The sequence below is a fragment of the Diabrotica virgifera genome, chromosome 3 (genome assembly GCF_917563875.1).
Source record: "Diabrotica virgifera virgifera chromosome 3, PGI_DIABVI_V3a".
NCBI lineage: Eukaryota > Metazoa > Arthropoda > Insecta > Coleoptera > Chrysomelidae > Diabrotica > Diabrotica virgifera.
The window spans coordinates 201,402,600-201,661,685 of record NC_065445.1 but is presented as its reverse complement, the minus strand read 5'-3'; the positions used below and the strand labels follow the sequence as shown (position 1 = coordinate 201,661,685).

Here is a 259,086-nt window from a genome sequence, read left to right as displayed (position 1 = left end):
AGTAAATATTTTAGGTTCTTTTTTTTTGTTAACAAATTAACGTGTTCTTTTTTTTATTATTATTATTATTAAAATTTATTGGGGATAGTCATACATTCAACTTTATATACATATAACTTATTATAGAGGTCATTATAGTACATTACTTTTTAGATTTGTATTAGTGGCACTCATGAGCTCATGCGGCAACTATAGGGTAGGCACTAGTATCGCCAATGTTTAAAATATTTCTAATCTGTAAATTTAAATTATTTTGATATTCATTTCCTTAGCCACTTTATGCTACCAATGACTGGACTTGTTTATTTTCATATTTATTTGTGTTGCAACTGTTTAATAAATAAATGTAAGTAAACCTATAACGAGATTTATTGGTCAACTGGTAAATCGGGGAACTCTTGTAGCATTTGTAGTACGAGTTGACTGGCGCCCTAAAATCCATCATTTTTAAATAGTTTTAGCTAACGGACCCACTCCGTCTCCACTGTTAACTTTAAAAGCTAGCCGCAAATGCTTTTGTCGCTCCATCCACATTCGTTGTGATAGTGTGGAAGGGTGATAATTTTGGCGCCCAACATATATGGGGCATGGTTTGCTTATATTTCTTCTTGAATGGTTGTAACACTAGACTTATCTTCTTGAAAAACACCAAACCCAGATTTGAACTGAAATGTTGAATTTGATCACGTTTTTAATTTTAATGACTTTGAATTGAGGAACTGCTATAGCTGTATATAGATTTTTCTTTCTAGTGGCTGGTATCTGAAAATCGCGATTTAGTTTTAGATAACCAGTGGGGTAAATTTAGAAATCATTTAGTTGCTATAGTTCCTCCCATGATTATTTGACGAATTGACAAAATATTTTGATATTGATTTGAGACATTTGTTTTTGATATTTTGAATTTTTTTTTAATTATCTTTTTTTACAGGAACGGTCGAAGACTTAGAACTTTGTAGTTATATTACTTATAATATTGTCCCTTTTTCCTATTCTACTTTATTGTTCGTGAAGTTTGGCAAGCGCAATCAAGGTCTGTCTTGTTTTGCTAATAGTGGTTGGATTATATCTTTTATTTGCTTGTGTTTGAATTTAGTATAACTTTGTCATCATCATGTCGCGTAGATTACAAGTCAATCGATTAAGTCAAGACGAGCTCAACTATGAACTTCTCATTCGTGGAATAGCTGTAGGTACAGTAGAACAGATGCGCCATGCCCTTGCTAGCGCGATACGATTGGAAGGCAGTGGCGATAGCGTGAAATACCCGGATTATCCTTTTACACCAGAGGAAGACATAAAGGCAGTCAGAGGTAAATTGGCTGAATTGGAGACTTTTGTGAACGCATTTGAAGGTACTAAAACAAGTAATGATTTTATTAAATATATGGTAAATTTGAACCATGTCTTAAACCGCATAGATAATATTCCGGACATTGAGGAAGATCGACCTCAATTAGTTGCTTCCGCGTACGCTCTTATGGGTTCTCTTACGGAAAAAGCGGAACAGATGCAGGCGAAATCCACAGTCCCTGTTCAAGTTAGCTGTTTCAGCCCCGATCAGACACAAAACTTTGCTACTGAGATTACGCAAGCTTCTAGCCCGGTTGCAGCTTCGGCTTCTCCTAAGGTGACGGCTGCTTCTCCTTACGTTAAGTCCGTTCCACCTAGTCGTTGGGACTTGAAATTTTCTGGTGATCGTAAAGGTATGTCCCTTAGTGCTTTTTTAGAGCGTGTTGAAGAATTGCGTGTTGCGCGTCATGTATCAAAGGAAACTTTACTGGAATCGGGTATAGATCTATTTTCAGGGAGAGCATATCAGTTTTATTTGGCGTATCGTGATCAAGTCAGTAACTGGGACGAATTCTTGATATTGCTAAGGGAAGAGTATCTGTCACCAAACTACGATGAGAAACTCTTCGATGAGATCAGAAGACGAACTCAAGGAAGTGATGAATCAATGGGAATCTTTATAGCAGTTATGTTGGGATATTTTAATCGACTGACGTGCCCCGTATCTGACGACACCAAACTAAAGATCCTGCTAAGAAACATAGCACCGTATTATCAAAATCAACTCGCTCTGGTAGAAATAGACTCGATAGCGCATCTACGTGAACTTGGGAAGAAATTGGAAGCCAGAAAGGATGCAATAGAGTAGAAGTTCAGTCGAGCAGCAGTGTGGACACTTGCCAGGCATCGACTTCTTCATCGAAGGGGAGGCAACAAAATCCGTCTACCTCGAAAGCTCAGATTGTTTGTTACCGTTGCAACAAGCCAGGTCACCGTGCTGTTGGATGTACCGAACCTGGTAGAAAGTTTTGTTACCGTTGTAAAAAAGAGGGTGTGACAGTGAGAACCTGCCCTAATTGTAAGCCATCGGAAAACTAATTACATCACGTTCAGATGGTCGAAATGGGTGTGGTGTGAAGGAATCTTCGACCGATAAGTTTAAGATTATATTAGATTATGTTTTAGAATCGTTTAGCGAAGATGATGCAAGACCTTACATCAGTGTGGAAGTTTATGGCAAACCGATATTAGGATTATTAGATTCGGGTGCTAACAGGTCAGTTTTAGGAAGTAAGGGTTACGCATTCACTCAATCGTTGGGATTAACATTGGATAGGAGTCGTGCATCTGTTTGTAGGGTGGAAAATGGTGTTAGCTGCGAGAGCATTGGTGTTATAGACCTACCACTAAAACTGAAGGACGAGTTTCGACTAACGGAAGTGCTGGTTGTTCCCGATCTGCCACACTTACTAATTCTTGGTTGTGACTTCTGGCGGAATATGGGCTTGGTACCTAACTTACGTACAAATGAATGGTACTTTTCAAAGGAACCAGTGGTGGTTAATGAGGTCGAACACGTGAGTAGTAGGACATTACTTAGCTCTCTTGAAAAGAGTCGTTTGCAGGCGATCATAGATCGCAATGTAGCCTTGATGGGTAGCGGTCTGGGCTGCACTGAAAGAACTGAACACGTGATCGTCGCTAGTGGACCCCCTATAAAGCAGAGGTACTATAGAGTCAACCCAGTAGTACAAGCACAGATTGATCAGGAATTGGATGAGATGCTCAAAATGGATGTAGTTGAGCCTAGTAATAGTCCCTGGTCATCGCCCATTTTATTAATTAAGAAGAAAGATGGAAAATTTAGATTTTGCGTGGACTATCGTAAATTGAATTCGGTAACAGTACGCGATAGTTATCCATTGCCTCAAGTCGCTGACACCTTAGATAAGTTGCGAGATGCTAAATATTTGACCAGTCTAGATGTAAAGTCAGCGTACTGGCAAGTCCCAATGGCTGAGTCATCCAAGCAATATACAGCCTTCACCGTGCCTAATCGGGGCTTATTTCAATTTAAGCGTCTTCCATTCGGTCTACATAATGCCCCTGCCACTTGGCAACGTTTGATCGACAATGTGTTGGGACACGACCTCGAACCACATGTGTTTGTTTACTTGGATGACGTGATAATCGTGAGCCAAAGTTTTGAACAACACCTAACCATTTTAGACGAGGTATTTCGTCGCCTCATAGAGGCCAAAGTCACCATCTCTATGGATAAATGCCAATTCTGTCGGCCGGAATTAAAGTACCTAGGATATGTCATAGATCGGAATGGATTGCATGTTGACCCTGATAAGGTCAAAGCTATGGTGGAGATTGCGGTGCCCAAGAGTGTAAAAGAAGTTCGAAGTGTGGTTGGGACTTTTTCTTGGTATCGAAGATTTGTTCCCTACTTTTCATCGATCATAGCTCCCATTACTGCGTTGTTAAAGAAAAACTCTAAGTTTGTTTGGTCTGAGGAGTGTAATAAGTCTTTTAAGCGACTTAAAGAATGCTTAGTGGCTGCTCCAGTTCTGAGATGCCCGGATTATTCGAAACCTTTCGTGGTGCAAACAGATGCATCAGGCTATGGCATTTGTGCTGTTCTTACACAGTCGTATGATGATGGTGACCGTGTTGTTGCTTACCTGAGTCGGTCTCTCACTCGTCAGGAGCGTAATTACTCTACCACTGAGAGAGAATGTTTGGCAGTGCTATGGGCTATTGAAAAGTTGCGACCTTATCTAGAAGGAGTGGAGTTTACTGTAGTCACGGACCATTATAGCTTATTGTGGTTACAAAACTTGAAAGACTTAACTGGTCGTCTGGCGCGTTGGGCCGTGCGTCTTCAGCAATACAACTTCAAAATCATTCATCGAAAGGGCAAAGATAACGTTGTGCCCGATATGCTTTCCAGATCGGTACCTATTGTGGATTTAGTGGATATCAATGATGACATACATGCTGGAGGACGGGGCGAGGATCGTTGGTACCATAAAATGTTGAAAAGGGTTCAGGATAGTCCCCTTAAATTTAGTAACTGGAGGGAATCTGACGGCAAATTATGGAAATACGAAAAATTGCGATATCCAGAACTGTCGGCCCCTTCTGATTTTTGGAAGTTAGTGGTGCCAAAGAAGGATAGACAGGGTGTGATCTCTGCGGCTCATGAACCACCTACTTCTGGTCATGTTGGAGTTTTTAAGACCTATTCTAGGATAGCTGAACGCTATTATTGGCCTAAAATGAGGTGGGACATAGCCAAATTTGTTCGCCGGTGCGACACCTGTGCCGCCCACAAGGTACCTCAAGATCGACCCGTTGACAAGATGGTATCACACCCGAAAGTTGACCGTCCTTGGGAGATGATTTCTCTGGACTTAGTAGGGCCTTTGCCACGTTCAAAGCTAGGCCATAACTTCATATTGAACGTCACGGATTATTTAAGCAAATTTACCTTACTGTTCCCTCTTAGAAAAGCTACTGGTGCCACCGTCATTAAGAAGCTTGAGGAGGAGGTTTTCCTGTTATTTGGAGTTCCAAAGACTATAATTTTGGATAATGGTCCACAATTTCGCTGTAAGGAATTTGTTAAGTTAGCGGAATTATATCAATGTAAACTTAAATTCACTGCCGTTTACCATCCTAGAGCGAACCCTACTGAGAGAATGAATCGTACGATGAAGACGATGCTAGCGATGTATGTCTCAGACAATCACCAGACCTGGGATATCAACCTACATAAAATTGCCTGCGCGCTTCGTACTCCTGTGCACGAGACAACTAGACTGACCCCGTACTTCATAAATTTCGGGCGTCATATGATGCTTTCTGGAGATGACTACGCCACTAAGCTAGACTTGGAAGATGGTGCTCAGACAGCAGAAACCTCTAAGAATGAGGCCTTTAAGAAAATGTATACGGATGTGCGAAATCGGTTGGAGATTGCTGGCAAGAAGAGTTGTGACCGCTACAATTTGCGTTGTCGACATGTAGAGTATTTTCCTCATCAGCCAGTGTGGAGGAGAAACCATGTTCTTTCAGATGCGGCTAAACACTTCTCGTATAAGTTAGCACCTAAATTTGTAGGACCATTTTTCATCAAGAAAAAGATTTCTCCTTGGACTTATGAGTTGAAATACGGTCAAGGTAATAGTAAAGGGGTTTGGCACGTTAAAGATCTTAAGCCTGGTCCAGATCCAGATTCGTTTGTACCCGACTATGTCACTTCGGTTCGTTTTGAGCCACCATACGTGGTCACTTAACAGTGAATTATTGCCCTGTATCGTGGGGGCTGGAACATGTGGACTTTCTAGATGGTCACATGTTCTAAAAGAATTCCCGGTACCGAGTTTGATCCCTCGTGGGGTAAAAGCCCCCAATGCGGCCACGCGTCCTGGTGTAAACATCACATCGCCCTTGTTTTTGAACTTAGGTTTCATTGACGCTTGATTTTGATTTTCAACCTTTCACTGCGGAATATATTTTTGATCGATATATTGTTCTACGTTAGAGCGTTGCGCAGTCAGAGGATTAATAATTTTTACTTTGTTTTGATTGATTTAGGTATTAAGTTGTATTTTTTTTTAGTTGTATTTAGAGTCATCTCTTCCCCAAGGATTCTTGGGCACGCTTCTGTGAGGTGTCTGTTTTCAGGGAACTTTTGAAAGTTTCTGAGAGGCGGTAGTGTGAGTCTCAACGGCGCAGCCAATTCCATCCGACAGCGAAAAGGGCCTCTACCTCAGATCTGAAAGGAACGTTTTCGTTTCTGGGTGCTGTCACGGTGGTGTGGAAGAAGATGGATTACTCTTTAGATTAGGTGTAGGTTTTGTAGCAGCATTCGTGTTCGTGCTTGTTACTAATTTCGTAACCATGAATTTTTTTTTATGGGCATTTTGTAGAGTCGTGGTTAGTTTGTCTCTCTTGCATTAACCATTAGTATCATTGGTCAATAGCACAATGGTTCCGTCGTCGCAGGGTTTGTCCGTGTGAAGAAATTTAGGGGCTAAATTTCTTGGAAGCGAGGGGGGGATTGTTACGTTTAAAAATCTACCCAGCAAACCTGTGCCGCAAGCCCGCTTCATTTAGTACAGATTAATAAATAATGTTGATAAAAACTACTTGCCTTAAGTATTTCATATTTAAACATGATCAATTTTAAGATTTCCGATCCAGACTGCATTCTTCCTTTTTCCTCTTTTCAATATAAGAAAGATAAATATCCTTGCTTGCAATAAATTTGTTAAAATAAACCTTCAATAATTTCAAATTTCAATTTCAATTATTGGTTTTAACCAGGAAATTATTATTCACTTTTTATCACCTTTTAATGTAAAATAGTTTATGCTTTCATTATATTATTTACTAATCATTTGAGGTTAGAATCTGCTTCTTTTACTTTTGAAGTCGTTTCAAATTCTGTCACGACTAGTGTCAAACCGAGGCAGTTTTGTTCTATGGTTCACGGGACTACCTATGTTTTTGAATTTCTGTGTTCGGAAGGAAGTTGGCGTTTCTCATAGCTGACTGGCGAGCGTCCTTTTTGAATTTGATGGGGACGCGTCTTTGGATCGTGTAATTTAGGTAAAATTTGTATGCTAATTATTTTGAGGCATCTGGCTTTCCTGGATAAATTTACCTATTACACATAGTGGGGCTAGATAATAGATGTAGTGTGTATTGGATATTTTAGTATTTAGCCCAAGCCGAAAAGGGATTATTTGTTCAAAGACGTGGTCACTTCGCACGCTAGGCAGGTATGAATAATTTTCGATTAATTTTGGTTCAATCTTAAGGTCTATCAACCCAGTGTACTTATGTGGGTCTTCTATTTTTCTAGCGCTGTGTATGAGGTCTATATAGGGAGTATTATTTGGATTAGAGAAGCTCCATAGGAGAGCATAGCGTGGTTGACCGTAGTAAAAACCCCGATAGGCTTAAGCGGTAAGTAATTCATGCAATGATTAGATTCTTTATGTATTGAGGGACAGACAACCAGTGTCTTAATTTTATTTAGTGTTTATTGAAGCCCGTTGGCTAGGGGTTTATTCTTGATTGGTTGCTAAGCCTCCTACAATGTAGATGACATTGCAAGCTAACTTCTAGGCTATGTTATAAGTGGTAAAAGCCTGTTTAAATAAAATCAGTAACAAACTTATTGAAATATTTATATTATACCAGGGGGTTACGAGAAGAACCTAGTTGAAATATATTTATTGATATGGAACAGATTTAGTGATTCATAGCACCGTACGAGATGACAATATTACTTCGATGGATGCAACTGTCAATTGGGAATTGAGTAGGCAATGGGTTTAGCAACCGAGAATAAACGTTTAAATAAATTCATTGGAATAAGTGTCTAATGAGTTTTGTTTTTATTTTAGGGGTTTTTATTTTTTTTGGAGTTTTGGAGTTCGTTTTACTTGGAGTTTTCGTTTTTGGATTTTTGTATGTGGTTTCTGGTTTTACTTTTTGTGGATGTTTTTGGTTACATTTGGATGCTAAGAGTCGTCATTGGATACAAGTATATGTGGTGAAGAAGATTTCTACTAACGAATTGTAGTTTGTTACCAGACTATGGAGGATATCAGGTTTTTATAACAATGTTAAACATTTAAATTCATTTGTCTTATTTATTTTAAATTATTTAATGATAGTAAATATTTTAGGTTCTTTTTTTTGTTAACAAATTAACGTGTTCTTTTTTTTATTATTATTATTAAAATTTATTGGGGATAGTCATACATTCAACTTTATATACATATAACTTATTATAGAGGTCATTATAGTACATTACTTTTTAGATTTGTATTAGTGGCACTCATGAGCTCATGCGGCAACTATAGGGTCGGCACTAGTATCGCCAATGTTTAAAATATTTCTAATCTGTAAATTTAAATTATTTTGATATTCATTTCCTTAGCCACTTTATGCTACCAATGACTGGACTTGTTTATTTTCATATTTATTTGTGTTGCAACTGTTTAATAAATAAATGTAAGTAAACCTATAACGAGATTTATTGGTCAACTGGTAAATCGGGGAACTCTTGTAGCATTTGTAGTACGAGTTGACTGGCGCCCTAAAATCCATCATTTTTAAATAGTTTTAGCTAACGGACCCACTCCGTCTCCATTGTTAACTTTAAAAGCTAGCCGCAAATGCTTTTGTCGCTCCATCCACATTCGTTGTGATAGTGTGGAAGGGTGATAGTGTGGAAGGGTGATAGTGTGGAAGGGTGATAGTGTGTGTGTGTGTGTGTGTGTGTGTGTGTGTGTGTCTGTGTGTGTCTGTGTGTGTGTCTGTGTGTGTCTGTGTGTGTGTGTGTGTGTGTGTGTGTGTGTGTGTGTGTGTGTGTGTGTGTGTGTGTGTGTGTGTGTGTGTGTGTGTGTGTGTGTGTGTGTGTGTGTGTGTGTGTGTGTGTGTGTGTGTGTGTGTGTGTGTGTGTGTGTGTGTGTGTGTGTGTGTGTGTGTGTGTGTGTGTGTGTGTGTGTGTGTGTGTGTGTGTGTGTGTGTGTGTGTGTGTGTGTGTGTGTGTGTGTGTGTGTGTGTGTGTGTGTGTGTGTGTGTGTGTGTGTGTGTGTGTGTGTGTGTGTGTGTGTGTGTGTGTGTGTGTGTGTGTGTGTGTGTGTGTGTGTGTGTGTGTGTGTGTGTGTGTGTGTGTGTGTGTGTGTGTGTGTGTGTGTGTGTGTGTGTGTGTGTGTGTGTGTGTGTGTGTGTGTGTGTGTGTGTGTGTGTGTGTGTGTGTGTGTGTGTGTGTGTGTGTGTGTGTGTGTGTGTGTGTGTGTGTGTGTGTGTGTGTGTGTGTGTGTGTGTGTGTGTGTGTGTGTGTGTGTGTGTGTGTGTGTGTGTGTGTGTGTGTGTGTGTGTGTGTGTGTGTGTGTGTGTGTGTGTGTGTGTGTGTGTGTGTGTGTGTGTGTGTGTGTGTGTGTGTGTGTGTGTGTGTGTGTGTGTGTGTGTGTGTGTGTGTGTGTGTGTGTGTGTGTGTGTGTGTGTGTGTGTGTGTGTGTGTGTGTGTGTGTGTGTGTGTGTGTGTGTGTGTGTGTGTGTGTGTGTGTGTGTGTGTGTGTGTGTGTGTGTGTGTGTGTGTGTGTGTGTGTGTGTGTGTGTGTGTGTGTGTGTGTGTGTGTGTGTGTGTGTGTGTGTGTGTGTGTGTGTGTGTGTGTGTGTGTGTGTGTGTGTGTGTGTGTGTGTGTGTGTGTGTGTGTGTGTGTGTGTGTGTGTGTGTGTGTGTGTGTGTGTGTTTGTGTGTGTGTGTGTGTGTGAACTAGCAGTCTACAACGAGAAATGGGAAAACACGTCAATGTTCAGGCACCTAGACCACCTTAGACAACAGTGTGGTATGTAAAATGGATGGAGACATCAGGCCGACGCGGAGCTGAAAAGGGAATAGTGTGGAGATGGAACATCGTGGGACAATGGAAAATGGACAATGCTATGGAACGTGCAGCGAGGACTTGTGATACGAACAAAGACGTGTAAAAGTGGTAAGTCCATATTAGCTATTTTTATGGTATTTCCTGATTAATATAAAGTATAAAGTATAAACATTATGTGCTACCTTAATTACATTAATATATGTTTCAAGTTTACCTATTTTTACTTAATTATTCTATTCTATTACCAATATTTATCAATATACAAAGATTTTTTTTTTACCCTCATATTAAGTTATTATAGGACGCAATGATACAATTTTATATGATTTTTTTACATATTTATCAACGTATACTTTATCCTTGCTGACTTTTATTCATTTATTATTTGACTACTGATTTTTAGTACATTTTTGCAATTTTTTATGATTTTAATATTTGCTATCGTAAATATACCTATCAAAATAAATATACGATATATAACAAATATACGCTATATGCATAATACATTTAAATTATTATTCTAACTACTTATTTACAAGGGTTAATATAACGTTATTTATTTTTGAATTTTTATTACCACTGCAATTTTTACATATTTTTACCATATATTGACGTATTATTTTATCTCCATATTTTTTTACTATATATCTATATACTACATATCTATATACACCGTAAGACTATCGAATTTATATTTTCGCTAAGAAGTGCAGGAGCTGAAAAAAAATTATGTATAAATGAGTAGCAACAAAGTTACTTGGGAAGATTTTGTCAAAATAGTTGAGGAAATTGCACAAGAAGTAGACAGGCAAAGCAGAAGAGTCTTAAAGAAAAAAGTTCCGAAATCTAAGGACATAAAGGAAGAAGTGACGACACAGCTAATTAAAGCTTATAACAAGTTCACGCAATTGACTAGGAAAAACTGGGAAGCACTTTCGGACAAACAAAGGGAATCGTGCAACAAATATTTTGGAAAAATCAGAGACAAAGTTATACGATCATTTCAAGCAGTAAATGTGAGAACAGTGGTTCCAAGTTCAATACATCAACCAATCGACAAGGAAGTTGAAGAGGAACAAAGCGATGAGGAAATAGAAGAAGGAAAAAGCGACGAGGAAGGAGAAGAAGAAATAATTAACGACGGAATAAAAGAGGAAAAAGGTGACATAAAACAAGATATAACAATATTAAACATGGCTTTGACAATCAATGAATTTTTGAATATCGCAAGCAAGATATTGCCCAACGAGTTCGATGGAAGCGCAGGGAAATTACAACCATTTTTAGACGCATTAGAACTACTTGGAAAATTGGCAGAAGGTCATGAAGACACAGCTGTAACGCTAATAAAAACGCGACTCACCAATAAGGCTAGGAACCTAATAACCACAGAAGATACGATTCCACGGATAGCTGAAGCACTAAAGAAAGAATTAAAAGGTGATAATCCGAAGAATGTAATAGCCAAATTAGCCAAAAAAAGGCAAGGACATAGAGATGCAGCATGTACGCATCTGAAGTGGAAGAGTTAGCAGAACAATTAAAAGTAGCATACATAGCGGAAGGAATGCCACTTGACTTAGCAAAGAAATATACGACGGAAGCAGTAGTAACAACAATGAAACGAAACGCTAATGCAGAGAAAGCTAAGCTAATACTGGAAGCAGGTAACTTTACATCACCGCAGGAAGTAGTATCTAAATTTTTGTCGATCGATACGACTGAAGAAAACGCACAAGGAAGAGTCTTAAATTATAGGACAAACTACGAGAATAGGAGAGGACAGCAGCAATACAGAAGAGGATACCATAACAAATATGACAGAGGAAGAAGAAATAACTTCGGACAACGGAACGAAGGAGAAGCAACGGACAATCAACGAAATTATTCGAACAGAGGATACAGACAATTTAACAATCAAACATACAGAGGAAACCAGAGAGGCGGACGTAACAGGAACGTAAGGTTACTAGAAATAGAGGACAGTCAAGAAGAGCAAGAAAACCAGCAGTTGGGGTTTTGAATGAACAAGAAGTTGGAAGCACACAGGCAGAAATAAAATATAACATTTACAACTTCGACCTAAACCTAACGAACTTTGTACGAATGAAAACAGGAATTCTTGAAAACACAAGCACTTTTATCATAGACACAGGAGCTGACATTTCAATACTAAAATGTTCACAAGATTTTATGAAGGAACAGGTGAAACCAAACACAAAGGCGAAAATAAAAGGAGTCACTAAAGGAGAGTTGCAAACAATGGGAGAAGTTGAGACAACACTCGAAGTAAAAGGAACTCGATTCGAACACATCTTTCAATTGGTAGAACCTAACTTTCCAATTCCAACAGACGGAATCATTGGGAGAGACTTTATTTCTAACTTTCAATGTATACTAGATTACGCAAACCTTAAAATGCACATTAAAGAGGACAACGATTGTTACATTAGTACGAAAATTCTGGATAATATAGACAATGACACCATAATAATACCGCCTAGATGTGAAATTTACAGAATCGTAAAAATTTTTCAAACGTTAAAGAAAGACAGGATAGTGGAACAGCAAGAAATACAACCAGGAATATTCATAGCAAGAGCAATTATTTCAAGTAATAATCCACACATCAAAATTTTGAACACAACGTACGAAACAGTAAATGTAGACGCAAGCACAATCAGGACGTTGGATATTAAACTATTCAATATATATAGGCTAGTCAACGACAGCAAGGACAGAAAAAAGAATTACGAGAATCACTGAAACTAGACATACCAGAATACATACGAGACAACTTAGTATCGTTATGCGAGGAATATTCAGACATATTCGCCCTAAGGCATGATATGTTAACCTGTAACAATTTCTACGAACAAAAACTAAGAGTTAAAGACCAAACTCCGGTATATATCAAGAATTATAGGACACCTCATGCGCAAACAGAGGAATTAAATCGACAAGTACAAAACCTAAGAGACCAAGGAATCATAGAACCATCTACATCCGAGTACAACAGCCCAGTAGTACTGGTACCGAAAAAAGCTATAGATGGAGGAAAAGCATGGAGATTATGCATAGATTTTAGACAACTGAACAAGAAAATAGTCACAGACAAATTTCCTTTACCAAGGATAGACTCGATATTAGATCAACTAGGAAGAGCAAAATGGTTTTCAGTTATAGCCTTAATGTCAGGCTTTCACCAGATACCATTAGAAAAATCATCGAGAAAATACACATCGTTCAGCACAGAAAATGGAGCATTTCAATTTACCAGATTACCTTTTGGATTAAATGTAAGCCCAAATAGCTTTTCCAGAATGATGTCAATAGCATTTTCAGGATTAACACCAGACAAAGCATTTCTTTACATGGACGATATCGTAGTAATTGGAATATCCGAAAAACATCACTTAGACAACCTGAAAAAGACATTCGAGACATGTCGAAAATTCAATTTGAAACTTAACCCAGGAAAATGTCAATTCTTTAGAAGGGAAGTAACATATTTAGGACATGATCTTCCTCAAGAGGGAGTATCACCAGACAAAGCGAAGTATGCAGCAATTGAACAATATCCGACACCTCAGACAGCGGAAGAAACAAAGAGATTTGTAGCATTTTGCAACTATTACAGACGTTTTATTAAAAATTTTGCGGAAATATGCAGACCACTCAACAAATTATCGAGGAAAGGAGTAGAATTTTCGTGGACCGAGGAGTGTGAAAAAGCATTCAAAAAGCTTAAAGCATCTCTGACGAAACCACCAATTTTAAAATATCCTGATTTCAACAAACAGTTTATCTTAACAACAGACGCATCCAATGAGAGTTGTTCAGCAATCCTAAGTCAAGATTATAACGGAATTGACCTACCTATAGCATATGCATCAAGAAGTTTTAGTAAAGGAGAATGTAATAAACCTATAATCGTTAAGGAATTACTAGCGATTCATTGGGGAATTAATTATTTTAAATGTTATCTATATGGAGCACCAACATTCAAAGTAAAAACAGACCATAAACCTTTGACACACCTATTTGCAATGAAAGAACCAACCTCAAAACTCACGAGGATCAGATTAGACCTAGAAGAATATGACTTCGAAATAGAGTATATAACAGGGAAAAGTAACTACGCAGACAGCCTTTCAAGAATAACATTGCATCAACTAAAAAACCTATACATAGACAACGCCCATATACTAGCTATAACAAGAGCTCAAGCAAAAGAAAAGGAGAAAGAAGCAAGACAAACAAAGGCTGAAAGTGAACTCGCACTACAGCCAGAAGCCACCAAACAGACAGTAAGGAAGGTACTAAATAATTTAGAGGCGCATAGACTACCAATTTTGTCCTTTGGAGCAGAACTAATCTCACCAAGACTGAGCATTAGGGCCAAAAACAAAATAAAATGCAGCAAAAGCATAGCCACAGGATTGAATCGTTTCGATTTAAACAAAGCGTTGGTACAGCTTGATAAGCTGGCGGTAGAGAATGCAGTACGTAAAGTAAAAATATACGTAAATGATATTATTTTTAAAATGTGCACAATTGATGAATTTATTAAAGAAGGAAATAAAAAATTGAAGAATATAGAAATATACATATGTGAAGTACCAGAAACAATAAAAGATGACAAAGAAAAACACAGATTAATAGGAGAATACCATAATCACCCGATGTTCGGAGGACACGTAGGGAATAACAGACTAATTAAGAAGCTAAAGGCAAGATTCCGATGGAAAAATTTGGAAAAAGACGTAAGAAAATACGTAAAACAATGCCACAAATGTCAAATTAACAAACCGAAAAGAACACATGTCGAAGAGTTCGTGATATCGGACACATCTTCCAAACCATGGGACATAGTATACATAGATACAATAGGTCCATTCACGAGAAGTAATGAAGGTAATAAATACTGTATCACAATGTTGTGTGAACTGACAAAATACGCGGTCAGCATACCAGTGTGCAATAAAGAAGCAGAGACAATAGCAAGAGGAATCTTTGATCATTTCATACCAACATACGGACTCATGAAGCAAATAAGAACAGACCAAGGCACAGAGTATAAGAACGAAGTAATGCAGGAATTAACAAAGCTATTAAAAATAGAACACAACTTTTCAACGGCATACCACCCACAGTCCATTGGAAGTTGCGAAAAACTACACAGAACGTTGAACGAGTACGTAAGAGCATTCATAGACGAAGACAGAGAAAATTGGGATGTGTGTTGCAGAATGTTCACATACTGCTACAATACAACCCCTAACGCGTATCATGGATACACACCGTTCGAACTGTTATATGGCAGGAAGGTTAACCTACCGGAAGACCTTACACATGAGATTCAACCATGTTACAATATAGATGCCTACTACAATGAGTTACGATACAAACTCCAAAGCGCACACGAGAGAGCCAGAACCTTCTTATTAAAACACAAAAAAGAGCGGCAAGAAAAGAATAGGCTCAAAGCAACACCACAACACTTTAAAATAGGAGACCTAGTCCTTGTAAAAAGGGAAGAGAATGGTAATGTGATATTATAATATCACCCTGTACAAAAGATGTGTTATTCAAAGAAAAACATATATCATTCATCGTTCGCCCTTGACCAAGGCCGAGCGTGAGGTTACAAGAGTTCATCATGTATATAAGTGAACGCCCGATGATACGGATCGATCGTTATCGTTATAATTATTTATAGTAGTTATAGTAATTGAGCAATGTGACGGTAGGTCGGTACTGTGATATGTAAACCCATTGTTATGGTTAATTGTAGACGGAGTTAAAAGAAAAGAATATAATGTATTTGAACTAAGAGAGTTTTAATTAATTACGACCTAGAAGGCAGTAACATCACACTATTTATTACATGGCGCTCCTGTAAATTAATTGGGAGAATCTTCTGAAAATGGGCGACAAAAATTGGAAACGGAGACGGCGAAGATGGACCAGGACGAAGATGCAGAGAACCCAGGGAACAAAGACAAAGTGATAAAATGTTAGTAAGAATGTCTATCTTTATTAAAAATGCTTCCCTCGTTTTATATTATTATTGAACATTGAATATTTATCTTTGCTGATTTTTGAATAATTTATGAAGTATCGATTTTTTTTTAAGAATATCTATAAATTTTGAAATATGAAGTGATTTTTGAATTGAATATTTTTATAGAAGTTTATTATATATGCTATTCTTGAATTTTTATTGAATTTTGAATCTTTATTGAATTTATTTGAAAAATCTGTCCGATTTCGATTTTAGTCCGGTTATTTTTGAATATTTTATGGAATCTCGATTTTTTTTTCAAAAATTTCTATCGAATTTTGAGATATGAACTGATTTTGAATATTTTTATCTAACTTTTGCATAGGCTGTTTTTGAATTTTGAATTGAATTTGTATCGAATATGTATACTATTATTGAATTTTTATTAGCCATTTTGTTTTTATTTATTGATTCTATAGATACATTTTCATCGATTTTGTGTTAAATTTTGTATGAGATGAACCTGAATTAATATTTTTTTTGAGTGATAAATGATATTTTTTTTAATGAATAATGATTAGTGATGACATACGTTAATATAAGAGCTTAAGACAAACATTGCTATAAGCAAGAGATTTATTTTTAACGAACCGACCTGATGCGTCGAGATAAGGAATTTGGAGAAGAACTATATAGATAAGAAGAAGAACTAACAATAGTATAAGCTAAATATTATGAGACAACTTGAGACAATAAGAAACCCACTGCTCTTGTCAAATTGGGAAGGTACTAAGTGATTTATAGAAGCTTGAAAGCTTATTAGAGACCCACTCTGTGTTTTGAGAGTACCTATTTTATTCATGATTATTCGTGAATAAACAACGGCCTCAAAGCAAGGGATTGAGGTTGTGATATTTTTAGAAGAATTTGAACCGCATAAAATACCTATTTCGTGTTTTGAGTTAACTATACCACCTTAATGGTGCGTACAGATCAGGGCGAAAATTCGGGGTAATATTGGCGGAGAACTAAGACATCCGAGTGAAACCTCTTTTATTAAGGTAAAACGAAGGTATCGGAGCTAGTATATGAAGTGATGATTATGATGATATATGAAATGATATATGAGATAAATGATATATGATTGTTATATGAAATATGTATATGAAGATGAATTATGTACACTGTAGAAGTGTTATTATGTGGAGAAAATGAAGAAATATAGTTGTAGTACCAGACAAGAAGAAGAAGAGAAAAAAAGATAATTTTTTTATTAAAATATGTGGGAAAAATGAAAGAAGACACATAAAAATTGCAAGAAAAGAAGCAAAATTAAGAAGATATTAAGCAAATAAGTAGCTAATCATTGAAATATGTCTAAGAATTAAAGCTGTAAATTTTTTTTCTAAAGTAACGTAAATTATAAATAACTTATTTTTAAATGTATATAATGGATTCAGGTTAAATTTTCGCGAAAAATGGAAGTGTTTGAATTAAGGATAGACAATATCTTACAATAGTGTTAGTAGATAGTAAGCAAAGGGACACAAAAAGTGAAGTTCTTAGAGAGATTAAATCTTTATTATAGGTACAAGAGAGTTATTAGAAGTTTTTTTAGAGACACATATTAAAAGTTTTAGAGAGATTACATTTCTATTATAGGTACAATATTTTAAAGTTAGTAAGGCGTATATAAATAAATCAAAATAAGACTGAAATAATAAGATGAAATAGTAAAGTAACGTTAAATTCTTTTTTTATATACCATTTAATAGAAGTTTAGGTAATATTTAGCTTAGCTTAGGAAGTATTAAAGTCGAGATTTTATTACAATTAGATTAGTTACGGCTTATAGGCACTAAAAGACTATTTAAAAGTTAGGATCAATTTCATTCACTGTGGACACTGTTTTGATCAAGTGAATTAGTGAACGAAAAAAAAAGGACGAAAAGACACGACGTGAAAGTACGTGAACTAGTAATAGGTTATAAAATACCAGTTTTAGTATAGGGAAAATATGAACTTTTGTGTAAAATAGGAAAAAGAATATACATGTTTAGGGAAAAATCGATTGATCTGAAACGTAACATGTTAGTTAGCATAGTTAGGAAATTTAATTTTTCAAAATAGTATTAGGAACCATAAACATTTTTGTAAAAGGGAAAGAGGAGCATCACATTTTAAAAATATGTAATTTTAACAAAACGGGGAGGTGTGGTATTATAATATCACCCTGTACAAAAGATGTGTTATTCAAAGAAAAACATATATCATTCATCGTTCGCCCTTGACCAAGGCCGAGCGTGAGGTTACAAGAGTTCATCATGTATATAAGTGAACGCCCGATGATACGGATCGATCGTTATCGTTATAATTATTTATAGTAGTTATAGTAATTGAGCAATGTGACGGTAGGTCGGTACTGTGATATGTAAACCCATTGTTATGGTTAATTGTAGACGGAGTTAAAAGAAAAGAATATAATGTATTTGAACTAAGAGAGTTTTAATTAATTACGACCTAGAAGGCAGTAACATCACACTATTTATTACATGGCGCTCCTGTAAATTAATTGGGAGAATCTTCTGAAAATGGGCGACAAAAATTGGAAACGGAGACGGCGAAGATGGACCAGGACGAAGATGCAGAGAACCCAGGGAACAAAGACAAAGTGATAAAATGTTAGTAAGAATGTCTATCTTTATTAAAAATGCTTCCCTCGTTTTATATTATTATTGAACATTGAATATTTATCTTTGCTGATTTTTGAATAATTTATGAAGTATCGATTTTTTTTTAAGAATATCTATAAATTTTGAAATATGAAGTGATTTTTGAATTGAATATTTTTATAGAAGTTTATTATATATGCTATTCTTGAATTTTTATTGAATTTTGAATCTTTATTGAATTTATTTGAAAAATCTGTCCGATTTCGATTTTAGTCCGGTTATTTTTGAATATTTTATGGAATCTCGATTTTTTTTTCAAAAATTTCTATCGAATTTTGAGATATGAACTGATTTTGAATATTTTTATCTAACTTTTGCATAGGCTGTTTTTGAATTTTGAATTGAATTTGTATCGAATATGTATACTATTATTGAATTTTTATTAGCCATTTTGTTTTTATTTATTGATTCTATAGATACATTTTCATCGATTTTGTGTTAAATTTTGTATGAGATGAACCTGAATTAATATTTTTTTTGAGTGATAAATGATATTTTTTTTAATGAATAATGATTAGTGATGACATACGTTAATATAAGAGCTTAAGACAAACATTGCTATAAGCAAGAGATTTATTTTTAACGAACCGACCTGATGCGTCGAGATAAGGAATTTGGAGAAGAACTATATAGATAAGAAGAAGAACTAACAATAGTATAAGCTAAATATTATGAGACAACTTGAGACAATAAGAAACCCACTGCTCTTGTCAAATTGGGAAGGTACTAAGTGATTTATAGAAGCTTGAAAGCTTATTAGAGACCCACTCTGTGTTTTGAGAGTACCTATTTTATTCATGATTATTCGTGAATAAACAACGGCCTCAAAGCAAGGGATTGAGGTTGTGATATTTTTAGAAGAATTTGAACCGCATAAAATACCTATTTCGTGTTTTGAGTTAACTATACCACCTTAATGGTGCGTACAGATCAGGGCGAAAATTCGGGGTAATATTGGCGGAGAACTAAGACATCCGAGTGAAACCTCTTTTATTAAGGTAAAACGAAGGTATCGGAGCTAGTATATGAAGTGATGATTATGATGATATATGAAATGATATATGAGATAAATGATATATGATTGTTATATGAAATATGTATATGAAGATGAATTATGTACACTGTAGAAGTGTTATTATGTGGAGAAAATGAAGAAATATAGTTGTAGTACCAGACAAGAAGAAGAAGAGAAAAAAAGATAATTTTTTTATTAAAATATGTGGGAAAAATGAAAGAAGACACATAAAAATTGCAAGAAAAGAAGCAAAATATTAAGCAAATAAGTAGCTAATCATTGAAATATGTCTAAGAATTAAAGCTGTAAATTTTTTTTCTAAAGTAACGTAAATTATAAATAACTTATTTTTAAATGTATATAATGGATTCAGGTTAAATTTTCGCGAAAAATGGAAGTGTTTGAATTAAGGATAGACAATATCTTACAATAGTGTTAGTAGATAGTAAGCAAAGGGACACAAAAAGTGAAGTTCTTAGAGAGATTAAATCTTTATTATAGGTACAAGAGAGTTATTAGAAGTTTTTTTAGAGACACATATTAAAAGTTTTAGAGAGATTACATTTCTATTATAGGTACAATATTTTAAAGTTAGTAAGGCGTATATAAATAAATCAAAATAAGACTGAAATAATAAGATGAAATAGTAAAGTAACGTTAAATTCTTTTTTTATATACCATTTAATAGAAGTTTAGGTAATATTTAGCTTAGCTTAGGAAGTATTAAAGTCGAGATTTTATTACAATTAGATTAGTTACGGCTTATAGGCACTAAAAGACTATTTAAAAGTTAGGATCAATTTCATTCACTGTGGACACTGTTTTGATCAAGTGAATTAGTGAACGAAAAAAAAAAGGACGAAAAGACACGACGTGAAAGTACGTGAACTAGTAATAGGTTATAAAATACCAGTTTTAGTATAGGGAAAATATGAACTTTTGTGTAAAATAGGAAAAAGAATATACATGTTTAGGGAAAAATCGATTGATCTGAAACGTAACATGTTAGTTAGCATAGTTAGGAAATTTAATTTTTCAAAATAGTATTAGGAACCATAAACATTTTTGTAAAAGGGAAAGAGGAGCATCACATTTTAAAAATATGTAATTTTAACAAAACGGGGAGGTGTGGTATTATAATATCACCCTGTACAAAAGATGTGTTATTCAAAGAAAAACATATATCATTCATCGTTCGCCCTTGACCAAGGCCGAGCGTGAGGTTACAAGAGTTCATCATGTATATAAGTGAACGCCCGATGATACGGATCGATCGTTATCGTTATAATTATTTATAGTAGTTATAGTAATTGAGCAATGTGACGGTAGGTCGGTACTGTGATATGTAAACCCATTGTTATGGTTAATTGTAGACGGAGTTAGAAGTAAATAATATAATGTATTTGAACTAAGAGAGTTTTAATTAATTACGACCTAGAAGGCAGTAACATCACACTATTTATTACAGTAAGTTTGATAGTCTTTATGTAGGTCCTTTCACGATAACAGAAGTAAATAACGTTAATTGTAAAATCAGAATAGAAAACAATAAAATCAAGGAAATACATAAGAATAGATTATATGCTTACAATCCGAAAACACAGTGAGTGACAAGTGTTACGAAACAATGTTGTTAAACGAACAATTTTTATTATTTATGTATTTGCGTAGGCTTAGGAAGTTTGTATATAAAATAAATTTTTTGTATTGATTACAACACAGTATGGGTTGGTAGCACGACTTGCAAATTTCCCTCCCCGTAGTCGGAAAATTCCTAAAAAGGGAAGGTGTACAAGAATTCATCTGTACTCAGTAGATATATCTTAAAAACACCCTGTAATTATCTACGATAATTACTTTCAGTTATTTATGTCATCATAACAATATTACAACCTTCATTCGATTATATAAATATTGTTATCCTAGATCACGATTCACTAATAATTGCAGAGTCAATTATAAACACTTTTCATGGTCGATGCTGAATAGGCATTTCTAAATATATAAACAGCAAAACTATAACAAGGGAATTCTTATTATTATATTAGACATTCGTCATTCTATTTTTGTGATCAGACGTAATATTTCCACATTAAAGATAGTGTCTCTTTCTACACGAGACGTTCTTTGGGTGCGGTGCTACCAGCTTATGCTCATGCGAGTGTAAATAAAACAACTCAACAAGTAAAAGCGTATCAATTATTCCACCCCTCGGATAAGGGATAACCACCCTCACCGGGAGAAGATAGCCTTAATGCCAGGGCTGTCATTGTGTGTGTGTGTGTGTGTGTGTGTGTGTGTGTGTGTGTGTGTGTGTGTGTGTGTGTGTGTGTGTGTGTGTGTGTGTGTGTGTGTGTGTGTGTGGTGTGGTGTGGTGTGGTGTGGTGTGGTGTGGTGTGGTGTGGTGTGGTGTGGTGTGGTGTGTGTGTGTGTGTGTGTGTGTGTGTGTGTGGTGTGGTGTGGTGTGGTGTGGTGTGGTGTGGTGTGGTGTGGTGTGTGTGTGTGTGAAAATACACCATTTGTTCGTTTATCTTGATTTTCATTGTAATAAACCCTGATACCTGAGATAATTACCTTAATTAACCTTTACACTGGCGCACAACGTCGGTTGTGGCTTTTACTTGAAAATTACGGGATAAATCGAGTTTTGCTTTGTTTCGGTAGTTTAAATGAAAAATCGTCTTAGAAAAGTACGCTGGGGCAATAATAATTGTTAAATTATTCAGTGTGGACCCTTTTCGCAACGGTGTTCATAAGAAGATTGCTAACTCAAAAGTTAAAAATAATTAAGTGCTTCGCTGATTAAATAATTAAGTGGACCTACTGTTTGTTTACAAGTAACAAAGTGATTCGTTTTAGTTATTCGGACGCTTTTGTCTATTTTTATTATTTATTAGACAATTGACTGCTTCTATGACAGCCCTGGCATTAAGGCTATCTTCTCCCGGTGAGGGTGGTTATCCCTTATCCGAGGGGTGGAATAATTGATACGCTTTTACTTGTTGAGTTGTTTTATTTACACTCGCATGAGCATAAGCTGGTAGCACCGCACCCAAAGAACGTCTCGTGAAGAAAGAGACACTATCTTTAATGTGGAAATATTACGTCTGATCACCAAAATAGAATGACGAATGTCTAATATAATAATAAGAATTCCCTTGTTATAGTTTTGCTGTTTATATATTTAGAAATGCCTATTCAGCATCGACCATGAAAAGTGTTTATAATTGACTCTGCAATTATTAGTGAATCGTGATCTAGGATAACAATATTTATATAATCGAATGAAGGTTGTAATATTGTTATGACATAAATAACTGAAAGTAATTATCGTAGATAATTACAGGGTGTTTTTAAGATATATCTACTGAGTACAGATGAATTCTTGTACACCTTCCCTTTTTAGGAATTTTCCGACTACGGGGAGGGAAATTTGCAAGTCGTGCTACCAACCCATACTGTGTTGTAATCAATACAAAAAATTTATTTTATATACAAACTTCCTAAGCCTACGCAAATACATAAATAATATAAAATGTTCGTTTAACAACATTGTTTCGTAACACTTGTCACTCACTGTGTTTTCGGATTATAAGCATATAATCTATTCTTATGTATTTCCTTGATTTTATTGTTTTCTATTCTGATTTTACAATTAACGTTATTTACTTCTGTTATCGTGAAAAGACCTACATAAAGACTATCAAACTTACCATTTTCTTCCCTTTTTACAAGGACTAGGTCTCCTATTTTAAAGTGTTGTGGTGTTGCTTTGAGCCTATTCTTTTCTTGCCGCTCTTTTTTGTGTTTTAATAAGAAGGTTCTGGCTCTCTCGTGTGCGCTTTGTAGTTTGTATCGTAACTCATTGTAGTAGGCATCTATATTGTAACATGGTTGAATCTCATGTGTAAGGTCTTCCGGTAGGTTAACCTTCCTGCCATATAGCAGTTCGAAAGGTGTGTATCGATGATACGCGTTAGGGGTTGTATTGTAGCAGTATGTGAACATTCTGCAACACACATCCCAATTTTCTCTGTCTTCGTCTATGAATGCTCTTACGTACTCGTTCAACGTTCTGTGTAGTTTTTCGCAACTTCCAATGGACTGTGGGTGGTATGCCGTTGAAAAGTTGTGTTCTATTTTTAATAGCTTTGTTAATTCCTGCATTACTTCGTTCTTATACTTTGTGCCTTGGTCTGTTCTTATTTGCTTCATGAGTCCGTATGTTGGTATGAAATGATCAAAGATTCCTCTTGCTATTGTCTCTGCTTCTTTATTGCACACTGGTATGCTGACCGCGTATTTTGTCAGTTCACACAACATTGTGATACAGTATTTATTACCTTCATTACTTCTCGTGAATGGACCTATTGTATCTATGTATACTATGTCCCATGGTTTGGAAGATGTGTCCGATATCACGAACTCTTCGACATGTGTTCTTTTCGGTTTGTTAATTTGACATTTGTGGCATTGTTTTACGTATTTTCTTACGTCTTTTTCCAAATTTTTCCATCGGAATCTTGCCTTTAGCTTCTTAATTAGTCTGTTATTCCCTACGTGTCCTCCGAACATCGGGTGATTATGGTATTCTCCTATTAATCTGTGTTTTTCTTTGTCATCTTTTATTGTTTCTGGTACTTCACATATGTATATTTCTATATTCTTCAATTTTTTATTTCCTTCTTTAATAAATTCATCAATTGTGCACATTTTAAAAATAATATCATTTACGTATATTTTTACTTTACGTACTGCATTCTCTACCGCCAGCTTATCAAGCTGTACCAACGCTTGGTTTAAATCGAAACGATTCAATCCTGTGGCTATGCTTTTGCTGCATTTTATTTTGTTTTTGGCCCTAATGCTCAGTCTTGGTGAGATTAGTTCTGCTCCAAAGGACAAAATTGGTAGTCTATGCGCCTCTAAATTATTTAGTACCTTCCTTACTGTCTGTTTGGTGGCTTCTGGCTGTAGTGCGAGTTCACTTTCAGCCTTTGTTTGTCTTGCTTCTTTCTCCTTTTCTTTTGCTTGAGCTCTTGTTATAGCTAGTATATGGGCGTTGTCTATGTATAGGTTTTTTAGTTGATGCAATGTTATTCTTGAAAGGCTGTCTGCGTAGTTACTTTTCCCTGTTATATACTCTATTTCGAAGTCATATTCTTCTAGGTCTAATCTGATCCTCGTGAGTTTTGAGGTTGGTTCTTTCATTGCAAATAGGTGTGTCAAAGGTTTATGGTCTGTTTTACTTTGAATGTTGGTGCTCCATATAGATAACATTTAAAATAATTAATTCCCCAATGAATCGCTAGTAATTCCTTAACGATTATAGGTTTATTACATTCTCCTTTACTAAAACTTCTTGATGCATATGCTATAGGTAGGTCAATTCCGTTATAATCTTGACTTAGGATTGCTGAACAACTCTCATTGGATGCGTCTGTTGTTAAGATAAACTGTTTGTTGAAATCAGGATATTTTAAAATTGGTGGTTTCGTCAGAGATGCTTTAAGCTTTTTGAATGCTTTTTCACACTCCTCGGTCCACGAAAATTCTACTCCTTTCCTCGATAATTTGTTGAGTGGTCTGCATATTTCCGCAAAATTTTTAATAAAACGTCTGTAATAGTTGCAAAATGCTACAAATCTCTTTGTTTCTTCCGCTGTCTTAGGTGTCGGATATTGTTCAATTGCTGCATACTTCGCTTTGTCTGGTGATACTCCCTCTTGAGAAAGATCATGTCCTAAATATGTTACTTCCCTTCTAAAGAATTGACATTTTCCTGGGTTAAGTTTCAAATTGAATTTTCGACATGTCTCGAATGTCTTTTTCAGGTTGTCTAAGTGATGTTTTTCGGATATTCCAATTACTACGATATCGTCCATGTAAAGAAATGCTTTGTCTGGTGTTAATCCTGAAAATGCTATTGACATCATTCTTGAAAAGCTATTTGGGCTTACATTTAATCCAAAAGGTAATCTGGTAAATTGAAATGCTCCATTTTCTGTGCTGAACGATGTGTATTTTCTCGATGATTTTTCTAATGGTATCTGGTGAAAGCCTGACATTAAGTCTATAACTGAAAACCATTTTGCTCTTCCTAGTTGATCTAATATCGAATCTATTCTTGGTAATGGAAATTTGTCTGTAACTATATTCTTGTTCAGTTGTCTAAAATCTATGCATAATCTCCATGCTTTTCCTCCATCTATAGCTTTTTTCGGTACCAGTACTACTGGGCTGTTGTACTCGGATGTAGATGGTTCTATGATTCCTTCATAAAATCTTGTGAACATTTTAGTATTGAAATGTCAGCTCCTGTGTCTATGATAAAAGTGCTTGTGTTTTCAAGAATTCCTGTTTTCATCCGTACAAAGTTCGTTAGGTTTACGTCGAAGTTGTAAATGTTATATTTTGTTTCTGCCTGTGTGCTTCCAACTTCTTGTTCATTCAAAACCCCAACTGCTGGTTTTCTTGCTCTTCTTGACTGTCCTCTATTTCTAGTAACCTTACGTTCCTGTTACGTCCGCCTCTCTGGTTTCCTCTGTATGTTTGATTGTTAAATTGTCTGTATCCTCTGTTCGAATAATTTCGTTGATTGTCCGTTGCTTCTCCTTCGTTCCGTTGTCCGAAGTTATTTCTTCTTCCTCTGTCATATTTGTTATGGTATCCTCTTCTGTATTGCTGCTGTCCTCTTCTATTCTCGTAGTTTGTCCTATAATTTAAGACTCTTCCTTGTGCATTTTCTTCAGTCGTATCGATAGACAAAAATTTAGATACTACTTCCTGCGGTGATGTAAAGTTACCTGCTTCCAGTATTAGCTTAGCTTTCTCTGCACTAGCGTTTCGTTTCATTGTTGTTACTACTGCTTCCGTCGTATATTTCTTTGCTAAGTCAAGTGGCATTCCTTCCGCTATGTATGCTACTTTTAATTGTTCTGCTAACTCTTCCACTTCAGATGCGTACACTGCTGCATCTCTATGCCCTTGCCTTTTTTTGGCTAATTTGGCTATTAAATTCTTCGGATTATCACCTTTTAATTCTTTCTTTAGTGCTTCAGCTATCCGTGGAATCGTATCTTCTGTGGTTATTAGGTTCCTAGCCTTATTGGTGAGTCGCGTTTTTATGAGCGTTACCGCTGTGTCTTCATGACCTTCTGCCAATTTTCCAAGTAGTTCTAATGCGTCTAAAAATGGTTGTAATTTCCCTGCGCTTCCATCGAACTCGTTGGGCAATATCTTGCTTGCGATATTCAAAAATTCATTGATTGTCAAAGCCATGTTTAATATTGTTATATCTTGTTTTATGTCACCTTTTTCCTCTTTTATTCCGTCGTTAATTATTTCTTCTTCTCCTTCCTCGTCGCTTTTTCCTTCTTCTATTTCCTCATCGCTTTGTTCCTCTTCAACTTCCTTGTCGATTGGTTGATGTATTGAACTTGGAACCACTGTTCTCACATTTACTGCTTGAAATGATCGTATAACTTTGTCTCTGATTTTTCCAAAATATTTGTTGCACGATTCCCTTTGTTTGTCCGAAAGTGCTTCCCAGTTTTTCCTAGTCAATTGCGTGAACTTGTTATAAGCTTTAATTAGCTGTGTCGTCACTTCTTCCTTTATGTCCTTAGATTTCGGAACTTTTTTCTTTAAGACTCTTCTGCTTTGCCTGTCTATTTCTTGTGCAATTTCCTCAACTATTTTGACAAAATCTTCCCAAGTAACTTTGTTGCTACTCATTTATACATAATTTTTTTCTTTTTTCCAGCTTCTGCACTTCTTAGCGAAAATATAAATTCGATAGTCTTACGGTGTATATAGATATGTAGTATATAGATATATAGTAAAAAATATGGAGATAAAATAATACGTCAATATATGGTAAAAATATGTAAAAATTGCAGTGGTAATAAAAAATTCAAAATTAAATAACGTTATATTAACCCTTGTAAATAAGTAGTTAGAATAATAATTTAAATGTATTATGCATATAGCGTATATTTGTTATATATCGTATATTTATTTTGATAGGTATATTTACGATAGCAAATATTAAAATCATAAAAAATTGCAAAAATGTACTAAAAATCAGTAGTCAAATAATAAATGAATAAAAGTCAGCAAGGATAAAGTATACGTTGATAAATATGTAAAAAAAAAATCATATAAAATTGTATCATTGCGTCCTATAATAACTTAATATGAGGGTAAGAAAATCTTTGTATATTGATAAATATTGGTAATAGAATAGAATAAATAAGTAAAAATAGGTAAACTTGAAACATATATTAATGTAATTAAGGTAGCACATAATGTTTATACTTTATACTTTATATTAATCAGGAAATACCATAAAAATAGCTAATATGGACTTACCACTTTTACACGTCTTTGTTCGTATCACAAGTCCTCGCTGCACGTTCCATAGCATTGTCCATTTTCCATTGTCCCACGATGTTCCATCTTCATACTATTCCCTTTTCAGCTCGGCGTCGGCCTGATGTCTCCATCCATTTTACATACCACACTGTTGTCTAAGGTGGTCTAGGTGCCTGAACATTGACGTGTTTTCTCATTTCTCGTTCTAGACTGCTAGTTCTGAGTTCTCGCCTGGTCTTGGATCGCCATATGACAGCCCTGGCATTAAGGCTATCTTCTTCCGGTGAGGGTGGTTATCCCTTATCCGAGGGGTGGAATAATTGATACGCTTTTACTTGTTGAGTTGTTTTATTTACACTCGCATGAGCATAAGATGGTAGCACCGCACCCAAAGAACGTCTCGTGAAGAAAGAGACACTATCTTTAATGTGGAAATATTACGTCTGATCACCAAAATAGAATGACGAATGTCTAATATAATAATAAGAATTCCCTTGTTATAGTTTTGCTGTTTATATATTTAGAAATGCCTATTCAGCATCGAGCATGAAAAGTGTTTATAATTGACTCTGCAATTATTAGTGAATCGTGATCTAGGATAACAATATTTATATAATCGAATGAAGGTTGTAATATTGTTATGATGACATAAATAACTGAAAGTAATTATCGTAGATAATTACAGGGTGTTTTTAAGATATATCTACTGAGTACAGATGAATTCTTGTACACTTCGGTTACGTGTGAAAACCTTCTGTGTTGCCAAACTCGGAAGTGATTTAGTGCTAGTTGCTCCAAGGATCGTGTAGGTGGTATGCAGAAAGGTGCTGGAGGTATTCTTTATCCAAGCGTGGACACAGCTATTTACTGGCAAGTACTTTCCAATTTGGCATGACAAATCATTTGTACAATTTGCGTTCTACGCAAAACCTTGGAACAGTCGAGTGCGATAAAAATTAGTTCCGAGGCGGACTCTGTTCTTTCAAATAGATCTGTGGCAATAAACATTAGAGATATGACTCAAAACGTGGTGTTGACCAACGAACAATTTAAAGAGCTGTTATCGAGATTGGCGATACAAAGTGCTCCCGTTTCGCCGTCGCCGTCGGTCCAAAGTGGCAACCTGTCGAAATGTCATTCGCGTTTTGATGAACACAAAGACACCGACGTAAATGCTTTCATTAGCGCTGTAGAAATTTATAAAGATTGCGCATTAGTGACTGACGAAAATGCATTTCGAGGAATCGCTATGTTTTTTGATGATTTCGCGGCAAAATGGTACGAAGGCGTCAAAGATACTATCGTGACATGGGAGGAACTTGTTAGTTTGCTAAGAGTTACGTTCGGTCCGAAAAAACCTGCATATCGTGTGTACCGCGAGTTATTCGCCGAGGAGCAAGACGAAAATACGACAGTGGACGTCTTTGTTTACCATTGTAGGGCTGTTCTTGCGCAACTAGAACCAGGCAGCCTTACAGAAAAGATCCAGTTAGATATGGTGTATGGATTATTAAACAAGGGGATTCGAGAAAAGATTTCAAGAGATTCCGTTTCCACTTTTACGGAGCTGCTTACAGCAGCACGGAAAGTTGAAGATACATTTGAGAAACCTCGTTCTAAGAAGAACGAAGCCACCCACAATCGAGAATCGTACGAAAAACGGTCGCGATTTAGCTATTGTGCAGCTCCTGGTCATTTTGAGGATGAGTGTCGAAAATTACGTAATCGACAATCCACCGATCGACCTACGACTTCGAAAGAAATTGTGAGTTCTTCGCGTACGGTCGGTGCTACCGTCGGAGCAATTACTTCGAATTCACCGCGTAATATCCTAAACACCCCGTTAAAGTGTTACGGTTGTGGTAATCCGGGATTTATTAGGGCTAACTGCCCAGAGTGTAGTCATACGGAAGCATCTGCGATAGTTTTCTCTTCCGTAGATATAGCTCTAGATTATGAACGAGCTCGGCCCAACGAAAGAAGAATACCTTCAGAATGGGGGGGGGGGGAGCCTGCCAGCTATGCTACTACGGGAAATAGCGCACCAAATTCACTACCACTTTACCGGGTGTCACCTGCCAAGAGAGAAGTGCTTGGGACCGAGTTGGATAGACCCTTGGGGGAAGACATCGTCGAAGAATACGGAAGTGTTTTGGCCGCGCCGGTTGTATTAGTGCCGAAAAAGAATGGCGGTACAAGACTTTGCGTGGACTCAGAGCCGGCTTTACCTATTGTGCAGGGTGTGCGGTGCACACGGGCGTCGGGATGTTGGGGGCGCCGAACGCCAAAGAGCGGATCATTTACATTGTTTCAACATAAAATATGCTTTAAATCGATTAACCCTCGTAAGGCGGTGCTTAGATTCTTACGTAAACGACGGTGCGGGGTGCAGTTGCACCCCATCCGTATATCCATTTTTTTCATATGTGAACGTCGGGGAAATTGATTTGAAAGATAATTAAGACTTGTTTATTATACTATGAAACATAATTTTACAAAGTATTTACCGCCCGCCTAAAACGCACAGCTAAATTATTAGAAATTGTCAATTTCTTTTCAATTGTACAAGTTTATGTTTTTTTCTAGGTCAACAGCATGCTGGCAAATACTTGCTAAAGAAGTGCCAACTTTAAGTCTAAAACCTCTCTCAAATACTCGATGGGAGAGTAGGGTTGAAGCAGTAAAAGCTCTCCGTTTTAATCTGGGAAAAATGTATGATGCCTTGTTTAGAATATATTCTGATAACACCAAAGATGCAAAGTCAAGAAATATGGCAAATTCAATATTGGCAAAAATTAAGTTATTTAAATTCATCTCCTCTTTGCTTATTTAGTTTGAAATTTTAAGCAAGATAAAATATAGTTAGCAAAGCTCTTCAAAAGTCAGATGTCGTATTGTCAGAAGCCGTAAAAATGATGGATCCTGCAAAAATAAGTTTGTCTGAATTACACAATGAGTATGCTTTTGTGAAGTTCATTAATACTGCGAAAACTGAAGCAGAAGAAGTCGAGGCAATAGCAGAATTTTTCACACCTGCCCTCCCTCATGCTCTTTTGTCAAATTTTGTCTGTTCGAAAGCTGTCAAATTTCCTCAACCTATTTCCAACCTTACCTGCTGATCTTATAGATAAAGAAGTTCATTTTTAATTAAATACTTTTAATACATTTGGGTAGGTTGTTCTGGCGCTGTGAATACCTTTGGGTCCCGACATAATTTAATATTACACTATTTGCATCTGGATTTTGTTTACATTATAAGCGTACCTAATACCTATGTACTACTACTAGGTAGGTACCTATTCGACTATTCCATTTTGACGTGCGTCTACCAAAGGGCGCCAAGGCATCGACTGCACACGGGCGCTACATGGGCTAGAGCCGCCTCTGCGTGGACTATCACTGTTTAAACACCGTAACTAGTGGCTCAGATCCGTTATATGGCTTGAGGTCGGAGTATCAACAAGTGAACATCGTGGAAGTTGATCCGGGAAAAACTGCAGTGATATCGAAACGGTTACCTCCGATAATCGTGAAGGAAGCTCCAACGCCCGTAGTGCCAAGACGAAGACGCCCCAGGAAGAAAACTGCAACTTCTGCTGGCCCCTCCTCTAGCGAGTACGATGCCAGGGGAGACTGTAACAAACTAATTCCTTATGATACGACCCTGGAGGGTGACTGTATCAAACGACACATGCTTTTGCAAAAATTCTGTGTTTTCGGAAGTGACCTAAATAGCGTGTGTGTGGTCTACTGATCGCTGTTCCGTATCTTAATATTTATAGTCTGGGCTGATTATCGGAGAATAGGCCATTTTTGGGAAAAGTTATTTACCAGCAAATTGCTGGAATCGAATCTTATGATTGTATATATTAATAATAATATAGATATGCAAAGTCCGCAGATAGTGTGCTACTTTTTTTATAAACAAAATGGCGCCCGAAAATCGTGTTTTTTTCAATTTTTGCTCTATAACTCTAAAGATTTTAACTTTAGACCAAAAACACCCAAATAAAAATTCACCGCAATTAAATTTTGCATAGAGACGTGTTTTTTCCGATTTACTTTCGAAAATTTTCGAAACTTTCCCCGGAAACTTTCGACGAAAACTTTCCCCGGAAAAAGCGGGTTTTTCCAACAAAATCTTTAATTTTCAACTAAACTTTTAGATACGTAGTTGTTAATCAATAATTAAATAACTTGGTAACGTAAAAGCCCTTTCCGTATATATTAAAATTCCAGAAGCCGATGGAAATTGAATGAACAGTTTAGCAAAAATTGAAATGTTACTTAAAAATTTACGGTCGCTATAATAACGACAATAATTATGATGCCTAAGAATAACTATGATTTTTTCATAAAAAGACACTATACCTATCTAATGTACTTTACAGAATTGAAATTGGACTATTTAAGCGGCCTCAGGAATATTTTAAAATTATAAACAATTTTTTGGCTTATAAACAAATAGAATATCTCGGGAAATATTAAACTAAATAAATTGTGAAAACGGTATTCTAAAGACAGCGGCAGGGCGCTTCTTTTAAAAGAAAAAACGTTTAATTATGACGAGTGGTTCCTGAGATACAACCGGTCAAAGTTGACCGAAATTTACGGTAAAGATATAAACAATAGGATCATAATTTTCAAACCATCACCTTTTTATTTTTGTCCTCTTTCTCTACACCAATTTTCATATCTTTAAAATCCTCACAACATATATTATTATAATAAAAACTATCGATAATACGTGTGAAAATTGCCAAAAATAGCAAAATTCCAATCAAAAATTAGGTTGGAGAAAATGTAACCCTCAAAGTTCAAAATCGGTATACGTTAAAAAAAATGCATTTTCTCGGCTTCCCATGGAGCAATTTCCTTCATTCTTTTTTTGTTCCCAAGTAACTCGAGTAGAGCCATCGAACTAACGCATTATTAAATGTCAGACTTGCTTTTGTTTTGTTATAATAAATTAATTTATTTATTATAACACAATATTTTAATTTGTTTAAATAAAAATTGTTTAAATAATTATACAGCTTTCAAATTGAGAATATTTATGTTTTTAACTTTAAAAGGTACACTTGTAGTAAGTTTATCTAAAAAAAAGCCTACTACTGGAAAAAATATGTAATTTTCTGTTCTTCTAAATAAATTAATATATTATAACAAAACAAAAGCAAGTTTGACATTTAATAATGCGTTAGTTCGATGGATCTACTCGAGTTATTAGGAAACAAAAAAAGAATGAAGGAAATTGCTCCATGGGAAGCCGAGAAAATGCATTTTGTTAACGTATACCGATTTTGAACTTTGAGGGTTACATTTTCTCCAAATTAATTTTCGATTTAGACAAGGCGGAAACGGCGGGTTCGTTGGGAAAAATATTTCCATGAGATATTTTTGCATAATCACAGTCGTGAGACATCCCAGAATAAGGTTCAAGAAGTCGCCCACGAGAAAAGTGGGCCAATTTTTTTTAATCAAATTGCAAAAAATCAATATTTTTGGCCCGGACTAATTTTTTTTATATTTTTTGGACCATTCTGGACAAAAAAGGTCTCTTATAATTTTTCTCTAAAGTTGATCTTTTTCGAGTTATAAGCAAGTTAAAATTTGAAAAACGCGAAAATGGCAATTTTTAAGACTTAATAACTCGGTCAAAAATTATTATTTTGAAAGTCAGAAAGTGACTAAATCAAAGTTTAAGTCGCCGCTACATGATCCTGAAGAAATCTGTGCCATTAATTTACTACTAAGCTGTTATTTTTAATTAATAACAATGAGTGGTTAGATCGTATTGACGCTGCTGTAAATGTGAGTGCGAGTAAGATGCACAATTTTGGACTGCTGGAATGGCTTCTCTCTCGCACTCAGCATTTACAGCCCCGCACAAGTGCATGGCGCTTATTATTAAAAATAACAGCTTAGTAATAAAATAATGACAAAAATTTCTTCAGGATCTTGTAGGGGGGCTTTAAACTTTGATTTAGTCATATATTGACTTTCATAATAATAACTTTTAACCGAGTTATTAAGCCTTGAAAATCGCCATTTTTCGTTTTTTTCAATTTTAAATTGCTTACAAGTCGAAAACGATCAACTTTAGAGAAAAATTATAAGAGACCTTTTTTGTCCAGAATGGTCCAAAAAATTAAAGAAAAAATTGTTCAGGCCAAAAATATTGATTCTTGCAATTTGATTAAAAAAAAATTGTTAAAAAAAATTGGCACACTTTTCACATGGGCGACTTCTTGAACCTTATTCTGGGATGTCTCACGAATGTGATTATGCAAAAAAATCTCATGGGAATATTTTTCCCTTCGAACCCGCCGTTTTCGCCTTGTCTAATTGGAATTTTGCTATTTTTGGCAATTTTCACACGTATTATCGATAGTTTTTATTATAATAATATACAGGGTGTTAGTAAATAAGTATGAAAAATTTTAAGGGCTAATTCTACATGAAAAATTAATACCAGTTTGCTCTATAAACATATGTCTGCAAATGCTTAGTTTCGGAGATACGGGGTGTTGAAATTTATATTTCAAACTGCCAATTTATTTATTGCTCTGAGACCAGTTGAGCTATGAAAATGAAATTTGGTGAGTTTTAGGAGGTAGTTATTACGAATTTTTTGACATACAATTTAGAATTTTGTATTCATCATTGGCGCGCCTACGGGCAATGGTCTGATTTTTTTTAAAGAAAAAAAAAATAGTACGCCACTGAGATATTTCGAATTAAAAATTATTTTTAAATTCCACGTCTAATTTATGATAAAAAACCTTTCTTGCCTTTTTTTCATATGATGCACCGTTTTTATGCAGAAAAATAAAACATCTTGGCGCATATTTCTCATTTCTTAATACATCATCAAGAACTATCCAAATAATAATACTAAACTAGAACAATAACAGAAAATATTACTAACAAGATTTCAACTAGGTGCAAAGCTGCAAGAAATGTTTAAAATGATCTCCTTTACAGATAACAGAAGAATTTTATATTCATCATTGGCGCGCGTACGGGTAATGGTCTGAATTTTTTGAAGAAAAAAAGAGTACGCCACTGAGATATGTCAAACTAAAAATCATTTTTCAATTCCTCGTTTAATTTACGACAAAAAATCTTTATTTCCTTTTTTCATACGAGGCGCCGTTTTTATACAAAAAAAATAAAACATCTTAGCGCTTACCAAGTATTTGAGGTAGTTTCCATATGCATAGAAACTTAGTTCAAATACTTTCTAAACGTTAAAATGTTTAATTTTTTGCATAAAAACGGCGCCGCATATGAAAAAAGGCAAGAAAGATTTTTTATCGTAAATTGAACGAGGAATTCAAAAATGATTTTTAGTTTGACATATCTCAGTGGCGTACTATTTTTTTCTTCAAAAAATTCAGACCATTACCCGTACGCGCGCCAATGATGAATATAAAATTCTTCTGTTACCTGTAAAGGAGATCATTTTAAACATTTCTTGCAGCTTTGCACCTAGTTGAAATGGTATTAGTAATATTTTCTGTTATTGTTCTAGTTTAGTATTATTATATTGGATAGTTCTTGATGATGTATTAAGAAATGAAAAATATGCGCCAAGATGTTTTATTTTTCTGCATAAAAACGGCGCATCATATGAAAAAAGGCGAGAAAGGTTTTTTATCAAAAATTAGACGTGGAATTTAAAAATAATTTCTAATTCGAAATATCTCAGTGGCGTACTATTTTTTTCTTTAAAATAATTCAGACCATTGCCCGTAGGCGCGCCAATGATGAATTCAAAATTCTTAATTGTATGTCATAAAATTCGTAATAACTACCTCCCAAAACTCACCAAATTTGATTTTCATAGCTCAACTGGTCTTAGAGCAATAAATAAATTGGCAGTTTGAAATAAAAATTTCAACACCCCGTATCTTCGAAACTAAGCATTTTCGGACATATGTTTATAGAGCAAACTGGCATTAATTTTTCATGTAGAATTAGCCCTTAAAATTTTTCATACTAACATTATTTACTAACACCCTGTATGTTATGAGGATTTTAAAGATATGAAAATTGGTGTGGAGAAAGAGGACAAAAATAAAAAGGTGATGGTTTGAAAATTATGATTGTATTGTTTATATCTTTGCCGTAAATTCCGGTCAATTTTGACCGGTTGTATCTCAGGAACCACTCGTCATAATTAAACGTTTTTTCTTTTAAAAGAAGCGTCCTGCCGCTGTCTTTCGAATACCGTTTTCACAATTTAATTTAGTTTAATATTTCCCGAGATATTCTATTTGTTTATAAACCAAAAAATTGTTTATAATTTTAAAATATTCCTGAGGCCGCTTAAATAGTCCAATTTCAATTCTGTAAAGTACATTAGATAGGTGTAGTGTCTTTTTATGAAAAAATCATAGTTATTCTTATGCATCATAATTATTGTCGTTATTATAGCGACCGTAAATTTTTAATTAACATTTCAATTGTTGCTAAACTGTTCATTCAATTTCCATCGGCTTCTGGAATTATAATATATACGGAAAGGGCTTTTAAGTTACCAAGTTATTTAATTATTGATTAACAACTACTTATCTAAAAGTTTAGTTGAAAATTAAAGATTTTGTTGGAAAAACCCGCTTTTTCCGGGGAAAGTTTTCGTCGAAGTAAATCGGAAGAAACGCGTCTCTGTGCAGAATTTAATTGCGGTGAATTTTTATTTGGGTGTTTTTGGTCTAAAGTTAAAATCTTTGGAGTTATAGAGCAAAAATTGAAAAAAAACACGATTTTCGGGCGCCATTTTGTTTATAAAAAAAAGTAGCACACTATCTGCGGACTTTGCATATCTATATTATTAATACATACAATAATAAGATTCGATTCCAGCAATAAAATTGCTGGTAAATAACTTTTCCTTGTATTTTGCTAATTAGCCCAGAGTATTAACAGATGGAATAAAGACACAAATACCCTATTTTCAGTTTCTGTTTAAGTCAATTAGCATTCAGAGTTTGTACCGTAAAGACGAAAATACACCATTTGTTCATTTATCGTGATTTTCATTGTAATACTCCCTGAAACTTGAGATAATTACCTTTTCCGCAAATCGCCAGGAAATTTTGACATTCCTGTCAAAATTTCTTGAAGAAAAAGTCAGGACTTCCTTACTGTAAGGAAATGTCATTTCCTTACTGTAAGGAAATGATATTTCCGTACAGTTGTTAGTGTTCTACATAAATGATAGAAAACACATTGCTATTAAAACCTTGTAAATTACCTTAATCATTAAATTTTCTTTATCTGGAGCTTCCTGGATAAATTTTTCAATTTCTTCCTTCGTTAAAATCTTAGATTTCTTTGCCCTATAACCCTGAGCTTGCCGTTTCAATAAAGAACGAAGTTTTGAGTATGTAGATATATCTACACTGTGTTTAAGTGCAAGGGTTGACTTCAGCATTGAATAATTGGCCCATAATGTTGAAGTTTTCATCTTTAAACAAAGGTCTAGGAAGTATGCCATTACAACATTTTCTGAGAAAGAACTCGTATTTTTACTCATGCGATAATCCATAAAACGTCTGTATGCATTTTCGTACTTTTCTCTTGATTTCTTTGGCAATAATTCTAATGAAGCAGTATTCACTGCCTCAACCAGCTCTGGAGGAGTCCCAGGAATGGAAATTTCATCATCACTTATCATTTTACTTTCGAGAACACCAGCAATTAAATTTATAAGCGTCAAGTTTGACAATTCAACCTCAATACGTTTCCATAGTAACCCAAGTAATTTTATTAGGAATTTCAAAGCACCATTTATTTGGGAATAAAATTATCGCGTTTTATTTAAATCAATCAATATCTGTCGAATTTTAAACGATTTGCGGAAAAATAGTATGTTTATCTCGTAGGAAAAGCCACATTCCTGGACTCTGTGTTGCTAAGTCTCGGCTTGCGCCTCGATTTAGCAATCTTCACAGTCGTCCAGGAATGTTAAGCTTTTCCTACCCGGTAAACAATGTACTATAATTAACCTTTACAACTGCCATTTTCGATCTAGAGTGTTTAAATTTGTACGGGAGCTTAAGAGTTCTAACAGAATATTATACTTCAATCCAGTTTTTCTTGACACAATCGACAGATTTTTGAGTGCCACATGTATTAAAAATAAACATGGAAACATTTTATGAATTAGGTACTCGAATCATATAAGGTGGGTACGCAAAAAAATAACGCATTCTGTAAATATAAATATATTTATATAATATTATTACGGGCAGTAGTAAAAATTCAGTACTTTATACATCTTTTTTTATATAGACCATTCTGTATAATATATGTACATAATTATACAACACATTATTTTTATATTTATATAAATTCTGTACAAAATAGTGGTTTATTCTATTCGGATTCCAGCCCGTCGAGCATTCCTAAATTTAATAATTTCGTGTTTGACTAACTTCACTAGCAAAAATAAAGCACAAACATCAGAGATCATCAACATCACGAAGACATTCCTCCAGCCGTAACCCTTCACGAAACCGGCTAAAAGAGGACCCACTGCTGCACCTGAAATCATTTTGTATATTAGTTAAATTCAAAAGGGCATTCTTTAGTAAATTTATAAACATGCTCCAGGAAAAAGGGGCAAAAATGTACCATGTTCGGGACACTTGACCAGCCAGGTTGCAAATACGTTTTTTGGGCACTATACAGGGTGGTTCATCTTATTCGCCTCGGTCTCTGTACGGAAAACCACTTGATATTTTAAAAAAATTTCTTCACAGAAATATACAGAGCCTTTAATACTACAATGTAAAAATAATGCGAATTATACAGGGTGCTCCAAAAAGAGTGGTATATCAAAGTTATATTTTTTCTTATGGAATGCCCTATATCTGATGACATTACTGAATTGACCTTAAAAAATAAGCTATACTTTCATAAGGGTTCCCTATAAATACAGGGTGTTTTGATTTATTTCGAATGTTATGAAAATGTAAGGTTTTAGAAAAAAATAAATATCTACGAATTTAAGAATCAGTAACAAATTCTTTCTTGGATCTTAATAATAAACTATTTAGCATACTTAAACAGATGCTTACTTCAACAAAAATTCTTACAGGGTGGTCAAAATATGAGATTGTTCTATTAACAAATTCAAGCTGTAATAACTTACTTATTTTAAATAGAACACCCTGTATCTTACTAGTCTATCGCATAGAAAATTTACGTAGCTTTCAATTTATATTAGGGTTTCCTATACCTATCTTTTACAGGGTGGTCAAAATATTAGATTGTTCTATTAACAAATTCAAGCTGTAATAACTTACTTATTTTAAATGGAACACCCTGTATCTTACTAATCTATTGCGTAGAAAATTTACTTAGCTTTCAATTCTTATTAGGGTTGCCTATACCTATCTCCCTTCTTTTCTTAAATATTTAAAGATTTCCTAATTTGTAAGCTTTAAAAATTAGAATTAAGTACCTATGTCGTGGTTATGTACAACACATCACCAACACCGGAAATATACTTGAATATCTTAGTCAAGATACTTTCGTTAATAAAATTCACATTTTTATCATTTAATCACACAGAGTGTTCTTATTTTAAATGACATACTCGATATTCTATTCTTTATAATGGAAGATATTTAAAATCTCTTCAATTCCATGTAAACATTCTAAAGATACATGTTATCCTGTAAATATATTGTCCCATGTTATTCTGTAAATACCCATTTTTACATATTTTTGTACAATAGGCTCGTTATCGTCATAGCAGCCATTGCATTTAATTGTTTGTAATTGCGATTCAAAGATTCAAACAAAAAGTGGTGTACAAATTAGGAAATCTTTAAATATTTAACAAATGAAGGGAGATAGGTATAGGAAACCCTAATAAGAATTGATAGCTAAATAAATTTTTTACTCGACAGACTAGTAAGATACAGGGTGTTCTATTTAAAATAAGTAAGTTATTACAGCTTGAATTTGTTAATAGAACAATCTAATATTTTGACCACCCTGTAAAAAGATAGGTATAGGAAACCCTAATACAAACTGAAAGCTAAGTATATTTTCTACGCGATAGACTAGTATGATACAGGGTGTTCTATTTAAAATAAGTAAATTATTACAGCTTGAATTTGTCAATAGAAAAAATCTCATATTTTGACCACCCTGTAAGAAACTTTGTTGCAATAGGCATCTGCTTAAGTATTGTAAATAGTCAATTATTAAGATGCAAGAAAGAATTTGTTACTGATTCTTAGATTCGTAGATATTTATTTTTTTCTAAAACCTTACATTTTTATAAAAATCGAAATAAATCAAAATACCCTGTATTTAGGTATAGGGAACCCTTATGAAAGTATAGCTTATTTTTCAAGGTCAATTCAATACTGTCATCAGATATAGGGCATTCCATAAGAAAAAATATAACTTTGATATGCCAGTCTTTTTTGGAGCACCCTGTATAATTCACATTATTTTTAGATTGTAGTATTAATGGCCCTGTATATTTCTGTGAAGAAATTTTTTTTTAATATCAAGTGGTTTTCCGTACAGACACCGAGGCGAATAAGATGAACCACCCTGTATACCTAATATACAAAAATGCCCGTCACAGTTCGGACGAGAATTTTAGTTATTAACAAATACCTAAAGGTCAAAAATGGCAGTTTTTTTTTCGTTTAAATCGCTACTGGTAAAAATAGGGTAATTAAATATCTTATTTAGAGTATTCATCTATTAGTAGATAAGCAAAGTGTTAAAATGGCAGTTTCTGAATTTTGGTCCGATCCTTTTGTTGCTTCGGATATTGCAAAATAAGACTAAAATTTCGAAAATAAAAAATTTGATATAACTTTTGCGAAAATGAACGTAAGACTTTGGTATTACATGAAAAGTTGAGACAAACAGTCCATATAATGCACAAAAAATTTCAAGAGGATTCGTCAATTAGTTTAAATTTTATTTAATTTGTTTATCCCACGGAGTTTTTTTACCACATGAAAAAGAAGACCAATATTTTCATTATTTTTAATAAAATATCAACAAAATTTATTTTTACCATTGCAAAATATTTTAATAAAGTAAAGTCATTTTTGGCTTATAAATAAGTTGAGTAACTTTGTTAATGTTAACTGTAGACTAAACCCACTTTGTTATTAATTTGTAAAGCTGATATTTTTACACAAACTATCATAAAGAAATTGCGGCTATCAATTAAGGTCAAAGTTAAACATTTTTTTTTATTTAATTCACAGCTATTTTTTTTATAACAATTAAGCAACCTATGGTTCTTTTCATGAGGATTTTTCAGTGCGTCACAAATGACAGAAAAAAAGATAAGTCCGTGATAATCTACATTTATAACATTTATTCTAACATGACATTTTAGTTAAATTTAACAGTTGTCAAATTTTATTTGCAATTTTACATAAAAACAAATCAATTGTCTTTATTGCATTTATAAAATGGTATTTTCTTTGATTTCTATAGTCTTATAAATTGTACAGATTATATTCGTAGATATATTATACAGGTTGTCCCGAAAAGATTGGTCATAAATTATACCATAGATTCTGGGGTCAAAAACATGTTGATTGAACCTAACTTACCTTAGTACAAATGTGTACACAAAAAAAGTTATAGCCCTTGTAAAGTTACAAAATGAAAATCAATTTTTTCCAGTATTTCGAAAACTATTAGAGATTTTTTATTGAAAATAGGCATGTAGCATTCTTATGGCAGGAGCATCTTAATAAAAAATTATAGTGAAATTTGTGCACCCCATAAAAATTTTATGGTGTATTGTTCCCTTAAAACCCTCCCAAACTTTTGTGTACGTTCCAAGTAAATTATTATTGATGTACCAATAGTTAGACACGATATTTTTAAAACTTTTTTGCCTCTTAGTCTTTTTTCGATAAACCAGTTTTTATCGAGATGCGGATGCGGCTTCTTTTTTAATATGTTTACATAAGAATTGTATGGGGTTTCGTTCCTTTAAACCCCCAAATGTTTGTGTACGTTCCAATTAAACTTTTATTGCGGTACCATTAGTTAAACACAGTGTTTTTAAAAATTTTTTGCCTCTTAGTATATTTTCATATTATAAAAATTTAAATTATAGATTTTTCATATATTATTAACAGGTCTCTATAATCGTACTTAACCATATACAAATAGGTGGTGGATTTGAAATATATTCAAAATATCTCGATAAAAACTGGCTTTTTGAAAAAGTACTAAGAGGCAAAAAAGTTTTAAAAACACTGTTTAACTAATAATAATTTAATACGACCATACACAAAAGGTTTAGGGGGGTTTAAGGGAACCAAACCCCCATAAATTGTTTATGGGGTGCACAAATTTCACTATAATTATTTGTTAAGATGTTCCTGCCATAATAATGCCACACGTCTATTTTCAATAAAAAATCTCTAAGAGTTTTCGAAATATTGAAAAAAATTGATTTTCATTTTGTAAGTTCAAAGGGCTATAACTTTTTTATGTGCATATCTGTACTAAGGTCAGTTAGGTTCAATCAACATATTTTTGACCCCAGAATCTGTGGTATAATTTATGACCAATATTTTCGGGACAACCTGTATAATTAGTAAATAATGTTTTTTCTATTATCGACATTATCCATCTATCGACAACTAGAACAATCACCGAACTAGAATAATTACCAAAGTAATCACCGACGTGCCTTTTTTTCTGTCATATACAATTTAATGCGTTAGAAAGAAATCGAAAAACTGTGATGCACTGAAAAATGCTCATGAGAAAAAGCATAAATATGGTCTATTTTTAAACCAAGAGGATTAATTCAAATTTACCGCGCCGTAATGCTTGTTTGTAATTGGTCCAACCTGAGTCAAGTCTACTATGAAATTTTGACACTAATGACATTTATGAAATTTTGACACTACTGGCATTTCATAGTTTTTTGTGTTTTCTTGCGTTATTCCTTTAATGTTTAGACTTTTTGTATGCTTTTATATAAAAAGCAGTTGTTTTTAGAACTCTTTAGCGACGTATTAGTATAATATAATAATTTATGGATTAGCGTCGAAGGCCGATATGGTCAATCAAAAAAGAAGATGTATTTGGTGATTTTTCTAGTGACTTTCTTGGGTGTGAATTTGTCTTTTTAGTTTACTCCTCCTGGTTTAAAAACAAACCATAGCACCATTTTGAAGTTCAAGGTATAAAAGTTTGAGTACACTTTGAACTTCAACAGAGTAGTTAATAAATCTTTAAAAATGACGTCTTAACGAAATCAGCTCGGGATCAGTGGAAGGAAATTATTAAAATCCGTGCACTCAAAAAATGAAATTGATTCTTCAAACATATGCTGCGATTAATATCTCCGGAGCTTGTTGATGGATTTTGATCATTATATTTTTAATTTGTATGTACTCGTAGTCTTATAGAGTACGTTATGTAGTCATATCCCCACCGAACATTGCAAAATGTTTTTTCGAGTAAGTTAAAAATGAAACCACACAATACGTTAATCAAAATAATTGTGTGGTTTTATTAAACGGCAATAATTGCGTCAAACATTACTGGGACTATACTTGAGGAATCCATCTTTATGATGAACTCAGATATGATGACACCAGAACTAATCTTCACTGAGAAGATTAACACAATTATACCATCTAGAGAACAAAAAGTCCCAAATATTAATGGGGACTTAATATGGTTCATTGATGGATCTAAAACTGCCCATGGTACTGGATCAGGAGTCTTTGGGCAAACATGTAACTACAATAAATCTTACAGCCTAGGTCAAAATGCAACGGTGTTCCAGGCTGAAGCTTTGCTTCATTGCATTGCATTGATGAATTCATTGATGAAGACCCTAAAGCTAAAGAATCAACATTTCCACAGATAGCCTATCGGCTATTCTGGCTGTAAAGAACCCTCTCACCAAATCAAAACTGGTGAGAAACTGCAAAGATCTCCTCAATAACCTGGCACAAGACAATAAAGTGTCTTTAATATGGGTGCCGGGTCATGAAGGGGTGCATGGGAACGAACGAGCAGATATGTTAGCGAAACAAGCTCGAGAGAAACTTTTGAAGGCCCAGAACCTTTCTGTGGCATCACTAAAGATGCTATGAAAAACGAGGTTCAGAAATAGCTGATAAAGAATCATCAAAATAAATGGAGAACCACTCAAGGGCAAATTCAGACTAAAAAAATAATCAAGAATATTGATAAAAAACTTTCGAACAGTTTGATGAACCGCAATAAACGAGAGATCAAAACGGTCACTGAAATGGTGACTCGACATTGCCGTTTAAGAAATCACCTATTGGGACCGTGCAAGTTCGGCAAAGTGACCTCTATTTCTACGCTCTGTACTTTTATTCGCACTTTTAATTATATTGGCCAATTATATTAGTCCTGGTTGCTGGATAATTGTCAAGGCCATAGTCCAAAAAAATAATAAGAAGAAAAAATAGGATGCAGGTTATGTTATGCAAACGTAAACAATGGTATGTAGTAAATAAAATTAGTTATTAAAATGCAGTACTGGAAACAAAATACAATTAATTAAATTTACCTTTATATAATAATTGCATATCATATCAATATTGTGGAGCAATATATAATTTTTCTGCTTCAATGACAGAAGGTATGAAATATACGTCAATTTGACAATTTCAATTGACAATATGAATTATTTAAGATAGTTGCAATATTTCTCCGGACTCGCGCACAGTCGTTTCTCGTTTCCCTTCCAAGTACTTGCACACCGCGAATACAAACTAGGTAAGGTGAATGAACCATGGTGCAGAAAGTGCGAAATGGAAGAAGAGACTGCCATACACATACTATGCCATTGCAGTGTGCTAGGTGATGTAAGGCAGGACTTCACTGGTCAAATGAGGTTTGAATCAGAAGAGATTCTAAAACTACCAATAAGAAAACTGTCGGCCTTCGTTGAGGCCACAGGACTTATTAAAGTTTAAGGAGAAGAACAGGTTTTGGTACAAAGGTCTTATGACCAAGTGCCATAGACTAACTAGTCTCGCCTGAGTTAAGAAGAAGAAGATACCATTTACAAAGGAAGATTTTTACTTCTTAAGGGGAACGGAGCAAAATGCAAAATTTTGACGCATGTCAAAAATGACACAATGTGTTTTAAATGTATTCATTTTTTCGAATCCTGAATGAAAGACTACTTTATTACCTTCTTCTTCTTTTTATATAGACATTACTCTGTCTGTTATTCAATATGCCTCCAGTAAGTTGTCATTCCATCGTTTTCGTGGTCTTCCCACTGATCGTCTTCCTATTGGGGAACCGTCTCTCGCCGTCCTTACTACTCTATTTGTTGTCATTCGGCTTATGTGGTCGTTCCATTCTACTCTTCTGCTTTTCACCCAGTTATTAATGTTGTCCACCTTACATCTCCTTCGTATATCTGCACTTCTAGCTCTATCCCACAGCGTCTTACCATCGATTTTTCGCAATGTTTTCATCTCTGCTGTTTCTAGCATTCTTTATGTCCTGTCTGTATCAGGTCGTGTTTCTGCCGCGTATGTCATTATTGGTCTGATGACTGTTTTGTAAATTCTGCCTTTAACTTCTTTTCCGATGTTTTATTTCTCCATATTGTTTCATTCAGGCAACCTGCGGCTCTGTTTGCTTTATTCACCTGATCTTCCACTTCTGCTTCAAGCTTTCCGTAACTGCATAGTGTGATGCCTAGATATTTAAACTCCATGACTTGTTCTATTATTTGACCCTCCAGCTCTAATTTACACCTTATTAGATCTGCTGTTATAGCCATGCATTTAGTCTTTTTTGGGGAAATTAACATGTTAAATTTTCTAGCAGTTATATTAAATTCGTGCAGCATACGTTGTTAATCATCTTCACTTTGAGAGATTAGTATTGCGTCGTCTGCATAGCAGATTATTTTTAAGTTGTTTTTCTCCCATCTGGTATCATTTTTTTGTTCTTACTTTTTTTATTATTTCGTCCATGATCAGGTTGAACAACAGAGGACTTAGGGAATCTCCCTGTCTTATCCCATTACCAGCTTCAATTGGGTCAGTTAGTTCTTTATCTACTTTTACTTTTATTGTGTTGTTCTGGTAGATATTTTCGATCGTTTTAATTATTCCTAGAGGTACCTCTCTTGCGTACAATAAATGGATAACGTCCTTCAATTTTACCCTGTCAAATGCCTTCTTAAGGTCCACGAAACATAAGTATGCCGGTTTGTTGTATTTTAACGATTTTTCTTGAATCTGCCTCATTATAAATATAGTGTCGGTGCATGATCTTCCCGACCTAAAACCTTGTTGTTCTTCTGCTAATGTTATAATTTTATTCAGTTTGTTTGTTATTACTTTGGTCGTTAATTTTAGTGTTGTGTTTAATAAATTAATTCCTCTGTAATTATCCGTGTCCGATTTTTCTCCCTTTTTGAAGAGAGGTATTAGGATGCTTGATCTCCATTCTTGTGGTATTCTGTTTTGTTCTATTATTTTTTGGATTAGTTTTAATAATTGTTTGGTCAGGTCTTGTCCTCCATACTTTAGGAGTTCATTCGATATTCGGTCCTCTCCTGGTGATTTTCTATTTTTTAATTTCCTTAATGCTTCCGTTACCTCTGCTTCTTCAATATTTATTTCTTCGTTTGTTGTCACTTCAGGTGTTGGTGGTTCGTTATCGTTATCTTTAGCAAACAGAGATCGAAAATAGTCTGCCCAAGTTTTCTTCTGGATGTGTTTCGTTTTTATTAGTTCGTTCATCTCTTTTCTTTGTCCTCTGATCATTCTCCATATTTCCTTTTGTGTTCCGTAGAAGTCGTGTTCCATCTGTTTTGAGAAACTCTCCCAGTGTTCTCTTTTTATTTGTCTGACTAAAGTGTTTGTTTCGTTTCTAATTCTTTTATAGTGGTTGTATGCCTGTTGTGTTTGTTGTGTTCTGTATTGTAAAAAGGCTTTCTTCTTTTCTTCACATTTTATCTTAACTTCCTCTCGAAACCATGGGGTTTTCTTTTTTGATATATTGGTATTCGTTACTTTCCTCTCTCCAAGTGATTCTGTTGCTGCGTTAATTATGTTACTTTTGAGTTTTTCCCAGCTTTCCTCGATGTTATCGTTTTCTATTTCATTATCAGCAATCTTCTCTGATATTCTTTTTCTATATAAGTACTCCGTGGATTCCGTACTTAGTCCTTCGACTTTGATTTTTGTTTGTGTTGGTGCCACTCTTTTAGGTGTGAAGCATTTCATGGTGATTCTAATTTTACATAATACTAGGCTATGGTCACTACCTACATCTGCTGAGTTGAGGCATCTTACGTCAATTATTTTTGATGGATGTATATCTTTGTTACTTACAACATAATCTATCATAGATATTTGTCCACGGGTATTATTGAATGTATATTTGTGTTGGTCTTTGTGGTCAAAAAAGGTGTTGTTTATTCGAAGTTCGTTATTCGTACAGAAGTTTATCATCAGTTCTCCCTTTATCATCTTTTATTACCGAGGTCCGAAAGTCCCTTAGAATAAATAAAAGTTCTTTTAAATGAAATAAACTGCGCGTCATAGAAAACGGGCACCCTAAAAAATGGGTCATTTTTGATGTCGTGTATCTCCTAAACCTGTTGTCCGATTTAAGTGATTTTTTGAATATGTTATAGCCCTATTCTTTGTCAATATCACTGTATTAATATTTTTGCAAAACAGGTAAATTTTCATTATATACCAGGTGTACGAATCAAACTGTGTTTTTTTCTCAAAGTTCGCAACACCCTGTGGCATATTCTAGCATTTATAAAATACTGAAATTAAAACCCAACTATAGCCTCAGGTTTTCTTAACATTCTGTTTTTTGATTCATTCATTTATGATGGATAATACAGAAGTTATGTACTTTAACAACTAGGCATGCTCTTTATCAGTACAGGGTGTTTCTAAAGAAGTACGACAAACTTTAAGGGGTAATTCTGCATGAAAACATAATGACCGGTTGCTTTATAAACATATGCCCGCAAATGCTTCGTTTCCGACATACAGGATGTTGAATTTTTTCTTAAAAACTGACGATTTATTTATTGCCCTAAAACCGGTTGAGATATGCAAATGAAATTTGGTGGGTTTTAAGACGTAATTTTTTAACATTTTTTGATATACAATTAAGAATTTTTTATTCACCATTGGCGTACATACGAATAATATGATCGGTCATATTACCCGTATGCGCTCCATTAGTGAATATAAAATTCTTAGTTGAATGTCAAAAAATGCGCAATAACCATCTCTTAAAACCTACCAAATTTCATTTGCATATCTCAACCGGTTTTAAAGCAATAAATAAATCATCAGTTTGTAAGAAAAAATTTAACATCCCGTATCTCGGAAACGAAGCTTTTGCGGATTTATTTATTTATTAAGCTCAACAGGCCGTGAAGGCCTAGGGCTGAAAGATTTAATTTTTCCTTACAATTACTATTACATATTTATATATAATGCTATATCCTATACTACTATAATATATACAATATTACATTTGTTTGTATAAAACACTTAATACTACACTTAACATTATAGTCTTTCCATACATTTCTTCACCACTTCCTTCCATTGTTTTCTGTCCAAAGCTTTTTCTTTCCAGTTTACAATATTACTTTGTTTTAAGTCTTCATATACGCTGTCCTTCCATCTCCTTCTTGGTCTTCCTATTCTTCTTTTTTGTATTGGCTTACGTAATAGAACCATTTTTGGCATTCTCGCCTTTCCCATTCTTTCTATGTGTCCTAAGTATCGGATTCTCTGTGCTTTGATTGCCGTCGTTATTTTTGGTTCATTATATAGTTCTTCAAGTTCCTTATTATTTCTTCTTCTCCATTGACCGTCTATTTTCACGCCTCCATATATTGCTCGTTGTATTTTCCTCTCCCATCTTTCTAAAAGGTCTATTTCTGATTTTTTAAGCACCCATGTTTCACATGCATATGTAGCTGTAGGTCTGATAACTGTTTTGTAGATTCTTATTTTTGTTTTTCTTGACACATCTTTGGATTTCATTAATGGACGCAATGCTCCATACTTTTTGTTTGCTTTTGCTATTCTTGCTTTTATTTCCCCTTCCCCATGTCCCTTTTCATCTACTTTTACACCCAGGTATGTAAATTCTGAAACTCTTTTAAATGCGCATACATTTTCTCCTTCTATCTCCAATGTGAAATTGTCTTCATTTTCTTTATCTGTTTCTCCCATTATCATGTATTTTGTCTTTTCCTTATTTATGAGAAGACCAAAAGGTTTGGCTTGTTTTATTATATTGCTCATTAATTTTGTTAGCTCTTTCTTACTTGTCGATAATAATGTTAGGTCATCTGCGAATGCAATACATTGGTGGCCATTTTTAAAAATCGTTTCCTGTGTGCTTATTTTACTTTTCCTGATTATTCCTTCCAGTATTACATTAAAAAGAGTCGTTGATAGTGGGTCTCCTTGTCTTAATCCTTCCTTTGTTTCAAAATTATTTGATTTATGTCCCTTCCATGCTATTTCGTTTGTGGAGTTATCCATAGTCATCTTTACCATCCTGACGATTTTACTTGGTATGCCCATTTCTTTCATTAGTGCGTACATCTGTTGCCGCTTTACCGTATCATAGGCCTGTTTAAAGTCGACGAACAGGACGTATACTGCTATTTTATGTTCGTAGCACGTAGTTTGGATTTCTTTTAACGCAAATATTTGGTCTATCGTCGACCTATTACTTCTGAATCCTGCCTGATATTCGCCCAATATCTTTTCCGTGTATTGATTCAGCTTTTTTCTTAAGATGTTTGTCAATATTTTGTACACGACTTCTAGCAACGCGATACCTCTATAATTTTCACATCTCATTTTATCACCTTTTTTATGTATGGGGCATATCCTTGCCCTGGTCCATTCTCCTGGCATTCTTTCTGTTTCCCATATACTTTTTATCAGGCTATGTATCTCCTTGTGTAGTCTTTTTCCTCCTGCCTTTATCATTTCCGCCGATATTTCCGTTATTCCTGGGCTTTTATTGTTTTTTAGCCCTCTTATTTCATTTTCTATTTCTTCCCTCGTAGGTGTTTCTATTACTATATGGTCATCTTCAATTTCCTGGATTGTTCCCCTTTCTTCTTCGTTTTTGTTTAAAAGTTGTGTAAAATAAGTTTGCCAATTTCTCATTATTTCCCCGGGTTCATTTATTAATATTCCTTCCTCATTTTTCATATATGGGTTATGTTTCTGATATCCCCTTTCCATTTTTCTTGTTTCCTGGTAAAAGGATCTTATTTCCTTTTTTTGGAATTTTTCCTCTATCACTTTGAGTTTTTCTTCGTTGTATTTTCTTTTTTTATTTCTGCATGTTCTCTTCATAATTCTCTTCAATTCTCTATATTCTTGTGTGCTAATGTCACTATTATTTCTTAAGTTTTTTATTCTTATTTTTCTAATTTCTTCTGCTATTTTTTGACATTCCTCATCATACCATTCTTTTGCTTTTTGTTTTCTATTACCTTTAATTAATATTTCTTTACTGGTGTTTAAAACTGCTTCTTTTATGCTTTCCCACTTTTCTTCCGGGTCTAGTGTTTCTGGTTCTTCGTTTAGTCTGCTGGTTATTTGTTGTTCGTACTTCTTCTGTGTCATATTATCTTTTAGTATTGCTGTGTTGAATTGTTTTTTGATTTCTTTGTCCCTTTGATTGTCTTTCTTTATATTAGCATTTATTCTATAGGCTGCTCTTACCAAAAAGTGATCTGAGTCACATTCCGCTCCTCTCATACTTTTTATATTTATTATATTATGGGCGTGCTTCTTCTCTATTAATATGTGGTCTATTTGATTTATTGTCCTTTTGTCAGGGGAAATCCACGTTCCTTTATGTATATCTTTTCTGCGTTGGTATGTGCTTTTTATTACCATTTGTCTTTCTGTGGCAAAACCTATAATTCGTTGACCATTATCATTTGATACATCGTGTTTACTGTATTTTCCTGTTATATTTTCATATATATCCTCTTTTCCCACTTTAGCATTGCAGTCTCCCATTACTATTTTGATATCAAATGCTGGTAATCTGTCATATTCTCTCTCTAGTTGCTCATAGTATGCATCTTTGTCTTCTTCGGTGGCGTCTTCTATTGGTGCATGTACATTTATTATGCTTATGTTTCGTTGATTCCCTTTTAACCTGATTGTGCACATTCTATCTGATATCGGCTTGAAATTCATCACTCTGGTTTTCCATCTTTTCTGTATGATAAAGCCTGTTCCTAGCAATCTGTTATTCCCCCCACTTTTAAAAAATACTATATCATCTATTTCTACTATTTCTGTGTCTAATTGTTTTGTTTCTTGTAAAGCTAATATATCTATTTCATATCTTTTTGTTTCTCTAATTAATTCTTTAAGTTTTCCCGTTTCATAAGTGCCTCTTACGTTCCATGTTCCCAAATTAGTTTTCATTTTCTTGTTTTTAATCCCAATCGTCTCCTTGTCCATTGCCGTTGTTGCTACCGTTTCATTTACGTCGTTTAGTTTTTTTGGTTTCTGTTTTGGTTTTCTATTTTTAAGAGTTGTTGCTGATGTTTATTCCATGTCCATACCTCCTCATTTATTTTTATTTTTTGAAACCCTACCTTGACGTTTTTTCCTTCCAATTTAGCCTCTTTTGCCTTCGTTCTGATTTTACCCTGTATCATCCGTTCATTTTTGTCCATGTCGTCATTAATATATATTTCTTTTCCCTTTATGTCTCTCAATTTGCCTTTATTTTTCATAATTTCTTCTTTGTCCGTTGCATTTTCGAGCTCAATCAAGCAGGATTTACTTCCAATTTTTCTTGCGCTTTTTATTTTTGTCTCAACTTTTAGTGCATTGCATAAAAAATCTTGGACGTTATCTTTTGTTATGTTTTGATCGTAGGTATCCATATCTACTCCCTGCAGTATTATATTATTTCGTCTTTTGTCCTTTTCCATTCTGTCTATTTTATTTTCCAATTCTTCCACTTTTTGTTGGGTTTCTCTGTTTTCCTGTTTCAGCTTTTCATTTTCTTGTCTGAGTTCCTTCATTTCCGCTCTGTACTCTTTTTGCTCTTCTCTTAGTTCCCTTATTTCCATTGTGATAATATTTAGGCTCTCCAATATTTTTTCTAGTTGCCTATCATTCCCAGGCGACCGATGTACTTTTTTACTTCTGCTATCGTCTGCCTCATCTTCCGATTCATCTCCTCTTTTTCTTGTCTTTTCGTCCACACTATACTCGTTCTCAGCCATTTTGTACGTAGCGTTAACTGGGCACACCCGTTTCAACCACGAGGAGGTATGCCCAATTATCCACGCACCAAAATTGCTTTTGTTTTTCGGCAGGTGTTTCTATTTTTTTTAAATCCGGCAACACCGCTTGAAATTTGACCAGCGTTCGCCAGTGTTTATAAGCTTATCTGTTAGCTGTTAACCTCACTTTTATTTGTCCGTTTAGTATTTTATACTATTTTTTACCGTTTTTACTTATATTATTCTTGCATTAGGTAGGGCACAGTTTATACCTTACCTTTTTCACTCACTCAGCATTCAATGTTCGCTGCACCACGCGAAAATCGGGTAAAATGCAGGCGAAAATTAAAACACTTTGTTTTCTCCACTGATCCGCTTTTGCGGATATATGATTATAAAGCAAACTGTCATTAAGTTTGTCGAACTTATTTAGTCCCTAAAACACTTTAGACTTATAACACCCTGTACTGATGAAGAACATGGCTAGTTGTTAAAGTACATAACTTTTGTATTATCCAACATAAGCGAATGAATCAAAAAACAGAATGTTAAGAAAGCCTAAGGTTATAGTTGAATTTTAATTTCAGTATTTTATAAATGCTAGAATAATCCACAGGGTGTTGCGAACTTTGAGAAAAAAAAAACAGTTTGATTCGTACACCCGGTATACAATGAAAAGTTACCTGTTTTGCAAAAATATTATTACAAAGATATTGACAAAGAATAGGGCTATAACATATTCAAAAAATCATTTAAATCGGACAACAGGTTTAGGAGATACGCGACATCAAAAATTACCCATTTTTTAGGGTGCCCGTTTTCTATGACGCGCAGTTTATTTGCAATTAAAAATCACTAAATTTTCTCTTTTATTTTCACTTCTGTAACTTATTAAAATAAAGATTATATAAGTTTTCAGGGACTTTCGGCCCTCGGTAATAATCTAATCTTTCATTCTGCGTTTAATTTTTCAAAAATATTTATTAGTTTTCTCAGGATTCGAAAAAAAAAATGAATACATTTAAAACACGTTGAAAATTTTGACATGCGTCTAAATTTTGCATTTTGCTCCGTTTCCCTTAAGTAATTTTTATTATGGTATACAGCCAATGAGAGGGATTCATTCCTTTTAATATTATTGATTTTATCTTTACGACTGAAGAGTATATTATTTACATAAAAAGTATTGGAAAATTTAAAAATTACACTAAAATAGCAATTCCATCAGTGGCGTCACTGACGGAATTTGGGAAGGGCCAACCAGTCACTCTCCCCTGTCGTACGCCTCTGGTAGTAGCCAGAAACGATTATTTAACATAATTTAGTAGGGTGTACAGTACCTACACTTTCTGCCAAGTATGATAAGGATACGTCAAATAGTTTTAAAAGTACTGGGTACTAATAGTTTTTAAATATTAACGATAATAATATGAATCATATCATAATAAATTAATCAAAATAACTGTGCTGTTTCTTTTTTAACTTCAAATATTTCGCATACTAATGATTTCATCGTTACGAATGAAGAGTATATTATTTACATAGAAAGTATTTGAGAATTGAAAAATTGCGCTAAAATAGTAATTCCCCCAGTGGCGTAGAATTTGGGAAGGGTCAACCATTCACTATCCCCTGTCGTACGCCTCTGGTAGTAGCTAAAAACGTTTGTTTATCATAATTTAGTAGAGTGTATAGTAACCACACTTTCTGCCAAGTATGATAAGGATACGTCAAATAGTTTTAAAGTACTGGGTAAAAATAATTTTTAAACAAAACACCCTGTAACTCACTAAGAAGTTTATTTAAGTGATTTGGGTTAAATCTTAATATTTTGAAGTCTAGAATCTACAACTCGGAGATTGGACATTCTTAATGATACACCCTGTATAGTGTTGAGTCGTCGTTTAGCTGTATCCCCATGCCAGAAGATGATTTCCGCCTTTTATTCAAGGTAAAAAAATACCATCGTAAAATAAATGTACTTACCAATCGAACCAGTGCCGTCGATAATGGCCGTGACAGTGGCCAAAGCTTTCGAATTTCCTTCTAAACTGTGATGTGTGCCCAACTCGGCGGATACCGCCGTGGTAATAAGGGCGTATGGTCCGTTTACCAATAAACCTACTATCACCAGAACGATCATATTTAATCCTAAATGGTCTATACTTATGCCTTCATAGAACAGCATCTAAAAAATGATTTAAAGTTAATTTAGATTGCGGTAATTGTGTTTTCCGGTTTCGCTTCGAAATTTAATTTATTACCAAGATATTCAACAAAAATGATACCCCCAAGACATGATTCGTTTTAATCATTAGCTATCTGTCAGATAGAGAGCCAAATGGAGTATCTGGTAGTACAGTAAAACCTCGATATAACGGACTAATTGGGGGGACGGGGAGTCCGTTAAAGCCGAAAGTCCGATATATAAATATACTTTTAAAATAAATCAGACTATTTAGAAATGTGTCAATATGCTATAATAAAAAGTTTATTGAAATTCTTTGTAAATTACAACGTTTGGGGTCCACGGGGACCCCGTTGTTATGCAGTGTACTTGGTAAGGGCAGGGATAATAGTATAGTATAGTTGATCCAAAAGATGGCATAACCCAGACATCCAAAGTGAAAGTTGTCCTTCAACAAGAAATTGTTCTATATGGTCCACACGATGTCCACAAAAAGTCACACCATTTTGAGCGTCTGGTTTGGGAGGGAGAGGTGGGAGAAATCGGTAAATTCGTAGATTTTTAAGTTTTCCGTCAATATTTCTAAAAATATGCGGTTTAGCATGAACAACCCTCTATACAAAATTGTTCTACATTAAATTTTAAATAAAAAAGGCCCTATGCATAATCTTTCTAAAATACATGGTTCCAAAGCTACGGAGGTAGTATAATATAACTGGTCCAAAAAAAGGCCTAACCCAAACATCCAAAGTAAAAGTTTTCCTCCAACACCAAATTGTTCTGTATGGTCCACATATTGTTCAGTAAAAAGTTACACCATTTTGAGCGTCCGGTTTGGGGGGCAGATGGGGGAGAAGTCGGTAAATTAGTAGTTTCTTTACGTTTTTCGTCAATATTTCTAAAACTATGCTTTAGTGTAAACAATGTTATATACAAAAATGTTCTACATGAAATTTAAAACAAAAAATCTTGTATACATAATTATTATAACATCAACGGTTCCAGAGTTACGGAGGGTGAAAAGTCGAGGTTTTCGATACTTTTTATATTTTTTGGGCAATGTATGGTATAACTATACCAAAAACCCAGACATCCAACATGAAAGTTATCCTCCAACAGCAAATTGTTCTATATGGTCCACATAATGTTCAGAAAAAAGTCTCACCATTTTGAGGGTCGGGTTTGGGGGGAGGGGAGAAATCGGTAAATATAAAAAGTATCGAAAATCTCCACTTTTTACCCTCCGTAACTCTGGAACCGTTGATTTTATAACAATTATGTATAGAACCTTTTTTGTTTTAAATTTTATGTAGAACATTTTTCTATAGAACATTCTTTACGCTAAAGCATAGTGTTAGAAATATTGACGAAAAACGTAAAAAAACTACTAATTTATCGACTTCTCCCCCATCTCTCCCCCCCAAACCGGACGCTCAAAATGGTGTAACTTTTTACTAAACAATATGTGGACCATATAGAACAATTTGGTGTTGAAGAAAAACTTTTACTTTGGATGTCTGGGTTAGGCCTTTTTTTGGACCAATTATACTATTGGGACCGTGCAAGTTCGGAAAAGCGACACCTGGTTTCTACGCTCTGCACTTTTATTCGCACTTTTAATTATATTGGCCAATCATATGGTCCTGGTTACCGGAAAATTGTCAAGGCCATAGTCCAAAAAAAAAATAAGAAGAAAAAATAAGATTTAGGTTATGCTATTAAATGTAAAATGTAAATAATTGTATGTAGTAAATAAAATTAGTTATTAAAATGCAGTACTGCAAGCAAAATACATATAGCGATACGCTTTAATCACTATTTTTGCTAATTGTAATTTTAATATTTTTTCTCAAAAACAAAACAACGTTAGTCATTCAAACTGCATATTCAAATACGAAGGTTATGGCCTTACCCTGTGACATCTGTTCGTCTATGCGGCAACAAACTGCACCCTCATTAATTAAGTATTTTATCAGACAGTTAATGTGTCAACAGCTAGCTATGCATTCGAAATTATTTTTCTTAAAACCGTAAAAGTAGACGCCAGACTTGATAGTGATTTATGTGATCATCTGGTCAGGGGAAAAGGAATACAAACATTATCTTCGTTTGTGGTTGCTTTCTTTAGTCACTACGCAGCATGCGAACCATTCACACATACCGACGCGACCCTCTCCGAGAGACCTAAACGAACACATTTTCGTTGCAAAAATAAAATTACCGTTTGTTTTATTATATCCATTTTTAATTAAATTCCGCAACTCACCCATCGGAATATACAATTAATTAAATTTACCTTTATATAATAATTGCATATCATATTAATATTGTGGAGCAATATATATAATTTTTCTTCCTAAATGACAATAGGTATGAAATGTACGTCAATTTGACAATTTCAATTGACAATATGAATTATTTAAGAAAGTTTCGCGTATCCCTTCCAAGTACTTGCACACCGCGAATACTACCTCCGTAACTTTGGAACCGTTCATTTTTGAAGGGTTATGCATGGGCCTTTTTTATTTCAAATTTAATGTAGAACAATTTTGTATAGAAGGTTGTTCATGCTAAACCGCATAGTTTTAGAAATATTGACGAAAAACGTAAAAAACTACGAATTTACAGATTTCTCCCCCCTCTCCCCCCCAACCCGACGCTCAAAATGGTGTAACTTTTTTCTGAACATTATATGGACCATATAGAACAATTTGGTGTTGGAGGATAACTTTCACTTTGGATGTCTGGGTTTGGGTCTAACTATACCATACTATAAGTATGTATAATATTAATAGGACGTTTTTGATTTTTTTACATTTGATCGGATTTTTTGTCCGTTATATCCGAAGCCCGTTAAATAGAAGTCCGTTATATCGAGGTTTTACTGTACTCGTACATCTACATTAGAAAACATATTTCCTGTAGAAACCTATAAATTGCAATAAACTCTCCCCTGGAAATCTATTATTCAATTAGACAAGTGGGAAACGGTGGGCTCGTTGGGAAAAATATTGCCATGAGATATTTTTGCATAATCACATTCGTGAGACATCCCAGAATAAGGTTCAAAAGTCGCCCACGAGAAAAGTGGGCCAATTTTTTTTTTAACAATTTTTTTTTAATCAAATTGCAAAAATCGATATTTTGGCCCGGACTAATTTTTTTTTAGGTTTTTTGGACCATTCTAGACAAAAAAGGTCTCTTATAATTTTTCCCTAAAGTTGATCTTTTTCGAGTTATAGGCAAGTTAAAATTTGAAAAACGCGAAAATGGCCATTTTTAAGGCTGAATAACTCGGTTAAAAGTTATTATTATGAAAGTCAGGAAGTGACTAAATCAAAGTTTAAAGTCGCCGTTACATGATCCTGAAGAAATCTGTGTCATTAATTTACTACTAAGCTGTTATCTTTAATTAATAACAATGAGTGGTTGTATCGTATTGACGCTGCTGTAAATGTGAGTGCGAGTAAGATGCACAATTGGACTGCTGGAATAGCTTCTCTCGCACTCAGCATTTACAGCCCCGCACACGTGCATGGCGCTTATTATTATTACTTAAAAATAACAGCTTAGTAATAAAATAATGACAAAAATTTCTTTAGGATCTTGTAGGGGGGGCTTCAAACTTTGATTTAGTCATATATTGACTTTCATAATAATAACTTTTAACCGAGTTATTAAGCCTTGAAAATCGCTATTTTTCGTTTTTTTTTCAATTTTAAATTGCTTATAAGTCGAAAACGATCAACTTTAGAGAAACATTATAAGAGACCTTTTTTGTCCAGAATGGTCCAAAAAATTAGATAAAAAATTGTTCGGGCCAAAAATATTGATTCTTGCAATTTGATTAAAAAAAAATTGTTAAAGAAAAATTGGCCCACTTTTCACTTGGGCGACTTCTTGAACCTTATTCTGGGATGTCTCACGAATGTGATTATGCAAAAAAATCTCATGGGAATATTTTTCCCTTCGAACCCGCTGTTTTCGCCTTGTCTAAATCTGATCGTGAATGAAATAATGAAAAAAGTAAGAACTGAAAAAAGTTGGAACCAAATGGGAGAAAAATGTCGTAGGTTGCGTACAGAGTCACGCCGTAGGTCGCGTCTGTATGCTTAATAATATACAGTGTGGAAGGCACTTATGGAATAAAATTATTTCTGTTCTTGTTTCAAAAAATTATAAAAAACGGTAGTACCCGTCGATTTTTAAATAAAAATGTGCACTTTTTAAACGTAAATTTTAATGTACAGGGTGATTCAAGCAAGTCTAGCAGAGTCCATAAGCTTTAGTTTTAATGGAGTACCCTGTATATTTTTATATTTTTAAAAGCCCTTTCGCTCACGAATTAAATTTCTTTAAGCTACAAATCTGAAATTTGCAACATAGCGAGAATGATTTTCTTAGATATTTTTTTAAATACTGACAAAACACAAAAACTAAAATCTTTTATTTAATAAGTAATGAATGGTATCTTACAAAACAATGTCTTTCTTTATTTATACAGAGATGAACATTGCATTTGCACATGTCAGTAAATAAATGTCGCATGAAACATAGAAACCTGTATTTCAAAAAAATAAATATTTTGTTCAAAAGCTGTTAGATGTCAGAACAGGTATTCATTGGATGGAATAGGATGTCCATAATCGGGCACAATGTATTACAAGGGTAAAAACACATGGAGCTACATACAAAAAATTATAGGATATGTTGTCTTCAATTGAATACACGGTGAACGAAAGGGTTAATAACCTGATTTCAACGAAATATATCATATAGCGTGTATTATGAATAATACAGGGTGAAATTTTGAAATTATTAAGTATGGAAACCACTTATGGAATAAAATTGTTTATATCCTATTTTAGAAAATTATAAAAAATACTGGGACACGTCAACTTTTAAATTCAAATGAGCGCTTTAGAAACATAAATTTAAATATACAGGGTGATTCACGCAAGTACAGCTTAGTGCATGATCTCTAGTTTTAATGGATCACCCTGTATATTTTTATGTTCTTAGAAGCTAATTCACAACCTCATCTCAAAAAAGTTTATGTTGGTTCCATTATGAAGAATACAAGGTGAAATTTTGAAATTATTTATAAATTTCGTCAAGACAAAATACAAAACCCAATAGATTTATACTTAGTTTAGAAAATGTATGTCTTTATTGGGCTAATTTAAAAAATAATACCATTATTTAAAGTTCCCTCTATGTTATTTTACAATAATTATGCATACTGCTTATTGTTTGTGATGAGACAGATTGCAATAAACATTGGATGTTATTAAAAACAAATGATTTAAAAGACTAAGTAAGTAAATAGTATACATTTTTATAAATTATTTAAAGTTTGATAAGTTATTAATTTCAAAATTTTATGTAGGTATTTAATATCTTGACGAAAATTATACATCATTTTTCAATTTCACCTTGTATTATTCATAATAGACCCTACATGTGAGGTTTTTTAGATGTGAGGTTGTTTCGCAGATTCTAAAAACATAAAAATATACAGGGTGTTTCATTAAAATTAAAGATCGTGGACTATGCTAGCTTTGTGTGAATAACCCTATATATTTAAATTTATGTTTAAACAGTGCATATTTGAATTTAAAAGTAAACATATCCTAGCGTTTTTTATAATTTTCTAAAATAAAGACACAAACAATTTTATTCCATAAGTGGTCTCCACACACCATAATTTCAAAATTTTACCCTGTATTATTCATAATACACCATACATATGGCTAGTTGAAATCAGTTTGTTAAGCAGCTTTTATAAATATAAAAATATATAGGGTGTTCCATTCAAAATAAAGCTTATGGATTATGTTAGGCTTGCGTGAATCACCCAGAACATTTAAATTTAGGTTTAAAAAGCGTATATTTATACTTAAAAATGGAGGGGCCTTAGCGATTTTTAAAATTTTTTAAAACAAGGACAGAAATAATTTCATTCCAAAGTGCCTTCCACCCTATATATGCTTAATAATGATAACAGTTGCGGTATGTTAACGTACTCCGAACGTAGCATGAAATTGCTGTGCATGGCTTCACAGGCGGTTGTCACCAATAAACGCAGGGCCGTACGCTGCCTACACTGTCACGCAGATGGTTGCGTATTTATGCTTTATACAATAAATAGTGAATACTGCCTCTATCGGATGTCGAATGAAGTGTCTATCTGCTATGAGCGACTTCAAATGTTAGAAGCAGCGCCTTTAGTTATTTTCGAGCATTGCAACGTACGGCTGGTACACGTTTTAACCTAGCGAAATTAGAAAAACAGGTAGTAAAAAAGAACAAGACAAGTTGCTTATCAACAAGTTGAAATAACACACTTGACTGATAACGACAACGATCGGAATGTTGTTGCCGGTCATCGACAAACGCTGTATCCAACCTACGGCATTTATTGGTGACCACAGCTGACTTTGGACGCGACCTACGGTGTTTATAATCATGGTCTATGTTTTGTATACGTCTTTTCAACGCTTCTCATTTGTTTCGAGCTTCTCTCATGTCGTATATTAATATTATACACATTAATATATGACAGAAGCGTCGAAAAGTCCTATTGACTACGTGAAGTTGCCGGTGACTGACGAAGGCTGTATGCAACGTCTTTATTGACGCTGTACGTAACCTATGGCCATTTATTGGAGACCACAGCCTTAGATTTACAACTATGCTGCACCAGTTTAAGCCGGGAACAGTCGCGCTCTCTTGTTTGACGTAAGGAGGTTTTATTCTCCCTTAGATGCTTAACATTAAAAAGAACCTGTAATACTACCGCCCCTAGCTCCCATGGTCGCAACGTATATATTAGACACAAAAAGAAGAAGAAAAAGTAATAATAGTGCAAAATAGTACTTTTTATTTTACATACCATTGGAACTGCTAGAAACAGCATTATAGAACAAGTACAAGCTGGCATATCGGTTTTATCAGTTAAATACCCAGCGATTATGGCTCCAACGATTCCACCAACGTCAAATAGTATTGATAAATCTGCACTGTCTTCAGCACTCATGGAAGCTAAAAAACAAAACAGACGTCATGCTGAAAATTATTACTATAGCTAAAATAGTTGTTTTTACATCTTCTTCTTCTTCTTCTTCAGATGCAAATCCACTAATGGATGTTAGCGATGACATTTTCCATTAGCTCTCTGTCTTGCAATGTGTATCAGAGAATGTATGTCGTTAATCCCTGTCCATTGCCTTATGTTTCGGAGCCAGGACATTTTCTTGCGTCCTATTCCGCTCTTGCCTTCAATTTTACCCTCGACTAAAAGTTGAAGCAAACTTCAACTTTGCAACTTCAACTTTTATCGAGGGTAAAATTGAAGGAACTGGTATTTTTCATTATGTGACCTAGATACGCCTTTTTTCCTTTTCTTTATGGTTTCGAAAAGTTGGCGTTCTTGGTTGATTCTTTTAAGGTCATCTACATTTGTGCTTATATCTCTCGTTTTGAGTGTCCAACCCTCTACGCCATATAGCAGCACCGACCATAGGTAGCACTTAGTAAACCTTAGTCTCAGTTGACGATCGAACTCTGAACAGGACAGTACCTTCCTGAATTCTACGAGAGCTTATCGAACTTGCTCAATGCGACATTTTACTTCCCTGTCCGAAGCCCATTCTTCAAAAAACCCCATTCTCGGATATTTAAATTTGCTCACTTTTTCAATGGACTTGGTATTCAGTGTTACGGGGGAGTTTTCAAGTGCATCCAAGTTTCTGGAGATGATCATGAATTTGGTCTTTTTCCACCATCATTGCACCATCATCAGCATATCGTATGTTGTTGATCAATACTCCATTCACTTTGATTCCTATCTCTGTCGAACACCCCTTCTTATACAAAGTGAGTTTTATGTATGGAAACACTCAATTATCTCAAAAACGGCTTACACGATTTTTATAGATTTTGGTAGGTATGGGTTTTCTAATGCGACCGATATTATAGTGCTAATTACATTGTTGTCATATTTTCCGTTTTTCTGGAAATCTAATGAACTTTCTTATTTCAAATGGAACACCCTGTATATTTTTTGTGTTTTGAAGTCCCTAAGAAAAACTGATAATTTTTCATGTTATATGCCCTATACCTAAATACCATAATTTCGGAGTTATTGCTACATTTATTAAAAAAAAATTTAAACAAATTATAAAAATCAATTTTTTTGACCCGGGTAAACACTATTTTAGGTTGTTTGGATCATGGGGAACAAAAAAGATCTTTTATAATTTGTCTCTAAAATTAATCGTTTCCAAGGTTCAAGAACACAAATAAACAATTTTATTTTTGAAACTGCGAAGTACCCAAATTCAACCTCAAGCCTTATTTTATCAGATACCGATAAGTAATTTAAGATTGTTTCATTTTAAAACATTGTTATTTTAAATGTTAATGCAGCCCGATCGCCCGTCCTCTCATATGCACTTCATTAAAAATTAAAAATCAATGTTTTAGAATAAAAAGTGACAAAAAATCTTATGGGAAGCTATCAGAAGAAGAGTTGGGCTTGAATTTAGGTACTTTATAATTTCAAAAATTATATTTTTTTCTTGTGTTTTAGAACCTTAAAAATCGTCAATATTCGATTTTTTTCAGTTTTAAATTGTTTATTACTCGAAAACGATTAACTTTAGAGAAAAATTACAAAAGACCTTTTTTGTTCCCAATTATCAAAAGAACCTAAAATAATATCCACCTGGGCCAATAAAATTGATTTCTATAATTTGTTTAAATAAAAAAAAATTTAAAATAAATATCAGCATTTCTTAAGGACTTCAAAACGCAAAAAATATATAGGGTGTTCCATTTGAAATAAGAAAGTTCATTAGATTTGCAGAAAAACAGAAGATCTGACAACAATGTAATTAGCACTATAATATCGAACGCATTAGAAAACCTCTACCTACCAAAATCTATAAAAATCGTGCAAGCCGTTTTCGAGATAATTGAGTGTTTATATACATAAAACTCACTCTGTATGTATGGGTTTGGATATAGAATTGTCAGTACAGTACAAGTTTTCAATGCATCTTATAGGTTTCTGCATATTATCATGCACGCATCGTTTCCAGCACGTAGCGTTTAGTTTCCGAAAAATATTGATGTTAATGGTTTTAAATATGAACAATTCACACTGTCCAGAACGTATCGCATCAGACACATCTTTGTAAAATCAGGTTTTTCGGAGACTACGCTACGTACCGGAAACTATGCGTGCATGATAATCTGCCGCGACCTTAAGTCTTTTTGGTCTATATCAAGTTTCCTGAGGATATGCATTAACTTGTGGTGTTGGGACACGATCAAACGCTTTTTCGTAATCTAAAAAGCTTAGGAACACGTCCTTCCTCTGATCGTAACAATTTCGGACCAGCACTTGTGTTGCTACTATTGCTTCTCTTGTTCCTAAACCTTACCTAAACCCGAATTAAGAATCACTGATGTCCCATTCACATTTTTTGTATAATCCTTGATGTAATGTTTTTAAGAATATCTTTAAAGTGTGAATCATCGGGCTAATGAGCCTGCGATCCTCACATCTTTTTGCATTGACTTTCTTGGGCAAGGAATAAATGTAGATGAGGATAGCAATCAGTTTCATAAATAAAATTAAATATTTTATGTAGTGCTGAAATTCCTCTTTTATCCAGTATTTTGAGTATTTCTGAACGGATTTCATCTGGTCCAGGTGCCTTATTGTTTTTTGAATTTAATATTGCCTTTTCTATCTCCTCCTTAGAGATTAGGTCAGCTGGTCGTCTGTATAAACTTCACTCATGGGTCTTTCGTCATAGAAGAACTCCTGGATATAGTTTTCCCCTTTTTACCCAGTACTATCTGGTAGTGATGTAACGAATATTCGTATTCGCATTCGCATTCGCGAATATTCGCATGTTTTTGCATATTCGCATTCGCATCCGCATTCGCGAAATTTGTGCGAATGTTTTGCGAATATGAAAACCAGAAAAGAAATAATTTTAAGATAATATTAGGTTAATAAAATCAAAATCTATTCACTTCTCATCTTTTTTTATTAAGAAAAGGTAAATATGGAGGACACAAGAGCAGACAAAGAGACGGAAGATGGAATGAAGCCATAACTCACTGGAGACCTTGGGACTACAAAAGAGGAAAGGGCAGACCACAGACGAGATGGTCGAATGACCTAAAGAGATACGCAGCGACCAGATCGACAGCATTAGCACTGAACCGAGAAGAGTGGAAAAGTAAGGGGGAGGCCTACATTCAACTTTGGACAAATGAAGGGCAATAGATAGATAGAACTTAACCTTGTATAATCACATTATCAGCCTTCACTTTTTTTTTATTATTTGGTATTAAAGCTTAAGATTCAGATTGATTTACACTAAATATCAATTAAATTTTCATTAAAAATTTAGGAAACATTACAAAAATAGAAACAAATTTAAAAAACTGGACATTCGCATTCGCATCCGCATTCGCGAATGTCAGTAGCAGATATTCGCATTCGTATTCGCGAATGTTAAAAAAATGACATTCGTTACATCACTACTATCTAGTTATACTGTTTATATATGGTAGTTGGTATTCGTCTTCTGTATATCCCAGCAGTCTACTTAAGCTTTTTATTTTGTCACAGAATAACTAACCACACAGAAGAGAAACTCAGACCGATAACGGTAACATAATTTTCATGCTCATGCGTCACGTAAGTGGTGCAACCTCACTTTTGCGACTGACAGTGACAGTTATTTTCAGTTAAATTTTATATTTATATATATGTTTTATTTTATATTGTATTTATATTTTATAGTTAAATTTTATATTTCATATTTAATTAATAACTACTTGTCAAAAATATCACATCATTTGGAATGGTCTATTCCTTAGAACATCAAGTTCTATTCTGTAAGTGGTGCACAAGGTCAAATATTTCGGTCCCAACAAAATCAATGGAAACGACAGTCAAATTCGCTTCTGTGTGGTTAGTTATTCTGTGATTTTGTCAACGACGTAAATATAAATATTTTATGTGATTGGCATATTCGGGAATTGTATAATGAAATTTGATATTATATTTATTTAATTTTACATTAAACTATTTTAAATATTAATATTCTGGCAAATATTTGTATAAATATTGATGTTTATATAAATATAAATATTCTGACAATGGTCAGATTTAACTAAAATGCCATGTAATGATTTGCGAGATTCTTAAAATCCTATATGATGTCAAAATTAATGACGCACGAAAAAAAGGGTTTGGGATCAACTATACCAAACGAACCATTTGTAATTTTTTCACCAATCATGCCGATTTCTTTCTGACCTGTTTTATTGATACTTTCGTTTATCTTTTGTTCTGAAACTATGTCCTTGTAGCATGTTAATATTATTTACTATTTTTAACGGGAATTAACTACAATGTGGTAAATTCGCATCAAAAATAGTAAATGTTTATTTTATCTTATTTCACTGTTCCTTATTTTTTTGTTCTTCAAAATGCATCTATTTTTTCATTTAATTACTGCATAAACTAATTACCTAATTGATATTTTACATTAATTGAACTAGATAAGATACATTTTTATATTTCATATATAATTTGAATGACTTACTTGATGCGTTTAAATATAATGGAAGCCAATAGAGGAAAGTATAACTGACCAGCTTTGAAAAGAACAATGCCAAAGAAAATTCAATAACACCAGGTATACGGAGAGCATCGACGAATCCAATAGCCCGCTCTTCAGGCTCGGAGTGTGAACGAGCCAATAACTGCGTTCGCTCTGTTATTCTTCTTTGGACCTCCTAAAAAAACAAAAATATATTAGATAGAAAGGTTCATAATAGTCTAAGATCCGAATATACATAGGTCGATCTGTACCCATCTGATTTCCGGATGAAACATTGTTTTTATTAAATTTCATATATAGACAAATATTTCTAGCATGGGTTGCCTATCAAAATCGTGTCATAGCTATCCTTAAGTGGGCCGAAGGGGTTGAAATCGATATTTTAAGCACATTTTTTTTTTGAAAGTATGGTAGAATTATTTTATTTTTAAATTAAATACGCATATTCAGTACAATTCATAGATTATTCAAAAAAAAAATTAAGGAAAAATATTGAAAAATAAGCCAATGGTGACAAATTTTTGAGGTGACACCTCAAAATAAATGCAGTGCTTTGAAAAAAGCAGTTTTGATGAAAAAGCGTTTAAAATATTGTCAACTTTTATTTTCAATTTCTTTTTTGTCTGTCAAATCGTAAAATGGTGCACACCGAAATATCTTTTTAAATCGCGGAGTAATTTACAAAAGAAAATGAGAACAGCTGTTGACCGTTGTTCATTACGTTCAAGCGTGCTGACGCGAACCTACTGCAAAGCGATAAGCGAGTCGAAGATAGGGATATTCAACACTATCTCCTTACCTCCCTACCTTCGACTCGCTTTGCAGCAATTTCGCGCCAGCGCGCTTGAGCGTAGTGAGAAACGGTCAACAGCTCATCTCATTTTCTTGTGTAAATTACCCCGCTATTCAAAAACATATTCAGGTGTGCATCACTTTACGATTTGACGGACTTGTTGATTTGACAGATTTATTGAAAATAAAAGTTGACAATACTTTAAACGCGTTTTTCTCAAGACTGCTTTTTTCAAAGCCTGTAGACATTGTAACTCAAAAACTACTTAACCAACTCATCTGGAATTTTGTATATATTTTCTTTAGACATTCCTTGAGGTAACACTGTCTAGATATTTTTTGTTTTATGCTTATTTTTGGTTTAAAAATAATAAATATGTTATTTTCGCCCTTTTTTGCAAAAAAAATTCGTTGTGTTGACTTCTGAGTAATAGCAAACAGTCAAAATTCGATATAACTAAAAATCTCAACAGCGCTAGCTCGAGAAACTCATAAGCTAATAAAATCTTTTTGAATTTTTTGTTTACCATGATCCAACGATGAGTTCTGATGCCCACCGCAAAATTCATTGTTTCTTAAGGTGTCTTTAAAAAGTTTGCCACCGTTGGCTTATTTTTCAATATTTTTCCTTGGATAATCTATGAATTGTACTGAATATTCCTATTTAATTTAAAAATAAAATAATTCTATCATAAACTTAGAAATCGGCCCACTTAAAGATTTGGTCATTTTTGATGTCTCATATTTCCTAAACCTGTTGGTCGATTAAAGTGATTTTTTGAACATGTTATAGCCTGATTCTTTAACAATGCCACTGTAATAATATTGTTGCTAAACAGGTAAATTTTCATTGTATACCGGGTGTACCAATCAAACTGTGTTTTTTTCTCAAAGTTCGCATCACCCTGTGGAACATTCTAGCATTTATAAAATACTGAAATTAAAACCCAACTATAGCCTCAAGTTTTCTTAACATTCTGTTTGTTGATTCATTCGTTTATGTTGGATAATAAAAAAGTTAGATACTTTAACAACTAAACATGTGCCTCATCAATACACGGTGTTTTTAAGTAAGTGCGACAAACTTTATGGGGCAATTTTGCATGAAAAAATAATGACAGTTGGCTTTATAAACGTATGTCCGCAAATGTTTCATTTCCGAGATACGGGATGTTGAATTTTTTCTTACAAACTAACGATTTATTTATTGTTTTAAAACCAGTTGAGATATGCAAATGAAATTTGGTAGGTTTTAAGAGATAGTTAATGCGAATTTTTTTGACATAAAATTAAGAAATTTATATTCACCATTAGCGTGCATACGGGTAATATGATCGGTCATATTACACGTATGCGCGCTAATGGTAAATATTAAATTCTTAATTTTATGTCAAAAAATGTGTAATAACTAAGTCTCGAAAGCCACCAAATTTCATTGGCATATCTCAACCGGATTTAAAGCAATAAAATAATTCGTCAGTTTGTAAGAATCAACATCCCGTATCTCGGAAACGAGACATTTGCGGATACACGTTTATAAAGCCAACTGTCATTATTTTTTCATGCAGAATTATCCCTTAAAGTTTGTCGCATTTATTTAAAAACACCGTGTATTGATGAAGAACATGTATAGTTGTTACAAGTATCTAACTTTTTTATTATCCAACATAAACGAATGAATCAAAAAACAGACTGTTAAAAAAAGCTGAGGCTATAGTTGGGTTTTAATTTCAGTATTTTATAAATGCTAGAATATTCCACAGGGTGATGTGAACTTTGAGAAAAAAAAACACAGTTTGATTGGTACATCCGGTATACAATGAAAATTTACCTGTTTAGCAACAATATTATTACAGTGGCATTGTTAAAGAATCAGGCTATAACATGTTTTAAAAATCACTTAAATCGGCCAACAGGTTTTAGACCGGTCTAGTTAGACTCAAAAATAGGAGTGAGGCTACAATAATTACCATCAAGCTGAAAATTGTCAGGATTGTTCAAAATACCATCATAAATGAAATCTAAAAAGTCCTCATAAATCCGACCCCGGGCCCCAGCCGGGGATTGTAGTCTGCGGTAGTTGGGACTAGTTCCCTCCTCCTGCGGATTGCAAACCCACGGGGGGTTGACCACGACCCATCTGGCGCGTCCCAATGGCTGATAGGGTGAGCCAGTGAGAGGGGGAGGTGCGACATGAAGTTCCGGACTTGTCGGAGAGCATGACGCTCCTCGCACACTCGCTGGTAAGATTGCTAAATAATGTGGGCTTCCACAGAATAGGCACCGCGGATCATGTGGTAGCACAGTTTAGGGGAGGCAGCTGACCTGTGCTTTGAGAGGATGAATGACGAGGACCCGTGTGTCGCGGGAGGAAGGACCTGGTATCAGCCCAAATCGTGCGACACATGAGCCCTTCCATGAGAGAGTGAATGACTGCTATCATACCGTGCCTGGCAGACGGGTGGTTGTTGAGGAAATGTTTGCCAGGTGTGGGGGCTTGCCTTAACCGGCCGGCCAAGTGGAAGGTAACCACAATAAAAATCCCCTCAAGCTAAGGTGGAACAGCATAAGCCGAAGGTTTGGCGTAGTAGAGGATGCTCCTACGGGACTTAGGGGTTGCTAAGCCGCTATTATGCGAACTCCGGGAAATGGGCGAATCCCTGGTTTTATTAGCCTTCCTGTGTTAATGCGGGGCTCTGGCACAGGTGACCAAAACTTCCCTAGCTACTCGTGGGATAAAACATGGACCAACAAAAACAAAATAAAAAAAAAGAGGCTGGAGTGATCTCGGACTCGGACGAGTCCTCCAGCTCAAGCACTGTCGTGGACACAATAGAACACGACAGTGAAGCATCAGCGGGAACTCAAGGAACCGCTGATACAATCACGACAGGGGCTGAAAGAATGGACCTGTCAGACAAAAAACGTTTGTCTGGGGCTCAGAAGAGGAAACAGACAAAGGAAAGAAAAATGGCAGAAGGGACGTGGGAACAACGACCACGGAAAAGGATGCAGAGGAAAGAGGGCTCTTCTAGACCTGCTATCGGGACAGACAAAGGACCCGATAAAGAAAGTAAGAAGAGACCCCGAGAGTACTCTGCTACACCACCCCAGGTCTCCAAAAAGACGAAGCAGGCTCCCAGACCTGCTGACTCTTATACAGAGGCCGCACAAAGACTCAGGATGGCGATCATAGATCGACGACATCCTGAGGTAACACTGGATCAGGCTCAAGCTGACCTGATCCAGAGTAGGATTGCGGATGCAATGGATGAAGCTCCTTCGGGGAGCAGTAATCCACTGCAGTTCGCCAGAACTACCTTTAGCGGAGGCGTCTTATGGATTACCCCCGCTAATGAACACACCAAAAACTGGCTGGTAGGTGCAGTGGAACGGCTGGGCCGTTTGTGGGAGAACGCGGATTTGACGGCTGTCGAATCCAAAGATCTTCCCAAAAGACCCAAAGTTCTTGTGTTTATACCAGGCCAGACACAAGAAGAGGGAGTTATCCGAACACGACTGGGGCAACAGAACCCAGAATTAAGAGTGGGAGGGTGGCTCCTTCTAAACAAAAAAGTAGAGAAGGAAGGAGTACTCCTGGCCTTCTCTATAGACGAAGTGTCCTTCAGGGCCCTCGAGAGGAACCGTTTCCGAGCTTATTACAGACTCGGAATGGTCATCTTTAGAGTCCTTGGAGCAAAAGATGGAGGGGAGAATCAGAATCCTTCAAATTAACTTGCAGCACAGTAAGGCTGCTTCGGCTGCCCTTACGGCTGCAAAAAGGGAATTCGATGTGGCCCTTATTCAGGAACCCTGGGTGAACAGGGGAAATATTATGGGGTTAGGGGGAGTTGGAGGGGAACTCATATATGACAGAACCTCCGAGGTCCCTCGAACCTGCATTATTATCAAAAAGAAATTTAACATACTGCCGTTAACAAATTTTTGTTTTAGAGACTTGACGGCAGTCAAGATAAGGCCGGGGAAGGGAAGGGTGTCAAGAGCGATTACGCTCGCATCGGCGTACCTTCCATATGATGCACCTGGTTCTCCTCCAACTAAGGAAGTGGAGCAGCTGGTAAGAGACTGCAGGGGATCCAGAACCCAGCTGATCATCGGCTGTGATGCTAATGCACATCATACAACGTGGGGAAGTACGAACACGAATGTAAGAGGTGAATCTATACTCGAATTTGTCATGGAAAACGAGCTGAACATAATAAATTCAGGTAATAAACCGACTTTTGTGACTAGGGCTCGAAAGGAGGTCATAGACATAACGATAGCCACCAACTACGTTAGCAATAAAATTACAAATTGGCGTGTGTCTGATGATGCGAGTTGCTCGGATCACAGACACATACAATTTGAAGTAGGGGAAAAAACATGTACCCTAGAAACCTATCGTAACCCTAGGAAAACTAACTGGGAGGCTTATAAAGCAGACCTGGAATATAGTTTAAAACAGACTAAGGATACGATAAGAAATACAACAGACCTCGAAATGGTTGTGGAGCAGCTGCAAGACACAATCATCTCGGCGTATAATGACAACTGTCCTTCAATCAATAAGGAATCCAACAGGAAAGTGCCCTGGTGGAATGAGGGACTTAAAGAATTAAGAAGGAAAGTTCGTAAAAAATTCAACAACGCAATGAACAAGAATATCAGTTGGGATGAATACAGAAAGGCCCTAACTGAGTACAATAAAACTCTGAGGAAGCAGAAAAGAGAATCATGGAGAAGGTACTGTGAGGATATAGAAAGAACTCCAGAATACGCCAGACTCCATAAGATTCTCTCAAAAGGACCTCAGAGCCCGATATATACTCTCCAAACAGAAAACGGAGAGTACACAGAAACAGGGGAAGGAACTATTAGAGAACTGCTGAAAGTCCACTTCCCCGGTTCCCAAGTTACAGACTTAACTTTGGAGAACTGCCAGAAATCAGAACTAGATACCCCTCTGTGGGCATCCAAGGAGAAATGGCAGGCAGCAAAGAAAGTAGTAACTGGGGAAAAAGTAAAATGGGCACTACACTCATTCGAACCTTATAAATCGCCAGGATTAGATGGGATTTATCCAGTACTGTTGCAGAAGGGATCCGACCTTCTGGCAAATAGAATATGTACAGTGCTTCGGAGGAGTTTGGCTCTAGGATATATTCCAAAGGCATGGAGAATGATCAGAGTAACTTTTATACCAAAACCTGGAAAAACTGGACAGGATGGGGCAAAGTCTCTGAGACCAATAAGTCTTATGTCTTTTCTGCTTAAGACGCTAGAAAAACTGCTAGATAGGCATATACGGGATGGCGTATTGGAAAACAGACCGATACATAAGAACCAGTATGCATATAGAGCAGGAATGTCAACAGAGACAGCATTACATCAGCTTGTAGAAAAAGCTGAATATGCTCTCAAGCACAAAGAGGTACTATTAGCGACCTTTTTGGACATAGAAGGATCGTTCAATAACATATCCTTAGAAACAATCTCAAGAGCATCGAGGAGAAAAGGGATCGATGAAATTTGTTGCAAGTGGATAGACCACATGCTACAACAGAGACTCGTATATACGTCCATTCTAGGGGAGAGCATTATCGCCCAGGTCCGACGAGGGTGTCCGCAGGGAGGTGTTCTGTCCCCGCTAATATGGAACCTTGTCATGGACGATTTGCTTGAGTCCCTGGAATTGAACGGCCATGAAACCCTGGGCTATGCAGACGACTTGGTAGTCCTTGTTCAGGGAAAATTCCAAAACATAGTAAGGGAACGCATGCAACAGGCCCTTAATATTGTCACCAAATGGACTGAGGAAGAAGGGCTGAGAGTCAGTCCTTCCAAAACAGTCACAATTGCGTTCACCAGAAGAAGGAAGCTGGAGGACTTAGGGCCTCTGATCCTTAATGGTGAACAATTGGAGCTGTCTAAAGAGGTAAAGTATCTAGGGGTTATACTGGACCCAGAACTTACCTGGAACCGACAGCTTGAAAGAGTAATTAAAAGAGCGGAGGCGACATTAATGCTGACCAGACGCACACATGGAAAAACATGGGGACTCTGTCCGAAAATGGCGTACTGGACATATACAACGATAGTGAGACCCATGATAACATATGCATCCTTGGTATGGTGGACAAAGATGCAGCAAAGAACCGCTATAAACAAGATAAGCAGGATACAAAGACTTGCATGCTTGGGAATAACGGGAGCAATAAAAACAACACCGACGGCGGCACTGGAAACCCTGTTAGACCTACCCCCTCTTGATATATTTATCAAAGGGGAAGCGAGGATGGGAGCATACAGGCTGCAAGGAAAACCAAGGGATAAATACGAGAACCTTGGCCATAATCAGATTTGGAACTATGGTGGGGTAAGTATATCTGATACATACACTGACCACATGGTACCAAAATACACATTTAATAGGAACTTCGGAATAGAAATCAATGACCGAAGGGAATGGAACAGCATCAGTAGCAAAATCAGAGGATCGATCTGGTATACAGACGGATCAAAAACCGATGAAGGCACTGGAGCCGGTATTTTTAGTGAAACAGAGAATGTAGGACTCAGTTTCTCACTAGGAACATACACAACTGTGTTTCAAGCGGAAATGTACGCAATTCTGCAGTGTGTCGCAATGAACAACTTGAGGGCCTATGAAAATAGACGGATCAATATACTCACAGACAGCCAAGCATCACTGAAGGCACTAATGAGCCCGAAAGTGACGTCAAGGCTGGTATGGGAATGCCGGCAAGAACTGGAAGAACTGGCCGAAAGAAATAGTGTAACTCTATTCTGGGTGCCAGGACACACCGGGATAGACGGTAATGAGAAAGCAGATGAGCTGGCAAGGAACGGTTCATCAACTTTATATTTTGGCCCAGAACCTGCTCTAGGAGTACCTAAAACAATAATTAGGGGACAAGTCAGGGAATGGGTCAAAAACAAACACAAAGAATACTGGGGGAACGTACCTGGTCAGCGACACGGGAGGCCCTTAATAAGGGAACCCTCAAAACGGAGAGCTGAGGAACTAATAAAATTACATAGGAGTCAGCTCCGCATAATTACAGGTCTTCTCACGGGTCACTGTGCCCTAAAAGGACACCTGAATAGAATTGGGCTGTACGAAGGGAACCTTAACTGCAGACTGTGCAATAGGGGAACTGAAACAGCACATCATGTACTGTACGAGTGTGAGGCTTTGGATCACAAAAGGCAGGCTATTTATGGACAACCAAAATTAAGTCCAGCAGAATATGCCACCCAACCCATGCTAGGGATGTACAATTTGGTACGTGGAACCAAGCTTGTGGATTGGGTGACATAAAAGGTAGGATGGTTGGCACAATAAGCCCATGAGGCTGCAGTGCCATCGGAGACATATGTCAGACGACCTCCAAAAAAAAAAAAAAAAAAAATCCGACCCCTGCTAAAAAATTTACGCGGGGTCAAAGGTCACCAAATATGGTTTTTAGCGATTTTCAGCGAAACGGTAAGTTTTATCGTAAAATTAGTTAACAAAAAATGTAGATTAGATAATTATCTATAAAAAATATCTTAATAGTTTTTTTCCTAAGAGGCACTGTTTTTGAGATACAACGATTCAAATAGTTGAAAGACTTCTAATCGTCATAATATATGTATTAGTACACCAGGTATATACATCACTGAAGCTGTAATACAAATAAACATAATATTCTACGGTCAACTTAACTTATATTACACATAATAATATAAGATTATAAATATGATAATAATCCACAAGGAAAAACTTCCTGTAGTTGGCTGTATACCATTAATTACAAGTGAAATTTAATAAAAAATTTTCTTCTTGGTAAAATGGATATTAGTTTAAAAAGCCCTAAAGGGCTACAAACATATGAACAAAACGTTTTCGCTCTGTAACAAGAGCATCATCAGTGTTACAAGAACATGGTGAGTCAACCAAAAAATACAAAGGTCAAAGCCTTTAAAAAACAGACAAAAGTCTTATATAAAAGATAACATCGCAAAATCCAAAGGATGGATAAAATTCCTAAGGATGTAGCCCTATGGCAACATATGGCCGCCACCTCTTATAACAGAATGACCTAGTTACCTTTTGACCCACTTACAACGTGTGGGAGTCATATGTTGCCATAGGGCTATATCCTTAGGAATTTTATCCATCCTTTGGATTTTGCGATGTTATCTTTTATATAAGACTTTTGTCTGTTTTTTGAAAGGCTTTGACCTTTGTATTTTTTGGTTGGCTCACCATGTTCTTGTAACACTGATGATGCTCTTGTTACAGAGCGAAAACGTTTTGTTCATATGTTTGTAGCCCTTTAGGGCTTTTTAAACTAATATACCTTTTACCAAGAAGAAAATTTTTTATTAAATTTCACAAATACGATAATGTTTCTACTATACAGCTTGCGGTCTACCGAGGAATGCAATCCATAAGCTGTATTATATTACAGTGCCAACAAAAAAATCTTTACAAAGTGAATGTAACGCGAAAATAATAAGATTTATTTGAATTTTACGGCTTAATCCCAACAAAAATACACAACAAAATACAACAAATGACAAAGTATTAACTTATAATAATTCTTTTTATTTATGCGCCTTAGTTCAATTTGCAAAGATGGGTTTTGTCGGAATAAACACGTTCGTTAGCTAATCTAATCACCCTACCTATTCTCTTCTCAGAAGGGTTTGAACATAATAATGAAAGACAACTTTCTAGGCAAAATGTTTACTGCTAAGTACTAATAAATACTTATGCAAATTACACCGTAATTTTCCTGGGTGGCGAAATCCTTCAGGTAGATGACACCCTCGAGGTATTAATTAGTCTTGAGTACTACTCCGGAGTGAAAATACGTGTTAAACCTATATTTTTTTTATCGTGTATTTCGTGTTATTTTCATTATTATAACAAAAATGTCAGAATATTGTTTCATTTGCGCTAAAATTTTAACTGAAGGTGAAATTGTTACCGTTGAACGTGGTATAAAAACATTAATCAATGCAAGTACTGAAAGAGCTGATGGATTTTTAGAATTTCTTAAACAGCAGAAATCTGTGACAATACATGTGGAGTGTCGTAAAAGTTATACTCGAAAGTGTTCTATTGCTGCAGCTATTAAAAGACAATATGAAAAACAAGAAGCCAGTACATCGACCAAAAGTCCTCCTCTTACTAGAGCACGTGTAAGTGAACCAGCTTTTTGTTTTAAAAAACAATGCTTATTTTGCGGCCAGGAATGTAATGAAGAGCGTGAAAAAGAATGGCCATCTCTTCTCTCTCTATGTATGGAGCGCCTAAGAAAACTACGTGCTTAGATAAGTTTCGATATGCATGTTTTTTTAAAAGTACTCGAAACAAAAAACAAGTGCAGTTATCTTGTCTTCCTCCAACCTCAGCGGCAGCTCATCAACATCTTTTTCAGGTATATTACCAAGTTCAAGTGTGGCTTGGTTATCAGCTAGATCCAAAAGACTGGAGATGGAAATTAGTCGACAGTTCATTAGAACCAATTCAAACATTACTCCCCCCTGCGCCGGAAAAACTCCTGAACACAATTTTTTGCAACTGTAAAAAGGGATGTAGCGCTAAATGTGGTTGCAAAAAAGTTGGACTGTTTTGTTCGGTAGCATGCACTAATTGTCAAAACCGGTCGTGCTCCAATGTTGAATCACCAACAATTGAGGATTCATTTGATTCTATCGAGGAGCCATGCGATGTGTCATTATTGGGACAATTTACTTGCACCCAGGATGAACAAGAAGAAGAAGAAGAAGAACAAGAAGAAGAAGAACTAGAAGATGAAGAAGAGGAAGAACAACAATGAGAAGAACAAGGGAAGCAGAAGTATTAGAAAATTATGAACCAGTTTGATAAATTTCCCTTTTTTTAAATTTATACCGCTTTATATAAAGTTTAATCATTTTTAACCCTTGCCAATATCAATTATTAAATAGCTTTAAATTAAACAGAATCATAACAGATCCGTGGAATAGGCCTGCTGGGGAAACCACGTTAAAAAAACGCGCTAAGTACACTACCTCAAAGGTGGTGTGGAAACGTGTGCGCATATTATGACGATTACCACTTTTTGAATCGTTATATCTCAAAAACCGTGGCTCCCAGGAAAAAAAAGTAATAAGGCATTTTTTATAGATAATTATCTAATCTACATTTTTTGTTAGAACTAATTTTACCATAAAACTTACCGTTTCGCTGAAAATCGCTAAAAACCATATTTGGTGACCTTTGACCCCGCGTAAAATTTTTAGCAGGGGTCGGATTTATGAGGACTTTTTAGATTTCATTTATGATGGTATTTTTAACAATCCTGCCAATTTTCAGCTTGATGGTAATTTTTGTAGCCTCGGATGCGTAAGTTGACCGGAGTATTTAGGAAATATGAGACATCAAAAATGACCAAATTTTTAAGTGGGCCGATTTCTATGCACGTAAGTTTACTTTCAAAAAAAAGTGTGCTTGAAATATTGATTTCAACCCCTACGCCCCCCTTAAGGATAGCTATGACACGATTTTGATAGGCGCCCATTCTAGAAATATTTGTCTATGTATGAAATTTAATAAAAAAAAAAATGTTTCATCCGGAAAGCAGATGGGTACAGATCGACCTACATTCGGATCCCGTACTATAACATGTGGGTATAATTTTATTTTATATACATAATATACACTGCGCGCTGTGAGCAAACTGGATAGTTGCCAACTTTGCGAACAAGCTGGGTTCCCCTCCAGATACGGAATAAATGATCCCATCTACAAGTTATTAAAATGCTAATAAAAAAGTGCACAGAATACAACAAGCATATCTTTCTTATATATACATCATCATAAAATGCTTCCAACATTGGCTGACTGCCGCATTGATTACCAATATATTGCCTTGATTAAGAGTATCTACGAAACTGCGACAGTTTGGGGAACGAGAGGATAATATGGGAATTCATATAAATGGAAAGGATCTGAACCACCTAAGATTTGCCGATGTGAAGCGTCAAAAACAATTGGTCTTAAAATTAACACCTCAAAGACAAAATTTATGACAAACCTTGTAGACAGCGATAAAATTCAAATTTAATGCCATTGCATGGAGCAAGTAATAGCTTACAAATACCTAGGGCATAACATTTGCTTAGACCGAGATATCAGACAACTGAAATACAAAGAACAGAGCCTTTGGTAGATTGAACAATATTTCCAAGTCTAGCATTCCAGTTTGTTTGAAAAGGAAGGTTTTTTACTAGTGTTTTTTACAGGTTCTTACATATGGTGCGGAAACACTAACTCCGTTAGTGTTAGGTATAAATCAATGTTAGGTAGTATCATCAGAGATAAAGTACCAAACATAGAATTAAGAAGAAAACCAGAAGTCACGGATGCAGTTGAAAGAATGGCCATGAAATGTACTCGGGCCGGATATGCTGCCAGATTGACGGATGATAGTTGGACCAGGAAAAGTCTGGAATAGCGACCAAGACAAGAGGCATATCGAAGAAGAGGACGATCACCGACTAGATGAATGTATGATATAAAGCGCATCACCACAAATTGGATGCAAGAAGCCTAAGGCAGAGATAGATAAACAATTTTTCCACCTACCTCTACCGAAAGTATACTTTTCCGGACCTGATTGTAGGGAGCAAAGTTGTACTTTTCCTCCCTAGGAAGGAAAAGTTAAAGTGACGTCATGGTATTTTATTCATGAAATATAACTTATTGACGCCCTGTACAATATCTATTTTCTATTACTTAAGTATCTATACATTTTAACGTTTATTTATAAAACACCATGTATTTTGCAGAACGGTAAAAAACAGTAAATTGTTATTTTGATTTAACAATTTTTACATTAATAATTTGACTTATATTTGACAGTTGACAGTTATATTGTACCTACTTGTTAGTTTTAGTTCTAATCAATTTTGTTGGTTAGTTACATAAATAAATTAAGTAAAAATGAAAAAATGACTTGTCATTTGAGGAAGGTGGAAAAACCATATGTATAACATGGGAGTAAAGTGCCTTTTCCTCCCTTGAATGATTACTGCCCTCCGCTACGCGTCGGGCAGTAAACTTCATTCTCGGGAGGAAAAGTAGCACTTTCCTCCCTTGTTATACAAATAGCTATTACGGGAGCCCTACGTTCAGCAGTAAACAAATATAGCCTAATTGATGATATGCTGCGCGTTAGAAAAAAGGGGCCACCTACAAACAAAATTTAGGAAATTTTATATTTTTTTTATATATTTCTCCATTTTCTTCCAATTTGTTTTATGTTAATTGAATTAAATGAATTATCATGTGTACTGGGAAGGTACACCAAGCCTTCAAAAAGAATAAACAAATTCACAAAACCTATTTTTTCACCGTGTTAAAAATGCAATTTTTAGCACTCCATACGAGCGTTAAAAATGCTACTTTAAGGCACTAGTGCTTTAAAATTTTTAAGGCAGTGCAGTTCGTATTGACCGTATAGGCAATTTTGATGTAATGTCAAAAAAATATAAAAATGGAATGTCAGTCAAGTTCAAGTTTTTGTAGATATTGTCCTGTAATTACGTTTGTAGAAAAAATATTGTATGATATGCTTGTTAAAAAGTACATTTTTAAGGCACTCATGTGAATTGCAGAACTCGCTATCGCTCATTCTGCAAACTTTCACATGCGTGCCTTAAACGTGTACTTTTAACACTTATATCATAAATAACTATTAAACCATAAAATTCTTAGAACTCGTTATTTACGAATCGACGAAGTTTCGCAATATCGATTGTTTTGGGAGCTGTATGAACTATTATAATGTTAGAAAGAGTTTCTGAGATATGTTAGTGTTACACTGGCTTCCTTACAGTGAAATGTATTTCTTAATAATGATGGAAAACTATCGAAAGTCTGTTCGGATTGTTACATCGCTGGAAAATGAAACAAGCCAAGAGATGTGACAAGACAATTAAATGTTAGTCGTTCCACTCTACAGAGCAAAAAAGAAATCCAACTATTTATTGAGACCCGATCTCATCAACAGCGACTCGGTACGGGTGTCAAAAGGAAGACAACAGAAAATATCGCGTTCTCATTATGGCTGCATTGCGAAACCGGACGCACACTGCTAGAATGCTCCAAAGACACATTCCGCAAGCCGAAGGACCAGTTTTCAGCGTTTCTACTGTTCGACCATGGTTGGGAGAGCAGGGTTTGACAGCTTGCAATCCAGCAACGGGACCATTACAGTAGGAAAAATGAAAGAATACCCATGCGTCATCGATGATATGCATAAGAATTAAATCAAAAATTTCTAGTCAAAACAAAGTCTAAACTAGGTTAATACTGAAAATAAACGGATGTGACTACTACCCCACCGTACGATTTTTCGTTACGTAAGAATGTGTCAAAAAAATTTTGTGATGTTATTCTTTTTCTGATAATATCAATATATGTTTTTATTGGTGATAAATGTTACTATTACTACCGTAATTAATTATTTGATATAGATTAATAATATAAAAATAATGAGTAAGCAAATATAGTATAATGAATTTCTCCATGTTAAAGTTGCCAGTGGACGAACTAAAAACAGGAATTTAAAAAATGTTGTTTATGTCAGCTGCATGTGATTTAAAATGAAAGTAAACTTAATGAATTCAGATCAGTAGGTATCCAGATCATTTTCCAGACATTATCTGCAAATAAATGTAAAAATATACTAATCTGTAATTTCATACACTATGATTCAAACGTCAGAGTAATATGTACACGTTTGCGAACTCATAGACAGAAGTTAACTATATTATTGACAGATGATTACTTACAAATTTTATTGAGGTATTTTAATTAAATAAATACTTACCAAACCAAAAATACCAATATAATATAAAAATAGCTCTTAAGAGAACTGAGTTTATTCAAGTAAATACGACTGATTATTAAAATGTATCAACTCTACCGAAGCTAACCCAGTTTCACTGTCAAAGTGACAGAAATCGAATCTGTCAGATTATAGTTGACCAGCTGGATTACTCGAATAATAGTTTATACAATCATTATCTCTACTCATGTTGAACGTTTTTCTAAGAAAGACATTAGAAGTACAGAAATAGTCAAGTGTGAGTTTAAATTTTCTACTAAATTAATATAACTACGTTGAACAATTGTATCGCCGTTTCACTCTGTCAATTATAAATATGTAACTGCGTATGTCTTGGATAACGTTTATGCTTTGTAGACAACACTTAATAAGCTGTCTCTCTCGTTTGTTATTTATAGAAAAAGGCAGCAAATCCAAAATATGTGCTTGATATGATCGTTCATGGGAATTCTTTCATTTTTCCTACTGTATATAATGTCACTCACCAGACCCAACGCCACCTGATGCGTGCCTATGGGGAATGCTGAAAGAGGCAGACCGATCCACTGTCTGACATTTCGGTGTTGCGAACTAGAATTAAAGCTTTTTTCGCGACAAAGGACATTTTTAACATTTCTTCTTTCATTCCTTTTTAACGGAAACGTCGTCGTCGTGAATAATATTTGCAATGATATGTCATGTATAGGGCTTTTCATCGATTGTCATTTGTTTCGAGCTTCTGTCAAATGTCGTATAATTATGTTATACACGGATTATACGACATTTGACAGAAGCTCGAAACAAATGACTGTGAATGAAAAGCCCTATACTAAATATACAGAGTGGGCCAAAGAAAAGAGTCCACCTCGATATTTGACAGGATTTATTGATTTTAATGAAATAAAAAAGGTCAATTCTTGATCTAAGGACACATTTTTACGGTACATACATCTGTCATTTGTCAACCCCCTCCCTTCCACTCCCCCCCCCCTTATTTTTAAATAGAGAATAGGGGTCGCGTGCTAGCTCATTTGAAAGGTTATTCAATTCTCTATTCAGTAATATCAACATTAACATAATTATTTATACAGGGTGTCCAAGAAAAAAATATTTTAATTAAATTAATTGACACAAAAAGAAGAATGTATGTAATTTATTTAATTCAAAATACATTCTACTGCTGTCACAAAACAGAAAAAAATGTTTTTTGATACAGAGACATTGCTTTTCGCTTAATTTCAATGTCCAAGCTGCCACCCATCTGCCTCTTGGTAGGTTGAATATTAAATTTAAGCAACAAACAATGTTTATTTATCAAATAAATATTTTTTTCTGTTTTCTGTCAGCAGTAGAATGTATTTTGAGTTAAATAAATTACATACATTCTTCTTTTTTTGTCAATTAATTTAATTCAAAATAATTTTTCTTGGACACCCTGTGTAAATGATTATGTCAATGTTAATATTTCTGAATAGAGAATTAAATAACCTTTCAAAGAAGCTAGCACACGACCCCTATTCCTTATTTAAAAATAAGTGGTGGGGGAAGTGGAAGGGAGGAGGTTGAAAAATGCCAGATGTATGTACTGTAAAAATGTGTCCCCATTAGATCAAAAATTGACCTGTTTTTTATTTATTTTATTTAATCAGTTAAGCCCATTCGTACCTTTCGGTGTTGGGCTGTTTACAACTAGTTCAATATCTACATTTCAATACATTTTAATAATTATACAAAACTTTTATTTTAACAATACAATTTTAATAAATATAAATTACTTATTTGCCCCATTTTTCTGTCCATATGTTTTAATCTTGTGGTGCTTCTTTGATACTTCTTTTCCATGCTGTTCTATTTTGAGCCAATTGTTTTGCCATACTCCATTGCAGTCCTCTCTTCTCTGCTTCTTGTCTAACTTGTTCTTCCCATCTCATTCTTGGGCGACCTACTTTATTTTTCCCTTGTACTCTGACTTCATATACTTTTTTCGTTATTCTTGTGTCGTTTAGTCTGTGGATGTGGCCCAACCATCCTAACTGTCGTTCCCCTATAATTGTCTCTATGGGTTTTATCTTTAGAGCTTGAGTTATTGTGTCGTTTCTTATTTTGTCCCTTCGTGTGACCCCTTCTATTTTTCTCAAGAATCTCATCTCTGTAGCTTTGATTTTTCTTTTGTTGTTCTTTGTTAGCGTCCACGACTCACTCCCATAGACGATTGATGGTCGAACCACTTTTTGGTACACTTGTGTTTTGACTTCTTTGGGTACCTCTTTCTTTCCAAAGAACGTATTTCTTAATGTATTATAAATTGTCCCTGCTTTTCCTATTTTATTGTTTATTTCTTTGTCTATTTTACCATCTTCTTCAATAATTGTACCTAAGTAGTTGTAGCTGTTTACTTGTTCCAAAACTTGTCCTTCTACCTTAATTTTTATCACTTTTTTTGTAGTTGCCATAACCATTGTTTTACTTTTATCTGCGTTTATTTCCATGTTCATTTTTCTTAGTTCTTTTATATAAGTGTTTATTATTTGTTGCAGTTTCTCTTCCGTGTCAGCTAACAATACCATATCATCTGCAAATAGTAATTCTTGTATTTGTACATTGTTCATTTTCCATTTTCCCAATATCATGTCTTTAGATTTCTCCTTGCATTGCTTTATTGCGTCATCTAGTACCATTGAGAAAAGTAATGGACTTAGTACACAGCCTTGTTTTAGTCCTATCTTTGCCTGGAATTCATCAGATTCTTGATTGTGAGTCCTTATTTTTATTTTATTATTTTTATATAAGGCTTTAATTATTTCTATCATATCCTTTTCTATTCCATTTTTCTTTAAACATTTCCATATTTCCCTTCTTATTCTATCAAAAGCTTTTTTCAGATCAATAAAGCATATGTGTATCTCTTTGCCTTTCATCAATAGTTTTTCTCCTATTTGTCTCAATATGAATATCAGATCTTGGGTACTCCTTCCTTTTCTGAAGCCATGCTGGGATTCTTCTAGTTTTATTTCTAGTTTTTCCCTTAGCCTTTTTTCAATTATTCTATTGAATATTTTGGCAGGAACGCTTGTCAATGTAATACCCCTATAATTTTCGCAATTTCTTGCGTCTCCTTTCTTAAACAGTGGTACTATTATATCTGTTTTCCAATCAGATGGTATTTCCTTTGCTGTGATTATTTCATTTAGTAGTTCTCGGAATTTTTCTTTTGAATTTTTACTCATGTACTTTAACATTTCAGCTGTGATTTCATCTTGGCCTGGAGATTTTCCCAATTTTAATTTGTCAATGGCTTCTGCAATTTCCTCTTTTGTTATTTGCTGCATTTCCTCTGTATTTTCGATCATGTCTTCCTCTCTTTCATGTTGATATTGTTTCCATTCTGTTAGTTCTTCAAAGTACTGCTTCCATCTTTGCATTATTTCTCTTTCTGTAGTTATTATATTTCCTTCTTTATCTCTTATGTTTCTTAATCTATGTGTTTTCTTTTGTCTTAGCTGTTTCAATGTACCATAGAACAATTTTTGGTTATTAAAATAGTTTTCATTCATTTTGTGTCCAAAATCTTCCCAAGACTTCTTTTTTGCCGTTTTAATTTCTTGTTTAATGTCGTTTCTGGCCATTTTATATTTTTCGAAATCGTCCTCCGATTTGGTTTTTAGATACATTTTCCATACTTTTTTCTTTTCTTTCACTTTACGTTGTATTTCCGCTGTCCATCATTTACTTTTCTTCGAATATATGTTTGTGATTTTAGTTGTTCCGCATACTTCTTTTGCTGTTTTCAATATGATTTCCTTAAATTGCTTCCATTTATTTTCTATTCCTGTGTTAATTGCCTTTATAGTCTCGAACTGTTTGGTTAACTTCTTCTGGTATTCCTCTTTACTATCTATTTCTCTTAATTTGTAGCTTTTTATTTTTTCTTTAGTTATCTTCTTTCTTTTTTCTGTTGTGTTATGTGTGTACACCCTTAGTTCCATTATAAGCAAGTAATGGTCACTGCTTATTTCAGCCTCTCTTTTTACCTTTACGTCTTTTATCATCTTTAGGTCTTTTCTTTTTATTAGGAAATAGTCTATTATGGATTTTTCTTTTCTCGATGAGATTTCTCTAGTATATTTGTGCATAAATTTTGAATTCGTTATAACCATATCATTTGCTATACATAGATCTATGATTCTGTTTCCGTTATCATTTTTCATTTCTTCTCCATGTTGCCCTAAGTATCGTTCAATCCCTTTATTGTCTCTTCCCACCCTACCATTTAGGTCTCCCATTAATATAATGTTTTCTCCTTCGTTGTCCATCTCTGCTTGTAATATTTCAAAGAATTCATCTTTTTCCTCTTTTTTGGCATTATCATTTGGCCCATATGCTACGATTATGCTGGTTATATTTGTATTATCTAGTTATACTTCCACTACCAATAATCTTTCGTTTATATATCTTTCACCTGTTATGTTATTTGTCTTTTCTGTTTTTACTATTAGGCCTACACCTCGCGCGCCCCATTCTTTTAAGTCAACTCCTGACCAATATAAGCGGTAATCATCATTTAGATCTACTATTCCTCTACCTTTCTTTTTTATTTCAGTTACTCCCAAGTAGTCTATATTTTGTAGTTTCATCTCTTCAATTATTTCCTCTTCTTTACCGTTAATACCTCGCACGTTCCATGTAGCCATTTTTATGTTTTCCTTTTCATTTTCCTTATGTTCCGTATTTTTATATATCTCACCATTTTTGTTCCTCGCTATATTTGTAGCTTCATATATATTTTTATTCGTGTCCATTTTATTTGCCAGGTTCGTTGTGTTTGTTTTCATGTCGCTTTCAATTTCTGCTATTCGTTTTTTGGATTTATTACTTCTAGTTTTTTCATAGTCTTATTCCATTTCCATATCTCGCCATTTATAGTTATTTTATTGTATCCAATTTTCACCTTATTTCCTTTTAATTCTTCTTCTTTTGCCATTTTTCTTATTTGCTTGTTCTTCTCACGCTCCTTTGTTGTCATGTCATGATTTATGTATACCTTTTCCCGCTGCAGTTCTTTTAATTTGTATTTGTTTTTCATGATTTGTTCTTTTTCGTCTTCATTATTTATTTCAATTAAGCATACTTTTCTTCCTATTTTATGAGCTGTTTTTACATTAATATTTATCTGTAGAGTGTTTTTTATTATGTTCTCCACGAATTGTTTAAGTTCTGTTTTATTTTCTGTCTCAATTTCAATTCCTGACATCACTATATTATTTTTCCTTTTCTCTCTCTCTAGCCATTCAATTCTATCATTTGTTTCCTCTAGCTTCTCTTTTATATCTTTATTTTCCTCTTTTAGTTTTTGATTTTCTTGTCTCAATATCTTATTTTCTTCTCTTATAATTTTTATATCTTCACTGGTTTTGTCACTCTGCTTTTTGAGCTCCGACACCATCTCTATTAATAGATCTAGTTTTTGTTCTTTACTATTTGTTTTAGATGGTATTTGTGAGAGTTTTCTATTTTTTGATCTTTGAGTCGCATCATCTGGATCTCTTTTCCTTTTGCTGTCGTCCGAACAGTCGTCGCTGTCCTCCATGTTCTTGTTTGTTTCGCTTTGTATTATTTTATTATCACCTTCCGCCATGTTCTTGTTTATTTCACGGTATCTTAGTTGGTATCTCAACGATAGGAACTTCGCCCAGATCTACTCTTCAAAAGCTAGGTTCCTCTTTGAGTCCTCAAACTAAGTAGTTTATTTTATTTTTCTTCGCTAAGTATTTTAATTTTTAGAGTTTTCCCTTTTTCCGCGACTTTTACTACAGTCTGGCAACGTCGCCGTGACGTGGAGCGTGACCCGTCTACCAGCTGGCTGTTGAAACTCGTTCACTTTCCTATGCCAGTTTTTTGTGTTTGTTTGTTTATACACTCTTAATTCACACTTAATTAGTAATTTTTGTTTATTTTTTCACTTGTATCGTCAGTATGCACTTTTATATTCACTTTATATTGGAAACTGTTATTTAATTTCCACTACTACATCCAAAATTCGGTAAAATAGTAGGTGGTATTTCAATAACCTTCTCTTGGCTCTACACCGTTGCCGGTTCTCTATTTCCTTAAAATCCAATAAATACTGCCAAATATCGAGGTGGACTCTTTTCTTTGGCCCACTCTGTATAAATAATCATAAACATTCCAATATTCATTTCAGTACTGTTTATTTTGCCGCATACTGTAAAAATAAATGATGTGCCCATGTCTCGTAATATGATATATTCTTTTAATATTTGTTGTCAACTAGTTTGATTGGGTGTTCCAACTGACTTTAAAAATACTATACTAACTACCCCGTATATATTTGATCAAACCAACACTATATAATAAAATTCTTCGAAACGCAGGAAATTTAAGTCACAATAATTTCCTATATATTTTTTCCTTATAAATATTTTTTGATTTTTTAATAGGTTGCCTTATTCTTTAACAATATCGCTGTAATAATAGTGTTGCTAAACAGGTAAATTTTCATTGTATACCGAGTGTACCAATCAAACTGTGCCTTTTCTCAAAGTTCACATCACTCTGTGGAATATACTAGCATTTATATATAAAATACTGAAATTAAAACCCAACTATAGCCTCATGTATTCTCAACATTCTGTTTTTGATTAATTCGCTTATGTTGGTCCATAAAAAAGTTAGGCCCTTAAACAACTAGCCATATTTTTCATCAATATAGGGTGCTTTTAAATAAGTATAACTTTAAGAGGTAATAATTCTGCTTGAAAAAATAATGACAGTTTGAAATAAAAATGTATACCACTTTTATTCAGTTGCAATGCGGAGGCAAAACTGTCTTATTTTTCACTCAGTACAGAGAGCGCAAGCCAGCACTCTAAATCGACGATTTTCGACTCTAATTGGAGTCATCATCAGAGAGGCGTAGGTTTGCTGCTCTCTGTCCCAAGTGACGAAACTCCGAAGTTTATTCCCGCATTGCAACTGACGTTATGGAGTAGAGGTGCCTAGCGACATCTGCTAAATGAAAGTCAAAGTTTTCAACCTAATAAAAATATTTAAAATATTCAAAAATATCCAAAATATTTCTAAAAGATATTTAATTGAAAACTTATTCGACCATTTTTCTGGTAACACCTCCATGGCTTCTAAAAATTGCAAGCCAGATGGATGCTGAAGCGAAGAGACAAGAGGGAATTCTAAAAACTTGTAATTCACGACTACCCGTCTGTTCAGCTGGTAAATTCCAACGGAAAATGGACCTATGTTACTCAAAGGAGTAATACTAATATAAAATTAAAATGTATACTGTTACAAAACTGACTTTTCTATGATCTTTTTAGTTTTAGTTGACTTTATTTTAATAACTTTAGCCTTTAATGAAAAACACTGAATTTATATCCTTTATTTTTCAAACTACGATATCTAATTTATTTATTACACCAAATCTACCAATTATCTAATTCAAAAAATAAACCGCGCCCGTTACATATCAAAGTACACCGACGGTTTCAAATTCACAACTAACTGCTAATTTCAAAATCCCTCTTATTTATACAATGCTTAATCATCTCGAACTGTCATCGAGGCCTATGCTCTCGATGTGCATCGCCCCGCCTTCTCTCTTCTGACGCGAGTCAGAAGCTCCACCCGTCGAGGATTTGGAATTCCCAGCTGTCGTGCACGTCACAGTCGACGGTTCTATAAAAGCTGGCGGTTCCAATCCTCGATATCTCAGTCCGCAGTCGTCCTCCGGCCTGTACGGGCTTGCCCGTCAGCCTGGGGCGCTGCACTCGCCTTACCCTGACTCTGTGGTCTGGGGTCGTTCTACCATAAGAAGTTGTTTTATTTTATTAGTCTAGTTCCAGTATAGTGACTTCTCTTTTAGGTTTTCGTTTCATAATGTAAGAAAACGAGCTTTGGTCTGGTTCTTTTCAGAACCAGCCAAAGTTTCATAGAAGACAAGAAACCATTAGTTCTTAGTGTAAGAACTGTACTGAGTTCTGTTCTTCGAACGGCAGAACTCAGTACAACTCTTCAAGTAGCAGAGTAGGAGCATTTTATTTTTAGGTTTCTAATGTAAGAATCATGTATCGAGTTCTTATTAGAACTCGGTACACCCCAGCACTGGCCCATAGTGCACCTCCAATTGCCTTAGCCCCGGAGGGCTGAGGCGTGGCAGCGATCCTGCAGAGCCATCCATACACCGAAAATGGATGAGGACCCAACAGGCCGGGGGTGAATTGAGTAGCCTCTTGCATGCTGGAAGTTAGAGGCCCTTCGAGGGGGACTTACGACTCTAACTTTCAGCTCCTGTTGTGGACAGAACACAAAAGAATTATCCACAATAAACGAGTATTTACATAATAACTCAACGCACGTAAAATCGAATTTACTAGTACAATAACAAAAGAACAATTATTAGAAAAATGTATGTAAACAACTCGATCGAGATCTTTCTTTAAATTAGGGTCCCTCATAAATCAATCAACCACAGGTGCATAAATCATTGTATAAAAAAAGGTTACTTGGTAAACATCTTCGGCATCTGTTAGACCGGGAGCTGAAAACAGTCGGGTGACATAATTATTGCCCCCTCCTTAAAAGAAGGTTCCTCCTGGAACCTTGTCAGGACTCGAACTGGATGCTGGTATCCTCTGCAACTGGACCCTCTTTTACAACTCCCAGTTCTATAAAAGTGGCAGGGGACGGTCTTCGCTCCACACCAGTAACTATGCGCATTGCAACAGACTAACACCTGGACCTCGGTGTCTTGGAAAATTTCTTCTACCATATTTCGGATAACTCTCCAGTCTAATTGGCGGCATTCTAACTTTGGTATGGCTAACTTTTGCACGTCGGACTCCAACACGTGCTCTCTCAATTGAATTAATGCATCCCATACATCTTGGTAGGCAGGTTGGTCATGGACAGTGTCTTTTGTTACCAGATAGAATAGGTAACGTGATGCATCTTGGAGTTTCAATGCTTTGCCAGGAGCTGGCAGTTGGCATTGAAGTTCTGCAACTCGACTAAACTTCCTTCGAAAGGCGTATGCCAACCCTCGTGCGTCTTTGTGCTGTCATCATGTGGATGATGAAATACCTCCTCGTTGCCAACTTTGATTACTCTGTTCTTTAACGATGTAATGTCCGTCGAAACTTTCGAAACATCGGAGGAAACTTTCGAAATTTCGCCAGAAACTTGGGAGATTTCACCAGAAACTTTGTTCTCTAACGATGTAATGTCTGTCGAAACTTGGGAGATTTCACCAGAAACTTTGTTCTCTAACGGCGTAATGTCTGTCGAAACTTTGTTCTCTAACGATGTAATGTCCGTCGAAACTAGGGAGATTTCACCAGAAACTTTCGAAATCATAGCAGCATGCTTGTCTTTAAACAAATAGGTTTCTGGATCTTGACCCTCTTCTTGCAGAACGTTCTTTAGACGTTCGACTAGATCAGCCTTTTTCCCAGTAGTGTCCATGTCTCTCTCTTCTAATTCGTTTCGTAGCTCCTTAACGAGCAGGTCAGTAATTTTCTGCTTATGCTGTGAAAACATGGTCACACACTTTATTTATTACGATTTATATTTATTTATTATTAAAGATTCAACACTGTATTTAATGCAAGTTTATTTTCTTTATTATTATCACACTTCTGCACCAATGTTACAAAACTGACTTTTCTACGATCTTTTAGGCACTAATGTTTAGTTTTAGTTAACTTTATTTATTTTTAATAACTTACTTCTAAACAAATGAAAAACACTGAATGTATGTTCTTTATTTTACAAACTACGATATCTAATTTATTTATTACACCAAATCTACTAATTTATCTAATTACAAATTCAAAAAATATACCGTGCCCGTTACATATCAAAGTACACCGACGGTTTCAAATTGACAACTAACTGCTAATTTCAAGATCCCTCTTATTTATACAATGCTTAATCATCTCGAATACAAAAGAATTATCCAGAATAAACGAGTATTTACATAATAACTTAAAGCGCGTAAAATCGAATTTACTAGTACAATAACAAAAGAACAAATTATTAGAACAAGGTATGTAAACAACTCGATTGAGATCTTTCTTTAAATTATGGTCCCTCATAAATCAATCAACCACAGGTGCATAAATCATTGTATAAAAAAAGGTTACTTGGTAAACATCTTCGGCATCTGTTAGGCCGGGAGCTGAAAACAGTCGGGTGACATACTGATGTCACAATACCATTTTTATTCAGTTTCAATGCGAAGGCAAAACTGTCTTATTTTTCACTTAGTACAGAGAGCGCAAGCCAGCACTCAGAAATCGACGATTTTCGACTCTAATTGGAGTCATCATCAGAGAGGCGTAGGTTTGCTGCTCTCTACCCATGCGAAACACAATTTGATTGATACACCCGGTATAAAATGAAAATTTACCTGTGTAGTAACAATATTATTACAGCGATATTGTTAAAGAATAAAGCTATAACATATCACTTAAATCGGAAAACAAGTTTAAGAAATTCGAGACATCAAAAATGACCTATTTTTAAGATGGGCTGTTAATTTTACCGGTGAGTGTATATCGTCGGAATAATAGAGTACAGAGTATTATTTTTTGTATTTTAGGCAGTGCACGAAAAAATGTGTATAATTAAGTAGAAAACAATTTTTTAATAGAAGAAATTTTTGCAATTTACTATTTTTGTCGGGAATAAGCCACAATTTTACTTTAAGATTAAGATTCTTAAGATGTCACAAGAAAATACCTTCAGAGCAACATTCAGAAATTTTTGAATAGAAAAGAACTTTTTATAATGAAGCTCTTATGTGGTCTTAATAAATTTTGCAACATAAAAGTTAATTGTCAAGTGAGATGGAATTAGTAGGAAAATAATAATCTTCTTCTTTACGTGCCATCTCCGGGACGAAAGTTGGCAGTCATCATTGCTATTCTAACTTTTGACACTACAGCCCGAAAGAGTTCAGTTGAGCTGCATCCAAGGTTTCTCAGCAAGGACATTTTTCTTCTACCTATGCTGCACCTTCCTTGAATCTTTCCCTGCATTATTAATTTTAGGAGTTCATATCTGTCACCACGTGTTATATGACCCGAATATTGTAGTTTTCTTATTTTGATGGAATTCAGTATCTCCCTGCTGTTCTCTGCTCTTCTTAGTACTTCTTCGTTGGTTATTCTATCTGTCTAGGAGATTCTCAGCATTCTTATACAACATTATCAGCATATGTTTACATTTCAAATGATTCCAATCTATTGAGACATTGTTTATTAAGAGTCTATGTCTCCACACCATACAAAAGAACACAAAATACATAATACTTTAGTACTCGTTTTCTAAGATTTATTCTGGGGTCTGTACTACATACTACATAATATTTGTTTCATATTATTGAATGTACTTCTAGCCTTTTCTATTCTAACTCTGATTTCTTTGGTATAATCGTTTGTTTCATTAATGTTTGTCCCTAAATAGTTATAATTCTGAACTCGTTCTATCGTTTTATTATTTACGTGTAGACTGATGTATCTAATATTTTTCTTTGATATAACCATGAATTTTGTTTTCTTTATGTTTAGTGACAGACCAAATTCTTCACTCGTTGCAACAACCTTATCTAAAATTCTTTGTAGATCTGTAATATTTTCTGCTATTAGTATTATATCATCAGCATATCTAATTTCACATATGGGTAGGCCTCTTATTTTTTAGGCTGCTACTTTATCTTCTAATGCCTTTTTTTAATATTTCCTTTGAGTATGCATTAAACAGTGCTGACGACAAGACACAGCCCTGTCTAACACCTCTTTTGATTTTTATTTGATTAGTTTTTAAATTATTTATTCTTATGACAGCTTCTTGGTAATACAGATTATTTATTATTCTTATATCCCGTGTGTCGCTGTTCTTTGTTCCCAGTAGTTTTATTAACGGATTATGTTACACTGTATCGAATTCCTTGATATTATCTAGGAAGCAGACATATTATGTCCTCGTTTACATATAAACATCTCCGCATTATAACACATTTACTGGATAGCACATTTACAACATATTACGTGTATAGCACATTTACTGCATATAATGCTTCTCTGTTTCCTTGAGCATTTCTAAATCCGAAAATAATAATGTATGCGTTTAATTACAATTAACTACATTATCTGCATCTTTTGCGAAAACAAAACAAAAGCGAAAGAAATAGGCGAAGCGGAAAAGTAAGCGTGGAAATAAAATGGTATGCTACATAATTAAAAAAAAAAGTGTTCGTGCACTTACTACGTGATTGTGGCTCAAATGGCGCGACCGGCTAATTATACTATCCTACAAAATGCAACAAGCTTGTATAAGATTTTGTAAAGTGGTAAACTTGCACGTAGATATACAGTGCGCACGTAAAATATGGAAAGATGAAGATATCTGTAACACCCCGTATGATATAGTAATAAAATGTTGGTCATATATATTTATATTAGATGGACCAGCGATTTAAAATTGTATACTTTTGACGTTGCTAAATGTGCAGTTTCTGAGAAATACGGATAATATGAGTATTTTTAAATATTTCATATTTTACAATATTTTGTTATAGTTTTTTATTGCTGATGCCACACATAATCTGTTAATGGCCAATATTGACTATTAATATGCACATATTGTGAAAAATATTTTAATTTTGTAATTAATGATGTACAAACTGAAATCATCTAAAGAAAAAAATTAAAGGTGACATTCAATATGACCACCTCGTCTTTGAAAACAGAAATCCATTCTGAATGAAACTTTATCAAGACTTTTCCAATCGTTTTCGGAGAAATTACTGCTATCTCTTCTGTGATTCTGTCTTTCAGTTTTTGGATAGTCTGTGGCGTATTTACATATAGTTTGCTTTTTAAATAACCCCATAAAATAATCTCGAGGTGTCAGTACGAGGAGAGTGGAGCCCATCGATAGCTGATCTTATTTCAATTCAACGATTAGGAAATGTATTGTCGAGAAACAAGAGTTTCATCTTGCTGAAACCAAATTGATCTATTCACGAGATGAGGATTTATATCATCAAAAAAGAATCACTGGCTTCTGGAATTATCTCCAATTTAAAAAATGTTCAGTATTCTTCACCTGTTATGATTCTATCTAAAAAATAAGGTCCAATAATAGTATTATTAATGTGCCTCCACCATTCAATTCTGATTTTCATTTGACCAGTACCTGCAGTTTTGTTTATTGACCGTGCCATTTAAATGGAAAGTAGCTTCATCATAAAAAAGGATTTGGTTAAAAAAAAAATTCGAATTAGTGTTAAATATATTTATTACTGTATCATAGAACTCCATTCTGCGATGTGGATCGTACTCATTCAACTTATCAAATACCAGTGGCCCTTTGTATTTTCTTTTTATTATACATAATAATATAAGGGCAGGAGTAGCTCAGGCGGTAGTATGTCTGACTTCCATGCAGGTAGGCTGGGGTTCAAATTCCAGCGCCGGCGAGAACAGCTAGACATTTTTAAAATGTCTATAGGCCCCAGGTCGACTCAGCCTGAATAAAATGAGTACCTTGGGTAAAACCAGGGGTAATAATAGGCGGTTGAAGCGTAGCACTGGCTGTTACTTTCCTTGTATACCGTAGGCCCTAGATATAGCAGACTACCCTGCTATAACCCCAGAGCCGCGTTAGCGGTATACAACGGAAGACTATTATTACATAATAATACATATATGAACGGTCATAATAAAAATGTTTTTACTAATTTCTGCATAATAATGGTCAATATTGGCCATTAACAGATATATGCTAAGATTTTAAAATATACGGGTGGCATCATCATTCTCTTTGTCATTATCCCTATGCGGGATCGGATTCCCTAATTGCATTTCTCCAAACGTTTCTATCTTGTGTCATATCAATATCTATCACCTTTCCCGGCATGTCCTGTCTAAGCGTCTCCACTCAGGTCTTCTTTGGTCTTCCTTTCCCACTTCTTCCAGAAATCTGCAGTTCAGCAATTTTTCGTATTGGGTGATTAACGTCTCGACGTTGAACGTGACCAAACCATCTTAACCTATACTCCCTCATTTTGGCATCAAATGGTGTGCCACCTCAGACTTCCCCTAATATACTCATTTCTAATTTATCCTATTTCGTTATTCGACCCATCCATCTAAGCATTCTCATTTCTGCCACATGCATTCCAATCATCGTTGTTCCTCTTTATTTTTAATTGCCCAACATTCGGTTCCGTACATTCTGTCACACAACACACCACTCGCTTCTTTCCATTTCATCCATCCAACCCTAATTATATTGCATGCGTCTCAATCTATTTCCCAATTACTCTATAATACCGATCCTAGGTACCTAAAACTCTCACTTGTCACAATCATTTCACCATTGAAAGACATAATTTTATTTGTAGTAACTCCATATAGTAATTTCCAAATACTCTGTCTTTGTCCTACTAAGTTTTAAACCTTTTTCCTCAAGAGCTTGTCTCCACTGTTCCAGTTCTTCTTCTAAGTCGTCTTCACTATTTCCCACCAACACCACATCATCAGCTTACATTAAGAACCAAGGAATGTTACCCTGTAGTTTCGCTGTTATCTGTTCCAATACTAATGAGAATAAATAAGGACCAAGTCTTGGTGCAATCCTACTTTCACCTGAAATTTATCAATCTCTCCCACACCTGTTCTAACACTAGTCGTTACTCCCTCATACATATCTCTCACAATCTTTACGTATTCACTAAGGACTCCTTTCTTATTGAGTACCCACCACAGAATCTCTTGATGAACTCTATCGTATGCTTTCTCCAGATGAAGGAATACCAAATGAGCGTTAGTTTCTTTATAAATACTCATATTATCCGTATATCTCAGAAACTATACATTTGTAAACGTCGAAAATATAAAATTTTAAATAGCTGGTTCATCTAATATACATACATAACCAACATTTTATTACTATATCATACGGGATGTTACATATATCTTTATGTTTCCATACTTCACGCGCGCACTGTACAGGGTGTTTGGTAAAGAATGGGCCATAGCTTAACCTCAGATCCCTGAGGTTAAAATAGCTCGATTTAAGCTAACTTACCTTATAACGAAAGTTGATAATAACGGAAATACAGGGTGTCAAAATTAAACTTTTATTTTATTAATTTTTGAATATTTTCTGACAGGCATGAGGTAACAGCACGAAATTTGCTAAGTGGGGCTTTTTTTGGACGGTAAACCTAAATTTGCTACCAAAAATTATAATATATTACCTAGAGGGCTCCACATACGTCTTTCTAATACGTTCAATTTTGTTATTCCCCAGTCTACCTAATTTTAAAATCAAAACTTTTATTCCACTATTATATTTACTTAAAAAAGGTGTGCTACATTTATCTCGCTAATCTCAACCGTTTTCTAGATAAACACATTATCTACTATGCAAAATTCAATTTTTTGAATTTTATTGTAGTTATTAAAAACCATTTGACATATCCTTGTGATACTTATCAGCAAGTAGTACACCCTACTAAATTGTATTAAACAAACGTTTCTGGCTACTACCAGAGGCGTCTTCTTCTTCTTCATGTGCCATCTCCTCTAAGAAGGTTGGCAACCATCACGGCAATTCGCACTTTCGATACCGCTGCTCTAAATAGATCAGCAGAAGTGCAATTAAACCAAGCTCTCAAATTGTTTAACTAGGAGATGCGTCTTCTTCCGCGACTCCTTCTACCCTGTATTCTTCCTTGTATTATTAATTGTAACAAGTTATAATGCTCGCCCCTCATAACATGTCCCAGATATTGCAGTTTTCTGACTTAAATTTTATTTAAAACCTCTTTATCTTTTCCCATTCTTCTGAACACCTCGATATTCGTGACTTTATCCACCCAACTTATTCTTAATATTCTTCTGTAGGCCCATAACTCGAAGGCTTCTAATCTGTCTGAAACATCCTTCTTTAATGTCCAAGCCTCCAACCCATAGAATAATACGGAGAACACGTAGCATCTCAGAAGTCTTATCTTTAAAGAAATTGTAATGTCCCTGCTACAGAGTACTTTTTTCAGTTTGTTGAAAGCATTTCTTGCCTGTCCTATTCTTTCTTTAATCTCTTCTGTGTACTCATTAGTTTCATTAATTATTGTACCCAAATATTTATATTTTTCAACGTTTTTAATTTGTTCTCCATGTATTGTTAAGCTTTCTTGGCGCTGTTGAGCTTTTGTGATTACCATAAATTGTGTATTTTTTGTGTTTAAGGACAGTCCGTTTTCTTGGCTGACTTCTACCACTCTGTAAACCATTTGTTGTAAATCCTCAAGACATTCGGCTAATAAAATAGTGTCGTCGGCAAACCGTATATTATTGATTGGTCGGCCATTTACTTTTATTCCCGTGGTTAGGTCTTCTAGTCCTTCCTGGATTATTTCCTCTGAATACAAATTGAACAAAGTAGGAGACAGGACACAGCCCTGTCTGACGCTCCTCTCAATCTGTATTTCATTTGAAAAGGCGTTGTTCTCTTTTACCACAGCGATCTGATTATAATAGATAGCACTAATGAACCTGATGTCCCTCATATCTAAGTTTTTCTTTTCAAGTAATTCGATAAGGCGGTTATGTCTGACCTTATCGAAGGCTTTGTTGTAATCCAAGAAACACATATATACTGGCTGATTAACATCCATGCACCTTTGCACAAGTACATTTACAGCGAACAGGACTTCCCTCGTTCCCATTGCATTTCTAAATCCAAATTGCGTGTCGCTTATGTCCTGCTCAAGTTTGTTATGTATTCTCCGGTGTATAATTTTAAAAATATTTTGAGTGTATGACTCATTAAACTGATTATCCGGTGGTCTTGGCATTCTTTTGCATTTGGTTTTTTTTGGCAGTATTATGAACGTTGACAGCAGCCAATCTTTGGGTATGATTCCTGTACTGTATATTGTATTAAATAAGTCGACCAATATTCCAATTTGCTGTTCTTCTATTAACCGTATTATGTCTACAGGTATTTGGTCAGGACCTGTTGCCTTGTTGTTCTTTGTTCGCTTTATCGCCTCTAATACCTCATCTTCTGTTATGTCTGGGCCGTTGTCGAACTTTTCCTGCTCTAGTACTATCTCAGTCCGTTCGTCTTTAAATAGCTCTTGAATATATTCTTGCCATCTTTTAAGCTTTTCACCGACGTCTATAATTATTTTGCCGTTTTTATCCAGCAGTATGTTTGATTTTTTCTTAATATTAGTGCCTGTTAATTCTCTAATTTTCTTATGAAGGTTTAAGTTATCATGTTTCTCTAACAACAGTTCAATCTCTGCGCATCTGTCACTATACCATCTTTCCTTTGCCTCTCTGATCTTTCTCTTTATGTTTCTCTAACAACAGTTCAATCTCTGCGCATCTGTCACTATACCATCTTTCCTTTGCCTCTCTGATCTTTCTCCTTATTTCTGTGTGTATAATATTATACATGTTTTTGTCTTTAGTTTTATAAGATCGCCTTGCTTCCATGAGATCTAGAATCTCCTCGGTCATCCATTCATTTTTATTCTTAATTAGTTTAGGTGTTAGTGTTGTCTCAAATGTGCGGATAAGAGCATCTTTTAACATGTGCCATTTCCTGTTCGAATCTTCAGTAGGAATAATTTCTATTTTGGTGAGCTCTTCTTTAATTTTTAGTGTGACTTGCTCTTTTGTTGATGGATCTCTCAAACGAGATACTTGTATCGTCTCTACTTTAGTTTTAACCACAGGCTTCTTTAGATTAATTCTAAACCTTCCTACAACCGGGTTGTGATCTGATCTCACATCAGCTCCCACCAGATCTCACCAGAGGCGTACGAAGGGGAAAAGTGAATGGTTGACCCTTCCCAAATTTTACGCCACTGGCAGAATTGCTATTTTAGTGTAATTTTTGAATTCTCCAATACTTTCTGTGTAAATAATATACTCTTCATTCGTAACGATAAAGTCATTATTTTTCGAGATATTTTAAGTTTAAAACGAAGGGACATAATACATTAATCAAATTAACTGCGCCGTTTCATTTTTAACTTCAAATATCTCGAAAACTAATAACTTTCTCGTTACGAATGAAGAGTATATTATTTTCATACAAAGTGTTGGAGAATCTAACAATTATGCTAAAATAGCACTTTCGTCAGTGGCGTAGAATAGGGAACTTGCATAAATTTTTAAATTCGAAAAAAATGTTATAAATCACAACAGAACATAATTTAAAACATGTATCAAAGATAAAAAAGTTTTGTTTGTCTTTCGTTTGGCCCCTAAAGACGATTAAAAATTCAAATTAAAACAGGTGGTCCAAAACGCGTCGTGACGTCACTTGGTTTTACGTTTACATTTTTCCAATAAAGTAAACAGAATTTTAAATTAGACGTTATAAACGTCAGTAGAAAATACATTTATGTGACGTTACAAGTGTTTTTGATCGTTTGAACTATTCATAGAAAATGTCTACTTTTACAAAATGGTTTTATTTTCAATAGTAAACCTTCGTTCCTTTCCTCCAAAAACAGTATAAAACTCCAATTTTAACAAACTGGTATATATTATTACAATGACATACGATAAATGTCATTAGAATATAAATATTTTTGACTTATTCCACGACGATGAACTGGCCAAATACCCAAGTAGGTGGAGGTCAATAAACTAAAGAAGGAGAAGAAGACTATACCTAAATATAAGGTTGTGTCTAGGTATACGCTAACGTGTACGCAAATAAAAAAGTTAGAGTGTCAGTGATTTCTTATTTTTTATTTGTTTAGTGTTTGTTTTTAAATTAACTATGGAGTGTGGACAATTATTTAGTTCTTTTAATGAGTTTAAGAACATTTTAAAACAGTACGAAAAAGATAAGAGACTATAAATTAATATATATTTTTTTAGTTATAAATGAAATAGTATTAAGGCCGCGTCCCACCATAAAATAATTTTATCAAACTGGTTTGAGCAAACTGAAAATGACAGTTAGTGACGTCACATCCTGAGTGTTCATTGTAGATAATAATGAAAAATTTTAATTTTAAATAAAGTACAAACAAGTTAGACAACTCAATACAAAAAATTTGATCAAACTAGACTGATAATGAGAGCACATATTTTTAGAATTTCAAAAAAACTGCAATTGTGACGTCACTTTGACGTACTTCCGGAGTTTGCTCAAACTGTTTGATCAAATTATTTGATGGTGAGACGCGGCCTTTACCGTCCAAGATTAAAATAAAAGGAAGACCTAAAGCTTTCACAATAATAATTAACTTGTTCTGAAGCTATTATCTTTGTGGCATTTTTGTAATCAACTATTCTAAATGGGAACTAAGCCACAATTTAACTAAAAATTGATTTTATTAACGTTTCGACGTCTAAACCGGATGTCGTTGTCAAAATACAAAATATTATTAAATTAAACAAAAATGTTATTGCATAGTAAAAAATTTTTTCTAATAATTTATTTAATCTGACTAATTTTTGTATTTTGACAATGACATCCGATTTGGACGTCGAAACGTTAATAAAATAATTTTTTTAGTTAAATTGTGGCTTATTTTGTATTTAGAATAGTTGATTATAATAATTCACTTACGTATAAAAATTATTTTAACAATATTTTGTACATATCATGTCAACTAAATACATATAATTATTTTGCTAACCTAAATATATACTTTTATATAATATATACATTGATTTATTACAATTAAGTTTGAAACATCTGAATAGTTCTGCTTCCCTTCCCTTAACAAATATTTTTCTATTAAACAAACACTAAATATATCATAATAGCATGTACCAAAATATATAGTCACTGCGCAGCTAAATAATGATGTCACTGGCTTGATGAAGTTTTATTTGCGTCTACCTAACTTTTTTATTTTCGTACACGTTAGTGTGTACCTAGACACAGCGAAATATAACCATAATCAAAACTAATGCAAAACTATGTGACGTCACGGGCCGTTTGAACTATTTTATACCGCAGAAGACTTTAAATATGTATTTCTAAGTTATTACGAGTTTTTGAAGCGTGAAATTTTGGAAATCTCATTTTTAAACAAAACTGAACATTATTATCTAATAAAAAAAATGTGCAAGTTCCCTATTTGGAAAGGGTCAACCATTCACTATCCCGTGTCGTACGGGCTTTTAGTAGGGTTTACAGTACCTACACTTTCTGTCAAGTATGATAAGGATATGTCAAATAGCTTTAAAGTACCGGGTACAAATAGTTCTTAACGTTTTAAATAAAGTTTAAAAAAATAATACTTTAAAACTATTTGACATCCGTGTCATACTTGGCAGAAAGTGTAGGTACTGTACACCCTACTAGATTATGTTAAATAATCGTTTTCGGCTACTACCATAGCCGTACGACAGGGGAAAGTGAATGGTTGACCCTTCCCTTTCCCCCATCGTACGCCTCTGGTACTAGCCAGAAACGTTTGTTTTTACAAATTGAACATATTAAATGAGCGCTGAAAGACGTATGTGGCGCCCTCTGGGTAATATATAATTTCTGAATGTTGTTCTGAAGCTATTTTCTTGTGGCATTTTTATAATCAAGTATATTCAAATGGGAAATAAGCCACAATTTTACCTAAAAATGATTTTATTAACGTTTCGACGCCCAAGTCGGGTGTCGTTGTCAAAATACAAAATAATATTAAATAAACAAAAATGTTGTTGCTTAGTAAAAAATTCTTCTAATAATTTATTTAATCTGACTCATTTATATCGGCAATTCAGATACGTATTATACATTTTAAAGTAGACGACTTTAAAATGATATTGCCAATATTGATGAGTTGCGTTCCTGGGACGACTTTATTAAAAGATAGTTCATTCGATTACATGAAATCAATCCCAACTCAAGAATATCCGCCACAAAAATCATAGCATGTGATCTGTCTTTAAAAAGACAACCAAATGTAACGGTGGCACTGAAATTCTCGCGTTAGAGATTCCATAGTAAATCACGAGGGAAAACCAGGAAAAACCTCGTGATACTATCCCGACATCGTAAGTATTTGTGTTTACAATTAGTTTACTCTCAAAACTAATACCAAATTCTGACTTGATATTTTAAATTTTAAATAATACTAAAATACTAAATATGTACTAACTCGATATGTTACTGATTTACTAATTGTGGTATTTTCTTTCTATTGACTTCCTCCTTTAATATGGGTAACCACATCCTACTGCATTCTACCGAGGAATTTGCGACACAATTGGATTCATTTAGCATAATTAGAGCCGCTTCTTTGATTTTTCTCTTTTTACTATCTGCTTCTTTTAGGACTATACTTGAATCTCTCCACTGAACTCTATGTTCATTATCCCATGCGTGTTGACATATTTGAGATCTATCAAATTCTCTATTTTTTTATATAAGACTGATGTTCATTTACTCTAACGTCTAATGGTCTTGACGTTTAGATTTACTCTAATGTTAGAGTAAATGAACATCAGTCTTATATAAAAAATAGAGAATTTGATAGATCTCAAATATGTCAACACGCATGGGATAATGAACATAGAGTTCAGTGGAGAGATTCAAGTATAGTCCTAAAAGAAGCAGATAGTAAAAAGAGAAAAATCAAAGAAGCGGCTCTAATTATGCTAAATGAATCCAATTGTGTCGCAAATTCCTCGGTAGAATGCAGTAGGATGTGGTTACCCATATTAAAGGAGGAAGTCAATAGAAAGAAAATACCACAATTACTAAATCAGTAACATATCGAGTTAGTACATATTTAGTATTTTAGTATTATTTAAAATTTAAAATATCAAGTCAGAATTTGGTATTAGTTTTGAGAGTAAACTAAATGTAAACACAAATACTTACGATGTCGGGATAGTATCACGAGGTTTTTCCTGGTTTTCCCTCGTGATTTACTATGGAATCTCTAACGCGAGAATTTCAGTGCCACCGTTACATTTGGTTGTCTTTTTAAAGACAGATCACATGCTATGATTTTTGTGGCGGATATTCTTGAGTTGGGATTGATTTCATGTAATCGAATGAACTATCTTTTAATAAAGTCGTCCCAGGAACGCAACTCATCAATATTGGCAATATCATTTTAAAGTCGTCTACTTTAAAATGTATAATACGTATCTGAATTGCCGATATAAATGAGTCAGATTAAATAAATTATTAGAAGAATTTTTTACTAAGCAACAACATTTTTGTTTATTTAATATTATTTTGTATTTTGACAACGACACCCGACTTGGGCGTCGAAACGTTAATAAAATCATTTTTAGGTAAAATTGTGGCTTATTTCCCATTTGAATATACTTGAATATAATTTCTGGTGGGGAATTTAAGTTTACTGTCCCAAAAAACCCCCACTTACCAAATTTCGTGTTACCTCATTCCTGTCAGGAAATATTAAAAAATAACTAAAATAAAAGTTTAACTTTGACACCCTGTATTTCTGTTATTATATATCAACTTTCGTACTAAGGTAAGTTAGCTTTAGTCGACCTATTTTAACCTCAGGAATCTAAGGTTAAGCTATGGTCCATTCTTTACCAAACACCCTGTATATTGTATATGTATGAATAAGACTAACTAAATAAATTATTCGCTTACATTTTTTTCACACGAGTTAATATAGAGAATCGTATGGTATTAATAGTTTTAGCGCACCACAATTAATAATAATAATAATATTTATTAATTTCACAGTACAAGAATTAAATCCATACATGTTAATTTTACATTCTTCGTTTTACATTATTGCACTCTACGTTTTAATTTTACATGTTTTTCCTGGAAAATAAAGAAACATTTACTCACTACCCGTTAAAACCTATTGATCGAACACAGGGATAGATTGTTACAATATTTAGTTTTTAAATATAGTATGTGTATACTAAATGCCTAGCTACAAACATTCTATTATCTTACATGTATTTATTTTTTTATATTATAAATAAAGGAACTGGGTAAATTTAACAAACACTCTATTGCAAACATTCTTTTTTTTATAATTTATGTACAATAATACGATCTAGGTTCAATACATACTTTTTGAATATAGATTTTACCATACTTAGGGCCGGTTGTTCGAACGCTAATCAACAATGATCATTATCAAATAATTAATTACTGTCAATGTCAATTGTTAAAACATAATTAATTACAATTCTGAGACTATAATCAATTAATATAACAATAATTATTAACATAATTAATAATAAATCTCATAATTGTAATTAATTATGTTTTCAGCAACCCAAACAAAGTTGACATTGACAGTTTTGGTGACAGTAATTAAATATTTAATAATGATCATTGTTGATTAGCGTTCGAACAACCGGCCCTCAATGAATTCAGAGTATTAATATATATCTTGTATATGTTGGGCAAGTGATTAAATACTTTTGGAGCAAGATACATGGCAGATCTCTGTGCTATTGATTTTTTAATATTTCCCAATTGCACATGTTGGTTGGTTTTAATGCGAGTCTCATAGTGATGAGGTAATGTATGCAGGATATGTTTATGGTTGTATGTATGTGTACAATAGCAGGGAATACATATAAAGTTGCCTCGTATCCACTACGTTAGTATCACAGAATAATACATTAGACGGGTATGTAATTTTTTTGTTAATTATTATTTTCAATATTTTTTTTGTAAGATGCCGACTTTCTTTAAATAAGTTTTTTGTACACCGCCCCACTCAAGTATTCCATATCTAATTCTAGATTCAACTAGTGCATAATATAATATTTTTAAATATTTTAAATCTATTTTAGATTTGAGAAATTTGAACTTTTGAACCAAGGCTCTCAAACACTTTGTTATTTCATCTATGTGGGCATCCCATCTTAAATGAGAGTCGATTTTTACTCCAAGATATTTTATATTGTTACTTGATTTTATAATTATATTTCCTTTCGTGTTTTTAATTGTTATAGCACTATAAGAAAGGTAGTGATACTTTGTAACTGCAAAACGGAACAAAAAAGGTTTTTTCATAATTAATTGTTAAACCTTTATAATTAAATCATTTTATTAGTTTGTGCATATCTACATTAATTTTATCCCTTAAATGTTCCCAATTGTCTGCGCTATATAAAATTGCAGTGTCATCGGCAAAACTTATTATCTTCCCCTGAGTATTGAGGTTATATAAATCGTTGACGTGGATATTGAATAATAGTGGCCCTAATACTGTACCTTGGGGCACACCGCATCTTAAGTGAAGTTTGTTACTATTGATATTATTTATCCTAACAATTTGTTGTCTATTGTCCAAGTAAGATTTCAGTAGACTATAAGCAGTGCCGCGTATTCCACTATTTTCTAGTGCCTCTAGTAGTTTTGGATGGCTTACAGTATCGAAAGCTTTTGCGAGATCTAGAAACACACAAGCAGTAGGTTGGCTATTGTCAATTCGATTATATATTTCATTGGTGAGTTCTATAATTGCGTCATTTGTCGAAAAACCTTCACGGAATCCAAACTGAGAAGACGATAATATGTTGTGTTTATCGAGAAAATATGTTAATATGATTTTAAGACATTTTTCAAAGCTTTTTGTTAAAGTAGTAACTAATGAAATTGGTCTGTAGTTTGACAAACTTAGTTTATCTCCTTTCTTGTGTATAGGAATTACTACCGTTTCTTTAAATTTGTCTGGACACTCACCAGTTTTAAATATTAAATTTATTAGATCCATCAACGGTTTGGTGATTTGTTTATCTATAATTTTTATTGTTTCTGCTTCTGCTCTAATGTTGTGAATACCGGGTGATTTGTTTTTTTTAAGTGTTTTAATAATTCCCTCAATTTCGCTTTCAGAGACCGGTCTTAAATACATAGAATGCATCACATTGTTATATTTAGGGAAATACGATGTCGGTGGTATGATTTTTTTGGCATAAGATTCTCCAATTTCTGTAACATAAAGAGCATAAGAATTAGAGATAGCTTCACCATCTGCTACAGTAGTTCCTTCTTGTGTAACTATTTCTATAACATTTTTTTCAGTTTCTTTACTTGTCAAAGTTTTAACAATATTCTACAAGTTTTTGGAAACATTCTTGTTTTTCTCAATTTCATTTCTAAAGTAATTTTTCTTAGCATTTTTTATTAATATATTTAAGTGTTTTCTATAATTTAAATACTCTTTTTTTATTAACATTGTCAAGATCTTTGACATGTTTACGATACAAAAGATTTTTTGTGTTTATGGATTTAACCAGTCCTGCAGTTATCCAACTTTGACGCTTCATTTCCCGTCTTTTGTGTTTTTTATATAACTGTTTCACATAATAGATTGCATTTAACATTAACATTTTTAAAAGCATTATATTCGCACCAATCATAACTTTCTAAGTCTTTTTTTAGTTCTTTGTAATTGATTAAGTGTTGTTCTCTGCCTAGTTTTTTATATTTTTTAGCTTAAGTTGTAAGCAAATAACAGTCGGTTTATGATCAGTAACGCAAGTTTCCATGACTGCTGCCTTAGATTGTCTATGAATTCCCTGCGATTTAAAAAAATATGATCAATGCGACTTTTAGATTTTCCCTGTATTCTTGTATATTTGTTGACCATAGATTCAAATTGGTATTCATACACATACATCAAGTTAAGATATTCGTAAGCATGTTCGATATTGTATCCTTAATATTAATATTAATGTCCTCGAGTAGTATATAATTCGCTACCCGTTCTTGTTTTTGTTGTTCTAAATATTGGCTTAAGTATTGAAGGAATTCTTCCACATCACCAGATGGTGAACGATAAAGACAAGTAACTAAGATTATGTTATTATTTTCTATTTGAATAAGTAATTCTTTTGCTTGAGAATGCCCAATCATTACCATTTTATGCGAAAATGTAATGGTTTTCTTTATACAGCGTGTTTCATAGGGAAACGGAAATACTTTAATTGTGAATAGAGGTCACCGAGGCGGTTCTAGGCATACTACATTTTTTGCCCTACCGACTTGTATAACCGAGTTACGGGGTGGGGTGTTTTATCGATTTTGCCAATTTATTTCCCAAGCCATAACTTTAGAACCACCCTGTATATTTTTTTATATTCAGCACACAGGTGTCTCATCCAAAACCCAAACGACCGACATAATAATCACAAGAAAAATCCAGGTCCGGATTAACAAAAAATTATAAAGTAATTGTGACCTTAAAACAACACCCTGTATATTGAAACTCTGAAAATCTGTTTGCATATTTGAAAAGAGCACAAAAAACTAAGTATAATCATTCGCTTCAATTTTTCGGCCAGACAATTTTATGACTTTAATTTTGAAATTATATTGAATTTTTTAAGAACTCTGACATTAAAAAGCAGGTATTATTAACTTTTAATTATAAAAAATATTAAAGCTATTGAATAAATACTCATTTTAAAACTAATCAATACTTATTTACCACATTGAAACGACCCAATTCTTAATCACAGGAAAAATCCAGGTCCGGATTAACAAAAAAACATAAAGTAATTGTGATCTTAAAACAACACCCTGTATATTGAAATTTTCAAAATTTGTTTCCACATTTGAAAAGACCACAAAAATCTGAGTTTATCGGTTTGCTTTAATTTTTTTTTGAAGGAAATTTAATGACTTTAATTTTGAAATTAAATATATTTAATCAATACTTATTTACGACATTCGAACGACCCACTTACAAATCACAACAAAAATCCACAAGTCCGGATTAACAAAACAATATAAAGTAATTGTAACCTTGAAACAACACCCTCTATATTGAAATTTTCAAAATCCGTTTGCACATAGGTATGAAAAGAACACAAAAAACTAAGTTTAATCGTTCGCTTCAATTTTTGGCCAGACAATTTAATGAATTTAATTTTGAAATTATGTCGAAATTTTTAAGAACTCTGAAAAATTTCGATATAATTTCAAAAGTAATGTCATTAAATTGTCTGTACAAAAAAATTAAAGCGGGACATTGAACTTAGTTTTTCGTGTTCTCTTCAGGTGTGCAAACGTATTTTAAAAATTTCAATATACAGGGTGTTTTTTCAAGGTCACAATTACTTTGTATTTTGTTGTTAATACGAACCTGGATTTTTCTTGTGGTTAGTAAGTGAGTCCTTCTAACGCAATAAATAATAACTGATTATTTTTAAAATTAGTATTTATTCATTAACTTGAATGATTTATTATTAAAAGTGCTTTAAAAACCTGCTTATTAATTTCAGGGTTCTTAAAAATTTGAATATATTTAATTTCAAAATTGGGGTTAATAAATTTTTGCACAAAAAATCAAAGTGAACCGATAAACTCGCATTTTTGTGGTCTTTTCAAATGTTCAAACAAATTTTGAAAATGTCAATATACAGGGTGTTGTTTCAAGGTCACAACTACTTTATGTTTTTTTGTTAATCCTGACCTGGATTTTTCTTGTGATTAATAATTGGGTCTTTCCAATGTGGTAAATAAGTATTTTAAAATGCTCATTTTAAAATGAGTGTTTATTCAATAACTTTAATAATTTATAATTAAAAGTTAATAATACCTGCTTTTTAATGTTGAGTTCTTAAAAAATTCAATATAATTTCAAAATTAAAGTCAAAAAATTATCTGGCCGAAAAATCGAAGCGAACCATTAGACTTAGTTTTTTATGCTCTTTTCAAATATGCAAACAGATTTTCAAAATTTCAATATACAGGGTGTTGTTTTAAGGTCATAATTACTTTATAATTTTTTGTTAATCAGTAATATACAGTGTGGTTCTAAAGTTATGGCTTAGGAAATAAATGAGCAAAATCGATAAAACACCCTGTAACTCGGATATAAAAGTCGGTAGGGCAAAAAATTTAGTACACCTAGAACAGCCTCGGTGACCTCTATTCACCATTAAAGTATTTCCGTTTCCCAATGAAACACCCTGTATATAGGGTGAGGCAGATAAAGGGCCTATTAGAAATATCTCGAGAACTAAAGTAAAGAAAATTATGAAAATTGGAATATAGGAGTTATGAGGTGTGAACTATTTAATGAAAATATTTTGGTCTCTTTGCTACTTCCGGTTATACCGGAAGTTGATTGTAACTTCGTTTTTTTAAATAGGACACCCTATATATTTTTACGTTTTTGGATTTTCCTCGATTTCCTATTTCTTAAAATATAAGGTTTTGTAATATTATATAGGGCAGATTAAAAGATAATTACGTATTTTTATTAATTTCGTAGCAAAATTCACACCCTGTAGAATTGTAGTAGTTTTACATCAAAATCCCTTTATATGTTCAAATAATTTTTAATATGGTCTACTATTGTTACCAATTATTAGTATAGCTAAATTTTGAATTTTAGTATACAGGGTGGGTCGAAACTCGGAATATGTATTTTCTTAGTTTTCTTAAATGGAACACACTATATTTTAGTATTGTAATGAAATGGTATTTTATGGTACTTTTTAATTTCTTAAACATTCCCTATACCCAACTGCTTTAATTTGAGCTTAATTGTTAATCGCACCAACAATCTTAACTACGTAGATATTTTGATAGCTCAACCATTATTGGCAAGTATCAGTCTCGATTAGTATGTATTTATTTCCGAAAAATTATTTGTGATTGAATATTTTTACGGCCAACCTAATAAAATTTCAGGTATTTTGTGCTGCAATTAATGTTTGTCTTGAATCACCAATAACTCACAAATTGAAGCAGTTAGGTATAGGGATTGCTTAAGAAATCAAAAAGTATCCTAAAATAACATTTCATTACAATACTAAAATACAGGGTGTTCCATTTAAGAAAACTCAGAAAATACTTATTCTGAATTTCGACCAACCCTGTATAAAAGGAAAAATTTAACTATACCAATAATTCTTAACATATTAGACTATATTAAAAATCATTTGAACATACACAGAGTTTATTATGTCAAACTACTACAATTCTACAGGGTGTTAATTTTGCTACGAAATTAATTAAAAAACGTAATTATCTTTTAACCTACCCTGTATAATATTACAAAAACTTATATTTTAAGAAAGAAGAAATCAAGGAAAATCCAAAAATGTAAAAATATACAGGGTGTCCGATTTAAAAAAACGAAGTTACAACCAACTTCCGGTATAACCGGAAGTAGCAAAGAGACCAAAATATTTTCATTAAATAGTTCACACCTCAAAACCCTTGTATTCCGATTTTCATAATTTTCTTATCTTGAGTTCTCGAGATATTTCTAATAGGCCCTTTATCTGCCTCACCCTGTATACTGTCACCCCGTCACTCCTGAATATTGTGTCCAAACATTTAAACAAAGTGTGGCACCAAAACATGTGTTGACCTGTGATGTACACTGCGCGTCAGAGAAAACAGGTCACCCACACAATTTAGGAAATTTTATATTTTTTATATATTTCTCCATATTTCTTTTATTTGTTTTATGTTAATTAAATTAAATGTATTATTGTGTGTACTGAGAAGCTAGATCGAGCCTTCAAACAGAATAAATAAATTCGCAAAACTTATTAAATCATAAAATTCTCATTAGAACTCATTATTTACGAATCAACGAAATTTCGCGATATTGATTGTTTTCAGAATTGTGTGAACTATTGTAGCATTCTAAAGAGTTGCTGAGATATCTTATTGTTACACTTACCTCCTTATAGTGAATTAATTGTATTGCTTAATAGTGATGGAAAAATATCGAAAGTCTGTTCAGATTGTTACATTGCTGGAAAATGGAAAAAGCCAAAGGGATGTCCCAAGACAATTGAATGTTAGTCGTCCAATTAAACAGACAACTTACCAACGATCTCTTGAGACCGATTCTCATCACTGGCGACCCGGCACGGGTGCAAAAAGGAATATAAGAGTCATAAAAGATCACGGTCTCACTATTGCTGCCTTGCGAAACCGGATGCAAACTGCTAAAATGCTCCAAAGCCATATTCAGCAAGTCCAAGGACCATTTCAGCATTTCTACTGTTAAGTACTGTTCGACAAAGGTTAACACAACAGAGTTTGACAGCTTGCAATCCAGCAAACGGGACCATTATACAGGGTGTCCAGAAAAGATTGGTCATAAATTATACCACAGATTCTGGGGTCAAAAATGAGTTGATTGAACCTCACTTACCTATATTATACAATAATGCACACAAAAAAAGTTACAGCCCTTTGAAGTTACAAAATTAAAATCGATTTTTTTTCATATATCGAAAACTCTTAGAGATTTTGTATTGAAAATGGACATGTGGCATTCTTATGGCAGCAACATCTTATAAAAAAATTAAAGTGAAATTTGTGCACTCCATAAAAATTTTATGGGGGTTTTGTTCCTTTAAACCCCCCGAAACTTTTGTGTACGTTCCAATTAAATTATTATTGTGGCACCATTAGTTAAACACAATGTTTTTAAAACTTTTTTGCCTATTAGTACTTTTTCGATAAGCCAGTGTTTATCGAAATATTTTGAATATTTGTCGAATCCACCACATATTTGTATATGGTTAAGTACGATTATAGAGACCTGTTAATAATCTGAAAATTTATTTATAATTTGCATTTTTAGGTATATTTTGAAAAAGAAGCCACATCTCGATAAAAGGTGACTTGTCAAAAAAAGACTAAGAGGCAAAAAAGTTTTAAAAACACTGTGTTTAACTAATGGTACCACAATAATAGTTTAATTGGAACGTACACAAACGGCTTTAAAGGAACAAAACTCCCATAAAATTTTTATGTAAATACATTAAAAAAAAGAAGCCGAATCTCGATAAAAACTGGATTATCGAAAAAATACTAAGAGAAAAAAAAAGTTTTAAAAACGTTTTGTTTAACTAATGGTATCACAATAATGAATTAATTGGAACGTACACAAAAGTTTGGGGGGATTTAAGGGAACAAAACCCCCATACAATTTTTATGGGGCGGACAAACTTCACTATAATTTTGTTTTAAGATGTTCCTGCCACAAGAATAATACATGTCCATTTTCAATACAAAATCTCTAATAGTTTTCGATATATTGAAAAAAATCGATTTTCATTTTGTAACTTTAAAGGGCTGTAACTTTTTTTATGAGCACATTTGTACTAACGTAAGTTAGGTTCAATCGAACTATTTTTGACCCCAGAATATGTGGTAAATTTATGACCAATCTTTTCGGGATACTCTGTATAATGCTGCTCACAAAAGACGCAGACTTACATTTGCCCGTAAACACTTCAATTGGACAATAGACGGTTGGGAAAAAGTATTGGCTACGGATGAGTGCAGAATATAAATTTATGGTAAAGATGGTCGAAATAAGGCCCACACAAATGCTTAAGAACGTCATGCTGCCTGCTCTCGGTTACACCGGGTTGCTTTTGGTGGTGGCTCAGTAATGTTTTGGGCAGGGATCTCGTCTTGATTGAGAGGGGCACATTAACAGCACACTGATACAAAACGGAGATCCTACAACATCATGCGATGCCATATGCTGGGTTTAATGGTAATGGTTTTCTGCCAATGCAACATAATGCGAGATCACACGGGCAAGGATTGTAACACAGTATCTTGAAGATGTTATTTCAAAAATGGATTGGCCTGCTCAAAGTCCAGACCTTAATCCTATTGAGCGAACATGGAGACTTCTCAATAGGCGTGTAAGACGTTGTATAGTTACTCCAACAACATGTGAAGAGCTTCGAATTGGGACCGTGCAAGTTCGGCAAAGCGACCCCTATTTCTACGCTCTGTACTTTTATTCGCACTTTTAATTATATTGGCCAATTATATTAGTCCTGGTTACTGGATAATTGTCAAGGCCATAGTCCAAAAAAATAATAAGAAGAAAAAATAAGATGCAGGTTATGTTATGCAAACGTAAACAATTGTATGTAGTAAATAAAATTAGTTATTAAAATGCAGTACTGCAAGCAAAATACAATTAATTAAATTTACCTTTATATAATAATTGCATATCATATCGATATTGTGGAGCAATATATAATTTTTCTGCTTCAATGACAGAAGGTATGAAATATACGTCAATTTGACAATTTCAATTGACAATATGAATTATTTAAGATAGTTGCAATATTTCTCCGCGACTCGCGCACGGTCGTTTCTCGTGTCCCTTCCAAGTACTTGCACACCGCGAATAGCTCTCATTGAAGAATGTACCGCTCTTTCCCGAAGGGACATCGAAAACGTGATCAATTGTATGCCAAATCGAATGAGTGGTATTCAGAATGGTGGTGGAAACACACATTATTGAAACGAGTGATACTTGGTTTTCGTGACTCTATAATTTAATTATTGCTATAACTGTAACTAAGCGTAAATCGAAATTTCCAATACATTTATTACTTTCTCAAATTTCTCCTCGTTTTTCATGTTACTAATGATAATGTCAGATTATGTGCTACAAGAATAACTGAATCAATATACAATAACACAATAGATTTAATTTGATATAAATAAGAAAAAAGATAAAAAAAATCTAAAATTTCTAAAATTTCGTGGGTTTTCTCTGACGCGCAGTGTATTAAAGCTTTTCGTGTTTCATATCAAAATTTGACAAACTTTAGCTATTTTTAGCGAAAAAAGTAGGTGGATCCATATACGGGTCATCCAAACAAACACAAGGTTCAAACGAGGTAGACGAGTAATTGATAATTCATTACAGTAAATATTTGCTCCTTTTGTTTAAAAAACAACATTTAATCCACCTCAAATATTATCCAAAATTATATTATTGTTGGAATAATAGAGTGAAAATATTATTTGGAATTAAATCTACTTACAATTCTAAGTTTTATTTCCGGAGAAACAAAACTTCTAATAAGACAAGTTTCTGGTTACGCCTTCGTAGCAGTGGCGGCTGGTTAGGGTCGGCAGGGTCGGCAGTGCCGACCCACACATTTATGGACACATTATAGATTTTTTTAAATATTTAATTTAACCAGAGTTGATGATATTCGTTTCTGTGAAATAAAAAAAATATCTGTAAGATAATACATACAGACTAAATTTTATTCATTGTTTTTAAAAGAATTCGATCTATCCCATACGTTAAGTGATCCCTGTGCGCTGTGCGTAAGAGACTCTTCAAAAATGATCCTATAGCCATGCACCCGATTGCGATTGTGTGTTTTCGGCAAGCCGTCCCCAGTTTGAAGATTTGCTTGTAATAAGAAGCTATGGAATATTAGCCGATAGGCAACCAATTATACATTTCCCGTATTTATTTTAATGGCAAGTACGGCAGAAACCAATCTGCCGACCGGCGATCTGCAAACGGTAGCAAGGCACGTACCTAAGCGCGCCCGGGATAAAATTATGAAGGTAAGTAAGTAGTTTTACGTCGTTTAATGATTGATATTGTAATTTTTTTAAGTTGTTAGGAATTACCATTTAGGGGACAGGATGAATCGGAGAATTCGTTACATCAAGTTAATTATAGAGAACAAATAAAATTATTTAACAAATTTTCTAATTTACTTTCTGACTAGAAGACATTTAGCGGCGTATCTAAAACAGCACAGAATGAAAGAATAAATTAGTAATTACATTTTGATGCTTTTCGGTAGAAGTAGACGAAACTACTGATAGAGGTAACATGTCATTCACAAGTATCAATTGTTCTTCGATACGCGTTACGTCTAATATTTATGAGAGGTTTTTAGGTTTTCAGACGTGAGTAGAAGCCATAAGACAGAATATATTTTTGATGTTTTAAAGGACATATTAAAATTTTTTGATATCAAAAATAAATTGGTAAGGCAAATTTATGACGGTGTTGCCTTGATGTCCGGTGAATTGTATGGTCTACTGGCAAAAGTTAAAACTATTGCACCAGGCAAAACTATTATTTACTCACTAGTTTCTTGGTGGTCAGCGTTGGCCTAAGATGGTTGATTAAGTTTTCTGGTAGGGTTTCACCATGTTCCCGGAGGTTATATCTTGTAACATCGGCGTTTAGCCTGTTTAATATTACTTTTAAATAATGTAAATCGAATTATAAATTCAACCATTGTTTGGTTCTGGGGCTATTTAGCAAGTATTCAAATTCACTGATGATGGACCGATAGGTCTGAAAACGTTCTGAATTGGACACATCTTATTCAATCCATTGGGATTTTTTAAATTTTAATAAATAAACCAATTACGTAGAAGTGGTTTTTACTTCATGTTGAGAGTTTTTTAACTATATGGTATACAGCCAACCTAGGGAACTTCCCTTTTAGATTATTTATTCACTGTTATAAGTCATTGACCTCTTTGACGATTCAAAATTTAAAAGTTACGCCAAAAATTTTTCAAAATATCTATTAGACAAGTTCGTTAAAAATTATCCATCATTCTTTAATCAAATAAAATAAGAAAATGGATTAACAGGTTTATATTCTGATTCAAATATTTTCGGAAAGTGGGATAAGTTTGTATAATTTTATATACTGCAATTCATTAGGTACAACAAACTGTTCCCGAAATTAATAAATTATTGTGCTCAAAGGTGGGCAAATTCTGCCTCAAATCAACGGAATTTCTCTTGTCTCAAAAGAGTCAAAACGTATTGTCGAAACTCCATGAAACAAGAGAGAATGTCAAACTTGTCTCAAATTTCAAATGTCAATAGAGAAAAACTTTTAAAATCTCTCCAAAGCAATAATAAATTTTACAATGACGTTATAACCCATTTTGCTACTTCGAAACAACATAGACTAAATAGACTTAATTTATAAACAGGTTTAGGTTCTAAATTTATAGGAAAAAACAAAAAAAAATAAAAAAAAAACAAAAACCAAAAATCTCCTATGAAATTGAAGCCTTTTAATTAGATGGCATACCTATTTGAGGAGACAAAACCTTGCCGACCCTGTCTCTAAAGCCACGAGCCGCCACTGCTTCGTAGTTTCTCGTACCACAAAGGCGTAACCAGAAACTTAGTCTCATTAGAAGTTTTATTTCTCCGAAAATAAAACTTCGAATTGTTTTAGGCAGATGTAGCTACGGCATCCATATCGAGATATTTTATCGTGATTCGTTACTAGGAGGCTTGGTTTGTTTCAGTTTGTTCAGAGATAACCATATATACACTCTCTTATGATCTCTAATCAGAATGAAACTAGTAAGGGCGTTTATGGCGCTGTCTGAACGAACTGAAATATAATACGTCTCTTTATTTCGTTTTACAGCGAATTCTTTTGAAATTCACTTACTTGTTCTCCTACAATAATATTAGTATCGTCAACGTCTGAGTCAATCCCGGAACTGGTTTCATCATTGACTGATTGTTGAGGATCCAAAAGTCGTGGTCTTTTCTAAAAAAAAAAAAAAGATTTTTCTGTCATTCAACTCTAAGAATGTTACAGAATATACTATTATGCCCTGTATTTTCTCTCTGTTATGAGATTGATCAGCATCTCATTAATTCGATTAATTAATTAATTAAAAGACTAAGTTTTTCAACCTAATAAAAATATTTGTAAATTAAATATTTTTAAAAGATTTTTAATTGAAAAACTTTATTGGCCCATTTCCTGGTGACAACTTCCAAGGCTTCTACAATATGCAAGCCAAATGGATGCTGCAGTGAAGACTAAAGGGAAGGAATTCTACACTATGCAATTCACAACCCCCGTCTGCAGCGTGGTAAAGTTCCAACGGAAAATGGACGTAGTTACTCTATAGGAGTAATACTAATATAAAAATAAAAATGTATACCATTTTTATTCATTCAGTTGCGGTGCGAAACCAAAACTGTCTTAATTTTTACTCAGATCAGAGAGTGCAGCCAGCACTCTTATCGACGATTTCACCTCTTGTTAGAGGTTCATCAGAGACTGCATAGGCTGCATTTCTCTGGCCCAGGTAAAAATCTTCGACATATCCATCTCCCACCGCAACTGACGAGATGCCTAGCGGCATCTGCTAAATAAAAGACTAAGTTTTTCAACCTAATAAAAATATTTGTAAATTAAATATTTTTAAAAGATTTTTAATTGAAAAACTTTATTGGCCCATTTCCTGGTGACAACCTCCAAGACTTCTACAATATGCAAGCCAAATGGATGCTGCAGTGAAGACTAAAGGGAAGGAATTCTACACTATGCAATTCACAACCCCCGTCTGCAGCGTGGTAAAGTTCCAACGGAAAATGGACCTAGTTACTCTATAGGAGTAATACTAATATAAAAATAAAAATGTATACCATTTTTATTCATTCAGTTGCGGTGCGAAACCAAAACTGTCTTAATTTTTACTCAGATCAGAGAGTGCAGCCAGCACTCTTATCGACGATTTCACCTCTTGTTAGAGGTTCATCAGAGACTGCATAGGCTGCATTTCTCTGGCCCAGGTAAAAATCTTCGACATATCCATCTCCCACCGCAACTGACGAGATGGTAGTAGGTGCCTAGCGGCATCTGCTAAATAAAAGACTAAGTTTTTCAACCTAATAAAAATATTTGTAAATTAAATATTTTTAAAAGATTTTTAATTGAAAAACTTTATTGGCCCATTTCCTGGTGACAACTTCCAAGGCTTCTACAATATGCAAGCCAAATGGATGCTGCAGTGAAGACTAAAGGGAAGGAATTCTACACTATGCAATTCACAACCCCCGTCTGCAGCGTGGTAAAGTTCCAACGGAAAATGGACGTAGTTACTCTATAGGAGTAATACTAATATAAAAATAAAAATGTATACCATTTTTATTCATTCAGTTGCGGTGCGAAACCAAAACTGTCTTAATTTTTACTCAGATCAGAGAGTGCAGCCAGCACTCTTATCGACGATTTCACCTCTTGTTAGAGGTTCATCAGAGACTGCATAGGCTGCATTTCTCTGGCCCAGGTAAAAATCTTCGACATATCCATCTCCCACCGCAACTGACGAGATGGTAGTAGGTGCCTAGCGGCATCTGCTAAATTAAAGACTAAGTTTTTCAACCTAATAAAAATATTTGTAAATTAAATATTTTTAAAAGATTTTTAATTGAAAAACTTTATTGTTAAAGTTATAATTAAAAATCTTTTAAAAATATTTAATTTACAAATATTTTTATTAGGTTGAAAAACTTAGTCTTTAATTTAGCAGATGCCGCTAGGCACCTACTACCATCTCGTCAGTTGCGGTGGGAGATGGACATGTCGAAGATTTTTACCTGGGCCAGAGAAATGCAGCCTATGCAGTCTCTGATGAACCTCTAACAAGAGGTGAAATCGTCGATAAGAGTGCTGGCTGCACTCTCTGATCTGAGTAAAAATTAAGACAGTTTTGGTTTCGCACCGCAACTGAATGAATAAAAATGGTATACATTTTTATTTTTATATTAGTATTACTCCTATAGAGTAACTAGGTCCATTTTCCGTTGGAACTTTACCACGCTGCAGACGGGGGTTGTGAATTGCATAGTGTAGAATTCCTTCCCTTTAGTCTTCACTGCAGCATCCATTTGGCTTGCATATTGTAGAAGCCTTGGAGGTTGTCACCAGGAAATGGGCCAATAAAGTTTTTCAATTAAAAATCTTTTAAAAATATTTAATTTACAAATATTTTTATTAGGTTGAAAAACTTAGTCTTTTATTTAGCAGATGCCGCTAGACACCTACTACCATCTCGTCAGTTGCGGTGGGAGATGGATATGTCGAAGATTTTTACCTGGGCCAGAGAAATGCAGCCTATGCAGTCTCTGATGAACCTCTAACAAGAGGTGAAATCGTCGATAAGAGTGCTGGCTGCACTCTCTGATCTGAGTAAAAATTAAGACAGTTTTGGTTTCGCACCGCAACTGAATGAATAAAAATGGTATACATTTTTATTTTTATAATTAATTAATTATTTTAATTGCTACTCATGAAAACAAAATCAAATTTAATAAAACTTTCCAATAAAAAATATTCTCAGGGCTAATTGATTTTAATGTATTACTTTTAGTTTGTGGCTTCTAGTATTTTTCGGTGCTTACTTTATCCAGGACAAAACAGGGAAAATAAATATATGTACTCAAAATCATATAAATTGTATAACTATTATTTATTTATATACTATACCATAAGTATAAGATTCAAAATGTATGCTAAACTTTATTCTGTTGTAAAAATTTCTTATCTAATAAAAAAAACTTTAATTCTACTATCTCCTTTTTTGAACCAAAATTCATTCAAATGATTCGGTAGACTGTTTTATTATTATATAAAAAAAAACAAAATTTAATTTTCACTTTTTAAATAGATTACTTATATCTTCTATGAATTTATGAATGAATAAAGTATGCTATAAAACTGTTAGTTGATAAAAAACAAATATGGTATGTAATATAAAACAACTCTCTCTTTTCACAAATAATCTGACTAACCGTTTCTATCTTCTTTACTTCTTCTCATGGATTATGTTGTCCTCGGTTTTCCCACAACGTGCTCCTCTGATGCTGCGACTGTCCTTCTCCTTCAAATTGTTTCACAAACAAAAACAGCACTCGCTCGAATTCTCTCCTCAATTAAATCTCTGACTCGATACAAACAATATCAATCTTTATAATTCCAAGATTTCTTCTCTCAGCTTGATATCTCGTGCAAGTTGATATAAACCCTACTCGTTCCAGACAGAAACTGGAATCTATTCGGACACAAGGAGTTTGTACTTCTCGACTTTATCACGATTTCGTCTCAAACACGAATCTGCTTCCACGGCCACCAAATTAACCACTTTACACAAAAATACTACTTTCGAACTGGACTGGTTGCTTCCGATCTTAATTACACAGTAAATTCTTTTTCTCTCCTCAATCTGAGACTCACCACTCTATTCCCCTTCCATCGGTCTCCTCTCCAATCACAAGCATTCTTCACCCATCATATCCCTACTTTTTTTTCTTAAGAACTATCAGTCTTGTATACAAATTTTATGTCTTGTCAATTTCCAGGAGATATTAAAATTAAATTTTACTTACATTCTAGAAAAACCCTCTATTCTAAACTAAACAACATCGTTTTTTTTTAGGAAACCATTTAAAACATGGTCTATTGTTTCACTCTAATGCGGCACATTAACTTTCTAAAACGACCGTATTTTAGTTCATTGTTTTTAAATGTATAAATCCGTTCGTAGAAACTTTACCACTTAGACTTCCACGAAACACTGCTTACGGCTAAATTATTTTATTTACAAATTTTGGTCATATACAGGGCGATGAAAATTTACGATCTCGTGGTATTTGACATAAAATTAATTCTCTAAATTCTCCCCATAAAAATTATATAACAATACACATTACATTCCACTGCCCAATGGATGTTAAAGCTCCCAATATAATAGGACTGGATCCCGCTTACCGAAAAAAGTTGATTAATAGCAAGCTGAAAATTTGTTAATAGCTTAACGGTGTCTAGTCGGACAAACTTTGATGTATGGGAGCACTGGAACAGGGGAAATTTTAATTGTGGAACAGGTTAAAAATTTGGAACGTCAGACTACGAAAATGTCCCATGTATTTTGTCGAACAGAACTTCCAATTGATTTGTTGTCCTTTCATTAAACTCTCATGCAAAAATCAGACTGCTATTTATCACCAACATAATTCCTGTTATTTAAAATGTTCTATGTGTCGGACTTATTAAAATGCCCAGTTGGTGATAAATACCAGTCTGATTTTTGCATGAGAATTTAATGAAAGGGTAACAAATCAATTTTTAACCTGTTCCACAATTAAAACTTCCCCTGTTCTAGTGTTCCCATACATCAAAGTTTGTCCGACTAGACACCGTTAAACTATCAACAAATTTTCAGCTTGCTATTAATCAACTTTTTTGGTACGCGGGATCCAGGCCTATAATAAATATATGTGAACAAAACGTAACAATCTAATAGCAATAAAACAACACCTATCAGCATCTACCAATACAAGAAACGACATCAATTCTAAGATAAGAGACACAAAAAGAACTACCTATTGGACACGATCACCAAAGATATGGAAGACGACGAAAAGTTTAGAAAATCGTTAGAGATAGAAAAAAAAACCATTAATGAATATCAAAATGTAACGATAGAAACAGAACAATGGATATCTTATATAAAAGAACTTTACAATGGAGGGAGACAGTATTAGATCTACAGAAGAAGAAGAAAGTGATGATGATAACTTATCACAGAAGAAATCACAGAACAAGAAATCAGGGAAACAAAATGCATTGCAATACTTTTAATTTTGCAAAATAAACGGTTTCGTTTTGATTCAAATCGAGTCTCTTGCCATCCTCCGGCACCGTGTTTCTCGGTCTACCCGTTATCAAAGAGGCTTTGCAAGAAGACTGATTTGAATCAAACCGCACCGAGAGGTTGGTGTAAATATTCAAATATTTACACCGGAGTATGCTTAGACTGACCTCTAACGGGGAACGATGAAATGAATGTCGATAACGGTTCAAGCAATTCATTCATCATTCATTCATTTCATCGTTCCCCGTTAGAGGTCAGTCTAAGCATACTCCGGTGTAAATATTTGAATATTTACACCAACCTCTCCGCGCGGTTTGATTCAAAGTTTATTTTGTTTTTACACTTTACTCAGTATACGAGTACAAAAATCATGACGACTCGGGTAGGCAATGGTACGAGAGCTGTGAGACATTTTTGAGTAGGTATTTTAGGCAACCTGAAAATTTTTCAGGTGACTCTTCCATGATAGCCTAATACAAAAATGCCGGTCTGGCTGGAGGGTAGCGGTTATTTTCCCCAAAAATGCCCTCAAAAGTTATAAAAAGGGCAAAAATTGATCTGAATCTATTCACATACTATTAACCAGTAAAAAAAATATACAACTATACATGCATAGCTGTGTACTCTTTTTCCGGACATGGGGTGAAATTGTTAATTTGACAGGGTATTTTTTAATATTGAGAATAAATATTCTAAAACAGACAGGTTTTTTTTTGGTGAAATTTTCTAACTGCCCGGTGATCAAACAAATTGCGGGTGCATGTGAATTCCACGCATTAACTGGATACGATTATAATTCGTCTTTTTTCCAAAAAGGCAAAATAATACCTTTTAAAATATTTAAAAAAATTTAATTTATCAGAAAGAATTAACGGATCTTGGAGTTGCCCACGTTACCTACCGGTTTGCACGATGAAATTTTCGAAACTTTAGAAGAATTTGTGTGCGAAATTTATGATACTAAAATTTACCAAATGTCAACACAGCACGGTTTCAAATATTCTGCCGAAATTATAAGTCTAATAAGAAAAATGAGCCTTTTAAAAAAAATAAGACAACATCTGCTAAGAACTCAGTATATCACGAGCATTTGTAGAAACGCGTATTTGCAAGTCCCCAGTTCTTTAACACCTAACTAAATGGATGAATACTAAATATGGATAAATTGGATTTTAATTGGTTGGAGGCAGATTGTTTGGCACAATCAGTTTATGACGCTATAGTTAATCAGCGAACCAAAGAGAATTTTAGAAATATTGCTGAAGGTAAGCTCACATTTTCTTTTTATAACTGAAATCTTTTTTTTAGTTAATTCAATCTTCTGCTTCTTCGTGTGCCTCATCTTTTCATGACAATGGCGATTATCAGGCCCATTTTATTCTATCTACAGCGATTGTGAAGAATTCTATTGTTGTTTTTACACTCAACTACTTTAAATTTTTCAAACGTCATCTCCTCGGTTCTATTTTTTCTTGCACTTTTACTTACATAACCAATCACATTACGTTCTTTATTTCTTAGTATGTGACCAAAGTAGCTCATTTTTCTTTCCTTAATAGTGTTGAGTATTTCTTTTGCCTAAATAAATGTTTCTGTGTTTGTTACATGTTGTGTCCATGATATTTTTTACATTTTTCAATAACACCACATCTCAAAAACGGTAAGTCTTTTTTCAGATGCGTCCGTGATTGTCCAGGCTTCGACTCCGTATAAAAGGACAGACAATGCGTAGCAACTCAATTAATTAATGACTTATTATTTTTTAATTAATTCTAGACACATATTACAAATATCTACAGATCATATTGAAGAGTAACCTGAGTCTCGAGGGGAGTCTGACGAAGAAGAAGAAAATTAATATTTTAGCTTAGATGAAGAGCTTGAAGAAGTATAAGATTCGGACACAAAATTAATTTAGTTTATATTTTTATACTTTTCTACCTACTTATATACTTATAAGCATTCGATACTTAGAAGCATTCGAGATGTGGATGTACCGCAGGATACTGAGAATATCGTGGACAGAGAGAGTGACAAACATGGAAGTGTTGCGAAGGATGCAGAAAGAAAAATAACTTGCGCTTACTATTAAAAAGCGCAAACTGCAATACTTGGGACATATAATGAAGGGACAAAAGTACCAGCTACTACAATTAATTATTCAGGGAAAAATAATAGGTAAAAGATCCATTGGCAGAAGAAAACATTCATGGTTGAAGAATTTAAGAGATTGGTACAAGTGCAGCAGCTGCCAATTATTTAGATCTACGGTATCAAAAGTACGCATAGCCTTGATGATAGCCAAACTTCGGAACGAGGACGGCACCTGAAGAAGAAGAAGATATACTTATAATAATAAATTTAACTTTTTCTATCATATTTGCAAATTCTATTGTATAGTACGTATTATTTTCCTTTAATTAATAAAAGTTGCTTAAAAATCTAAAATATGTATATAATAATTAATCCAACATTTTGAGGCACAACAACATGGGTATCGCAAGGTCACATAATTTTGCTCGAGGGACTCGCTGCGATAAAAGGACGTAAACAGCTATCGGTATACGCTCTTACTCACACTGCTGCTTACCTATAGCGCTTTTCATTCACATACACACGCAATTTGTTTGATCATCTGGCAGTTAAAGAATTTCACCAAAAAACCTGTCTTTTTTAGAATATTTATTTTTAATATTAAGAAATACCCTGTCAAAATAACAATTGCACGCCCCTGTCCAGAAAGAAAGTACATAGGTATGCATGTATAGTTGTATATTTTATACTGGCTAATAGTATGTACAGATTCAGATAAAGTTCGGATGCACCCCCTGAAAATAATCCTGGGGCGCCCATGCAAGCATCTTGCATAGTTAAAATCTCTTGCAAATCGCCTGGCCTGTTTATTTTCTATATATTTGAATATTTAAATTTACTTTAAAGTCACGTCAATGATATTTATTGTAATAACAATTTTTACCCTTTTTTAAATTTGGGGGGGATTTTTGGGGAAAATAACCGCTACCCTCCAGCCAGACCGGCATTGTTGTATTAGGCTATCATGGAAGAGTTACCTGAAAAAACTTCAGATTGCCTAAAATACCTACTCAAAAATGTCTCGCAGCTCTTAAGCTACAAGCTGAGATGCATTGATGGAATATTTTTCCTAAGCGTAGTCCGTTTGATATTTACATCTGGGCTAACAGCTTGCTGGAATCGTTATCGACATTCATTTCACCTTTAATTTTGGTTTTATGCGTGGCATCATGCGCTAGTTGACATTCCTTGTCATCCCATTTTTTTCTCTTCGTCTAATGTTTTTTCGGTGCATGCGTTATAGTATAGTTCTTTATCTTGTTCCAACATTCCTATAACCCCTATTTCTTCTTGTGGGATATTTTGACTTAATGGACAGCCTAAGTTTGACGTCACAAATGTCACAAAATTGGGAGGAGAATTTTTCATTTATGTGCTTTGTGTGGCAAAATAAGACTTCATTTGGGTATTTCGTTGAAGAAACGTGTTAATTAAGAGATTTTTATTCATTTTTGCTCAGGTGGTTTTTATTCCTTAGTGGTTGAAAATAAACATAACCTCAAAACTGTTTACGTTCTTATCATTGCATTAAATGAACTCACCTGGGCAAAAACGAATAAAAATCTCTTAACTGACACGTTTCTTTAATTAAATACCTAAATGGAAAGTCTTCTTTTGTCACACAAACCACGTAAACAATAAATGAAAAATTCCATGAGTGTTTAATAGGGTGGGCCGAAAAACAATAATGTTTCATTTTTTAATCGCTATACCGCGGAAAACATGCCTTTGGGGTATATAAGTAAAATGAAAAGTAAAATAAAGTTATGTATTGAACCCCCAGCTAGCCCATCACACTTAAAATTTAGTTTTTTTTCAGAAATCAAGACCTTTTTCAATTATTTTTACAATATTTAGCCAATAATATTTGAACGTGCTATAGTGAAAACTGTTTAGTTAATAGTTTAAAAAATAGGAAATAAATTTGAAACAGACAATATCTTTTCATTTGCGGTAGCGCAAAATACTCAAAAAATTTTAAAATTCGCATATTAGCACCTTAAAAGAAGGTGTAGTCTAGTATGTTGTGTTGGGTGTTATTAGCACAATCCATTTTTTGTTCTTTTACTTTACACTCCATTTAAATGGAATAGAATTATTATAGTGTGTTTAAAGTTATAAAGCATATAACTAAAACAACTTATAATTTTAATAACATGTTTAATTGAAACAAAAAAGAAACCAAATTATAGCCAAACAATTTCAACAAATTAAATGAAATTCTGACTTTAGAAAGAGTCTTTTACTCAGTATTTCTGAGTGGGTACGTTGAAGCTGCGCTTGCTGTCAAACTTTGGCATCGAAGCTCTGGATGCTACGGCAGATCTTATGAAACCATCTCATTACTTAGCACCGACGACTTTTTTAGATGCGTCAGTCACTAACTTGACGCAGCGTTCCACGGCTTGAGTATGACATGGAAATTTTTTAAAGTTCCAATCCTCGGGTGTTTCACCAGCAGTGATTTTAGCCCAAACTTCATCATCAGATACTCTCCGTAACAGTGATGGTGGTGTAATTTCAGTGGTGTTCCAATCAAATAATTCAGTAGAGTCAGTCGCATGAAAGGTGATTTTTGGAGGTCGAAAAACCCTAATTGTTTCTGTTTCTGTAGCTAACATCCTTGCTTTGATTATTCTTCGGAATCCTAATTCTCTTATGTGTTTCCTTTCATCCACTATCATCCTCAGTAGCAAATTTTCTGGGTGGGAAAAATGCATTTCTTTCGATTACAGGATCAACTACTTTAATCAAATTTTCTGGTAGAAATCTGGTTGATTTGATAGCCGCAATCAGGTCCATCTGTTATGTATTTGATGTACTTTATTTTGAACCATACAGGCATGTATGATTTAAAAATGAAGGATACTAACAATGTATGTTCAACTGAAGACATTTCCACTCTTACACACAGTCTCAAAACTCTGATAGATGTAGTCAACCATCGAGAGTGGGAAAGTGGACCCGGTTCCCGAACAGATAAGTCCACAGGGCAGCTGCCTGACTTTATCGCACAACTTATGTCTAGAAGATACCATTCAGCTTTACTCAAAAGATTGCGATTAACTAGTCCTCCTAGTGGTTAGGAACGAGATGGTTTCATAAGATCTGCCGTAGCATCCAGAGCTTCGATGCCAAAGTTTGACAGCAAGCGCAGCTTCAACGTACCCACTCAGAAATAATGAGTAAAAGACTCTTACTAAAGTCAAAATTTCATTTAATTTGTTGACATTGTTTGGCTACAATTTGGTTTCTATTTTGTTTCAATTAAACATGTTATTAAAATTATGTTGTTTTATTTATATCCTTTATAACTTTAAACACACTATAATAATAATATTCCAATTAAATGGGGTGTAAAGTAAAAGAACAAAAAATGGATTGCGCTATTAACACCCAACACAACATACTAGACCACACCTTCTTTTAAGGTGCTAATATGTGAATTTTAACAATTTTTTAGTATTTTGCGCTACCGCAAATTAAAAGATATTGTCTGTTTCAAATTTATTTCCTATTTTTTAAACTATTAACTAAACAGTTTTCACTATAGCACGTTCAAATATTACTGGCTAGATTGTAAAAATAATTGAAAAATGTCTTGATTTCTGAAAAAAAAAAAACTAAATTTTAAGTATGATGCGCTAGCTGAAGGTACAATATATAATTTTATTTTACTTTGCATTTTACTTATATACCCCAAGACAAGTTTTCCGCGGTATAGCGATTAAAAAATGAAACATTATTGTTTTTCGACCCACCCTAGTGTTTAACGTTATAAACAAAATTGTTTGGAGTCAAATATAAGCTCCTCCCAATTTTGTGACGTCAAGACTTAGGATGTCCATTGTACGACGATCTATGGCTGGTGCTTCTTTTTGTACATTTCGTCCCTATCTGGTAAATCTGCATTCCATCTTTTACGTTCTATTTTTCTCGTGTCCTTGCGTTGGTTTTATCCTTGCACGGAATTTTACTTTTACTAGAAAATTATCTGACTCTGCATCTGCTTCCCTTTGACTCCTTACGTCTAGTAGTCTATAGCGTATTTCAGACATGCAATTCAGTGTACGGAGAATAGGGCAACTGCAAACTAAATGAGAATTTTGTTGACAACGTTGCCGGTGTCAAGGGCAGCGGCTGTGAAAGGTAGTATTAGACAGGTACTTGTAGAATATTATCGCTGTCAACTGCTGTGAAATACTAAAGGAGGATTTATTTATGATAATTCACAGAATGGCAATCGCGCTTGCAATATACAACCATATACGCCAGTCAATGGGAGCAAAAATAGGATATTACCTCCGAATTCTATCCTACTGCATGGATTTTAATGAAATTTTGGGAATAGCCTCTACTTATCTCCTAATTCAAAGTCTACCCTATACCGATGTGTGCTTTTATCTTGGGGGTGGTTCCCACCCCTTCTCGGGGGTAGAAAATTTCTTGGTTAAAATAACCACGGAAGTGGCTAGAGAACTTAATTGTAAACAAAAACTGTTCTAATTTTTTTTGAAAACTCAATATTTTTTGAGTTATTCGTGGTTGAAAATTGGCCATTTTCATTGAAACATAACACCTTTTCCAACGGTTTTTTGCAAATATCTTAAAAACTATGCATCTAACTAAAAAAACAATATAAAACATTTTTGTAGCTTATAAAAAAACCAAAGAGATTAGTTCCTTCATAAATATTCTAGTTAGAATATAAAAAGAGATATGGTAGGTGAAAATAGTTTGTTTTTTTGGTGCATGTTCAAATCATTGTATTCAACTTGAAATACATAACAGACAAACGGTCGATTTTAGGTGTATAATGTTACCAACACCTTTTGTAGTGCTTAAAAAGATCTTTAAAATGAGCAATATTAAAGGTATATTGCATTCAAACTAAGCGAGATATGCTGCAAAAAAATTGATGATTAATGTATTTTAAGAAAAAATGAGAAGTATATTTTTAAACTCTCATCCACCAGAATTTTAATGCATCATTTTACTTATACAATACCTTTAATTATAGTATTATGGACGGGTTCAAAAAGTTGGAAGGGTTTAAAATGAATGGTTTTTGAAAAAAAAAAGATCAAGAAAATGATAAGAGATACAATAATGAAACACAAAACAAAATTTTTATTCAACAAAATCCTACATTTTTGTGTGGTACGTTTTTTTCGTATCTCTTATCATTTTCGAGTTACATGAAGATAAAGGAAGATTCTTAAGAAAATTTAAAAATGCGCTCTATAATTTGATCTTATTTTTTTTTCAAAAACTATTCATTTTAAACCCGTCCAACTTTTTGAACATAGAAATAACACTATAATTAAAAGTATTGTAGAAGTAAAACGATGCATTTAAATTCTGATGGATGAGGGGTTAAATGTACTTCACATTTTTTTAAATACCATTAGTCATCAATTTTTTTTGCAGCATATTTCGCTTAATTTGAATGTAATCGATATTTAATGTTGCTCATTCTAAAGGTCTTTTCAATCAATACAAAAGGTATTGGTAGCATTATACAACTAAAATCGACTGTTTCTTTTTTATTTCAAGTTGAATACACCGATTTCAGCATGCACCAAAAAAACTAACTTTTCTCGCCTACCATATCTCTTTGTTTTTTTATAAGCTACAAAAATGTTTTGCATAGTTTTTTTCGTTAGATGTATAGATTTTAAGGGATTCGAAAAAACCGGCCGAAAAGGTGTCATTTTTCAATGAAAACGGCCAATTTTCAACCACGAATAACTCAAAAATTATTTAGTTTTCAAAAAAAAATTATTGAACAGTTGTTGCTCAGAATTAGGTTCTCTAGCCACTTCCGTGGTTATTTTAACCAAAAATTTTACACCCCGGGAAGGGGTGGGAACCACCCCCAAGATAAAGCGCACATCGACATAGGGTAGACTTTGTTTCTTGAGCTATTCTCTACTTATTGAGGAAATATCAAGTAAATCGATGTAGTAGGATGGAATTCGGATTCCAAATAACCTCATTGACTGTCCTGATACTGATTCTAACGTTTGAAACGGAGAATAGTATATTGCGCGAATATCTTGAATGTGCTACGCAATAAAATTCCAAATGAAAATGAACCAAAATCAATCAAATTACTCAACAAAATTATTAAACACAAATTAGAAAGAAGAAAACAGAGAAGACGGGAGGGAATGGAACCAACATTTTACACGACTGGAGACTATATCGAATAGCAAGATTTAAGACCAGCATACACCAGACCATCAGAAAGACCCTTTTAAAAGATTGCGAGATAGATGGCAGTCATCGTCACAAGTAAAATACGACTAAGAACATGTCTAAAGTCTTACATAAGGTGCGAAACAAAACGTAGTTAGTCATTGAATAAATAGAAGACTATGCGGAAATTTCTTATCTTTTTCACACACAAAGGACGAAAACTTCCACTACGAGTTTGTTTCTTTTCTCAAGAATTTTAATGTACACTTCAGAAGTCAGAAATCAGAAACACTACAGGAAGGTAAAGTTAAGAGCGAAGTGTTTTACTTGAACGCCGAAAAGAGAAGAGCGATGTTATAACGATATGTCTCCACAAAGCCACTATAATATAGTCCTCTACACATGCAGACAATTACTCTGGGCTAATTAGCAAAATACAAAGAAAAGTTATTTACCAGCAATTTTATTGCTGGAATCGAATCTTATGATTGTATATATTAATAATATAGGTATGCATAGTCCGCAGATAGTGTGCTACTTTTTTTATAAACAAAATGGCGCCCGAAAATCGTGGTTTTTTTTTTCAATTTTTGCTCTACATCTCCAAATATTTTAACTTTACACCAAAAACACCCAAATAAAAATTCACCGTAATTAAATTCTGCATAGAGACGTGTTTTTCCGGATTTACTTCGACGAAAATTTTCCCCGGAAAATGCGGGTTTTTCCAACAAAATCTTTAATTTTCAACTAAAATTTTTAGATAAGTAATTGTTTATCGATAGTTAAATAACTTGGTAAAATAAAAACTCTTTTCGTATAGATAATAATTCCGGAAGCCCATCAAAATTGAATGAACAATTTAGCAACAATTGAATTGTTAATTAAAAAATTACGTTCGCTATAAAATAACCACAATAATTATGATACATAAGAATAACTATGATTTTTGTATAAAAAGACACTGTACCTATCTAATGTACTTTACAAAATTAAAATTGGACGGCCTCATATATTTAAGCGGCCTCAGGAATATTTTAAAATTATAAACATTTTTTTGGCTTATAAACAATTAGAATATCTCGGGAAATATTCAATCAAATTAAACCATGAAAACGGTATTGTAAAAAAAGCGGCAGGACGCTTCATTTAAAAGAAAAAACGTTTGATTGTGATAAGTGGTTCCTGAGATACAACTGGTCAAAGTTGACCGGCATTTACGGCAAAGATATAAACAATAGGATCATAATTTTCGAACCATCACCTTTTTAGTTTTGTCCTCTTTCTCCACACCAATTTTCATATCTTTAAAGTACTCATAACATATATTGTTATAATAAAAACTATCGATATTACGAGTGAAAATTGCCAAAAATAGCAAAATTTCAATCAAAAATTAGGTTGGAGAAAATGTATTCTCAAAGTTCAAAATCGGTATACGTTAAAAAATGCATTTTCTGGGCTTCCCATGGAGCAATTTTCTTCATTATTTTTTTGTTCCCAAGTAATTTGAATAGAGCCATCTAAATAACCCATTATTAAATGTCAAACTTGCTTTTGTTTTGTTATAATAGATTAATTTATTTATAAGAAAAGAAAACTACATATTTTTCCAGTTGTAGACTTTTTTAGGTTAACTTACTACATGTGTATCTTTTACCGTTAAAAACACAAATATTCTCATTTAAAAGCTGCATAATTATTTAAACGATCTTTATTTAAACAAATAAAAATTTTTGTTATAATCAATAAATTAATTTACAAATTATAACAAAACAAAAGCAAGTTTGACATTTGATAATGCATTAAGGCTGTATGACACTATGCATTTTCTTGTATCATTTCTAATATCGTTTCTGATATACATTTTTTTGTATCGTTTCTTGTACGTACATTTTTGTGCCCTGTATGACACTATGCAAGTTCTTGTATCGAAAATTGTATGAAATTCGGCACGTGATTGGTCGAAATTTTGTTTGTCACCCTGTGTCACGTTACATTGGTATGGTAGTACTGCGTCTACAGCTGATTTTAAGGATTTTATAAAATTTATAAACTTTTAAAAACATAAATTTAACATTTTAATGTTAACCAGAATTTTTACGTTGACTGTTGATTATTTGTGTTTTTTATTTTGTTTTGATATTTGTGCCATTAGAATTATCTTCAGTTTGATCCAAATTAGGAACTATTGTATTTTCCTCTATTAAAAAGTTATGCAACATGAAACCCAAAGTTATACATAGCTTGAACTTTACTAGGAGCTAAATATATGGTTAGTAGAACAGTAGTCCATACCAAACGGTATATTAAGTATCAATAAAAGATTTATAAATAATACCTTCAAAAACACAAATAAATGCATCAAGACATAAATCATATGATCTCATTTTCAGCCGCCGTTATGACATTTAGATGTTTTACCAGCAGGTTTTACGTTTTTGCTCTTTGCGCAGAAATTGGCGCAGTTCTTGTACAAGAATCTGTGCCTGACACAAATTCTTGTATCGTTTCTTGTATCTGTGTATGACACTATGCATTTTTTTGACATATCAGAAACGATATTAGAAATGATACAAGAAAATGCATAGTGTCATACAGCCTTTAGTTAGATGGCTCTACTCAAGTTACTTGAGAACAAAAAAATAATGAAGAAATTTAATTATTGCTCCATGGGAAGCTGAGAAAATGCATTTTTTAACGTATACCGATTTTGAACTTTGAGATTACACTTTCTCCAATCTAATTTTTGATTGGAATTTTGCTGTTTTTGGCAATTTTCACTAGTAATATCGATCGTTTTTATTTAATAATATATGTTATGCGTATTTTAAAGATATGAAAATTGGTGCGGGGAAAGAGGACAAAAATAAGAAGGTGATGGTTCGAAAATTATGATCCTATTGTTTATATCTTTGCCGTAAATGCCGGTCAACTTTGACCGATTTTATCTCAGGAACCATTCATCACAATTAAACGTTTTTTCTTTTAAAAGAATCGATACCGTTTTCATGATTTAATTTAATTTAATATTTAATATAATAGATATTCTATTTTTTTATAAGCCAAAAAATTGTTTATAATTTTAAAATATTCCTGAGGCCGCTTAAATAGTCCAATTTCAATTCTGTAAAGTACATTAGATAGGTACAGTGTCTTTTTATACAAAAATCATAGTTACTCTTAAGTATCATAATTATTGTGGGTATTATAGCGACCGTAAATTTTTAATTAACAACTCAATTGTTGCTAAACTGTTCATTCAATTTCCAACGGCTTCTGGAATTATAATTTATACGAAAAGAGCTTTAATAGTGCCAAGTTATTTAATTATTGATAAACAATTACTTACCTAAAATTTTAGTTGAAAATTAAAGATTTTGTTGGAAAAACCCGCATTTCCGGGGAAAATTTTCGTCGAAGTAAATCGGAAAAAACACGTCTCTGTGCAGAATTTAATTACGGTGAATTTTTATTTGAGTGTTTTTGCTGTAAAGTTAAAATCTTTGGAGTTATAGAGCAAAAATTGAAAAAAACACGATTTTCGGGCGCCATTTTGTTTATAAAAAAAGTAGCACACTATCTGCGGACTTTGCTATATAAAGCAATATGTTTTGCTATATATTTGCAATAAAATTGCTGGTAAATAACTTTTCCCAAAAATATCCTATTCTCCGATAATCTGCCCAGACTAAATTCGCACGAAGACGTTTGGGGGGTTGGGCCATTTAAAGCTACAGGGGAGAGGAATTCAGCTAAAGAAAGAGATAAAGTATCTCGGGACTATACTAGGCTCGAAACTTACCTGGAGCCGGCAAATCGAAAAAATACTAAACAGCACAGTGTAAACTCTTAGGGTAAGAACAGATCAAGTGGGTCGCGGTGGAGGTGGAGGTCGCGGTCGATATCCATGTAAAACAAACACATTGTAGTGAACGGTAGAGAACAGAGCAGGTAAGTCGCGGTGGAGGTTTAGTGCGATGCCATCCAGGAGGTTTACATCGATGCTTTTGAAAATAAAATGAGTTTGTTTTACACTGATGTCTACTGCGCGGCCTACAAGGATGCTTCCCTGTGATTGGTCCGTTCGAATCCAAGTTGTCATTACCTGCGTTATCTGAGTTGATACTTTTTATATAATCCCTTTTTTGTAGTCAGTTTATTTTTGAATTTCTAAAGTAATTAAATTCAGTAAATTTTTGAAATATGAAGGAGGATCTGATTATTTACAGCTGACATTTCATCCCTATCATCAATATCATCACGCAGACACATCGTTTCTACGATGTTGACACAACATCGCAAAAGCACAGTATTTTTGTCATTTAAATTTCATTAAACTACTTCACTTGATAGTGGTTCTAGCTCGACTGACAGCGCAGGTGACCTCCTTGCTATGTACTGTTGACATCGACCGTGACTTAACTAGTAGCATCCACCGCGACCTACACCTCCACCTCGACCCACTTGTTCTGTTCTTACCAGTGGCGGTTATCCCTTTAGGTCAATTGGTCAATGACCTCCCTGTAATAATTGTACAATCAAACGATTATAATGTAATTATTTCCTTAAAAAAGAAAATTTTCTGTATTAAAAATGTTCGGAATACAATAGTATTGTTCAAAGTTAAATTTTGCTTTTATTGTATTGACTTTTCAGTCATTTTGTTGTTGTAAAATATAGCGACAAAGATGCCGCCAAAAGATTACCGATAAATAAACATGAAATACGAGCTGTTTGACAGTACCGAAAAGCCAAATTTATCTTTGACTGAAACTACCGCAATATTACTCTTAAACAGCTAAATACGAACATTCACGATGGTCAAGAAATTTATTTGACCTCACTGTGAGAATACAGCACTGGGATCATATATGGATACATCGTGGTCATTGACCGTAGATCTACGGTTGAGTGAGACGTGACTATCTACGCCGGGAGTAAGATTAGTTCGGAATTTACAAAGTTAAGTGCGTTCGTGAGATTAATATTATTTTATTATAGATTTTTATAAAATGTCGGTAGTGGTTAGTATAAATGAACTCCAACGCCAAATAATTGAAGAATCGATTTACTTTTTAAATCCGCATAAAAATCTAAGTTTTTATTTATTTTAGGTTTTGAGTTTAAGTAGTTTGTTGATATTCTGGCTGTTATAATTACATATTATATCATACTATTTATCTGATTTATTTGACAATTAGTAATGAAGACTTGTTCCTTTTACTTATTTCATATTTACTTGTCAAATAAATATCCGCTTAAATTTATACAACATATTGCAAAATAAGTTATAAGAAACCAATACAGATGATGGAATAAGAAATTATTTAAAATGGGATTTGTAGGTCTTGTTTTTCCAAAAAAATCTTGAACCACCGGATATGACCTCCCCCTTCACTTACAGACCAGCCGCCACTGGTTCTTACCCTTTACCCCAGGCTGTGGGTGAAAAAACGTGATATAATTCAGGAATTTTTGAAACCTATCAGGTGTCGTAAAGGACGATGCCAGGAATAACTTCTACTAAAATGTGACCAAAAATATTGTGAGCTTTTTTTTTAATTGCGATTTTCATTTGTTAAATTTGCAATTTTTAAAGATTTTTAATTTTGCAGCTTAGGATATTGATTTTAGAGAAAAACTTTTTAATAGAAAGTTGTAGTAAATTAAAAAACCTACAATTTGAGCTATGGTAAGTTTAATTTCGTTTATTGGTTATTGCAAAACAGCATGCGGAAGGTCCAAAATGGCCGTTTTTTACAATTGCGTTATTTATTGTACAAATTTTTTTTATTTTTTAAAAGCTTTAAAATGAAGATCTTTCAATTCCAAACATAAAAAAATTGCAAGGTCGGATTAACGAATTTGTTGCTTAGATATTATAAATTGTTTATCCCAATAGGTCAAATGCCGAAGGCTATAACTTTTTGAAGAAAAATCGTAGAGAGTTGTTGTAACATCCAATCTCCTTCTAAAGAGTTGTATTTTCATAGTCTGATGTAAATAAATGCGTAAAATATTTTTAAATCTCTAATTTTTGGGTTTGCAAATAAGGGGGCAAATTTCGTTATAAACATTTAGAGCTGAAGCGGCCCTGTACATCCTATGAGTTTCTGACTTACAGATTATTGTTGCTGAGGACGAAACGAAGATTTATAAAAAAATAAAAATTTTCTATAACCAACTGAAGCCGAGATAATTGTTTCTTTTTTCTTAAATCGTAGTGCCTTTATTTACAATAATTAAGAAATTATTTTACAGTCATTGACTAAAGAAAGACTTATGTTATCTTAAATTAAAAATAATTATAAAATATAGTTACATTTAATTATTAAAAATTATTTTTAAAATCGGTGCTTTTGCGAGCGTCCGAATTTTGCAAATCGCCCGCTCGCTTCAAATCCGCGCGCTCGGAAAATTTTTACGTAACTTGTATTAAATTTTTGACCGAAAACAATTTAATAATATTACCATTGTAATATACAGTGTATTTACCACTGTATTTGTTTTTCTTGATAAACTTTTATATGTGACATCTCATTTCTGAAGAAATAATATTACAAAAATGATACATATAACTATATTTTTAATTTTTGCATTGTTATATAAATATAATAATAATAATGTTACTTCTTATTATACAATATAAAACTTTTTCTTCTTGTAGTGACTATCCGTTTTGGATGTTGGCGACCATCATGGCAATTTGGCAAACCCCATTTGGAAACTGAGAACCAGGAAGGTGAAGGATTACCGTGCTAGAAAATTTACGTACGTCGTTCAACACAACAACTACAAATCTTTTTAGAGCAGCAGTACCGATTTAGTGTGCAAGTACAGATTGCCATGATGGTCGCCAACATCCAAAACGGATAGTCACTACAAGAAGAAAAAGTTTTATATTGTATAATTAGAAGTAACATTATTATTATTATATTTATATAACAATGAAAAAATTAAAAATATAGTTATATATTTCATATATAGGTATGTATCATTTTTGTAATATTATTTCTTCAGAAATGAGAAAACACATATAAAAGTTTATCAAGAAAAACAAATACAGTGGTAAATAGACTGTATATTATAATGGTAATATTATTAAATTGTTTTCGGTCAAAATTTAATACAAGTTACGTAAAAATTTTCCGAGCGGGCGGATTTGAAGCGAGCCGGGCGATTTGTAAAATTCGGACGCTCGCAAAAGCACCGGTTTTAAAAATAATTTTTAATAATTAAATGTAACTATATTTTATAAATATTTTTAATTTAAATAATATAAGTCTTTCTTTAGTCAATGACTGTAAAATAATTTCTTAATTGTTGTAAATAAAGGCACTACGATTTAAGAAAAAAGAAACAATTATCTGGGCTTCAGTTTGTTGTAGAAAATTTTTATTTTTTTATAAATCTTCGTTTCGTCTTCAGCAACAATAATCTGTAAGTTAGAAACTCATAGGATGTACAGGGCCGCTTCAGCTCTAAATGTTTATAACGAAAATTGCCCCCTTATTTTCAAGCCCAACATTTAGCTCGGCTTCAGTTGGTTGTAGAAATTTTTTATTTTTTTATAAATCTTCGTTTCGTTTTTAGCAATAATAATCTGTAAGTTAAAAACTCATCGGATGTACAGGGGCGCTTCAGCTCTAAATGTTTATAACGAAATTTGCCCCCTTATTTTCAAACCCAAAAATTAGAAGTTTAAAAATGTTTTACGCATTTATTTACATCAGAATATGAAAATATACCTCTTTAGAAGGAGATTGGATGTTTCACCAACTCTCTACGATTTTTTTTCAAAAAGTTATAGCCTTCGACATTTGACCTCTTGGGATAAACAATTTATAATATCTAAGCAACAAATTCGTTAATCCGGCCTTACAATTTTTTTTATGTTTGGAATTGAAAGATCTTCATTTTAAAGCTTTAGAAAATAAAAAAAATTATTTGTACAATAAATAACGCAATTGTAAAAAACGGCCATTTTGGACCTTTCGCAGGCTGTGTTGCAATAACCAATAAACGAAATTAAACTTACCATAGCTCAAATTGTAGGTTTTTTAATTTACTACAACTTTCTATTAAAAAGTTTTTCCCTAGAATCAATATCCTAAGCTGCAAAATTAAAAATCTTTAAAAATTGCAAATTTAACAAATGAAAATCGGAATAACAAAAAAAGCTCACAATATTTTTGGTCACATTTTAGTAGAAGTTATTCCTGGCATCGTCCTTTACAACACCTGATAGGTTTCAAAAATTCCTGAATTATATCCTGAAATCGACCTATTTTTCACCCACAGCCTGGAGTACTTAGGCTCGATGCACAGTTGCGTGTTTTCAAGCTGCGTGCACGCTGCGAGCAAGCTACGTGCGATCGCTGGCGGTTCAGAAGTACATGAGTTCAATTTATTCACTGCACACTCTTGCTGAGCCGCGGCATGCAAGGCGTGCATGTCAGGTGGTTTGGTAGTCTGTGATGAGCAATCATTCAGTACACGTTGACCGCGAGATCGCTCTCAACGTAGATACAGAGCTGTTTATTTCTGCGGTCTATTGACCCCGCGAAACCGCTCATATGTGTGTTGACGGGAAACTTGGCTTGAAAACAAGCAGCTTGCTCGCAGCGTGCACTCAACTTGAAAACACGCAAATGTGCATTGAATGTCATTAAGGCGGTGCCAAACATGCGATATTTGGCAAATACTGAACAAGTGCTTGCTACATATCAAATATTTGAGTGCTCATGAAAGTGTTCGTTAGGGTACTAGTACACTTTAGAAGACCAAAAATAGTCATTTTTTCAAGATTTTTTTTCTCAGAACCTCTATTAAAAATGAACGTAACACTTTTTACATATCAATATCTAACACTTAGAGAATACAAAAAATATAGCTTTTTCCATTTATGCACGTACATTAATATTGTAGAGGGCGCCAAAGTCGAGGCCTCGAAAAAAAGTAGTTCCGATAGCGGACAGTTAATCTCAGGATTGGGATCTCTGAAACAAAAAAATCGTATGGCATTTGAAAAAGGAAGGTTTCTTACGTAACAATTTACCACCGTTAGTGAAAAATTGCGCAAAAAAGAAGGAAATTTGAAAAAAATTTGTGAAAAAATCGCCAGTTTCTCTTCAGTTTATCATGGTTAAGAAATATTTATTTTTTTATTTTTTGGTCAAAATGTGGTAAATTGTCACGTAAGAAACCTTCCTTTTTCGAATGCAGTACGATTTTTTTGTTTCAGATATCCCAATCCTGAGATTAACTGTCCGCCATCATTTTTCGAGGCCTCGACTTTTGCGCTCTCCACAATATTGTATTGCAATTATATAATGCATAAATAATAAAATATATATTTTTTGTATTACATTTGTACATTAATATGTAAAAAGTTTTGTGTTCATTTTTAATAAAGGTTCTGAGAAAAAAATTCTTCAAAAAAATAATTATTTTTGGTCTTATAAAGTGTACTAGTACCTTAAACGACAAGCATCTTGATTAGAGATTTTTCGTGTATCGAATCACGGTGGGAACACTAAATATACTACATTCGCTCTCGCGAGATTTTTTTTGACACATTCGGAATAGGAAACATACAACACAAAAATTCCTACCTCACACAATTAACTGCTAAAATCAACTCAAATCAACTTAATCTTTCATTAAAAAAAGAAGAATTATTAGAAATAGTGGGAGTGTCTACTAATCTCATACAATTTTGTGAAGTTTATTTCTACAAAAAATCTTTATTTTGTACAATAAATAATTTTCTCGTTTGTTATCAATACATTATAATGGTGTAAATAAATAATTATTGATTGGCGTAAGGTTTATGTTATTTTTATATCTGTTTACTATTAATAATATTGGACATGAGCAGGTGCGTTGGTTTTGTAGTAATTTCCAGTCACTTCTGACAACTGAACTTTTCAAAAAAGAAATTACTAACGTCAGTGCCAAAGTGAATCTCGATAGAGCGAATTCAGTATATATTCTAAACTAACAAAAAAGGTACAGAATGGATAGTGATAAGAGCTTCTTATAAATTCAACTGCTTTTGTCATTATGTCTGATGAAAGTTTATTATTAAATAGCAGAAAAAAGCCAAGAAGAAGAAGATGGTGTCACCTAATCAAACCACTTTTTAAGCTTTGTTTTGCTTTTTGCGAACGGGCTCTAAATGATGCCATTAATGATTTCTTTTTCTTTTTTAACTCACTTATCGTGTATTTCTCACCCATCTTAGCGTGTATTCGTTTCCATGCATTATACATCATTTCGATTTTCGTGATTAAAAAGATTCGCATTCCATATTATGGGTTCATTTTCATATGCATCCAAAAATTGTACAATACTTTGGTCCACTTCACATTTACTTTTTTCAGTATTTTCTACACTCTGTAGCAATAACTAAACTACTTTAATAAACGATATAAACTTTAACCTAACCTTTAAAAAACTTGCTTATGCTTGCACGAATATGTGGATGAAAATAAAAATATTCAAACTGTGAATATTTGTTAACTCTGAAGTGTTGAAAAGACCGACAACGTACGGGAACACGACAAATATTCGACACGCACTAAAATTTGTCAATTCCAAATAGCAAGCCACCCCTCCACACTAATAGGCAAATAGCGAGCACTTGTTCAGTATTTGCCAAATACCGCATGTCTGTCGCAATCATCAGAAATCGCCAATAATAAAAAATTTAAGCCACTCGTGGGAGTGCCGACAGAAGTGAAAACTTATAGTATTTCTTATAGTATATAAATTACGAGCTCAATGCTTTTTCCCCATCCAAAAAGAAGTGCTATACCTATATCATATACGCGATGCGTTTGCCCTATGCTATTTATGTATACATAAAAATAATTTATATACGTACAAAATTTATTTCAGCGAAGTGATGACGGTCGCAAATTCAATACTTTTCTCCATCCAAGAAGTGCACAACGTCCCTAAAGACATTTTCAATTCAAAAATTAATTTCGTCGCAGCGATGACGGTCGCTAATTTAATACTTTTTCCCCATTCAAAAAGTGCACAACGTCCCTCAAGAAGTTTTCACTTCAAATATTTATTTCGTCGAAGCGATGATGGTCGCGATGACGGTCGCTAATTTAATACTTTTTCCCATCCAAAAAGTGCACAACGTCCCTAAAAGGAGTTTCCACATCAAAAATTTATTTCGTCGAAGCGATGACGGTCCCTAATTCAATACTTTTCCCCCATCCAAAAAGTGCACAACGTCCCTAAAGAAATTTTCACTTCAAAAATTTATTTCATCGAAGCGATAACGGTCGCTAATTTAATATTTTTCCCCATCCAAAAAGTGCACAACGTCCCTCAAGAAGTTTTCACTTAAAATATTATTTATTTCGTCGAAGCGATGACGGTTGCTAATTTAATACTTTTCCCCAATCCACAAAGTGCACAACGTCCCTAAAGAAATTTTAACTTCAAAAATTAATTTCGTCGGAGCGATGACGGTCGCTAATTTAATAATTTTTCCCCATCCAAAAAGTGCACAACGTCCCTCAAGAAGTTTTCACTTCAAAAATGTATTTCATCGAAGCGATGACGGTCGCTGATTTAATACTTCTGTCCATCGAAAAAGTGCACAACGTCCCTAAAGAAGTTTTCACTTCAAAAATGTATTTCGTCGAAGTGATGACGGTCGCTAATTCAATACTTTTTCCCCATCTAAAAAGTGTACAACGTCTCCAAAAGAAGTTTTCACTTCAAAAATTTATTTCGCCGAAGCGATGACTGTCACGATGGCGGTCCCTAATTCAATACTTTTCCCCCATCCAAAAAGTGCACAACGTCCCTAAAGAAATTTTCACTTCAAAAATTAATTTCGTCGAAGCGATGACGGTCGCTAATTTAATAATTTTTCCCATCCAAAAAGTGCACAACGTCCCTAAAGAAGTTTTTACTTCAAAAATTTATTTCGTCGAAGTGATGAGTGATGTCGGTCGCTAATTTAATAATTTTTTGCCATGCAAAAAGTGCACAACGTCCCTAAACAAGTTTTCACTTAATAAATTTATTTCGTCGGAGCGATGACGGTCGCAATTTCAATATTTTTCCCCATTTAACAAGTGTACAACGTCTTCAAAAGAAGTTTTCACTTCAAAAGTGTATTTCGCCGAAGCGATGAATGTCACGATGACGGTCGCTAATTCAATACTTTTTCCCCATCTAAAAAGTGCACAACGTCCCTAAAGAAATTTTCACATCAAAAATTTATTTCGTCGAAGCGATGACGGTCGCTAATTTAATACTTTCTTCCTATCCAAAAAGTGCACAGCGTCACTCAAGAAGTTTTAACTTCAAAATTTTATTTCTTCGAAGCGATCACGGTCGCCAATTTAATAATTTTTCCCATCCAAAAAGTGCACAACGTCCCTAAAGAAGTCTTCACTTCAATAAATATACGTACAAAATTTATTTCGCCGAAGAGATGACGGTCGCGAAATAAATTCTTTTCCCCATCCACAAATAAGTTTTACATTTATTTTAAATTTAAATACTTCTATACAATTTATGTACACATACATATAATATAGATACGTACAAAATTTATTTCGCCGAAGAGATGACGGTCGCGAAATAAATCCTTTTTCCCCATCCTAAAATAGGTTTTACATTTATTATAAATTTAAATACTTCTATACAATTTGTGTATAGATACACATAATATAGATACGTTCAGAATTTATTTCGCCGAAGAGATGACGGTCGCGAAATAAATCCTTTTTCCCCATCCTAAAATAGGTTTTACATTTATTATAAATTTAAATACTTCTATACAATTTGTGTATAGATACACATAATAACGATACGTTCAGAATTTATTTCGCCGAAGAGATGACGGTCGCTAAATAAATCCTTTTTCCCCATCCTAAAATAGGTTTTACATTTATTATAAATTTAAATACTTCTATACAATTTATATATACATACAAATAATATATAGCATAGCATAAGCGATGACGGTCGCGAATTCAATGCTTTTTCCCCTATCCAAAAATCGCACAACGTCCCTAAAAAAGTTTTGACTTCAAAAATATAAGCCTAGTCGTCGCTGGGCCATCGAGGTGTAAACATCGTTAAAGCGCTCCGAAAAACCGGTGATTAAGAATTCTAATTATCTTATCAACAACAATAAAAAAAAACCCATTAGCAATAAGTGAGAATTATTGGGTTCAGCAATGGACAACCAGTTTATCAACAACAAAACATACAGAGTGATCCAATAAATCTACAAATGACACAAGCAACCAATAACCAACTACAGTGGCAGCCAACAATGATGAACCAACCAGAAAATTCAATGAACATGAATATGCCAACTATGCAACAACAGTATCATACAACTCCTATACAGACAGTAAATACAAACTATTACTCTCAACTAGTTCAGCAGCAAATACCGACATCAAGTAAAAATAGTGCAAATATCGAAGACAGAGAAACTCACTATATGACATCAACCAGCGAAGATGAAGAAGAAAATCAGACAAACAGTAAAAACGCATGGCAAGTCATGGGAAGCAATAAAAGGAAGAAAATACATAACAAAAAACAAAATCTAAGCGAAATTGAAACACGTAACCGATTCCAACCGCTGTCGAATCAAACAGAAGAAAATACTGGAAACGCAGAAACCAACACAATAACAAAACCTCCACCAATATTTGTACACGGGGTACAGGATTTCAACCAGATAACAAAGCAATTAGAGGAAATAGCGAAAAAAGAAGAATACCAGACAAAAAGTTTAATAAACAACGTTGTCAAAATAAATTGTGAAACACCAGAAATATACCGAAAATTTGTTAAGGAGTTCAAGGAAAAAAATATATACCATCACACGTACCAACTAAAAGAAAAACGAGCCTACAGAATCGTGATCAGATACTTACATCACTCAACCAATACTGATGACATAAAAAGTGAACTATCTCAGTTAGGGCACAAAGTGAGAAACATAGTCAATGTAAAACAGCAAAAAAACAAAGAACCACTTAATCTCTTCTTTGTAGATTTAGAACCCGCGCAAAACAATAAAGATGTCTATAATATAACAGGCCTACAGAACAGAGTAGTACTCATAGAACCTCCACGAACTCAAAAAAACAGTATAATACAGTGCACGAGATGCCAACAATATGGACATTCAAAATCATATTGTAATATTCAAAATCATATTGTAATAAACCATTCGTGTGTGTAAAATGCGGAGGCTCACACAATACCACCACGTGCAAAAAGTTCAAGGAGACGCCAGCCATATGTGCGTTATGGAATGGAGGCCACCCAGCCAATTATAAGGGATGTGATCACTATAAGAAACTTACCAAAGGAAGCAACAAAAACAATGGAGCGCATCAAAACCCATCAGCAATCTAATTTACACAAATGATATATACACAAGGAACACACAACAACGATCCAATCCACTGCCCCACGGCTTGAGCTACGCTGAAGTAACTAAACACAACCAAACATAAGATACAACCAATGTGTTAAACAAGTTTTTGGAAGAATTCAAGAATCTATTCAACCAACTAATCCAACAAAATAGCGTGGTCCTCAACATGCTTACCATGCTTATCAACAAAATGAAATAAAAGTTTCTTCGCATAGCCGCCAACGGCCTTCCAAGCCATACAGAAGAAGTGAAAATATTTTTAGACATAAATAAAATTGACATATTTTTAATTAGTGAAACGCACTTTACAAACAGAACTTATTTTAACATACCTAAATATAAACTATATCATACTGAGCATCCTGACAGCACAGCCCACGGAGGTACAGCCATACTCATCAAAGAAAATATTAAACATCATGAACTACTGAAGTACGAAGAACACATCCAAGCAACGACAGTAAGCGTTGAAGCACTTCCATATAATGTCAACGTAACAGCTGTGTATTGCCCTCCTCGCCATAATCTAAAACGAGAACAATATGAAGAATTTTTCCAAACCCTAGGACCAAAATTCATTGCTGGGGGAGATTACAACAGCAAGCATACCTTGTGGAGGTCACGACTTATAACAACAAAAGGCAGAGAACTGGCACATGTTATACAAAATAAGAATTACTCATTTATCTCAACAGGAACACCAACATACTGGCCGACCGATTCCAACAAAAAACCAGATTTATTGGACTTCTTCATAACAAACGGTATCGGTATAACTTATACAGATATAACACCAAGCTATGACCTAACTACTGACCATAGCCCAATAATAGCAACGGTAAGTACAACAGTTATCACTAAAAAACCAAAACTCCACCTGCACAACAATAAAACAAACTGGGACACTTACCGACAAATAATTCACGATACTATCGAAATAACAACGAGGCTGAAAAAACCGGAAGAAATAGAAGAAGACTATAACAAATTTATAAACATACTACAGTATGCAGCTAAATCAGCTACCCCACAAAGTAGTCCCAACAGAAACATAAGTAATATACCTTTAGAAATAAAAAAAACTGGTAGCTGAAAAAAGAAAGGCCAGATCTGCATGGCAACGAACACACACACCAGACAGCAGAACAAGATACAATCGCATCAGCAACAAATTAAAATCAAAGCTGCAAGAATTCAAAAATGAGTCATTCACGAATTACATCACCAATCTATTAAGACAAGACAACTCTATAATATGGAAGCCCATAAAAAGTAAGAGAAAGCCAATAACAGCATTACCTCCAATACGTAAAAATTCAACACCACCAGGACCATGGGCAAAAAGTGATAAAGAAAAGGCTGACCTCTTTGCCGAGTATTTAGTAGAAGTTTTTACTCCACTAAATGACGACCAAGTACCAGAAGCGAACCAAATATTAGAAGAATCACTACAGATACAGAACCGAATAAAACCATTTACTCCAAAAGAAATTAGAGACGTAATTGCCACCCTAAACCCAAAGAAGGCACCAGGTGAAGATCTGATAACCGCAAAAATGTTAAAAGAAATACCCAAAAAGGGCTTAGTTAAACTACTGCACATATTCAATACAATACTCAGATGTGACTACTGGCCCAAAGCACTCAAAATTGGACAAATAATTATGATACCAAAGCCTGGCAAAAACCCTCTAGATGTCTCATCATATAGGCCTATCAGCTTATTACCAACAATCTCCAAGTTGCTTGAAAGACTTATCCTAAACAGAATAAATGCAGAAATAAATCCACAAAATTGGATCCCAGATCATCAGTTCGGATTTCGACAAAGCCATTCAACAATACAACAATGCCATCGCATAGTCAACGCCATCAACCAGTCACTTGAAAACCATCAGTACTGTACAGCAGCCTTTATAGACATCAGTCAGGCTTTTGACAAAGTCTGGCATCCAGGCTTGTTATACAAAATAAAAAGAATTCTCCCAGCAAGTTACTACAACCTACTGAAAGCTTACCTACACAAACGGCAGTTTAAAGTAAAAGTTAATGAAGTCTCGGAATACAAGCCTATTCACTCTGGCGTACCACAAGGGAGCATATTAGGGCCATTATTGTACATACTATATACATATGACTTCCATCGGAACATTTGCAGACGGCACTGCTATTTTTGCCAAGCATGACGATCCTATTGCAGCAACACAAAATCTCCAAGAGCATCTAAACTCACTTGAAATATGGTTGAAAAAGTGGAAGTTTAAGGTAAACGAAACAAAATCATCCCATATAACATTCACTCTCCGGACTGGAACCTGCCTACCGGTAACCATCAATCAAATAAAAACACCACAAAGTAATCAAGTCAAATATCTAGGGCTACACTTTGACAGTAAACTCAACTGGAAACACCATATAACAAAGAAAAGAATGCAACTTGACCTAAAAACCAAAGAACTTTACTGGCTCATCGGAAGAAAATCCCACCTTTCTATAGAAAACAAATTGCTAATATATAAAGCAGTGATAAAGCTAATCTGGACTTATGCGAAAAAATGCGAAAATACGCATTTTTGAGGATTGTAAAAATATGTAGGTAAATTATTACTTTTGAGGTTGCCAAGTGTCTAAATTGAAGTTTAAACATTCAATTTTAAGATTCTGGTGAGTAATCGGGGCTTATTTCAATTTAGAGCGTTGTTTTTTTAATTGTTAATTTATGCGCGTCCACTCAACTTTTGAGCCGCCGGTCCAAGGAGCCGCGCCGCCGCACTTCGCACTATATTTTGTGCGTGGTGCAAAAAAAGTAATATGTATTTTGAATTTGTTTTAAAAGATTGTTTAAATAATTTCTGCCCAAAAATTTCGCCCGGTACTCTTTACATTTGTTTAAATGGGACATTTTTGAACAAGAATTCGTAAATAAACCGAATTACATACATTTTTTTTTCATACTGGAGCGGCCTCACAACGTGGACTATTTTGAAAATAAAAAAAAGAATGTGTGTACTTTGTACGCACGTAAGAAGTTATACTTCTATTATATGATTTCAACGAAATCAATATACTTTAAACAGTTTCTCTACTACTTTCCAAAAATTTTTATTAAAACAATACCAAAAATTAAAAAAATAAAAGAAAAAACACACACAAACACATTGAAAAATGCCACAAATGATTTCTGAACAATAATTGTTGCCAAAAATTTTAATTAAATACGTATTTTCTGAAAAAAATTATATAATAATATACTTACAATCATAAAATCTATAAAAAAAAATAACAACTTGCTTGGGGCTTGAACCCACTTCACGTCTATCGCGCCGTACGAAAGTCGAAGCGATTTCCCAATGCACCACATTCGCGTATACGTCATGTGGGAATATACACAAACTAAACGTTTACACCATAAACTTTTGACATTTTGTTTATTTATATGAATTTAATCAAATTATTAGTTTGATTTTTGTCGAATTAAAATACAACAAAATATAGAGTAAGAAAACGATATATTAGATGAAGATTTGTAGAAAGTTTGTTAGTAATCAGATTATGTAAATTAAAGCTTTGCCTACTAATAGGTAACTACATTATTTTTTTTACATTTTCCAAACAGATAGGTATGAAGATAATTTTTTATTGGAATACAACTGAAACATTTAGAATTACGTACCTGCGGCTTTTCAAATCTATTTAAAAAGTCACTATAATTATAAATTTGATTTTATTTCTGTCCTCACAACAATAAAAACTAATATATAGTACAATATTTTTATTTACCGATAACCTCCATATTGACAATTATTGACAGATCATTTCAACACCCAATCAGAGCCCGTATAACGACTAATACCATACTGTCGGTGTGCGCATGCGCGCAGATTAATAAAATTTCACCCTCAATGAAATCGCGCCTAAAGAAGTATAACTTCAAAAACTTGCCAATAACGAATTAATGAGTAGAAGATAACAAATAAACAGGGAACAAAAAAACTCGACTTACATCTACAAAAACTTAAAAAAAATTTCTTCAAAATTGTTGTTTCTAAAAACTTACCGGACGAATATCTGATCGATCTGGGGTAGCACAGCCAACATCACTAGGATTGACTACCAAAAAGAGGAAGATGATAAAACCAGCTACTCCTATGAACAAGCCTGGCATAATAAAGGACAAGGCCCAATCCTTTTCCACGTATTTGGCAGCAATCAGCGTTCCTGAAAGAATACACTATTGTATAAATTATTACTATTAAGTTGTTCACAATCCAGATGAAAGGTCCGGATCTTTACGCTCATCTGAAAGACGCGGTTCGAACGTGATCTGAGAACTACACCTGTCACCTTCCCTTTGCTGTCTAGCAGCGGCGATATAATTTTACTAGGGTTCATTTTCTGCCTATCATAAGAGGCGACTAATGCAAAGGAATGAAAGGCGAGGAGCCGTCGTTTGAGGTGTCGAGATCCCAGAAATTCACTAGGGTGCTTCACATACTAGTAAATAGTATGACGTTCTTAGTATCTGAGACGAGCTCACGTGGGGCCACTCTACTCTCCCAGAGTAGCACCGAAAATTAAAACTATTTGGTTTTTAAGTAAACCTTAAGGTTGCAATAAAACCGCTTTCAGCATAAAAGGGCCCACACTGAAGGAGGTCAATAAAACCAAAAATAAAACCTTCTTAAACTTTGTTTTCTTAAGCAACTGGTTTTAAAGCTGCCGTGAAGGTGCTTTTAAAACCATGGTACAATACACTTTAAGTGCTGGCAATTTTAATTTAATTTAATTTATTCAATAAACGGCAGAGCCAATTTACAAAAAATGTATAAAAAAAAATGAAATATTATGGTAAACAGTAAAGATAACCAATTTTAACCTAAAATAACAAATAACAAAAGATAATAAAAATGACAACAATGACAACAATAAAAACCAACAAAATTAAATTAGTAACAATAATAAATAATTAATAAATTATAGGAACTTAGTACTTTACTTCAGTTACTGAATTATGTATGCTTCTTTTAAATACACGAAGACTGTCCACAAATGGATCAAGACTGTTTTGATTATGATTAATTAGACGCAAGGTGCGTGACAATGGGGAGTAAAAGCAATAGTTCGTATTATGATAAAGTATGCGAAAAATTGGGGAAACCCGTCTTTGGACAGTATTGAGGCTTATAGCTTGTAAGATAGTTGGGCAATGATATAGACCATTTAATATTTTATAAATGATTATTAAATCTGATTTAGCCCTTCTTACTTCCAAGCTATCCAATTTAAATGTTTGATTAACCAGATCATAATTAATGTTAAAACCCTGACAAATATTGATATGAGCTCGAAATGCCAAAGAACGAAGAAATGTTTTCTGGACGGACTCAATATTTCTAATGTGACAATCATAGTAAGGTGACCATATAATTGAGGCATATTCTAGCAATGAGCGCAAAAAAGAAACATATAACTTTAAAAAACAATTCGGTGACAGTTGAGAACTATTACGTGTTATAAATCCAAGATTTCGCATACTCCTATTAATCATGTCTGTAATATGTGGTATAAAAGTTAATTTTCTGTCAAACAAAACACCTAAGTCTTTAATACAGTCCACAGATTCAATAACAGTATTGTTCAATATATACGTTTTTACAATGGTATTGTTAGAGCGACTGAAGGTAATACTAAAGCATTTTTTAACATTTAATTCTAGACCATTATCAGTACACCATACACATAAGTTATTTAGATCCTTTTGTAGCAGTACAGTGTCTAGTTCGGACTCAATAACCTTATAAAATTTGAAATCGTCCGCAAAGGCCAGAAGTGCAGAATGTAATATTATAGTACTCAGGTCTCTAATAAACAAGTTAAATAAGACAGGGCCTGAGTGAGACCCCTGTGGAACACCTGAAAGCACCTGAATCTCGCTAGATAAGTAATTGTTAATCCGAACGAACTGAGTACGCCCAGTTAACAAACTATAAGAAAATCTTACAAGGCTCTCACCCAAACCCATTGCACTTAGTTTGGCAACAATATGTTTATGACTAACTCTATCGAATGCCCTTGAGAAGTCCGTGTAAACACTGTCTACCTGTTTGGAGCTCTCAAAGGCATTCAACAGGTCAAACAGGTTTTCCAGAAGTGTGTGTGGTTCGATTAAGTAAAAGTCATTATAAAGTGTTCCGTCTTTAAAACCACTTTTATGCAAGAAATAGTGAAACAAATTGGGAGGTGAGTTTCACAACTATCAATGTATTTACCATTCATCACCTGGGATTACTAAGTTTTCTGTTTTAAAGACGTAGAAAGTAATTGCATACAAATAAACAAGACAAAACTAACCTAAAACCATAAATTTTAAAAAGATATCGCTCTGGTTTTTTGTGCGTTATTGACAAAAATTAAGTATAGTATAAAGCGTTCCATACACGTAAAATTAATAAAATACAATAAAAATATGCCTGATAGTCAAGATCGTGAATTTACGAAATTAAAAGAGTTTATTAAGGAAGAGAACAAGAGATTATCTGAATATTTCATATCTAGTCTTAAGGAGGAAGTAGCCTTCTTAAAAAAAGACATTGATGAACTGAAAGTTGAGAAAGAAAAACAAACTATTAGAGTTAAAAGACTGGAAACTGAAAATGTAGAACTAAAAAATCAAATTGAACGAATTGAAAATAAACTAAGAAAAAATAATATTGTTATTTTCGGCTTAAATGTACAAAAGCCAACACTTCTTGAGGATATCATCCAAGAGTTGAATCAGAGACTGGATATAAGTTTAGTAAATTCAGATATCAGTGGTTTCAATGTCTTTGGTAAAAATCCAACAAATAAATCAGTACTGGTAGAATTCGCAACATATTCAGCAAAAATTAGTGTTCTAAAAAAGTGCAAGCTTCTAAAAGGTACAACGGTGTTCATCGCCGAAGATCTATCCCCATCTCAACAAGCAGTAAGAAAGGAATTATTAAAATACCAATCTGAACTCAGGTCGTCAGGTAAAACGGTGAAGTTGAGAGGAAATAGGCTTATAGTTGATGGTCAATCTTTAACACTGGAAAAACTGTCTATTACTACTACTAACAAGACTGCTGAAGTAACCGACACATTATTGGATGAAACCAGAAAAACAAATCGTTACCCCACTAGAGCAGCATCTTCAAAAAATTAACTTTTTTTTACTGTATATTGTACTTATAGTTTTTTTTTCATCTTTTTTTGTTTTCTAGAATATTTTTAATTTAATAATCATTAATACTGGTACGCTATATTAATTATTGTAACATGAATTCGTTTCTGGAATACATTAATTACACTCCTATTGATACAAAAGTAGTTGACTCCATAAACGAATATAATTTGTGTTTCCAATAAGAACTACTCTTTTCGTATTTTGCACCAAAATATTAGGTCCATTATTAAAAATTTTGATGAGTTTAATATTTACACACAACAAATAGAAAATGATATTGATTGTTTTGTATTAACTGAGACCAGACAAGTGGCATGTATAGATATTTTTAAATTGGATGGATATAATATCCATTATAACGAGGGTAATTTCAATCAAAATGACGGTGTGATAATATTCATAAAAAATAACCTTGACTACGAGGTGGAAATAGTAGAGGTTAACATTTTTAAATTCTTAAAATTAAAAATTAAACTCAATAACATAATGATACTTATTACAGCAATATACCGTTCGCCTGCAACCTCAGAAAGTGCGTTTATTGTAGCCTTAGAAAGTTATTTAAATATAATAAAAGCAGAACCAATCACATATAACATTATTGTTGGCGATATTAATATTGACATACTTGCAGACGATGAAATCGCTAATACTTATTTAAATTTACTGTCCGAATATAATTTTCATTCATTAATAAACAAAATAACGAGACCAAATAAATCGGGAGGTAGCTGTATAGATCATATGTTTGTTAAATCCACTAAAGAGTCTATTGAAGATATTTGCTCTCCTTTCATTATTACATCTTTAACTACCGATCACTTCTGTACAATAGGAGAACTAAACATTAACATGAACATTATTTGTAAAAAAAATATTAATAAATTTAAAAATAGTTACATTAATTATAACACATTAAGAGAAATACTAAGAAAGTATGATTGGAGCGAAATTTTCCTTTTACGTGACGTACAAGATATTGCAACTAAAATTGTAACAACTCTTCAAAAGAAAATAAAAGAATCTACTTATGAAAAAAAAAAATAAAACGGAACGAAGTTAAACGGAAAAAATGGATAACGTCTGGCATAATAAAATCAATAGACACAAAAAATAAATTATATAAAAAAATGATCCAAAATCCACATAATGAAATTCTTAAACAAGAATACAAAAATTACAAAAATTTTTTGACAAATTTAATAAAAAATACTAAGGCAGAATATTTCAAAAACGTAATTACTAACAAACCCGATAGTAGAAATACGTGGAAGGTTATTCGTGAACTGACCCAAACTGAGGTAAATTCTGTAGGCGTTAAACAGTTAGTAGAGGGTGACCGGATTATGAACTCTGATTTGGATATCGCTAATACCTTCAATAATTATTTTTCAGCTATTGGTGAAAAACTGGCTAACAATATAAAAAAACCGCCATCCAATAGTCCCAATAGAATCTCAGTCGCTCAAAGTGCTTTTTTTGATCCAATAGCTGAAAGTGAAGTTATAGCGATTATTCAATCCCTTAAGTTGAATAAAGCTCCCGGACCTGATTTATTAAAGGCAGAAATATTAAAAGAAGTTTCAGGAGAAATTGTATCCCCTTTAACATATTTATTAAATAAAATTATAGAAAATGGAAAATGTCCAACAGAATTTAAAGACGCAATTATCAAACCTGTATATAAATCAGGAAATAAGGATTTAAGCCAAAATTACCGCCCAATTTCACTAATCTCAAGCCTTGCAAAAATTATGGAAAAAGCGATTAAAACTCGGATGCTAAAATTTTTAGACCTACATAAAATCATATCTAATAATCAATTTGGCTTTGTTGAAGGCAGAGGTACAGATGATGCAATTGCTTCACTAATGGGTTGCATTTATGATTCAGTTGATAGAGGTAAGCCCACATTATGTGTATTTTTAGACTTGGCTAAAGCTTTCGACACAGTAAGCCATAAGCAACTCTTGGAAACTTTGGCTGATGTAGGTTTCAGAGGCAACGTATTAAGATTTTTTGAAAGTTATCTAGATAATAGGGTACAAAGGGTAAAAATAAATGAAAGTATGAGTGAGAGAAATGTGGTGAAGTACGGTGTTCCGCAAGGAACGATTCTTGGTCCATTGTTGTTTATAATTTATGTTAATAATTTATTGTCAATGAAATTAAAAGGTAAAATTATTAGTTATGCAGATGACACAGCTGTACTGTATACTGCAGATAATTGGGAGAATCTAAAATTATTGGCTGAAGAAGATTTAAAAAATTGTTTTGATTGGTTTGCACACAAACAACTAACTGTTAACTTCACAAAAACTTTCTTTTTGCCTTTTGGATCTTACAAAACAAGTCTGCCTAACTACGAAACACTAATAATATCCAATGAAGGATATAAGGATCAACATATTCTGTCTGCTCATTCTGTAAAGTATTTGGGAATTACAATTGATAATCATTTAAAATGGAACCTACATATTGCGAATGTGACTAAAAACCTTCGAAGTTTACTCTATAAATTTAAATACTTAAGCAATATTTTAGAACAGCGCCTTTTAAAAACTATGTACTTTGCCTTAGTAGAATCTAGATTATGCTATGGGATTCTTGGGTGGGGCGGGGCGTATGGCAATCATTTGGAACAACTAAATGTCGTCCAAAGAAAAATTTTAAAATCAATTTATCGCAAGCCCAAGCTTTACTCCACTGAATTATTATACAAGGAAACTAATATTTTTGATATTAGGCAGCTTTATTTTAAAGCGGTTACTGTATATCAATATAAAAATAAACAAACACTACAGTTTCCCTTGCATGAATACTCCACCAGAAACAGGAATAAAGCGATACCCCCTAAAAGTGAAAAAACAATTGGACAGCGTTGTTTCACTTACCTAGGACCTAGGTCCTTTAACGTTTTACCCATAAATGTTCAGAATGTCAAGAACATAAAACAATTTAAAAATAAATTAAAGAAATATATTATAGATACGCCTCTTTCAGTAATACATGAATTAATTGAAGTTAGAAAATAAAACAAGTGTTTGAATATTGGACTCATAGTTGTTGTACTTAATTGTGTTTTTTTTTCTCATTTGTTGCTGTTATTTTTTGATAAATACATCGTAGGGATGCTGTATTTTTAAATTTTTTCCAGATTTTGAAATATAATTATTTTCTTTAATTATTTAAGTATTCAAAAAACAATGTAATGCTCTTTGCTTTTTCTTTGTTCTCTTATTATTAAGTAATAGATATTATATTATTGTATTGCCTGTGAAAAGATAGTGTGTACCTACTCAGGATATTTTTGTTACATAATGAACCAAATTGACCACTGCACAAGCATTCTGCTTCAAGTGGTATTTTTGTGTTTATTTATAGGGAATTATAATGATTTTAATGTATTACCATTGTATGTATTGTATCTTTTCTCTGAATAAACATTATTTATTTATTATTTATTTATATATTTATTTATAAACTGATACGTTAAAAGGTTGGTCACGGTGGATCTACCTTGAGAAAATCCATGCTGCTCGTCATTTAATATTTTGCGACAGTGCCAGGATAGATGGGTGGAAAATAATTTATCAAAAAGCTTAGGAATAGCTGATAGTATGCTAATCCCTCGATAGTTACGAACGTCACTCTTATTGCCACTTTTATGGATAGGTGTAAGAAAGCTGACTTTCCAAAAGTTGGGAAAAATACCAGTGGAAATGGACAAGTTAAACACATGCAGCAAGGGTTGGCTCAACGTACAAACACATTTCTTCAGCAGCACAGAGGGAATACCATCTGGGCCATGTGAATACCTACTCTGCAAACTATTTATACCATCAAAGACCTCTGTTAAAGAAAATTGCACTGTATTAAGATCCAAACTATAATTAAAGTTATAGTCAGGAATCTCCCCATCATTGTTTTTATATGATAAAGCAAAATGTTTTGAGAATAAATTTACAATTTCTTGACCACTGTCGGCAGTCTCATTATCAAGAAACATACTATTAGGATATGCACTTGATCTCCGTAAACTATTCACATGTTTATAGAACAGACTAGGGTTAACGGACAATTCTGTATTTATTCTCATTATGTAGTTGTTGTGACATTCATTGCGTAAAATTTTACATCTATCTCTACTTAGTGAAAATAATTGATAGTCCTCATAATTCCCAGTCTGCTTAAATTTACAATGGGCTTTTTTCTTATCAATGATTAGCCTCTGTAATTCCCTGCTAAACCAAGATGGAAAGTTAGATGACTTAAAATGTTTAATCGGGACAAAATAATCAATAGCAGAGTACAAAACATTATAAAAATATTCCACACATTTGTTAATGTCACCATGATCAAGTGCATGATCCCAGGATATGCTAGCTAAATAGTTGTTAATACAGCAAACTTAAAAAGGTTTTTTAAATGGAGACTTTTAAAGACAATTTACCTTATTATTATTTTTTTTTTTGAGGTCGTCTGACATATGTCTCTGATGGCACTGCAGCCTCATGGGCTTATTGTGCCAACCATCCTACCTTTTATGTCACCCAATCCACAAGCTTGGTTCCACGTACCAAATTGTACATCCCTAGCATGGGTTGGGTGGCATATTCTGCTGGACTTAATTTTGGTTGTCCATAAATAGCCTGCCTCTTGTGATCCAAATGCTGTTTCAGTTCCCCTATTGCACAGTCTGCAGTTAAGGTTCCCTTCGTACAGCCCAATTCTATTCAGGTGTCCTTTCAGGGCACAGTGACCCGTGAAAAGACCTGTAATTATGCGGAGCTGACTCCTATGTAGTTTTATTAGTTCCTCAGCTCTCCGTTTTGAGGGTTCCCTTATTAAGGGCCTCCCGTGTCGCTGGCCAGGTACGTTCCCCCAGTATTCTTTGTGTTTGTTTTTGACCCATTCCCTGACTTGTCCCCTAATTATTGTTTTAGGTACTCCTAGAGCAGGTTCTGGGCCAAAATATGAAGTTGATGAACCGTTCCTTGCCAGCTCATCTGCTTTCTCATTACCGTCTATCCCGGTGTATCCTGGCACGCAGAATAGAGTTACACTATTTCTTTCGGCCAGTTCTTCCAGTTCTTGCCGGCATTCCCATACCAGCCTTGACGTCACTTTCGGGCTCATTAGTGCCTTCAGTGATGCTTGGCTGTCTGTGAGTATATTGATCCGTCTATTTTCATAGGCCCTCAATACCTTATTATAAACATAAACTCTAAATTAAAATGACTCTTTAAAACCATATACTCCATATAAGAAAATACATTTTTACATGTGTTATGATAGGTAGATATGTATTTGTAATCATAAAATAATAAAAAGTACTTGGTTATTTCGGTCTGTCAAGGTAGAAAAACACATGCGCACTTTTGTGACAAATTTCTGACTTTTGTCGATTAAAAAGTAATAATAAAAAAAATTAAATCCGAAAAATATGAATTTGAAAGAAAAATAATTTTATCTACAATTTTAATGTTTTAATGTTAAAATAAATCGAATTTGTGTCTTTAAGTCGCTTATTTATAATTTTTATGCAAGCCTTATATTGTAATCTATCATAGCTTTCAGCATCTCTAGAAAGCAATATAAAACAAAATAAAACTATTTAGTCTTTTGAATAGAAAAAAGTACCTTTTTTCGAGTCTATTTTTTGTGAGTGTAATTTTTCTTTAAAAAATCTGAAAAAATTCAAGGAGATGTATCTTTTGAATACAAAACTGTCTGATTTTTTCAGATTTTTAAATTGATTTAGCTAATTTTTAAATAGTAGTTACTTGTTTATTTTTTTAGTTCTTTTGAATGGCAGAGGCACAACTTTTAATTTTTGATCGGAAATGAAGAACAATCGAAAAAAAAAAACCGTTTTTACCAAACTAAACATATTTTACTAACAAAATATTAAACAGCTAAGATTAGTTTCGAAATAATTAAAATATCTGCTGAAAGCGAAAGCTTCTGCTCAGAAGCATAAATCATTTTCTGTTAGTCTATGTTCTTGTTTGGGATGTTTTAAGTTACGTTTTATATTCCTTTTTGATATATGTTTTATGTATTTTTGACTTGCTACAAACAATATTTGTATTTGTAAAGTGGTTAAATAAATCAATCAAAAGACTTAAGAAATAACTGAATGATTGTCCCAATTTCCCTCTACACACTACGATAAAACTGCACCAACGAACTGCACATCGCTGCATTTTCCATTTCCAACAATCGCTTTTTCCGATTACAGTACCATCTATCCATAATTCGAAAAAATGCCTCGAATAAAAGTTACTTATTTTTACGTAAGGAATCCAAATCTGCAATAAAAAAATGGGGCTCCTATTAAAGATGTTACAGTAACCCCCACCCTACCTCCGTGGGGGGTCGTGTTTGGTGCCATTCGATAGATTTTTTAAAAATATTGAATACTTGTATTTTTCAGTTTTTCGATCTGATGTTCATTTCGCGAAATATCGCGGGATTCGTATTTAAAATTTTAAATTTACCCCCCACTCCTCTTCGTGGGGGGCCGTGTTTGGTAACATTCGATAGATTTGTTAAAAATATTGAGCGCGTATTTTTTTAGTTTTTCGATCTGTCGTTAATTTTGCGAAATATTCGCTTTTTTCTTATGAAACTTTGACACCCATTTCCTTAAGCCCCGCTCATATCGTCAAATTTTTTTAAATATACACTCTTTTGCATAATATACTTAACTTACCTTAGCTTGATCTGACGATTTCGAGTTTTTCTAAGGATATATTTTTTTCGGCCCACCCTTAACGAACTACCCTGTATTAAGAGCAAATATATGGTAGAGGTACATTTACAGGGTACAAGGTTTTTCCCCATGTGATAATCTGACGCGCTCGAGTAACTGCAAAAATCACCGCTTGGGATTTTGTCTCTGAAATGTATATTAATTAAAAAACCTCTTACCTAAAATATTTCCTATACTGGTATGCGAGTTCCACAAACCAAAGATCAGTCCTCTTTTACTTTTTCCAAACCAGTTGCTCATGACGGTTACCACACCTGGCCATCCCGTGGTCTGGAAAATGCCTGCCATGCCCTAAAAATATAGGTATTCTACTGCAACACACAAAAACAAAACATAAAAATTACTTTTGTCTTGCACCGATTAACATACTTGGCGTATAATGATTATTTCTGAGATTTTTAAATTTGGTTACACAAAAAATTACGATAAATATGGGAGACTAATGCCTAGTTGCACCAACAGAACTTAAGCTTAAGACGTGCTAAAGTCAGTTTATATAGGGCGAGGCAGATAACTGGCCTATTAGAAATATCTCGAGAACTAAAAGCAACAGAATCATGAAAATTGGAATAAAGGGGTTTTGAAGGATGATCTATTAAATGAAAATATTTTCATCTCTTTGCTATACCGGAAGTTGCTTATAACTTCGTTTTTTAAATGGGACACCCTGTATATTTTTACATTTTTGGATTCTCCTCAATATCTTCTTTCTTAAAATATGAGGTTTTGTAATATTATACAGGGTATTATAAGAGATATTTACGTTTTTTTTTTTATTAATTTTGTAGCAACATTCACACCCTGTAGAATTGTAATAGTTTGACATTAAAAACTCTGCCTACGTTCAAGTGATTTTTAATATAGTCTATTATTGTTAAGAATCGTTAGTATAGCTAATTTTGAAATTTTAGTATACAGGGTTGGTCGAAACTCGGAATTTTTTGAGTTTTCTTAAATGGAACACCCTGTATTTTAGTATTGTAATGAAATGATATTTCGTGGTACTTTTTTATTTTATAAGTATTCCCTATACCTAACTGCTTTAATTTGTGAGTTATTGGTGATTCAAACTAAACATTAATTGCAACAAAAAATACGTAAAATTTTATTAGGTTGGCCGTGAAAATATTCGATCACATATAATTTTTCAGAAATTAATACATATTAATCCAGACTGATCCTTTATTACCAATAATGGTTTAACTATCAAAATACCTACGTAGTTCAGATTATTGTTGCGATTAACAATTAGGCACAAATTAAAGCAGTTAGGTATAGGGAATGCATAAGAAATAAAAAGTACCATAAAATATCATTTCATTACAATACTAAAATACAGGGTGTTCCATTCAAGAAAACTCTGAAAATACTCATTCCGAGTTTCGACCAACCCTGTATACTAACATTAAAAATTTAGCTACACTAATGATTCTTAACAATAGTAGACTATATTAAAAATCATTTGAACGTAAGTAGTGTTTTAGATGTCAAACTACTACAATTCTACAGGGTGTGAATATTGCTACAAAATTAATAAAAAAACGTAATTATCTTTTAAAATACCCTGTATAACATTATAAAACCTCATATTTTAAGAAAGAAGACATCGAAGAGAATCCAAAAATGTAAAAATATACAGGGTGTCCCATTAAAAAAACGAAGTTATAAGCAACTTCCGGTATAACCGGAAGTAGCAAATAGATGAAAATATTTTCATTAAACAGATGACTCTTCAAAACCCCTTAATTCAAATTTTCATAATTCTGTTGCCTTTATTTCTCGAGATATTTTTAATAGGCCCTTTATTTGCCTCACCCTGTATACGAGTTGCACCATTGAGTCTTAGATTAATTTTCAGCTCGAAACGATGTTAATTTCAACTCCCCGTTATTCTCAGCTTAAGTTGCTGTCTGAGTTTAAGACATAAACCTAGACAGTCATAGGGCCGGTATTTCCAACCTCACTTAAGCCAAAGCTTACTTTAAGCATTTGCTTAAGCTTAGATGCCTGTATTTCCACTTCAATTTGAGGCTTAAGCCTAGGCTTAAACCAAATAACTTTAAGCTCGCGCGGGAGTTGGTTTAAGCCTTTGCTTAAAATTTGTTTTCTGTTTTTTGAGGTTATTTCTATAGATTATTATTAATTATAGAGTTGTTTTGAAAACCAACTTTTAAGTAATAACGTTATTATTGGATTATTAAATAATAATCTATTAATTTATTAATCGTAATAACGATTATTAAAATTCTTACTACTTTTGGAAGGTGTAGGCACATGAAAATTGTTTATTTCTACAATGCTTGGTAGGTATATTTATTTTACAAAAATAAACTTACATTCCAATTTGACATTTTAAGGAATATATCCAATAAACAAAATTACAAAGACGGATATATTGCTTATGCAAAATAACAATAAAAATATAACCAGAGAAAATATAGACAATAAACTAAAAACACATGTACCATGTACACAAAATTAAGTGAAGTAAAAATAACATTGATACAGATTACAAGATAAAATTAAATGTCAACAGTAGTGGTTTTTACCTCAGAACAGTTAGCTCTGGCACTTTGACGTATTGAGAGGTACCAAACCAATTAACTTTACAGCTGAGCATCAGTTTAGTTAAGAGAATGATGGAAATACGGCACCGAGCTTAAGCTTCTCCTTAACTTTTGACACAGGCTTAGCTAAGCAAAAGCTTAAGTAGCTATTGAAATACCGGCCCATAATCTATAAATAGAGCTGAGCTAAGCTGGAGCTTAAGATCTGTTGGTGCAACCAGGCATAAGAGCCGGGATAGGTAAAATTTGGTAATCTTTTTGGCACAGTCTATAAAAACAGTAGAACACAAAAGAAAACTTATGAGCACTATGCCGTCAATTTTCAGTGGAACATGCGTCGACAGTGGTGCATCAAACTTTCCACTTATGGACGGGATAAATAACCACCACCCCCTTTCACCCAGCATCAAAAACGTCATTTTTCGTTTTTATTTTTTTTATATCAATTTTAAACTTGCAAAATATCCACAAGCATAGCTGAGTCTTTTACAAAATATGTCTATTTTTTATAGATCCGTAGGTTGACTGTAGGTTGTAGGTCTACTTTTTTAATTTGTGTATTTTATCAAACACTTTATTTCTAATTTCTTTTCAGATTTTCCGTAAGGTTGGCCATCTTAAAAAATCCGAAAAACTGATTTTTAGGGGGTTTTTGGCGACTTTGCCTATAGACTTTAAAATAGATCAAATCAAGGTATTTGATACGTTATACGAGGTCTGGCTATTAAATATCGAGACTGTTTATTTTTTTCCATTAGTCAAAGCAATGCTGGAAGTCTTTTTTTGTTAGAGCTTTTAGGAGCTCCGCCGTTTTTCGCTTCACCTCTTCCATCGAGTCGAACCGGATTCCTTTTAAGGCAGAATTGATCTTCGGACACAGGAAAAAGTCACATAGTGCTGCATCAGGCGAGTACGGTGTGTGTTCGAGCACTGGAATGCCTCTAGCGGCTAAATAACGCTTCACAGATAGCGCGTTATGGGCAGGTGCGTTGTCCTGGTGCAAGATCCACGACTTGTTTTTCCACAACTCCGGCCGTTTCTTACGAACTCGCTCTCGCAGCGTTGCCAAAACTTTCAAATAGTAAGTTTGGTTTACTGTTTGACCCTCTGGAACCCATTCAGTTATCACGATGCCGTTAATGTCGAAAAAAAAAAACGATTAGCATGGCTTTAAATTTTGATTTCGACATCCTTGCTTCTTCGGCGCTCTCTCGGCCTTCAGAAAACCGTTTATACCATTCGAAAACACGCGCACGAGATAGAGAATGCTCACCATAGGCCTCTTTCAACAAATTATAGCACTCAGTCGGAGTTTTTTTTTAATTTAACGTGAAATTTCACATTAATCCGTTGCTCATGTTTTTCGTCACACATTGTTATCGGCACGAGAAAAAAACACGTTCTTTTCTAACCTCTACAGAAAAAATACTACTAGAGCGACAAAAACGTGTTTTCGTACTGGAAGAGTAGACACTTCCAGCTATCCAATGCTGCATTCGTTTCCCACTCTTCGCCTCTAGGACGCCTTCTGCGTGCTCAGTCTCGTTATTTAATAGCCAGACCTCGTATATGAATTGAAGTAACCGAGTCATTTAGATCATTCTTAAAAGGGAGAAATACGTTCAAACCACCAAAACTCCCCTAAAAAACATTTTTCGGATTTTTGAAGAAGGTTGAACCTTACGGAAAATCTGAAAAAATTATAAATATAGTATTTGATAAAATACACAAGATAAAAAAATTAGACCTGCAGCCATTCTCCAAAAAAAATAAAAAAATATAGGTACGCTTTTTTCCAAAAAAATAATTTTTTTAAGTTATATAGACTCAACATACAGATCTATAAAAAATAAACATGTTTTGTAAAAGCCTCAACTATACGTTTGAATTTTTTGAAATTTTAATATTGTTTGCATCCCACCTAAAAAAAATAAAAACAAAAAATGACGTACTAGTCTATGATAATGTCGTCCCAAAATAGATTGGGAAAAAGTCCATGAACAGATAAGAATTCTGATGTTTATTAATATTCCTCCTTTGCTTACAGTAATATTTTTTGGTCCTAGAATCTCCCTTAACTTAGGTTCGGTTACATGTGAGTGGTCACTTATCCCTCTTTCACTCAACCTAAGAGGTCTACTGTGGCTCATCCCTAGGTTATAGTTGTCTCTTCAGATCAAAACCTTTTTAACAAAGTTTATTATGGCCTTTGTAAAGTACCTCCTCGCGCAACTGATCATCCAGAGTAAGATTGAAGGAAAACGGGGTCCCGGTAGGCGCCAGATTTCATGGATTAGAAACATCAGAGACTGACCAGCCTTGATTCAACAACTGCGTTTATAACCGCATTGGACAGAGACAGATTTGCCAGTATAGTCACTAACCTCCACTAAATGAGACAGCACCACAAGAAAAAGATTATGGCCTTGACTGACACGTCTACAAAGTGGTAGGACTGGAGTTGATAACGCTCAAATGTATTAAGCCTTTTCCTATCCAACCCTGGGCAGTTGCACAGAACGGGTTCCGCTGTCACGTCATCAGCTTGACTTCTTCTTCTTACAGTGCCGTATCCGTAAGGGCGTTGGCCATTACATTTGCCCATTCAATCTTATTTGCAGCCGACTTGGATAGTTCTATTGAGATCATATTCGTTCATTGTCGTAGGTTTTTAAGCCAAGAGTTGCGTCTTCTTCCCGGTCCCCTTTTGCTATTGATTTTGCATTGGATTATAAGTTGGAGCAGTTCATATTTTTGATTTCTTACGATGTGACCAAAATATTGTGTTTTCCGTTCTTTTATTATAAGCATAAGCTCTCTTTCCTTGTTCAAAGACTTCTGCATTTGTCGTATGTATCATGTAAGATTTTACGGCATTTTACGGTAGCACCAGAGTTCGAATGCATGGATTCTTTTTTGTGTGGCTTCTGTCATTCTCCAGGCTTCAACACCATAGAGCAACGTGGAGAAAACATAGCACTTTATTCTAGTTCTCAATGCAATATCCAGCTGGCGCACAGTGTTCAAAATTGAAGGAAACGTGATCGTAAGTACAAAAAAAAAATAAATCTGAGAATGCCAAAATTAAGGGGTTTGTTTGTACTACTCATGATGCAACTTCTTAGCAAAAATTGATTTTTTATGTTTGTTAGGGCCAGATGTATTAATGATCAAAAGTACAAAATTCAATATAATTTTATACATCAAATTTAAATCCTCAGAGGCTGCCTTTTACTTTAATTATTACTTCATTTATGTGGATAGTTAATATAAAAGTAATTATTTGAGATAAAAGTACATACTTTAAAGATTAAAATAGCATAGTTAGCTTCACTGAAAGGTGATTCTGATTTTGATATAATCGGCTGTCTACAAACCTATCCAATTTTTGATAAAATTAATGTTTAACAGCGTATTACGTTTATTGTGCCATCTTGTGCCAAATTAAATCCTTCACTATATGAAAGACTACAATGTAAGGAATAAAAAAATATATAAGACAAACTGCGCAAAGGTGCGCAACTGAGTACATGCGCATAAGTTTGCATCGAGAGCCGCGCGCATTTGTCTGAATTAATAATTGCACTCGTACGTATTGTTTACAAGTATGTCAAACACATGTTATTTGTTAGGGTTACGAAAAGGGATTTTGATGAAGTAGTGTTACTCCTCAATAGAAAATATACTCTCTATGTAAATAACATACTCCTCACTTCTAACGATAAAATTATTAGTTTTCTAGATATTTGAACTTAAACAAGTAACGGCACAGATATTTTGATTAATGTATTGTGCTGCTTAATTTTTAATTTCAAATATCTTGAAAACCAATGATTTTCTCATTATGAATGAAAAATATACTCTTCAGTCTTAACGATAAAATCATTGATTTTAGAGATGTTTGAAGTTTAAAATTAAGCGGCACAATACATTAATCAAATATCTGTGCCGTTACATGTTTAACTTCAAATATGTCGAAAACTAATGACTTTATCGTTGCGAATGAAGTGTATGTTATTTACATAGAGAGTATTGGAGAACCGAAAACTTGCGCTAAAATGGCATTTCCGCCAGTGGCGTAGAATTTGGGAAGGGTCAACCATACACTGTCCTCTGTCGTACGCCTCTGGTAATGGCCAGAAACGTTTGTTTAATATAATTTTATAGGGTGTACAGTACCTACACTTTTTGCCAAGTATGAAAAGGATACGTCAAAAAGTTTTAAACCACTGAGCAAAAATAGTTTTTAAATTTTTAAATAAAGTAGATCTAGTAGATCTTTGGAACTCTGTAAGGAGCCACATTTTATTTAAGTGATTTGGGTTAAATCCTAATATTTTGAGGTCTAGAATCTACAACTCAAAGATTGGACATTCTTAACGAAACACCCTGTATAACGATATTTTTTAAGTAAAATACCCCTAATGAAGGGATGAAAACTAAAAAACGACCCCTATTATATAATATACTCGTTATACGGTATAATACCTCAAATATTCTAAGTTTTCAGCGAGATAACTTTTACAGTTAAACAAATTTAATTTCGATCACGTTTTGACCAATTTTGAACACTGTGTGGCGGTTGCATAGAACTTTTTGCATTTTGTAAAACACTGTACGTGTCTCTTCCAGCCGTGTTCTGATCTCTAGTGAGTGGTCCCAAGTTTCATCAAGGTTAAATACTTTCAAGGTACGTTCTTTTTGTTACTCTTTCCAGATCTGTTCCGTCGACATTGACCTTCACCCTTCTGTTTTGGTGCTTGCTGATGACCATCGTTTTTGTTTTCTTTGTGTTCAATTTCATTCCAAATTCTCACACGCTGTCGTTACTCGGTCCATTAGGCGTTGCAGTGCTTCAGCATTATCTTCCAGAATGACCGTGTCATCAGCGTATCGCAGGTTATTTATACGTTGCCAATTTATAATTATACCATCCGAGGTGCCTTCCAAAGCTTTCTTAAATATGTTCTCAGAGTAAACGTCAGCAAAGGTATCAGAACACGTCCCTGTCTTACGTCCTTCTCGATATTGATTTTTACAGATGTTTCGATTTTTATTTTTATTTTAGCCTTTTGTTCTTGGTAGAGGTTTGAAATGATCCTTAAGTCTTTAGGGATCTGCAATTCGCACTTTCTGTCAATCCGATTTTGTCCATGTGCCATGTGCCACTTGAAGGGACAGTGTCCAGTGGGAGACCTACGCTAATTCGCAGATCCGTCCTATTCATACCTAGTAGATCTTTGGATATCTTCTTCGAAGGTTCATGTATAAAAGCCTTCGAATGTTTGAGATCCATTTGTTCGTACCAGTGATTAGGTTATTCGTTCCACTGAGTCTGATACTGTTCTTTTGGTTTTGAATAGCATTATGTTGTTTTATGTGCCATTAGAGTGAAAACTTAGTCTTTTTGTTAGCAGCTGCCGCTAGGGCATCTATGCCATTTAGTTCGTTGCAATCCGGGACTGCACGGTGGGGTTTGTTTTGGTTGGATCGGGGAGAGCAGCATATGTGCCTCCTGATGAGAGACTAATAAGTTTCGAAACCGGTAGGGGTGCTTGATGCACTCTCTGATTGGACTAGAATATGGTTCGGCTGTATTTTCGTTTTGCAACGAAATTGAAAATGGTTATTCATTTTTGATTTACATTTACTCTGATTAGAGTACAAAGGGAACCATTCTCGTTGGAACTTTACCGCGCTGAGCAGATGGGACGTGAATTGTAAATTGTAGAATTCCCTCATCTTCCTTAGTCTCAGCATCCGTATGGCTTGCAAATTGTAGAAGCCTCGGAGGTGTAACCAGAGAAGGTTCCCATTGTTTTCATTCTGGTGGGATGTAGAATAGCATTATGTTGTTTTATGTGCCATTAGAGTGAAAACTTAGTCTTTTTGTTAGCAGTTGCCGCTAGGGCATCTATGCCATTTCGTTCGCTGCAATCCGGGACTGCACGCTGGGGTTTGTTTTGGTTGGATCGGGGAGAGCAGCATATGTGCCTCCTGATGAGAGACTAATAAGTTTCGAAACCGGTAGGGGTGCTTGATGCACTCTCTGATTGGACTAGAATATGGTTCGGCTGTATTTTCGTTTTGCAACGAAATTGAAAATGGTTATTCATTTTTGATTTACATTTACTCTGATTAGAGTACAAAGGGAACCATTCTCGTTGGAACTTTACCGCGCTGAGCAGATGGGACGTGAATTGGACCGCGTTATGCATAACTCGACTAAGCGCCAAATTCAAGTTTTTTGGAATAATGCTGCCATTTATCAAGTAATGACGTTACCTATTTGGGAAAAAATCACCAAAGCCTAGAAATCTGTATTTTGGAAAATATTTTACTTTTAGCTAAACGCCAAATCGACTAAATGTCTGTAAACATTTGACAATACCCGACTAAGTGACTTAGATTTAGCATAATAAGACTATGCGACATAATATTGGCGCTTGGTCGCCTTATGCAAAAACGGAAATCGGCGGGATTTTGGCAGCATTGTTTCCGTCTTGTTAATTTGTTAATTCAGTTCAGTCTGTTGAGCAATATAAAAAGTGTCGCGTTATATTTTTTATAAAAGTTGTGTTTAAAAGTGTAAAAAAGCGTGTAAATATGTTGCAGAGGACTGCTCTAATTTTAAACCGTGCTCGAGAAATAACAAACGAGGAGAAGGTAAGTTATTTTGTATTGTAAAAATTACCAGACATTATTTTTGAGGTGTTAAGTAAAAACTTAAATTTTTACAGTAGTTTTGTTTATCTTTATTTACTTTATTTATAGGAAGAAGGTATTCGGCAAGAAACAAGTTCGCTTCAGACTTATACCAACTTAGAACCGTTACAGGAAGTTGATTTTAACTCGGCAACAGATATTAGTGAGGTATGTTATTATAAGTTTTAATGTTTAACTAAGTTTTGTTAATTTTTACTTATTGTTATTTATAGAAAGAAAGTACTCATACAGCAGCTGTTTCCCCAAAGACTTACAGCGATTTACAAACGGTTCGGGAAGTGGAATTTAATCTAAAATTACCAGACATAATTTATGAGGTATAAAAAACCAAATAAATAGCAGATTTCTAAATTTTTATTTACTTTATTTGTAGGAAGGAAGTAATTCGGATGGATATTCAAACAAGGAAAATGAAATAGGTGACGTAAGAGTAATGGATGATAATCAAAATCAAGAAGAAGACCGACAGTCGGGTCGGAAAGAATATCGTCAAGATTTAAATTTTGTCAACAGAGATATTAATGAAGATAACAATATAGTAGAGATGGAGCAATCCGATAAAGGAGAAAATGATGGGGAAAAGAATGGCGTAAAATCTAAAGAAAAAAAATATCAGGGCCGTCCAAAAAAAGGGAGAAAGAGAAAGTTCCCTAGTCAGAATAGAGAAATCCGCAAAAAACACTGCATTCAAAATAAATCATACTTTACACAAAAAGGAGAAATGAAACTAAAAAAAGAGTTTCGTCAGTATTTGTGCAAATGCGACTGTCTATCGAAAGTGGGCATTGAAAATGCTAAACAAGAATACGACAAATTTTATGAAGTAAGTTCGCATGATGCTCAACGTGCCTTAATTTGCGCCATGGTTCAAGAAGGTCCAATAAAAAGAAAAAGAAAACAAAATTCTACTAAAAAAATGCACTCCAGGGTGTACAATATTAATGGCCACGTAGTTTGCAAAACATTTCTGTTGCAAACCCTAAGAATTTCGAGTGCAAAAGTGGATAATGCCTTAAAATAAAAAAAAAGGATAGAAGGAGTTAAAGACTTAAGAGGAAGAGCAGGCGGAAAAAATAAAATATCAGAAGAACGATTGCAAGAAATATTAGAACATATTGAACAATTTCCAAAATATAAGTCTCATTATGCAAGGGAAAAAACAAGTTCAATGTACTTACGAGCAGACACTACATTGCCCATTATGTACGATTTGTACAAGCAGCAAGTTAATAATTCACCTGTGTCGTTTTCGAAGTACAAAAACGTTTTTTTAACTCATTTTAATTTCAGAAGAAAACCACTGAAAAAAGACACTTGTAACCTTTGTGACAAATTAGAAATTCTAATAAACAACAGCGCCACAGAAGAACAAGTTAAATATAAAACTGAGAGAGATAACCACATCGATTCCGCTGAAGAAGCAAGACAAGCTTTAAATGCAGACAGAAAGCGTGCAAAATTTGACGAACAACTTGAAGTATTGTGTTTTGATATGGAAAAAACACTGCCTCTTCCCCGTATACCTACAAATGTAGTTTTTTACAAACGCCAACTTTGGCTTTATAATCTAGGTATACATACAGCTAAACATAATAAAGGCCATTGTTATGTGTGGTTAGAAGGCGAAGCCGGCAGAGGGGCCCAAGAAGTTGGCTCTTGTTTATTTAGACATGTGTTGAAAGCTAGAGATATGGAGGCATGTAAACATTTAATTTTGTGGTCGGACAGCTGTGGAGGGCAGAACCGAAACATTAAAATAGTTTTGATGTTAAATGCCATTTTTGATGTGCATCCTTTACTGGAAAGAATCACTTTACGTTTCCTTACATGTGGCCATAGTTTTTTGCCAAATGATACAGATTTTGGTGACATTGAATGCGCCTTAAAATTCCAACAAAGAATGTATTCACCGGTAGACTACATGAATGTAATGAGTTCGTGCCGAAAAAAAAATCCTCTAATCGTTCACAAAATGAAGAAGGAACACTTTTTCGGTACTTGTAATTTGGAAAAAAGAGTCGTCAATAAAAAAGTGGATATCTTTAATAATAAAATTAATTGGCTTAAATTCAAAGAGATTGAACTCAGAAAAGAATGCCGCGAAAAAATTTTTGTTAAATATTCTTTCCACGAAGAAGCTCATGAGATAAGTCTACAAAAGAAACGAGGAAGACCATCATCAGAACTTTATCAAAATTTTAAAGAATCACTTGTGCTGCTATGGCCAGATGGGAAGCCAATACCAGATAAAAAATTTGAGGATCTAAAATTTTTGCTTAGCCTTATTCCAAAAGATGCCAAAGAGTTTTACAAAAAATTGACTGGTGATCCAAATATGGAAGATGATATAGATGGGTTAAATGGACCTCTTGATTTTGATCTTGAAGATGATGAACTTTAGTAAGGTCTTATACCAATTTTGTTTTTATATCAGACTACAGTTTTATAAGATAGTAACTATCTTATGATACAACACTGTTGTTATGTTTAGTTTTACAATGTAGTTTTGTCATAAAACAATAAAAATATTCTATAAACCACATGTTTTAATTCGCATAAACCTCCCAAGCGACAGTTTTGTTTAGTAAACGACTTATGCAAATTATTAAAATGTTAATAACGAAAAAAGCAATACGCGACCAAACGCCATTTTTGTCTATATCAGCTAAAATATAATTTTAAAACTTTAAATAATAATACAACAAAATTCATTTTACCGTTTTTAAAAATATATCTAAAAATCAAATGTTTAAAATGTTAAATAGATTTTTCAGAACGCCATAAACTTAAATTCATTTTTCTCAAAAAGGTAAAAGTGGCGCTTGGTCGAGTTATGCATAACGCGGTCCAATTGTAAATTGTAGAATTCCCTCATCTTCCTTAGTCTCAGCATCCGTATGACTTGCAAATTGTAGAAGCCTCGGAGGTGTAACCAGAGAAGGTTCCCATTGTTTTCATTCTGGTGGGATGTAGAATAGCATTATGTTGTTTTATGTGCCATTAGAGTGAAAACTTAGTCTTTTTGGTTTTGTATCTTGCTATACCGACGAAAGGTTCTGGATCAATGAATGTTTCTTTTGCCCCTCCCCTTGTAAGCAGGTCTGCTTTTCCGTTCCTTTCAATACCATTATGTCCAAGCACTCAGAGTAAAGTTCCCTTGTTAGAAAAATTTATTTTGACAACTTCCTGCAATTAGGATTTGTTATGATATCTTTATAGTCATTTTATATTCTGTTATATTGTCATTTTTTGCGTAGAAACATAAAATATGTACAATGGAAATGGGTAATAATAATCACTAATAAATAAATAACCATTATAGGACAAGTATGTTAGTCAGCATTTATCCACTACTTAAATACTTATTACATTATGTACTTTTATCACCAACCGGAATAATTATAGAATTAAAATTATCACATTTATGGCAATAAAACTGTTATCTGTATCTACTTAAAAATAATAATTTTTACCTTTCCATAAGTATAAAAATATTTTTTCATATTATCCATTTTATTATAACGTTGATGAAAATAAATAAGCATAGGATATCGCTACAACAGAGATTTGAATTCGTTTCAAAGCGCAAAGAACACAATTTGGAGAAATTTTGGTTATCTTTTTGGACTGTATAAACAACATTCGTTATGCCGACCATACAGTCATCATTGCTGAAAGTGAGAAAGGCCTGCAGACGCTACTAAACATAATTTGTGATACTGGGGAACAGTTTGGTTTAACAATAAACAAAAAGAAAACAAAAATCATGTTAATTGGTAAGAGGGGAAACTCGTAACAAGGATCCATATAAAAGATGAAGATATCGAACAAGTGGACAAAATAAAATACTTGAGAGTCTGTATCACGGCAGATAAATCTAAAATCAGAAATTCGATCAAGAATAGAGCAATCAAGAGCAGCCTTTTTGAAGATGAGGAAATTTCTGAGTAAACAAAGACTCAATCAGAAGCTTGGACTCATAATGTTGACTTAATTAAAAAGCTGGAAGCTTCTGAGATGTGGCTTTTAAAGAGAATATTGAAAATACCGTGGACCGATCATACTACGAACGAAATGGGAACAGAATGGGAAGAGACAGATAACTTTTGACCACCATTAAAAAGAGAAACACAGCATACTTGGGGCATATACTTAGAAATGATAAGTACGAGTTATTACAGATGATTATGACGGATAAAATTGAAGGAAAAAGTTGTCCTGGTAGACGACAAATATCCTGCCTGAAAAACATTCGCGACTGGACCGGGTTAAACAGACAGACGCTTTTCAGAAAAGCAGAAGATACAGACAAATTTACAATGGTTATAGCCAACCTTCATTAGTGGAGTCGGCACTAAAAGAAGTTTGGACTGACAACACATAAAAATGGGACTATATGAAGTAGTACGTGCTTATAGGTCTTGACGGGCGGTGTGATTATAAACATAACGTGCTTATAGTGATGGGTGTGTGATAAAATTCGGGTAGAATACGAATTCATAAGCAGAAAAGTAAACGAATGTGTGTTGGAAGTTCACACTCCAAGTGAATCGCTACAAAAGTGCCATCTACTCTGGTGGCTACGCACGAAAAAAACGACTCGTATAGAGTCGGTTTCCAAGTTAGAATAAAACTGATTTTATGTTATACAGTTAAATGAAAAAAATCTTCGTACATCACCAACAAAATTGCTGGCTTTTATCTCTAGAGCACAGGACTTATTGGTGGAGTTTAATGAAAGGACTAAGTTTGGTAGAAAAAGCCCACAATCTAGTGCAAGAGACAAGTAATGTTTCGGCTGAAGTAAAAAGGAAAGATGATCAGAACTAACCACGGTTTTGTCTTCAAGAAAAACTCGTCAGCTAAGTTAATAAACAGATTAAACAAAAAACTACTCGAACTCGAGAAATACCTAACGCTGCAACCAACCAATTATAGGAACATATAACTGAATGTATTCAGGACGCAGCCCATAAATCTCTAGACGAAGTAACCAGAAAAGTCCACAGACCAGAGGGAAAAATCACTTGCAATACACAGTTTGAACAACAAAGAAATAAGAATAATGAAACGTACAAAAGATGACTGAATACTAAGAACCCTGAAGATAAAAGTGATATACAAACAACAGCAAAGAATATTTAAAGAAATGACAAGAAACCACAAAAATGAAACATGGAATGCAAAATGTAAAGAAATTGACTGTACGGATGAGCATGATCATCAGTGGCATGGAGGAAATTAATAAAAACCTTGAAAACGGACACATCAAACAAAAGTCGAATATAGCCCATCTAGATAGATGCACGGAAAGAGAATTACGCAAGGGAACTGAATACTGAATGAAGACAGATGTCTATAATACCTACTGATTCACCCAAACGTATACGAGTGCAGGGCGAATATGTAAACGTGGAAGAAGAACTAATACAACAAGCACTTAAATCCATAAAGAACAACAAAGCATCCAGGCCGGAGAACATACCAGCAGAACTACTAAAAGAGGGAATACCAAAACTAATAAGCTATCTTTAAGTGCTATTCACAAGATACTTACATAGGGAAGAAATCCAGAAGAGTTGGAAAGAAGCATGGATTAATCCAATTCACAAAAAAGGTCCAAAAGATATATGCGGAAACTACAGGCCACTAGTAACTTTAACAGGCTGTTTGGTAAAATCTAAAAAAAATGATTGAGAAATAATACGAACCTCGTGAAACTGAACGGCAAGCAGGATTTAGAGCTGGAAGATCTTGCGTAGACCACGGTACACGACAATTAGACCGAAATCATTAGACCGAAAGCAGTAGACCGAACTCATTAGACCGAAAAGCACTTTACCGAAACCTCACTAGACCGAACAGCAGAAGACCGAAATGGTACATAAATTAAAAAATATTGCAGTAAATTATGCTAAGATTTTGTATATCTGTCTTTTTGTTTATTGTATTTTTTTTGTACTATTTTATATGTATATTATAGACTGTGTAAATTGATACTCGGTACAGTCTGATATGAAAAAATTTTCATCCGGTAAACAAATTAGTGAAGGTAAAAATAAATTAAGGGTAGAGTGACACTAACACCATTTTAACTGTTTATAATAACTATCCAAATAACATTCAGTTGTAATTACATTAGTCTTATCTCTTTTACTGCGACAAGTAAAAAGAACTGCTTTTCGGTCTTCTGCTGTTCGGTTTCGGTCTAGTGAGGTTTCGGTAAAGTGCTTTTCGGTCTCATGAGTTCGGTCTACTGCTTTCGGTCTAATGATTTCGGTCTCTTTACAGTAAACCGTAGACCACATATTTACCCTAACACAACTTAATTAAAAGAAAGTTACAAAAAACCAGGAAATACATATTTTATTTGTGAATCTCACAAAAGCGTATGACACGATTCCGGTGAGAAAGCTGTGGCAGTCTCTTGAACGATCTTCGTCCAATAGCACGATCATCGGCGCAGTCAAACAATTATGCAGAAAGCAACATCAAAAATCAAACTAAACAACAACTTATCAGAAGTATTTCTAGTAACAAAAGGGTTACAAGGATGCTGCTTCTCTCCAGTATAATTCAAGATATGTTTAAATGAAGCACTAAAACACTGGAGAAGATCTTGTTCAGGGATGGGGATCCAACTTGACGACGATACAACATTGTATACTCTACATTTTGCGGACAGTCGTAGTGGCAGCAGATAAGGAAGATTTAGAATTGATGACGAGACGGTTAATTCAAACATATGAAGAGTGGGGCCTCTCTGTAAATAGAAACAAAACACAATACTTATGCATCGGGAATGAATCAGAAGATCTAATGGTCAACGAACATGAAACCTAAATTGGATGCCTAAACTCGATGCTATGGTCAAAAGAATACATATCATCTTTACCTCCATAGATGAAATTCAAAGGATCTACAGCGTATTTCAAACATGCGATGCAGTGTACAAAGATAGCCCCATTCAAACTAATTGAGAATTGTCTTGATAACGTTGCCGCTCTTCACGACAGCGGCTGTGAAAGTAGTATTAGGCACGTACTTGTATAGGATTATCGCTGTTAACTGCTGTGGAATACTAAAGGAGGATTTATTTATCATAATTCACAGAATGGCAAACCCGCTTGCAATATACAACCATACTGATTCTAACGTTTGAAACGGAGTGTAGTATGATCGTGTAGTAGTCCAAGTGGTGAGACCGCTCCCGTCTGGAAAAATTTCTGATTCGGTTTCTTTGTGGATTCCTATTCAAAAATGTTCCCTTTACACAAATCTGAAGGGTACCGGGCGGAATTTTTGGGCAGAAATTATTTAAACATTTTTTTTAAACAAATACAAAAGATCACGATTTTTTGCCCTGGAACATATACTTTTAGGTTTTTTGCGTCATTCTAAACAAGAAACGTATCTTGTAATTTCTTAAAACTTAATAGTTTTCGAGTTATAGGCGATTTAATATCTGAAAATGCGAAAATACGCATTTTCGAGGCTTAAAAACTCATATTTAAATTAGTAATTTTGAGGTTGCCAGATACTTAAATTGAAGATAAAACATTCAGTTTCCAGATTCTGAAAAGTGATCACATCTAACCTTAATTTATATCATTATTTTTTAATTGTTAAATATGCGTGTTTATCCGATTTTTTTGCCGGTGCGACGCGCTCTATTTCAAAAATCTCCTATTTACCTCCGAAAAATATTTTTTCTAGATTATTTGGGATATTCGAAATAAAATAAGTTTCTTGACATTTTTCTCAAAAGTTAATAGTTTTAAAGTTATAAGCGATTTAAAATCCAAAAAATGCCAAAAACGCGTTTTTGGATTTTAAATTGCTTATAACTTTAAAACTGTTAACTTTTGAAAAAAATGTCAACAAACTTATTTTATTTAAAATGTTCCAAAGAATCTAGAAAAAAATATTTTTCGGAGGAAAATTGGAGATTTTTCAAATAGAGCGCGCCGCTCCGGCAAAAAAAATCGGATGGACATGCATATTCAAAAATTAAAAAACAACGGTTTAAATTAAGGTTAGACGCAATCACTTTTCAGAATCTTGTTTTTAGGCCTCGAAAATGCGCATTTTCGCATTTTTCAGATTTTAAATCCCCTGTAACTCGAAAACTATCAATGTTTAAGAAAAATTACAAGATACCTTTCTTGTTTAGAATGGCCCAAAAAACCTAAAAATATTTGTTCCAGAGCAAAAAACGTGTTTTTTTGTATTTGTTTAAACAATTTCTACCCAAAAATTCCGCCCGGCACCCTTCAGATTTGTTTAAAGGGGACATTTTTGAATAGGAATCTACAAAGAAACCGAATCAGAAATTTTTCCAGACGGGAGCAGTCTCACCACATGGACTATAGAAAGAATGGACGATTCCAGGCTGCCAAAACAAATTTTAAAATGGATGACAAAGGAAAGAAGGAAGAGAGGAATGCCGAAACAATCAAGGCTAGGCGGCATTGAGAAGGCAATATCGTAAAGGATCCTTCACCATGGCAAATGTAACGGCAGACGAAGCTGGAAGCTAGGATCCGGAAGGCGGAGAACGCTATAAAAAACCGGGATAATAATAATAGAAAAACTTCCGATGAATCGTTTTACTTCTTCATGCAAAGTTATAAATAATTTCACAAACTTACCTGTACAATTACGTAATAAGAAAGATTATGTATGTCGTAAGTTTTAGCAATGCCGAATAGGTAGCTAAAAACGCCCGACATTAACATACCCAAGCTGAGAAAATACCGAAGGTTGACCCTCTCAGCTATGATCCCGGATACGAACATCGCTATGGCATAACAGAAAAGGAATGATGAGTCCAACTCACCCAACATCTGAGAGGCACTGTCCTCCGTGCCATCTGTAAATGAAAAATAAAAAAACAATTATTATCAGACCAGAATCTAATGTAATTTGAATGAAAAAAAAACTGATTTTGACATGACAGACTAAGAGCCGGTATAGGTGAAATTTGCTAATCATTTTAGGCACGATAAGAGCCTATAACTTAAAAAGTAGAACATAAAAGAAAATGTACGAACACTGTGCCGTCATTGTCATTTATAAAGCAAAGACAGGAAAACCGTCAAAGCCGTAATAGGTCTGCTAGCAGGGCACTTTAAGCTAAATAGGGAGTTAAAGCTGATGGGATTTGTAGATGATCACCTGGACAGATTGTGTCACCTGGAATAAGAAACAGCAGAGTAGATTTATGCCAGTGTGACAAAAAAGGCGCCGGCAAAGAGTCTACATTGAAGGTTCAGTCTAGAGAATGTAATCTAAGATTATAGGAATACAACAGATCTGAAAAGGTCGCAGTGGAATAGGCTAAAAGACACCTCATTGAATCTACATATCTAGTATTTATGTGTATAACTATGTAATCAATAGATTACGAAGTATACTTTGGTGTCTACTGGATAAGTTACATAGGGCTAGTTGGAATAAAGCATAAATAACTATATATCTATCATATATTACTTATTCCATAATATTTGACTTTTATCGAACTTCCTTGCGATCAAGTTTCGTTTACGCACGATATTATATTTTTAATCTGTGGACTTAACGAGTCTCCTGATAACGATTATTGTTGACAAAATATTTCACTAAACCATGAATTTTGTTTTATTTTTTCAGTTTTTTATGTTAATTAATTAAACATATGTCTTGATGATAAATTTTAAAATAACAATTAAAGAGTAATTGCAACATTTTTTTAAGTCGGTTTTTCTATGCTCAGATTCTATGTTTTCGAACGTTTGTAATTTTTTATCAATAAATTTTTATAAACTTCTCTTTTCTTAAACCGTCTACACACGCTCTGACAAAATCAGGGTTGACAAAGTTAGGTCTCCTGACACGACAAAAAATCCTTTGACTATTTTTGTCGGGGTCGACTCTACACACACGTCTTGATAAAAGTATATAGTGTAGGAAACAAAGGTTGAACCTTGCAAAATGGACACAAGTCCGGTTTTATTTTTTTCTGGTATATCAAGGGGTGCTTATTATAAGACTAACTTTTTCTGAAAAAATTTCGCCCCGGAACCTCCCTTTTCACCCCTTTAAAGGGGGTAATTTGTGGTTTTTGCGGAACGTAGCCCTTCCTGTAACTTTTACAAAAAATTTCTTTTATAGAAATATGAAGAGGACGATATTTTCTACGATTTATTTCCAACACCATCTCTCTATCATCTACCGTTTAGCGGGGGTGGCGCCCTAAAATTGACAAGTTTTTAAAAAAGATGTTTTTAAAAAAATATATATTTTTCCCTAACTGTAACGGAAATTAAGAAGAAATCCTGCGGAAATTATTCACAAATAGATGATTGATTTTTTGGTACAGGTTTTACTTAAGAGTAATTGCCCTTTTTTTTAATTACAGGGTGTTACATTTTAAAAAACCTCTTTTTATACCATCTGAACCGTTTATGCTAGAGTAAAAAGACTTTCAGCGATTACCCACGTACTGGTGCTATTTACAAATTTGTATAATGCACCCCCATTTTTTACCCGGAACCACCCCAAAAAGAAGAAGAATTAATAAATAAATTGATTTTCTTGGAATCCTTCACACACAATGCCCTTTATTAATATGCTTTATACATCATTTTGTGGACGTTATTATTACCCATGCATGGACACCAAAAGCAATTTCCTAGTGCAACCCCTGAAGCAAAAAAAAATAAATAAAATGGGGGGTTGAAAATTTTTTTTTGTTTTTTGCTTTTTGATCCATATGGGCATGTGCTTCATCAATAGTTCTTTTCAAAAATATATATGGTTATTGCAACATCTCTGCGAAAACCACCCCTATCCTTGAAAATATACTGCAGAAACTACCCCTATCCCTTGGCGAGCATGTTTTTACGATCTTCTCATTACCTATGTATTCTTTTTAAACAAAACTTATACAAGGTTAAAGACCACTATTTACTCTAAAAATTATGTCCTATTCATTTTTTCGTATAAGCAACCGTTACGGCACAGTGGCGCCGTAAACCTCATATATGCTTTGGCGGGCTCCAGTTTTTGTTTTTTTTTTTCGTCATCTGTTCGTTTTATTGATAAAGTACTTATGCAAAATAAAACAACACAGTGTAACCTACAAATTATGACTTATGCACATTTTACATTCTTTGCTCCCCAAAGCCACAGTGGTGGCCCAAAATAAATTTTTGCATATTTTCGCCACCTACATGCATTTTATTGCATTAATGCTACCTTAACAGCACAATATTTACCCTTAGGTGGTCGCTACGCAGTGGCGGATCCAGGGAGGGGTGATTGGGGTGATCACCTCCCCCCCTCTCAAACCAAGTGATATTATATTCAAAGATTATAAAAATATTCATTTATTTTTATAGAAATTTAACCAATTGGCACCCCCCTCTTAACGATGCTGGATCCGCCACTGTCGCTAAAGCATAAAAAGTCATTCTTATAAAAATAATATTATTATAATATAAGTATTTCTATAAAAATAAATGAATATTTTTATAATCTTCAAATATAATATCACTTGGTTTGAGAGGGGTGGGGGTGATCGCCCCCATCACCCCTCCCTGGATCCGCCACTGCTTAGCGACCACTTAGGGGTGAATATTGTGCTATTAAGGTAGCATTAACGCAATAAAATGCGTGTAGGTGGCGAAAATATGAAAAAATTTATTTTGGGCCACCACTGTAGCTTTGGGGAGCAAAGAATGTAAAATGTGCATAGGTCATGATTTGTAGGTTACACTGTGTTGTTTTAATTTACATAAGTACTTTATCAATAAAACAAACAGATGAAGAAAAAATAAACAAAAACTGGAGCCCGTCAAAGCATATATGAGGTTTACGGCGCCACTGTGCCGTAACGGTTGCTTAAACGAAAAAAATGAATAGGACCTAATTTTTAGAGTAAATAGTGGTCTTTAACCTTGTATAAGTTTTGTTTAAAAAAAATGAATAGGTAATGAGAAAATCGTAAAAACATGCTGGATAAGGTATAGGGGTAGTTTCTGCAGTATATTTTCAAGGATAGGGGTGGTTTGCGCAGGAATGTTGCAATAACCATATATATTTTTGAAAAGCACTATTGATGAAGCATATGCCGATATGGATCAAAAAGCAAAAAACAAAAAAAAATTTTTAACCCCCCATTTTATTTATTGTTTTTGGCTACAGGGGTTGCACTAGGAAATCGCTTTTAGTGTCCATACATGGGTAATAATAACTTGCACAAAATGATATATGAAGCATATTAATGAAGGGCATTGTGTGTGAAGGATTCCAAGAAAATCACTTTATTTATTAATTCTTCTTTTTTTTTGGGTGGTTTCGGGGAAAAAATGGGGGTGCATTATACAAATTTGTAAATAACACCAGTACATGGGTAATCGCTGAAAGTCTTTTTACTCTAGCATAAACGGTTCAGATGGTATAAAAAGGGGTTTTTTAAAATGTAACACCCTGTAATTAAAAAAAGGGCAATTACCCTTAAGTGAAACCTATACCAAAAAATCAATCATCTATTTGTGAATAATCTCCGCAGCTTTTCTTTTTAATTTCCGTTACAGTTAGGGAAAAATATATTTTTTTTAAAAACATCTTTTTTAAAAACTTATCAACTTTGGGGCGCCACCCTTGCTAAACTGTGGATGATAGAGAGATGCTGTTGGAAATAAATCGTAGAAAATATAGTCCTCTTCATATTTTTATAAAAGAAATTTTTTGTAAAAGGTACAGGAAGGGCTGCGTTCTGCAAAAACCATAAATTACCCCCTTTAAAGGGGTGAGAAGGGGGGTTCCGGGGCGAAATTTTTTCAGAAAAAGTTAGTCTTATAATAAGCACCCCTTGATATGCCAGAAAAAAAATAAAACCGGACTTGTGTCCATTTTGCAAGGTTCAACCTCTGTTTCCTACACTAATATGACAAAACGTAAAATTATTATTTTACTTACATTTTGTCTAAACATGTGTAAAGTTTTAAAATATCATAGAAAAAGCGTAAAGTTTTAAAATATCATAGAAAAAGCGCAATGTTTTAAAATATCCAGCTCTAAAATAAATTATCATAGATAACATGTCATTTATGTATAAATAGATTATTAACGAATACGGAAAGAACGAAATAAACAACCTACAGTAGGAAAAATGAAAGAATACCCATGAACGACCATATAAAACACGCTGTATTTTCCTGTCACCGTGTCACACAAAAGATTGGCCAGCGTAAGTACATGTAATAATTATTATTACATGTACTTGCGCAGGGCAGTTTTCTTTGCGACACGGTGACAGGAAAATACAGCGTGTTTTATATGTTCGTTCATGGGTATTCTTTCATTTTTCCGACTGTATTGTAAATAGTGTATTACATAAAATTACCATTTTAATTACATTTTTTCCAAACCTAATGTGTACACCTAATAAGCCGTATTTTTAAATTTCTAACGTCATAATTGGAGTAAAAAAAAGAATGTGTGTGTGTACTTTGTAGGCACGTAAGAAGTTATACTTCTATTATAATATAATCTAATTTCATATTATGATTTCAACGAAATCAATATATTTATCTACTTTAAACAGTTTTTTTGTATTGTATTTAAATATTAAACTAATTTTAGAAAGAACAAAAAGAATACCAAAAAAAAAGATATGACTTTGTTCGGATTTGAACAGGGGACCTCTCGATCTCTAGGCGAATACTCTACCGATCAGTTACCACCGTTTTTGTATTCAGTCGATCATTTCTCGGACATAATTACAATCACGGTGACAGATACATTAATTGAAAATAAACATTTTCAATAATACTTATTAGGAGGAAGACAAATCCACAGACATAAAAATTATAATAAATATATTTACTAAAAACACTAACAATATATTCTTTTCACGCACACCGTATTTGCGCTACATAACTTAAAATATGTAGCGAGTAATACCATACTGTCGGTGTGCGCATGCGTCAGGGAATGTAAAAATTCACCCTCGTGCCTAAAGAAGTATAATTTCAAAATGCAACATGTCAAAATATACAGCACCAAGCAGTAAATTGTGTACTTTATATTATATACCTTAGCATAGTTAACCAAGGTTTAATAAGCTTAAGAGAGCGTACGCCCAAGAAACAGCAAGACCACCAATAATTATCAGGTGCTCAATCACAAATTAGTCCATTAATTTGTAATCTCACATTAATCTTAACTTCCTAAATTTTTACAGTTTCACCGTATATAATTGTGAAACATATCGATTAATAGCTTAATTAGAGTTTATTCAACTTAGTGCAACCTGAATAAATTGGCAAATAACGTTTTTTCTAATTGAACTTCTTAGTGTTGCAATCGCTTCCTCGTCTTAAATTGTATTTTTATAAAGTTTTTGTCGTTATGCGTCAGGCAACGAACTTATTGATGAATCGTAGAATTTTGGTGAGATTATAAATTAGCTTTCCGGACTATTTTGAATCGCAGTCTATTTAGAATATTTACCTCATTAACAACTTTAGTGCGTAAGTCATTGTTTAAACTTACGCCGAGTGTAATTATTATCAGTAGCTGCCATTAAGTGCATAGTCCTGTCGCCAGTAGGGGTACAACGGCCTCCTTAATTCAGATGGACTTACCCAACTTTTCTTTATGTATTTTGACCCGTAGAACACGAATTTTTTGGGTAACAGTCGATCCGGATGTCGATAAGATTGTTATAAACAAAGAACTTGAGGAATCACATAACAGCGATTTTTCGCAAAACAAAACATTTTTTTGTATTTTTTGGGTCATTCTAAGCAAAAAATGTTTTAACAAGTTTTTTCGTAGGATGCATAGTTTTCGACATAAACGCGGTTAAACTTTCAAAAAATCGAAAAATTACATTTTTTTAACCCGAATAACTTTTGATTGAAAAATAAAATAGCAATTCTGCTTACCGCATTTGAAAGTTCAAGTCAAATTCTATCGGTTTTGATTACTTTCAATGCTAAAAATTAATTTTTTTATTGGTAAACAAAGCTATAAACACATAGTGATTGAATGATGTTTTCAATGCATTTCTAATTTGAAATCGAACGAGTAGGCGCGCATACAGAATTTCTACGTATATTACGTACATTAAAACGCATGCATTTGGCACGGGAAACACTATGTGTTTATAGCTTTGTTTAACAAATAAAAACTTAATTTTTAGCAATGCAAATAATCAAAACCGATAGAATTTGACTTGAACTTTCAAATGCAGCAAGCAGAATTGCTATTTTATTTTTTAATCAAAAGTTATTTGGGTTCAAAAATTGTACATTTTCGATTTTTTGAAAGTTCAACCGCGTTTATCTCGAAAACTATGCATCCTACGAAAAAACTTCTAAGACCATTTTTTGCTGAGAATCACCCAAAAAATACAAAAAAAATGTTTTGTTTTGCGAAAAATCGCTGCTATGTAATTCCTCAAGTTCTTTGTTTATAACAATCTTATCGACATCCGGATCAACTGTTACCCAAAAAATTCGTGCTCTAAGGGTCAAAATACATAAAAAAAACTGGGGTAAGTCCATCTGAATTAAGGAGGCCATTGTACCCCCCCTGGCGACAGGACTAGCAGTCTATAGTCTATTATAAAATTTTACCCAACCAACAACTGTAGTGTAATAATTCAGTAGCTGTCAATAAAACCATTTTTTTTACTCCACGACTTCAACATTTATTTATCATCGTTGATCGAGAAGAAACGGACACAGGGCGTTAAAAACAATTCGAGGCTTTATTACATCGAATTGTCCATCAGGATAAACCAACATGAAACATACAGGGTGAGTCATGAGGGACTGTACATACTCCTACCTCGTATGGAGGCCCCTATGGGGAATAACAAATGACCATTAAAAAGTGTTTGCTCAAATTGTTTAATAATATACAGGGCGAGTTTCGCATTTTGACAGAAATTTGTATTCGTCATAATTTTTGAACGGTAAGATCGATATGTCTCTTATTTTGGTCAATTGTTACACTATTGCCACCCAATCAACTGATTTATTCAAACTAGAAAAAAATTAGTTCATTTTGGTCTTAGAAAAAATTTCACCCTGTATATGGTTTTTGAAAACTCTAATAATAATTTTACAAATTAGACAAATAGGCAATTAAAATGGCATATTTATTTTTTTTCACCACACGATTACTTAATTTTTTATAAAAAAATCAAATTTGACTATGAATTAAAAGTTTGGTAAAGTGAACCATAGATATAAAAAAATTAACTTTTATTACAAACATTAATTTTTTTTGAACAAATATTTAATTTATAAGTTACCACCCAATCAACTGATTTATTCAAACTAGAAAAAAATCACGCCTGGATTTAAAAAATTAGTTCGTTTTCGTCTTAGAAAAAATTTCACCCTGTATATGGTTTTTGAAAACTATAATAAGAATAATTAAGTATTTTCTATGGGAAATAATAATACGAATATAAAACTATAATAAGAATTTTTCAAATTACACAAATAGGCAATTAAAATGGCGTATTCATTTTTCCCCCAACTACTTAATTTTTTATAAAAAAATCAAATTTTACTATGAATTAAAAGTTTGGTGAAGTGAACCATAGATTTAGAAAAAAAATAATGTTTTTTGCAAAATTATTTTTTGAACAAATATTTAATTTATACAGATGTATTAATACAGAGCCCCCGCAAGGCTGAGCGGCGCCCGCGTGCGGCATATATTTTAGCGCTCTTAAATCTACTATACCTATCCACTTGTGAAACAAATCTATACTTTTTTATTTTTTACTTGTAATAAAACAACAGAAATTGCATGAACTCAAATTTTATTTTTCTTGTAACTGATTTGTTGCGATAATGGCAAAAAAACAAATAAAGTATTAATATATTAAAAAAAAAACGTTGGAACTCGTTGGAACTTTCCCGCGCTGAGCAGATGGGACGTGAATTGTAAATTGTAGAATTCCCTCATCTTCCTTAGTCTCAGCATCCGTATGGCTTGCAAATTGTAGAAGCCTCGGAGATGTAACCAGAGAAGGTTCCCATTGTTTTCATTCTGGTGGGATGTAAAATAGCATTATGTTGTTTTATATGCCATTAGAGTGAAAACTTAGTCTTTTGCTAGCAGTTGCCGCTAGGGCATCTATGCCATTTCGTTCGTTGCAATCCGGGACTGCACGCTGGGAGTTTGTTTTGGTTGAATCAGAGAGAGCAGCATATGTGCCTCCTGATGAGAGACTAATAAGTTTCGAAACCGGTAGAGGTGCTTGCTGCACTCTCTGATTGGACTAGAATATGGTTCAGCTGTATTTTCGTTTTGCAACGAAATTGAAAATGGTTATTCTTTTTTGGTTTACATTTACTCTGATTGGAGTATGAAGGGAACCATTCTCATTGAAACTTTACCGCGCTGAGCAGATGGGACGTGAATTGTAAATTGTAGAATTCCCTCATCTTCCTTAGTCTCAGCATCCGTATGGCTTGCAAATTGTAGAAGCCTCGGAGGTGTAACCAGAGAAGGTTCCCATTGTTTTCATTCTGGTGGGATGTAGAATAGCATTATGTTGTTTTATATGCCATTAGAGTGAAAACTTAGTCTTTTTAGTCTTTTTATTAATATATTAGTTAAGAGCGTAGGCGCAAAATTCCGGGCCAATGCTTTTTAAATGTATTCATTTTTTTCGAATCCTGAGAAAACTATTATGTATGTACAGAGGAACCCCGATAAGTCGGCCCCCGATAACCCGGAAGTCCGGCTAACCCGGACCGATTTTCATCAGATAAACATTTTGATTTTCAATATTTTGTATTTTGACAACGAACCGATTTGGACGTCGAAACGTTAATAAAATTATTTTTCAATTTAATTGTGGCTTATTTCCCATCAAAATAGTTAATTATCAGACAAACCTTTCAACAATAAAAATGTATGTAATATAATATTTGAGAGATGTGTATGTGTGTAATTTGAACTATACGATAGTTGATAGTAAAAATGACTCATAGCACACGCCGCAGAAACAACAGGCACCTGTCTGTAGTACCTATTCCTTTTTATTTCAAATCGAGGTTCCACTGTACTTACCTAAGTATATTTCAAAAATTTAAACGCAGAATGAAAGATTACATTATTACCGAGGGCCGAAAGTCCCTGAAAACTTCTATAATGTTTATTTTAATAAGTTACAGGGGTGAAAAAAAAAAGAGAAAATTTAGTATGATTAATCATTTTAAATATCTTATTCAAAAAAAAAACTTTTTGTTTATTCTAATGGACTTTCGGCCATTGGTAATAATGTAATATTTCATTCTGCGTTTAAATTTTTCAAAAATAGTTACTAGTTTTCTCAGGATTCGAAAAAAATAAGTACATTTAAAAAAATGGTCTGAAATTTTGCGCCTACGCTCATAAATCTAGAAAGCGATAGCTTAAATCTAAATTGAATTAAATGGGTGTTTTTCTAGATTTGACTGCAGCAAATTCTTTTATATTATTTCAAAGTCAATTTTATTGACGAGCTCTTGCTATATAGGTAATATTGCCAAACCAGATAATCTTTCCTCTACCACAGTAGAACTTAAGTAATTTTTAATAACTTTAATTTTGAAGTCTTAATGGATTCTTAATGAAAAATAGTTAGATATTTTCAAATATTGATTATTAAGAGTTTTTAGTAGTAAGTACTGTTTTTACTGGATCAGTTAGCTTTTGTTAAAGAGCAAGACAGTTTTTTTTTAATATCACTTAATGTAATAATATCACTAAAAAACCAAAAAAATGATCATAACAAAACATCATATCAAATCTACTATTTAACGAACTTAGGACTTGATCAATTATTCTAATACTGTCTAATTTCTATGTTAAAGGTATAATATTCCGTTATATTTGTAAGATTCTCACAAATTTTAATTATATGAAATTTATATGGATTTATAGCTTCTATCCTACTCGACCATCTTGTATCACTTAGAGGTTTTAGATTTAACTCAGGAACATGTAGTTTTATAATATCCCATCTTTTTGTAGAGAAAGAGAAAAATACGTAAAGTTCTTGTACAATATTAAACAAGTTTACTATTTTATTTGACACTTTAGCAGCATCATTCATTACTAAATTTAAGCTGCGTGCAACGCCTGAAACAAAAAAGCTCGAGGATTATCCTACCCTTATCATACACACATATTGGCACCGTTATCATACCGTTGACCTCTCATGTCTTTTATATTTAAATTTTGTAATAGTTCAACTACAAAATTAAATAACCCTTCCCCTGTAGTGTCAAATATTATTCGAGAAGCTAAAAAACTTTCTTGTATTTGAACTTTTTTAGAATTATCGTTTAATACAACATAACGCAAAATTGGGCTTATTTGCTTTGTACGACTTGAATCTGGGGTAGGTGCGGTCCATAATTATTGAATAATATTTTTAACTATGCACCATACCCTAAATATTATTTTTTACTTTAAAAACATTAATATTGAAAAACAGATATTCGGATATTACCTATATTGTTTTTAAAAATACAATAATAGTAGTAATTATTGTTTATTAACACCAAATATAAAATAAGATTTTAATTATTTTTTTCAGTAATAACACAATATTTGATTTTTGAGATTTCTCTAGGAGTCCATAAAAAAATTAAAATTAAGATTGTATAAAAAAATAATCTCATGTAAAATAAATATTTCTTATTTACCAAACCTTCGGTTTGACGCCCTTTTGGGGTTGCGCCCGCGTGCGTCGCACGCCCGGTTACGGGGGCTTTGTATTAATACTTCCACAGCTTGTGCTATACGTTGTAAATAATAAAACCCTTTTAGCTAATTTCCGGAATTTCAAAATGAAGAGGTTGTTTTGAATAATACTAAAACATCGCCCTGTATAGTATTTGTTTAGTGATTCATAGGTAGTGTCGTTTTATTGAATTCTCAGAATTTTATTTTAAAAGGCAAAATACAGTAAATTTATTGTTTACGAATTAACGAAAAGAAAATACATATTATGTAGAACTCTTTCTCTTTCTCTTTGCCTTATCCCTATGCGGAGTCGGCTTCCCTAATTGCATTTCTCCATACAATTCTATCTTGAGTCATACCAATATTAATCCCCTTTACCAACATGTCCTGCCTAATCGTCTCCCCCCACGTCTTCTTTGGTCTTCCTCTGCTACTCCTTCCAGGAATCTGCACTTCAGCAATTCTTCGTATTGGGTGATTAGCGTCTCGACGTTGAACATGACCAAACCATCTCAACCTATGCTCTCTCATTTTGGCATCAATTGGTGGCACACCTAGACTTCCCCTAATATACTCATTTTTAATTTTATCCTTTTTTGTCACTCCACTCATCCATCTAAGTATTCTCATTTCCGCCACATGCATTCGTTGTTCCTCTTTCTTTTTCACTGCCCAACATTCAGTTCCGTGCATCATAGCCGGTCTTATGGCTATTTGATAGAATTTTCCCTTCAACTTCATTGGAATTTTCCTGTCACACAGCACACCACTCGCTTCCTTCCACTTCATCCATCCAGCCCTAATTCTACTGCATGCATCTCCATCTATTTCTCCATTACATTACAATCAGTTCACCATCCAAAGATACCATGTTATTTGTAGTAACTCCATCTTTAGTCTCTCCCACACCTGTCCTAACACTAGTCGTTACTCCCTCATACATATCCCTCACAATCTTTACATATTCACCAGGGACTCCTTTCTTATTGAGTGCCCACCACAGAATCTCCCGAGGAACTCTATCATATGTTTTCTCAAGATCAATGAATACCATATGAGCGTTTGTTTCTTTACTCCTGTATTTTTCCATCAACTGCCTTATAATGAAAATTGCATCTGTTGTAAGCTTGAGTACCTTGGACACGTGATGCGGAACGAAGAAAAATATCGAGTTCTTCAACTCGTCATGCAGGGCAAAGTATTTGGCAGGAGAGGACCGGGACGCCGTCGTATCTCGTGGTTGAAAAACCTCCGACAATGGTTTGGGATAACCTCCGCCGAGCTGTTTCGCAGAGCAGTCAACAAAACAATGATAGCCTTGATGATCGCCAACATCCGGACCGGATAAGGCACTGAAGAAGAAGAAGTTGATCTGCCCTGCATAAAGCCAAATGATTCTCGGATATTTCGGTCTCTTCACGTATCCGTCTATCAATTACTCTTTCCCATATTTTCATGGTGTGGCTAAGCAGTTTTATAGCCCTGTAGTTTGTACATTGTTGTACATCTCCCTTGTTTTTGTAGACAGGTACTAGTATACTGCTTCTACATTCGTCTGGCCTTTGTCCAACTTCCATAATTATATTAAATAAACCTGCTAGCCACCTTGTTCCTGTCTCTCCCAATGCTCTCCATACTTCCCCAGGAATATCATCTGGTCCTACCGCTTTTCCTTTCTTTATTTTTTGAAGCGCTTGAGCCACTTCCTCGTTTGTTATTTTGGTGACCATTGCTGCTACTGTCTCCGTTGACTCTACCGGCTGTCTGTCAAATTCTTCATTTAATAAGCTGTCAAAGTACTTTCTCCATCTCTTTTTGACATCCTTTTCGTGAACTAGTATTTTATTATTTTCATCTCGGATACATCTACTCTGATTAAAATCTTTTGCTTTCTTTGCTCTGTTTATATATCTTCGTTTCACCTTCCCTGGTATCAAGTTGATCGTATAGGCTTGAATACGCTTCTGCTTTGGCTTTTGCTACTGCTACTTTCGCTTCCTTTTTCGCCACCATATAGTTTTGAAGATCTGTGTCGGATCTGGTTTCTTGCCACTTTTTATATAATGTTCGCTTTATTAACTTTTATTTCTCCTTGTACTTCGTTTGACCACCACCAAGTCTCTTTATCCTCAAACTTTTTTCCTGACGTTTTCCCAAGTATTTCAATAGCAGTCTGTCTAATAATGTTGCCATTTTTCTCCAAATTGTGTTAGGGCGTCCTTTCATGTTCCAACATATTTTTTCTACTATTCTTTCCCTGAATAGACCTTCTTTGTCATCTTTTAGCACCCACCACTTGCTTTTTTGTGGCCCTCTCCGATATTTTTGTTTAGTTTCGCTTTTTACTTCGATGTCCAAAACAAGCAGCTTATGTTGTTGGCTGACTGTCTCACTAACTATTACCTTGCAGTCCTTGCATTCACGTATGTCTTCTTTCCTTATCATGAAGTAGTCTATTTGGGATTGATGTTGTCCACTTTTGTAGGTAATAAGTTGAGTTTCTCTCTTTTTAAAGAATGTGTTAACAATCGCCATATCCAATGCTGTTGCTAATTCAAGCATGTCATCTCCAGCTTCATTTCTAGTTCCAAAGCCTAATCCACCATGTATTGTTTCATATCCTGTCTTGGCTTGGCCCACATGTGCATTGAAATCACCTCCTATTATAACTTTCTCCTCTGCTGGAATATCACTCAGTACGTCTCCTAATTGGTCATAGAAAGCTCTTCTTTCATTCTCGCTCAGACCTGTTTGAGGAGCATACATACACAACATTCAATACGTCTTTATCAATTACAAATTTCACTGACATCACTCTATCACTCGTTCTTACAACTTCTACTACGTTATCTTTCATTTCACTATCAGCAATTATACCAACTCCATTTCTAGTGTTACTACTCCCTACATACCACAATTTGTATCCTTCACCTAGTTCTTTCGCCCTTTGTCCTTTCCACCTAGTTTCTTGAATACAAGCAATTTGAACTCTTCTTCGTTTGAGCGCATCCACTAACTCCAGACTCTTACCTGTAAGACTACCAAGATTCCAAGACCCTATCCTGATTTGTCTGACCTGTAATGGTGTTCCCCCTGAGATAGTCCTCACCCGGAGATCCGAACGGAGGCTCATTTTACTTCCGGAATATTTTACCTCAGGAGATGCCATCATTTCAGTAAAGTTTTTATTACGTTGGAGAAGGTCTTTTCATTTTTATGGCCTGAAAAGATTTTTTTTTTGGATATTTGATGCCTGAATGCCTTTTCTATCAGCACCATACCCTGCCCTGCACGTTTAGCCAATACACCACCAATGCAACCAAAGTGCAGTATTACCCCACACCCGCCTGCATTTTTCTGTATAGGCCAGGATCCCTACTGTAAGGACTGCCCTATAAGGCAATGTATTGTTGCCCGTATCCCGCCACTAGGAGGCACGTACTTTATTCGGGATACATATATATTATGTTCAACATATTATGTAGAACATTGAACATAAACGGATTTATTTTTAACAATACATATGTATGTGTGTACAACAATTATTGTATACATAGATACATAAAAGAACTTAAGAAACAAATAAAACAATTTTTTTTGAGATTTATAGCAGATTTTCGAAATGAAATCCATCTTTGTCGGACCATCAACTGTCTAATAGAGTTCCTGAGAGTTAAGGGATCATTTCTAATAATGTTACAAGAATCAATAATTTTATCAATTAGGTACTTAGTTCTTGTTGCGTATTGATATTTTCTAGATAAACCATTTCTTTTAATCGACCCCATGGGGAATAGTCGACAGGGTTAAAATCAGGTTATCTAGGTGGTCATGCATGAGGCTTTCCGCGTCATCCACCTATTTCCATAAGTTACATGAAGATGTTGACGAACAGCAACTGAGAAATGTGGTGATACCCCATCATGCATAAAGTACATACCTCGGGCGGCTACATTAGCAAGTGGATTCGGCAAACTATTTTGTAAAATATGATAATGCATAAAAGTACCAACAGTGTAAGAAACACAAATAAATAATAACGATGGCGAACGAAAAAGGTCAAATTATGTACTCACACAACGAAAATGTCAAATTATCATTTTTATACGCATACATAGTATTAATACATGGTGAGAAGGTAGTGATGCAAAAAATGACGGGAAAATATTTCTTTTTGTTTCTGTTTAATTTAGGTTTATTTGTTTATCTTCTTTTTGACAAACAAATATTTACCTATTTGTCTAATTTGTAAAATACTTATTAGAGTTTTCAAAAACCGTATACAGGGTGAAATTTTTTTCTAAGACCAGAACGAACTAATTTTTTAAAGCCGGACCTGATTTTTTCTAGTTTGAATAAATCAGCTGATTGGACGGTAACTGATAAATTAATTATTTGTTAAAAAAATTAATTTTTGTAAAAAAAGTTATTTTTTTAATCTTTGGTTCTTTTCACCAAACTTTTATTCATAGTCAAATTTGATTTTTTTATAAAAAAATTAAGTAATTGTGTGCGGAAAAAATAATATGCCATTTTAATTGCCTATTTGTCTAATTTGTAAAATTTTTATTAGAGTTTTCAAAAACCGTATACAGAGTGAAATTTTTTTCTAAGACCAAAATGAACTAATTTTTTAAAGACGGACCTGATTTTTTTCTAGTTTGAATAAATCAGTTGATTGGGCGGTAACTTATAAATTAAATATTTGATAAAAAAAAATTAATTTTTGTAAGAAAAGTTAATTTTTTTAAATCTATGGTTCTTTTCGCCAAACTTTTAATTCATAGTCAAATTTGATTTTTTTATAAAAAATTAAGTAATTGTGTACAGAAAAAAATAAATATGCCATTTTAATTGCCTATTTGTCTAATCTGTAAAATTCTTATTAGAGTTTTCAAAAACCGTATACAGGGTGAAATTTTTTTCTAAGACCAAAACGAACTAATTTTTTAAAGCCGGACCTGTTTTTTTTTCTTGTTTGAATAAATCAGTTGATTGGGTGGTAATAATGTAACGATTGACCAAATTAAGAGACACATCGATCTTACTATTCAAAAATTATGACCAATACAAATTTCTGTAAAAATTAACAACTCGCCCTGTATATTATTAAACAATGTGAGCAGACACTTTTTAATGGTCATTTGTTATTCCCCATAGAGACCTGCATACGAGGTAGGAGTATGTACAGTTCCTCATGACTCACCCTGTATAATAATATCAACAACAAGGACTTCGACAAACCACAGTTAAGCAAAGATGAATGAGCACAGAGTACAATGGAAAGATGCGTTAATAAATCAGTCTCTACACGGTTCAATCAGGCTGGAAAAAGTAATACGTATGCCACAAATCAAAACCACCGGTTTAATATATGTATAACAAAAGTACAAATCCTTGTCTAAGCTGATGATACAGACAATGCTGTACGAGAGGTGTATGTACTATGTAGCACTAAAAGCAACGCCTTCAAAAATGGGTTTAATAATAAACACCAGCGAAACGAAGTATATACTTGAAAATAAGTACGTAACGACAACTCCTACGGCCACTTGTTACAGAAGACGACTACAAAGGTAAAATTATAAAAAATGAATCATAACATATGATTCAGAGACCTGGACTCTAACAAAAAGTAATCAAAACTTGTTAAAATATTTCGAAAGAACAGTACTAAAGCGAATATATGGAGCAGTGAATGACAATGGAGCGTGGAGAAGACGATACAACTTCGACTTCATAGAATATACCAGATATCGTAAAATACATTAAGATAATGCGTCAATGGATAGGGCATGTAATGCGAATGGAACAAACTGACTGGCCTAAAAAAAATTTCATAGCTTTGATCGCGCAGGACATCCTGGGTATACCCAGAGGGAGAACGCCTGCGCATTACAAAATTGAGCGTTCGTGGAGGTCAAATATTTCCCTCTGATCTGAACACCCTCCGGATTTTTAATTCGGTGTTCGCGCAGTATAGAAAAAAGATCCTGAACGTGGCCGGGATACGCTCTCGACGTTCGAGGATTTTGTTTCGGATTTTAAGTTCGCACAGGCGCACAAAATATTTGGGAAGAATTTCTTGACATTCTGTTCTTACTCCTTCCAATTCTTAACCTAAAATATTGTTCTGTGTTAAACAACTTAGATTCTGGTTTTTAAAGTTTTGAAATTATATAAAATGTTGTATCATTTAAATATTCTTCAAACAAATTTTAATATTTTTTATATTAAAGCTTTTTTAGTTGTTTTGTCAATGTTTTCCATTTCGTATGTTTATAAATAAGTAGGTACCTTTTCTAGTATTATTTTCATTCGATATTCGATAATTATCTATTTAGACAAGGCGAAAACGGCGGGTTCGAAGGGAAAAATATTCCCATGAGATTTTTTTGCATAATCACATTCGTGAGATATCCCAGAATAAGGTTCAAGAAGTCGCCCACGTGAAAACTGGGCCAATTTTTTTTAACAATTTTTTTAATCAAATTGCAAGAATTAATATTTTTGGCCCGAACAATTTTTTCTTTAATTTTTTGGACCATTCTGGACAAAAAAGGTCTCTTATAATTTTTCTCTAAAGTTGATCGTTTTCGACTTATAAGCAATTTAAAATGAAAGAAAACGAAAAATGGCGATTTTCAAGGCTTCATAACTCGGTTAAAAGTTATTATTATGAAAGTCAATATATGACTAAATCAAAGTTTAAAGCCACCCCTACAAGATCCTGAAGAAATGTTTGTCATTATTTTATTACTAAGCTGTTATTTTTAAGTAATAATAATACGTGCCATGCACGTGTACGGCCGCTGTAAATTCTGAGTGCGAGAGAGAAGCCATTCCAACAGTCCAATTGTGCATCTTACTCGCACTCACATTTACAGCGGCGTCAATATGATCTAACCGCTCTTTTTTATTAATTAAAAATAACAGCTTAGTAGTAAATTAATGACACAGATTTCTTCAGGATCATGTAGCGGCGACTTTAATTAAACTTTGATTTAGTCACTTTCTGACTTTCATAAAAATAATTTTTAACCGAGTTATTAAGTCTTAAAAATGGCCATTTTCGCGTTTTTCAAATTTTAAATTGCTTATAACTCGAAAAAGATTAACTTTAGAGAAAAATTATAAGAGTTTTTTTGTCCAGAATGGTCCAAAAAACCTAAAAAAAATAGTCCGGGCCAAAAATATTGATTTTTGCAATTTGATTAAAAAAAAATTGTTAAAAAAAAATTGGCCCACTTTTCACGTGGGCGACTTCTTGGTCCTTATTCTGGGATGTCTCACGAATGTGATTATGCAAAAATATCTCATGGGAATATTTTTCCCAACGAACCCGCCGTTTCCGCCTTGTCTAATTACGGTAGTATGTATTACAATAAATTGTACTCTGTTTTTACTTAATTTCTTCTATCTAGATGAGCTTATAAGTACCTACATATTCTTGTGGTTTATTTTTCAGTTTAATTTATGAGTTAAATTACTCTCTTATCGAATATAATAAAACATAAACAACACATCAAACTTATTCTGAAACTATTTCTTGTGTCTTTTATATTTCATTATTTTTGTGGTGTAATAAACCACAACACAATGCCACAACCCATCAAATTCAATGCATACATATCAAAATTAGAAATGATTGCTTTACTAAATTATTCCTTCCTTCAGATAATGTTCAACCCCCAGGAAGTTAAAGGTAATTTTTATATCTAAATATCAACAATCTTTTACTCTCTACAAAAATGTAAGCCGGATTTCGGCGTGGAAAAACCTTCTTCTTCTTTAAGTTCCATCTTCTATCGAAGGTTGGAAATCATCATGGCAATGCGGACCCTGTTGACTGCCGCTCTAAATATCTCTGCACTACTGCATTAGAACCATTCCCGTAAGTTCTTAAGCCAGGATGTTCTTCGTCTTCCCACATTTCGCTTTCCTCGGATTTTGCCTTGCATAATAAGTTGTAATAATGCGTATTTTTGCCCTCTCATCACATGTCCCAAGTACTCAAGTTTTCGTCTTTTGATAGTTAGTATTATTTCCGGTTGATTTCCTATCCTTCTAGTTACTTCCACATTCGACATTCTTTGAATCCATGATATTCGTAGGATTCTTCTGTAACACCAAAATTCAAAGGCGGCCAACTTATTCAAATGGACTTGTTTCAACGTCCACGCTTCCAAGACATAAAGAAGAGTAGAGAACACGTAACATCGAAGCATCCTTAGGCGTAGTTCTAACCTTATATCCCGACAACAAAGAAACTTTTTAAGTTTAATGAATGATGCACGTGCTATTTCAATACGTGTCTTAATTTCTTTGGTTTGGTCTACATTTGATGTTATCCATGTTCCTAAGTATTTGTAGTTATCCACACTCTCAATCACAGTATCTTCAATAGTTAATTGGATGTTTACGTGTGCTGATTTAGTTATGATCATGCATTTAGTTTTCTTTAAATTCATCTTCAGTCCGTACTCATGACAGCGTTCATTAAGGCGTTGCATTACGTTCTGTAAATCATTGTTGTTATCTGTTATTATTACTGTATCGTCTGTAACACGTAAGTTGTTCAAAACTTCTCCATTGATAGATATACCTTCTATTGAATTTGAGAGCGCTTCTTGAAATACCGCTTCACTGTAGACATTGAAAAGTAGTGGAGACAGCACGCAACCCTGACGGACTCCTCTCTGTATTTTGATATCTTGGGTGTCCTGGTTGTCAACTCTTATCTTGGCAGTTTGATTCCAATATATATTAGATATAATTTTCATGTCACGACTGTCAATATTTTTGCTTTTTAATATATCTACAAGCTTTTTATGTTGAACTTTATCAAATGCCTTTTCAAAGTCTACAAAACATAAGTACATATCCTGATTCATGTCCGTGCATCTCTGGGCCAGCACATTCAAGCCGAACAAAGCATCTCGAGTGCTCATACCATTTCTAAAGCCAAATTGTGTGTCACTGATTTCATATTCGAGAGTTTTAACAATTCTACTGTGTATTATTTTCAAAAATGTTTTAAGTGTGTGACTCATTAAAGATATTGTTCTGTGATCCGAGCAGGTTATTGCACTTGACTTTTTGGGAATTGCTACAAAGGTCGATTGCAGCTATTGTTTGGGTATTGTGGCAGTCTGATAGATTAGATTGGAAAAACCACATTACCTATATTGTCGAAATAATAAATAAATACGCTAATCAAATTTCTAACTTCTAAGAAAGGCGTTGAATTATTGAATAGAAAGTTAATCCTTTGCCTGTTGCTTTTATTCTCTTTCTCTTTGTTGACATACAAATTTGTTGCATTTGCATTTTTTTACGCTGATTTCGAAATAAGAGAAGGACAACAAAAGGCTTCCTTCTTCTAACCTTAATGTATGCAACCCGTCATTACATGACGAATCCGAAAATTGTAAGCGGAGCGAAAAATCCTGAGCATGTCCAGGGCCTAGATTCCGTGCACTGTAGATATCTAATGTCGCTTTCTATCGATATTTGAATATAAAAATATTTGAATTTTTAGCTTTAATTGAATTATTTTCTAGTTTTGCTAGGTTATACTCTAATTGATAAACTAGAGCAAAACTAGAAAATAATTCAATTAAATCTAAAAATTCATATATTTTGATATTCAAATATCGATAGAAAGCGACATGTAGATATCTACAGTGCACGGAATCTAGGCCCAGGATAAGTTTACGTTGACGCCTGCGCATTGGAAACTAATCCCGAACTTACTCTGAATATGTTCGATTTGTACAGCGCGAACACTGCTCATGATAGACCCATTGGTCAGAGAAGATAAAGACCTAGAACAAGGTTCCTTGATAACATCGATAAAGACATGAAGACTGAAGAGAAATTCTTGAGGAGGCTAGATCATAGCCACCTTTACTTTACAAGCCATGAAGAGAAAAAGGTAACGTCGCAATTGATGACGTCGGTAGTCTGACTTTCGGACTGCCGCTTTCGAAACTACGATTTTAAAGTACAAATTCTGGTAAAATTTATAGTATTTTTTGAGTCGAACAAGAAAATATTATTAATTAGAAGTTTGTACAAAATAATATTAAAAGTAATTCCTTGTAAGTAACGTTTATTATACAAAAAAAAACCAATAACAAGAATATAAACGGGATTCATTTTTTTCGAATCCTAAGAAAACTAATACGTATTTTTCAAAAATTTAAACGCAGAATGAAAGATTACGTTAGGACCGAGGGCCGAAAGTCCCTGAAAACTTCTGTTTATTTTAACAAGTTACAGGGGTGAAAAACTAAGAAAATTTAGTGTGATTTTTAGTTTCAAATATGTCATTAAAAAACTTTTTATTAATTCTAAGGGACTTTCGACCCTCGGTAATAAAGTAATCTTTCATTTTGCGTTTAAATTTTTCAAAAATACTTATTAGTTTTCTCAGGATTCGAAAAAAATGATTACATTTAAAATACAGGCGTCAAAATTTTGCATTTTGTTCCTTTCCACTTAAAGTTTGTCGCACTTATTTAGAAACACCCTGAATTGATAGAGAACAAATCTAGTTGTTGAACATAAGCGAATTAATAAAAAAAAACAGAATGTTAAGAAAACCGGAGTCTATAGTTGGGTTTTAATTTCAGTATTTTATAAATGCCCGGTACACCATAAAAATTTAACTGGTTAGCAACAATATTATTACAGCGGTATTGTAAAAGAATTAGGCTATAACATATTAAAAAAATCACTTAAATCTGCCAACAGGTTTAGGAAATATAAGACATTAAAAATGACAAAATTTTTAAGTGGACGGATTTCTATATGCACGCAAGTTTATATAAAAACACAGGGTGTTTCATTAACAATTGTCCATATCGTAACTGGAGAGACCTTAGCACAAAATACGATGATTTAACCTAAAACACTTATGTGGTTCCTTACTGAGTTACAGGGTGTTTTATCTAAAAATTTAAAAATTATTTTTGCTCAGCATTTTAAAACTATTCAACGTATCCTTTTCATACTTAGCAAAAAGTTTGACTACTATACACCCTACTAAATTATGATAAACAAACGTTTCTAGCTACTACCAGAGGCGTACGACAGGGGATAGTGAATGGTTAACCCTTCTCAAATTCTACGCCACTGCAGGAATTACTATTTTAGTACCATTTTTAGATTCTTCAATACTTTCTACGTAAATAATATACTCTTCATTGGTAACGATAAAGTCATTAATTTTCGAGATATTTGAAGTTATATCGAGATATGATATGATTCATATGATTAAAATTTAAAAATTATTTGTACCCAGTACTTTAAAACTATTTGGCGTATCCTTTTCATACTTGGCAGAAAGTGTAGGTACTGTACACCCTACTAAATTAAGATAAATAAACGTTTCTACCTACTGCCAGAGGCGTACAACAGGGGATAGTGGCTGGTTAATCCTTCCAAAATTCTACGCCACTGACGAAATTGTTATTTTAGTGTAATTTTTTGCTTTTCCAATACTTTTTATGTAAATAATATACTCTTTATTCGTAACGATAAAATGATTAGTTTTCGAGATATTTGGAATTAAAAATGAAGCGACACAATACATTAATCAAAATAACCGTGTCGTTTCATTTTTAACTTCAAAGATCTCGAAAACTAATGACGTTATCGTTACGAATGAAGAGTATATTATTTTCATAGAAAGTATTGGAGAATCCAAAAATTGAACTAAAATAGCAATTCCGCCAGTGGCGTAGAATTTGGAAAGGGTCAACTATTCACTTTCCCCCGTCGTACGCCTCTGGTAATAGCCAGAAACGTTTGTTTAACATAATTTAGTAGTTTGTATAGTACCTATACGTTCTGCCAAGTATGAAAAGGATAAGTCGAATAGTTTTAAAATGCTGAGCAAAAATCATTTTTACATTTTTAGATAAAACACCCTGTAACTCAGTAAGGAACCACATTTTATTCAAGTGTTTTAGGTTAAATCTTCGTATTTTGTGCCAAGGTTTATCCAGTTACTATATGGACAATTATTAATGAAACACCCTGTATATTATATTGAACTAAAATCATCTTAATAACATACCTTTTAATGTTCTTTATAATTTGGAACACGAAATATTGTAAAATATTTCAGTTTCTCTGTAAAGACAGTGAAAATTATTTAAAAACAAATGAGAACTGTCAGAATTAATCGGTCTACCAATAGATGTTGCCAAATTTCAACTTCATGGCTTGTTAAGTAAAGGTGGCTATGCTAGGACCCATACAGGGTTGTAAAGCCAGAATGATGATGTCTGTCTATTTTTTGCTTCTTCACCATTTGGAATACTTTCTTGTTGGTTATTTTAACGATGCATTTAAATTCTGGTGGATGAGGGGTTAAATACGTTTCTCATTTTTTCTTAAAATACATTAGTCATCAATATTTTTTGCAGCATATCTCGCTTAGTTGGAATGTAGTCGACATTTTAATATTGCTCTTAAAGGTCTTTTCAAGCCATACAAAAGGAATTGTAGCATTAGCATTATATATGCGTTTCTCTGTTATTTCAAGTTGAATACACCGATTTGAGCATGCACAAATAAAAACAAACTCTTTTCACCTACCATATCTTTTTTTATATTATAACTAGAAAATTTATGAAGGAACGAATCTCTTTATTTTTTATAAGCTACAAAAATGTTTTATAGAGTTTTTTAGTTAGATGCATAGTTTTAAGGTATTCGCAAAAAACCGTCCGAAAAGATATCATTTTTTAATAAACATGGCCAATTTTCAACAACGAATAACTCAAAAAGTGTCGAGTTTTCAAAAAAAAAAAATAATAGAACAGTTTTTGCTTAGAATTAGGTTCTCTAGCCACTTTCGTGGTTATTTTGACCAAAAATTTTTCCGGAAACCGCCCTCAAGATAAAAGCGCCATAGTATAAAGGGCCAAGGGGTAGACTTTAAATTAGGATATAGTACTGGCTATTCCCAAAATTTCATTAAAATCCATGCAGTAGGATAGAATTCGGAGGTAATATCCTGTTCTTGCTCTCATTGACTGGCGTATTACTATTAACATACTAATTATGCATATACAGTGTGGGCCAAAGAAAAACAGTCCACCTCGATATTTGACAGTAGTTATTAGATTTTAAGGAAATGCCGAAACAGGTCGATTTTTGATCTAAGGGGACACATTTTTACGGTACATATATCTGTCATTTGTTAACCCCTTCCCTTCCCTTCCACCCCTCCCCCTCCCCCTATTTTTAAATAGGGAATAGGGGTCGTGTGCTAGCTCATTTGAAAAGTTATTTAATTCTTTATTCAGTAATATTAACATTGACATAATTATTTATACAGGGTCTCCAAGAAAAATAATTTTGAATTAAATTAATTGACACAAAAAGAAGAACGTATGTAGTTTATATAACTCAACATACATTCTACTATTGACGGAAAACAGAAAAAATGTTTATTTGATAATAAACATTGTTTGTTACTTAAATTCAATATTCAACCTACTAAGAGACAGATGGGTGGCAGCTTGAACACTGAAATCAAGCGAAAAGCAATGTTTATTTATCAAAAAATATTTTTTTCTGTTTTGTGACAGCAGTAGAATGTATTTTGAATTAAATAAATAACATACATTCTTCTTTTTGTGTGAATTAATTGAATTAGAAAATTTTATTCTTGTACACCCTGTATAAATAATTATGTTAATGTTTATATTACTGGATAGAGAATTGAATAACCTTTCAAATGAGCTAGCACACGACCCCTATTCCCTATTTAAAAATAAGGGGCGGGGGAAGTGGAAGGGAGGGGGTTGACAAATGACAGATGTATATATCGTAAAAATCTAATAACTACTGCCAAATATCCGGGTGGACTGTTTTCTTTGGCCCACACTGTATGCATACATAGAATAAATTATTTTTTTTTTTTTGTTTGGTACTTTATCTTACTTTATGCATACATGAAAAGTATAATAAACTTATTGTCTTCTTTTTTTTTTAACAGATGAATAATGTTTTGAACGTGTTTCCACATATATTTGTAAAATAGGAAATGGTTGAATGCTCGAATATAATATGAATTTTACAAAGTGAAGTAAATTCACTTTGTATGAAATATAATTCATTTTAAAGTGAATGAAATTTAATCTTGCCAAGTATACTTTTGCTCCTAGAGCATCTTCAGGGGCATTTCGTCAATAAAATGAAGGTATCCTCGAATGTTATTTATTATGATATTAGATTGCTGGCAACTTAAATTAACATAACTACGAATACACTAAACAAAGGACAAACAGATAAATTTGAGTGCCGACTGCCGGGTGCCGGTAAAATTCTACATTGTTAGAAGAAGGAGTTAGAATGGAGGCATTCTAAATCCATCTTCTAACAATGTAGAATTTTACCGGCACCCGGCAGTCGGCACTCAAATTTATCTGTTTGTCCTTTGTTTAGTGTATTCGTAGTTATATGTTAATTTAAGTTGCCAGCAATCTAATATCATAATAAATAACATTCGAGGATACCTTCATTTTATTGACGAAATGCCCCTGAAGATGCTCTAGGAGCGAAAGTATACTTGGGCAAGATTAAATTAAATTCAGTGCTCGATATCTGCCTTTCACTTTGTAAAATACATATATATTTGTCGTTCTCAAAATCAGATAACTTCAGCATTAGTGCAAGTAATTTATTTTTATTCCTCGTGTGTGACTTCCAACAAAACAACTAAAAAATCATTGAGAAATTTGATACAGATTATCAACTTACCAGTGATTAGCGGAAAAGTGAAACGAAGAAATATAATAAAATTTCACATTAAACCACGTAATTTGCTATTTATCATTTGATGAAATGAATACAGTAGTTGCTTTGTGTTATTTAAACATTTTTGATGAATCATGAATCTCTCCGTTGCACTCACAAGTTATACAGGGTGTTTCATTGGGAAAGTAACATACGTTAACTGTAGAAAGAGGACACTTAGACGGTCTCAAAAATACCATACTTAAACTTCATTAATAACAAAGATACTGGGTGTTTTATCTATTTTGCCATTTTCTTATTTGGTTCTTAACTTTACCAACTTAACCACACTGTATATTTATTTTGTTTGGCACGCAAATATTCTTTAAGGTGTATAATCAACTAATTTATTTATAATTGTAAAAAATCAGGTCCGGATTAAAAAATATTGGAAAAATTTTCCGACCCAAAAACAATACCCTGTACGTTAAATTTTTTTAAATGGATTTTGCATTTGAAAAGAGAATGAAAAACTAAATTTAATAGTATAGTACTTTGAATTTTTGGCAAAATGATTTTTCTGGTAAAATTTTGAATTTGAATTCTGAAATTATGCGAATTGCGAGAGCTCGAAGTAGAAAAAAAATTTAAATACGACTTACAACTTGTTAAACTTGTTAAACACACTGTATATTTATTTTATATTTAACACCGAATATTATTTAAGGTGCTCAATCAATTATAAAAAATCCAGGGCCGGATTAAAAAATATTGGAAAAATGTTCCGACCCAAAAACAGCATGTACATTAATTTTTTTAATGGGTTTTGCTTTTAAAATGAGGATGAAAAACTAAATTTAGTGGTATACTTTGAATTTTCGACAAAATGATTTTTCTGGTATAATTTTGAATTTGAATTCTAAAATTATGTGAATTGCGAGAGCTCGAAGTAAAAAAAATAAAATATGACTTAATTTTAATTATGTAATAATACCATTATTTACTCTAAATTGGTAAAATGTTAACATTTCAGTGTTTTTTTATTATGGCCACAAATCATTCATAACAAATGTTCACCTTTAATTAATGAATAAATAATAGAGTCCACAAAAAATACATAACTTTAATCAACGAACTTGTATCTTAAAAAATAAAAAAAAACAGAAACATTTTTCCAAAAAAATAACTTGTAATTGTACTAAAACTATAGTAATTGTTCAAAATGGCCACCACCTTGTTGAAGACAAAGTCTTGCTCTTTTTGTTATTTGTCTGACTGACTTCCTAATCTTGTCATGGATATTCTTAATTTCTTGGAAGGCGTCTCGAATCCGGTCAAGAAGTTCTTCCTTACTATTTAGATTTTTTGATTTTAGATATCCAAAAGTTATTTTTTAGCAATTTTTTCCTCTAGAAAGTGTCCTCTTTATACAGTTAACGTATGTTACTTTCCCAATGAAACACCCTGTATAATCATTGAGTAAACTTGCTTGCGGTTGGACCAATTATAAACAAGCCTTACAGCGCAGTAAAGAATTACTCCTCCTAGTTTATAAACGAGGTATAATAATAATATTGAAATGTAGTTTTAAAATTAATATTGGGTAATCAGACATTTAATTTTTATCTCTAATTACAATTTCGCGCAATGTTTACTTAACTTTAAATAAATAGTAAATTATTTAATAGAGTGAACAAAAGTCCAATATCAAACAAACAAATATTTACAAGTTGGATGATAATTGGGGGTCACATTAAGAAGATTGGGAACAAACAAAAAATTGTTTAAAATTACACGTGATCAAGTTGTTTATTATTGACAAAGATTAACTTTTATTTTTGAGGACTTTAGAAAGTATTGTATAGATACCTGTATTTTGTGTATATTATCATAATCGTTCAGGGGATTATTAATTTTTTGGAAGATAAATATAAAATTATTTGTTTAGAAGAAAAAACACGAGGAGCTATTGCTATCTGGTAAAAAATACCTACCTATACTTTTTCCTTTACAAATGACTAACTGTAGAAAATAGCCGAAAGATATAATAGAACAAAAATAAACAATATTATGGAAGTATGTATTTAAGAAATGATTCCAAAGATATGACAATACCAAACATAAAACGTTTATCACAAAAATTGGGAAGTAGAAAAAAAGTTCAATATTGTAACAACATTTAAAGTTGGTAGCGAATGGAATAAAAAGGTATAGTCCAGGGCGCATCTGTTTTGAGATGGACGTTGAGAGGTGACTCAAATTTTTTTGCAGAAATTGCTTGAAAATAACTCAAATAATAATATTTGAGTTATGCTCCCACTCAAAATGGTCCGGAACATTGTTTAAATGATCAAAATGCCAAAATATGAAGAAAAAATTCGATTTTTTTATTGGTTTTTTGATTATAACTTTAAAACTATTTATTTCTGAGAAAAGTTGTACTTACATAAAAGTTGTGTAATTAAATTTCCCACAGTCACCCTTGTTGCAAAATAGCAATAATTGCGAAAAAAACCATACAAAAACAAGTATTCGCATTTTACGTTTTTCAACCATTTATGCTACACTTAGGACCTTCATATTTCATCCAAAAAAACTTTATGATACAGTTAAACAATACTGTAAATTTCATTAAGATCGGTTTAATAGATTTTGCAAAATAAATTTTGCAATCCAGCTTTCGCAAAAAAAAATTAATTTTTTTAAAATGTTGCAGGACTGAAAATAAAGCAGATAGCAAGTTGAATTTTTTTTACTTATAGAAGTGTACTGTACCTTTCATTTGCAATTTGCAAAATTAAAATCGATTAATTACCACGGCGTCAGGAAATTTTTTAAATAAACATTAATTTTTGGTGCTACGCGCAGGACAGCGGTGTTAGATTCACACAAGTTGATTTCCACCATAATTTCTTTCAATCTTTATCTAATATATTATTTTCTTACTCTATTTTTTGTTGTATTTTAATATTTCAATTCCACAAAAATCAAACTAATTTTATTATTGTTTGTGAAATATTGTTTAAACAATTTCATATGTTTAAAAATAATAAACTGTTATTCTCTAAGTTAAAATATATGAACAAAGAAAGTTTTTGCTAAAAAAAGTGTTATTTCAAAGGATAGAGTATGTGTTTTTATTTTGCAATAAACAAATTTATTTATTTATATCGAAATGTAATAAAAATTAAAATGTATCTTAAAAATGTAAATTAGCCCTATATCTCAAATAAAAATAAATTAACTCATTTCAATGTAAAATTTAATTTTCATTTGTACCTACTTTGAAAATTTGGGTAAAAATTTTTACATTTCAATGTAAAATATGTATATGATCTATGATCCCGAGCGAGTTCAACAGGGTTTTTCATCGATTGTCATTTGTTTCGAGCTTCTGTCATATGTTGTATAATCTGTGTATAATATTAATATACACGGATTATATGATATATGACAGAAGCTCTAAAACTCTAATCTAAACAAATGACTGTGAATGAAAAGCCCAATTAGCGTCTCTGTGTCCATCTCGCAAACAAAAACAAGTAAAAATAAACAGCTGACAGTGAGTCACGCATGCCACGACCCACGAAAACTGTACACTGATGACAAATGTTCCCAAGTGAGACCGGCGAGCGCATGCACTAATCGTAGAGTGGGTTTAATTTGCGGTACCTTGCTTCTAACCGTACTTCACAAATCTGTCCACCCATTTCGCCGGCGCAGGTTGTCTCGGTTGGGTTCAATTTGCGCCAGGCCTTTAGTGTTAAAAAATAGTAGTGATAAAAACTTACCGAAAGGTGCCCAATCACACCAATTGCTTGGCTCATTCGAATCTGGCGGCACGAGATTGCTGCAGTTTCTATGTAACACTGCTTTCACTACTGAAATGGGTTTTCTTGATAGATGATAACACATATACGATATATATGTTAGAAATATCACGCTCATACGATAACTGAAAGTGAAATTAAAACACAATTTAAGTAGGTACAAGCTTATACTTATATCTAGTTAGGAAAGATTAATATTATCTAACTTGTCAAAACCAGACCATGTGTAGTCTAAAAACACATAAAAACCAAAATTTTGAAAAACATATAGGTATTGTGCATAAGTCTTTTCAATCAAGTTCCATAAAACTAATGAAAAAGAAATTTTTAGTGATAACTTATCTTATACATAAGTGTCTTTGAATATATAACTTCGAAGTTATCAAATGGAGACATATGTTCTTTAAAAAAAACATTGTAATATTCTAAACAAATGGGCCCTAAAAAGAAATACGGCCAACTGTTTGTACTTTTATTTGGTTGTGTAGCTGTCAGCACACCACCTTTGGCATCCATAAGATTGGCTGAGTAGCTCAAGATATCAATGCTGATTAAAAGGACGGATAACATGTGATTGGGCTATGGGTGAGTTGTCATATCCAGTAAAAAAATATGAATGCGTGACCTAAACCCCCGACAGGACTATCTTACCTACATCGACATAAATAAATATGGATTATACGAAATTTTTTGAAACTAAGCAAAGCACAAGCCCAATTGTCACTGATCAACAAACTCAGAAAATACTAAATAATACTAGTTACAATACAGGTCACTACGTTGCTAAGAAATGGAATAAAAACGGATAAGATGCAATACATTAAACAATACTATTAGAAAGATCAAATTTATAATCTGGTAAACAATTAACACCAAGTGATATTAGATAGTGCGGCTCTGCAGCTGTTTAAACTGGAGGAAAGAAGAAGACATAGACGTTATTGAAGAAACACAACAAGAAGCATCTGAAAATCAAGATGAACTAACTAATCATCCTCACATCACCTAGAAAAGTAAATGAGCGGATCAGGAAAAACTCACCAAAAAATGCTCTTGGTCTGGATGAAATAACAAATAGGGCTCTGAAGTATTTTCTAAAGAGAACAATTGTATATTTAACAAATATAAAAAATGAATTATCTAGAATAGCTTTAGGATGGGCAGCGTATGGCAAACTAAGAGACGTGTTCAAGGAAAACATCCCAATAAAGCTAAAAAGAAAAGCATTTAACCAATGCGTACTTCCGGTGCTCACTTATGGAGCTGAAACACTGACATTGACTAAAGCATCAATACGAAAATTACAAGTAGCACAACAAAAAATGGAAAGATCCATGCTTGGCCTAACTTTGAGAGACAAAATAGAGTTATGGCAAAGAACTGGAGTGGAAGACATCATAAAACGCATTACGAAGTTGAAGTGGAAATGGTCAAGACACGTCGCAAGACAGAGAGACAACATATGGACAAGGAGGATCTTAGAGTGGCGGTCAAGGGCGGACAAACGAAGTCGTGGAAGACCACCTACCAGATAAACCGACGATATAAAGAGAATAGCGACAAACTGGATTGCAGCTGCCCAGGACAGAGAGGGGTGGAGACATCTTGAGGAGGCCTACGTCCGACAGTTGACAAATTTGGCTGTGTGATGATAACAAATGCAGTATTAAGATACAGGCTCTTCCCAAACCGATGGAAGAATGCCCAATGATGCCAAAGCCTGGAAAAAGTGTCATATTTCTGCAAAACTACAGGCTAATTAACTTACGTCAAGTCAACAAGATAGCAGTCATCCAATCCAGACAACAGAGATAAGCAGACAAGGAATAATAATCAGCAAGTACTATTTTTTTGTTTTGATTCTGGCCTTAGTTTAGAACCTTTAGCCACGTAATTACATATAAAATTATTATTCGTTCATACAAAATTGTCCAGATTACACTTAAAAATAAAGAATAATAAAAAATAAAGCTTACAAATATCAATGTCTACTTACTATGTTAATAAATACAACTATGCTAATTTTTTTTTCTTCACTACGATAGTAACTAAATCCGATTCAACCTCTCGGAGATTTAGAACCTCTTAGTGATTTTTGAAGTGAAAACTTCTTTAGGGACGTTGTGCGATTTTTGGATAGGGGAAAAAGCGTTGAATTCGCGACCGTCATCGCGACCGTCATTGCTATATATTATTTGTACGTATATATAAATTGTATAGAAGTATTTAAATTTAAAATAAATGTAAAACCATTGATTATAAACTTACCCATAGATAGCTCACCTCCTGGTAACCGAAAGACGTATCGGCAACTAGATGGCGCTACTCGAAAACCGTATCGAGATTTCTCAGTCGCTGTCTGACTTGCGAGTAGTTAACAGTGGCGTCAGAGCCGAACTTACCCTATAGGTGTATTACCTTCTATTAGCTGCGTATTGTGCTGTGATAAGTTAAAGCGGAATTTAAGACAACAACCACAAATTTAGAAACGTGTGCTGTTACATGTGCATGTTACTGGTTATATTTACTATAAGATTATAAAGAATTTGAATTGGATTAAATGCCATGAAGATTTGCAAGACACTAAAACTCTATTACAGAAATACAAATTAATGTTACTTCTTAGAGAATATGGTGCACATGAATAAAGATTCTTCAGAGATAATCAGATTTATTTGTTACTATTACTACAATAATGTTAGAAAAAGTTTCACGGGGCCTTTAATTCATTTAAAGTAGGTAATGCAGTTTTTGACAATATTGAAACCTATTTGGCTAAGCATATTTTATTAACTAAAAATTGGCTTGAAAACTGTAAAGACCATAAAAGAAAAAATATAAAATTCTTGGTGAAAATCAAACTTTTAAAAACTTGTCAGTGGTGTAACATTCATGAAAGCAGACAAAAAACAGAAAATTACGTATTTTCGATAAAAGTAAAGTTAAACAAACATGAATATAATACAATAACTAGTCAATTTAACAAGATCTGGATTTATGTAATTTTTGAGTTTTGTTACTTTTCTTCCGGGTGAGCGATTATTGAAAACTTTTTATAAAGTTTAGGGAAAAAATGCATTCTTGATAAAAACCTGCATATTTTAAAACTCAAAATGAAAGAATTAGATGTCCTCGGCTATTTATATTTTGGAAATTCACTGTCATTTTATCAATATTATTCATTTAAACGTTGACAACTTGTAGTGTTTTGTCAAAGAAAAATATAATCAATTGTATTTGGTACACATCACTATCTGCTTTTAATAACCTCTTTGAAGTAATTCCATCAGAAAGGTCCTCAGAAATTGTTAAATGAAATAATAATAATATCGTAGGGCATTTTTGCTGGAGAGATCCTTTCGGATTGTTCCGGCGCCATTTACATCTTTAACCTGTTTCAAGTAACTATTGTCGATGTGCACTAGCCCAGGGGGACCGACGGCTTAACGTGCGATTGATTGTCGTTTGCAGGGCTTGAACCCGCGTGGTCTGGCGTATGATGCCAGTGATCATGCCGTTCACCGGCCGTATAGGTCTGGATCCCACGTATGAAAAAAAGTTGAATAATAGCAAGCTGAAAATTTGTTAATAGCTTAAGGGTGTCTAGTCGGACACACTTTGATATATGGGAACACTGGAACAAGGGAAGTTTTAATTGTGGAACAGGTTAAAAATTTGGAACGGTCAGACCACGAAAACGGCACATGTATTTTGTCGGACAGAACAGACTTAAACTCTCCGAACAGAGATTAAACTCTCATGCAAAAATCAGACTGCTATTTATCACCAAATGGGCGTTTTAATGAGTGGAACATGTAGAATTTGTCAAATGACAGGAATTATGACAGGTGATAAATAGCAGTCTGATTTTTGCATGAGAGTTTAATCTCTATTCGGAGAGTTTAAGTCTGTTCTGTCGGACAAAATAAATGTGCCGTTTTCGTTGTCTGACCGTTCCAAATTTTTAACCCCACAATTAAAACTGCCCATGTCCCAGTGTTCCCATATATCAAAGTTTATCCGACTAGACACCCTTAAGCTATTAACAAATTTTCAGCTTGCTATTAATCAACTTTTTTTTCATACGCGGTATCCAGACCTAGTAGCTCTGTTCTGTTAAATGTAAAAAGTATGCGATCGAACAGTAGATCCTATCGATTTTATTTTACCTCTATACTATTTCTTATTTTGTACAGAATATAATTGACTTCTATTTTACCATTTCTAGACAAATTGTCAATTTTTTGTAATACAATGTTAGGTACTCTCAGAAAAAAATATATAGCTAATTTTTATTTCCGGTAAATTAAAAATGCAGTTATTTGAGTACATATCTCTAATATACCTAGTACATATTCTAGTATTATTGTTTAGTTTTATAACATAACTGAACTTTTTTCTGAACGATGACGTTACTTTTATGTGACATTTCGAGCCATCACAAAATATGAAGGAGTAATTATTCCATTTACTCACGGGTTTTGCCCCTAATTTATATACGTTCAAAATAAGTCCGGTATTAAAATGAGTAATTCTAAGCAACTTTTGTTCTATAGAGTTTTTTCACTAAGTCAAGATTTTTCGAGTAATTTGCAAGTGAACATATTCACTTTTCAACAAAAAAAAACACCTTTTTACACGGTTTTCGCAAATAACTCAAAATGTAGGTAAGTATTTGATCAAAAAAAATAAATATTCTTAAAAAAATATACCTATCTTATAAAAAAAAGTGCAGAATGGTATGAAGTTATATATAATACATGTATGAAGTTTGTAGACCCAGTAGAAACAGAGTTTTAGTTCAGGGAGAGTGGGTTCTAATTCGTTAAATTCCAAATCGAATATTTAAACGTGAAATAATTAAAAAATTAAGCACTTTTGGAGAAAACTCAGTAACTTTTTTAAAATGTTTAAAAAAAGCTTTATTTTTGTTTCTTTTTTAAGTTACTATCATCAAAAGTAAGTAAGTTACGCTCAGAATAAAATGGTTCCTTTTTTTTGTAAAAAAGATCGTAAAAATCACCCCCTAATTAACGCCTAAAATTCAATTAATCGTCAACGCTTGATAAATTACTTTACGTATGTAGTGTTTATATGATCTGTAAGTTTTGGAAAATTTTTAACAGCCATGTTTTAACCTATTTTTGTTTAAAAAAAAAAACAAAAAATATAAAATATTCAGAAAAGCAAAACCCCTTTTATAGTCTAAAAAATGCTTTTTCAGAATTTCAAAAAATTGTTTTTTACTTTAAAACCAATTTTTTCAAAAATAGGCGCTTTGAATAGATGGAACTTACAGACAATATAAAAAATAAACAAGTTAAGTAAATTGTAAGGCCGTTTCGATTCATTTAATTTCGGATGCTAATTAGGGGGTGATTTTCACGACTTTTGTACCAAAAATAAAAATAGGGGCCAAATTTATTTTGACCATATCTTGCTTACTTCGATGCTAGAAACTTAAACAAAAATAAAGATAAACATTTTTTTTAACACTAAAAAAGTTGTAGTTTTTCCTAAAAAGTTCTTCATTTTTTGGTTATTTCACGTTGAAATATTCGATTTGGAATTTGACGAATAAGGACCCACTTTTCATTACCTACTACTTTGTTTCTGCTGGATCTACAGACTTCATACGTATACCACTTTTTTACCTTTTTAAAAACTATAGGTATTTCTGCTACATATACCTTTTTTTCGATTAAATACTTACTTATTGAGTAATTTGCGAAAATCATATTTACCCGAAAATAACTCGAAAAGTATTGACTTATTTAAAAAACTCTATGGACCTAAAGTTGTTAGTATTAATCAGTTTATCCAATTCTGGACTTATCTTGAACGTATATTTTTTCACTCCCGAGAAGGAGTGATACTTAACCCCAGTGCAAAAGCACACAGTGGCACAATATCACTTTTTCTTTGATATTTTAGCTATGTGTATACCAAATTTCATGCCAATAAAATGGATTCTTTAAAATTCGGAGGTTTTGCAATATTTTACCTTGAGTGAATGGGTTAGATCTGGAAAGAAATTCTGTATATCAACTTCAAATATTTTATTTCGCATTAGTTCTGAAAACTAATTTCTTTTACAAATTGCAAAAAATAATTTACATGTGAATTATCACTGCTAATTTTATTATGTATTTTCTATTTTGTTGTTTTTTTGTAGTGTATTAATAATTAAATAATTTTTATGAAACCTCTTCACTATTTTTATTTATCAATTTTTAGCGTTTTATCTGAAGTAAAATCGGAATTCCAAAATAGAGATTACAAGCGCGTTAAAATTATTTGTGAAAATGCTGAATACTACCCTTATATCTTTGTCTATTACGCCAGCCAAGCCGCTCAAATTTATTATTCGATCTTGGCAAATATTTCAATAAATGTCGCCACCGTCCAGTCAGGTAGTACTTAGACTTGAGGGGCAAAGAGGTGTAGTGGGCGGAATTTAACACTGAATTCGGTTTTACCTTCAGGTGAGGTATCTATGTGTTTATTAATCAATGGTAAAACCTATTTTAGGATGGGGAAAAAGGATTTATTTCGCGACCGTCATCGCGACCGTCATCTCTTCGGCGAAATAAATTTTGTACGTATATTTATTGAAGTGAAAACTTCTTTAGGGACGTTGTGAACTTTTTGGATGGGAAAATGTATTAAATTGGCGACCGTCATCGCGACCGACATTGCTTAGAAGAAATAAATATTTGAAGTGAAAATTTCTTGAGGGACGTTGTGCACTTTTTGAATGGGGAAAAATATTAAATTAGCGACCGTCATCGCTTCGACGAAATTAATTTTTGAAGTGAAAATTTCTTTAGGGACGTTGTGCACTTTTTAGATGGGGAAAAAGTATTGAATTAGCGACTATCATCGCGACCGTCATCGCTTCGGCGAAATAAATTTTTGAGGTAAAAACTTCTTGAGGGACGTTGTGCACTTTTTGGATGGGGAAAATTGGCGACTGTCATCGCGACCGTCATCGCTTCGACGAAATAAATTTTTGAAGTGAAAATTTCTTTAGGGACATTGTGCACTTTTTAGATGGGGAAAAAGTATTGAATTAGCGACCGCCATCGCTTCGGCTAAATAAATTTTTAAAGTGAAATTTCTTTAGGGACGTTGTGCACTTTTTGGATGGTGGAAAAGTACTGAATTAGGGACCGTCATTGCGACCGTCATCGCTTCGACGAATTAATTTTTGAAGTGAAAACTTCTTTAAGGACGTTGTGCACTTTTTGGATAAGGAAAAAGTATTAAATTAGCGACCGTCATCGCTTCGACGAAATAAATATTTAAAGTGAAAAATTCTTTAGGGACGTTGTGCAATTTTTGGATGGAAAAAAGTATTAAATTAGCGACCGTCATCGCTTCGATGAAATTGATTTTTGAAGTGAAAACTTCTTGAGGAACCTTGTGCACTTTTTGGATGGGGAAAATTATTAAGTTAGCGACCGTCATCGCTTCGACGAAATACATTTTTGAAGTGAATACTTCTTTAGGGACGTTGTGCACTTTTTGGATAGAAAAAGTATTAAATTAGCGACCGTCATCGCTTCGATGAAATAAATTTTTGAAGTGAAAACTTCTTGAGGGACGTTGTGCACTTTTTGGATGGGTAAAAAGTATTAAATTAGGGAACGTCATCGCTTCGAAGAAATAAATTTTTGAACTGAAAATTTCTTTAGGGACGTTGTGCACTTCTTGGATGGGGAAAAAGAATTGAATTTGCGACCGTCATCGCTTTGCTGAAATAAATTTTGTACGTGTATAAATTACGTGTATGTATACATAAATGGCATAGGGCATATGCATCGCGTAAATGATATAGGTATAGCACTTTTTTTTGGATGGGGAAAAAGCATTGAGCTTTATTCTATTTATTCTAATTTATTTACTCTAAGAAGTTTTCACTTCTGTCGGCACTCCCACGAGTGCCTTCAATTTTTCTTTTTAATATTTTTTTTATTTATTTTTATATATACATATATTATTTTTATTGTTTTTTTTTAAATATTTTTTTTAATATTTTTGTTTTTTTTTATTTTTTTTAATCTTTGTTTTATATAATTTGTTTTTGTCGAACATACATAGGTTACAAAATAATATAATTAATTACAGGAAATATCTCATTCATACATAATACAAAGGAAATACCTATCCATTCAAACGATTAGTTTTACATTCACACCTTTAATTTAATTTTTTTCAGAAATATCATAATTAGTTTAAAAATTCACTTAGTAGTACATTTAAGTCTAGGGGAGTACTTAAACCTGCTTTCAGCAATTCTTGTATCAGCCACATACTTGTATTGAGATGTAAGGGACAGTTAAAAAATATGTGATTTAGATTAGCTATGCTAGTTCCAGTCACATCTGCCTGTTGGGAGAACTCCAATTTTATGTAGATACTTCGGAAAACATCCATGATCTACTTTTAATCTTAGGATGGTCGACACTGTATTTCTACTTAGTGCAACAACCTTGTAAAATTGGTTAACAGCTACTGTTGGTTGTAATTTAAACAAATTAGTGCCTGTACTTTCACCGAACTGAATCCAACGTCTATCCCATTTACATTTAATATGCTGTTTAACATATGCAAAAAGCTCACATGTGTTAAGTTCTTCAATCAATATATGAGGGTGCTTTGGTGGATTTTTAGCTATTGAATCCGCAATACTATTACCCAATATGTCTGAATCAGCAAGTACTTACTCAGATTAAAAAAGTACATAACAGCTGGATTAAACAGCAAGCAATACACAGAAAAAGCCTAACTAGATGTAATTAAAGCCTTCGACAGAGTTTGGCATAAGAGAATAACATTCAAAATGATAGAATATGGATACAGTAGGGTCATGATGAGACTCGTCACCTCATACCTAGGCAGCCGGAGGTTCAGGGCCCAGAATAGGGCAAGTTCTGTTTGAACACGGAGCCTCAGAAGCTGGAATATCACAGGGGGTAGTTTATCACCTCTTCTGTATGACACCCGCAACACAGGAACCTGGATAGAGTTATCACGTAGTTAATAGGTATATAGGCCCGTTACGCCCTAGGTTCCTCCAATTCCTTTCCCGGTTTTGGGATTTGTTGCTTTATATTAGGTTGGTCAGATTGTGGTATATTATGAACACTCTGTATAAATCATAATTTAAATATGATGTTATTAACCTTTAGGGTATTGAACATATATGAAAACAATAGCTTATAGTTTGTATCACATGTTTATTACGAGTGAACTTGAACTATATTTGTTATGGTTCAGATAGGTATAAAAACACGCTGAGCAATCAGTATGGATATAGATATACAAATAATTATTAGAAGTTAGTATGTAGTAAGGCGCTATGAATCATTAATGTTATTGTTTAGATATTGGATACCAGTGAATAAAATATAATGTATAGTAAGACGTGTTTAGTCTTTTTAATTAATTAGAACCAGAAGGCAGTAACATCACACTATTTAATACATGGCTGATCCTGCAGATTAGAGGAGAATCTTCTGTAAGGAACAAAGATGGCGGCACCAGATTGGAAACACCGACGGCGGAAAATGGACCAGACCAGGACAGGAAGAATGCAGAGAACCCAGTGAAAAAAGACACGTGATAAAATGTAAGTAAGAATGTCTATCTTTATTAAAAATGCTTCCCTCGTTTTTATATTATTATTGAACATTGAATATTTATCTTTGCTGATTTTTGAATAATTTATGAAGTATCGATTTTTTTTTAAGAATATCTATAAATTTTGAAATATGAAGTGATTTTTGAATTGAATATTTTTATAGAAGTTTATTATATATGCTATTCTTGAATTTTTATTGAATTTTGAATTTTTATTGAATTTATTTGAAAAATCTATCCGATTTCGATTTTTAGTCCGGTTATTTTTGAATATTTTATGGAATCTCGAATTTTTTTTCAAAAATTTCTATCGAATTTTGAGATGTGAACTGATTTTGAATATTTTTATCTAACTTTTGCATATGCTATTTTTGAATTTTTATTGAATTTTATTAGCAGTTGTTTTTGGTATTGATCTTTTAGATACATTTTTATCGATTTTGTGTTAAATTTTGTATGATATGAACCTGAATTAATAATTTTTGTGTGATTAATGATATATAAATAATTTTTTTTAATGAATAATGATTAGTGATGACATACGTTAACATAAGAGCTTAAGACAAACATTGCTATAAGCAAGAGATTTATTTTTAACGAACCGACCTGATGCGTCGAGATAAGGAATTTGGAGAAGAACTATATAGATAAGAAGAAGAACTAACAATAGTATAAGCTAAATATTATGAGGCAACTAGAGACAATAAGAAACCCACTGCTCTTGTCAAATTAGGAAGGTACTAATACTAAGTGATTTATAGAAGCTTGAAAGCTTATTAGAGACCCACTCTGTGTTTTGAGAGTACCTATTTTATTCATGATTATTCGTGAATAAACAACGGCCTCAAAGCAAGGGAATGAGGTTGTGAAATTTGTAAAAGAATTTGATCTAGCCAACGATGTTATACCCGCTTCTGTTAAGGTAGATTGTAGAGGTTTCGTGGCTATTATTGAGTATTATGATTGTTATATGGAATATGTAGAAGAATTGGAACTTTTCTCTCGAGTAAAGCCACTTTGATTAGTCGAACGTAGGCATTGAGGGATAAGTAAAGGAAGTGATTATTATGATGTTATATTATGAAATGATATATTGATGATTAAATGACAAATGATTTTTATATGAAGATGAATTATGTACACGGTAGAAGTGCTATTATATGAAGAAAAATGAAGAAATATATAGTTGTAGTACCAGACAAGAAGAAGAGTAGAAAAAAAAGAGAATTTTTAGTAAAATATGTGGGAAAAATGAAAGAAGACACATAAAAATTGCAAGAAAGAAGCAAAATTAAGAAGATACTAAGCAAATAAGTAGCTAATCATTGAAATATGTCTAAGAATTAAAGCTGTAAATTTTTTTCTCTAAAGTAACGTAAATTATAAATAACTTGTTTTTTAAATGTAGATAATGAATTCAGGTTAAATTTTCGCGGAAAATGGAAGTATTTGAATTAAGGATAGACAATATCTTATAGTGTTAGTAGATAGTAAGCAAAGGGACACAGAAAGTGAAATTTTTAGACATTCAGAAACATAGATTAAATATTTATTATAGGTACAAGAGAGATATTGAAAGTTTTATAGAGACATTTTAGAAGTTTTTAGAGAGATTAAATCTTTATTATAGGTACAAGAGAGTTATTAGAAGTTTTTTAGAGACATATTAAAAGTTTTAGAGAGATTACATTTCTATTATAGGTACAATATTCTAAAGTTAGTAAGGTGTATATAAATAAATCAAAATAAGACTGAAATAATAAGATGAAATAGCAAAGTAACGTTAAATTATTTTTTTATACCATAATATATATACTATTTAATAGAAGTTTAGGTAATATTTAGCTTAGCTTAGGAAGTATTAAAGTCGAGATTTTATTACAATTAGAGTAGTTACGGCTTATAGGCACTAAAAGACTATTTAAAAGTTAGGATCAATTTCATTCACTGTGGACACTGTTTTAATGAAGTGAATTAGTGAACGAAAAAAAAAAGGACGAAAAGACACGACGTGAAAGTACGTGAACTAGTAATAGGTTATAAAATACCAGTTTTAGTATAGGGAAAATATGAACTTTTGTGTAAAATAGGAAAAAGAATATACATGTTTAGGGAAAAATCGATTGATCTGAAATGTACCATGTTACAGTTAGTTAGGATAGTTAGGAAATTTAATTTTTGAAAATAGTATTAGGTAATCATAAACACTCTGTGAAAGGGAAAGAGGGATATACACTCAGATATTCTTCTTCTCTTCTTAGGACTTTCTTTTTTAAAAACGGCGGAGATGTGGTATATTATGAACACTCTGTATAAATCATAATTTAAATATGATGTTATTAACCTTTAGGGTATTGAACATATATAAAAACAATAGCTTATAGTTTGTATCACATGTTTATTACGAGTTAACTTGAACTATATTTGTTATGGTTCAGATAGGTATAAAAACACGCTGAGCAATCAGTATGGATATAGATATACAAATAATTATTAGAAGTTAGTATGTAGTAAGGCGCTATGAATCATTAATGTTATTGTTTAGATATTGGATACCAGTGAATAAAATATAATGTATAGTAAGACGTGTTTAGTCTTTTTAATTAATTAGAACCAGAAGGCAGTAACATCACACTATTTAATACAAGATGCCGACGTAATGAGCTGAAAGTGGGAATACAAATTCATACCCTTGTCATTATTGCTCCATTTACCAGTTACATATAAGATGCAATGTATTATTGAAACATTAAAGCACTGTATACCATCCACATATTTGTTTAACATCCTTAAAAATACTGTTATATCAAGAAAAAAACCTTTCTAACACTTACCATAGTTCCCTGTTAAAATGAAACCTTGGACAACAAGTACAAGTATCTGTCAACTTCTGTAAAAATCGTACTCCCAATGGAACATTCGGGTGTACGTTCATTTTAGTTTTCTTCTTGTTAGGCTTATATCTATATCCCGAAATTGAAGGCATATATCTGAAAGAAAACTTTAACTCAGTCTAGATATTATTGGACATATGTCAGAAAACACTAGGTTTTTTTACTACAAATAGTTTATGATATTATTGATGCTGGAATGATTTTCTTATACAACAATTTGTTTATTATGACAAAACTTCATCGTGTGTCGTACAAATTAAAAATCTTTTATTCAAAAAAGAGTTTATTTAATGGCCCTATGTCATTAATTATTCAGCTAGTTGCAATAGATTCTCCAGTCAGACAAATACACAATCCTATCCCTAATAAAAAATTAATGGATAATTAATAGAAGAAAATACAATAAGGAAGCTACTGGGTCACTTGCTTTTTGTGTAGGTGTGCTCAAGACATATTTAGTAGACAAATGATACTTTACCACAGATATCATTATAACATTTAGGAAAAACAAAGGATGCAGATCTAAACTTCTACACTATCATGAAAAATTCCATGCTCACATACAAATCTTATAGAACAGTGCATGTGTCTGAGAAGAAATCTATAATATTGTATATTTGTACACCTGTAGACATCAGAGACTGGATATTGAATGATGCATACATTTTAAATCTGATTAAAATTTTATAGAGGGAGTTTGAATGCTGTTGAAACTTAGTAGGTACATTTAACCCTTAACTATTGACATGGATGTTTCAGGACATAGACTCTTACATGCGGTATGTCATACTGTAGCCTATTCTCCCGGAGAATTTGTGTTATTTCGGAGACATCACTAAGATTTTGTTTTTGGAATTATCCGAATATCTCTTTTCTTGTAAGAGCTGCACATTTTTTTGTAAATAAAAACACTGATAAAAATAAATATCTTAAATAGAGGTTGGATTGATAAGATTAAAATAGCCCACATGCAGCCCAGATCTCAATCCTATTGAGCATTTATGGGATGAATTGAAAATAGCTATTCGCCGTATTCACCCTTACTGCAGGCAGATTTTCAAATGTGTCAAATGTGCAGGACAACATGAAACAAAAGATTGTTCTCGCAAAACAATAGATGAACATGTTAAATGCGCCAACTGCAGAGGGAATCACCCTGCGAATTACAGAGGCTGCAACGTACATAAACAATTACAGCAGCAATTGTATCCTTCACTACGAGAGAAAAGCAACGCCTTACCACAAAATCAACAAACAGCTAACAGATATAGGTATACAACCTGGAATGACATATGCCCAAGTAACAAATAACCAAGTACAAACCAGTCAAACAATACCAGAAAATATCCAGCCTGTCAACAGCATGGCTAAACTAGAGGAGATGTTAACCAAACTAATGGAGCAAATGGGGACAGTGCTAAATTTACTTACCATAGTCGTTAGTAAATTAGCTTAATGACAGTACAACCCAAATATAAAATAGCTACAGTCGGAAAAATGAAAGAATACCCATGAACGAACATATAAAACACGCTGTATTTTCCTGTCACCGTGTCACAAAGAAAATTGCCCAGCGCAAGTACATGTAATAATAATTATTACATGTACAGTTGGTTCCTAAAAAAACTGATACGACTCTTAGTAAGATTTGATCATTTGAGCAGTGTATTAAGTACCGGCCAATCAAATTTTGACTGGTCTGACAGTATATTATATTTATTCTGACAGACAAATAATAAAATAAACAAACAAACAACAAACAGCTGATTACATGTTAATTCATAAATTGTAATAATTATTAAGGTCTAAATTTTGACATTATTTTGAATTCCTGCATTTTATAAAGAGTATATAAATGATAGTTTTTACATAAAATAGGGTTGTTGTTATTATTTTTAATATCATTAAGAAATAAAACAAACGACTTAACTGAACAATATATTAAAGTAAGAATTATTTTAAAACTGTTGTTCTGCTTACGTTAAAATGGTTCGCTATGGCAGATAGTGACCAAACATCTTCTAATTTCGTTACAATTCTTGCTTTTAGTTCTTTTGCTAGCATGTGGAGCCATTTTTTGAGGTTGAATAGAATAAGTTATCTTACAAATTTTAAGATTTGGCAGTGACAGTGACAGTATGTAAATAAAAAATTTTGTCCTTCAAAATACACTGCTCAATTTTCTACAAAATACGCTTTAAGAGTCGTATCAGTTTTTTTAGGAACCAGCTGTACTTGCGCTGGCCAATTTTTTGTGTGACACGGTGACAGGAAAATACAGCGTGTTTTATATGTTCGTTCATGGGTATTCTTTCATTTTTCCTACTGTATTTGGAATGCCAATGGCCTCCAAAAACATGCGTTTTTTCACAATTTCTGAATCACATTTTACAGATAAAAATTATCTTCGTATTCCAAAATACAAAACTATACTCCACAAAACATCCAGATAACAAGTCTTATGGAGGTACTGCTATAATCATAAAAGAAAACATCAAATATTACGAAAGAGAGAAAATCGACAAAAATTACCTACAAGCTACTAGTGTTACAATCGAGGATGAGCACGGTCATGCATCAATCACGGTCACGCAATCTACACAGACTTTTCCAAGACATTCGACAGGGTAAACCACAAAATCTTGCTCAACAAACTAGAAACTGCTGGTATTCAGGGAACATTATTGGAATGGTTAGCCAGTTACATAACTGAAAGATGTCAAACTGTAAATGTAAATAAATACATGTCAAAAAATATTCCCAACCCCTCTGGAGTACCGCAAGGGTCCCACCTGGGACCCTTATTATTTGTAATATTTGTCAATGATATTTCGGACTGTTTTAGATTTGCTGATTTCTTGTGTTTTGCAGATGACCTGAAATGCTACCTCAAAATATCTTCCCCAGAGGACTGTCTTAAACTTCAATCAGATCTGGCCAGACTGGATGAGTGGTGTGGGATCAATGCCATGGATCTAAACATCACTAAGTGCAACTCCATAACTTTTACGAAAAAACTTAATAAAATTAATTTTGAATATAGTATTAAAGGGACACCATTGACCCAAGTCTCATCTATTAGGGACCTTGGAGTCACAATGGACTCCACACTCTCTTTTGTCAATCACATTGACATCATAGTTTCTAGAGCACTTAGGATGCTTGGATTCATTAAGCGAAGCACACATGACTTTGGAAGTATTAATGCTATTAGTTTGCTGTACTGTAGCCTTGTCAGGCCTTTATTGGAATATTGTTCTTCAGTTTGGAGCCCCCATTATACTTCACACATTCACAGAATTGAGCAGGTGCAGAGAAAATTCCTTAGGTACCTGGCATATAAATCCAATATACCTCGTGTAAATGAATTTTCATATGATTTTGCATTATTACAAGATACATTTTCCCTGCCTACTTTGAAAGTGAGGAGGGATAAGGCAGATCTCAAAATATTTTTTAAATTCATTAATAGCATGATTGACTGTCCTTCATTGATTTCCACAATGTTGTTATCAGTTCAATTAAGAAACACCAGATCAGTTAACGTATTTCATCAGCCATTTAGGAGAACCAATGTTGGCCTTAATTCTTATATACCTAGAGTGTCACGAATGGCTAAACTGTTATGCTGATAGTTTGGATTTTTTTAGTGGATAGATAAGCTTTAGTAAATTTGTGAGCCTGTTAAAGCAAATTGTGATATAAATTTTTCAATGTGATATATTGTGATATATATTGTAATAACGTGTAACTAATGATTTTGTACCTGTCAGTTTTATATATCAATGTTGTATTGTTTTATTATTTTAACTTTAACTTTATTTTTCTAAGCACTTTTTAGACTGTTTTTTATTGTTTTTATATCAAGATTTTATTATATAACTAATTCTACTGAGGTTTTTAAACTGTAAATTGTAGTAGTAAAAGTGGGCAAGGCCCGTTAATAAATAAATAAATAAATATAACAATGTCTACCATATACTGCCGACAAAAACATAATAACAAACAGATACATTTTGAAGGTTTTTTTAATACACTTGGAAGCAGGTTCTTTGCAGGAGGTGACTATAATGCTAAACATGTCACTTGGAGCTCACGAATTACAACTACAAAAGGAAGAGAATTAGTCAAAACAAATGAAGGCTAACTATCTACAACAAATATCTACAGGCGATCCAACATATTGGGCGTCAGATAGTAATAAAATTCCAGACGCCATAGACTTTTGTATCACGAAAGGTATTGATACTAAGAAATGTAAAGCAGAATCTAGTTTTGATTTATCATCCGATCAATCTTAGTAATAATAAAGGTTCACTCCCAGATTACAAATAAAGAAAAACAACCTTCTCTGTACAACAGCAGGACGAACTGGAACATATTCCAGGACAAATTAGATAATTTAATAGCCCTAGACTTATGGTTAAAAAGTGAAATAGACATCAAAACAGCAGACGAAAACCTAACAAATAATATTCAAGAAGCAGCTTGGTTAGCCACGACAAACTATGAAACACCTCTAGGCAAAAGCGAAATATCTCCCACAATTAAAGAAAAAATTGCTGTCAAAAGACAATTACAGAAACAATGGCAACAGGCAAGGACTGGTGAAAACAAGAGAAAACTTAATAAAGTAACCAAAGAATTGAAACAACTATTTCAAGAAGAGCTAAACCAAGGCATTCAAGACTATCTGGAAAGTCTTACACCTACAGAAGCAACGGAATACTCATTATGGAAAGCAACAAGAAAACTCAAAACGCAACAACTTCCAAATACACCTATCAAAAACTTTAATAATACATGGGCCAGAAGTAATAAATAAAAAGCTGAAGTTTTCGCGGAACATCTAAAAAATGTATTTAAACCATTTCCTTCCGAGATATCCACCTCAGAAGAAAAAGAGATAATTGACTATCTAGATGCCTATTATAATATAATATTAGATATTATCTAGATATCTATTTCAAATGGACTTGCCTCTACATAAATTTACTGTAAAATAAGTCATACACATTGTTAAGCATGAAATCAACATAAAAAGGCACCTGGATTCGATCTAATTCTGGAAAAATCCTACAAGAGTTACCTGAAAAATGTTACAAACTCATAACCTTCGTATTCAACGCAATACTATGGACGAGTTACTTCCCCTGCACCTGGAAGGTTGCACAAATCATCATGATCCCTACGCCCGGAAAAAAACCGGAGGTCGTCTCCTCATATAGGCCAATAAGCCTGCTCCCCATGTTATCCAAAGCTTTCGAAAAGCTCTACGCAGTAGGCTCGAAATAATAATAAAGTTAAAAAAACTGATTCCAGATCATCAATTTGGATTTCGAAAAAAGCACGGAACAATTGAGCAGGTGCACAGATTAGCTAACCAAATCTACAGGGATCTGAACGGTAAAAGATATTGCTCAGCAGCCTTCTTGGATATATCACAGGCATTTGACGAAGTGTAGCATACCGGCCTACAATTTAAATTGAAAGACCTCTTACCCTATCCCCACTATCTACTACTAAAATCCTACCTATCAGACAGACATTTCTTCGTGAAACAAGGGAGTGAACTTACTGCATTAAATCCAATATATTCTGGCATTTCTCAAGGTACCGTCTTGGGACCTATACTGTTTCTACTTTATACAGCTGATCTGCCAAGAACAGGAACCACCACTGTAGCAACATTCGCTGATGACACTGCGGTCTTGGCATCCTACACCAATCCGGCCTCAGCCTCAAAGAACCTTCAGACAAACCTTGATAAAATCCAAAAGTGGCTAAAAAGATGGCGTATCAGAGTTAATGAAATGACATCTACACAAGTGACATTCACTTTACGCAGAGAAACATGTCCACCAGTAAAAATCAACAACTGCTGCCTCCCACAAGCTGACGATGCTAAATATCTTGGCATGCATTTGGACCGACGGCTGACTTGGAAGAAACATATATTCACCAAAAGAAAACAGCTAGGCCTTAAATTTAGCAAAATGTATTGGCTGATTGGACGCAAATCTAAATTATCATTGGACAACAAAATACGGTTGTATAAGGCCATTCTCAAACCTGTGTGGACATGGACATATTTATGGTATACAACTATGGGGAACCGCCAGTAACTCCAACATTGACATCCTTCAAAGATTAAAAAACAAAGTGTTGTGAGCCATCGTTGATGCACCTTTCTACATCCCCAATAGGGTCACTCTACACGACATCAAGTTGGAATCCATCAAGGAAGTGAACCAGTTTAGTGTTCGTTACAGTGAAATAATGTCAGTGCAGCCTATAAGTACTCTCATTGTAAAATAAAAACACTAAATTTAAATTTAGTTAGTTCTTGAAGGAGATCACTCACTGGAGGGATACTCTACATGTCAATCTCACATTTGTCAAAGCAAACGCTTATTGCCTTTCCGGCAGATTGCAGATCCATTAGGGGTTATAAAAAAAAAGGTTGGATTGATAAGATTAGAATAGCCTACATGCAGCCCAGGTCTCAATCCTATTGAGCATTTATGGGATGAATTGAAAAAGGCTATTCGCCGTCATCCTATGGCTCCAGAAAATTTGGTACAGCTATGGCCCTGGTAGAGAAATATCAGGCTATTCCCCAGACAAGGACAACACATCTTATTTATTCGATACCAAACATATTGGGAGCAGTCATGGCTGTTAGAGGTGAACATACCTGCTATTGAGTTGTTTTGTTGTTAATTTTGTTTTATGTTGTTAATTTTAATGTGTTTGATATTTTAAGTAAATGATCTTTTAAATTAGTGTGTTTATTTGCAGCTTTTACAAGAAAAGAGATATTCAGTTAATTCAAAAAACAAAAAAACAAAATCTTAGGGATGTCTCCGAGATAATACTGAAGGAGTATGAAACAAAATCAGAGCTTCAATTTTTCCACAGGATTTTTTAAAGTTAACCCCTGTATAATGCCATTCTTCTTTTGCCCTTTAATTCGTCCAATTTTGAACCTAGGCTTCCCCCAGTTTCCTCCATTCGTTTCTGTTTCCAGTGCGTTCCTCCGATCTTTTTAATGTCATCTCCCCATCTCATCTAGGGTCGTCCTCTTGCTCTCTTTCCTGCCCATGGTCTCCATTGTTGTATCGTGGTATTCCACCTATTGCCCGTTTGTCTGGCGTTATGACCTGCGAAGCTCCATTTTAGCCTGGCTATATGTTGTCCTGCGTCGTTGACTTTTGTTTTATTTCTTACCCAGTTGTTTTGCTTTTTGTCTGTATTTTACTCCTAACATTACTCTCTCCATGACTCTTTGTGTTTTCATTATTTGGCTTGATCAATGTTTGTTTTGGTCAAGGTCCATGTTTGGCATGCCTATGTAAGAATTGGGAGTATGCATTGGTCAAACACTCTTGTTTTTAAGTATTGTTGTAATTCGAACAACAACTAAGTCATTAATATGGAGAAAAACTGTTATAGCTATCCATAAAGTCAGGTGGCTTAACCACATAAAGTATTAAGAGGATATCCCATTACTTAGGGCATCCAAAGTAACGTTCAGTACAAAGCCTCCCCATTTGTTATGTCCTTCGATGGGGAGATGTGGTGGTATAGCTTGAGGGTCAGATAGGTACCACTTCATTACGGACATTACGGACCGGTTTGATCTTCGGACCCGTGGGTCCCACTGTTCCATTGGAACACACATATCCCTCGAGGGTGGGGTTGTACGAGTATGTGTGTTATTGGGTCAGATCAGTACAGTACCTGTATATATTTTTTTGAGCCATGTTTTTCAGTCTTCATTTTTTTTATTGTAATTTCATCAAATTTATATGGGGCCCAGGCCCCACCAACTGAAATTGTCACGAGCCGCCACTGATCATAACACTTTCAGTGTTATACAGATCAGCAGTAAGAACAGTTAGAATTGATGAATAAAGGCAGTGGCGTAGCTAGGGTGATGCGGGGGGGCGCTCCGCCCCGGGTGTCACCCCTTCAGGGGTGACACCCGAGAGACCCGATCACAAAAGAATAAATCGTTAATTTGTGACTTTACTCACGTACCAATCTAAAGTTCGATGTTATTTTGTGAAAACACGAAACCACGGTATAAAGAGGGACAGTAGAACTTCTCTCTGAAAAATTGGAAGTAAAATCGTAAAAAGAAGTAAAGAAGAAGTAAAAAAGGCGCATTGCTGGTCGCGTAGAAACGTACAGGTTAACAGGGAAAACCCGCATCCCCCACTGGTGAATTACCAATTGCGTACTCTGCTGGTAGTACTTCTTGAGATCAAAGTGCCTACATTGAAGAAATTTTACTGTTCCTCTTTATACTGTGACGAAACCAAGAGAAGTCGAGGTCAAAGAGGCATTTATTGGATTTTTTTCCGTTAAAAGGAAAAAAGCAGTTAATCTAAGTTGATCTAAGTAACGAAATTCTCAAGAAGCTTGAAATTGATGGTGTAGAAATATTATGAAGTGCCGTTCACAGGGATACGATAATGCAGCTGTTATGAGTGCCGTACATGGAGGAATACAAGCTATTATTAAAGCAAAAATCAAAAAGGCCATTTTCTTCGGATCTATTGATCATTTAATTAATTTATGTGGCCAGCACTTTTTTGCACAAAACACATCTTGTGTAACATTTTTCAGAACTACTGTAGAAGCAATTTTTAAGTTTTTTTTATATGTTTCCATTAGCTGCTAGGAAGTGCTTATTAAACACAACAAAACATCTGTTAAGAGATTTTCCACAACGCGTTGGAGTTCTCAGTCACTGCGCACTATGCTGGCTGCAGTTAAATTATTGGCAGAACATTTTTATAGTGTTGTTGCTTCAATTCTCTCATCAACAAGAAAATTTATACACCAGAGGTGCTGCACATAACCTCATGCCCGCTTTGTGTAATTAAAGGCATTGATCAATCATGACCAAAATAGGGGCACTTCGTCTTTATATTGAAGAAAAACGTAATCATATTATAAATAGAGTAATACAGTAGACTCGCGATTATCCGAGTCTCGGTTATCCGAGCCCCTCGGTTAACCGAGGCAAAAGTCATAACTGGTGAAGTTACAACTTTCAACCTTGGCGCAACATCGCCGCCTCAAAAACAGGAATGAAGATTACGCAAAAATCAATCAAATATTTTTTTAATCAGTAATATTGATAAGGTAAATGTTTTTATCTTTTATAGACAGTAAAAGTTATTAGTTTTGTGGTTAAAATATCCACAGTTATGGTTATTTACGTCTTTTTCTATCAACATAACCAATATCAGTGTTAACCGAGTTTTTCCATATCCGAGGTAGCCACGGTCCCAGATACCTCGGATAATCGAGAGTCTACTGTACATAGATTTTGCCACGACAAAATATGAGGACGACGACATTTCCACCTAAAAACTAATTCGACGTAGAAAACGAATGGATGGTGAGTTAGCTACCTATATTTATAGGACTTACACTTCGAGCAGAACTTCAAAAAGATAATATTGGAATGTTTTGACATTCAATGTTGAACTCGAAACCAGATCAGTCCATTCATATGGCTTCATTGTTCGAGGCTGTTCAGACACACACTTTGCTTTTCCACGAACAGTGAACAGTTGAAATTAGCAGTTTCAACATTTTGTGACTTTTACCATGAAGAGGTATTAGAAGAAGACCTCCTGCTAGAAATACCAAGGCTCAGAAGACTTTTACAAGCGGCCAATATTACAGCATCTAAATGGTTAGCTGTAGACTTTTTAAAATTCATTGTGGAATGGGATTTTATGGAATCTCTCCCAAACTTAATGGTCGCCTTAAAATTGTTTATGACCATTTTTGTATCGGTTGCTTCATGTGAGAGAAGTTTTGGGAAGCTAAAATCAATCAAGAATTACTTTCGAGAAACAATGACGTCAACAAGGCTAAATAACCTAGGTTTATTAACTATCGAACGGAGCGGTCAATGTTAGGAATAACTCTGCGAGACAAAATCAAAAACGAAGAAATCAGGGGAAGAACAAAGGTGACTGACGTCATCGAAAGAATAGCCAGGTTGAAGTGGTGATGGGCAGGACACATAGCCAGAACGACAGATGTGAGATGGACGAAGAGGTTACTGGAGTGGAGGCCACGAGAAGACAAGAGAAGCGTCGGTCGACTGCCTACAAGATGGACTGACGACTTAAGAAAGCTAAAAAAAAACTGGATCAGGGCGGCGCAGGATAGATGGGGTTGGAAATGAGGGGAGAAGGCCTATATTCAGCAGTGGACTTTTGAGGATGGATGATGATTAACTATCGAACATGAAGCAACACAAAACATAAATATAGAAAATGTAATTTCAGAGTTTGTCGCTAGTAAAGCTAAAAAAAATATTTTAATTCATTCACATAGTGTAAACCAAAAAAGTAAATAAACTGTTATATAGAACTGCCGGGAACTAGATAGTGGTAGCTCAAGATAGGGAGACATGAAGAAACTTAAAAGGCCTATGTTCAGCAGTTGACGATAGCGGTTAGACGATGATGTTGATGATGATATATTATTTACTGCAGTTTCGTTAACTATAATTCTTAATTTTTTCATTATTCAAAACATAGTTGATTTTAACAATCTTTATTTTTAAGATTTGGGGTGACACCATCGATTACCGCCCCGGGTGTCACCCACGCTAGCTACGCCACTGATAAAGGAAAAGGACAATAACAAATGAAAGACCAATGTCAATACACAAAAACAACAAAGCATGACTGAAACTTGTTAAGTTAAATGTTTATGGATTAAACACATGTGAGGTCAAATGAGTGATAATTCATTGTAACCAACAACCTTTGATTTTCTAGGAAAATACATTCAAAATATCAATAATTGCCATCCTGTTTTAATCAATAGGATTATTTTAACTTAAATAGATTATTTCTCTAAATAGTTATACGTTAAATAAATATTTTATTAAAAGAATTAACAATTCGTCTTATTTGTCCAAGGAATGAGTCAAATCTTATACAACCAAGATCAAACATCTACTCACTGATATTTTAAAGTATTACTATGAGACATGAGGCTGTGATTTAGTTCTAAATTCGACATATGTTATTTTTAAACAAATAATTAACGCACACATAAACAAAGAAAACAAGAATAAATAATAATTATGTATCCTCAAACAAAATAAAAAGATTTATAAAAACTTACATGATATTTCTATACAAATTTAAGTAGACTGCCTTTCGAATTCTTGTGGATTTTCATTGCCATGTATTAATATGTAAATCCAACTTTTTAAAAATGATAATCCACGATTTCCACGAATAGTAACAAAGAACGTTACTTACGTTATTGCTACTCACAACTCACAACTTTTATTTATCAATTTAATTTTTGATGACATGTACACGGTGGTCGGTGATTGAATCAAAAGACGAATGTGAGTCACGTGACTTTGGCACTTCTATTGTCAAAATATATACGGGTTGGGGAGTTGGGGGGCGACTATCAGTGGCGTAGCGTAGGTAGAGTAGGGCAGAGTGGACGGTCCGCCCCGGGTGTCATCCGTTCGGCGATGACACCCGATCACAAAATAATGAATCGTTAATTTGTAACTTCACTCACTTTACAATCAAAATACATAATACAGTAGGGAACTTGCACATTTTTTTATTACATAATAATGTTCAGTTTTGTTTAAAAATGAGATTTCCAAAATGTTACGCTTCAAAATCTCATCTTCTGTTATTTAAAAAAGTTCAAACGACCCGCGACGTCACCTAGTTATATTTTATTTATGTTTATGTTTGGGGTTATATTTATAATTTTACGGGGAATAACGGGGGTGAAGCGCTACAAATTTCCTCCTTGGGCGTCAAACCCTCGTGACGACCTGTCGAATTTAAGGATAAGTATTGTAGGTACTTACAGATTACATGATTTTGCGTGTGTAGGTGACTGGTTCTAGGTTCTGTTTCCGGTGACTGGTTCTGGGTTCTGTTTCCTTTTCTTGTGGAGTTGAAATTATACACTGCGCTGATTTTTATTTGATATACCGACTGATTTATTATTTTGAATATGAGAACTAAAAAAAAACACTTATAATTAGATGAGAACTTAACTTGCAAACGGTGAAAAAATGCTGAGAGCGAGAGAGCGGCATGGCCACATGGCCACTTGCTTCCAACTCATAGGGGTATATATTAACGAACGTTAATTATCTAGTAACGAAACGGTAATCTAACGGACAGAACTTCCAATTGATTTGTTACCCTTTCATTAAACTCTCATGCAAAAATCAGACTGCTATTTACCACCAATATAAATCCTGTCATTTGAAATGTTCTACGTGTCGGACCTATTAAAATGCCCAAGATATTTGTCGAACAAACATTTTTTAATATATTATAAGTTTGCTATTGAATAAACTTAAAAACAACCTGCTAGTTTTCACAATCATAAACTTGTCAGGATGACACGTTCCACAATTAAAGCTTCCCTTGTTCCCAGTGTTCCCATATATGAAAGTTTGTCCGATTAGACACCGTTAAGCTATTAACAAATTTTCAACTTGCTATTAACCAACTTGCTAGTTTTACATTCAAACTAGCCTAACCGTTCTTCGTCACTTTTTGAAGATATTCTTCTTTAGCGGCGAATCGATTGAGGGTAAAATTGTACATTTACCGCGCGCCTGCGCACACTGACAGTATGTAGTTCATTGCTAATCTTTCAAGATAGGTATGTATGTATCTGTAACCGTGCAAATAAGTCATTAAAAGAATATATTAGTGGTTTTAGGAAATGTATTATTTATTATAATTCTTGTGTTTCTGGATTAATAAAATATTATGTAAGCATAACATTTTTACACTATACGTCGCCATGTTGTGTAATTATATCCGAACTTAATACATGTTCATTTCTAGTGCCTCGATGGAGTAGTTAGAAATGCGTTAGCACTGAGATTGGAAGGTTGCGGGTTCAATTCCCGGGGCGATTCATATTTTTTTTTTATTTTTGGTTGTTTTAATAAAAATTTTTTGAAAGTGGTAGATAAGAAAGTTAGTTTGATTTTTAAATAAAATACAAATAACCTTTTAAGTATGTTTACTTCGTTTAAATTACCTATTATATAATAGAAGAATATCTTCTTACGTGCGTACATAGGTGTACACACACATTCTTTTTTGTTATCGTCCACGTTTCTGACGTGCAAGTGAGGACGGGCTTGATTAGAGTTCTGTATATCAATATTTTTGTGCTTTTTGTGACTATGTTTGATGTTAAAAGTTTCTTTAATCCATAGTACGCTCTATTTGCTAGATATATACGTCTGTTAATTTCTGCAGTTACTGTATTACTTTGGTTGATTTGTGGGCCTAGATATACGAACTCTCTTATTCCTTCGAAAGTATATTATGTTCCAACCGTTAGATCTTCTGGTTGTGCTACTTGATTATTATTTGAGACCATCATATAACTTAGTTTTATTAATATTAACTTGTAGCCCCATTCTTTTTACTGCTGCTTTCATTGCCGTGAACGATTGAACCAGGTCCGTCTTTCTTCTTGCTATGATATCGATGTCATCTGCATACGCTAATATTTGTACACTTCTATTAATAATGGTCCCTCTTGTATAATAATCTTGTGTAAAACATGGAGGAATACAAGTTATTATTAAAGCAAAAAAACAAAAGGCCAGTTTCGTGAGATGTATATTGATCATTTAATTAATTTATGTGGCCAGCACCCTTTTGCGCAAAATTCATCTTGTGCAACATTTTTCGGAACTGTAGAGGTAATTCTTAATTTTTTTCTGCTTTCACTAGCTACTGGAAAATGCTTATAAACACATCAAAGCATCTATTAAAAGACTTTCCATAACGAGTTGAAGTGCTCACTATGCTGCAGTTAAAGTATAGGCAGAACATTTTGATAGTGTTGTTGCTACAATAGGGAACTTGCACTAAAAATTTTTTTGCATAAAATTGTTAATTTATGTTTTAAAATGTTTTATTCAAAATATTACGTCTTAACAATGAATAGTGTACGTACAACATCTAATCACAGTTCCGCGCCTAAAATTTCCGTTTTAAACAACTTCAAAAGCGAGACCTGTGGTCTGACGTCACAGGCCACTCGTATCGTTTGTCCGTTCGGGGTGGGCCATTGCATTTAATGCAGTTTGCCCATAGATAAATAATATTGTTGAAATATATCTTGTTTTACTCTGTGGCAAAAATGATTTTTTCTGTGACAGGCAAAATATTAACATTTTATCTCTGTTGACATGTATCAAAAAGTTCTTTTTTATGAAATTACTTTGTTCGTTTCTTGTGTTGAAGAACAAAGAAGAAACAAGTAACTTAAAAATAAACAAAACTTTTAGTAATAAAAGTAAGAGTAACTAAAAAGTATTGGTGCTACTATAGTATGCGGTCTACAGTCGGGTTTCTACTATAGCTTGCAGTCTACCGATTGATGCGGTGTAAGTATAAGCTGAGATGATAAAGATATTAACTTGTAAAATTACAATAATGATTCTTCTTATTTATGCGTATTATTAACTTTGTAAAGAAGGATTTTGTTGCTGCTAATCACCATAATCTTTTCTCAGAAGGCTTGAACACAATAATGAAAGGCTCCAGTAGGTACTAATAAACATTACAATAAAATATAATCTTTATTATAATGCAAATTACACCGTAATCTTTTCCAGGATATACGAAATCCTTTGATTAGAGGTAGGTAGATCAAACCCACGGGGTAAACCGTATAAGTACTATAATATAATGGTACCAAACTATTGTTATAAACGGTTTAAACATGCTTATTAATAACTCTTACTTATTTGCCTTGACACCTCGCATTTCTCCAATAGAATAGCTTTTACTACTTTTTATAAAAGTTGCCACGATGAAGACATCAACGGTAGGTAAGTAGTCAGATTGACCTTTTGAAAAACCCCCGTCCGTCATATTATGCGTTTTAAACTCTTTACAAGGTAGCACTCAACTTTATCAATTTCAGTTTAAAACTAAGCTACTTATTACAATATATAAGATGAACATAAATAATACCTAGGAATTTTTCATTAAAGACGATTAAAATGTAATATACCCGTGATACCTACCTTAATCGCGTTGTTTCCGCCGGTTCACCGTGGCCGGTGACGTCGAACCAATAGAAGGACGTTCAAGAGCCTCCTAAGATATTTGAATTTTATAGCATTTTCAAAACGTCGTAATTAGCGTACGGGTTAAAAATATTTGTTTTTTTCGCATGCAAGCGTTTTAAGATCATGTTACCTTATGTTTTTTAATATCATTTTAATATTTAAAATTTTTTGCAAGTTCCCTATTGAGGACTTATGTCATAAACAAGAAAATTTAGACACCAGAGGTGCTGCACATAATCTTATGCACGCTGTATGTAATTTCACATTTCTTTGTTATCTGTTCTTTTGGAATTGAATTACAAAGTAAACCCATACCTACCTAACCTTTGATAAATCAGCGACCAAAATAGGGACTTCGTTGAAATGTTTTGACCTATTCAATGTTAAACTCGAAACCAGATCAAAGATAATATGGCTTCATTATTCGAAGTTGTATAGACACACACTTTGCTTTTCACAAACAGTGAACAGTTGAAATCGGCTGTTTCAACATTTTGTGACTATATTATATTACCATGAAGAAGCAGACCTATTGCTAGAAATACCAAGGCCCAGAAGAAATTTACAAGCGGCCAATATTACAGCCTCTAAATGGTTATCTGTAGACTTTTTAAAATTCATTGTGGAATGGGATTTCATGGAATCCCTCCCAAACTTAATGGTCGCATTAAATTTGTTTATGACCATTTGTGTATCGGTTGCTTCATGTGAGAAAAGTTTTAGTAAGCTAAAATTAATCGAGAATTACTTGCGAGCAACAATGACGCAAACAAGGCTAAATAACCTCGGTTTGTTAATTATCGAACACGAAGCAACACAAAACATAAATCATAGAAAGTGATTTCAGAGTTTGCCGTTTGCCGCTAGTAATGCTAGAAAAAAATAATTTAATTTTGTAGGTAATGTAAAACAAAAAGTAAATAAACTGTTATAAACTATTTACTGCAATTTCATAATCTATAATTCCTAATTTTGTTTTATTATTCATAACATACGATTATCGTATTTTCGTTGATTTTAACAATCTACATAATATTTTTACGATTAGGGTGACACCATCGATTACCGCCCCGAGTGTAACCAATGTTAGCTACGCCACTGGAGACTATCCTCACAAAATATAAAATAAAGAACGTTATTCTGAGTAATTGTTTACTATTTAAGTGATATTTAGATAAGAAAGAAACTGACTGAGGAACGATAATAATATTTATGTATTAATTCATACCTAATGCAGAAGAGAAATTATATTGTCATATCGGAAAAATCCGTTGTTCAGACTCCGTTCCTATGAAGCTAGCCGGTAATACTAAATACTATATTATTTATCTATGAAGCTAGCTACAAATGATGACCACAGAACGAAATACGAAATAAATAAATAATTCTGTTTGGCTTTGTATGTAGGGTTACCAATAATTTATTAAAGGCAAATCCGGACAGGGGTAGTCCAAGGGGTTGTAGCAAATGTAAAATTTGATTTTGACTGTGTTGTTACCTCTACATTGTACATATATGCGAAATGCATATATGGCACAATTAAACGTACATCTGTTTCGCTACAATATGCAACTAATAACATCGAAAATATCTGCCAGTTTAAAATACATATACACCATGCCAGATTCATCATCAAAAAGATACGTTCAGCAGGAGCCGAAGTACCAGGCAGACAAAAGATTAATTCTACTATTTTAAAAATATTCGTAAAGGAAACGTTGCTTTTAGAAAATGCTTCAAATATTTCTCTCCATTTGTCATGAGTGTTTGGGGTTTCTTCTTTAGGTAGTAAAGTCCATTTAGGTTTCAGCTTTTTTAGAACTTGGAGAAGTGACGAGCACTCATCAAATAATTCATCCACATTGACAAAATTCGGTACAACGCTGACTAACCGCTCTCGTTGGGCCAAGTATTTTTTAGTAAAGAAAAAATCCGGACATATCTTTCAAATCCGGACTGTCCGGACGAAATCCGGACGTATGGTAACCCTATTTATATGTTATTATTATAATGACCAAACGTCCCGTAAAAACGGGATTGTCCCGTTTTTTAACGATTTATCCCGGTGTCCCGAAAAAGTCTCTCGGGACGCCTAAATGTCCCGTATTTACGTTGGGTTGATTTTATGCATCTGACTATATTTTCTCTCTTTAATTCTTCTTCAATTTCGGCATTTGATTTCATTCTTATTTCTCCGTATCTTGTTACATTGTGGCACAGTATCCCTAACAACACACAACATTCCAGGAATGTACTACCAAAGTTCTATCAATATTTGAATGTCCTGGACATTTAGGGAACATTCGGTGAACATCTGTTTAAATTATTCCTGGAATGTTACCATAAGACATTCTGTGAACATACTACCAATGTTCCTATATTTTAAGTTGCGAAATAATACATACGTGTAACAGATTCAGATACAACATTACTTATAACATACCAGACAAACTAAGTGACATTTTAGGCCTACAGTGTCAAATTTAAAGAGTTTCCCAAGTTCAATTAATACAATATTATAAACATACAAATGTAATAAAAATTATTGTTCGCGAATATTCAATTTGGAATGCGATTTTGTTAATAAAAAAATACTTATAACTTATGCAAAACCCAAGAGAGGCATTATTTATATTTATTTCTTTTGCGTTCATTTTCAAATTCGCCGTGCATATATTTTTGTGCATGGCGCTTGAGAGGGCATCACGTGACTAAAAACGACCAACCAACGACCTCGCTTCGGCCATCTTGGCATCTTCATTTTCATTTCATCTTGTCCACCTTGCCCGGCCTTGCCTTGCCGTGGATAGTTGTATTATTTGTGCTTTTTAAGAATATTTTTTTAATTCGGATACTTTTATAATAGCTTTAATAGTATTATTAACATAGTGCATAAAATGGTGTCCTGTTTTTGACGCAGTTGGAGTAGCAGAAACAAATGTAGATAAAAAAATCTGCAGGAATAACGTTTCAATTATGACAGAAGCTCGAAACAAATGACTGTGAATTAGTGTGAATGAAAAGCCCTATTAAAAGGTTAGTATGCAAATATGTAAACGAAGGCATGCCCTGTATTTCAGAAAATAAATTAATACTATTAATACCCTAATAATACTATTCATAAAAAATCTTTTAAGTAACGTAGATATAACAAAGTGAATAAAAGGCATAAATCAGAAGAATTTTTATTTTATAAGTTAATAATTGGTCATATCCATTTATTATTTTAATAATAATTGTGAATAAGCCACAAACTTCGCTTATTCCTAACTAAAATAGTAAATAGAGATAATAAAAGGATTTGTAAAACTAAAATAATTCTTTTTGCGTTTTTGCTAATGTATGCGTTTATAAATAGGATGGTAGACCACACACTATAATATGCAGTACCAACTAATGAATACACAGAATATTATAGTCGATCTGCTAAACTCAGTCTCAGTACTACCGAGTCTCAGACACAACACAACTGGCTAGTGATTTTAGTAAATAATTTAGTAAATAAAAAAAAATAATAACTAAATAGTTAATAATTACTGTAATTTTGGCAAAATTGGCCAAAAACAAAAAAAAAAATTCCTACTAAAATCACTAGCCAGTTGTGTCTGAGTTTGGGGAACCGACTATACTAATAAACAATTTCTAAGCTGTTTTATAATATTTTGTGAATTCATTAATCATATTTTTTATTTAAAACTAAAATTTGTTAATAATGCTTAGTAATGCATATATTTTGTATTTTTAGCTTTCCAGAAGATCCTGCGAAGAAGACATGAAGTATAGATCAGATTTGTTAATAGAGGAGTATGTTCAAAACACTTTTTAGAAAAAGGTATTGACAGAACTTCACTTTCATCTGTTCGTTTGAGAGACTGTGCTGTTCCAATAGCTTATGTCACACAGGTATATGCATAACCTAATTAATAATATAGTCCGTACAATATAGATACTGTTGTAATTCATTATCTACATCGGAGATCTAAGTTGACATTGTTGCCCAACTACAAAAAATTTTTGAATTCATTTTAAGTCAAATATATCACATAATTATTGTGAAGTAGATTATACAACAAAACATATTAATATTCAATGTAAATAAATAAAAACATCAGAAATAGAAAACAAGAATTAAGGTATAATCATATGTTACAGTTATTAAGGTACCAAGGGTATTATAAGGATAATAACGCTTGAGGTCAATGGTGTTTTTAACAAGGGCCTTCGTCCTGAGGGATATACGTTGACCGAAAGCGTTATTATTATAATACCTGTGGTGCCTTCAACGTTTAATGTCCGACTAAATTATTCTTTATATGCGAAAAATTTGAATGAATTTTGAATTGATTAGTTTTTAAATAAGTACATTTACCAGTAACAGTAGTAACGTAATTGTGGTAACCATAGTTTTACTTAGGTTGATATTTGTCAACTTGACAGTATCTAAGTCGTTATTTAAATTTAATGCCCAAGGGCGTTATATCGTACTTAACAGACTTCGAAATGTCATTATTTGTCAAATAATGTACCAGTAGGACATTAAAGTAAATAATAAAAACAATAAATATAATGAATACTAAATACTTATTTGTTTGTGAAAAATCTATTTCTTTGTGGCTTTTTTGTAATTAACTATTCTAATGGGGAAATAAGCCACAATTTACTTGAAAAAATAATTTTATTAAGGTTTCTACTTCCACATCGGATGTCGTTGTCAAAATACAAAATGTTCATTATTATTATTTTATTTATTAAATATTTATTATTTATTTAAATATTATTTAATATTTATTTTTTTATTATTATTATTTATGCGTATTATTACCTGTAAATAATATTTCTTCTGATTGTTAATTGTAAAGGATAGAAAAATTACCTTTTAATTTATTTTCTTTTAGAATCAGCTGAGAGAAGTGGTCTACAAAAAACCAGAAAGGAAACGGAATATGTGGCTACGAAAAGCAAAAGAAAGGTTTACAAAGCAAATGTGACACATTTTTTTATAATATTTAGGAATGTCAGTAAATTACATTAAAAAATGTATGTAAAGATTTTTTGCAATAAAAATGTTTATATTTATCAAGGATGTATTATTTGGTATGGCCACATATCGTCAGTGATGTGACAATACCTCCTATCTGTTTTTTTCAAGAGATTTGTAAGATAGACTAAAAACTTGTTTCGGCCACCTCCTGTTTTCATATATTTTTTGACTTGTTTTGCAGTAAATTCAACTATCTATTTACTACAAAAAAAGTCAGAATACGTACGAAAACAGAAAGTGACCTTAAAAAATGTTTTTCGTCTCCCGCAAACCTCATGAAAAAACATATAGGAGGTATTGTCACATTACTGACGATATATTTCAGTGAATGTCTAAAAAATATACTGTGAATGTTCAAAGAACGTTCGTAGACATTCATGGAATGTTCTAACAAGACATTCAGTCTAAAAATATACTGTGAATGTCCAAAGAACATTCATGGAATGTTCCAACAAGACATTCAGTCTAAAAAATAGACTGTGAATGTCCAAAGAACATTCGTAGACATTCATGGAATGTTCCAACAGAACATTCTAAGAATATTTAAAATGCTGACACAGCACTTTCCTGGGACTTTCCAGGGACATTCGTGTGCATTTGGGGACATTCCAGGAATGTTTTCAATGTCCTGTGTGTACATTCTAGGAACATTCATGGAATGTTTTGTGTTATTAGGGATTGTTCTCAATATTTTTCTTTCAAATTTCAGAAGGTCTTCCTTCCTCTTTCTTGTTAATCGTCATTGTTTCCATCCCATATGTAACAACAGGTCTTATTAAGATCTTATTGTCTTATATAGATTCATCTTTGTTCTCTTATAGAGTTTTGTTTCTCAGCAGATTTCTATTCAATCCATATTTATGTTTTTTTGGCTTTCATAATTCTTTCTTCGGTTCTCTCTTTTCCGGTTTTCCCTATTGTTACTCCTAAGTAACTAAAGGTGGATACAGTTTCAAATATTTTATGGTTCTGTGTTATTGTAATTGTACGGCCTTACTTCTTCATCACAGTTTTCCTTTGCAGTGAATAGAATTTTTTCGTAATATTCTTCCCATATTCTACTGTTCTGTTTGTCTTCAAATGCGATTTCTCCTTTTTGGTTTTTTAGTCCTCTTGTTTTAATGCTAGGCGTATTTTTGGTTGCTCTGACTTTTTTGTAAAATTGTTTTATTTTATGGTCTTTCCTGTCCTTTTCAATATCCTCCACCGAAACCAGTCATTTTCTTCGTTTTATTTGTTACGTTAGCCTTATTTCTCGCTATTTTGTATTCTTTCCTGTTTTGTTCTGACGGGTTGTTGATTCATGTCATTCTGGCGGAGTTTTTTAGTGTTCTGTCTGTTTCGCAGCCTTGATGTAATTTACGACCATGTAATTTACGTAAGTAAATTGAAAAGGATTTATATTTCCCAAATAAGCTAAAACACCATGTTTCAATAATTACATCTCGATGGAAGCCTCCCCCAGGTGCGCTACTGCTCCTTGGATGTGTCCCGTTTTTTCAAGTTTATGATTTGGCTGGTATGCTTCCATATCACTGCCATTTACTAAGGCTGAAAATCAGTACACACATTCTAAATTAAATATAAATAAAAGTTATTATAGTCGGTCAGCTGTATGACGGGACAGAGCCGGTCGGTCGGCCCCAATGAATGTACAGGGTTATTCACTATATTTTGACCCCCTTGTAAACTGCTTAATTTACAGAATTAGAAAAAAATGTAAAATACAAAAGTTATTCGATTTTTTAATTATGATTTTTTGACATATATATCGTACTAGTGACGTACGATCCATCTGGGCGTGATTACGTAATCGACTATTTTAAAAATGAGAATAGGGGTCGTGTGCTAGCTCATTTGAAAGGTTATTCAATTCTCTATACAGTACTATAAACATTAAGATCATTATTTATACAGGGTGTCAAAAAAAAATTTTTGAATTATTAATTAAACAATAGGGAACTTGCACATATTTTTAAATATTAAAATAATATTAAAAAATATAAGGTAACATGATCTTAAAACGCATGTATGCAAAAAAAACAAATATTTTTAACTCATACGCTTATTACGCGGCTTTGAAAATGCTATAAAATTCAAATTTCTTCAGAGATGCGTAAACGGGTCTGACGTCACGACCCAGGGTCTACCTGCCATCGACAACAAAACCGCTAGGATATTTCGAAAATATTATTTACAAATTCATTTACATTCACTTAAAACTCTTATGTAGAAGTCGATTGTATAAATAAAAGTTCAAAAGAAAAAAAGGTTGTTTTGGTGATTGTGTTAATTCCATTTTAATCGTATTTAATTGGAAATTCCAAGGTATTATTTGTGTTCTATTATAGTTCATAATCAGTTTATTTAGTTTCAAACTGAAATTGATCAGGTGTTAAAACAAATAAGTATTATTAATAAGCATGTTTAAATTGTTTATAACAATGGGTTTAATTAGGTACTCTGAACTTTTATTACTAAAAGTTTTGTTTATTTCTTTCTTCTTTGTTATGAACCTAAAATATTTATAAATGATAGGTTTTAGTTTTGTTTATCACAAAATATTACGACCAGAAATATATTCGGAACATTTATTATTATAAGGGACGAACGTTTTGGATTTGTGTTGTTAGAAAACCGAGACCGAGAGCTAAAATCTAATCTCTCAACCAAATAACCATAATGTTACAATGTCAATGTAGGTACAATGCACATGCACAAGTACAGTTGCAAATGTTCTATTTAAAAAATAAGTGTTTTTTGCGTAGCAGATACAGACTTAAATATGTAGTTCAAAATTTACTTATATTTGGATAGAATATGACGTAGGTCTTATTAACAGTTTGATTAGTATAGCACGAGACTTTTGGAGTGTAAATATTTCCCCCATTTATTTGGCTCTGCTAATTATTAAAAATAAATGGAATAAAACTTTGATAAAATAAAGTTTTATCCATAAAATATTTTTTATTGCTTTATGTGAGAATGAAATTCAAATTTTAAACTAAATATGTATTTATATATTTTAATAAAACCTCCTTTCTTTTTATAAGTAATTTTTTGTAGTATCTATGTACAATATGTATCTACAATGAACATACAGTCCGTCTAATTTACTTACCGTTGCACGTCATTATCTACGCCAGAGATCTAAGTTGACATAGTTGCCAAAGTATAAAAAAATCCTTAATCCATTTTAAATTAAATAGATCACATAATTATTGTAAACGTGGATTATACAACAAAACAAATTAATATTCAATGTAAATAAGTAAAAACTTAAGAAATAGAGAACAAGAATTAAGTTATAATCTTTTAAGATTTGCAGTGCATGAGTTTTTGCACTGCATTGTTAATAATTAAAAAACGGCTCCGAACTCTTGGCCGAAGCCGGTAGGTTTCTTTGTATATGTCTACAATTACCTTACAATAACAATAAGTTGTCAGATACCTCGATTATTCCAAGTCATGATAATTAGGTGAAATTTATATTTTTATAATAGAGGATGTTTTTATAGTAAAGTAAATAATAAAAACAGTAAATATAATAAAACAAATACTTATAGTAAAGAACATAAACAAATATGAAGTGTCATCACCGCAACTGTCAAATAAATGTTACCAATTTATTCTAAAATGTCACCTTCGTTCGATTACAGTTACAGTGTGATTCGAGTAAATGTGCTTCATAAAAACGCATTATAATCCATTTATACAAATTAAATGAAACATATTATTGTGTATTTTTTTAGGTTAACATTAATAGAAAGCTTCAAATATTATTTCTACGCGTATATAATAAAATATGTCTAGTGGTTGTAATTCCAGTGTATTAGGCAACGTGATTCTAAAAAAGAACAAACCTACCGCCTAAATATTTCGTATTGGTATAATGCGACGTCACAGGTTATGACGCGGATGACGTGCAACGGTTAGTAAATTAGATGAAGTATACTTACATAACTTTATTGGCTCCGAGCGTTAACAAAGTGTCAAGGCAAAATCGACCGACCTGCTCATGGTGGCGGTTTTTTGAAATTTTGTAAGGACGCTTTCTGTATGATTAAGGCCCGGTCTTTTCACCTCCGAATAAATATGCTCTTATCTGGCAGTTAGCTATCTGGAGGATAAATATTTATTCGCCAGATAAAATGTATACTACATTCGCTCTCGCGAGATTTTTTTGAGACATTCGGAATAGGAAACGTACAACACAAAAATTCCTACCTCGCACTATTAACTGCTAAAATCAACTCAAATCAACTTAATCTTTCATTAAAAAAAGAAGAATTATTAGAAATAGTGGGAGTGTCTACTAATCTCATAAAATTTTGTGAAGTTTATTTCTACAAAATATTTTTATTTTGTACAATAAATAATTTTCTCATTTGCTATCAATACATTATAATGGTTTAAATAAATAAATATTGATTGGCGTAAGGTTTATGTTATTTTTATGTCTGTTTACTATTAATAATATTGGATATGAGCAGGTGCGTTGGTTTTGTAGTAATTCCCAGTCACTTCTGACAACTGAATTTTTCAAAAAAGAAATTACTAACGTCAGTGTCAAAAAAAATCTCGCGAGAGCGAATGTAGTATACCCGTCTTTTCACGTCAATTTATGTTCCAGTTAGTTATCCGGTAGATAAGCTTAAAAGTAAGTTTGGATTCGGAACACACCTGATTTTTGTGTTTATTTTTATAATTTCAGCTTTAACTTAACCTAACATAATTAGATTCACATAATCAAGACCAAGATGATTTTCTCGATTTTATTTCCATTGTGGAAGAAGGAAATGTAAGTAAATCAAAGAATTACAACTTAAAATAAGAAGTATATAAAGTCATAGTCATAAGGTTTAGAAATACATTTCCATATTTTAATCAAACAATATTGTTTTAGAAAGAAAACATTGATTATGGTGAAAAAGTTTACTGGAGAACTTGAACAAGAGGTAAATAAATTTTAAATTAGTGGAAAACTGTTGATTTGTATGTAAAGAAGACAAAGACAAGTTTAAATAAAGACAAGCTAGCTAATGAAACAGATGCAGTGGTAATTTTGTTTACATAATTAATAATTTTAACATATTATATTATTAATATCTATTAACTGTTCAATGATGTAAAAATTTGTTAATGTGGGGAAAACTTTTATTTAAATTCAATACTATATTTCTGTAGTGGTAAGGCAAAAATTTGATTTTATGTCCGATTTTAGCCAGAATGAGATTATTTGCTTGATATGCTATTTAGTAAAATTTCTTCAAGATGGTGGAGTTTGGTATGTGTATGATGAAGGTAAAAACCCCTTTGTTCCACATATCTTTTGTATAAAAGTTATGTCCCCTTTTAACTTACTTAGTAGAACCCCGATTATCTGGGTGGGCTTTCTATTACTCAAGTTGCATTTTTGAGGTTTTATCAAAATAGCGTCATCGTAAATCACTTGACTCTATATGACGAAAGAGAGACTCATAATGAAAGATTTATTTTTTTCTGTTATCTCTTTATAGTAGGTACATAATAATATCTATGTATACACATACATATTATGTATGTGTATACGTACGTATTATACATAATATGAAATACATGTTCGGATTATCCGTGCTTTTCAATTATCAGTACCACCTTCGGTCCTGAGGAGCACGGATAATCGGGGTTCTACTGTATTAGGTAGGCCAGAACTTGATATATTACTTGATTTCTTATGTTGATTACTTTTCGTTTTTGGGTTGGCAAAACATGATTCAAACTTTCAAAATGCTCTCCTGAAAAATTAGGCTAGATGGACATATCAATCATCGTCAAAACGCTACAGATTTATAATCCATCCAACTGGTATATTGAATAGTAAACTAGGGAAATAACCAACTAAGTATATCAAAACACAATATTTTTAAAGATTGGATAATTTACATTACATGGTAACTTGAAGAATCCCAATAACAAGAATAAAACCTAATTTTAATATTTGTTAGTAGATACCTTTCACTTTTCTAAATAAAAAAATTAGTTACAGATATGACAAACATCTAGAAGATTCAATCCTGCGTTCTTAAAGAAAAAAGCTAGTTCCAGTAGTAAGCTACCAATAATAAACTAGAGAATGTATTACAAGAAAGAACAACGCTAATACTAAACATACCTCAATTGCTTCAGATAGAAAAAGAGGACGAAAAGGTACAACACAAGCGTGCTAGAGAAAATGAAAGGGCAGAAGAGAGACACAAAAATTCATTGATTTATTAAATTTAAAAATTTAATTATACAAAGGACAATTAAATAAAGAATAAAAAATGATACATGTATATTATTGATCCTTCTATTTCCCCATAAAGCATGTTACTGACCAGGAGGTATACTATAATAGATATATTACATCTCATAGTGCTCACTATAATAATGAGTGAGCCTGCATAAACGGAACCATAATATACATTATAGTTCCATGTATGCAGCCTCACTCGTTACTATAGTGAGTGATATGAGATATATTTTAGTATAGATCCCCGTGCATGACAAGCTTAACACAAAAATTTTTATAAGGTTATCAAACATCTTCAGTAAATTCAATAATTTAGCTTATTCCTGGTCTATACTTAGCAATTCATTTTCAAAATTGTCTTCATTTTCATTTCTCTCTCTATGTTATAAATATACTGCTTCAGTGTAAGATAGGACAATTGAATCAATTTAATTGTTTTGTTTTCTGCCATATACAAAAAGGGCGATATGTATTTCTGGACTCATCAGTGGACAATCAGAATCTCCAAGTAACAACCCATTGCTATGATCTGAATTTAAACAGCAATAATACAGAATTATTTATATTTGGCACAAAAAATATTACGCTACCTACATTCAATACCACGTATGAGGATTTTTAGGTGAAACGAGTTAGAGGTTGATTCTGAGTATATTGCGCACACTTTACTGAATGATTCTAATCACAAGTACGAGAAATAATGTTTTCTCGTACTTGGGAATATACTCAGAATCAACCTCTAACTCGTTTCACCTAAAAATCTTCATACGTGGTATTAGAATGTAGGTAGCGATTAGTAAGAAGGTACCTATTTAAAACATATCCAGGGAGTATTACGAAATTGTCAGAATATAAAATCAGTCTTCCTATATTCTATAGATTTATTGAAAATTTTGAGAATTTCATGATACACCCAGTATGTTTTGGATACTTAACTCTGCAGCTTTTTTTTTCAAGGTAGGTATCTACTGTTTTGGAGCATACTTAATTCTTGTTACTATATCAATACCTTTCATTTTGGAATCGTAAAATATTTGGCAATTCAAAGAAATCATTATTTTAAAAATGAGAAAACTAAACAATTTTTTAACAAAACTAGAGGTAAAACTTTTACCAATTTCATGTTTCACAGATTATTCTAGTGGGTAACTTTAAGATAGATACTTATGCAAGATGGGATAAAAAACTATTTTATTTTTTACAACTTGTTTTCCTTTGTAAATGAATATAGTTGAGTAGGTATACAATAATACATAACTATTATAATTTTTTCAAATTATAACCCATCTTTAATTTAATATCTAATAACTCGGCTTAAAAAATTACAGTAGGTAGGTGTGTATAAAAACAAAATAACATAAAATTTGTGATTGAGAATTTTTAGAAAGAACAAAATTTTACTTTTGCAATAAATTCAATCAGACCTACAAGATTTTAGGTTATATTTTTAGTTTCGTGGCAATCAGAAACCATGAAATATACGAAAATCAAAGTTTATCTTCCAGATAACTTCTTATTCGGTACTTTATTCGGCAGTTAAATATTTGATATTTAACGTCAATTTATCTGCCGGGTAACTTTATTCCAGAGTGAAAAGAGGCTACTTTTTTTATCTGTCAGATAAACTTCCCGTTAACTACATAGAGGTATATATTACCATAGAGGGAGCCTACCTTCCGCGCTTCCTGACGACAAGATCTCATGGACTGGTTTGCTGCATCTCTTTCTAACACATTGTATCGAAAATCTATGATGACATTCAGTGTGAATATAGGCACGGAAGAGGAGGACAACTGTAGCAGCTTTACTATGTGTAAGAGTGAAACAGCACTAATCCAAATAAAAAAGATGGTGTCGTCACTTCGCTCTGAATGATACTCTCTCTATGCTAATATATAACTCTATGGTTAACTATTTATTCGGAGGTGAAAAGACCGGGCCTAAATGGAACATTTAAAAAAATACCGTGTCACGCTACTGATATGATGTATTAATATAAACAGAAAATAAAAACGCTCTTAATCTGATATAAATTCTTCACTTTCCAACAGTTTGATTATCTATACATAACCTCACTATCGCAGTTTATGCCAATAAATCTTTATTAACGAAAAAGAAAATATTTTGTTGCACTATAAATTACACTATAAATTAATAACTAATGAATTCTAACAATTTTATTCGGTTATGATCACTACAAAATAAAATATTCAAGTTTAACAACATAATCCCATAAGACTCAATGTTAAAACGTGGTTAAAACGTCCTTACAAAATCTGACAGCGTGTCACGTGACTAGTGATGTTGAAAAAGTAACTATTCGTTACAAAGTACTCGTTACTTACGAATGCCGAAAGTAACGATTACTATACAGAGAGGTAAATCGTTACTTTGATTACTTTGATTACTCTGATTACTTCGTACCAATCGTATCAGAGCGAGTACCTATTTTGATTTTGAGTATTGTATCTACTCGGTTGATATCGGAGTCGGAATGGTATTCCACGAGTGTTCGGTATAAGTACAGTTAACTAAAATTTTATCTATGAAGGGCGAAGGCTATGAAGAGTTTTACAGGATTACAGGGCGCTGAGAAGTAGCTGAAACAGAGGGAGGTATATCATTTAACAAAGTATGCACCCAGAAACAGATGTCTGTCTATACGATTTGTCGAGGTAGATAATTCAGAGAATTTCACAGATGTTAGTTCTTTTGAAAATAAAAATGCAACACATTAGATTTTAATAATAAATACACACTATTCTTATCAGGCCCAGAAAAAAATAGCTTAGATTGACCGGAAAATATGTAGAAATGATAATATTTCTAGAGTATGATCATCAACTTTAATTTTACATGTAGGTATGGCATTGTTTTTTTAGACCAGGGCAGTTAACACTAAAAACACAGGAATAAATCTATTTTTAAATATAGTAGGTACATAGAGACTTGCAACTTTTTGCATTGTATTTAGGATTAGGATGACGTCTGGAAAAAAAGTCTACAATAAAAAAATAGGTGGAAATGCATTATTACATTTTAAAGTGTATAGAACGCATCGAAAATGCATAAACATGTTAAAATCTGTATATTAAGGGCCAGATTTTCTTATTTCGGGGTATTTGGGGCCACTGAACACGAATTTGCAATCAGAACCGACCTCCGAAGCACCTGGGTTACCAGGGTTACTGCTAATGTACGTCATCTAGAGTTTCAAGGGTTTGTTTTTGGCACTTAATTGATGCAAACAGATTATACTCGAGATTACTGATATTGTGGAGCAGCAATGACAGAACAATTACATACCATTTAATTTCTATCCATTAAATAGATCGGTGAAGGTCGTTATATCGGATTTTATACTTATACGAAATACTAGAAATGCGATTAACGATATGATTACCGGTACTCACATACAAGAGTAATCATAGTAATTAAAGTATCCTACTAATACTAATACAAAATATGTACTGAGAAATGCGATTCTCGATATGATTACCGGTACTCAAATACAAAAGTAACAAAAGTAATCAAAGTAATCAACGTAACGAATACTTTAAATGATTACTTTATACAAAAGTAACGATTTGTAATGAATACTCGAAAGTAACTATAATCAACATCACTACACGTGACCATGCCCCGCTAACTCTAATAAAAAACATGTAATCGTATTTATTTTCCTTCCGTTTAGTCAGAGGCGCTGATGTCGGCATTGTGATTGGTGGAACATGACTTTTGACAAATCGTGCGCTATCTGTGAATCTGTAATCTGTGTTCGTGTTTGTTCGTTCGTTGTCGTTCACTTATTTTATATGGTCGGTTATGATGTGATGTGTTTGGTGTTTGTGTTTAGTTTGTGTTTGTGCCACCATAAAAAGCTGATATTCAGTCGTGTTTTTTGATATTTTTGTTATTTCATAATCGAGTACCTTTTTAAAGGTAAGTTTTTCTGATTGTAGGTACTGTTTATCCAACAGTTTTAAAATACACATTTTATTTCGCGTTTTGTTGTTGGGTCTAATGGCCGATCAGCTGTTGTGTGCAGCCGATAAATTCAACAAGTAAACATATATTTAATCGAAATTAAATACTATTGAAACAAAAGTTGTTTGTGTTTTACCTTTATTGACCACTTTAATAAAATAATATTAAATATTGGAAGTACCGTATGGAGGCTATGGTGTACCTAGCGTGGAGGCTAGATAACGCTACCCTTCCTATCCAATCAACAGCAAGAACGTTTAAAATTTCACACCTATCATGTCGAAGCTACAGACCACTTATGTGGAGGCCAGATTTGTAGTATCCTTCCAATTTCCCAGGGGCCTGATTCTAATTCATTTCGACAGTCGCAATTTCATTTCGACACCGCCATGACAGCCGGAGAGTATAGCGATTCTTGGGGATATTAACCTTATCATGTTGAGACTGCTCAGAATTTGGGTTGGCGCTTCGGTTTCTTGGATTTTGTTGATAGTCTGGGAAAATTATCGAAAAAATACCATTTTTGGGAAAAATTATTTACCAGCTATTTTATTGCTAAAATCGAATCTTAAGATTGCATATATTAGTAATATGGGGTATGACAAGTCCGCAGAAAGTGTGTTATTTTATTTATAAACAAATTAGCACTCCTAAATCTTCTTTTTTTTTCAATTAGTGGTCTGTAACTCCTATAATTTTTCCTTTGAGCCAAAAACACTCAAATAAAAATTCACCGTAATTTAGTTCTGCACAAAGTTATTTTTTTTCCGATTTCCTTCAACAAAAATTTTACTCAGAAAATCCGAGTTTTCCCAAAAAATCTGCCATTTTCAATTAAAATTTTAGGGAAGTACCTAATTATTTATCAATAATTAAATAATTGAAGACATGAAAGATTTATTATAGTAGATTATACAGAGGGGCTAAATTATGGAATAAATTCATTTCTTTAAAACGGACGATTTTGGAGCAAAATCCCGAAAGAGGTCGATTTTTATTTTTAAATTACAATTTTTTGGCATATATTTCATACTAGTGACGTCATCCATCTGAGCGTGATGACGTAATCGATAATTTTGTTAATGGGAATAGGGGTCGTGTGGTAGGTCATTTGAAAGGGCGTTTAATTCTCTATTCAGTAATATAAACATTAATATCATTAGGTATTTATACAGGGTTGCCAAAAAAAATTTTGAATTAAATTAATTGGCGCAAAAAGAAGAATGTATGTAATTTATTTAACTCAAAATACATTGTACTGCTGTCAAAAAATAGAAAAAAAGGTTTATTTCACAAATAAACATTTCTTTTCGCTTAAATTAAATCACAAACAGCCTCCCTCCTACCTATTGGCAGTTTGAACTTTTAATTTAAGCTAAAAGCAATGTTTATTTGCAAAATAAACATTTTTTTCTATTTTCTGACAGCAATAGAATGTATTTTGAGTTAAATAAATTACATGCATTCTTCTTCTTGCGTCAATTAATTTAATTCAAAATTTTTTTTGGCCTCCCTGTATAAATAATGATATTAATGTTTATAATACTGAATAGAGCATTGAACGCCTTTGTAAATGAGCTACAACACGAACCCATATTCCTATTTCAAAAAATAATTACGTCATCACGCTCGGATGGATGACGTCACTAGTTTGAAATATATGCCAAGAAATTTAATTTAAAAATAAAAATCGACCTGTTTTGGGATTTTTCTCTAAAATCGTCCATTTTAGAGAAAATGAATTTATTCCATAATTTAGCCCCTCTCTGTATATCAGGAGACCGGCGACAATCTAACCAATAGTTTAACAATAATTAAAATGTTAATTAAAAAATTTCGGTCGAAATAATAACCAGAAAGATTATGATACACCAGAATAACTATGATTTTCATATAAAAAAGCACTATACCTATTCAACGTACCTTACAGGATTGAAATTGGACCATTTGAGCGGTCTCAGGAATGTTATAAAGAAACAATTTTTTGGCTTATAAACAAATAGAACCCCTCAGAAAATATTAGATTAAATTAAATTAAGTTAACGCTGTTGAAAAGAGCACGGCTTCTGTGTCCTTTTCGAAGAAAAACAAATTGAATTGCAAGGAGTGATTCCAGGTATAACTGGTCAAATTTGACCGGCATTTGCGACAGAGTTATAAACAACAGGATTTTAATCTTTGAACCATTAGATACCTTTTAATTCCGGTCCTCTTTGTACATACAAATTTTCATATCTTCAAGACACTCATAACAAAAAAGATTTATGTCACTGTCACCAAATTATTTAATTATTGATAAATAATTACTTCCCTCAAATTTTAGTTGAAAATTAAAGATTTTGTTTGGAAAACCCGAATTTTCCGAAGAAAATTTCCGTCGAAGGAAATTGGAATAAATTATCAATGTGCAGAATTAAATTACTGTCAATTTTTATGTGAGTGTTTTGGTTTAAAGTTAAAATTTTCGGAGTTATAGAGCAATAATAAAAAAAAAAGATTTCGGAGTGCTAATTTGTTTATAAACAAAATAGCACACTTTCTGTGGACTTTGCACAGCTATATTACTAATATAGGAAATCTTAAGATTTGATTTCAGCATGTCCAGCAATAAAATAGCTGGTAATTAATTTTCCTTGTTTTTTACTAATTTTCCCAGATTATTACCTCACATCTTTCATTGAGTTGATGATTCATGTTGTGGACATTCTCAATTATTATATTTCTAATTTAATACTATTCTATCTAATTCCTCAAAACAAGCAAATTTCAATTAAACCCAGCTATATTATAATACCTTTTGATTTAGTTTTCCTTGCAAGAAATAAACAAAACACATCTAAACTAAACCTAACCTCGCTTTTGGCCATTCATTCATCTCCGTGTCAAATAATTTCGACAGTCGCCATATTGAAAGCGACTTGTTTTTGGTCGAAATTTGATTTAGAATCAGGGCCCAGGTGCTGAAATACGTGACATATTTTTTGAAGGGTAAGATCGCATTCTACCAAATCAGACAACACTTTTTTCTATGCACGTGACTTTAAATAGAGGGGAGACGCACGGGGCGAATAATATAATTTGGCATTTGCAATATTATAAATGCATGAAAATCTTTAAAATTTCAAAATATTGTCTTTACAGTGCACGTCTGGCACTAGCCAACGAGTGGTAAACATCATGGTTGGTGACGTCAGACCCCAGCGCACGCTCTTGAACTTGTTTGAAACGGTAAATTTGGGCGCGCAACTATTATCAGTTATTGTACGTAAACTATTAATTGTTAAGACGTAATATTTTGAATACAATATTTTTTGAACATAAATTAACAATTTTATGCAAAAATATTTTTATGTGCAGGTTCCCTATTAATTTAATTAAAAAAAATTTTTGGACACCCTGTATAATTAATCATGTTAATGTTTATATTATTGAATCGGGAATTGAATAACCTTTCAAATGAGCTATCACTCGACCGCTATTCCCATTTAAAGAAATAGTCGATTACGTCATCACGCCCAAATGGATGACGTCACTAGTACGATATATGTACCTATGTCAAAAAATAATAATTTAAAAATCCAATAACTTTTGTATTTTACATTTTTTTCTAATTCTGTAAATAAAGCAGTTTACAAGGGGGTCAAAATATAGTGAATAACCCTGTACATTCACTGGGGCCGACCAACCGGCTCTGTCCCGTCATACAGCTGACCGACTATAATAACTTTTATTTATATTTAATTTAGAATGTGTGTACTGATTTTCAGCCTTAGTAAATGGATTTAATTACCTTCGTAGGAAAGCAACTTTGATACCCTCTCAGTAACCCCTGTTCTACTTTTCGCTTGACCGACCGCAGTATGTTTCTCTATACAATCACAGTAATGAACTGTGAAAAATTTAGCTTTAGTAAATTCAAAGAGATTTTTCAGCGCTGTCTCTTGGACTATTATGTCAACAAGGTTCAAGTTATGTTCACTAGACGTTTCACGACCATGTTAATCTTTCGGATCGAATTAACGCCATCTCTTGATTGGAATGTGAACTAAATTGACAAATTTTAGTTACGTGAGAATTTCAAATTATAAATTTTGCGGGATTTTTGATGAAATTTCGCAGGAAATTAAAACAACAGAAAGACAATTCAATGTTTTATTCCATATTTTACTGAAAACTTCAAACATTCCAATTTGTTTTCAAAATGCTAAACACTATCTGCTATGTGTCACGTGAAAGCACTGATCTGTATCGAGTTGAATGAAAATTTTTGAAAGAATCTTGTTGGATGATTGTTTAGATAAATATTACCTTATAATCTTTTACAAACTTCCAAAAATATATGTCCGAAATGTTGATGACACACTTGTCTATTGGAATAAACTGTTTCAGGATCCATTATATTGTTTTTTAATGTGGAGAAACACAACATGTAAACTAAAAATTCTACTCATAAAAACGGAGAAGAGGTTAATACACTTGATTAAAATTGTGATTAAATCTAATTAAAAACGTAACACCACTATAATAAAATAATTAAGCCACAAACTGTAAAATAAAAAGTAAAACAAATAACAAATTAATTTAATTGTCAACTGTCAGTTGTTAAATATGACAAGAGAATTGACTGACAGCGACATCTCTGGATTGGAATGGTAACTAATTTGCTGTCTTGACCACAGACCATATATACTTATAGACGTTTCACTGTTAATCTTTCGGATCGAATTAACGCCATCTCTTGATTGGAATGGGAACTAAATTGACAAATTTTAGTTACGTGGGAATTTCAACTTATAAATTTTGCGGGATTTTTGATGACATTTCGCAGGAAATTAAAACAACAGAAAGACAATTCAATGTTTTATTCAATATTTTACTGAAAACTTCAAATATTCCAATTTGTTTTCAAAATGCTAAACACTACTGCCATGTGTCACGTGAAAGCACTGATGTGTAATATTGAGTTGAATGAAAATTTTTGAAAAAATCTTGTAGGATGATTGTTTAGATAAATATTACCTTATAATCTTTTACAAACTTCCAAAAATATATAGGCCAGAAATATTGATGACACACATTGGAATAAACTGTTTCAGGATCTATTATATTGTTTTTTTAAATGTGGAGAAACACAACACGGGATGATCAAATGGTCGCGTTCACCAGAATAATCCGAGTGCAATCCGATTGTGTGTGTTTATGTGTGTGTTTATGTTTTATTGGCACTGGTTTAAGCAACCAACTGGCCAGTCAATGTGTTTTGAATTCTCTCTTTTACAAAATATATGCTTAGTATCTAAATTTAAAACTATTAGTACTACTGTTTTTTTTCTCTGTTTTTTTTATTATTTTTTTTATTATATTTTTTAACATTTTTTTTTATTACATTTTTTATATTTTTTTTTATTTTTTTTTTTTATTTTTTTTTTAGTTTTTTTTTTTAGTTTTTTTTTTTTTTTTTTTTTTTTTTTTTTTGTATATTTTTTTATCGCGCTAAGACCTAAACCCGATTCAACCTCGCGGAGGTTTAGATCTTAGTAACTTTTTATTTTATTTAATTATTTTTTTTTTTTTTTTATTTTTTTTTTCTTTTTTTCTCAGAGCTTTAATTTTAAACAATTAACATGGTTGTACAAAATTTTATAAACATCTAGATTGTTTGATTGTAAAAGGTATATAAGATTAAAAGGAAATTGTACATTAATTTGAACTAGATTGGCAAAAAAGTTTGATATTTCAATAAAATGTAAAGGACATTCTAATAGCATATGTTGTAGATCAGCTAGCTCTCCACATAAACATTCATCATTATCTACAAGTCCTATTTCTCTTTTGTAGACTGGAGTCAGACAGTGATTACTTCTTATTCGACAAATAGTTTTGATAAAGCCTTTGTTGGAAACTTGATTAAACCATGTCTTGATGGGAAGTGTAGGCTGGATTTTTTTGTAATAATTTCCTTTGTCTGAATTATTGTATTGTTCCTGCCATTTCGTCCGTTTGATAGATCTCATAATAGAAATTATGTCTCCCATAGGAAGTTGATAAGTATGCAGAGTGGATTCCTTCGTTGTTGCTTTTTTAGCCAGATCATCTACTATTTCGTTGTTTTTTATACCAATGTGTGCTTTTATCCAACACAATATTATATTTTTGCCCGATTTCAAAGCTTCACTGTTCATTGCTATGATGTCACTGATGATATAATTTTCTGCAAAATTATGTACATTGTATTTCAATGTCTTTACAATGCTTTGGCAGTCTGTAAATATAACATAATTGAGTTCTTTTTGATTAATACATATTTTGTATGCTTCTTTGATTGCAATGAGTTCAGCTGTGAAAATTGTCATTTTATCAGGTAATCTGTTGTTTATTTTTATACTTTTTTGTGGGTAATATATAGCATATCCAACTTTTCCTTCCATTTTTGAACCATCCGTATATAATTTCTGATAACTCCCCCAGTTTTTTTGTACACACTGAAGGTGGTCTATTTTAGTAAGGAAGTCTGTCGCACGAATATTACTTAAATGACAGTTAACTGGAGATAAATAATCTTCATAATTTAGCTTTCGAGACGAGCTTTGTTCAATTTGGTGTATGTCGCCAATGGAATTAGAAACGTTGAGGAAGCTTTCCACAACTAAAAGCAGTTTCTTTTTTTCCCAGTAATAATGAGTTAGGTATGAGGTGGTTAAATGAACAATTTTATTTAATAGCAGTTTATCGTTAACCGCTGTTTTAACTATAAATTTCTCACTTAGGTATTCCCTGCGTAATGAAAGTGGAGGTTCATTAAGCTCACATTCCATGACCAATATAGGTGTGCTACGAAGATAACCAGTGCATAACCTAAGTGCCTTATTTTTGATCCTCTCGATTTTTTGGAGTACAGAGTTTGATGCTGAGCCATAAAAAATAGATCCATAGTCTAAGATTGATCTTATCAAATTTCTGTATAGTAATATTGATATGTTTGGATCAGCTCCCCAGTTACTGACACTTACAGTCTTCATGATATTCATTGCATTTTCCATTCTTCGTAATATGTAATTTGTGTGTTCTTTCCAATTTAATTTGGAGTCTAAAAATACGCCAAGAAATTTTATTGAAGTTTTATAAGGAATACTAGTATTATCAAATTGTAGATGGCTTTGAGGAACATATCGTTTTTTAGTGAAGGTAACAATGGTTGATTTACTCTCTGATATTGTTAAGTTATTATCGGTAGCCCATTTTTTTATAATATTCAATGTCGATTTAAGGTAGTTATTACATCTATCTATTGACTTATTTTCTGCATATATCGCAACATCATCAGCGTACTGTAGGATTTTTATGTGTTGAGGAAGTTTAGTTTCTAAGTCAGCAGTATACAGTATATATAATATAGGACTTAGGATGCTACCCTGAGGTAGTCCCAAAGATGTGTATCGGGAGTTAGATTGATCTCCATTTAATCTAACGTGAACTGCTCGATTAATGTATAAGTTAATGATGTTCCATGTTACTATCTCGGGTATTCCTATTTCCAACATTTTCGCGTATAGTATGTGAAGATTAACGTTGTCGTAAGCCCCTTTTATATCTAAGAACAAAGCACTAACTGCTTTCTTATAAGTAAAGGAACTATAAATGTCTATTAAAAAGTGGCAGAGGCTATCTTGTGTGGATTTACCTTTTCTAAAACCAAACTGACTTCTTGGTAATAGGTCGTTCTTTTCTAGCCAAAATTCCAGACGGTTTTTAATAAGTCTCTCATATGTTTTTAGTATACAGGAAGCCAGACCGATTGGACGGTAAGAATCCCAATTCTTTGATGATTTTCCTGGTTTTAAAACCGGGATAATAGTGTAAACGTGCCAATCGTCAGGAATCTTTATGCGGCGCATCCAAATTTCATTATATATATTTAGTAGTGCAGCCTTACCAATTCTTGAAAGATTTGATAGCATCGAGTAATGGATATTATCGGCACCTGGTGCTGAATTTGAGTTTTTCTTCAACGCAAAGTTTAGTTCAGTGGCAGAAAATGGTTTGACTAGGAAACGGATTGGTTCTGGATAGTCGTACAGAGCATTTAGTTGTAAATCAGGAATTACTAATTCTGCAGACAGCGGTGTGATATTTTGATGGAACTCTTCTATCCACGAAGCTTCCGACAGAATAACAGGGACTTTGTTCTTTGTTTTTCTATTTTTTATTCGGTTAACTTTTGACCATACATCTTTAATAGGGACTGACCTATTTAGGGATCCGACATAATCTCTCCAGCTATTTCTTTTAGTTTGTTTAGTGATCTTCTTGACATGTGCATCATCTTTTTTATACTTAAGTAGGTTTTCATGGTTTGGATTTTCTTTGAATATACAAAAACTTTCCTGTCTTCTTCTGACTGCTTCTTCACATTCTAAATCCCACCAGTATTTTCCTCTGGAAGTCGGTTTTTTTATTTTAAATTTGGGGATGCAGTAGGATGCAGTTGTATTTATATTGTGCAAAATTTGTTCATAAGAATTTATATCTTTAAATTGAGAGAATACATCTTCCGAATACTGTTCATATAATTTCCAGTCGACATTCTTTAAATTCCACTTTTGTGAATATGGATTATATGTATGAGTTGGTTGATCCTCTAACTCTACTCTTATAGGTGTATGGTCTGAACCAAATAGGTCTTGAAGTGTTTTCCAAGTGATCAGGTGGTTTAAGTCAGGAGTACAAATGGTCAGGTCTATTGCCGATTTCGAGAAGTTCCTAAAGAAAGTAGGAGAGCCATCATTTTTGAATATTAAATTATTATCGTCTATACAGTCCATCAAGATTTTACCTTTCATATCTGTTTGGTTGTCTAGGCCCCAGGCAATGTGGTGAGCATTAAGGTCACCTCCTATTATAAATGGTCTTTCTATAGATGTTATGAAATTGTTCCATTGTTGTAACAATAACTTGGTTCCTGGGGGAACATACATAGATATAAATGTGACAGTATATGACTTAAACTTTATTTTTATTGCTACTTTATTGACGTTTATTAAATCTACTTTCATGGTGACTTCCTCGTAATATAGGTTTGAATTTATTAAAATTGCTGAGCCACCGCCAACAGTTACTGAAAAGCGGTCGTCTCTGACAATATTGTACCCGTGAAAGTTATAATACTTTTCTGGTTTAAATCTAGTTTCTGATAATAATGCGATATCAACTTTCTGGTCTTCTAATAGGTGGATAAGGTTTTCTCTATTAGAGTTAGCCGATCTACAATTCCATTGACAAATTACCAATCTATTCATTATTATATAAGAGAGAACTTAAAACTGATTGAATTGAATTTACTAGAACTGATTTTTCTGGAATTTCAAAATTTTTGTGATTTATATTAGAGATAATACTTGTAACTATATTTGATATTAATTCTGTTAATTCTTTTGATGGTTCATGTATTTTAGATCCTTGTTCTGGATTAAATGTAGATTGATACGAAGAAGAGGTGATAATACCACCAGGTCTGTTGGACATGGGGTTTAACTTTATTATTTTTTTATGTTCCATTGTTACTTGGTCTGGTGAGGAAGAGATAGGTCGTTTGTATTTTGGTGGTTTTATTATTGTATATCTATTTGAAACTGAAGGTAGAGCGAACTGATTGGAAGATGTTTGAGACGTGGACAATTGAGTAAAGGAATATGAAGAGGATGGTGCATTCATATTTGGAGTTTGATGAGAATTTATTGAGGAATTATTGGCTGCTATAGATGCATAAGTTATCTTAGGAAAGAGTTTAATTGTTTCCTTAAAAGATAAGCTGTTTTCAGACATATAATGTTTTATTTTCTTTTGGCGATCAAATTCTGGGCATATCTCCCATTCATTAGTGAAGTGTTCACCTTCACAGGATAGACATTTTTTGTTAAACGATGATAAAGAACAAGAATCGGAAAGGTGAGATTCATGACACTTAAAACAGCGAGGATTACTTTTACACTGCTTACTCATGTGCCCATACCTATAGCAGTGGTAACAGATAATTACCTTTTGCTGGTATTTTTCAACAGTGTGTAAGACATGATTAATTACTACATACTTTGGTATATTCTGGCATTTAAAAGACACAATAACTGATTTTGTTGGATTAAATATTACTTTGTCATCTGCTACTATTTTTCTTGTTATTCGTTTCACATACTCAACCGAGAATTTGCAATGGTGATCAAATTCCTTTATTCTATTTTTAAGATATTCTTCCGATATATCTGAATCTATATCCCTTACTACACCTAGTTTAAACAATTGAAATTTTGGAATGTATGCGGTCAGATTTTTTTGAATAAGGAATTTGGAAGTAACTAAAGCATTTGCGCTACTATAATTTTTAAATGAGACCCTAACTCGGTTGCGTCCGATTGAGTCAATTTTTTTTATATAATTGTCAATTTCTGGATGTAACGTAAATAGGATCTCGCCTATTTTAACAGCGTTTAATTTTCCTGTAAAATTTAAACTGGAGTTTTCAATGAAAATGTAAAAAGGTCCTAAATCAATTTTTTCGTATAAATAAACAGGCCTGGTTTTTTCTGGTTGATCTGAGTTTACTAAAGTAATTTGTTTTTCATTAATATTGTTAAGATTAATACTACTACTTATCTTATTTTGAGGCTGGTTGGGTAGAAATCCATTTAAATCTTGTAAATCACAGCTACTATCCATCGAATTCTCAATATCAGGCGGTTCGCCTCCACTAGATGACTCCATAGAGGAGTTTTCAAGTAACGTTTAACTTATGAACACTTTCAAAATGTAAAC

The 259,086-nt window shown here is 33.5% G+C and overlaps 1 protein-coding gene and 2 long non-coding RNA genes across 4 annotated transcripts; 2 read left to right on the top strand and 1 right to left on the bottom strand.

Annotated features, from left to right (window-relative positions):
- Positions 1 to 38,065: 38,065 nt before the first annotated feature.
- LOC126882307 (glucose-6-phosphate exchanger SLC37A2) lies at positions 38,066 to 229,314 on the bottom strand. Of its 2 annotated transcripts, XM_050647173.1 has the most exons (12): positions 229,003 to 229,314; positions 217,774 to 217,929; positions 205,256 to 205,419; positions 175,607 to 175,827; positions 157,821 to 157,953; positions 147,735 to 147,895; positions 115,935 to 116,036; positions 92,983 to 93,027; positions 65,981 to 66,173; positions 61,240 to 61,388; positions 54,143 to 54,344; positions 38,066 to 38,400 (listed from the first exon to the last, which is right to left on the bottom strand). In XM_050647173.1, the coding sequence occupies exons 2-12, from the start codon at positions 217,923 to 217,925 to the stop codon at positions 38,228 to 38,230; spliced, it is 1,695 nt and encodes a 564-aa protein (XP_050503130.1). In that variant the 5' UTR covers positions 217,926 to 217,929; positions 229,003 to 229,314; the 3' UTR covers positions 38,066 to 38,227. The 2 variants fall into 2 exon arrangements, with proteins under 2 accessions (XP_050503130.1, XP_050503131.1); XM_050647174.1 differs by lacking the exon at positions 92,983 to 93,027.
- Positions 229,315 to 235,205: 5,891 nt separating this feature from the next.
- Positions 235,206 to 238,054, top strand: LOC126882305 (uncharacterized). Its single transcript, XR_007697262.1, has 3 exons — positions 235,206 to 236,014; positions 236,724 to 236,881; positions 237,874 to 238,054. It is a non-coding gene; the product is annotated as an uncharacterized LOC126882305 (long non-coding RNA).
- A 3,930-nt stretch (positions 238,055 to 241,984) lies between these two features.
- LOC126882306 (uncharacterized) lies at positions 241,985 to 244,330 on the top strand. Its single transcript, XR_007697263.1, has 3 exons — positions 241,985 to 242,820; positions 242,926 to 243,078; positions 244,042 to 244,330. It is a non-coding gene; the product is annotated as an uncharacterized LOC126882306 (long non-coding RNA).
- Positions 244,331 to 259,086: the final 14,756 nt, after the last annotated feature.

What these genes read in the sequence shown, in the direction of transcription:
- LOC126882307 (XM_050647173.1), bottom strand. Translation starts at nt 217,925, where the DNA reads ATGCCTTCAATTTCGGGATATAGATATAAGCCTAACAAGAAGAAAACT. An exon ending in ATCGATCAGATATTCGTCCG is followed by an intron (nt 116,037 to 147,734) that starts GTAAGTTTTTAG and finishes TTTTTTTTTTAG; the next exon opens with AAAAGACCACGACTTTTGGA. An exon ending in TGTTTCTAGCAGTTCCAATG is followed by an intron (nt 54,345 to 61,239) that starts GTATGTAAAATA and finishes ATCATTTTTTAG; the next exon opens with ATGCTGTTCTATGAAGGCAT.